The sequence below is a fragment of the Dreissena polymorpha genome, chromosome 5 (genome assembly GCF_020536995.1).
Source record: "Dreissena polymorpha isolate Duluth1 chromosome 5, UMN_Dpol_1.0, whole genome shotgun sequence".
In the NCBI taxonomy this organism is placed as follows: domain Eukaryota; kingdom Metazoa; phylum Mollusca; class Bivalvia; order Myida; family Dreissenidae; genus Dreissena; species Dreissena polymorpha.
The window spans coordinates 94,440,195-94,692,391 of NC_068359.1; the positions used below are offsets into that span (position 1 = coordinate 94,440,195).

A 252,197-nucleotide genomic window follows, 5' to 3' on the forward strand; every position below is an offset into this window, starting at 1 on the left:
TTACTAACACGCCATCGCTTTTTTAAACGCGTAGTGGTTTTGTGAGCACACTCAATTACGAATATGAGCCATAATATTTGTGTACGGTTAGAGCAAACTGATTTGTGTCTGGAGAATAATTCTATTTAAACCAACTGTCAAATCCCTACACAAGACAGGGCAGTATCTCGGAACGATCATATTGAAGGATATTGGGTTTAGACAAAATGTTCAAACACAATAACGGCAAAATCTGAAACAAGTTAACAAATCAACAATCAACATGTTTGTTTTATGTGCGAAATGTGTTAAATGTACATAGATGTAAGAGAAAAGAACGTTAAACTGAATTAATAAAAAGTTAAACTTGACCATGAGCTACAAAATGTTGTGCATTCTTTAACGTAAACGCTTATATTTAAATGTCTATGTTAAAAACTTTAGACTTATTGGCAATTCTTTATTTTTGAGAATATTCGAATACCGAAATTAAACAATTGATTCAAAATAGAAAACGAGGCTGTTTTGGAACGATACATGTCATTTGATTTCAGTATTGCCGCTCGATTGCTCGTTAACGATATTCAAACATTAGATACTGCCGCGATATTATGCGTATCACAATTACCACCTTGTATTTCATTGGACACAACTTCCGGTGATTGATTGAGTACCCGGATGCTGGCCTTTAATCTCTGGGCGCAATGGAGGTTTTATATTTGTAATGAATCTATTAAAATGCTGTTGACTGAGCGTCTAGTGCCTGTCAATAGGGTGCTATTGGCTGTCATTATTTACAATAAACGTTCTAAATTGCTGAAACGCGCGGCGTTTGATTAAATGTTAAAGGCAAAAATACCTTTTATTGTTGGCCGTAAAAATAAGTAGGTCTAAAATAAACTCGAACAGACTGGTTGTATGTGTCTCAAGATGACCAGTGAAATTATAATATATATAATTTTTCAAACAAATACAAAACCAGACCGAAAAATATAGGTTACCACTGTTTCAAATAAAATGTCCAACGACAATTACACATATGTGTACATTGTTCAATTTTAAGTGATATTAAATCCCATAGAAACGCAGTATGATTGTCAGTTTAAAGAAAAAAGACATTTACGCAAATTTTGACAGTAAGATAATATTGAATTGCTTATAATGAAAACAATATTATTAATTATCTATGTAAACACTGATTCTGCAAATAAAGAATCCATAATGATTTACGTGGGGAAAATGCTTATTGGATTTTAGGCAAGGAAGGTTTAACCGCTAGGCGACTTAGGCGGATGTCGAGGGCGGAAAATGTATGGGGCGGCAGTTCGGCACTATGAGCTACGTTAAAATATAAATATAAAAATGCCACCCTTTGTTTAAAAATTGATTTAGTGTTTTCACACTAGCTAACAATATATATTCAATAATTTTGTATCCCTACGGACCCTCCGTGGTTACATCAAATATAATGTAACCAAGTGTTAAAACAGCCAAATTACTCCCATTTGATATAACTATGTCATCACATTTCGTCTGCAGATTTTAAAGGTCAAGAGTTTTTACAGCCCACACATTTGTTTATCGATGACACGGATCAAATATTTTGGTATGTAGCATTCCATTACACATGTGATGTGTTTTGTCATCATTTAATTTACCTTTGTTTTAAACATTATATGAAAACACTCATTAATGTATCGGAGTTAGTGACGTGCACATGCCATTTATGGTTGATGAGGCATTACACACCGTCAAATAAAAGGTAGATGAATGTCTTTAAACACACAAGTCTTAAACAGTTTAATGTATTTTAGTAAGGAAAAAAAAAACTAACAAAAAAATAATAACTACAATGTTCATCAAGGCCTCATTGGTTAAGAGAAAAAACAAACAAAAAGTAATAAGTATTCAAGTTCCTTATTTACTTTCTTAGGTGCTTGAGTAGTACTCGGATAGGTACTAGTTACCGGATTCAATATGTCACTAAAATAATCGTTGTTCTTGGAAGTTGCTGTCATATCCACGAGTAATGACTTCCAGTGGGTATTGTCTACCAATGTTATCTCAAGCATGCTATGTATCTGCTGTTTTACTTCTTATCGGTTCAAGACATTTTCACTCTGATGCACGCCAACAAATAAGTTCGGTCCTTGTTTTTCTCTATGATGTTCACAGTTTGCAAAATAAATCTAACAATTAAGAAAGCTTGAGAAAGCTTTGTAACATGGAGACTCAAAGACACTGATGCTGTTGATTTTATCAGAGAACTGAAAGCCATTTCAAGACGAGTTTCACGGTGTACATCGCCAGAGGATGTACTAAACTTTATATTGAAAAATAATCTTAACGATTGTGTCCCCAACACTGTAATAGCTCTGCGAATCCTCTGGACACTTCCAGTTTCTGTGGCTAGTGTTAAGCGAAGCTTCTCGAAGCTCAAACTCATAAAACGTATCTGCGAACTTCGATGTTACTACCTTGATACACCGATTCCGTTTGAAGTACGTTCTGAAAAATGTGACTAAACGGGCTCGAACTGTGTGAGAACGGAGTGATCGTAGTAACAACGTGTTACGAACTGTCTTCGAACTTTGTGGACGGCCTGGAACGGGGTTGAACGGGAGTGGTGTTTCAGAACTTTGAGCCTACACAAAATTTTCTTCCGATCATCCCAATTAAACGTAGTAACAACGTACTGGAAACGGAATGGACGTACTAAGAACGGATAGGTCGTACTAAGGTCGTGTTAGGAACGTGCCAGAATGAAGTGCAATCGGACCGAAATTACCTGTACGATGCCACAACGATCGAGTCCGTTTCTAGTCCGTCAAATCCGTTCTCCGACAGACCGACCCCGTTCGCACTACGTCTCAAGTACGATCTTTTTTGTGTAAATAAATAGAAACTAAAAGATAAGTTCTTACAACGTTTGCAACACGTTCTATAAGTTCTCAGTAAGTTCTTAGTACGTTGTACTCGTTTAAAGGCCTTCGCAATGGGTTCCAGGTACGTTGTACTCGTTCAATGCAGTTGTTACAACGTTCAAACCGTAAATACAATACGTTCAGACAATGTGCATATAAATAGAGGTCGTTGTCTCAAAATTCATCATTTGTGATATTAAGTTGAAACATGGACAATCTTGGAGCTGTTATTTTTTTAAATGTTGGCTTCGTGCAATTTTTGTTAGAAGTAGAGCAGCAATATAATGTTTTGTTGGGCCGAGAAAGAACAAATGTACGTCTGGTCGGCTCAAAGCGTGAAACATAAATGAGAACTGGCAGGAACGCAGTCGGTTTTATAATCGCCGTGCAGAACGTTGCTGCAACTACGTCCTAAACGTACTAAGAACGTAGTTGGACGGAGTGAGACTTGCATTTGAACGAGTTAACACTGTTCAACGAATAAAGAAGAACTGCGTACGAACGTGATCGAACTGGCTAAGGACGGGCTCGGTCTGACTGGAAACAGTATTCCAGCGGGGGCAATGGAAAATGGACCCAATTTGAACTTGATAATAACGGACTGGCAATGGGATAGGACGGGATAGGGACGAGCCGCACTTAGCGCGAACTGTGTATGAACGTCATTCAACCATATTGTATATTTTTCCGACCAAAACTACACGTTCAAGCAAGTTCACATCCCGTTGTGCATTTTTTTCAGAACGTGGTCGAACTGTCTAAGAACGTTCTTGGTGTATGGGCTCCTTACAAGAAAGACTTGTTGGATTAGGTTCTCTGTCAATTGAACATGAAATTGCTAGAGACATTGAACTGATGGAACTCGTTTCTACATTAATTTTGCTAAAGCAAAAAAGTTAAAAATAAAGTTTTGAAATTACATAATATAGCATTTTACATGTTTATATTCTATTGAATTTAAATTCGAATAGAAACAAACGGCAGCACATCATTTAATTGTGAACGTTAATATTATTTAAGCAATTAGTTGCCGTAGGCGCGGTGAGGGGGTGGAGCGCAGTGCGACAGGTTCGCTAGGGTGCCAAACAAATACTAAGGCACCGGCCCTGCATATAGGAAGCGACTAGCAAATAGGAATACATTATAAAAATGTTTATTTAAAAACTGAAAAAGTGTATGTGTATGCATGCAAGTATTTTATTACAGTTTGCTGCCAGTACAAGCAATTTCTGTCTCAATTGAACACAAATGGCATGTAGTCTGTTGCATGTTTTTTTCTCGTTATAATTCGTAGCATCTATGTTATCCATAAAAAACATAAACTTTAAAATCCTGATTATACAATATAAACATATATATATATATATATATATATATATATATATATATATATATATATATATATATATATATATATATATATATATATATATATCTATATATATATATATATATATATATATATATAATATACATATATATATATATATATATATATATATATATATATATATATATATATATATATATATATAAGCAGAAGATCAAATATTCGAATACTTTAACATTGACCTATTATTCGAATACCAATTTTGCTTTTTATTTCAATCATAAGTTGTGTCGTGTTAAAAAGGAAAGGAACACAAGACATAAACAGGTACCTTTCTTGGATGCAACAAGTTGTCCAATAATAGCTGGTACTTTTCTAGCAAAAACAGAATCATGATTGCCATATTAGCTCTTATTATTTCGTTGCTGATTTTGCATCTTGGGATTTGATGTTAATGATAAACAAACAAATCTTACAAATTACACGTAAATATTTAGCAAATATGTAAACTCATGTGTTTAGACTTTATACTATGATAAAGTGTTCATTAAGGTTTCCGAGGTGTATTGGATATGGTGTCGGCCTAGCGACCGGGAGGTTACGAATTCGACGCCCACTGTGGAAGCGTTCTTTGGATCTCCCCCAAAGGAACCAAGTATTGGTTCTACGCCCAGGACACGGTCTCGTTTTAATTAGTCTGGGCCTTTCGATGCAATCGAGCTAAAATAAAGAGGTTTCAACTAAGTCTTATGGAATGTGTCTTTTGTTACAAATTCATGATTATGTCTTCCATTGCTACAAGAGACCACTGGAAAAGAAGCTGATTATTTATTAAACTAAGAGTCATTTGAAATTAAAAAGCTTCAAACTATATGATCTATATGATATCTATTATGTTTTTATAGTCCCCATTATACGCGTTTATTTAAAACTGACGGCTCGTTACCCAAATTTCAGTCAATTCATTTCCGGAAAATAACGCATTTTGAGATTTCAGTTTAGATCACAAATCTACAAACCTTCACTCCGCGTGCGCTGAGAAAGTTGTAGCGTTTAGCTATTATTAAGGTCCTTGCAGATCGACAATTCAGAAACCGTTGGCTGCTACTGGTATCACCGTGCGATTTTCTTAGGAATTGCGCCCGGGAAGCGAAAATGAAATTAACTCCCTTATACACTTGCGTCGAAAAATAGGCGACGAATGCATGCTTTTTGTTGAATGAGACGAATGCTATCCCATTCTTAATATTGATATTCGGTAACTGGGTCTGAAAACAACTGTTATAGATTTTTTTTCATAAAACAAGAACGATTTCGAAAAATTTAAATAGATTAATAACAACATAAACCGATAGTATTCACGTATTAACAAAAAACAATATATTATTTATTAAAGAAACCAAGGAAGTTAACATTCAATTATATTGCTTATTAATCTCCCCCTTTAAGAACTATGAACACATCAAAATAATAATTGACTCCCAATGTTAATCAAGTTTCGTATTTGATTATTAAAAAGGGCTGACTACTTTTAGAGTATCGTAAGTTTTTAATTAATAATCCAAAGCTCAACATGCGGCCACAATAATTGTTTTTTGATTATTTTTGATTTTGATCATAGTGAGATTTGATTAATTTTTGTAATCGAACACTGTGCAGCGCAAAGATACGTTCAAATACTTGATATCCAACCGGGAGCCCATAGGCTAGCACAATGATCATAAGATGATTATTAAGTGGTTTTATTTCATGTTCGGTTTGGAAAGAGTTATAGTCCCTTTGCATTAAAAAGGTGATGTTAATGATGTTAATAACTATAGAGGGATTACTTTAGTAAGTTGCTTTTCAAAATTATTAACAACGATCCTAAACAAGCGCATTGAAACAATTTGCAACGAAACCACTATTATTTCGAATGCGCAGTTCGGACTTCGGAGAGGATATTCAACTGATCATGCTATCGACATCTTGATGTCGATTGTTCAGAATTATTTTAATGAAAATAAACGTTTGTTTGTAATATACGTCGATATGTTAAAATGTTTTGAGTATATAACGCAATACATTGAGGTTGAAAATGTTTAAGTCTTGTATTAAAGGTACATTTCTTAGAATAGTGAAGGATATGTGTACGAATGTCAAGGCGCGTGTTAAATCATGTTCATCTTATTCAGATTATTTGAGGTATGCGGTTGGACTAAGGCAAGGTGAAGTAATGTCGCTGATTTTGTTTTCTTTATTTGTTGAAGATCTTGAACTGTACCTACAAGACAACATTAACTCTGGTTTGAGTATAGATGATATTACGATGATATTTACTAGTATTTGCTGACGACTTGGCCTTTTTAGGCAAGTCATCTGCTGAAGTCCAGTCACATTTACCTAGATTGTATTTATACTGCAATTCTTGGGGTTAAAACGTTAACACTAAAACAAAAAATATAGTGTTTCGGAAGAGAGGAGGTTTCAAGCAAAATGAAAAATGGGCATAAATTGGTAATGATATTGAAGTTGTTGATAACTTTAATTATTTAGGCACAGTGCTGAGCTATACAGGAAGTTTTTAATTAAACCAAGAACATTTGGTAGGTAAAGTACATAAAGCCACGAATACATTATTGATAAAATGTAATGACTTCGATATTAAACCAAAATATTATGTCAGTTGTTTGACTCCTTTATGGGTTCCATATCAAATTATTCCGCAGAAGTATGGAGTTTTACTAAGTCAGATGACATTGAACGCATACATTTAATTGTGCAAACAATTGCTTCAGGTTAAATTAAAAACATATAATGTTGCTGTTTATGGCGAATTAGGTAGATATCCATTGCATGTTAGCAAGTTGGTAAAAATTATAAAATATTGGTTTAACCAATGAAAATATTATTATGCACATTGTTTACAAACAAGCATTAAACGATTGTAATAAAGGTTTTACATATTGAGTCACACATGTCAAAACATGTTAAATAATTATAGATTTGGTTATGTATTTGAAAACCCAAATGTTTTACAAATAAATAGTTTTGTTAGAGAAATAGTTTTGTTAGAGAATTCAAATAAAGGCTTGTTGACAATTTTAGACAAGAATGGTATGGTAAACTGAATAGCAGCCCTGTATAAGATATATATCAAGTTGTTAAAACCTCTTTTGAATATGAAGAATATTTAGACTTGCTGTCTGGACGTCTGTGTTTTTCTTTTGTAAGAATAAAAATCTCTGCATAACCGTTGAGAATTCAAAATGGCACATATGCCCATAAAAACATTCCACGAAACGAACGTTATTGTTTATGTTGTAATGACACTGATTTAGTAGACGAATATCATTTCATATGTATATGCCGATGCTACACTGATTTAAGAAAGAAAATATTAGCAGTACATGTGATATTAAACCATCTGTGTATAAATTCCAAAAATTATTTGTTTTTTTGTGTGATAGATTAGTAATTTCCGATGTATGCAAATATATCAAAGAAGCTATTGTTGTAAGAAATGCTATCATAAATAATACTGTTTAATAGATTTCACCTTTCACCACCCTTGAGAACTGTCTGTCTATCTGTCTGTCTGTCTGTCTGTCTGTCTGTCTGTCTGTCTGTCTGTCTGTCTGTCTGTCTGTCTGTCTGCCTGCCTGCCTGCCTGCCTGCCTGCCTGCCTGCCTGCCTGCCTGCCTGCCTGCCTGCCTGCCTGCCTGCCTGCCTGCCTGCCTGCCTGCTGTCTGTCTGTCTGTCTGTCTGTCTGTCTGTCTGTCTGTCTGTCGTCTGTCTGTCTGTCTGTCTGTCTGTCTGTCTGTCTGTCTGTCTGTCTGTCTGTCTGTCTGTCTGTCTGTCTGTCTGTCTGTCTGTCTGTCTGTCTGTCTGTCTGTCTGTCTGTCTGTCTGTCTGTCTGTCTGTCTGTCTGTCTGTCTGTCTGTCTGTCTGTCTGTCTGTATGTATGTCTGTCTGTATGTATGTCTGTCCGTCCGTCCGTCCGTCTGTCCGTCTGTCTGTCTGGTTTCGACTAATGTTGATTAAACTGCTGTCCTTTGTAAATTTATTCAAAATTGCGAAATGTAATCCTAAAAATTGTTTTAATCGTTAACATTATTGACTATCTTAGTGCGTTTACGACATGGTGGTGACATAATTATTCTAACGCAATATTTGTGGAGTTACTACTATACCTTAAATTTTCATTACATAGTTACTTTTTTCTCAAATACAGCTTCGAACATAAGTTTATGGTTACACATGCTAGCATTTTTGTTTTAAAAGCAGTCTCTTTTACATATTTGTTTGAATTACCAGAGTGCAGAATCAAAGGGGGTTTCCGTTGTTTACACACGGGCTTAACAGAATGTAAATACATCGATAAGAACTTTAAATAATTTTGTGCTAATATTTCAAGTTATTGAAATACATTTGCAAAAATCTTGAGTGCATGAAATGCATTTTTTGCAAGTTTGTACCGATATCTTAAGGTACAATAATCAATCCTTGAATGCGTCTGTTCTCGGTGACAAGATTTCACAGTTGCGTGAAGCATAACCGTGCAGTACAAATGGAATTTTTGAACAGGAACACATGCTCATGAAATAAAGTTATTCTGATGTTTTTTTCAAATTGACTTAAGCAGCATAAAAATCAGTGTTTACGCACTAGTTGAAATTCTTAAGAAAAATGGTTGAATAAGTTATTTGAAAAAAAAACCACTTACCGGTGTGCTTACATCCATTAACGTCTAATTGGGAACCCCACTAAGTCACGTGATCCTTCACCTTGATTAATGTATAGTCTAAAACGCCGTTTTAAGTCAGGCAAGTCACGCGCACGATAAAAGTTCCATCCTCATACAATAATATATGTAATGACAAGCCTCATAATATTAACCCAACTGTAGGCAGTTGTAACAGGAATATATTCGTACAGAAACACATTCTATTAACTTAAACACTTTAGAATTTATTTGATCTAAAGGCTGTGTGTGTTTGCCTCCAGTTACCATCAATAAAGCGACAAGTGTAACTACAACTTATACAATGCATTAGTGTACAAAAGCATATATTTCTAATGATTCGCATACATGAGCAATCGAGGCGCATAGAATATCATTTAAATAAATTGATGTCAATCATCATCATAAGTCCGTTTCGTCTTGAGCGTCATCCGGGTAAACAATCAATCATCGGAAGTGGCTCCCATCGATGACAGCGTGCTAATTGTTACCGGCAGTAATATCGGGGCAAATCCAATGTTGAATTATCAAACCGACCAATATGACAGGCAGAATACCCTCAATCTACGCAGAAAGCATTCACACTATTTCTAAAGTTGTCGTTTTATTTTAGTTGATCGGCTAGCAGGATAAAAAATATATTGCTAATTTGGATGTGATGTTGAAATACGGTTTATTTTTCTATATTGGCCTCTAGTCCATATAGATTGTACAATACACAGGTAGAGTTTAGGAAATGTAAATGGATGCATTTGCATCGTGTATTTTTATTTTACCAGTTGCGTATTTTGTTTGTACATAGTAACAACATAAACAATCAAAGCGCTGAAGTTGTTCGCTGTTGTCGTCCTTGATTAGCTTGTGCTCATTGCACAGGCTAATCAGTGTGCACAGGCTTATCTTATTTGACATGCATTATGTCCCGTTTTTCCCTGAAAGCAGCCAATATGTACAGATTTCAATGATAAACACTAGACTGGCAAATGTCGACTTACAAGCTGGTAAATACACCCACTGCATTAGTATAGCAGATGCTCCTAAGCATTCGACGTCTGCAGTGCAGATAGGCAGCGGTAATCGTTCTTAGCATAGTGAGTTACAGTCCTTAAAGTAGCTAAGCTAGCTTAGCACATACTGATTTAAAAAAAACATGCTCTGTAAATTTAGTCGGCCGCAAACGCGACCAACTAACAAGCTGTATTTTATAGTTATTTTAAATATAATATGTAACATTAAAGTATTTAATTGGGAAATTTTGATTTGCGTAATGCGTTTTCACTATAGATTAGTTTAAAGCTTAACATTTCGGATCAAATGTCACGAACTTTTCCGTGCGATTAAAAAAAAAAACTAAAAAAAACAATGGCGTTGTAGAAATTAACTAATCGTGACAATAATGAATAGACCAATAACGTCTTGTACCCCATATGACATGGTTAAATGCGGGATAACGACGATAGTTGAGGTACCGTCTCTTTGTCACGGAATCATTTTCTTTAAAAAAAGGAGACAATTTACTTTTAGTTACAATCTAAAACATTAACTTAAGAAACTTTATTCAATGCTAGGAAAACAAATACAGGCGAATACACATTTTAGTTGGCATAATTGCCTCAGAACGGACATGGCACAGCATTAACGGTTTAAACTGAATGAAAGGCATGCCGAACAATTATATATATATATATATATATATATATATATATATATATATATAATCATTTTTTTACACATTTTATGTAAATTCATTAATATTTGACAAAATCGTATAATCACGCTTTAATCAATTCTTCCAGATCGTGAAGGATTTTCTTGTGATGGCATTGGTTAGCCCTGGGGAAATAACGTCTGAGAGAAGTTTGGGGCTTCGTAGGCTGCACATAATGTTTCACAAAGCTCCAGCTTGAACGAGCCTGTGTCTCAAATATTGTTCTTCAATAGAATGCGACATTGAAATATGTTGATTTTAGTTTAAACCTATTTATTATAAATCGATTGCATAGAAAGACATGGGCTTGAACTAGCACTTGTAGTCTATATGGGAGATCTAAAGAACGCTCCAACAGTGAGGATCGAACCTGTAACCTTCCGATCGCTAGGCGGACACAATATCCACTCCACCACTACCTTCCGATCGCTAGGCGGACACAATATCCACTCCACCACTACCTTCCGATCGCTAGGCGGACACAATATCCACTCCACCACTGCGACATTATAAATTACGTTGTTTGTATGTTGTTTTTAAGGAATACACCGGAAAACTCAAAATAGAATGTAAGTCAGATATTATTGTTAAACATCATCTGGCAAAACTTTTTTCAAGCAAGATATAGTGTACAATGTAAACAAGTGTAACAAGTGTAAAAATTGTCTAGCACAGAGGCAGCTACACGTTACATTTGTGCAGCAAAATATCGCCGCGTTCTAAACGGTTACCGCACACAAATAAACTCGTACGTCGCTTTTTTTATCGTCGTTATATGATAAGCGTTCTAACCAGTTGTGCAAACACAATTAACACATCCATCTTTTTTTTCACATTTGAAAGGGACACGAGAAAAGAAATGACAATGTTGCATGAAAGCCATGATAAATTTACTGCATCGTTGCTAAAAGATACAAGATAAGTATTGATGCAAAGCGCATGGAACGATTTTTTTCTACTGTAAATATTAATATATTGGCCGATTATTTTAAACAAAATAGAAAAAGATACTGGTATAATCATTATCTATAATTTTGTGTTATAACCCCAAAATAAGCATTATTTATGATGTTGTGTTATACCCCCCAAATAACCATTATCTATGATTTTGTGTTGTAGCCCCCAAATATTTCATAGTTTATTTTATTTACATTGGTTTCCTTTTTTTACTGGCATCCGTGTGAAGTTTTCATTAATGGAACAGAACTGGGTAGGTTTAAAAAAAATGTGCTTCATCTTGTAAGCGTAATTTCATATTTTTCTCAACTTCGAGGGGAGATGATTCTGAACTTATTCTTACGTTGCTCATTTACGATAGGGGTTGAGTACTCATTGATATGAAAACACTGTAAAAGTTTGAAAAAATGAATGAAAACTGTAAATTGCATAAAGAAGCTGCACTTCACAATATTTTGAAATTCAGTAAAAGATCATAATAGATTTATTGCTCCGATATTCATCATTTTCAAACGGGTTCGATTAATACTGATATAAAAACACTTGACAAGTTTGGAAAGATTCAGACGAAAGTTGTGAAATCTTTTAAACAAGTGGAAATTGTTTATTTTGTCAAATTAAATAGAAAAAAATTCTGGACTTATTGTCTCAATGTTTCTCATTTTTAATGAGGTAAACATGCTCATTGATATGAAGACACTGTAAGTTTGGAACGAATCTGATGAAAAATGTTGACATAATCACCTCACCAAGCAGTTTTTCACTTTTATTTTTAAATTCAAAGAGACAGAATTCTGGGCATATGGTCCGATATTGCTCATATAGAGAGTTTGGGTTGGGTCCTCATTGATAAAAAAACCTGTGCAAGTTTGGGAACAATCGGATGAAAATTTTGGACTTCGAACAACGATTTCAAAATTTCTCAAATTCTAAGGAAGATAACTATGGACGTGATGGTCGGATAATGCTAAAGGGCCTATACCACCTTGATAGTAATACATGTCGCGCTTCGCGCTCTATATGTGGTTCTACAAAAAAAACTCCGAGGAGTGCTTGACTCTAGGGAAACGGGTTGCTGGGACACAGCTCCTCCTTGATAAGCGGCTGCTTCCTTTATCGCGACTCATTGTTACAATCAATAATACGTGTCGCGCTTCGCGCTTTATATGTGGTAGGGATAGAACTTAGGGCCTATGATAGACAACCATAAAAATACATGGATAATAGATGTGTTGTTTGCATTTATTTGTTAATATAAAAACACGTGTATTTTTTATAAGACATTTAAGTGATGTAAGAAATTTTAATTAACGTTGTCACCACGCGGCGTCCATTAATTTTAATAAAAATGTCCAATTGTAGTAAAATGGATTTTAAAATGTCTCAATAAAATAAAGCTTTATTATATTTATTAACCTGACTGAAAAAATTGCCAGCCGCCGAACTGTTCCGTTCGTGCCGGAACCCGGGATTGAACCGGGGGCCTTTAGATGATTGTTGCGTAAAAATTTTCAGTCTAATGCTCTCCCAACTGAGCTTTTCCGGCTGACATCATTTATGTACTGCTATTTGATGAAGTTGTGTATAGCGATCGTTATATGTCTATTAATAAACTAATACATTGTACGTTTTCGTACCACTACGCATTCCAATAAACTTGCTTGCGCGATAGGTCGTCAAATATCGTACAACATTGATTCTCCACTAAATAAGCAAATTAGAAAAAAAAACACAAAATAAATATATTTTGATTATGTTTTGTTTTTATTCAAAACTAGAAAGTTTCGCGTATTTGCCCAGTCCCTGTGATCTTTCCCCTGTGATCAGTTGTGGATCAGTTATTAATTAAAACAATTAGCTTTGCATTATTGGCAATACATTTTGTAATAAATGTAACAGGCACAAATGCAGTACTTATTTACACTAATTTACACAAAACAATCACCACTATGCAAGATATTCTTAAAACAAAAATATATACATTGATCCGTAAAATAACTTCTCCTCCCATAAGCGATAACAAAATGCATTACATACTAGTCGCCGCTCTCCAGAGCGACGCCAATGACGGAAAACACGCAACATTGCAATGCAGTGTATTACGATTACAGTCTCCGGACGTTGTTATTCATCAATGTTATTATGTTATCATTTTCAATGACATAACGAGAAAATATTGTGAACTTTGTACTTCGGAAAAGTGAAACATCATTGCAAGTGTGAATACTTAATAAATACATTTTGTTATCCAGAATATTGACGAGTTTCCATAGAGGCGAGACGCTATTTGCGGTATATTTCGTTGTCACATAATTGTAACACATGATGAAAACAATACAAAATAGCATGCCATTAAAATTACCACTGCTCAATTTTCAAGCAATCTGACGAATGCAAAATAAAGGAGACAATAACAGTTTACGAACGCGCAACAACCCTCTAGTGTCCATATATACACAGCGAGGTAAATTATGTATGCGTGCATTCTTGATATAGTTTGTTAATGGGTTTTGGATAGAACTAATTATTACACAAACGGTGACAATCTATAATTACATGTAGATATTTAATAGTTGAAAAGGTGGAGATAACGTGCGGACATGGATTTGCATATCCAAAAGCATCCTATGAAATATAAATGAAAACACTGTGGAAGAATGACTTGGGTGAATATCAAAACAAGTGTTAGTATTTGTTTCAAAGTTTTTTCGCTAGTCTTTATTTTGTGACTTATTGTTATGGCCGTTAGGAAAGCAGTAAAACCGATTAAAGGATTAAAACAAAACTATCTAATAATGTTATCCCATTTCATTTAATTCTACCATAAGCTTTTTTCCTCGATTTGACATGTTTTAAATGCCATTGGATTATGACAAATAGCAAAGTGCAGGATGACGTGACTGTGTGGGGTCCACATTAAAACTGTCATGGATGTAAACACAACGGTAAGTGGTGCGTTATTTCAAATAACATTTTAAAAACATTTTTTCTTAAGGCTTATAACTAGTTTATAAAAGACAATGTTTTATGCTGCGTATGGCGCTGTGAAATACATCAGAATTACTTTATTTAATAACCCTGTGTTCTTGGACAAAAAAACGACGAAATCAGCATTCATTTACACGGTTATCCAGCACAAAACGTGGAAATTTCAGACGTATTAAAATATGTATTCTTAAATCTTAATATATCGACACAAACTGCAAGAACAGTTGTCTTTTATGCACTAAAGACTGTCGCAAATGTATTTCAAAAACTTGCGATATTTGCAAAAAAAGTTTTTAACAGTGTGTTAACATTTTTTCCAGCCATCGTGGAAACTCCTGAAAACCCCATTGATCCTGCGCTCTGAAAAAAGAACAGAGAGAAACTGTTGTAATATAGCACATGTTGAATATATTTTATGTAATTCAAATAAATCAAATCCCGTTACAGTCAATGCGAGAGTGCCTCGATTTTATATGCTGGGTTCAATATTTTGTTTTTATACGAATAACATATTGGTGCTTATATAAATCGTATTTGACTGGCAATATCGACTTTACCTCAGCGAAACGAAAGGTTCTACCGCTAGAAATGGGGTAAAATGTCATCAATATTTTCAAAACAACGCGTATCAAAGATGTTTATGTCATACATGTATTAAGACATATGTATTGATTAAGGTACATGTCCTACATACGCAGCTGCTTAATAAGACGCTTGGTGAAATCTGGGATGTATATTAATATAGCTGCAATTATCTTTCAACAGTTTACAGAAATTAAATTCAATCTTTTAAGCAACAAAGTTCCATGTAATTTAGCAATAAAATTAACAAACAATATTCAACGAATATCGAACGAAGCAAATTGCATAATACATAAATAATTATATGTTTTAATCAAAATAGTTCAAATGTGTGATGCACATATACCTGATACAATTATGCCAAACAGATAACATGACACTCCCGAAGTGTTGTTTGTTAATTTTCCTATATATATCTAGAAAAGGTAGCGCTAAAAACGAAAACTAAAGTTAAACACTTTTTGTAAATGATTGTTCATTCAGATCATGTAAAAGTCAAACACATGTTCAATTCAACACTGTTTATCTGAAAATAGCATGATCTGCCGAACTACAAAACCAAATGGTTCTATTCTCATTTTCATGTTAACGTTAATTTAAAAAGTGCTGCATATAACAATAATATTCACCTGTCTACAAATCGTCTTTTGCAATTTTGCAATATGTTTTCTTGTGACAACGAGCATTTTAATAACTAGTAATACCTCCCCGCTAATATCCTTTCAGACAGGACCCAAAAGGTCGCAATGGCATTATCACCCATATTTCAGCTTCTAACTCTGTAGGGAAACAACATTATCAAAGGTCATTTCCGCTATTTGCTCCTCTCTCCGCCGAAAAAACGGATTCTTGTCCTAGCTGTAAACACTAAACGCTATCATTTTCGTTGTTTTTTAACAAGATACGTTTAGGGGCTGTTATGCTATTCAAGAGACACAATTATTAATCTAGGAAAATTGTGTTTTGAATTTGTTGTGACCGGAAAAAATAAGCAATATTGAACATTTTTTAGTTTTGTAAATAGTCAAATATGTACATACAGTCTTATAAAATGCACGATGGTGTGTAATGCATTGACGCTAACCAAAAGATTGTTAAAAAGATATATTCGCAATTTAATATAGATTCCAAATAATAATAACGGTTTTACTGTCAAATGTGATGTATGTCTTTAAGACTAAGTCACCATTTAGACGATCAGGAATCAAAGTTCAATTGTATGCATGTACTGTAGTGCATTAAACAAACGTTAATGATTCCAAAATAAATACCATACATTGTCAACAGCGTTGCATCATTTTTAGAGATAAAACTGCGACGTCCAATGCTACGTGGTTTGTTAAATATCTTATAAATGGATTATTCTTGGTGTGTCTTGCAAACAAGGAACGCTGACAAGGCGCGATAGATCATGTAGCGTCGCAAGCGCAATTCAATATCCGAAAGGTAAATGCTTAATATTTAGAACGATAGTTTTTTTTCTTCTTGTGTTGTTATAACGTAATATTTGCTACACAAGCATAAATGTAATGTAAAATGTAGGGCATGTTTACTTTTGTTATGTTGTTATATAATAAAAAAATATTCAATATAACACATACAATGTGTACATGTTTATGATCATAAAACAAAGTGACACCATGTAGCAGTAATGATGTTCAAAACATGTTATACCAGATATGCTAATATATATTTTTGACCGAGTGGTTTTCTTTTGGTTAAAAAAGGTTAATATGTATTTTTTTTTCTTTGGTTATTATAATTTTCTGATGTATACATCTTTTGTTTCTGTCCTACTTTATAAAAATAAGATGTAACATTTAAACATAAGACGATCGGATCGTAACGAGAATGTGTCTCACCTGGTCATTTGTCTGAAGTTTGATTAGATGAATATGTTTTGCCTTGCAGAGTAAGATATTTTTATATGCGTAAACAACATTTTAAGATTTATGTGATCATTGAACAATCACATCGTACATTACAATTGTTATATTCTACAATGTATATAGATATGTACAATCACGTTTCGACAAACAAAATACATACAATAAAATCGACGTCGAACCAAACCGAACCTTAAGCTCCCGTAGTTGTATTCATCGGTGTGTTGTGACATATCGAGAAGCATTAAGAGCAAGACGTTAGTCATCGATGCTTGTATGTGTCACTTGCTTTGTCCTGTGCGTTTTAGTATACGCCATTTGTTATTTGCCGTAAATAAATGATTTTTTATTGGTGAAACTAATAAAATTCTGCTGATTCATCGGGACGTTCATTGTATTTATATCTGATAGTGAACCACGAATTTAAGTCCTCATCAAGACGAACGGTATCAAATTTCTTCAACATTGACTCACTCACTTCATAATCCTACTGATTTTAGTTGGTCATCATACAATGTCAGTGTTTAAACATGTCATCACAAGAAACTTCGCTTGTTGATGCATACAAATGTACAAGATAAAAATAATTCTTCTGTTTTAATGTCATCCTTATATTTTGACATGGTTATCATAATAAGCACCACAATATGTTACAGAATAAATCGACCATCATTCGTTATACCATTGACGATGTTTGCAAAATGCAGCGCACAACAACATAATACTACTAACTGTTTGTATATTAAGGAAGACCACGCTTTATTTTGCAAACAAAATAAAGCATATATTATGTTATAGTGTTATCTTCTTACTGAGTTGTTTATATCCATTTCCACATATTTAATATCATTTTTTGCACGTAAATGTATTGATTATATGATAGACCAAGCCTACTTTTGTGGACGTAAAACCCAACAAATTCTTAATAGTTTAAGTCAATAGTTTACTGTAGGAGTTAATGCGCTGTCCGATAAATAAAAACTCGATTTGTAAAAGATTTTTATACAATTATATTTACCGGTAAATGAAAACAGGGGCTATATGGTTAAGATAACTGTCTATTTCTATCACAAAGGCAGGTTTGTATTAGAATTTAGTTCGGTTACAGCTATCAACGGTAATTGTATGAGACCGGTGACATAGTGAACATCGTAATAAACGGTACTAAACTGCATGCCGTGTTAGATTGCGTTTTTTTGTGCCATTTTAGACAATTATTTGACAATGCAAATACATTAAATTCCACCCGCATCTTCGCAAATGGTATTTATTCTGCAAAACAAATATATTCCCTATCCCCATACCCCTTAAAAATATGTTTGCGTTCCACAGCGTGAACATTCGCAATCCCTTCTCGTAATGTCATTTTAAAAAGATTATCTGGAAACATTCATTGCATAACGACATCAGAAGACAGTTATGCATTGTATGACGGGAATTCGTTTTTCTGACAATACCTTCAGGCAGGTTTTTAATTTATTCATCTTTTCTATCATGGGACATTTTGTTTCATATTTCCAGCTGTAAGTGTCAAATATTGTTCTTCAATAGAATGCGACATTGAAATATGTTGATTTTAGTTTAAACCTATTTATTATAAATCGATTGCATAGAAAGACATGGGCTTGAACTAGCACTTGTAGTCTATATGGGAGATCTAAAGAACGCTCCAACAGTGAGGATCGAACCTGTAACCTTCCGATCGCTAGGCGGACACAATATCCACTCCACCACTACCTTCCGATCGCTAGGCGGACACAATATCCACTCCACCACTACCTTCCGATCGCTAGGCGGACACAATATCCACTCCACCACTGCGACATTATAAATTACGTTGTTTGTATGTTGTTTTTAAGGAATACACCGGAAAACTCAAAATAGAATGTAAGTCAGATATTATTGTTAAACATCATCTGGCAAAACTTTTTTCAAGCAAGATATAGTGTACAATGTAAACACGTGTAACAAGTGTAAAAATTGTCTAGCACAGAGGCAGCTACACGTTACATTTGTGCAGCAAAATATCGCCGCGTTCTAAACGGTTACCGCACACAAATAAACTCGTACGTCGCTTTTTTTTATCGTCGTTATATGATAAGCGTTCTAACCAGTTGTGCAAACACAATTAACACATCCATCTTTTTTTCACATTTGAAAGGGACACGAGAAAAGAAATGACAATGTTGCATGAAAGCCATGATAAATTTACTGCATCGTTGCTAAAAGATACAAGATAAGTATTGATGCAAAGCGCATGGAACGATTTTTTTTTCTACTGTAAATATTAATATATTGGCCGATTATTTTAAACAAAATAGAAAAAGATACTGGTATAATCATTATCTATAATTTTGTGTTATAACCCCCAAATAAATATTATTTATGATGTTGTGTTATACCCCCCAAATAACCATTATCTATGATTTTGTGTTGTAACCCCCAAATATTTCATAGTTTATTTTATTTACATTGGTTTCCTTTTTTACTGGCATCCGTGTGAAGTTTTCATTAATGGAACAGAACTGGGTAGGTTTAAAAAAAATCTGCTTCATCTTGTAAGCGTAATTACATATTTTTCTCAACTTCAAGGGGAGATGATTCTGAACTTATTCTTACGTTGCTCATTTACGATAGGGGTTGAGTACTCATTGATATGAAAACACTGTAAAAGTTTGAAAAAATGAATGAAAACTGTAAATTGCATAAAGAAGCTGCACTTCACAATACTTTGAAATTCAGTAAAAGATCATAATAGATTTATTGCTCCGATATTCATCATTTTCAAACGGGTTCGAGTAATACTGATATAAAAACACTTAACAAGTTTGGAAAGATTCAGACGAAAGTTGTGAAATCTTTGAAACAAGTGGAAATTGTTTATTTTGTCAAATTAAATAGAAAAAAAATCTGGACTTATTGTCCCAATGTTTCTCATTTTTAATGAGGTAAACATGCTCATTGATATGAAGACACTGTAAGTTTGGAACGAATCTGATGAAAAATGTTGACATAATCACCTCAACAAGCAGTTTTTCACTTTTATTTTTAAATTCAAAGAGACAGAATTTTGGGCATATGGTCTGATATTGCTCATATAGAGAGTTTGGGTTGGGTCCTCATTGATAAAAAACCTGTGCAAGTTTGGGAACAATCGGATGAAAATTTTGGACTTCGAACAACGATTTCAAAATTTCTCAAATTCTAAGGAAGATAACTATGGACGTGATGGTCGGATAATGCTAAAGGGCCTATACCACCTTGATAGTAATACGTGTCGCGCTTCGCGCTCTATATGTGGTTCTACAAAAAAAACTCCGAGGAGTGCTTGACTCTAGGGAAACGGGTTGCTGGGACACAGGTCCTCCTTGATAAGCGGCTGCTTCCTTTATCGCGACTCATTGTTACAATCAATAATACGTGTCGCGCTTCGCGCTTTATATGTGGTAGGGATAGAACTTAGGGCCTATGATAGACAACCATAAAAATACATGGATAATAGATGTGTTGTTTGCATTTATTTGTTAATATAAAAACACGTGTATTTTTTATAAGACATTTAAGTGATGTAAGAAATTTTAATTAATGTTGTCACCACGCGGCGTCCATTAATTTTAATAAAAATGTCAAATTGTAGTAAAATGGATTTTAAAATGTCTCAATAAAATAAAGCTTTATTATATTTATTAACCTGACTGAAAAAATTGCCAGCCGCCGAACTGTTCCGTTCGTGCCGGAACCCGGGATTGAACCGGGGGCCTTTAGATGATTGCTGCGTAAAAATTTTCAGTCTAATGCTCTCCCAACTGAGTTTTTCCGGCTGACATCATTTATGTACTGCTATTTGATGAAGTTGTGTATAGCGATCGTTATATGTCTATTAATAAACTAATACATTGTACGTTTTCGTACCACTACGCATTCCAATAAACTTGCATGCGCGATTGGTCGTCAAATATCGTACAACATTGATTCTCCACTAAATAAGCAAATTAGAAAAAAACACACAAAATAAATATATTTTGATTATGTTTTGTTTTTATACAAAACTAGAAAGTTTTGCGTATTTGCCCAGTCCCTGTGATCTTTCCCCTGTGATCAGTTGTGGATCAGTTATTAATTAAAACAATTAGCTTTGCATTATTGGCAATACATTTTGTAATAAATGTAATAGGCACCAATGCAGTACTTATTTACACTAATTTACACAAAACAATCACCACTATGCAAGATATTCTTAAAACAAAAATATATACATTGATCCGTAAAATAACTTCTCCTCCCATAAGCGATAACAAAATGCATTACATACTAGTCGCCGCTCTCCAGAGCGACGCCAATGACGGAAAACACGCAACATTGCAATGCAGTGTATTACGATTACAGTCTCCGGACGTTGTTATTCATCAATGTTATTATGTTATCATTTTCAATGACATAACGAGAAAATATTGTGAACTTTGTACTTCGGAAAAGTGAAACATCATTGCAAGTGTGAATACTTAATAAATACATTTTGTTATCCAGAATATTGACGAGTTTCCATAGAGGCGAGACGCTATTTGCGGTATATTTCGTTGTCACATAATTGTAACACATGATGAAAACAATACAAAATAGCATGCCATTAAAATTACCACTGCTCAATTTTCAAGCAATCTGACGAATGCAAAATAAAGGAGACCATAACAGTTTACGAACGCGCAACAACCCTCTAGTGTCCATATATACACAGCGAGGTAAATTATGTATGCGTGCATTCTTGATATAGTTTGTTAATGGGTTTTGGATAGAACTAATTATTACACAAACGGTGACAATCTATAATTACATGTAGATATTTAATAGTTGAAAAGGTGGAGATAACGTGCGGACATGGATTTGCATATCCAAAAGCATCCTATGAAATATAAATAAAAACACTGTGGAAGAATAACTTGGGTGAATATCAAAACAAGTGTCAGTATTTTTTTCAAAGTTTTTTCGCTAGTCTTTATTTTGTGACTTATGGTTATGGTCGTTAGGAAAGCAGTAACACCGATTAAAGGATTAAAACAAAACTATCTAATAATGTTATCCCATTTCATTTAATTCTACCTTTTTTCCTCGATTTGACATGTTTTAAATGCCATTGGATTATGACAAATAGCAAAGTGCAGGATGACGTGACTGTGTGGGGTCCACATTAAAACTGTCATGGATGTAAACACAACGGTAAGTGGTGCGTTATTTCAAATAACATTTTAAAAACATTTTTTCTTAAGACTTATAACTAGTTTATAAAAGACAATGTTTTATGCTGCGTATGGCGCTGTGAAATACATCAGAATTACTTTATTTAATAACCCTGTGTTCTTGGACAAAAAAACGACGAAATCAGCATTCATTTACACGGTTATCCAGCACAAAACGTGAAAATTTCAGACGTATTAAAATATGTATTCTTAAATCTTAATATATCGACACAAACTGCAAGAACAGTTGTCGTTTATGCACTAAAGACTGTCGCAAATGTATTTCAAAAACTTGCGATATTTGCAAAAAAAGTTTTTAACAGTGTGTTTACATTTTTTCCAGCCATCGTGGAAACTCCTGAAAACCCCATTGATCCTGCGCTCTGAAAAAAGAACAGAGAGAAACTGTTGTAATATAGCACATGTTGAATATATTTTATGTAATTCAAATAAATCAAATCCCGTTACAGTCAATGCGAGAGTGCCTCGATTTTATATGCTGGGTTCAATATTTTGTATTTATACGAATAACATATTGGTGCTTATATAAATCGTATTTGACTGGCAATATCGACTTTACCTCAGCGAAACGAAAGGTTCTACCGCTAGAAATGGGGTAAAATGTCATCAATATTTTCAAAACAACGCGTATCAAAGATGTTTATGTCATACATGTATTAAGACATATGTATTGATTAAGGTACATGTTCTACATACGCAGCTGCTTAATAAGACGCTTGGTGAAATCTGGGATGTATATTAATATAGCTGCAATTATCTTTCAACAGTTTACAGAAATTAAATTCAATCTTTTAAGCAACAAAGTTCCATGTAATTTAGCAATAAAATTAACAAACAATATTCAACGAATATCGAACGAAGCAAATTGCATAATACATAAATAATTATATGTTTTAATCAAAATAGTTCAAATGTGTGATGCACATATACCTGATACAATTATGCCAAACAGATAACATGACACTCCCGAAATGTTGTTTGTTAATTTTCCTATATATATCTAGAAAAGGTAGCGCTAAAAACGAAAACTAAAGTTAAACACTTTTTTGTAAATGATTGTTCATTCAGATCATGTAAAAGTCAAACACATGTTCAATTCAACACTGTTTATCTGAAAATAGCATGATCTGCCGAACTACAAAACCAAATGGTTCTATTCTCATTTTCATGTTAACGTTAATTTAAAAAGTGCTGCATATAACAATAATATTCACCTGTCTACAAATCGTCTTTTGCAATTTTGCAATATGTTTTCTTGTGACAACGAGCATTTTAATAACTAGTAATACCTCCCCGCTAATATCCTTTCAGACAGGACCCAAAAGGTCGCAATGGCATTATCACCCATATTTCAGCTTCTAACTCTGTAGGGAAACAACATTATCAAAGGTCATTTCCGCTATTTGCTCCTCTCTCCGCCGAAAAAACGGATTCTTGTCCTAGCTGTAAACACTAAACGCTATCATTTTCGTTGTTTTTTAACAAGATACGTTTAGGGGCTGTTATGCTATTCAAGAGACACAATTATTAATCTAGGAAAATTGTGTTTTGAATTTGTTGTGACCGGAAAAAATAAGCAATATTGAACATTTTTTAGTTTTGTAAATAGTCAAATATGTACATACAGTCTTATAAAATGCACGATGGTGTGTAATGCATTGACGCTAACCAAAAGATTGTTAAAAAAGATATATTCGCAATTTAATATAGATTCCAAATAATAATAACGGTTTTACTGTCAAATGTGATGTATGTCTTTAAGACTAAGTCACCATTTAGACGATCAGGAATCAAAGTTCAATTGTATGCATGTACTGTAGTGCATTAAACAAACGTTAATGATTCCAAAATAAATACCATACATTGTCAACAGCGTTGCATCATTTTTAGAGATAAAACTGCGACGTCCAATGCTACGTGGTTTGTTAAATATCTTATAAATGGATTATTCTTGGTGTGTCTTGCAAACAAGGAACGCTGACAAGGCGCGATAGATCATGTAGCGTCGCAAGCGCAATTCAATATCCGAAAGGTAAATGCTTAATATTTAGTACGATAGTTTTTTTTCTTCTTGTGTTGTTATAACGTAATATTTGCTACACAAGCATAAATGTAATGTAAAATGTAGGGCATGTTTACTTTTGTTATGTTGTTATATAATAAAAAAATATTCAATATAACACATACAATGTGTACATGTTTATGATCATAAAACAAAGTGACACCATGTAGCAGTAATGATGTTCAAAACATGTTATACCAGATATGCTAATATATATTTTTGACCGAGTGGTTTTCTTTTGGTTAAAAAAGGTTAATATGTATTTTTTTTTTCTTTGGTTATTATAATTTTCTGATGCATACATCTTTTGTTTCTGTCCTACTTTATAAAAATAAGATGTAACATTTAAACAAAAGACGATCGGATCGTAACGAGAATGTGTCTCACCTGGTCATTTGTCTGAAGTTTGATTAGATGAATATGTTTTGCCTTGCAGAGTAAGATATTTTTATATGCGTAAACAACATTTTAAGATTTATGTGATCATTGAACAATCACATCGTACATTACAATTGTTATATTCTACAATGTATATAGATATGTACAATCACGTTTCGACAAACAAAATACATACAATAAAATCGACGTCGAACCAAACCGAACCTTAAGCTCCCGTAGTTGTATTCATCGGTGTGTTGTGACATATCGAGAAGCATTAAGAGCAAGACGTTAGTCATCGATGCTTGTATGTGTCACTTGCTTTGTCCTGTGCGTTTTAGTATACGCCATTTGTTATTTGCCGTAAATAAATGATTTTTTATTGGTGAAACTAATAAAATTCTGCTGATTCATCGGGACGTTCATTGTATTTATATCTGATAGTGAACCACGAATTTAAGTCCTCATCAAGACGAACGGTATCAAATTTCTTCAACATTGACTCACTCACTTCATAATCCTACTGATTTTAGTTGGTCATCATACAATGTCAGTGTTTAAACATGTCATCACAAGAAACTTCGCTTGTTGATGCATACAAATGTACAAGATAAAAATAATTCTTCTGTTTTAATGTCATCCTTATATTTTGACATGGTTATCATAATAAGCACCACAATATGTTACAGAATAAATCGACCATCATTCCATAACCATTGACGATGTTTGCAAAATGCAGCGCACAACAACATAATACTACTAACTGTTTGTATATTAAGGAAGACCACGCTTTATTTTGCAAACAAAATAAAGCATATATTATGTTATAGTGTTATCTTCTTACTGAGTTGTTTATATCCATTTCCACATATTTAATATCATTTTTTGCACGTAAATGTATTGATTATATGATAGACCAAGCCTACTTTTGTGGACGTAAAACCCAACAAATTCTTAATAGTTTAAGTCAATAGTTTACTGTAGGAGTTAATGCGCTGTCCGATAAATAAAAACTCGATTTGTAAAAGATTTTTATATAATTATATTTACCGGTAAATGAAAACAGGGGCTATATGGTTAAGATAACTGTCTATTTCTATCACAAAGGCAGGTTTGTATTAGAATTTAGTTCGGTTACAGCTATCAACGGTAATTGTATGAGACCGGTGACATAGTGAACATCGTAATAAACGGTACTAAACTGCATGCCGTGTTAGATTGCGTTTTTTTGTGCCATTTTAGACAATTATTTGACAATGCAAATACATTAAATTCCACCCCGCATCTTCGCAAATGGTATTTATTCTGAAAAACAAATATATTCCATATCTCCATACCCCTTAAAAATATGTTTGCGTTCTACAGCGTGAACATTCGCAATCCTTTCTCGTAATGTCATTTTAAAAAGATTATCTGGAAACATTCATTGCATAACGACGTCAGAAGACAGTTATGCATTGTATGACGGGAATACGTTTTTCTGACAATACCTTCAGGCAGGTTTTTAATTCATTCATCTTTTCTATCATGGGACATTTTTGTTTCATATTTTCTTCTGTAAGGTCAAATAATATGTCACTTTAAAACAATTGTTTATTTAATTGCACGACATTTCTTAAACTATTTTTTGCAATATCGATGCCTGTGTAAATGTTTGCCGACTGACATCTTTAAACAAATAATGGGTATTAAAATATGTGAAACCGAGAATTTGTTTAGTTAGAATTATGCAATTCACTTTCCAGATACAGTTCATCACATAATGAATTGCAACTTGATCGCCATAACACCACCGGGTTTTTTCATTAACAGAGGAGTTTACCACGTGACAAACAAGATGGCGACGTCCTTGCCGAGACAGGATTTTTTCGCCATTTAATACCATTTTTCACGTTTTTTTTTCATCTGCCACATCAGCAGGATGCAAGACTAACAGAGGGTTTTACTACGTGACAAACAAGATGGCGACGTCCTTGCCGAGACAGGAATTTTTCGCCGTTTGATACTCTTTTTTACGTTTAGTTTTTTTCCATCTGTCACATCAGCAAGAAAGTGATTAGCCTTCAGTTCTGATTAGTATTCGCTCTATATCTCGACTTTGCTCGCTACGAATTTTAGCGGGAGCTGTAATTTTGTTCCCCGCTTAGGGATTTTGCAGCGAGTAAAGTCGAGATATAGAGCGAATATTAATAAAAAATAAACGCTTATCTCTTTCTTGCTTATATGTCTGGAAAGTGAACGGTATTAAAAAAATAATAAAAGTAATAAAGGGAAAAAACGGTAAAAAATACCTTTTTCGGCATGGACGTTCCCATCTTGGTTGTCACGTGATTACGCCCTTTGAATTATGTATCAATATTTAATTAAGTTGTGTAATACATACGTATGTATTATATTTGTAAAAAGACGTTTATGTGATTGCCAAAACTAAAGATGTTGAATTTATTTTTGTACTTTTATACTTTGTAATGTAAACAGATATAATTGTGTTATGTCAATCATTTCAACATGAATTGTGTCATTTATTTCAAAACACAGTCACACATTTATAGAAAGAAATACATCCTGTTTGTGAACAGACAGTTTGCGTGACGAAGAATCAGTTTCTAAAAAATAGCGTCCACAGCCCGCATTTAACAACTGCCTCATGGGAAACAATTCATTAGTATTCTAAGAAACATTTTCACAGTGAGAAAAACGCCGTTTTAATAGCGCTTTTTATTTAAAAGAAGAGGTTTGTTTGTTAGCAGAAACAATAAAAAATATGAGCTAGTTTCTTACAATTGAAACAAACTGAAAGGTGTCTTAAATACAGGAATAATACAAATTCCGGAACATTTTTAAGAAACAAATCTTTGCTAACAGCAGCTGGTCTTTTTTATTTAAGGCAACATACACAAGACAATGCATGTACACAACACAAACTAACCAAAAAACTGATCGATACTGCAGTCAGCGCCGTGAGAATGGGTTTAAGCAAAATGTTTAAACACAATAATACGTAAATGACAAATCAATATTTAACATGACGTTTTGTATGTTGAAATTGTGAAATATAGACGATGTACTTGCATATAAGGCAAACCGACAATGAACTGAATTAGCTAACAGTTTGACCTGACCATGGAGTGTACAATGGTGTGAATTCGTTAACATTAATGTTAATAATGAATTGGCTATGTTAAAACTATAGACTAACTGGCGACACGGTGTTTTTATAAGAATATTCTAATGCCAAAATAGCAAACGAGGCTGTATTGGAACGATACATGCCATCCGATTTCAGTATTGCCGCTCGATTGCTCGTTAACGATATTCAAACATTAGATACTGCCGCGATATTATGCGTATCACAATTACCACCTTGTATTTCATTGGACACAACTTCCGGTTATTGATTGAGTACCCGGATTCTTGCCTTTAATCTCTTGGCGTAACGGAGGTTTTATATTTGTAATGAATCTATTTAATTGCTATTGACTGAGCGTCTATTGCCTATCAATAGGTTGGTGTTTGCGGTCACTATTTACAAATAACTTTATAAGCTGCAAGAACGCGAGGCGTTTGATTGAATACTTAAGGCCGAACAATACCATTTTTGTTGGCCGTACAAAATAGGAATTATAAACTAAACAAAGGCAATTGTGTTGTATGTGTATAGTTATAATTTATACTGAACTTATAATATATTAAATGTTCTAACATATACTGTTGCAAATTATGTATCAAGCGACAATAACAAATAAATATACACAGGAATATTGTCGATTTAAAAATATATAGTAAATATGAAATCTCATCGAAATATAATTCTTTACCGACACTCGGTATAATTGTCCGTGTAAAACCAATTCACGAAAAATAAGACATGACAAATATTTATGAAGACTTGCACAGTGCGCATCGTCTAAGCACTCGGTATTTCACATACCATTATGTTACCGAGATAAACATAGTTATGCAATAAACAAAACTTGTTACATCTGGAGGATTACTTTTTTAAGTTAAGTTACAACATTAGAAATATGTTGTCTTTAAACCAGAGCTTCTTTTACAAATTTGGCAAGCTTAATAAGTTCAAATGTATTTGTTGTATTCAGCTTTCTGTGGAAGTTATCCATAGAAGGTCTAATAATATAACATTTCTTTAGATAGTTGCCTCTAATATCAACGTATAACGGACATTTACAAACAAAACAAAACTCATTTTCGAAATTTTAATTCGTACACAAAAAAAACAATCATGTTCGTTTCGTCGTACATTTTGTTCATTTTGACCAGCATTTCTTCCAGTTTGAATTCTTAGTGTCAGATTCGAAGTTCGAAGCTTTGTGACGCAGTGTCTTAGTGCTTTAGGTAATACGTCTAAATTATGTTCGTAAATGAACGTATACTTAAACACACGATACACATCTAAAATACATTACAAATTACCTACATTTTGCTTGATTTTAGCGATCGTTTGCAGAACTTTGAGGGTACCCTTTCCAATTCCATTGACTTTGTTTTACCCCATATCTCACATTAGTAAGTCAGTATAAATCCAACAAAAGCATCGAATAGCTGATATTGTGTATTGGTTTCCAGTCGTGCAAGCTCTTTATATTTATTAAGTAAAGTATTCAAATCTTTAAGTGCTTTTCAACATACATATTTTGGATTTACAATGAAAATTTCTAGTATAATTAAAAACAGTTCACAAATAATTAAAAATCATTTACTACTTTTATTTGCTGACCTTAAAATGTCCATGTTTCAGATGGAAATAATCTACCCTGTTTGCAAAAAAACAGCAACATTATTTTAGTTTTATTGCAGTATGTACGTCTAATTCTGTAAAAACAATTCAAAGTCCTCTACTTATAGCGGAAACAACAAAGGGGACATAACTTCACCTTGTCGTTAACCTACAGAGTAGGTAAATTATTCCGAGTATGGTAAACAATGCTTAACACGTGATGTAACATCTTCATACATATTTTCTTTTATTCTAGGCAAATAACGTTCTTTGCCGGCGTTTTATATTTCCAGTCATTATACATTCCGATTAACAGCATTCAAGCATCTCATCATGTCAGCGTATATAATATCAAGTATTTTATATTCATTTATATATACATGTATTTGAATCAAGGACATGATGATAAATAAAGCGTCAATTGTTGAACGCCATTTTCTGAATCCGAATTGGGCGTTCGAAATAGTATTAACGTTACTACAAAAAAAGTCTAATATTTTTCTAATAACTGGTGTAAATAGCTTAGATAAACAACTTATAAGAGTTATCTCTCGTATAATACTTTGGTAGGAGTATCCACAACATAATAGTGTGTAGCCAATTATAAAAACGATATAATTTATTATAGATTCAAACATAGACTTGTCAATTAGGAGCCCATTTGGATTTTAGTGAAACAAAATGCTTATAGGCAAATAGGAGGTGGCTAGCAAATAGGAATAAATTAGAAGCATTGTTCATACCCGAACAGAAAGCCTGTATATGTCAGTGCTCGCTTTCATGACATGCATTGTTTGTCTCAGTTGAACAAATATTTCATTGCAAAGTATTAGCTAGAGAAGAACAAGAACTCATTTGCCAATTCAGAGGCGGAAATCATGATTTTGTAAATAAATCGTTGAAATAATATTGTTTCCACTATGTGATAAATGCAGGACAATTCAGAACAAACGTCAACGCTATAGCGAACAATACATTATGTCAATTGGTCTTCATTTACAAATAAAAGCTGACGCAGCATGTTTCGTTACCAATTACGCCTGCGTACATGTACTGTAATACAATTCAAACATTTGATTAAATTATTATGACGATTGTTATATTGTCGACCCAGTTGGATATCAAATCTCAATACGTTTCTTTGTGAAGCTATACAGAAGAAGAAAATACTCGTAATTGGAATATCAATAAGCAATCATATTTGGCCGCGTGTTGTGCAGTGGCTCTTAATTTAAAGCCCCCAGTGTGCGCCACTGATAATCAGCTATGAAGTCTTGCGGACTCTTTGACTGAATTAATATGATGATTTCATTTTTTAAGAGCTGGTAAAATTGAAAGAAATTATTCCTTCTGTATCGTAGAAATGATACAAATCACATCGTAATACATGATTAAACTGTAAACTTAGAATAAGTTGGTATAAACTCGAAAATAGTTTAATAAAGAACGATTCAGTACCCCTCGCAGATTATCAATAATAGACTTATCCGATGTTTGACGGAAAGGACCGAGAATGTGCGATCGATAAAGAAGATGAGGATCTAAGTCACTGTAAGTATTTTCTTTGGCAGGACGCATCACTGCATGTAGAGCGAAGCGCAGTTATGTCTTTCAAAACTAACTGGTAACCTTTACTGGCAGCAGTAATGAGGTAAAAGCCTTCCCTGTCAGATTTCGTTCACCTATTTCTCTTAGTGATATGACTTATAATACTAATAGACATCCCTTTTTAACATGTCTTACACGGTAAATGACTTAAGGTACAGTATTCATTGAAATCAAATGCAGATTGCAAGGTACCAGAACGTTGTGCCTCCCACAGCCCAATACAGATTTACACCGTATAACTGTAGATCTGTAGAAAAAAAAACGTGACTGAATAGGCCAGTTTTATAAAATTATTAAAAAAACCTTGTCACCAGAGAAAATGAATTCATTCATTTGCCATTAGCCGACAGGCCTCCAGTGTATTAGAGAGTTAATTTTATTTTGACTTGTCATGCACGGTCGCGTTTTGCTGAGTTCATACAAATCCACAATGTGGAACCGTTGGCAGCCAACGGTCTGGGCATTGTCGATGTGCATGGGCCGGAATAATGGCTACACTCCATCACTTCCTGTAGCGCATGCGGGATGCAGGGTTATTAAATTTGCTAGAAACTGGAATCTAGGAATGCGTTATTTTCCGGAAATGGACTGACAGAGATTTAGGCCACGTGCCAACAGTATTAAATAAAACCAGCAAATGGCGGCCTTTAATACCAAACAAGACCTCTTTAGACTTGAAGTGGATTTCTGTATTTTAAAATATTACTTTTGTTTACAAAAGAGCGATTTGAATAGGTTTTTGTTTTTTCATTTTTCATATCTCAACAAAATACAAAAGTGAGAGTTCTGCACTTCTTTATTCAATGCTTGATCATCGCCTTAACACATTTGTTTTTCAAAGATAAATTATAGGAGAATTTTGTGTAAAAAAAAAACAAAAAAAATCCATAAAATGTTAATACACAAAACAAAATTTGTAGAAGCTCAACGCATCAAATTACTGCAACACAGCACTTTGTTACACGCCTTTACCAATTGATGCAGAATCGCGAATACTTTCATACTGGGCTACATTGGTATGCCCAAAAGCTGTCATGTGCCATGTCCTCTCTTTAATTGAGATATAATTTAGCCGTAGAGAATTATTTATGATCCAAAACGGATATTCTTTAATGTAAAGCAAAAACTACGTAATATTTCCTTAAAGGAATGGAGTAGCCCTATCAATAATACATGTACGTGTACTAATTACCTAATATCAATGACCAATTTGGAATATATGTATATGTATATATTAATGTATATTAGCATTATACTGTATGCATGTTAAATCACTACACACGATGACGTGGGAATAAAGGCGATAATATATTATAAATTATAATACATAATATAAAGTCATTAGGAAATTGCACTCAATTAGATCTTTATGTTACCTAATTCGCACGACATGTACAGACAATCCTTAATTTTATCCGAATCGGGCATTGCATCCTTTGATTCAACATTTGCAACTCAAACAAATAAACGTTGTTTTACGTACAAAATTATAATATGTGCATGTTCAAATGGGATTGGAATGAAATGCAATCTCAAATATAGGTCTTATCCCACAGTATACATTTACTTGCATGAAGTCAGACACACACAGTTTGTTTTAATGCATAAAATTTAAATAATGGATATCATTGCATTAATGCATTGCTTTATTACATTTTTGGAAATAAAATACAAGATTTGTTTTTTTTTCAAATTGGCGAAATCATGCAAATGACAGACACTTCATCACTATTTCTTAAGAAGAAAACTGAACCCCATTTTCGAAAAATCCATGTACTTAAGAACACGGGTGGTTAGCGTGTGGCTATGATATTAATTAGTATAAACATCATTTTGAATGAAAAATAATCAAATTATAACGAACAATCAACTTCTCTGAAAATAAAAGTTCACTATTATATATATACAAGGTATTCAACTCAAACTGACCCGAAAACTGGGTGCATCGCTTTGAACAGCCATTACTTCATCAATTCGGCTGCGATTTCCATGAAGGCTGTCTTATTAAACGCAGACATGAATTTTCTTTCTGGAAATGTACATATCTTGTTATATTTTTACAAATGATGAGTCACATTTTTTGAAATAACAGGATACACAACTCGCGTGACCTACTCGTCATCGATCTTACACGATCCAAGTCTAAAATCTTCACGGAGTAAAGGGCATTTTCTTTGCAAAGTTCACGGACCTCGGTACCATAATTCAATAAAACGTATGGAAAAAAACATTCTTACGGTTCTTGCCGTTACATTATGCATCAAAACTAACTGTCCAGTGCCGTTTGAAAATTTTGTTTACATACATTTGAATTGGCCGATATTTTAAGCACACGAGTGATTTAATTGGTCCAACACGAAGGTGTGTCTTTTCTCCTGAAGATGTCATGCTTGAATTTCCAGAAAAGAAATTCATTTTTTGCATTGAATAAGATCCAGTTCATGGAAATCGCTGCACAAGTGATGAAGTTATGGCTATTCAAAGCGATGCACCCAGTTTTCGGGTCAATTTGAGTTGAATACCTTGTTATATATATATTTGTTAGTGATTTTATTTCAAAGAGTTTTTTCGTTATAATTTGATTATTTTTCATTCAAAATTATGTTTTTACTAATTAATATCATAGCCACACGCAAACCATCTGTGCTAAAGAAATAATATAGCAAAATTAAGATTGTCCTCTCATGTTCTATTAATAGAAACAAGGGATATCAACACATTCCAAGAAATAAGAGAATATAAATGAATTTTGAACTTAATAAAATTGAAGAGGAGTACTATTGTTTTCGAACATGTCCTTTATTTGATAATTTTAGAAAGGTTTACATGTGCATACTGCAACAGCTATTTTAGCTTTCGTTAGGTACCCGGTAGTCCCGATTGTCGATCCATATAGGATAATTTCAATGCAGGGGACGGAATAAACGAATAAGGTATTAACAGTTCGCCGCGAAGATATACATGCTGACTGCATGGCAATCGTGTTGCTTGTATTGTGTTGTAACCCTTTCCCACTCAGAGGCACAGTGAAAATTGGTATGTGCAAACAGCATTAAACCAGAACAGCCTGCAAGTAACTCGCAGTCTGACCCGGCTATATGCTGTTTGCTGCCCATCAGTATCTAAGGGTTGAAAATGAAGCCTTTTAAACTTGTATATAGTTAGAAAAATGGTAAATTCTATTTAACTTTGTAAGAAACTACACATGCGTTAAAATACATTATCTAAGTGGTAAAGGGTTAGGTAAGTTATTCAAGCGGTGTGAAAGGGTAACACAATCAACATCAATATTCACATTGTCAATGTTACATGTAGCGTAGGATAAAACAAGAACACCCAAGAGGCGGCGTGACAATGGCCAGCGCCCTTCACCGTGTTATACTCGCCAAGTGTTGACATGTATTGTGTTGTAAGCGTGTGCCAACACCATGCAATGTTTCGTGGTCTCATTAGCGGCAGGGTACCTTCTGACCGTCTGACAATTGTCAAGGCCTGTCTGGACTTACGTTGATCGCAATGGCATAATACCAATGTTCACATGACACACGTCAATTATATTTTACTTTGCTCGCTTAGAATTTGACGAGCATTGAACGTGAAACGCCAATACTTTCAAGTGAACACATTTTTGGAACACGCTCTTTTAAAATCGCAATGGAGCTTTGATGGTCGCAAATGAAACATCTTGAAGTTGAATTACAGTATCCAAAAGGAATTAAAACAATAATCGAACGCCTGTCGAAATCTGTATGTATGATGTGTGAACTTGCCATTCGACACCATGAACCACCGATGATCTACGAGCATTTAACACGAAAAACGTGTTGGTTAACAGCCTGTAAAAACGGCGGGCGCCTCATAAGGGATTCTTTCAATCCCTTTACAAAACGAGTGACCATTGATTGAATTGATATCAATGACCATCACTCGATCACTGACTTTCTCTTGTTACCATGGCTAACCGATTTCTAGTTTTCCACACATTCGTTATTTTGTTGCCGATTTAAATATTTCCAATAATCATCATGTGGAACTATTTATAATCAATAACATTTTGTTGTGCAACTCGTTTTCGTATAAAAAATGACTGAATTAACCTAGGAACCGGTAAAGCAATAATCATCAATTTCACGCATTTTATTTCCAATATCTGTATTCGATTTTGTTCTTGCACGTGTCGCACGAGTTTGTTGAGACTAAATAGAGAATAATAGGTTGGTGACGTGGTTGAAGAATGGTTTTCTGGTATGTCGGAGGAATTTATCGGTTGAGCCGAGGGCGAACCCGCTAAGATCCTTCGACGAGCCAGATAACCGTTCTCCATCCACGTCACCAACCTATTATTCTATTTATCATGTCATTCCACCGAATCCAACAAATTTTCTTTTTATTTTATGCCTTTTTTCACCTTTCATTGACATTGTAAAAGAGTTTTACCGGAAAATTTCGCTGGTATAATGACGTCATTTCGTAACAAAAAATGAAGTATTTTCACAGTAATTTTGGTTATTATGTTACCTGGTCAACTAGCCTAATAACTTTTGGGTTATTAGGTTTCTTGGTTATCAGGCTTATGTAAAGGCACGTGACAGGATCAAATAGAATACTAAGTAAGAGAAGTATAAATCGATTGAAATCGCTTCTATTACGGAAACAATTTTCTCAAAAGGTTAATATTTGCGAGCTGTAGGAGAGGAAAACATGTTCGTAAGTTTACTTAATACGAGAGCTGGTCCGTTTGTGTACGTATACAAGGGAGCCGAGTTTCTAATTATGTTACTAATTCAATAATTATCAAACCCAAATAGTACTGTTTTATTATAACAAAGTAAAACAAAATAAAAACAAGATGTGTTTGTGAACACTATGTCCCACCATATATTTGACCTTTGACATTGAAGGATGACCTTGACATTGACCTTTCACCACTCAGAATGTGCAGCTCCTTGAGATACACATGCATGCCAAATATAAAGTTGCTATCTTCAATATTGCAAAAGTGTATATTAAATGAGCGATTTTGACCTATATATTTGACCTTGAAGGATGACATTGACCTTGACCTTTCAGCACTCAAAATGTGCAGCTCCATGAGATACACTAGCATGCCAAATATGAAGTTGCTATTTTTAATATTGAAAAGTTATGGCAAATGTTAAAGTTTGACGCAAACCAACAAATCAACAAACCAGCAGACAGGGCAAAAACAATATGTCCCCCACTATAGTGGTGGGGGACATAATAAAAACTAAAAGAAGAATTCTGTAAATATGTGTTACTGATGACACATACGACACATAAGTAATCCAGACGTATAATATACGGCTCACATAAACGGCTCACATAAAGGGTTTATTGGGCGATAATTTCATCCATCTGCAATGAAAGTGCATATTTCTGACCGCTGTGTAATTTGTGGGCAGTGTCGGACAATAAAATGGACATCAAATAGTCAATTAACGCGTATGAAACGAGCGGTTGGTGATGATTAATATTCAGTTAAGGTAATTCATAAATTGTTATGGCGACGAATACACACTTAATACATAACATGGCAAAAGAATAAGCAGTAGAAAATATCCATCTGGTCACATAATTCTGTTTTCGACAGTATAAACTAAAAGTTGTGACGTGTTAATGAATTGTATTAAGGACATATCACTTTCTGAAATGGTCAGAAGAGGGTGGGGTAATGTTAAAGAATATTTCCTTATATAAGCATTCTTTATTAAGTTTGGGGCAATATGCATAATTAAAATAGCATCTACTTCATTGATATATGAACCAGTTCTAATGAAATATTTCAAAAAGAGTAAATTATCACATATTTTCACCTTAAATCCACTTTCTTCCTGGGCGACCAAAGTCCTTATTTTCTTATTTTCTTCATAAATCCACTGTTACCAGCTGTAACATGCACCACTGTAGAACAGAGTGTTAGATTATTATTAAATATAACGCACTAGAAACTCTGAAAAAACATCCTTTTTTGTAAGAAAAAATGTAAACAACTGGAGTCAAAAAAAGTACACTTGAACAAGTATGGTGGGCCAGAAATGATAATTTACACCAAAAAAATGAAAGACATAGAAATATTGAAAACATTTTAATAAAACCTCTTTAATCTTATAGCGTATATTAATTATATATAAATAATGATATATAAATATGTTTGTTAAAGTGATGTTTTACACATTTTCAAAAGGTTTCACTAAAATTTATATTTATCATTTCTGGTCAACCATACTTTATTCTTTCTATTTTTGTACTCCAGTTGTTTACATTTTTTCTTACAAAAAGGATGCTTTTTTCAGTGTTTCTAATGTGTTATATTTAATAATACTCTAACACTTTGTTCTACAGTGGTGCATGTCCCAGCTGGTAACAGTGGATTTATGGAAAAAAAAGAAAATAAGGACTTTGGTCGCCCAGGAAGAAAGTGGTTTTCGTTCATGATTATATACTCTTTTTGAAAGATTTCATTATAAATGGCTCATGTTTCACTGAAATATAATGAGTATATGCTATTTTAATTGTGCATATTATTCCAAACTTAATATAGAATGCTTATATAAGGAAATATTCTTTAACATTACCCCACCCACTTCTGACCATTTCAGAAAGTAATATGTCCTTAAAAACAACGTGCGAGAACGTTGACTTCTTGGGCCTTGTGATTCAAATCATGTCCAGACGTGACCATATTTCACAAGCACGTGGGTCTCGCTCCGGTAAAACGTTGCTTAATAAATTAGCGTAAAGTGTCGTCCTAGAGTAGCCTGTGCAGTCCGTACAGGCTAACCAGGGACGACACTGTCCGCCTTAACGGTGGTTTCCGTTTAAAAGAAGTCTTTTTTTGAGCGAAAATCCAGTTAAAGCGGAAATTGTCGTCCGTGATAAGCCTGTGAGGACCGCACAGGCTATTATAGAACGACACTTTACGCACATGCATAAAACACCGTTTTCCCATGGAGTAGCTCATATATTTTAACGAAGTTCTTAATGAGTATCGTAACACACGTGAAACCGTGAGGTGCCTCCGACATAGATCGAGTAAGTATACCGGTAAATGGTTCTCACCATGCGTGAAATCAATTTTATATCTTCAAATCGCATCAAGAACTTTCGAGAGAAAAAAAACGGGACAGTTTTCTTTATGAAATAGACGTCATTTTGGGTGACACTGACTGACTCAATTATAGCGTACACTGAATTATGTTCGTTGGGCAGGGGCTTTTAGCATATAACACGAACATAAAAAACAAAGTAAATTCAATGCCAATTAACGATTATGAAAGTCATTAATGATTAAAAATATATAGAGAATAGAAGACGCTGCATGAAAGATGAAGTCTATCATGCGATGCTGTAAATAATGTTTTCATTGACTTACGACATTGTGCCTTAAGCCAGAAAGAGACCTCAGAGAAATCTCGCAAACTAAACCCATTTATGCCTAGCGTCTAGAAAAAAGCCTTGGCAAACAGCGTAGACCCAGATGAGACGCCGCATGATGCGGCGTCTCATCAGGGTCTGCGCTGTTTGCTTAAAGGAATTTCTGTAAGAAATATTCTAAATATAGAAATAAATAAAGTAGACATCCCTTATTTTGGAAATAAATTGATCCAATTTAGAAGGATGGGAGAGTCCACTAGGCATAAATGTTCAAGGGAGGTCGAGTGTGTGTTTTCATTCCTCGGTCAGCAGCTAGAGCGTGCACATCGCGACCGGGACGAGAGTCACCCGCAGAAGATTTTCTTGAACACTTCTCCGAAGAATCAGCAAGCGGAATGGTAATTTTTTGTTCAGTCTAACCTGTCTATAAAGACCACTCAAGGGATTTGGTCGTTGTGGTCTTTGTTCACAGGTGGTCTTTATTCCCAGGGTCGTTTGAAATTTTTCAAAATATGCTAGAAGTATTTTAACAGGTACCTTATCTACGTATGTGCTCTTTTGTTTAAATGTTTGAATACTTATGCATGAATAATAAATAAAGGATTGAAAACACAGTTTTGTTTTTATTATTTCCATTCCCTTATGTTTTTATTATTTATTTCATTAATCATACACATTTATAAATAATTATTGACATACATGTATATGTACATGTAATTCAGAATGTTCTGGATTTGAGTTTTGCCTACACCAAGATCACTAGCCACTCGTCTACAACTGTGTCCTTTAACTAACAAACTAATGACCGCAACGCGTTCTTCCAACATAAAGAACTTACGCTTGGAGGCCATGATGGTTAAATTGAACTGATTACTTGTCTATAATCTATGCACGTCTTATCAAGGACAAATGTAAGAAGGGAATGGCTATCAAAATGTTTGTATTTCAGGCATCGTTATTGATATAAAACCGTTAATTTCCTTAATGAGTTGATGAAAGCCCCAAACTTGTCTTTGATATTTTCAGCAATTAGTACATTAATCGCGAGTCACTTTAATACAAAGGCAATATTTTTACACTTTTGACAAACTGTCAAATGCATAAAAATAATGCATGTAGTTGGATAGTGGTTTTACTACATCGTCTGAGAAGGGTCGGATAGGGGAACTTCTGCGGGCGGCTCTGCTAATCCAGCGAGTAGCGTCATCCCTCGAGCCGGACGTCCTATCCCACTTACTTCGCGGACTCAAAGAACTTAATGATCGGATTGCCAAGCGGAATGGTAATTGTCCGTTGGTGGATTGTTGTTTCACTACATAGCCAGAAGAGTGACGGGAACAGCCGTGCAGCGGAGGTTGCAGCGTATATGACGGGGCGGACCTGGGGCAGAGATTCAGACAAGGACTTGTGGTCCTATTGAGATAATGGATGTGTCCCAGAACGGCGGTACTCAGTACGCACAACGTGCTAGGGAAACCCTTCTGAAGTTCGGGTCGACGGCTGGTGGCGTCTAGAGAAGTCATAAAGGCGGCGCAGTGCGCGAGGAGCTGGAAAAAGGTCTATGTCAATTGTCAGCACTCACTTGGCGGAGTAACATTGCTCTTATAATGGCAACATACACGAATTGTCTTTAAAATATTCACAAGTGCACATTACGATCTCGTTCGACACCGTGCAGTAGTCTTTTTGGATCAAAATATTTTTTTGGCGAATGCCCGGGCAGCCAAGGTATATTTAACCTACGTCGGCAAAAAAATAAATAGTTTCCCCTGACAGTTCTTATGGGGCAGGTCCGTTTATAAAAAGTTGGCGTAAAAACGCAGAGACGATCTGTAAATAAACTTCTGATCTACACAGCCCCGTTTCGAAGTTTATGAGGTACTTCCGCGTCTGAGACTGCATCATGTCGGGACCCCGTATGTGTCTCAGCACTCCTCCATGATTTACTTACTAGATTCGGTAAAGGTGTGGATAATTTAAAATTGTAGATTTACTTTCCAACGATTTCGTTTTTTACTGAAAATATTGGTGCGGTATTTTGCTGTGTTGGGTAGCTGAAGTACCTTGAGGAGACCCCGCCGGTCCGGTATTGTGACAAGTAACCACAGCATAGATGTGTCGGGATAGGGTATTGAACCAGGGCCGCCTAACTGAACAGCAATTTAAAGGGTCCTTTTCACGTTTTGGTAAATTGACAAAATAAAAAAAGTTATTCCAGATTCGCAAATTTTCGTTTTAGTTATTATATTTGTGAGGAAATAGTAATACTGAACATTTACCATGCTCTTAAATATACGTTTCATGCATCTTTTGATGATTTGAAAACCTGAAAATTATAAAGCGTTGCAACACGAAACGATTGAATAATTTGGAAAGTTATGTTTTTATCGTTATATTTTGCAAAACAACGAGGATTGCTGATATAAGTAAAAAATAGTATGAGCACGGATGGTGGTCTAAGCGGGAGACTTTTTTTTAGTCAGTCTCCAGGGGTCAGTGGTTCTAGTCCAGTTAAGGGTTACGTTTTTTTCCTTTTTTTAATTGTATTGTTGTTTTATTTTACTGGAGATTTTTAGGTCTAATTTTTTCAATTTATCAATATAAAGCATTTAATGATAAACTTCAATACATGCCAGAATCTGTGAAAATGCCCCTTTAAAGTAGGTCATTCAAAATGAGTTTTAATAAATAATATTTGAAAGAGTTGACATCGTAAATCATTCCGACTTTTGCAAACGACCTTGTTTGTACTCACCATTACCGTCGTGTGACCGGCTTATGAGGGACATAATAACCATCTCGTCTTTGAAATTTATTACCTCCGACAACGCGTGGTGGCCCGAGGGTCAATACGTTTTTATAATGCGTTATAATGCGTTGTTTATCTGAATTGGTGTATATAAATACTCGTGCAAGTGATGTTCACAAGAAGCCTTTTTCACAGTCCTAGTGCACTTTGTTCTTTCGTTGGTTCTGCTTGTTGTTTCCTTACTACCATTGAGTAATTAAATGGTTATTAAATTGAATTCGTTTTAATTCCCTTTTATTATTGTTTAATTTGAGTTGCAATGCTATGAAGTTAAATTTTATTTACACTTGTATGTATCATGAATATTACTGGGCCAAGTGTGAGGATGAGCGCTCTAAAATCGGTTAAAAACCCCAATGCTTTGGATTGACCTTTCCAATGCGGTGACCCCAGCTTTATTCTTCTATGTGTGTATGCTGTTTTGTATTGTGCTGTTTCGTACTGTTTTGGCAATTGGTCACTTGCCTTAAATAAAGGACCAGCGAATTGTATATAATGAGAATGCAATACTGTTCCGGCAGCTAGAGTTTCACTTTTATATTGTCGTACAGCAAGCAAGTTTAAAGGGGCCTTTTCACAGATTTTGGCATTTTTTAACTTATTCATTAAATGCTTTATATTGATAAATGTAAACATTGGATCGTAAAAGCTCCTGTAAAAAATCAAGAATAAAATTAAAAAAAGGAAAAGAAAATTGCCCGGAGCAGGTTTCGAACCAGTGACCCCTGGAGTCCTGCCAGAGTCCTGAAGTAAAAACGCTTTAGCCTTACTGAGCTATTCCGCCGAGTACACATGCTCACGCATTTTATACATTATATAAGCAATCTTCGTAGTTGCACAAAATTTAACGACAAAAACAGAACTCTCCAAATTATTCAATCGTTACGCGTTGCAACGCTTTATAATTTTTAGGTTTTAAAATCGTCAAAAGATGCATATAATGGCTATATTAGAGCATGGTAATTGTTCAGTATTACTGTTTCCTCACAAATATCATAACTAAAACGAAAATTTGCGAATCTGAAACAACTTTTTTCAATTTTGTAAATTTACCAAAGCGTGAAAAGATCCCTTTAAAGGGTCATAGCGACGTTATTTATCCGAAATGTATTACTATTCCCCACAGGGATCTATACAAACAAAGTTTGTATAAGTCCCTGTTCACCATTACACATATTTACGTAGTCAAAATGATGTTTTTACGAACTCGTAAAGGATTTATTTTATAATTCCAAACATATTTAGTACTGGTATTGAAATCGTTGTGAATGAAATGTAGATGCGCGTGTTAACATTTCCTTCGTGGTGTAATATCATCATTTTTACGGAAAAGCATACAAGATTTCTTAACAATTTATTTAATATAACGCTTTCACTATTTAAATATATGCCTGAAAGGAGGGAATTGGCATTGTTATAAAATACGTGGACCAATATCTATGAGATCACTCCATCCATATGGAATCAGACATTTTGTATACATTAGCATCAAAGGTCAATTTGTGACATCCGAAAAAATCGACACTTACATTTTTTGGATGAGTATTGACTACTTTTAAAGGGACAAGCGCATTATTTATTTACATATCTGTAACTGTATTTTTGTAAGTATTAACACCACTTTTATTTTTCGACAAGGGCGACTACTCTTCAGCAGTTGCGCCCCTTTTTATTAATATGGTCATTTGTTTTTTTTAAATGCTCACACGTGCATAAATTAATTTAGATGTCGTGGTAAAAACCTTGTTGCCAACACATTCTTTCGTCGGTATACTGCTTATTTAATGTGCATTCTTAAATAATTTTGCTTAAGATTCAGTGAATTAATATGTTGATGAATCTTACCGGTATATGAACTCAAATTTTTGGCCGCATTTAAGTGGAGTCACTTAGGTCTACAGACGTATCTACGTGACTAAATACCGAACACAAAATAATTTAAACGTTTGTTTTTAAGCCCTAATATATTCTATCAAAATATCCCTCTGTCTGTATTCAATCAAAATATTAGCCTTATATTTAGGTAAAATATGTTTAAACAAATGATTTAAAAAAAATTCAAAGGCATTCATCCAACCTCCGCCCAGAGATTCGACTTAAACCAGCAAAGCATGCAGGATCAAAGCCGATTAAAGGTCGCAGTGGTGTAGTGGATATGGTGTACGCCTAGCGATCGGGAGGTCACGGGTTTGATTCCCATTGTGGGAGTGTTCTTTAGGTTTCCCGCATAGACACCAAGTACTGGTTCCAGGTGTTTTTTTCCACTTTTTGGGAAGATAGCCCATGGCTTTGGAATTGGGAATTTTATCGACATTTTCAAGAAATTGGGAAAATAAATTCATTAGCCTTTTTATTCCAAATGAAAAGTCCACAAATTAGGGAAATACTAAATTTGATATAACTCTTTATAATCATATAAATTGAAAGAACAAAATCATATAATACTTTGTTTGATGCATACATGCCATACGTCCCGGATTGTCCGGGACAGTCCCGGAAATGAAGAACTTGTCTAGCTGTCCCGGAATTCTGTCAAATGTCCCGGAATTTACAAAATCCATATATACATGTACCTTATCTTGGGCTTAACTGCACCTCGAATCTGTGTATATCTGCAGCGTCTCCATGACAATGCCTACCCGAATAGGCAGACTACGCTACGTGTCAAAATCGCTCAATTAACAGGGGTCCTGTTATCATATTGATTGTCTCACGTTCGCGGTCAAACCGAAAAGGTGGCATTGTTTAATGTGGTTGTTAATTGACTTTAATCTACTACGTCATTATTTCCCGCTGCGTAAGGGCAAAGGATAGTTGTTCACACATCTGAAGTCCTACATCGCTGAGTAAAAAATTCAAAGCAGTTTATGTTCGCACGTTTAACCGACAAAGAAGTTGAGTAAAAAAGTAAGCATATAAAAACGTCATCCTCACTAGGTTTATTATTGTCTTGTTCTAAACCCCCAGTAAACATAACGTTAAAAATAATAAGTGAATTTGAATTGCGTTTGCCATGTCAAAACGCCCAGCAGATTCGTCCACTTGTCCCAGCATCAATAATGCAGTGAGGTCACCATCTATGTTTAGAACGCTTACACTGAAAACACGTCAGTGTTTTTTTTCACTTATAGGGGAATGGTGGCGGGGCCCGTCCAAAGCGGAAAAAATGCGTTATTTTTTAGGAAAAGGGGAAAATTAAAAATTCACTCTTTTATATGTAATATTTATTATATGAATACACATGTTTGTATGAATATAATATTCACAGCAGAATGTCTGTCCTTTTTCTGAAATATATATCAATGATTTTTTCAACATTAGTTTCAGACAGTTCAGCCTTCATGCACAGTCTCAGTTTTCTTAGCCATTTTGAGTCAAATTGAGTTTTTTTTTAATCGATTAAATGGCAAATTTGAGCATTTTTTATCAATAAAATGGACCAAATTGGAATGTTTTAATCAACAAATATTGACACAATATAGATACATCAGGCCTTTTCCTGGCCATTTTGGGAGAATAATGCAATTCATGTGAAAAGTCCACTGATTTGGAAAAAACTAATCTAATTTAATATAATACTTTATAATAATTAAAAATCATATAAATTTTAGTTATGTACTTGGTTAGTTATTTATGAAATAAATTTGAGATATATTTGTCATGATAATGAAACAGTTCTTTCTAAAAAAAAAAAAAAAAAATTATTTTTTTATATATTTTTTTTTTACTTCTGGAGGGGATTTTTTTTACAAAATGGGGGAAAAATATATTCTCTTTTTTGAGGGGAATGGGGCCGAATATCGGCCCCGAAATTGCCATAAAAAAAACACTGCACGTGGCTTGTATCTAGTAACGGAAGTAGTAATGTTTAATTTGACGTTAATAGATCAAGTGTATTTCGGATAGGCTTTCGAACTTTTGCAATTAATGATGCGAAACAAAAAAAAACGTACCAAAAATGCATATGTCTATAAATATCGCTACATTTTATACATGTCCCGGAAAATCAGCAAAAGTCCCGGACAATTTAACTCAATGTCCCGGAATTGGTCTGAAAAATTATGGCATGTATGTTGATGTAATTGAATTACAATTGAGATAAAATATGCATTTAGACACTTCTTTCTAAAAAACAAAAAAAAAATGTTTATAATTTTTTTTTGTAAATTGGGAATTTTTTGCCACATTTTGGGGAAAAAAGTATACTTTTTGGGATTGGGAACGTAGCCGATAAAATCGGGCCAAAAAAAAACCTGGGGTCTATACCCAGGAAACGGACTCGTGAGCGTTTCAAGTAAGCCTTAGGCTTTCTATGCAATCGAGCTAAAATATATAGGTTTAAACTAAATCCGATCAAATCCCTGCCTTTATAACCAACCACTTGATGATAGCCAAGCCACGTGGAACAATATTTTACGGTAATCGCTATTTTTTATGTAGGTTATTTATTCTTTTATTATGAATCTAAACTTATACACTATTTTCAAAATATAAAAGATATTGATACTTCTTTTCATAAAATTATTACTTTAAAAAAATCTTACAAAATTTGGTAGGATTTTCTTGTGATTGCAGAGATTGTGAGAGCATGGAACGACAAGTCTGATTGGAGATTGGCATTCATCAAGAAATCTTGAAGTTTTATTAAAGTAAATGTACATTAAATGCGATATAACAAACTGTCAAACATGTTGTGCAATGGTGAAGCCGTTAATAATTGTAAACATGACAATCCAGTTTGATTTTGGGATGGATTCCATTTAGTGCTGCAACAATACGCCAAAAAGCGTATTGCGATATATTGTCAGCTCAAAAACCCGTATTGCAATATATCGCAATATATTGCTTACTTGTACCAAAGTTATGACTCGCCAATTACCCGATAATCCCGTATATTCCAGTTTTAAAGCAAATTCTGGTAAATGTTTACTATAAAAATGCTCAAGAATAACACAAAACACAAACATTCACCAATTTTCTTACATATCAAATACATTTTAGCATTTGTTACTATTTAAAGATGTGATGAAATAACTTCCAATCGGGCGTTTTTTTTTCCCACTGAACACGCGTAAATCGCCTGACGTGATGTTCCCGTTTTATACAACACAAATACGCCCACACTTTGCACGCGACGTTCTACATGTCTGTATAATTTTTGCGCGCTTTCGCTTTTTATTGAGATAAAGAATAAAGCACTTTTTTTATTGTCGCGTTAGCATTACATTTCGGAAGCATGTTTCCGAAATTCGGATTACAAATTTAATAATGCTCATTTCAGAATCGAAAGAAACATTTAGTTGTGCGTAATTAATTCAACGATAATTCGTTTAAAAGCATAGAATGAATGCTCCCATGTAACAACGCTACTCTGTATAATAGACTTTTTAGAATGCCATTTGTACGTAACAATTTATTTTTACAAAATACCGCTTTGTTTTGTTTACCTTGATATCATTATTTTGGATGGCTTTTCTGAACGAAATGTAGATGCATGTTTGATAAATTTTCGTACCGGTATGACGAAAATCGTATCGCAATACAATATGCGGATTGCGTATTGCGATATATACCGATATACCGGTATATTGTTGCAGCACTAATTCCATTTCTTGCGATATTGTTCAGGGTTTGACAAAAAATATTTTCCTATCTGTGAAATATAGTGTATATAAATTTAATAAACAAGTTTTACAGTTGTATTTTCGTATATCTTAATACAATTCACCAAATTAAGTCAGCCAATAAATAGTTACTGCAAACCATTCTTCTACTCTCTTTAAACAATTTATTTCATTCCAAATTGCTAGAAAAGACTAATTTTCAGATGGCCATTCGTCAAATTATTAGATAATTATTTTTAAGATATTTTTATGACGTACCTGTTGCAGTCATTATACAATTGGGAACTTTTGGGATCAAATGATTTTACTAGAAAAAGTGTAAGACACATGAAGCCATATGGTTCCTACCCATGTTATCCTGTTACTGTTAAATGGTGTTGTTGATTTTAATCATGTTGCACAATGTTATATCGACTGTTAAAAAACCCCTCTTGATACACAAAGCATTAAAATAAACAAGTATCTCTAACAAGTATTGATCTGCTGTCATAATTATAATGATCTGAATAATTTTACAGGAATTTAGCTAAAGCAGTATGGCATGGGGACCCTGCTTCCATTTTTAACGCCCTTTCTTTTAAAATAAGTGTCTCATCATCTTTTGCCTCTGTTTCAAAAGTCATGGTAATTGTAATTACAGACACAGGCAATGCGTTTTTATTCATGATTGAGACAATTTTAACCCATTTATGCTTAGAGTCTAGAAAAAAGACATTGGCAAACAGCGTAGACCCAGATGAGACGCCGCATGATGCTACGTCTCATCAGGGTCTGCGCTGTTTGCTTAAAGGAATTTCTTTAAGAAATATTATCAATATAGAAAATTCACATATATATATACTAGACATCCCTAATTTTGGAGATAAATTGATCCAATTTAGAAGGATGGGAGAGTTCACTTAAGGCATAAATGGGTTAACATCAAATTATTTTTCATAAGGAACATACCTGCAGCTAAAACCTCTAAATAACTAAACTTATATTTTGTAGCTCTTTTGGCATGAAAGCCTGAGGCTCATTTAGACACTGTTCCATTTCCTGGCAAAACCAGAGATTGCTTTCTTTGGAGATCCCATAAACGCTTTCATGGTGTGGATCTTAGCCATGGCTGCTCAATAAATTGGCTAATATCATTTTGCATCTGCAACCCTTTTTAATTCTCGGTAATACATAGTGACAATTGTGTGGTAGTACCTTCTTAACAATTTGAAGCAGAATAACTTTACTTGAACTGTTTAGAGAGACCCCATTGCTCAGTAGTGTCCAATTAATGCAAATGTTAAACAACCAATGTTAATCTGTTCACTTTCCCATACCATCACTGCATAATTTAATTTGCCATAATGTTGAAATTTACTATACTCTGATCAAACTGTAAATTTCACATATAATACCGCTTTGGCCTTAAAATAGGTGTAAGTAAGCCCTGCGCATGGCCCCTTAAAACAGTAGCAAATTTTTTTCTGAAAATTTCTGTTGAAGCTTATTATTGGTAAGTATGTAAATGTATCTATTACAAATCTTGATTTTTCTATGAAATGCATGTACAGCTGGTTTATTATTTAAATTACAGCATGTTCGTTGGCCATGATAAAATACCGGTATTGCCAGAGAGTGATTGTTAATGTATGCGTCTGTTGATATCTTTCTTCTTAGGGTGCAATATTTCTGTACCCCCCAAATGCCTATGATATTCATAATATTATAATATGTGCTATGTTTGTTTTGTTTTTCAGAATTCTCGTTCAATGCAAGTTAGATGATGCATCCAGTTGGCAGATAAGCCCCCTGGCTGGGTAATGGATGATGAAATAGCTGATTAGTCCCCATATGGATGCCTCTTGATGTGGTAATTACATGTAATCATTGAACCACCTGTGACTTGGTATGTGGATGTAAATCAGTGATTTTTTAGGGCCAATTTGTTGCCACTATTCAGTCCAATTACCTGCATTAACCCATTTATGCCTAGCGTCCTGAAAAAAGGACATTGCAAACAGCATAGACCCAGATGAGACGCCGCATAATGCAGCGTCTCATCTGGGTCTGCGCTGTTTGCGGCGTCTCATCTGGGTCTGCGCTGTTTGCTTAAAGGAATTTCTGTAAGAAATATTCTAAATATAGAAATAAGTATACTAGACATCCCTAATTTTGGAAATAAATTGATCCAATTTTGAAGGATGGGAGAGTCCACTGGGCATAAATGGGTTAAAATGGTCCTCTTCATGGAAGCTTTATTTTGAAACAAGAAATATCTTCTAATCAGTATCTAAGGGTTTGAAATAAAGCCTTTAAAATTTGAATTTATTAAGAAAGGTCTTTAATTAAATATAACTTTCTGAGGGCATACAAATGCGTTGAAAGTCAACAACAACAAATCCTCCAAGTTTTGTCAACTTGATGAGTGACTTTTGTTCCAGGACAAGTTGAACATTTTGGCTACTGTTCTGAGAACACAAGCGATTTTAAATACCATTTGTTAAATGGTGTTAAATTGCAAAAAATTAAAATAATGTTACATCACTTACATGATGCAATGTTGTTTATTTTATTATTTACACAATAAAGTACTGCTATATTAAATAAAAGAATACCTGATAAATACACATTCGTTTTTTATAAAAAAATCATTACTTGACAAGTGCAATAAATTAATGAACTTCATTATATATTTATTCCTATTTATTATATTATGAGAATTTCATGTTGAATTTTGTGTACTGCACTGATGTTGGTTATTCACTTCTCTTATTACTGAGTCAGTGGAGTGAATACCAGATTAGTCTCCCTTGGCCTATACTGGAAAGAACACTGGTGGCATGTCACAGGTACTTTGACTGTTTTGTTTTTGCTTTTATTGTATGCTTATGAGCATCGCCTTGGAAAATCAGGGTCTAATGTATGTGCTTAAAATCTTGTCCCAGTTTAGCCTGTGTAGTCCACACAGGCTTATCAGGGACACCGTTTTCTGCTTTTATAGTATTTTTTGTTTAAGAAGTCTCTTTATAGCAAAGTTTCACACTGCACAGGCTTATCTGATACTGCACTGTATACACATCGGTCTTTAAACCCCCTTTTGCCAGAGGTTCAAGTGGGTACCTTGATGTTTTTTACCAAACAGTTCCAAAGAAAAAGGCTACAAGGTTGTGATTTCGTTAAAGTATTGCTTCATGCAAATGAATGTTAACATGTAATAATGGTTATAACAGCAGGTGTCTACCTGACCATTTTGGGAAAAAATGAAATTTTGGGAATGGGAATTTTTTCGCACCTAAAGTCCACTGATTATGGAGAAGTAATTTAATAAAAATCCTTATTATAATTAACATTAGAGTGACAAAATCAAATAAACTATAGTTACAATTTGTCAGATGTAATTAAATTAAAATTTGAGACTTAATAATCATTATTATAATCACACTTCTTTCTAAGAAAAAAATATTGGGAATGTTTTTACAAATTCAGTTTGGGTCCATTTAATGGACCCGTAGATTCGCTAGGAAAAGGCCGTAAAAGAATATTTTTTTTTCCGTTTTTTTTTTTAACCCTATTTCAGTGGGGTCACAGCATTCAGTTTACCTTCTAACATAAATCCTGGAAAAGCTTAGCTGACCTGAGGGTTTGAGAAGTATTTAAGCACTAATTAGTGCACATACTAACGACAGTACGTGAAAATTGCTTTACTTTGATCATAGGTATAAGGAGGATTATGTTTGTTGAAATAAATTCAAATTAAAACTAAACCCAACAGAACTATCTGACCTGGTTGATATTCAAACACAGGATTGACTCAGTTTTAACCTATTTATGCCTAGCGTCTAGAAAAAAGGCCTTGGCAAACAGCGTAGACCTAGATGAGACGCCGCATGATGCAGCGTCTCATCAGGGTCTGCGCTGTTTGCTTAAAGGAATTTCTGAAAGAAATATTCTACATATAGAAATAAATGTACTAGACATCCCTAATTTTGGAAATAAATTGATCCAATTTAGAAGGGTGGGAGAGTCCACTAGGCATAAATGTGTTAAAGTCCAGCACACCACCAACTAAGCTTACTGGACCTGGCAAAAGAAAAAGTGAAAATGTTCTCAGTTAAACTTGTAAACTAGAACTTATCACTTTGCATGCTGGGAAATTTGTCGTCTGCTAAAATGTCTGCTGAATTTCTAAAATTAGCATTTTCTTCAATTTTTTTCAAAGAATACTATCAGAACAGCAAACAGTTTGAATCCTGATGAATCCACATTCTGTGGCGTCTCATCTGGATCCATACGGTTTGCAAATGCCTTCGAAATTCGGCACTGAAAGAGTTAACCATTTTGCTGCAGTCTCACCTTTTTCCACACACATGCTTTGGTGCCACATTTCACAAGGTGGATTTATTGGGCAACCCCCTGGGGGTCAGATACATATCCCCTAGTTATCCCTGGCAATCATGATCCCCTGTCAGTCCCAAGCTGGGTCCCTACTGGAAGGTAATACGGTCCCCAGAGGGGATCCATGTCTGGTCTCATTAATGGACCCATTTTGTGGCAGGGTAGACTTTATCAACTTAGGCAGTATGCAAATGTCTGGTGATAATGGTGTTAGTGTTAACACTTCTATCAGCCAGATAATGTTGCTTACATAGTAACAAAATGCAAGTGTATCTTAGTCTAAGTCTGCGAATTAATTATTAATGATAATTAGATGGGAATTGAAGGCTTAGGTTAGCTTTTCTAATTTGAGTCGTGTTCTGAGAAAACTGGGCATAATGCATGTGCGTACAGTATCATCCCAGTGCAATCTGCACAGGCTAATCTGGGACGACACTTTCCGCTTAAATTGTTTTTTTTTTAAGAAGAGACTTCATTTAAACAAAAAATGTTATAAAAGCGGAAAGTGTCGTCCCTGATTAGCCTGTGCAGATTGCACAGATTTATCATCATCATCAACATCATCATCATTATCATCAGCATCATTATCATCATGATCATCAGCATCAGCATCATCATCTTTTTCATCATCATCATCATCGTTATTGCCTTCATCATTATCATTTTCTTAATGATTCATGTTCATCATTGTTATCTTTGTACCGTTATTGCCACAGTAAAAAGAATGTCACACTTGGTTTAAAGGTATAAAAGGTGTGAAAAGTCTCAAACCAGCGACCTTCACTGGGTTTGAAATCAGGCTATCCATGTCCTCTACTGCACCAGCTATTGGGATCAAAGAGACTGGGTAAACATTCCAGTGTTTATTATCAATTAAAGCTTGTCATTCATTTATACATATCTACAGATTGAGACTTAAATCATTTACAAACATCTCATGCATAGATGATTTTTACCATGACATAAACCTGAAACATCTTGATCCATTATTGTGAAGTGGCTGTTCTGCTACATACATTTAAAATATTATGTTTCAATGGAAAGTTTCATAAGAACTTTTAGTTTATGTATTAGGCACTGTTATAACAAACACTTTAACTTTTAGAGTTATCATTTTTACATATACAAATATTCATTTCTTTGTTGGCTTTAAATAACTCCTATTATTATGTCATGAAAAGTAAAGTAAATTGTTTGTTTTTTGTGTCACCCGTCAATGTACGGCCAGCCAGTGTGACTTATGAGACACACTTACTGATCAACATCTTTACTCCTGAGTTATCTTGTGTATGATTCTTTGACACCAGAGTTGAGAATTATAATGCACTAGAAATCTTTAAGCTATAAATTTCATAGTTTGGCAATGAAATAGTATTGTCGTTTCTTTTTTGGGGGTATATTTTTCAATTTTGCGGTAGCTATGTCAGTGTGATAAGATAAGACATGAAAGGTATGGTTTAAATGTTGCATTTTAATTGGTGTTTTATGGTTGTGGTAAATTTTATTTTGTAGGTAGTAAGTTGAAATGAAACTGTAAAAAAAGAATAGTTCTTTACAACTTCAAATTAAAGAAACATTTATCTGCCAAAGTTATAAGACCCTTACTGTATTTTACTGCAATTTTCGTACCTTTAGCCTTGCATTAAAATACCCTACTCAACACCCTATGGCGATTACTTTCAAATTCAAATTAACTCAAACAGGGTATCAGGAATTAACCAATTATAAACCCACTTGAAATTAACTGACTATTCATCTGAACCCCTTATAGCAGTACCACTCACACTGTGACATGTCCTGACCAATCGGTTTATGGCTCCAGGCAATGGTCAGCCAATCATAACGCAGCAAAGGGTAGAAGTGTGTCTCTGATACTTTTACAGGGTTGCGGTAGGCAGTAAGAAACATGCCTTCTCCTACATGCTAGATTTCACAGCTTGGGCCGTATAGTCGTGGGTAGTACTAGGGTTTATCCATAACTTGCAGCTGATTTCAACAACTGATACAGTCACTATGTACTGGTGGGGACAGTCAGCATAGTTTTTGGTGATTGTGATATATACCTTTACTAGTATCGGATATATATCTGTTATGTCAGCGTATGGTATAGAGCAATCATTTAGGATCAGTCAGTGTTGTGTGAAGAAGTGTTTTATTTAAACACTGCTAAAGTGAATGACATTAGTGGTGTGGTATAATTGAGTGAGCTAACATTTGGATATTGAGAGATAAATATTGAGAAGGAATTACTTATTTGGTGTGATATTTTACGCTTAACTTTCAGTTTTGTTTAGCATTACGCTGTTCTATAGCTTCGTTTGAGATACAGTTTATTGTTATTAATTGATACAAGTAAATGATATGTGTCGCGTTCAATAAACATTTTCTAAAGCCCCTGTAAAAGTGGTCATTATAGATTTGTCGTAATTTTATCCCAGTATCCAATTTTTGACAATCGCTTTGGACGTGCGTTTGTCACAAATAGTTTGGATTTCGAGTCAAGAGAATTTGAAGAGCAGTGGTCAGGTATGGATTTCAAACTGGAGATTACTGATTGTTAAGTATCTATCAGATACTATTGTGCCAGGGAACATGTGCTAGAATGCCGTGTATCGTTAATTATACTTATGTGCAGGTGTCTATAGGCTATATTCATTACTTTTGTGATTTTCCGCAAGGTATGTAAGTTGCCAGAAGTTTAAAGCTCGTGTCTTTATAGACTGTGCTATCGAGGAATGCTTTTATTTTAGACCATTTAATTGTCAAGCTGTTTCAAGTTTAGCGTGTTTTTGTTTCAAGTTTGGAGGTTATTGTAAAACTAAAAGAAGGATTTTTCTCGTTTTGACTTGGAGGTTTATGAGTGACTACAAGAATATTCAAATTAAAGTTGAAAAGTGATCTTCTGGACATATTTTTCTGACAGTTGGAGTTATTCATTCACAACTGTAAGTATTTTGCTTACAATAGCTATATTGTAATTAAATTACATGTATATTTTATCATTCTTCACTGAAATTAGTTAAACAATGTGCACGAGGGTTTGCATATTTTGAAGGTCCCTCTGTACCTGAGGCTGCATTATATTTTTACCCGGAGTTAGCCCCTCCACTCATACCTGCATAATTAACTCTTTCAGCGCGGGAACCGAATTTTGAAGGCCTTTGCAAACAGTTTGGATCCAGATGAGACGCCACAGAACGTGGCGTCTCATCTGGATCCAAACTGTTTTCTATTCTGATTGTATTCTTTGAAAAAAAAATCGAAGAAAATGCTTATTTTAGAAATTCAGCAGACGACATTTTAGCAGACGACAAATTTCCCAGCATGCAAAGGGTTAACTTTCTAGACTCTCAAAAGTGAGGGAGGAATGTAAGAATTTAAAGTCCATAAGCTGTCAAAATCAATCAATATTTCGTACAATATTTCGAAAAATAAAGTCAACACATACAAAATCAATTTTTTGGTTAGCAATAGCCGAAATTTCAAAGCTAGATGTGGTCTGGTAACATAGATTTTTATTTTTTGTGTCACAATATATTCCATATGAATATCCGGCTACAATATCTGAATATTTACAAGTTAACCCTACATTGCCTTTGGGCAGCTTCGGAAGCACGACATAGTTCTCTTGAATGCATCGTTCTTCCAACCCTTCCCGAAGCCAATCTTAAGAATTTAAAGAAATTTAATCACTTTATGCTCTTCATGTGATGACAGACAAAATTGAATGTTCTAAATTATACTTATCTTATGTAATTTATTAGTCTGCATAAAAACGCAAATTGATGACAAAAAAAATAAAATAATTGCCTCCTTATCAATTTATTTTTAATTTTAGAGGCTATAATGAAATAAAATTGAAGGTTTCATGCAAAAAAAATAAAGACATTTTTAAATGAGCAAAAATGTAATTATTATTTTACAACAACCAAGTATACTCGCCATGAAGTTTTACACAAGTGTCCATCTAAGGTTAATCCATTTATGCCTAGCGTCTAGAAAAAAGGCCTTGGCAAACAGGGTAGACCCAGATGAGACGCCGCATGATGCGGCGTCTCATCAGGGTCAGCGCTGTTTGCCGTAAGGAATTTCTGTAAGAAATATTCTAAATAAAGAAATTAATTACTAGACATCCCTAATTTTGAAAATAAATTGATCCAATTTAGAAGGATAGGAGAGTCCACTAGGCATAAATGGGTGAGGTAATTTAGCTTAAAAAGTAACAGTTTCTTTGGTCATTTTGCGAATTTTTTTTTGGTACAGGTCACTCAACTTGTCAAGTATAATTATAGCAATTAATCAGTACATGAAAAAAGCAATTTTATCATAAACCAAGTTTTTATCACTGCTGGGCATGCATTTTAATGTGACATATGGACAGTTGAACTGGACATTTATTCTGAAAACAAAACCACAAACGATGTACCTAATTAATTTAAACCTTACCTTAACTTTGTACTGTTGTATAGGTCATTCCACACTATAATAAGCATAACAGCTTTATTCCAATACATGGTGGGAACATGGCTTTTATCAGTTTATTATTGACTTCAAAGATGCATTGTATTTTGACATGATTAAAATGAACCACAATTTATATAAAAAATATGACTAAACAATACTAATAATATAGACACACCCTTGTAAAATGATTTTAAAACAAAGTGAATTCCTTTTCAAGGCAAACATTTTTGCAGGAATATCACTTAAGTACATGTTAAATGAAACTCACTTGACAACTAATATGGAGGTCACTGATGTGTAGTGACAATGGTGATCACCATGACGTCCAACAGTGAATCTAAGTTCAAGCACCATTAGCCTTTCTTTAGGATTTTCAATATATTTCCAGAAAATGAAAGTACTGGTTTGTCCCAAAGAACAGACTCGACGATTTTTTTGAAGTAGGAAGCTCTTAATGCAAGTCAGCTTAAATACAAAGGTTTAATTAAAGTTTTAAACTCAACAAAAATGCAATAAGATAACGGAGGAAGGTGTCTTATTTGAATGTCCTCAACAAAATGTATCAAATTAAAACCTTTACCGCTTAGATACGTATTTTGACACATGTGTAGGCCCTTAGAAAGTTAAATTTAATTGAAGACCTTTGTTACTAGATTCAAGTTTTTCAGGTTCATTTCCAACCCTTAGATACTGATGAGCAGCAAACAGTATAAAGCCTGAACAGACTGCAAGTTACTCGCAGGCTGTTCTGGTTTGATGCTGTTTGCACATAGCCATTTTCACTTTGTTCCTGAGTGGGAAAGGGTAATAAACTTTTTTTGACAAGCTAGCGCAAATAAACTTAACACAAAAACAATCAGATAACCTCGCTAGGTGTCTTATTTAAATGCCCTTAACGAAAGTTATTGACCTATTTCATATCATCAAAACTATGTCAATTATAAAATTTATCATTTGACATTTGTTGTTACAAATTGATATCATCCATTCATTTATGTACTGGCAGCCCTTTATCAGCTTCATCATCACTGTGAGAAATTACTCAAGGGTCTTAAAAATGTAATGATTATAAAATACTGGTTTTATTACTGTAACCAATTTAATATCATCGCATTTCATGGTAGTAATTGATCATATCCATGCATAAAAAGGTTAGGAGGTCTCAAAAGTATTTTTTATTCAGAGATACCAATTGAAGCAGAATCCTCGCTGCAAGCATTTTGCAATTTTCTCGGTTTTTACTACTTCATATAATCATCCTTGGTAACCATTTTGATGCAAATGTGACCTGAAGATCAAAGTAACTATCAAATATTTTTTATATCATACAAACTGTTTGCATACTATTTTATCTAAGTTAATACAGATCTTATGTTCATAGTATTTAACAAATATGCAAAAACAAAACATTTTTTGACTTCAGTATTTTGATCCCTGAAAATCAGGTTTTAGCTTTGGTAATTAGACTCCGTTTTTTCAAAACCTATATATATGAAGCAAAATTGAAAAAGACCGTGGCGATTTTCATATTCTTTAAAGCAGTCACTTTATGAAATTCTGTTAAAATTGGATTGTAAACAACACATTTATCATTAGTTAAAGCATAATAGATATTGTTATATTTTGATTTTTAGGAGACTTCCAAATCTTTAGAAGACCTTAAAAGAAATGAAATTACATTAAACTATTAAGTTTCTTTGTGTGAAGTAACAATCAATTTTTTTCGACATGTAATATTGCAAAAGATAATACAAATTTGTTAATGTATGTGAGACTGTTTCTTTAGTATAACTTGAGACAGTTTCTTTGGTATAACATGAGACAGTTTCTTTGGTATAACATGAGACAGTTTCTTTGGTATAACATGAGACAGTTTCTTTGGTATAATGTGAGACAGTTTCTTTGGTATAACATGAGACAGTTTCATTGGTATAACATGAGACAGTTTCTTTGGTATAAAATGTAACACAGTTTCTTTTGTATAACTTAAGACAGATTCTTTGGTATAACATGAGACAGTTTCTTTGGTATAACGTGAAACAGTGTCTTTGGTATAACTTGAGACAGTTTCTTTGGTATAATGTGAGACAGTTTCTTTGGTATAACATGAGACAGTTTCATTGGTATAACATGAGACAGTTTCTTTGGTATAACATGATACAGTTTCATTGGTATAACATGATACAGTTTCATTGGTATAACTTGAGACAGTTTCTTTGGTATAATATGTAAGACAGTTTCTTTGGTATAACATGAGACAGTTTCATTGGTATAACATGAGACAGTTTCTTTGGTATAATATGTAAGACAGTTTCTTTGGTATAACATGAGACAGTTTCATTGGTATAACATGAGACAGTTTCTTTGGTATAACGTGAGACAGTTTCTTTGGTATAAAATGTAACACAGTTTCTTTTGTATAACTTTTGTATAACTTAAGACAGATTCTTTGGTATAACATGAGACAGTTTCTTTGGTATAACGTGAAACAGTGTCTTTGGTATAACTTGAGACAGTTTCTTTGGTATAATGTGAGACAGTTTCTTTGGTATTATTCTTTGGTATAAAGTAAGATCGTTTCTTTAATAGGGTATAAATGTCCTGAAAACATATTTAGATCTTAATCTGATGAGTTTATGAATATCAAACGTAAGAATGTCACATAAGCAAGGTTATGGAGTCATTAATGGTAGGGCTAGAAAAAAGTCTGTCAGTATATCAGTCGAATGTTTATTTGATCGTTATGCTTGAATTCTATTACCGGTATATTATGGCCCATGACTGTATTTATGTTTTAAATTTGTTTTTTATTTCGTCAGACTGAGGATTGTCAAAATGGGTGAATGAGTAAATACATAACATTGAACATTAGTTAATCATTTCTTGTTGAGTCAGAAAGTACATTATTTAATAGTATGAGAAATATCGTCCTCTGCAAAGTGAAAGATTGTGTTTGATGTATGATTAACCCTTACAGCGCTGGAACCGAATTTTAAAGGCCTTTGCAAACAGTTTGGATCCAGATGAGACGCCACAGTACGTGGCGTCTCATCAGGATCCAAACTGTTTGCTATTCTGATAGTATTCTTTGAAAAAAATCGAAGAAAATGCTAATTTTAGAAATTCAGCAGAAGACAAATTTCCCAGCATGCAAAGGGTTAGGAATGCAAATGGATGCATGATGGTTTGAGGGGTTTTCAAGAATGTTCACCATTTGCTATTTTCTGTTTTGAACGGTTTTGTCTTCGAGCAGCTTTGCCCCACTAAAATGTTCTGTTGTTTTTCAACTACGATGGTTTTGAAAAAGAAAATAAATAAGTACGTAGTTTATTTTTCATGATTGAAGTTTATATATAATCCTTGTTTTTGGCTAATTCAACTCGGTCCTTTTACAATTTTTCCTGTCAATGTGTTAAAGTGATAAGCTGTGGGGACTCCATTATAGAGTGCTTTCATGAGGAATTGTGAGTTCAATTTGAATGGAATTTACTTCAGGAAATGCATCTTTTGAATTGCTTCAAAGTAAATGCAGAAACTTGCTTAAAGTGATTATATTACAGAAAAAAGGCTATAGATCCATAATACTCCTTGATAGTGTCGTTTTGATACAGATGATAGATATAGTTATTCAAGATTTTGAATGGGGCCTTATTTCCACCCCAAAACCTTGAAAGTTCAAGCTTGATGTTTGAATATACTGTTGGTTCAAAACAAAAAATTTCATCTACCTCAATAAAATTTCATTTCAAGTCTACATGTAAGTCTTAATCCCTTAATCCAGGTGGTTCCTTAATTCGCGATTTATCCTCGAGTAATTCCCACGTAAATAACGCGAGCAGCATTGATAAGTACTCTATTATCACTAATCTTGGGGAAAAGCATGATTTCTGCGTCAGCGCTGATATGTCAATTCCTGATTTCAAAACTTCAATGGCGGTGTTGAAAAGCATGTTTATAATGAACCCAAAGACGAAAATTGGATGAAAGAGAAATAGAACAGATTAGACTTTAACAAGTGGAATTCAATTTGAGTGTTTCACCTAATCAGCAAAATAAATCTTTTAAATCTTTTAGATGTCTTGAAATTTTTCCTACTAGAATTACCAAGACATGTATTTAAATTCATTGTTATTGTTTATTTATATTTTATTAATTGTTATATATATACTTTTTGTACGTTTTTACACTATGCAAATACCATGGAAGCGTTTTTATAAATTATGTATTATTATAAATATTTACTTTTTTATTTTATAGGTATTATTATTCACAATTTTTTCAAATCTGATAGAAATACTTGTTGTACTTTTATATTGTGTAAGCCAGATGTTAAATTTTTTCCAGAAATTAATTTTACTGTGTGTCTTCATATTGTAGCTAATATTAGATGCTTGAAGAACTGAAAACAGCCTCATAATTTAGTATCACAATCTATACCTAGTTGCCTGTGTGCAACAACCACAAGAATATTCTGATCTAAACCAATTGTTTGATAAAATCATTTTGCTTTTCCATTTGCTATTTTTTTCTCATTGACTGACCAATCGCACAAGTTTAATTTGACAAAATCACATTGTTAAAGTCAAATGATGTCACATTATGTCAAATCACACCAAAACAATCTCTGAAATACAAAGTCATGTTTCAAAATAAAGCATGACAGGACAACTTTTGTCTGATTATAATGTCCGTAAAGCATGCTGATAGCCGACTCTGGCTTTCAAAGGGAAATACTATGTGTATCGCTTATCTTCAGACATCATGAGACCTTAGTATAAGGCATGTTACAAGCCATCCATAATTGCTGTTCAAAGTAAACAAATTGGAGAATTCAATCAGTATTTTGTTCAATGTTTTGTTGTTTTTCTCAAGGGAGAATTGTATTACATAATGTGATTGCTTTAAGTATCATATTTAGTAATATCTCTTTGATTAATTTCCTAATTAAACTAAGCATAAAATGTCTTGATCAACCATTTTGAGGTCTGAGTAATATTTATTGGGTTTTAAAATACAAACTGAATGAAAAGTTGGAAATAAAAATGGTGTTAAGCATGCAATATGGGCAATTTTACTGCTGAAAATGGCAAAAGTATAGGGGTTTGAGATTCTCAATGAAAAAATGGGCCATAATATAAAAGCTCTTTTGCGTGATATAAAAGTATTCTTGCAGCTGCTCTCCTATATACATTACTCATCCTCTCAAGAAAGTATTTTAATACAAATCACACACTTCTTGCTTGAGTTTCACTGAAAAGAGCTCAAAATGTTGTTTGAGCAAACAATGAGGCCCCCATAGTGTGCACTTGAAATTTGTCCAAGACAGATGCAGTGTCCTTTGATCAAAATGGTAACCCATTTTTTTAGATGATTTAAAAAAATGAATTTAAATCAATTATGCAGCTTATTGGTTTTGAATCTCAATTTTTCTTTCAAAGATTCTTTGTTTAATTTTGTTTTGTTATTTCTTGCTCATTATAGGAAGACGGTGACAGTTTCAATTGGTATTGAGAGAAATAATACGTGTCATTGAAACAAGCAAGAATGTTTTTGTGTTACCCATGAATTAAAATTTTATTCTGCGTGTTATACATGATTATTTTTAATTCTTGAAGAAGTATAGTACACCATTTATTCTCTGAGAAAAAATTATGCGTAAATGAACTGCGCATATTCTATAAATACAGCAATAACATACATTTGGGAAAAAGTTTTTGTTCTTTTGTTTAGGGATATTCATTCAAACTCTATTGTTTCTTCTCATTGTTTTCTTCTCTGTCTCTGAGACAAACTAAGATATCTATTGTCTATCTGAGATTTGAATAATGATTCAAGTAGATACCAACATGATCACCATATACACCAGTTTAGCTCAGAAAGTTAGGTAGTCATATCAACAGTTGCGAAAGGTGCTTTTTGCATAAGATAACTGGTCGCAATGGCTTGCAATCCCGCTAATGTTTACCTAATTGTTCTCAATTGTCCCACTTTTCGTATTGGCCATTATTGTATTGAATCAGTGATGTCATAAAATTTAACGATGACATTTAGATATTTTGTGTGACCTTATTGCTGCTCAGTGATGTGTTATCTGTATCTTTAGATGATGCTTTAAAAAAAGAGTATGCAAAGATTTTGTCAAATTAAAGTTCCCCATTTCCAAATAATTAGCCCAAAAAAATAAAAAAATATGCCTCATTTTTAAATGCATGCATGTTCACAGAAAATGTAACTAGTACAACAATTTTAGCCCCAAAAAACTGATGAATCATTTTATGTTCCAAACAAGTTTATACATTTAAAAAATATGTGCATAACATAATCATTTTAACATTTTTTGTTGACCATCCAGAAAAGGCACTGCTGGCCACTAAGAACCAAAATGCAAAACAATTTACTTTCATGTTTTGGATTTCAGTGGAACACTTTAATATTCGGACTCTTTATCTGTTTTGCAAATTTCAAAGCTTAACCCATTTATGCCTAGCGTCTAGAAAAAAGTCCTTGGCAAACAGCGTAGACCCAGATGAGACGCCGCATGATGCGGCGTCTCATCTGGATCTGCGCTGTTTGCTTAAAGGAATTTGTGTAAGAAATATTCAAAATATAGAAAAAAGTATACCAGACATCCCTAATTTTAGAAATAAATTGATCCAATTTAGAAGGATGGGAGAGTCCACTAGGCATAAATGGGTTAATATTCTGACTGAGAACTCTCCCTATACCCACGGGATCTAGGGGCATTATTACTGCTAAAAGATAAAGTCCTAATAAAGGCTTATAGCTTGGGCAGACATAAACATGTTGGCGAATTTCACATGGGGATTATGAGAAGATGGTTTTGTTGTTTTATAATGTTGTAAATTAATTACTTTTTTCAATCAATACATTCTAATTACCATGTAGAATAAGCAAATTAATTTATTGAACAAAAACTGGTTGTAATCACTTGAGAAATTTATGCAGAGCCATTTATATGTGCATTATTCAAGACCTTCAACATTCCATATCAAGATGATTTGATTGGAGCCTTCAACATTCCATATCAAGATGATTTGATTGGAGCCTTCAACATTCCATATCAAAATGATTTGATTGGAGCCTTCAACATTCCATATCAATATGATTTGATTGGAGCCTTCAACATTCCATATCAAGATGATTTGATTGGAGCCTTCAACATTCCATATCAAGATGATTTCATTGCAGCCTTCAACATTCCATATCAAGATTGATTTCATTGCAGCCTTGTTCTGGAAAACTGGACTGAAGGCTGCTTTGCGCTAAATGTCGTCCCAGATTTATACCTGTGCAGTCCACACACTTTCTACCTTCATTTTTCCACTAAGAAGATACTCCCTTGTAATGAAAATACCTAAACTCTTTGCATGCTGGGAAATTTGTCATCTGCTAAAATGTTTAAAATAAGCATTTTCTTCGATTTTTTTCAAAGAATACTATCAGAATAGCAAACAGTTTGGATCCTGATGAGATCCCGGGCCCAATATCAAGAAAATTCAATTGATTTGCTTAAATCAAAAGATGAGATTTGAGTTCCCACTTAGCTGAGTGAGGAACTAAAGTTTCATGCATTTGAGTTCAGTTCATGAACAGTTCTTAAAACAAAACATAAAACAGATTGTGATATCATGAACAGTTCTTGAAGTTTATCAACAGTTCATTAGGTTCATGAACAGCTATTAAACAGTCCTTGAAACTTTCTCTTGGGTATTGAGAATGTTGGTCACAAACAATCTAAAATCTCAGCTATAGGAACATTATCATATTCCTCCTCATTTAACCCTTTGCATGCTGGGAAATTTGTCATCTGCTAAAATGTCGTCTGCTGAATTTCTAAAATTAGCATTTTCTTCACTTTTTTTCAAAGAATACTATCAGAATAGCAAACAGTTTGGATCCTGATGAGACGCCACGTTCTGTGGCGTCTCATCTGGATCCAAACTGTTTGCAAAGGCCTTCAAAATCCGGTTCCAGCGCTCAAAGGGTTAACTCAAGGTTGAGTTGCTCTCAAAACTCAATTAGGTTTTATGAACAGCAAATGGAGCTTGATGGCCAAACTCATCAAAACAATTGAGAAATTACCCAAAGTTGAGTCAGAATATTGACATAACTCTTTCCCCCATAAGATGCAAAGTGAAAATTGCATTTTGCAACCAGCATAAAACCAGAACAGCCTGCAAGTAACTTAACTCTGATCAGGTTTTATGCTGTTTGCTGCTCATCATTTACTCAGGGTTGGAAATGAAGCCTTTAAAACTTTGATTTAGTAAGAAAAGTCTTTTATTAAATGTAAATGTGTCAAAATACGTTTCTAAGTGGTAAAGGGTTTATAATTTTAGTGATATTGTGCCCTTGTCATTTTGTCCGGTTGCATAGAAGGAACCATATCCAGTCTTAATTTTTTCTTCAACACTTAATAATTGACAACACAATTTCATTAATGTTGCTAAATTTCTGCTCGAACAACCATTTAACATTTGCACAGTTGACCTTGAACAAGGAAACGGTTTTAGTGCCAATGCCACGTGTGATTAATGTTGAAAGATTCTTACTTGGTAAAAAAGATGTGTGTTCATTGAGCCAGGAGTTGTATTTGAAATGTAGTCGCAGAAGATTGTGAAACAAATACTGTTTCTGTTAATGTAAATGCTTTTATTTTGTCATTAAGAAGTTTCTATTGGTGTCTAAAGTTCCTTAAGTATTGTATTCTATAATGGAAGTGAGAAGATAATTGTCTGTTAGAGTAAGGTTTGGTGGGTTGTATTGAGCTGTATGAACTTAAACACGTTTGCCAGTTTGGATGTCATTTGGTATTTGATGTTGTTTCATTTCCAAGTACAAGCCAGTTCTTTTCTTTGTGAGTTCTGTTATGCGGCATCATAGGCTATATAAGTGTAATAGGACTTAAAATAGTTACTGAACTTAAAAGCAACAAAAAACCATTTGGGGCACTTAATGCATATTCAGTGTATTCATAGGCCAATAAATCTACTATTTGACATAATTTAAGGTATGTCTTTAGAAATGGTTTAATTAATTTATGTAATTCATGAATTATCTTGTAGCTTACAATATTAATAAATGTGCAATTACTATTATCCTGTATTAAGGATTTGCAAATATGTATTTTGCATCAAAACAGATATATATTTTTTGCCATTCTGCAACAACATAACCATAGGCACTATCATTTGTTTTCCTAATTAAATCCTAAATAAAAAAATGTGCATGATTGATAAATGGTGAACAGGCTATAATATGAGATGAGCACTGAAGGATTTTATAGCTGGATGCCATTAAATGGCATGTGCTATTATTATGACAATTATTATTTTTGAACAGGCGGGTTTTTATAGGTTATGGAAGGTTATGCATTGATTATGCAGAGAGTGGAATATGAGATGACTGCAACTTTATCAGTTTTCAAATGGCATTGTGAAATACAATACCTGTGCGACTGTTATACCCTATAGCAATTTCGTTGCCACTGAGTATTCAGTAATTTTAAAGCAATTACATGCTTGTAATAAAATTAATGGTGCATTAATCATGCCGGATTTTTTAAAGCCAATTTTATCTCTGGAGAATATGTAGAATAAGATTGAAATGAATATTTTATGGTAATAAGTTTTAAAAGTTTTAATGCGAGGTTTTGCATCTTTGATTTTATTTTAAGATAAATATTATATGGTGTGGTAATAAAAAAAATTGTGTGGATTCTTGTAATAAATGAAAATAAAAATGTCTTTAAAAAATGCACAAAAAAACAGTAACTGCGAGCGATTTTCTTGCGTTAGTATGACAACATTTCTGTCAATAAAACCCATCTTTGATTGCAGCAGTTCTTAGCAGTCCTGTATCAATCTCTTCTAAATAACTTATTGTTGCAATGTTTTATTTTTGGAAAAGTAAGCAATTAAATTTGATTATTTGTTCAATATTGTGCATTTTCTTTTGTCATGAGTAATTTATATTACTGTCATTATAACGCACAAGAACAGATTTCATTGAACATTTGGGACTGGGATCTATTCCCTTTCCATCAACAGGATTTGTAAGGCAAGCTGATTATAAAAAGCCAGGGATCAATTTATGAAGATTAGCATCAAATTTCTACAAAGTCTTCCCATTTTGCAATTTTCACATGCCTTACGTTCTTTTGTTTCTCTGTGACTAATGGTGACAAATTAACTACTCAGTATTACTTTGAAATTAAGAAAGCTACCAGGAATATTGAAGAAGAATTTCATGTCTTGTTTTTCTGTGTTTTGAAAAAGTAATTGAACTTGAAGATTTTTAGAATTTCATTAAATATCCAACTGTACTAGAAAAGCGGAGAGTATTTTGACAATGTCATCAAACAAGTAACAATATTTAATTTTTTATCATGCTAGAAAAGTTCATCAGACTGATGATCAGTGTAATAATTATTTCCTTTCTTGAAACAATACAAAAGCTTGTCTAAAACAAAGAATTTCATTTGTTTCTGTCCATGCATGATAAGTTTCCTGTGTTTTGACAATGTCAAATTCGAGTGACGAATTCCATCTCTAGCCATGCAAGATACGAGATAACAACAAACCTTTATCATTCTCACCAATCAAACATAGCAATTACAGCTGACATCATTTATTGATGCTAATCATGTCAATGCATAATAATCCTCCGCGCAATTATGACAACTTCTGGCGATATAATTGTCTTGTTCTGTGAAAATTGGGCAAAATTCAAGTGCGTAAAGTGTCGTCCCAGATTAGCCTGTGCAGTCGGCAAATTGGATTTTTGCTAAGAAGAGACTTCATTTACACAAAAAATGTCATAAAAGCGGAAAGTGTTGTCCCTGATTATCCTGTGTGGAATACACAGGCTAATCAGCCTAATCTGGGACGACACTTTACGCACATGCATAATAATTCCCAGTTTGCTCAGAACAAGGCTCATATGAGGAAACAGACACAATAACACAGGGAATTGATATAAATAATATACTTGTACTTCAATGTGTTAAGAAAAAAAGGTTTTCTGCCTGCTTGTGGACTCTTTATCTTTACCGACTGTGAGTTACATTTAAGTAGTCTCTTTGTATACAGTCGAACCCCTCTAAACCGGACAATCCCGGGACCTAGCGGAAATTCCGGTTTAGAGATGTATGCATTTGTTAGGTGAATTAACTTTTTTCGCACAATATCCCCGATCGTCGATTTTCCTACCCAATATTTTTCTGACAGCATATTTTATCAATTTGATTTTGTCTTGTAGAGACAATGCCACGCGCATTCGCTTAGAAGGAGGTTCGGACATTTTTAGTATTAGTTATCTTAATTACCACTTTGAAAATCTAAATGAATATCTTAATGCAACTGCTTCAATAACTCTGCAAATCACCATTTTATATGAGACTAAATTAGCAATTGCAATAAACAACACAAAATTAAATAGCTTTAAGATTATTAAAATTTATCACGGCTTCTTACATTAAAAACAAAACACACTAAAGAACTCTGTGTTGGTTATCAGTAATTATGATCAGTATTATCACCTCTATTGATCGATATGTACATCACAGGACAAGTATGTTTAAATTGTTTTGCGATTTTTTACAGTTTGCAATTTTTTTGACCACCTTTATTAATTTCACGCGTCTTTAATCCTCTATTCACAACTTTTTGACACTAGGTCTACGGTTCAATAAACCGGCCCTGAGCGGTTTAGAGAGGTTAAATTACGTAATGAATGACCCAATTTTGATCCAAAGAATGACTGGTATTCGGAATTGAGGGGATTCCGGTCTTGAGGAGATATTTTACGCATGCGTTTATTGGCGAAAAATGGGACCGGGCAATTTTTACGGTTTAGAGAGGATTCCGGTATAGAGAGGATCCAGTTTAGAGGGTTTCCACTGTAGTTATTTTCAGTCTTTAAAGAAGCATATAATGTAGTTGCCATGGCCATTTACATTTTAACCCTTTCAGCGCTGGAACCGAATTTTAAAGGCCTTTGCAAACAATTTGGATCCAGATGAGACGCCACAGAACGTGGCGTCTCATCAGGATCCAAACTGTTTGCTATTCTGATAGTATTCTTTGAAAAATCGAAGAAAATGCTAATTTTAGAAAGTCAGCAGACGACATTTTAGCAGACTACAAATTTCCCAGCATGCAAAGGGTTAAAAAGTAGATCATTGATCTCTCTGAAAATCTGCCTTCAATCCTTTGATCATTGACTTACAATGAAATGTCAATGACTGACTTACCAGGATATCTCAGTCTGTTTCGAACTGTTTCCTAATAAGATTAGAGAATTTAATAATATTTAACCTAGTTCTGGAATAAAGATGTCAACCATCGCAGACATTTACCCATGTTTCTAACTTTCTAGACAACTTTATGGCTTGGAAACAAAAATCATATACTCTGGGAATTGAGTGTACTGGTGTAATCCCGTAATTGTTCAATGGTTTGAAAAATAACACATGAAAGATGACCTTTTTAGAATGTGAATTTGTTTTCCACACTGAAAGATTCCTTTTTAAATTTGCTGTATTGAAATGTCCTTTCTCCTAAAGTACAATTCCAAGACTAATTGCAATAAATGGAGACCATTTTTAAGATCATGATAAACTAAAAGTGCCTAAAGGGACCTTTTCACATATTTTTTTCTGAAAAAATCTCTTAAACTGGGCTTGAACATCTGACCCTTTGAGTAAAAGTCTAGCAAATAAACCACTCGGCCATCCGACTGCTCGCACAGTAAGTGGTGTAGTTTACACTTTATATAAAAGAAACCCTTGTAGTGTCACAAAATATAACGATATTAACAGAACTCTCCAAATTATTCAATCATTTCCCGTTATCAAGGTTGGATAATTTTCAGGTTTTTAAATCGTCAAAAGATACATTTAAACGATTATTTGAGAGCATGGTAAATGTTTGGTATTCCTGTTTTCTTGCAAATATCATAATAAAACAAAAATTTACGAATCTGAAACATTTTTTTTTCAATTTATTCAAATAACCAAAACATGAAAAGGTTCCTTTAATTTTGAATCTGACCTTGCCATAGTCGCCACTACTCACATGATCGATCATTTAGAAATATAAGTCTTGCAGACGTATATATATTCCATCTGTGAAATATTCAATTTGGACTCTGCATATTCAAATTCTTGGAATTACTAAGTAAATTAAGGACTCTGGTTGTTGCATTTGTGTGAGATATTTTAAAATTTGCTCTTTAATTATAATAACACAGGTTAAATGCCGTGAACACAGAAGTCATGTCTGTTCCTGTGAACTTACTCAAGCAGAGTGATTTTGCTCTTGGATAACTTTTTAGTATATCGCTGATTGACTGCCTGTCTTTATGGCTGACATGGGACCAGCTTCCATTAGTTATTGATATGTATCCTGTTAACACGATGTCACAGTTAATTGATTGTGTGATGATTGAATCGGTCGACTCACAGCACTATTTGTTAATGTTTTCTGAGAGAGTTGTTTTTGCTTTATTGTGTGTTGCTCCCATTTTTTATGCCTTGGATGGAATGATTGGGGTATATTGTTTTTGGCCTGTCTGTCATTCTGTCCCAAAACTTTAACCTTGGTCATAACATTTGCAGTATTGAAGATAGCAACTTGATATTTGGCATGCATGTTTATCTCATGGAGCTGCACATTTTGATTGGTGAAAGGTCGAGGTCATCCTTCAAGGTAAAATGTCAAATATATTGCTTCAAAGCGCAGTAGGGTGAATTGTGTTTCACAAACACAGCTCTTGTTTTCTATTATTAGGTCTTTTGAAGTATCACTTTGATATTTCTTAACTAACACACGTGTATATAATTATCATAATTAATTATAAATAATATAAGAAGGTATAATTTTTATAATGAATATTATATTGATAAGTGAATATATTGTCTATTCCTGCTTATTCTTTATTTGACTTAAATTATAATCATTATTATTATCCTCACAACCACAATGATACTGTTCAAAGCTATTGTTTATATATTTGCCTTTTTTCAGTGTTTTACCCAAATTTGGTCCCCAAGATATACCATTTTGTATCCTTATGTATATATGTAAACTTGTCATCTAATGTAAAAGTCTACAGTCCTCATTCAATTACCCGTCATCCGAGAGACATTTCTGCACACTTTGCGCACAATTTCAGCTCAGAGACAATTTTTACAAAATCAATACTTAACTAATAATCTGGAGCTTCTTTTGCGTTATTATCACTCTCTTGAGGTAGTCTTTGCTCATTGAAATATACTGTAAAATTCACCTTGTTTCCAGAGTGTGAATAATTCATGGCAACGGAAGGTTATAAGAAGTAGCATTTATAGTTAACAATTATAGATGTACATGTGCTCCAAACTTTACAGCTTTTTTGCTTCTGCCCAGAATCTGATGCCTTGATGGTGTGACCAACTGCTATTGACGGTTACATCTATAATTGAAATTGAAAGTACAATGGTACCCACAGGGGGCAATGTTCAAGCTTGATAATATTAAAAGCGCGTGTGTGTGCATTATAAACTGAATTTTGAATGTCGCAGTTCGAATGACACACTGTCATGATAAGTGTGCATATTTTTAATAATGGGTTTATGATGAATTCAATGAATTAAAATAATTTCAATATCAAACACTCTGACACACTTTTTTGGCTGCCTTATATGTGCTTTATTGAACTGATACAAATTATAAAAGAATCTCATTGTTTTTATTTATGAAATTGCCAATTGTGTTTTTACTGTTCCGTACTTACACAAAATTTTTTTTGTATATATGTTAACCGTTTAATGTTAAGTATGTTTGTGCAATATAAAGGTGGACTTTTCTTGCATTTTATTCAGAATAAAAGAATGCCACACAAATATTTTCCTGTTCTATCGCATGGAATCGTTTTCTTCATAATTAAGTGTGTTGAAGGCATGGGGTGATTTGTGAATTGCTAATTGGGGAGCTGCTGCCATTATCAGAACACAATGCTGATAAAGAAAACTAAAGCTGAATGGGCTCTAAGATAAAACGGAGATCTGGTGCTCACAATTTTTTGTTAGGAAAGAATAGCAAAGATTTTCATAATCATCTATGCATATTATGGCACAGTTTTAGGGCAGTTTATAATTATTGGAAGACCATTTTTTTAACTCGATAATTTTCTTAGAGACCTGTTGTTTTAAAACAGACAATTAACTTAATAACTCAGTTCGTGGTTAGTGTGTTTGAATGTCAGAGTTTATATACAGGTCATTGCTGCGTCTTCACGACTACCTTATGTGGTGACCGGAGTTCGCGGCCAGTAAAAACATCGTTATATAATAAAGACGCTATAGCGTGAACTAGGTGAACTGGAATTTTCTTTAGACCAGAAAGATGTTAAATGAAGATATCCAGTGATATAATTATGGTATGTCAATAATAGATTCTTAATGTGTTTTGAACAATACCATGATAAATATTATTTTTAATTAATTTACCAAGAATTATTCCACCATATTGACTAATGTATTAAGCATGAGCGCGATGATTCTCGATACTGTTAATAATCGAATCAAATAGCAATGCCCGACAAACCACTAAAACAGGTTTGTTCGAAGAACGCGCTTATAAATATTTAAAATATGTACGGATACTTCGCGTGTGGCCGGTTGACTCATATAATTTAATTTCACTTCCATTATTCTTTTGGTTTTCTGTTTTGTATCTATAGGTTTATGACCAGCAATATGTTATCATGTGAAATAAGCCGTGAAAACTCCGCGTATCATCCCGTACTGCGTGTGATGCAGCTAAGAACTGCACAGAAAAAGACATTCGCTATCCTTGATCTCATTCATTGAACTCTTTACCTTTCATAAACTCCAACCACAATCAACGCCGTATATCTTTTTAAAAAGATATTTCTTGTTATACTGAAGTACATGCAACAAAATTTCTGGTCATTTTTGACATTTATTGCTTTTCATTAGATTTTACAAAATAACCTAAATGGGTGTGAACTGCTATCTGTAGGTGTTTGTATCAATTTATTTTAAGTTTTAAGACATTAGAATCATTTTGACATTTATTGCAGATTTGTCAACAAGTTCTTGTCATAGGACCATACAAAATTGAGCTTCACTTATGAAGTTATTTTTCTGAAATTCTGTTTCTATAGAAACTGGTACCCTTTATTAGGGTCAAAGAGAAGATAGGGTCCAGTCAGGAGTCAGGAGCATACAATAGTGTTAATTAATTAATATTCCACAAGACCAGTCATACTTAAATGGACAAAAGTAGAAGCGTCAAAACTCCCTTATAATATTATAGGCATATAAAGCATTTTGGCATTAACTCATGCTAATTCCTTGCCCTTTATTATCTGTATTGATTTTCTTTCTTGTGGCTCAAAAAGGGAGGTCATTTTCTACCAGGAAAGTTGATAGGATATTTATGATGAAGGGGGTTTGTTAGCTGCTCTTTGAAGTCAAAGGGCACGTCTCAGTAAAGTAGCCTTTGGGGTGACTTTACCGTATTAACAGCGTTTTAATCATAACCCGCAGCTACCTTAATTGCTGGCTTTATTGCAGGATTATTTCTGATTATTGGTCAATGAAATATTATTAAATTATTCCTCAGTATATTGCAGCAAAAACAGTTGGGGTTTCCACAGGAAACTGTGTATTTTATGGCACTATTATTGTCACTCCATGCGTCTTTATAAATCACACTCCCTTAAGCATGAATAATAAGTACTAAAACTTTGCAATTGTATTGTTTAGTATACAATTACAGTGGTTAAATTGATCTTTTGTTTAGTCATATTGCTTAACCAAATTTCACCAAGTATTAAGAAATTCAGATTACAGATATAGAAATAAATGCAAGAAATTTAACCACAGAATGAAGTTGCATGGTAATTATTGTTAAATAAAAAATAAAGAACTAGAAATATTTATTCAAGAAAAGGCAGATATATCATTTGCAAATTTTTTATTAAAAGTAAAAATATTTTGTGTTCGTCTTTCGAAATAAACATAAAGATATTACATTCTTTTATCTGACATTTACCTACAATTTTCACAAAAGAGCATAAAAACTCATCAGTTACATGTATCATATTCAGGCTACATGTACATTGTAACTGAAAATACTTCCCAACTTTGTGTTTTTCCCCAGCATTATCTGCAGTTAGTTCCTTCAGGAACAAATGGTATACACATTTGGAAAATATGAGCTCGAGAATTCTCTGAAGAGTACGCAAAATGATCTTCATGGTGCCTAAAGGATGTCAAAAAAGACAAGAATGCTAATGAAATAACAAGATTTCACTGACCGATAACTAATTTCTCTGTCCACTGACATTGTGCTATGATTTATGCAGCAATTTTTCCAGTGTGGTTACTGCTGTTGGGTATTCACTTGTGGAGATTGGATTCAATTTGTTAATTGTATGCACAAAGTTGTCATCTCCTGAAACTTTATAGCCATGTAAATTTTGTCTGCAGGACAGTTGTATGATAATTGTTTTTGTAGCCACCATAATTGGCTAAGGATGAAATGAAGTACAGGGTATCTTGTGTCCTTCAGTAGCAATACAACACAACTGTGTAAGCAGGCAATACCCAAGCTCCCAATAAGTATATTTTATTTACGTCCAGTAACATTACTTTTACTTAAAGTTTATATGAGCCACATTGTTAGAGAATTGTTATTGTGCCATTATTATGGAGCCAATCATGCAGTCTGGTCAAGAGGTAGAGCAATCATGCAGTCTGGTCAATAGGTAGAGCAATCATGCAGTCTGGTCAAGAGGTAGAGCAATCATGCAGTCTGGTCAAGAGGTAGAGCAATCATGCACTCTGGTCAAGAGGTAGAGCAATCATGCAGTCTGGTCAAGAGGTAGAGCAATCATGCAGTCTGGTCAAGAGGTAGAACAATCATGCAGTCTGGTCAATAGGTAGAGCAATCATGCAGTCTGGTCAAGAGGTAGAGCAATCATGCAGTCTGGTCAAGAGGTAGAGCAATCATGCAGTCTGGTCAAGAGGTAGAGCAATCATGCAGTCTGGTCAAGAGGTAGAACAATCCTGCAGTCTGGTCAATAGGTAGAGCAATCATGCAGTCTGGTCAAGAGGTAGAACAATCATGCAGTCTGGTCAAGAGGTAGAACAATCATGCAGTCTGGTCAAGAGGTAGGCTATCCACTATGAAGTCATGCTAGGTTAAATGGTCTCATTTAAGCACCTGACGAGACTTCTTTTATTCACAAGCTGGTCTTGCATAAGACCTATTTTCGAATGATTTGGTTCACACAATATGAGCAACTTGGCTTACCAACTCATTTTTCAGTCATCTTTGATTTGTAAAAGCTGAAGTTTGGTTGATAATTACATGTTAGTTTGTAGATACTGTATATTTACACTTATTGTACATGCAGGTCACATGTACCAGAATTAGAGCTAGAAGTTATGTTTCATGGAACAGTACAGTTATACATTTCCCCACCATATTTGCGGTTTGCAATTCAATTTGCATTTGTTAATAAAAAATAGTCTGTGAATTCTGAGGTAAGCAGTATTTTCATAGAATAGTTGTTCACTTTACGTGGGAACAGACAACTTGATATTACACTGAGATATTCTATTATTGTCAAACTAAGTAAAGAATTCGGCAAAAAACTACCAATTGTGTGGGATGCCAACAGAAATGCTGTTGTTTTGATGAAGTTTTCGTCTAAATTTGTTGCCTTCAGAGTGCTCTAATTAGTGCTGGAGCCATTTTATAGTTTTGCAAAACAGAGCAAATTGTCACCTAATGGCGCAAGAACTCAGAATGTGCAAATATAATATATATGCACTTACTGAGTTCTTGCGCCAAGGTGACGAAATGGTGTTTCTGATTGCTTGTAATGATAGGAATAGAAAACTTGGTGCAGGTAACCAATTGGTGATAATTTGTTTACAATTTAGTACTATCTGTATATCAAGATTGTAATTTTGTGATGCCAATTTACTATGCAATGAAATATGAGCTAAATATCTGATTATTTTGCTTGCGGAGCTTTTGTTCCTTGAATGTTTTATGTCAGACAATGCAGGTAATACTTAGCTGACAAATGATCTTATGAATCTAAGAGAATGATAGATAATACAGCTGACAAAAAAAAAAGTGATCAATTGGAAATGTTGTAATATCACTTTATATTTTCATCAGAAATGGAGATTAATTTTGCAATGGTTGCAACTTTGGGACATAAGGCAAATAGAAACGCAATATAAATAATGAAGGGATATGGACAAGAATTCTTCCAGACACGTTTGACAGCCTTTACTGATGGGAATAAGTTGATTTGATACACGCTGATTGATAGTCTAGCAATAAACACTGATGGAAACTTGTGATTTTATTCAGAACTGTCAGACAGTACTCAATATGTTATATATTGGGCAATGCATCCTGATACTAGTGAGGCAGTGGGGTTGAACCAGACAGTGTTAAGGATATCAAAGATTGGTCTGGGTTGACTCAACAGCAGAAAGCTTCCAGACTAATATTTTGACAATGTTGTAAGTTATATTTATTGAAGAAGATGGTATGCAGATTTATGTTGACGGGGTTCAAATGGGAGCACTTAAGCATTTTATTAATCTGGTATGTTGATATATTTCTGGTCATTGAGACATTGTCTCTAATATCCAAATTCTCTAGGTACCCGTAGGTTTTAGGAAAATAATATTACTGTAAAAGCAAATTTGGTAGATTAAAATAAAAAAATATACTAATGTGATTGTCATGAGTAATAGATGTTGCAGGGATACATAAAACGAAATGTAAAAGGTAATTACTATGTATAATAATAATCCCTTCTGGCCAAGTAAAAAATAGCTGGCTATGTTTCAAAAAGATAAGTTTAAGCATAGTTAAATGATAAAAAATGTTTTAATACAAAAATTATTTGTAAAAAATCTATGCATAAAGACAATTATTTTTTGAATATGTTCATTAACATATTAAGAATCTTATTAAAATTATAGAAAGGTGAAATATCAGATAGTATTTCTAAAATAAAGGCAGCTGCAAAAAGTAAAAAAAGAGAATATATTAGTAAGTGTTTCATTACTTTAGGCTATAATAAGCTACAAAGGTCTCTAATGATAATGATACACTGTGTTGGTCTGACAGACTGGCCATCCAATTATTATAGTGGGGATTCAACAGAAGGCATAAATCAAGTGCAATGTAGCCTATCATTAAAATATGATTATGGACGATTATGGGCTGTCTACAATGCCTGGCTAACGCCATATGGCCTTCAAACTCTGTCACACAACTTGGTGGTAATGGACTGGGGCCACAATTGCCAAGGCAAGGTCAAGGCCTGCAGGTTGAGAATATTGTTACAGTTCATAAAATGCATTATTAACCCATTTATGCCGAGCGTCTAGAAAAAGGCCTTGTCAAACAGCATAGACCCAGATGAGACGCCGCATGATGCAGCGTCTTATCAGGGTCTGCGCTGTTTGCTTAAAGGAATTCTGTAAAAAATATTCTCAATATATATATATATATATATATATAGAAATAAATATACTAGACATCCCTAATTTTGGAAATAAATTGATCCAATTTAGAAGGATGGGAGAGTCCACTAGGCATAAATGGGTTAAACTATTACCACCTTTTGGGTGGTCTTATATCACTTTTACTTACGACAACGACACCTACAAAAACTTCAGCAACAAATGCTGCTATTGCAATACTTGTTGTTGTCCCTGTTACAACTTTAAAGTTACACAAATAAAAGAGAAAAAAGGTTGAGATTTTGGCCTCCGTATATGTTTCTTACAGTAATTAATACAGTTTGAACCCATTAAAATCAATGCAGTTGAATTTTTCCATGGTGGAGTCGAATCTTTATTAAACACGTGTTGCTTTTTTTTCTAAATACCTGTCAATTTATGAAATGCTTCATTAGGTTTTGATTGAAATGTGAATATTTTAAGCACAGATTTTTTTTTGTCGTAATGTTATGGCTATTGTGAATGGGCACACAGTCTTAAGTAACATCTGTTCATTTAAATAAACTTTGTTTTGTACATATGAAAGATTTGTGAGCTATAAGGGATGTATCTCACATGAATATCTCATATGACTATTATATACAAAGTGAAAGTCAATCTTAATTAACTGAATATCAAGTATTGAAAAGCTTCGCTCATGCACTGTGACAATTGATTCTGCCATTCTAAAATGTAAGTTTCTTAAAAAATGATGTAAACTTATTTAAAATTTATACTCTTGCAGTCTTTTCATTATTTAATGAGTATGGTAATAACAACTTATTTATTATCTTCATTATTTACTATCATTTCTTAAATCCTACTGAAGTCTAATATTAACCCATTTAAGCCTAGTGGACTCTCCCATCCTTCTGAATTGGATCAATTTATTTTCAAAATTATGTATGTCTAGTATATTTATTTCTATATTCAGAATATTTTTTACAAAAATTCCTTTAAGCAAACAGCGTAGACCCAGATGAGACGCCACATCATGCGGCGTCTCATCTAGGTCTGTGCTGTTTGCCAAGGCCTTTTTTTTAGACGCTAAATGGGTTAAATTATTTTTGCAAAGCCCAGCCATCTCAGACTGTCCCTTTTGCTGGACATAAAAGGAAACTCACCAGACGTTGTGAAACTTAATTACTCAGAAATGTTTGCACTTGACCGGTTCTTCTGCTGCAGTAATTGTCGTCTGCTGCAATCTGTTGTCACTGTTAGCAGTTCACTGAACACTGGCCACTGATGCCTTTAAAAGGATTCTTATGAAGGACATGGAAAACCAATCACCTAGGTGCAGCGGGTTTTTAACTGGCCAACGGATATCATTGTCTGCTGAGATTCATGGTTTATTGACCACTGCCCATTGATGTCTTTGGAAATATTCTTAATTAGTGCAAAGGAACAAGAGTACTGTCCTTGATGCAGACTTTAAAGTGGCCACTTAAGTTTGTTATTGGCTGGTGGGACCGAAATAAGAAGTGGTCACATGGTCACGATGGGGTTTTTGTTTGATCATGGCAGAAGCCATGAATTATTTCTGGGAAAGGATTAAGGGTTTCAAGGTTTTAGGGACTGCTGTCTAATGGAAGACTCCCACTAGGTGACATCTGGAAGCCAATATTAGATAGCAGCAGCATGGTGTCATTGAAAGTCATTTTCATGATGACGTTCTCAAAGCAAAATGGGTAAAATTTTCTCATCTAAGCAAATTTCTTATTAAAAAAGCAATAATGGCAATATATTTGCTGGGACATGGTTCTTTTGAACATGGCTTTTCATAGCAGGTAAAAGCATATAAGGGTATAATGGTTTAACAGTTCACTGCCTGGCAACTTAAAGCCCCATAAACACTCAAAATCAATGAATATTTCAAAACATAAAGTTAACCCATAAACAATATTGGTTTAACAGTATCTTTTGCAGCATTCACCTATTGCCAGTTTTACGCTACTTCGGCCCACAGTGCCTTTATTTTTTGCGAGTTATTTTTTATATGTTATCTGGACAAATTTTCAGCTAATAAAATGCACAATTCTGGGGTAAAATCTTTACAGGGGGAGATTTGAAAGAAATTTCCTGAGTTGATGACCCCTTATTGTAGCCCCTTCTATAGAAAACAGCTCATAGTGTTTGACCATAAAAAAGATCCCATGTGATTCAAGGCCTGATGTATCCAGCAATAAATCATTGGCTGAACTACAGCAAAATCTGTCCCCATGCAGCTTAGAATCCTTGAGATTAGTGGAGGAACAAGCTGGCAAGATGTTAGCAGGTTTATTAGACCCATGCTGGGCACTGAAATGAATCTTTGCAGTATACTTGCTAAAATCTGTATGACTGTGCCAACATGATGTTGGCCAACAACATGATCTTGGTATAATCTATAGTTGTATAATAAATTGTCCTGATTTGTTTTACTGCCTTGGACAGATTTGTTGGGGTCACAGACCGTGCAGATTTGTTTGAGTATGCATATGCTGGATAAAAATGCAAGGTTCCTGAATTTAATACCTTGCCTTTTGCTGATTTGATGGAAAAATGAAGTAAAAATGCAAAATAACAGCAAGTATTACCATACTTAACTGTCTTGAAAGAAGATAAAGTGAGGCAGTGAAATTTATGTATGTCATAAGATTGGCATGGAGAATAGAAAATATAAATTTGTAGTAGAAATGCAAAGTAGTCTTTTTATTTCCATATTGGATAGAATATTTTTTTTAGAAAATAATGTGGATTCTTTGAATTTTGTTTAATCAGTCAGGGGTTTTTTTTACTAAGAAAGTGACGCCAATATTCGGCGTCTTCCCCTACCAGAATTTTTCCCCTAAAAGTACCATTTCCCCTCCAAAAATATAATTTTTCACCAAAATATAATATTTTACCCTCAAAGAAATGGTTTTTTTTTCTTTTGGGAATTCGACACTTATCCAATTTGTATCATGTACAACGGTCTCGCTCTCTCTCTCTCTCTCTCTCTCTCTCCCGACGAACACTCAAATCTGGGAATCCCAGTGATTCTTTATATAGCTCTTAAATTACGTCATGGAAACCGGGCAACTAATTGTATTAATCATGTGACTATTTTACTGTATTCCGGTCTTGCGCGAGAAGGTGTTTCGTCAATTAATTACCGGAAACCAGTCGAATTTTCATCCGGGTTATGTGAAAGCCAAGATATAAACGTTAAAACAGAAAAAAGTCTCACAATTGGCGTTCATACACGAACAAAAAAAAACGTTCAGACTCGGAAAATATTAATTGCGTTGACGCATTTTTTAAGAATGAATCATCAAAAACCGTTGAAACCCAGCAGGATTCGGAGGTACATGTAATCAACATCGATTAATACTGTCGGATTATTGTGAAAGTGAAAGTAGACAATCGTCAGCTGCCGCACCTTTCCCTTCCAATAATGTAGCAGATCTAGATCGTCAACCCATTCATCATGAAATTGAAATCATAATATTGACATCGTCCCCCGGACCCAGTTGAAAACATTTCCCATTATTAGATCTACCCCTGCAACTTTATTTAGGACTTTGACTTTAATATCATACTTGTTCATGTGTTTAAGAACAAAAAGGTCAGAGACATGCCTCTTTAAAAAAAAATGAAGTCTGTAAGTAAGTTATAGACATTGAAATGAACAGTTTTTATTTTTTCCCCAAATATGTCTCTTTCGCGCTCGATTTTCCCCTTTTACCCAGCGTCCAGCGTCTTCCCCTTTTTCTAAAAAAAAACCCCTGTCAGTATAAAAGATAAAATTGTATGGACTTAACTATGTGAACTAGTTTACACCTAAGCAAGTTATGAGTGTACATGTGACATTCCTGTTAAACAATGTGTTATATACTAAGATTTAAGAGTATGATAAATTAATAATTCTATTTTGTTATTTTTTTTCATTTCATGAATGAACTGTGTATAATATAATTATGAAAAAATACCATGATTGTTATTGCATGCTGTTTCTGCTAAAAAATGTAAGTCAAAAGTTTTTCATTCTTTTTTGATCTCCTTTTGTACTTTGTTCCTAATTGTCTCTTGTCAACATTTGCCTAGTGAATTTATAATCTATAGGCAGCATTTATTGTCCAATCTTCATAACATTTGTTCTAATAATATCTTGGCCCAGTTCAAAAACCAAGTAGGTTCAACAACTAGTCACTTGATGAATTATTGAAGACTTGTGAACAATATAGAGACAACTTTCATTGCCCAATCTTGCCAAATCTTCATGAAACTTTTTCAGAAAATCAGTCCCAATTATATTTCTGCCAAATTCGAAACTGCGTCACATGGGGTGAAAAACTAGGCTACTAGGTCAAATAATAGAAATTTCCTATGAGCATTCTATGAGTTAATATTTATTGCATAATCTTAATGAATTTTATTTAAAACTAGTTTGTATGATATATTGTATAAATTTCAAGTAACTTTTTCACAAATGGCAAAACTTGCTAAAAATATAAATATTTGGGCTTAGTTTGAAAATGATTGTGGTTTGCATGACTGCCAGGTGTTGGTGCAGTTTTCTGTATGAATCCATGGTGAAACCTTGCGAAAAAATAACCTGCTTGAAGTTCTTTGGGGTCTGAGGTGAATTTTGAAGCCCTTTGCAAACAGTTTGGATCCAGATGAGATGCCACAGACTGTCTGAGGGTCTGAGGTGAGCACCATACGGAAATTGGCCCTCTTGGAAGGCTTAGGCTGCCACTTATGGTTAAAGTTTATGAAAGATTGAAACTAAGCCTGGGTTTTATCTGATTTGTCTCTGAAATCCTCCTTAACACATACAACAAGTTCAAAAGTGTAAAATACTAATTCATAGTTACCCGTATCTACTTGTCTTTAGATTATTGCATGCAGAAGCTTTTATATAATTGTGTATGCAATATGGGCATATGATATTGAAAAAGAAAGCATTGTTTATCTTTTGTGTGCATTTAATTGCTAAAAAAATCTTGATATATACTATTATGAGAAAGAAGCTTGTGCTCCTGCGAAATGTTGTTCTGCAGTTCATGAATAATTCGTGAAAAATTAATGAATCATTCATGAACCAAGTTCATGAATAGTCAGTGAACAGAAAATGGGCCACATCTGTGAAATGTTCTTGACATTTAAGTTCATGAACTGTTCATGAACTCTAATGACATGAAGTGTTCATGTAATATTCTTGAAACCTTATGGCATGAAGTGATCATGAACTATTCTTGAACCCTTTTGGCATGAAGGGTTCATGAACTATTCTTTAACCATAATGGCATGAAGTGTTCATGAACTAAGTTCTACACAAATGTACATATGGGATGAGAGATAGCAGATGTAGGCATATTAACTGCATTACCCAACAACATGTCAGTGGCATTAAAAACATACCTTCATAATTGATGCACACATGTTTTTTTCATGGGAATGACACTCACAGGATCACATCTATATCTTGCATCTAATCTTCAAACCTGTTTTCAGTTTTAGGGCAAAGTCAGTGAAGTTACGTGCGCTGGTTGAATTTTCATGTCAAACTTCATTAAAACTTGTCATGTTTTTCTTGTCGGACTTGTAACACTTAATCTTCTGTTTAATCTAATGTATTAATAAAAGCATGTCTTTGGTTCTTTCGTTACATGAATGAGGAAGGTAATAACAAAAATGTTAGGTAAAAAAAAGAAAAAAAAGAATTCAAAATAATGAAAGTTTGATTAATTGGGATGCTTTAAAAAGAGGATAAACTTCATTGCCCCTTTTAACTGTATCTTTTTCCTAACATGTTGAGCCATTCTGTAGTTGTATTAAACCATAATGCCGTTTTAAACTTATTCTTTTTATTGACACAAAGTAGCAGCTGCATTTAATGAGGGTTTAATTTCCATCACAAGGTTGCAGAGATGATCAACTATCCACTCTATGCAGCATTTATCAAATTGGATGGAAAACGCACATTTGGTTTAATGTGAGAATGAGAAAATATTAGCTCTATTAATAATTCTTTTGCAGGGAAAACTCTGAAATTCCCTGTCTTTAATAGATTGCATTATTGGATTATGCAGGCAATTAAGTGTTGCATTAATAAACATTAAGGAAAATCTTTGTAAAAATAGAACAAATGTGTGTTATGTTTATGTATGATATTGCATCTGCATGCGTGTGTGAACTTAACAAAATTTTGTCAGACATAAGGTGTGAAGTTTGCCTGTAAATTTCCTTTTTTTTACTTTGTTTAGGTTTTGTAAGATTTTAGATTAAAGTGATGTTAAGTTACTGAATTCACTACATTTTTCTATGATATTCCATCATAGTCAATGTTTTATCTTAAAATAACTAAATTTAACTAAAGAAATAATTTCTTATCACAGATTTGGAAGATTTCTGCTTGACATTAAAATTCTTTTTATTAACCCATTTATTCCTTAGTGGACTCTCCCATCCTTTGAAATTGGATCAATTTATTTCCAAAATTAGGGATGTCTAGTATATTTATTTCTATATTTAGAATATTTTTTACAGAAATTCCTTAAAGCAAACAGCGCAGACCCTGATGAGACGCTGCATCATCTGGGTCTACGCTGTTTGCCAAGGCCTTTCTTTTAGATGCTAGGCATAAATGGGTTAAAGTTGGAATCATAAAAAAAGTTAACGAAAAAAGTTTAGCTGCCGTGTAATGTTCCCTATTTTTTTTAAATGTTTGTGGAAACAGATGATTTTTTAGGCTGTTAGAAAGAGCTCATTATCAGATATCATATCAACAGACCATTTAGAGTCCTTTAAATGGAGTCCAACCAACGTTTAGTTATGGTTACTTCTCTATGCAATCATGCACATTAATTTCCTTACTTTGCTTCTCATATTTCTTCCTATGGCACTTCTGATGCACAAGTCATACATTGTCCTCTGATAGGACATTGTTTACTACTTTTAAAAGATTATCTAGAGTGCTTGAAAGTGTTTTTGTATCAACCAAGAAGATTGGATGGGTCATATCAGATTGTTAAAATGGCAGATATTTGGCCCAGTTTCCTAAGACAATGTCCACCAAACATTTGCTCTCCATTTGCCAAACATCCTGAAAACATTAAATATCTGTCTGACAGTTTGAAGACTATGCTGGCAACAAAATGTTTTCAAAATACCTTTTTTGTGTTCCTTATTTTACAAAATGTCTATTTTAAGGCTCATGGTATTGCATTTATATTTGCTAAATCGGTTTCATTAATTTTGCAAATTACTTGGCAGATGCATGACTGTAAGTAACTCTTGATTCATTATTTGTGTTCATTGAATATCTGGAGATATTGCAGATTGGATGCAATAGTTTGCATTTGGGTTTCATTATTTTCTTTGGGGTAATTAAAAGTAACAGCATGGATGTCTTTTTAATGAATTTTGATGGGAACTTTTGTTGTCTGCTTCACTTTTATATCTCTTTGCATCAGATTTCAACATGTTAATGTGCAGAAAGAGATAAACGAGACAATTAGCTTTAATGGTTGCAGTAAACATTCATTTTGGTATTTAGTTCATTATCATGGATCAAACATTTTTATTGTCACTGTAGAATTGCTACAAAGATTGTATCTGTGTTGTAAAAGATTTATTTATTATTACGAAAAAATCCTTAGCCATGTTACAATTCTTTTCACAATCAATTAAATTTTATTGGTAATAAAATGTTTTGTACAAAGGACTAATTAAAAATGACACTTTAATGCTTAAAATATCTACCGGTAACAGGAGTGCTTTTCTTAATATTGTTAATGCATGACATGTTTTATTTATAAAATAATAATAAATATTGTATTGAATCAATTGTAAAAAAAATAAATAAATTTACTTAAGTTATTTAGCTTGAATTGTTCTTTTAAAATGTATAATTAAAATAATGACATTTTTTTAAGTTAAACGATTTAAAAAAATTAATGCTTGCAACTTCAACTTATTTCATATCTCGCATTGCCATGGGAACAAGGTCAAAGGTTAATAGAAAGAGCATCTGCACCATCACGGCTGGTTAAACCGGTTTCAAGATACAGTTGTACATGTTTCAAACAAACATTGCAGGGGGCTTTTGTTTCTGAATGAAAATCTGGTTTTCCTATCATAATCTGGGTTATCATACATGTCTGCGTTAAAGTTTCGCTTTCAAATGTTTACAATCGTGTACCAAGCAATTAACCCTTTCAGTGCGGGAACCGAATTTTGAAGGCCTTTGCAAACAGTTTGGATCCAGATGAGACGCCACAGAACGTGGCGTCTCATCTGGATCCAAACTGTTTGCTATTCTGATAGTATTTTTGAAAAAAATCGAAGAAATGCTAATTGTAGAAATTCAGCAGACGACATTTTAGCAGAAAACAAATTTCCCAGCATGCAAAGGGTTAAAACCTGTTTGATTGTTTTACCGTATAATAAATGAAGCCAGCACAAATATACATGTACTGTTAGATGTATTTCAATTTTTGGCAAAAGATTAAAGGCATATTTGTATTACCTGTTTTTGACTAACAGTCGCTCATTTCATATGTAATTACTTCTGTTCTTATAAGTTCCGTTTGTTATTTTATGCACAGTCATATTTATGACCAAAAAGCCACAGTTCATGTGTTTCTTCTTTTGGGTGGAGAAAGTAAGGATACCAAATGGGTGGGGTAATTATTGGACAGCTGAGTATATTAGAATCTCTCTTTAGGGACCTTTTATGCCTTGGAAACATAAAAAATATTACAGTAATAAAATGCATACTCTTTCTGCACATATTAATCCCAAATGTTGTAATTGTTTGAACACAGGAAAGTGTGAAGTAACAGAATTGAATCATAAATACTCCCGACATAATTATGCTTAGATTCTCTGAAAGTGTTTGCTTAACAAGATGCTGAAACAAACTGCACATCATTGCAGAAGGTTAATAAAATGTGAATGCCAGCAATAAAATTATTTTGCAGTCTTGACAAAGCATTGTTGCAGATATTTTTTTCGCGTTCCGGTTGCGTGTCAGAAATTCTTTTTGTCATGCGGCTCTTTGTAAAGAAGACATTTATGAATAAGGCTTGTCGTTGGTATATTATCAGATGGGTGTGCAGTGACTAAATTGCATCGAATCCCCATGGCAGCATTCTTTCAAATTGTATCATGGAAGGCAGTTGTAAAAATTTACGAGAAACAATCTTTTCTATAAAAGCTAGACATTCAAGAATATTGTAAGTTAAGTCACACACTTTTGTATATATTTTAATAATATAAATGCTTAACACTGCAACACAGGTTACAAAATATGATTGGTTACACACTTACAGGTTACAAAATATGATTGGTTGCACACTAACAGTGAGTCAGTTTATGGAAGCTTAATTGAATCACTTAACAACTCTTTCAGTGCTGGAATCGAATTTTGAAGGCCTTTGCAAACAGTTTGGATCCAGATGAGACGCCACATCATGATCCAAACTGTTTGCTAGCAGAGGACAAATTTCCCAGCATGCAAAGGGTTAATTGAATCACATAACTAGCCTCATTAATGGACAGGACAAATGGGTGCATACTGACCAGCCAGACATACAGACATGGGTATTCAATGAACCCCAGACTGTCTCCAGTATTCTTACTTGGTTGCTGGCAGCTACAACCACTTCTTGCTCAACCCTAAATAGGGAATAAACATATTCCTGGTCCTTCTTCTCGATAAGGAACAGATGTCGTGGTATTAGAGGGTAAAAGTACCAGCAACCTGATCACATCAAACATGACTTGCTTGCTACCATATTGTGCATAAACATGACCATGCGGAATAAATCCTTGTAACAGTTTGCTAGGCTCTTGTCCAGCATACAAATGCCTATGTTTGTCCCTGTATCACATTTCACGCTTGTTAATTTTCAATGCTGGACTATTCATTATTAAATCTTTCATGGGGTTTCGTTTTTCAAAGAAACCACTGGCTTAGGCTAAATACCGAAATCAGGGGATGAAAGATTATAAAGAAAAATCTATACTTATTCATTACATGCTTGCTAAACATCTATAGCTGGTAACTTACTCATTGATATAGTCAATTAACAAGTCTGTACTGATGGATTGAAAATCCTTTCTACATTTTCCTCAGTACAAAGTTTTTCCTTTTTAATATAGCCAATGATTTATACGTGTTTGGAGTGAATGAGTACATTGGTTTGATAGATTAAAACGCTTTCCTACTTTGCACTGAATGTTTTCATGTTCATTATGTAGCCGACAATTCATTAAGATGGGTATCCCGTTTGCATTTGCAATTTTTATAAAGCGTTTATTTATCAATATTAATATCCTGCTTGCATTTGCAGTTTTCATAAAGTGTTTATTTATCAATATGAATTTGAATGGTACCATGACTGACTTGCTTTTTACTGAGTTTGCATAACACTATTGAAGTCTATTGATACAGCTGCCAGTATTTTTTTTCCAATTTCCTTTTTCTCAATTTATAACAGCATGATGTATTTGTAAATTTATAGATATGAATTTCAAAAAATAGTTCGCAGTCTTTTTACATTGAAGAGTTTAGTTCTGCAGAATTTCTGCACTGAAAGTCAATGATGTGTTTATGGTGAATAATCGTTTCAACCAATGATTGTTGAGCAAACAAAAGGAGCGAGTGACTGAGACAAATAGGTACATAAGTTTGATAGATTAGAATGTCAAGGATATAAAAGTGTATGATCCTGCCACCAATGACGTTAGCGATTGTCATTTGCCATTTGATGCCGAACAAGCCTGATTTTTTTCCCCGATCTTTTGTGCTAATACCTCTCCAATAATGAGATTGGGTGGAGAAGGGTTTTTCTCGGAAACTAAAATATAATGCTTTCATCCTCCATAGTTCGCATTTTTATGTTATTAAAGTAAAACGTCAGGATTTATTCTACCACGTGTTGCTGGGTAAACTTAGACTGTAACTATGTTTAACTTTATAGCAAGGTAGGAAACAATATTTTTATGATCCCCACCACTATAGTGGGGGACATATTGTTTTTGCCCTGTTTGTTGCTTTGTTTGTTTGTTAAACATTTGCCATTACTTTTGCAATATTGAAGATAGCAACTTCATATTTGGCATGCATGTGTATCTCATGGGGCTTCTCATTTTGAGTGGTGAAAGGCCAAGGTCAAGGTCATCCTTCAAGGTCAAAGGTCAAATATATGGGGACATAGTGTTTCACAAACAAAATTCGCTTGTTTTGGTGAGCTTTAGAAATTGTAAATGTTAATATTGCTTAGAGGTGTAAGTTATTATTTATTATGCCTATACAAAATACAAATACAGATTTTAATGTGGCATTTCAATTTATAATTGCTTAATTAAAAATGACAGTCTGTGTATGACAATAGCTGAAATAATGCATTAGTAGAAAACTGGTTTTGAAGCCTTGCAGTAACGTTATGTTACCATTTGAAAATTATGGCATAGGAATAGTTATCTTTATAGCCCCATGGAATATGACTAGGGCAAAAGTTTATATTTGACACGGTACTTATAGCATCAGATTTGGACTATATATTTTTGTCGCAGGAGAAGTGATTATGGAAAAGAACACAGATTTTGCATAAAAACTTCTTAGATCAGAAAACATAATGTAATTTTGGTGCAGAAGTCATTAAATCAACCAGTGTTAGAAGGGTTCATTGAAAACCACTTACTGAGGCCACAGGCATGTCTGCTTGTTTAATGATTAGGACCCACAATGCATGTCACTTCCCACTCAATTAGCCCTATGTTGCGGCCACTTCCTGTCAACATGGCTGCCAATTCAATTTTTTAAGAACACATGTACTTGACTTATGTTTGACTTTTGCTTGACTTTGCAATGCTTTAATAGCTTGAACTTACTGAATCTGCTACTTTCTGGAAATAGTTTTGAAGAGGGCTATTACATTAGTGGACCAAATCAGATTTTATCAAAGATCAAATGGATTGTTGACCTTAAAAGCACTCTTCAAGAACAAATTCTACCGCCAGTTGAACTGGAAAATGGCTTATTTAAAGGGTCTTACAGCCCATAACATAAATTGTAATGAAATAGTTTTAATTGTCTGATCTTATAGTTAGAATAGGTTAACCCATTTATGCCTAGCGTCTATAAAAAAGGCCTTGGCAAACAGCGTAGACCCAGATGAGATGCCGCATGATGCGGCGTCTCATCAGGGTCTGTGCTGTTTGCTTGAAGGAATTTCTGAAAGAAATATTCTAAATATAGAAATAAATATACTGAGACATCCCTAATTTTGGAAATAAATTGATCGAATTTAGAAGGATGGGAGAGTCCACTAGGCATAAGTGGGTTAACAAAATATTTTCGTGCAGGAACGACTGCAGGGTATGCACTGTAACGCTGCTTTTTTAATACGCAGCCTTGGTGACAGGCAGTTTAACAGCATTAAATATTTCCCCTGTGGAAAAAATGTCAACCGATGTTGAGGCACCGTTTGGATCAATAGTCGAGCTAACAGTACTTCTAAGGTGTAGCTTGTTTGTTTCTTACTGGAAATTAATACAGATGAAGATGTGGTGGTTGTTGGTGTTGTTGAGGCAGAGATGGGGTTCTAATGTCTGCATTTTATGGGTTGGACAGGCATTTCTTTATATTATGGCCTTTTCTATGCTTGATTAAAAAGCCACAGATATGTCTATGCTTGTACTTGGATGGCTTCTATCATCTAAAAAACATTGGGAAGCCCAAGTAATTTTGCATGTATTTCAAGTTCAAAATATAGTTAAGTTTAAAATGCTGTTACAATGATTAGTGTTACTTTGAAGGAAGACTATATTGCAAGCGCAATATATATTGCAAGCGCAATGTGAGATGTGTCATGTTTGAAGCTCATTTCATAATTATCTCTCTGTAAGTCATAGCTTAAAAGTTAACTTTAGGTCAAATGTTTGTTCAAATATACATCTGGGGGTTGAAAAACATATCTGTTTCAATAAAAACCACTTCAATTTTGTAATTAAATATCTTTTTTAAATTGTTGACAAATCTTTATTTGAAGAATGAGCCGACACATTTGTTATGTTTTACTTTCATGAAGTATTTGAAAGTGAACCAAGGCTATGTACCCGTGTGATTGTCTTTCATTATTCATTACTATCATATCATTGAAAGTGATAGTGTAGACACACAATATGACAGTGGGTGCAAATTGGGTAACACTATGTCCTGCATTGGATATTGTTGTGGAGGGGTTAGGTTTCGCAATAGAGATTACCACTGCATTTAAAATCGTCTAAAATTTCTTTTGAGATCGTTTACCAAGGGTTGTTAATTGCTGCAGGGTTCTTTAAAATATTTTACTTCAAAATTTGTGTTGTGGTTTTTTGGAACACGAACATGGGTATTTGATTTTCTACCTTGATCAGATAAAAAAGGGTGAATTTACACAAGTATTTTATGTTTATGCAAGAATTTAACCCATTTAAGCCTAGTGGATTCTCCCATTCTTCTAAATTGGATCAATTTATTTTCAAAATTAGGGATGTCTAGTATATTTATTTCTATATTTAGAATATTTATTAAAGAAATTCCTTTAAGCAAACAGCGCATCATGCGGTGTCTCATCTGGGTCTACGCTGTTTGCCAAGGCCTCTTTTCTAGACGCCTATAGGCATAAATGAGTTAAAGTTGTTCTACCAAAATCATTGGTTACACTGCACTTGTTTTTCCTAAAAGAAGAATTGAATGTCAAGGTCAGCCATTGCAAACCTGATTAGTTAAGATTTATTCACAATCATGATACATGTAATTCTATCAGTTGACAAGCATTCATTATCTCTGAGACAAAGCCCAGGGGGTGGGGGATTTGAACCTTATCCATGGTCTTGTGTTCCCCAATGGGTCTGAATTACATTTTAAACTATGAGAGTCTGAAGATTAATTTTGTAGTTTTGAAGTGTATTTTTCGGTTTATGCTCGTTTAACGCTCTTGAGTAGTTTTGTCCATATTTTGTGCATATTTATTGCAGCTTGAAAACTTAAAGATAATGTGTAATGTTAAAAAATTAAGTTTACAAAACAGCATGATAGAAAAAGATTTTCTTAAACAAAAAGCCTAGAGTATATTGTAATATATTTATGTTAGCTGAGGCATATAAGTTCTTAATGTGTATTAAGTTAATTAACCTCAATATTTTGTTTTTTGATGTGCTTTTAGTGGCAATTCCTTTTTCAGTAATAAATAGATTTTTTTCAAGTGACACAAAAACTTACTAAGTTTGTAACAATCTTTGATTGACGTGTGCATCAGCTTACTAAACAAGTGTCTTGGCTATGGAAACAAATGTCTCGGAAATGAATTTTTAGAGACTTAAATTATTAAGCAACAATTTTCCTTGTGCAAGGTTCATTTGAAATATGACCTGTATGTATGACAGACAGGCTAGAGTTATGCAAGGTCATATTGCGTCCAACAAAGACATTTCAGTGAATGATTAAAACTCGGTTTCATTGATCCCATAGTGTAAATAACGACTTAATATATGCGCCTTTTGTCACTCCATTGAGCTGGCCCATAAATGCTATTAGGAATTGAACAGTTTGAGGTCTGTCCCTTTGTCGATCAGGGACTGACGAATGAATTTGAACGGTTCATTACATCGCACCTGCGTTCCCCAAATGCTCAAACAACGTCAAAGTTGGAGCAGTTGTCACCTTTGATCACACGATTGTTTTGATTGGTCGCTTGTCAAAAATGGCAAATAATGAAATCAGGTTACGGTTAATCAGCTATCGCACGTGCCCATCTGACTTAGGAATTGTATTGAGTTAATTTTGAGTGGTTTCAAAACGGTGAGAAGACCGGATAGATGCTTTTTAATGGGTGTTCTACGTTGACATGAAACTGATAGGGGCAAATCTTGATCTGTCCTTCTGTTAAATGTTATCAAAATTGAAGTGACTGTAAGTAGTCTGTAGATTTGAGAGATTTTAAGTACCTACGATATGTCAGAATTTATGAATGAATGAATGTTTATTTATTTTGAGTGATGAAATCTTTACGAATTACTTAAAAAAATGTTCATTGCTTGATTGATATTTGTTTATTTTTTTACTACACTGAATAGCTTGGAATGACACCTATCCATGTGGTATAGTGGTATTTGCAGAATAATATGTTTGACAGCAAATATTTTTTTATATTCTACAAATATCTTCTATTGCACAGGTAAAATGGTGATAAAATTGTTAATATGAAAGTCATCAACATTTTGAAGATGTTATAGTAAAGAAATAAAATAAAGATAATGGCTAGATGAAACATATTCAATTTTGTAATTAATATTCAAATCTTTCTTCAAGTTATGTTAAATTTTAGATGCCCCTATTTACATAGACCAATCCTTTTACATTATCAGTTTCGATTAATTCATGCTGTGTCAGTTTTTGCTCTTTAAATGTCTGTGCATATTCCATATTGACAGAGATGTCAATGCATGAACATTATTTTGTATATTGTTGGGTATAAATCTCCATGCAAATTATCATCATGCCTTGCTGTTCTAATGTCGGCAGCCGAATTCATTAACAAAAATAATAATGAAAACAGTATTGGTTAAAATAACTTTTTTGTAAGGAAGGGAAGTGTCTGGGGCCAAATAGTCTGTCTAGGGCAAAATAGTCTGTATTGTGAATATTAAAAAATGCATACTTGCATATAAATTATGGAATTAAGATATTTCCTTGCATTTATATTAAGTCTGCACTTAAAGAAGCTTTTACATTTCAAAGCTGATATGTTTTACCATACCTATTGGGGTTTAAAGGGATCTTTTCACGCTTTGGTAAATTGACAAAATTGAAAAAAGTTGTTTCAGATTCGTAAGTTTTCGTTTTAGTTATGATATTTGTGAGGAAACAGTAATACTGAACATTAACCATGCTCTAATATAGCCAGTATATGCATCTTTTGACGATTTTAAAACCTAAAAATTTTAAAGCGTTGCAACGCGAAACGATTGAATAATTTGGAGAGTTCTGTTTTTGTCGTTAAATTTTGTGAAACTACGAAGATTGCTTATATAAGGTATAAAATACGTCAACAATGTGTACTCGGCGGAATAGCTCAGTAGGCTGAAGTGTTTTTACTTCAGGACTCTGGCAGGACTCCAGGGGTCACTCCAGGTTTGGAACCTGCCCCGGGCAATGTTCTTTTCCTTTTTTTATTTTTTTTCTTGATTTTTTACTGGAGCTTTTACGATCCAATGTTTACATTTATCAATATAAAGCATTTAATGAATAAGTTAAAAAAATGCCAAAATCTGTGAAAAGGCCCCTTAAAGAAATGAACTTATCTTATTAAAATAAGTAAATATTCTGAGTAATGATAAAAACAACATTAAATAAATTCTGAAAAGGACTCTTGGTCTGACATGGGATTGCAAAATGATAAATTATAATTTAATTATATACGAAGTTCCATTTAACTGGCTTGCAATATTGAAATAGTCAAAGAATTCAAATATTATTTCGAAGTCCATCACTAGTGAAATTGACTCAAATGTGCAAAGCTGAATTACTTCCTCTAAGATGCTGATATACCTAAATTAATTACCGAGTCAAACTCCATTAGCATCCAGTGGGAAGCACTTGCATGATTTCTGACCTTAAAGCCGTATAAATATTATTGGACGCCTGAAAACATTTGCGAACACTTGATTGAAGGCTCATGTGTCATGGGGGAATTGTTCTTAGCAACTGTAATTATGTCCATATCATTTTCTCTGTGACAGTTTTTGTTATCGTCAATTTGTGTCATGTTTGATGCCTACTTGATCAATTTTCCAGATGTTTTTTTTAGCAACAAAAACAAAAGCTGTGAATATTTATGCTACTGTTCTTTTTATTGCACCTTCTACTTATACCACTACTGCTGCTGCTGCTGCTTCTACTACTACTACTTCTACTATTACTTTTACTACTAACTATTTCTTCTGCCACTTCTTTAACTATGGCTACTACAGCTATTAGAACTACAGCTTTCCAAGTCTCTTAATTTCAACATAGAGTACATCAGATCTTGTTCCACTGGAAATACTACATGTATGAACAGGAATAGATTCAAATTTATATTTCAAAATAGTTACTGACTTTTACCACAATTACAAGTGGTATCCAATACTCTGGGGGTTCATGTAACAGAGCCTGAATGTTCCTGGTGCTCTTCTGATGTGAGAAATGAATTCCCATCAGCAGCTTGGAAAACTGGAGCCTCCTCACGTCACAAATCATTGCAAACAATATTATTTCTAGGCTTCTTTTTTGCAGAACATTGAAAGTCTGTCATCAAAGCTGTTAGCTTTTGCAGAGACCATCTTTTCATAATTTTCAAAAGCAGTAACTCCATTAAAAGCTCATTATGAAATTAGCATCAATGTGGGTTTCAACGCTTTAAGCATTTGCAGGCAAAACATGTAGGGACCCATTTAAATAGGTTGGAAGATTTAATGGGTAAGAAATACTGAATTATATATGTGTGAAAAGATTAAAAAATTGGTGTTCTTTACAGCCTGGGTTTCCCTGGAAAAAAACTCATGCATGCACACAGAATTTTCTGTATGCACACAAAACACAACAAGCAAAATATGACTTAAGGTAACTATAGTTTTCATTCAATTGATTTCCTTTTTGACCTTAAAATTTTAGATGATAGCTTAAGTTCATAGTTAACACAATATTTGATATTTTAATGTATATATTATGTAATAAAAGAATAATTTACTAGGTACTACAAAAGTAAGTATTTTTGACTTTATAAGCATTATTTCAATATGCTAAACAAATACTCTATCAGACATAATCTGAAATGAACACTACCAGTATGTTGAAAATGGACAAAGGGCATTTAAGTGTTGTGAATTTTAAATTCAGTATTATTGTCAAGGTTGAGTCCAAATTTATGTTTTCTTTGTCTGAATTTTTGTATGTCAAATAAATCTTAAATTAACTGCATGACTAGGAAGTAATGGATTTCACTTAAGTGCGAAGTAAATGACTGGCAGAGATATGGCAGGTTAAAAAACACTAAATATTACAGGAATTGATAAGGTAGCCTGTCAAGAAAAAAAAAGGAAACTTTTCACAAACTTTTCCTACTCCATTAAACCCTGTCTGATGTGCTTGAAAGTGATAGATGATTATACAAATAAGTAGAAATTGGTTAGATCTGGCTGACTAACAATAATTAATCAGATGATCTATTTCTTGCTATTTTTCTTGCAGTTTTCTTGCCGCCATAAGGGCGATGGTTTTCGGATAATGAGGTATCCAGAAATGTAGTTAATGAAAAATAAACAAATTTTCAGCGTATTTTTAATGAACCCTAGGTGCAAAATTTGGTGGGGAAGGGGGGGAATGAGGATCTGTGTTTATCATTAGGAAACTCAATAGCGTCGGTAATGCATGTAGAGCTCTTTAGGTTGCCATACACACATTGTAAATCTATTACACGAAACATTAGTTCTGTGTGATCACGAAGGAATATTGGTTGTCGGTTTTATAATTGTAGTGCCCATAAATTGAGTTTACCCAGTGATGCGCAAGGTTTGGCTTTCATGCACTGTGTTTTTCGAGTTTTCTGTCCCAGCGGGTCTTTTGTGGAAACTCGGGTACCTGTGTGGTAACACAGCATGTGTGAGACACGATACCGGTAATTTTCTAGCTGCCAATTCCACTTTGTACTCGCGGGTTTAGGCACGCTTGTGCGAGGACTGGATGCCTGATAATTGATGTCTTTTGTTCGTAATATTTGAAGTTAAGAACTAATTTAAGTGAAATATCTTATGTGGAATGTTTTTATGTGTAGCCATGGATGAACAAGAACATCTGCAATAATTATGACAATTAAATTCTGCCAAACAAACAGAGCCAAAAATCTCATTATATAATTTTTTTTACATCAATTAAAGTGATGGCGAGGAGAAAGTTTATAATGCATACCTTGTACTTAAAAATCTTTAATTTATAGGTGAGTTCAGATTTTCAGACACTTTTCATAAAATTTGGTGTTGAAAAATAGTCTTTAATAGCTTTTCAATCATTAAAAATTCATAACCTCGAAACAGGCAAGGTGTGAGGTAACTTGATGTTGAATATGTATTTATAATACAACCAGATTTTTTTATTTTGATACATGATTATGAACATTAAAACTGGTTATGGGAAAATTATTTTTATCCCCATATATAATTAGCTGGACTAATAAGATCTATCAAAGATTTAATCCAAAAGCATTTTCCATTAAGCCTATGGAAAGGCTGTTATTTCAGATAATTAGAAATTTTAGCAGCTGATGTTTCTAATATAACTCATTAGTAGAAAATTTACTGAGCCATGGAAAGTGAAAGAATTTGCATTCTTTTTACTTTGCTGTATGTATGTAGCACTGCATGTATTATTAATGTATGCTGTTGATGAACATTATAAAACGCTTCTGAAGATGCTCTTGCGCTTGTGATGATAATGGTTTTTCTTAAACTGCTGCTGCTGCTGCTAATGTTGATGATCATGCCACTTTTGTGGCTTTTACTGCTGCTGCTGCTGCTGATGATGATTAAGCTATTGCTGCTGCTGATGATGATATTGTTGCTAAAGTTGCTGCTGCTAATGATGCTGATGCTATTTTACTGCTGATAATTATGCTATTGATGCTTCTGCTGTTGCTGCTGCTGCTGCTGCTGATGATGATGATGTTATTGCTGCAGCCTTTTGATGATAATGCTATTGCTACTACTGCTGCCGCTGCTGCTGATAATATCATTGATCATTCTAAAAGATTATTGTTGTATTAGAACATTATTGCTTTAGGAAATAAGAAGCAAACACAACTTGAAAACAGTTTAACGGTCCTATCTTGTTAACCCATTTATGCCTAGCGTGTAGAAAAAAGGCCTTTGCAAACAGCGTAGACCCAGATGAGACGCAGCATGATGCGGCGTCTCGGGGTCTACGCTGTTTACTTAAAGGAATTTCTGTAAGAAATATTCTAAATATAGAAATAAATATACTAGACATCCCTAATTGTGGAAATAAATTAATCCAATTTAGAAGGATGGGAGATTCCACTAGGCTTAAATGGGTTAATGTTTCAATATCAGCTACTCTAGTTTTGCCTTCAACCCTCATTTTGTACTACTCTGCAACAACAGTATATATGAGCGTGATACTGAGAAAACAGGACAGTCTTGATGCATGTGTGTTTAGTTTAACCCTTTACCACTTAGATACATATTTTGACACTTAGATACATATTTTGACACTAAGATACGTATTTTGACGCAATAGTTTTTCCTTAGAAAATTATATTTAATTTAAGACCTTTGATATAAGATTCAAGTTTTTAACCAGGTTTTCCGAAGGAAAAAACTGGTTATTAGATTGGCGAATGCGGGCGGGCTGGCTGGCTGGCTGGCTGGCGGGCTGGCTGGCTGGCGGGCTGGCGTGCTGGCGGAATAAGCTTGTCCGGGCCATAACTATGTCGTTCATTGTCAGATTTTAAAATCATTTGGCACATTTGTTCACCATCATTGGACGGTGTGTCGCGCGAAATAATTACGTCGATATCTCCAAGGTCAAGGTCACACTTTGAGTTCAAAGGTCAAAAATGGCCATAAATGAGCTTGTCCGAGCCATAACTACCATCATTGGACGGTGTGTCGCGCGAAATAATTACGTCGATATCTCCAAGGTCAAGGTCACACTTTGAGTTCAAAGGTCAAAAATGGCCATAAATGAGCTTGTCCTGGCCATAACTATGTCATTCATTGTGAGATTTTAAAATCATTTGGCACATTTGTTCACCATCATGGGACGGTGTGTCCCACGAAAGAATCATGTCAATATCTCCAATGTCAAGGTCGCCACGACTAAAAATAGATTTAAAAAAAAAAAAAAAACTTACAAAGGGGGTTAATTTTTTTTGGTCATTTCAAAAGTTCAGTTTGAGTTTTCTCCCTTTATCAGATTTTTTTTTCACAATGAAAACCTGGTTTTGTGACAATTTTGTCCCTTGTTAAGGCTTAAATTTCAACCCTCAGATACTTATGAGCAACAAACAGCATAAAACCTGAACAGACTGTAAGTTTACTCGCAGGCTGTTCTGGCTTTATGCTGGTTGCAAAAGCCATTTTCACTTTGCTTCTTATAGGGGGAAACCAGAAGGGTTAATACCAGATAAGCCTGTGTACATATGAGACACTGTCCGCTGAACCCATTTATGCCTAGCGTCCTGAAAAAAGGACATTGCAAACAGCGTAGACCCAGATGAGACGCGGCATAATGCGGCGTCTCATCAGGGTCTACACTGTTTGCTTAAACAAAATTCTGTAAGAAATATTCTAAAAATAGAAATAAATATACCAGACATCCCTAATTTTGGAAATAAATTGATCCAATTGAGAAGGATGGGAGAGTCCACTAGGCATAAATGGGTTAAACTGGATTTTTTGCTTTGAAGAGACTTTTTTTAAACCAAAATTATGGAAAATAAGAAAAGTGTTGTCTCTGATTAGCCAGTGTAGACTGCGCAGGCTAATCTGCGACAACACTACATATGTGCATTAAGCCCTGTTTTACCAGAGCGAGGCTCATATACAAAATATACATAAGTGCGGGCACCTGCTAGAGGCATGCCAGGTTCCCATGGTTTCAAGACAGCGGTCAGATGAATGGGCCACTGGAGAGTGTTTACACAGATGGTGCCATACAGGATTAATCTGGCCCATTGTACTGCTCTTGTTTGTATATAATAATGTTCAGTGCATTTGTAAATTATTGGTTGTGGCTATTCCAGAAACATTGTTGTTATTGCTGTTATTGCTTCCTCGTGCATACTGATTGTTCATCAGGTTTTTTGTATTGCCTTGATTTCGCTGTCTGGTAGAGTGTTGTCATAACTTTTTAGTATGAACCTGGTTTGTATTGGCATCTCCAAGCGCAACAAACTATTATAGTTCTTAGTAATTTGTCTATCTATCGCTCTCTGGTCATAAAATTCCTGGATGAAAATAAAGTTGGAGCTATTGTGGTCAGTGAATTTAAGCAATTTATATCGACTCATTTTGCAATTGTTGTTGAAGGTTTGCTTAAAATTGGCATCAAGGTCATACTTGTCTGTGATTTGATATTTATATTTAAGTTTTAAGCCTTTATGTAAAGAAAAGTGCAATGATTATGCATGTTTTATTATATTATATGTTATTTTAGAGGAAACGATTATAAGTTATCATACTGCCACTTGATGCAATATAAATACTGGTTTCAGCAAATTTGTTAAATTTGGTTTCTTTTTTATTTCCAGGGATTTGATTTCGCCTGCAGAACATTGCAGAAGACTGAAAAAGATTGCCGAAAAAATCACCTTTTAGCTGTGACATCATTTTGACAGATGTGATAGGATATTATAGGGTGTATATATCGGGAGTCAAACACTTGGCTTGGAAGTGATAGCTCAGGAGATAACGCAAATCTTCTGCGGATTTTCAGGTAACAAACTGTGTTAGCTAAGCCCCCCTAAATCCGTTAGATCTTGTAAATCCGTGATTGATTTTCACACTTGTTAAGGCTCAAGTTTTGTTTTTCTTTCCAAACTTTTATCAAAATCTTTGAAGTCTAATTCAAGAATTATGATATTTACACAGACGCAATAAGCCTCAGGTCATAAAATTGGTCGAGGGGTGTTGTCGCTTTTATGTGCATACTCGATGGGCTTTGATCTACGGTGCAAAATTCACATAAAACACAGAGTCTACAACATGTTTTCTTTCTGGTATTAGGTACACTTAATGAAGTCTATGAGAAAAGAAAATATAAATGAAAATTGTGTGTGTACAAAACTTGCCCATGCAGTTACATGGCAATTGCTTATTTGTACTTTATGGCCGTTTTTATTAGTCTTATTAAATTGGTTTAAGGGAAAAGTGGGTAAGGGTTTGAAGATTTGAAATAGCATACACCCTCTTAATGGACATTAACCCTTTGCATGCTGGGAAATTTGTCGTCTGCTAAAATGTTGTCTGCTGAATTTCTAAAATTAGCATTTTCTTCGATTTTTTTTTCAAAGAATACAATCAGAATAGCAAACTGTTTGGATCCAGATGAGACGCCAAGTTCTGTGGCATCTCATCTGGATCCAAACTGTTTGCAAAGGCCTTCAAAATTCGGTTTCAGCACTGAAAGAGTTAATGGAAATTAAGATTTTATGATTGAGGTAGGTTTCCAACAAGCAGGTGCAATGCAGGATAGTTGCAGAAAGAATTTTGAAAGCGCCATAAACTGTTCTGAGAAGCAAAAAATGTCTTACTGTTTGCATAAATAAATGTTTAATGAATTGCAATTTGATACACCCATTTAAAATTAGAAACTCGTCTCTGATAGTTTCTGTTAAATTGGGAGGTATGCAGGGATTAGACACAATGAATGATGGTAATTGTTAATTTTTCTCAACCTATGTGCCAATGTTTAATATAGTTTATAGATGGGCAAATTGTTAGCATAGCATAGATGCGAAATCTAACAAATTACAAACTATTATGTAGAGTTGGAAAAAGGCAGCAATCAATTTTGAAATAAAATGTTTTTAGCACCTGTTGTTATTATTTTCGTTTTGAAAACTTATAATTAAAATAGACGCTTGCATAGACATTTATGCACTATTTAAATTGATTTTACTTAAAAACTGGAAGTTTAGTGTATATTTTGTGAAATCCTCTTAACCCTTTAAGTGCGGGAACCGAATTTTGAAGGCCTTTGCAAACAGTTTGGATCCAGATGAGACGCCACAGAACATGGCGTCTCATCAGGATCCAAACTGTTTGCTATTCTGATAATATTCTTTGAAAAAAATCGAAGAAAATGCTAATTTTAGAAATTCAGCAGACGACATTTTAGCAGACGACAAATTTCCCAGCATGCAAAGGGTTAAAATTAAACCATATCCATGCATGCATGAATACAATTTTTTATGCTTAGTTTAAATGCTTATAAATACCATCAATCATTACTTTAGTCATGAAAAACTCACGTTAACATGCTTGTTGCACTTAAAGACAGCGGCTGATTTAAACATAAATACATTCAGAACATGAAATGAACAGTTTTGTTTCAACCCTCCCCCCCCCCCAAAAAAAAAAAGTCAATTCCAAGTTTTATGTCTTATTCAAGGAAAGTAAAGCAGCATCAAAATCAGTTTAATTTGCACATAGGTCAAGAAGTCTTGAAATGATTGTCTCTAAGACAAACCAAATGAATACCATCTCCCAATGTTTTTAAGTTGTGTAAGTCTGCAATCAAAATTACTTTGTACTTTCAGAGCTCATGCTAATTTCGCGATTATCTTCATAAATTCTTTTTGTGGAGCCCTTTATTTCTGTATAAGGAGCAGTTCAGGACTTCATCAAAGAAATTGTTAAACAATTATAAAGCGTGTCAGCAAAGGTTTTCCTGCAATCTTGTGGGCATTTATCATACTTTTATTGATACAGCCAATGGATGATTTATTGCTTGATAAACAATCCCAAAAGGTTTTGCTAAATGCTCCACCACTGCTGAAAAACTTGAAATGGTACTAGAATAGCTATTTCCGTCTTTTTTAAGTGTTTTTAAGTCTGACCTAGTTGTTTGCAGAAATCTATATATAATCAGTTTTTCAGGATAGTTGGTTCTATTGTTTATACCATTCCATTAAGTACTTAAACATTGGCAAATAATAAGCCATTTAAAAATAGCTTGACGAGTTTATGCCTTTAAACCATGTTTTTCATTTTGAATTGTTTTTTTCTGAATGCTTCTGATTTTTTACCCAGACTTGTTATTTTCTGTTTTGTATCATAGATAAAAGTGTTGTTTTTATTATTGTTTGTTAAACAATTGATGTCAGAGTGATTATGGTAAAATGTGAGCATTTTTGTGATATCAGTGTAGTGAAAATCAACTCAAGTAATACAGCTGAACATATATTGTGTTTGATGGCAAATTCTCATGCAGATTTCCTAAAATGTGTATAAATAGAGAATAATAGGAGAGTGTTGATTATAGATCAGGTTTACCATGCGAGGCTTAGAAAACAAAATGCACGAGCCTTGTAATGATTTTATAGTAAAATTAAATATATAAACCAATGGTAGCTACTACGGTCAGCCCTATGCAATCTACCAGCGGAAATCCCTTTCACATTTTGTAGATATACCTGTTAAATCTGTGCCCCCATATCACACCAGCTCCTGTTGATTTTATGGTGAGATTTATTGATCCATGCAGCTTATGATAGGGATTTTATTTGCAGTCACCCTCTATCAATAATAGAATAAACTCAATAAAAACTTGACAGTAAACACTTAAAAGATCTCTTAACTGGAGTTTAAAGGTATTTAATAGTTATTGGCAATCAACAGGTTGGGGTTGGTCATTTATCAAATAGGTAAGGCCAAAAAAAAAAGGTCTGTTTCTGGAGGCCCGACCATGTCACCCGAATCTGCGCCGACCCTCAACTTTTTATTGGGGAACACAAAAAAATAAAATAATTTCATTTTCGTTCATATAAGATGTAATATCAAGCGAATAAAGCATATATATAAATGTTTTTCTTATTATAAGCTTTAGTAGACGTACATTCTAGTACCCGAAAAAAAAAAAAAAAAAAAATCCCTACCTACCGCCCTGTTTTTATCCCAAGGACACCAGAAACGGACCTATTTTATTTTTGGCCTAAGCCTGCTTTAATGGTCATTTGGCCTTCAGACCTTAGTACTTGACCAATTCATAAAATTTTCATTTTCCAATTTGGAAATTATCATAATTTGTCAATGGGCATAGCGGCTGGCCATCAATGGGCCAGGAGTCCGGTTGTCTGAGCTCTGCAGGAGCTGTTTTCTGATCTACTGGGTCAGGATGTAGTTACTTTGGGGTCAGGGAGTAGCAATTTTCTGGTTAATTTACCCTGAAGAGATTAACATGCAGTTCTTTACAACTTGGTCACTGGGCTGGTAGATTTCTACTGTTAAAACGTAAATTGAATCACTTTGAAATCAAAATGACCCCTTGGTAGGCAGTTTTACAACTTTGTCTGATGTTTTGAGTGCATTTATGATACTTTTATTTCTTGTTTTTTTGCCTTTTTCCTCTACTGGCTTTGAGAATGAAATCATTGCACTGGTATGTCAGTGAATGACATTTTTATGAGTGTTTTTGTATGCAATTTATACCACATGCATAATTGAAATATAAATTGATTTCATTTACAAATGATTTAATGGTGTATTCTATATTAGATCAATATAATATAAATTTAACTGTAAAAACAAAAAATAAAAAAATGTTTCTGTGTTTTTCTCAGAAACAGTTTTTATTAAAAATTATTTACATACTTCACATCGAATATACTTTACAATGATTGGTCTGTTATTAGGTTATTACTCATTTTTAGTAATAATAGCAAATTGCAGTCCATGAAAAACATAAATTATGTCTTAAGTTCTCGCGTCAATTACAATGCATTATCTATTCATATATTTTTATAAGTGAATCCTTTTTTTCAGTGCAAAATGATTATTTTTGGATGAAGTTAAATTGGACTGTAATAGAAATCAAAGAATTGATATTTGGGTTTATTGATCAGCCCATGCATAGTGCAATATTACAATAGAAGACTTTAATTATACAATTACTTCGTATTCAATATATTTGTGAATGACATTCCAGAAATAATTGCTGTGGTAGAGAATAGTACATTATAGCTAAATCTGTAAGCCTCATTTTATACACTTTTACCTTTAATATGGTCATGCTTTATTGTGATCCTGAGCTATGCTTGTGATCCAGCTTTGTATGATTTAGCCATTATTGTGATCCAGCTATGATTGTGATCCAGCTATAATCAGTGCTCCAGCTAGGATTTGAAAAGGGCAGGGGGGCTTTTTTGTCAAAAGGGCACTTTCGACGCGCAGTATTTTGTCAAATGGGCACTTTCGACGCGCAGTATTTTGTGAAAAGGGCACGTTCGAGCGCGCGGGTGTTTCTGGAATGCTTCCTATTGCATGTTAATTTATATGTTATAAATAATTGTATTATTCCCATTATTATTAAACCATTCAAATATAATGTCTTCAATGAGGATTAAAATAATAACAATGAAATAAGAGATTTATGAATTATCATATGTTTTTTCGAGGGGGGGGAGGGGGGGCAGGGTGGGGGTTCGGGGTGGGGGGGGGGGGCAGGGCGGAGGTTCGGGAAGGCAGGGCGTGGCGCCCTTCGATTTAGGCCTAGCTGGAGCACTGTATAATTGTGATCCAGCTTTGTATGATTTAGCCATTATTGTGATCCAGCTATGATTGTGATCCAGCTTTGTATGATTTAGCCATTATTGTGATCCAGCTATGATTGTGATCCAGCTTTAATTGTGTTCCAGCTTTAATGTATGATTGAGCCATTATTTTGATCCAGCTATTATTGTGATCAAGCTATTGTATGATTTAGCCATAATTGTGATCCAGCTATATCATTATCAATCTATGATATTATTTGGTATTGCATTGATATACACAATTTTGATGCAAAAGTGAAACAAATCTTCTGAATCTAGGTCTTTATTTTTTTTTTGAATACAAGTATTTGTAAATTTGCCAAATGTCAAATTAAAAAAAAATTGCATTTTTATTTCAAGATTGGAGTTGGGTTTATTGGTTTAAGGCTGTGACCTAGTACCTTGTATGAAATGTTTGTAAACTGAGAGTATCTGACATTAGCGATAGTTCATGTTGACATTGTGGATCAGTCCAGTCACCTGTCTATCTGAAGTTTATGCGAATTGATGGACATCAAAGCATTAAAGGGTTTAAAGACCGGATTAGGGGGAGATTATTTGACGGACAGGTTACGATGGGTTAGCTCAAACTTCCAGAGGTTATCTAAATTTTGATGCTCAAAGGCAAACTGACTTATTGGCTTTAGATGAATGTTTACTTATAAAGCATTCTGGCTTTCAGTGGTCAGATTTTAAGGTCTTCTTATACTCTATGGATTGAGCTGATAATCTGGATATAAATGCAGTGTAATGCTGCATAATGTTGTTTCCAATGTGTCATGTCAGATAATTGTAGTAAATTATTAAAGCTTAACACATAATAACACACTGGCTCTAGAACTAAGAAGTTGCAGGTTGCATCCCACAGTAAAGTAGAACCTCCTCAATTAAGTCGTAAACTTTTCAATTAAGTTGTAACCTTCTCAATTAAGTCGTAACCTTCTTAATTAAGTTGTAACCTCCTCAATTAAGTTGTAACCTCCTCAATTAAGTCGTAGCCTGCGCCTAATTCTTGGAAAATAGGGCTGAATGCTTGCGCTTAAAGAGTCATTCCACAGGTTATCTTGTGTTGTATGCACAGGCTAATCAGGGACAATACTTTCCTTCTTAACTGGATTTCTGTATAAAAGAGACCATGTTTAAACAACATTTCCCAAAAAATGGGAAAGTGTAGCCTCTGATAAGCCTGTGTATAGTGCACAGGCTAATCTGGGACAACATTTATGAACGTTGCATTAAGCCCAGTTTTCCAAGGGAGAGGATCCGTCTTTTGCAATAAGTTATTGAACAGAGGTGCATGGTACATGGTACAAGGTGCATCAGAGCAGACACAACCTCTAGAAAGGGGGCTTGACTCTTGTATCAGGCACAATACCTTGTTACCTGAAAAATGGTGAAATACTAATAAATGCAAGGTTTAAAATAAGATGGAGAAACATGCATCTTTACCATATTTTTATTCCAAAATAGACATGATAAACTGTTTTGCTGATTTTGTTTCTTATAAATAGTGCTAATCAAATTGACATTTTTGCATTAAAACGATGCTTAAACATTTATTCTAATTCAAAGTTTTGCAAGATAGAACTAATTTGATCCAATTGTTGGTAAAGCCTTCAGTGCTGGATCGACGTTAACCCTTTCAGCGCTGGAACCCAATTTTAAAGGCCTTTGCAAACAGTTAGGATCCAGATGAGACGCCACAGAACGTGGCGTCTCATCAGGATCCAAGCTGTTTGCTATTCTGATAGTATTCTTTGAAAAAAATCAAATAAAAAGATAATTTTAGAAATTCAGCAGAAAACATTTTAGCAGACTACAAATTTCCCAGCATGCAAAGGGTTAAGAATGGTCTTGCTATTGTATAATTTTATCAGCAATCCATTTTCCCCATACATGCTTTAATTTCTACTACTCCCGTACATGCTTTAATTTCTACTACTCCGGTACATACTTTAATTTCTACTACTATTACCTGCTCTAAATTATGTACAGAGTAACTATTTTTCCCCTTCAGAAGGTAGATAAGCCTGTCTACAGTCAGAAATATGCCAGACACACACAAACATAAATGCCATTCTAACTTCTTCTAAAACAGGAAGTCCTGTTTGGAACCGTTTTACAGTGGTTTAATTGTTACCTCACCTGGTTTATTGAAATGGATAAATTTAAGGTGCATGTTAACAAGATATGACATTAAATGATTATGTTATCTCTTTGGTGCTCTGCAAAATGAACAAACAAATGTTTAAGGGAATGCTTACAGTTTGAAATAATGAAAGAGAAAGGAAGAGGGTATAATAGTTCAAATTGATGCACCAATCATGAAAATCATGAATAAAATTTTAGGTAAAAAATGGTTCAAAGGTAGGGATGGAACTGAATATTTGAATTTAAAAAAAGACAAATATTGGAATCCAGTTTGAAATAATGAAAGAGAAAGGGTCAAGAGGGTCAAAGTTCAAATTGATGCACCAATCATGAATCAAGTTTAAGGTTAAAAAATGAGTCAAAGGTAGGGATAAAATTTGAATCTAAACGTCTGATCCAAATATTTTAATTTACAGTAAATATTGTATTTTCTGCATAAGAACAGAGTTGTGTGCAGATATGCCATTATGTGTTTGTCAAGGATTGATAATGGCTGTTATCTTTTAACAAGAGTATTGTCTTGGGGAGGGACAGTGTTTTTGGCAAATGAAAGCACTTGCACACAACACAAGGTTTTGCTGATTTATTGAATGACACAGTGAGCTCTGATTTAATAGTTTTTCATTTGATATTTTTGGTAAATGTTGGTAATTATATATAAAGTGCCTTAACAATTTCTTTTCTGTCATCATAAACTTGCCATCTAAAGTAATGTTTTAATGGTGCATAATATGCGGCTTGAATAAAAAATAACCTGCCAGCGGTGTGCACATAAATCAAACTCATTAGGTTCAGAATGAGTATCAGCAACTAAATTTTCAGTTGCGCAAGTTTGTGAACCTCTTAATAGATTTATTTTGTGATTTATGAAAGTGTGGGTCTACCACAAAACTTCCTTTAGGCATTGTAAGTGCTTATTACGCGACCCACCCTCAAGATTTGAGACAGATATTGTTGTTATGTATTAAGACGGGAGTCTATTAAATAACATTCGTCATTGAGATATGCTAAAGGGTTAATTTACTAAATCATTGACAAGAATTTATACATGTTTACCAACAAGCAACATGTATTTGCATGCATTATCTATATTGTTTTATACAGTAATGAGCCGCTAACCCAAGTTTAGAGCTAGCCCTTATATGGCATATAATTATGGAAGAATCTTTATGTTAACCTTCCCCCAAACTTAATTATTATTTTAGTCAATTCAGGGATACATAGAGCACTTCTATTTACCCAAATTTTTCTTCATTCATTTAGTGTATGCTTCATTATAAGTGTGTATTAAAGGTATGAAATTACCACATTTTTGGCCTGATGTCAACAGTTTGTAATTTCTTGTTTTAGTTTTAATGGGTTGGTAATCTGATCTGGTGACGAAGTCATTAATCATAGAGTATCAGTGGAAAGATTTAAACCCTTTTAATGGGCTGACGATCTTGCACTTGCAAAACGTTTTAGGCAAATGGCAGTTGGTTTGATCACCAAATGGGATTATTTTGTATAGGGCTTTCTTTGCAAAGATTTGTTTCTGTCCAGTTGTTGATCACTTAATTTTAAACTCTTGCCCATATGCATAGTCTGTAAATGAAAATTCATTGGTCACAACATATTTAGCAGTAATTAGAAAGTGCAGATTTGGAAAGAAAGAGATGGGTTTGTGTGGGGGTCCTATTTAAGGACATTATGATAATTTAAAGCAACCACTGTCTTGTACTAAAACCTGTTTTAATTTAAAAAATAATTTTCTGCACTTGGTGGCTCAAAGTTCCCTCCTTAAATTGAAAAACTTTCTGTGGTCTATTTGTAGCCATGTTTATGGAATATTTTTGTCAAAAACATTAAATAGTAACATTGTCATAATTGCTTTTAACAATAAGCTACAATACCTGTTGAGCATGCAGTTGAATATTAATTTTAGTCTATCCTTTCAAACTTGTATGGTACAATTAATTTTCTGTGCTATGAGTTACTAAATATGCATAGCCACTCATATTAACTTCAGTCAAATGCTTGCAGCCTATCTAGTAACAAATTGGAACACAAATGCAAGTTGACTTCATACCGCAATTCTCTGTAATAAGAGAAGTGGATGTTTCAGTGACACTTCATATTTGTATAAATCTGAGCAGTGATAGCAAATAATTAATTTGGAATGTCTGATGTGTGTCAAAGGTGCTTGTTTGTTATAAACGCTGTGTCCACGACAGGTGAAACCATTATCATGCATCCCATTTGTAATCATGAAGAGTTTTAATTTCAAAGACATTTTCTAGTCAAGTTATTTTAGGTAAAAGAAGAAAAAACGGTCACTGAAGTTCATTCCTCTAAGAAAATATACATTAAAATATGTTAACATCTAAAGAACATTGTTTACCCATAATTATGGTTCAATTAGTAAAAATTGGAATTCAGAATAGGCCTTCTGCAAGGGGATGCTGCTAATTGCCTTGATTATTTCTTACTTAATTATACAATACTGCTGACAGTGTCAATATGTTAAATAGCCAACATTTTCCTTGATATTGAGTTTGCATTAAGATACACAGAGATTTTTATGCTCCCCCAAAATTTATGTTCGGGGGAGCATATAGTCGCTGCTTCGTCTGTCCGTGCGTGCGTGTGTGTGTGTGTCTGTCTGTCCGTCCGTGCACAATTTTTGTCCGGACTATTTCTCAGCAACTAATGACCGGAATTCAATGAAACTTTATGGGAAGCTTAACTACCTTGAGGAGATACGCATGTTATTTGTGGGTTCTGGTTAGATGATTTATTTAGAGAGTTATGGCCCTTTGAAATTTTTAAGTTGCTAAACCATCCTACAAAGTTATGCCCCTCAAGACGTTTCCTTTTATCTGAATATATAGTGCAGTGCTCCAGCTAGGCCTAAATCGAAGGGCGCCGCGCCCTGCCCTCCCGAACCTCCGCCCTGCCCCCCCCGATCCTCCGCCCTGCCTCCCCCCCCCCTAAAAAAAAAACAAAAAAACTTTTTTTTTTTTTTTTACATATGATAATTCATAAATCTAATAATACATTGTAATTAGTTTAATCCTCATTGTAGACATGATATTTGAATGGTTTAATAATAATGGGAATAATACAATTATTTATAACATATAAATTAACATATAAATTAACATGCAATAGGAAGCAATCCAGAAACACCCGCGCGCTCAAACGTGCCCTTTTCACAAAATACTGCGCGTAGAAAGTGCCCTTTTGACAAAATACTGCACGTCAAAAGCGCCCTTTTGACAAAAAAGCCCCCCTGCCCTTTTCAAATCCTAGCTGGAGCACTGATAGTGCAATATTGTGACAAAAAAATTTGGGGAGCATCACCCGTCTCCGACGGTTTCTAGTCTTGGATTGAATGAAATTGTTTGCTTTACGTTATTGTTATAATATTGAATGGGATTTTTAATATTCAGCAGTCCCTTCTATTCTTCACTTGCACATAAGGCATGGCTTTGGTTTCTTAAATGCAGTCTATGTTGTTGCTCATTATAAAGTTCAAAAGACAGTAATACAGCATGTAATTATTGTTAGTCCCCTACCGGTTTCACCGGAGGGGACTTCTGGTTTGCGCTCTGTGTGTCCGTCAGTCAGTCAGTCAGTCAGTCTGTCACACTTTTCTGGATTCTGCCATAACTTTAAAAGTTCTTAATATTTTTTCATGAAACTTGAAGCATGGATAGATGGCAATAGGGACATTATGCACGTCATTTCATTTTGTTCCTACGTCAAAAAATCTGGTTGCTATGACTACATTTTTTTTTTTTTAATTAAAAAATCTGACAATGGGGGAGCCGGTAGGGGACTTATATTGCTTGACAATAGTCTTGTTTATATTAGGTTAAAATCCACTAATTCATTCACTGCTTTGAAATTTGAATAAAATTGTGCAGATTTGTGTAATATTATCCGATTTCTGAATGCAATTTTCCACATATATTGCAATCTTGTAAGCATAAATAAGCATTCTGATGTAAGAAAGTTTTAGTTCTGCACTTCTTGGGTTTCAAATAATGAATGGTCTTACAGCTATAATAATTCTGTAGTAGAAGTAATTGTGATTAGGGTTATTAATGAAATCGTAAATGCTTCAATTGCATGCAAGGTAACAAAAGAATCAAAAGGTTTTGTAGCTCATAAAATTCCCTATTCTACCATAAGTAATGTTAAGGAATGCATAACTGGTCCTTTGTGATTTTTTTTTATATTCTTTAAAGTAGATAATGCTTTTTGGGCTATTTCTAATGTTGTACTGTCAATATGCAGTATGAATGAAATGGTTTTCAATGGAAAATGTGTTTATTTGTTATATTTAGACTTGTTGAACTCAATATAGCTTATAGTTACATTCAATTCACGTGGATAAGCATGCAATATTAGCCTGATATTTGTGCACTCTTTGTTTTTTTCTCGTTTTTTTCATTGTTAGTTTGTTTTGCGCTGAACAGGATTATCTGGGTAACACTTTCCGCACATGTATTATCCCTTTCCCACTTAAAAGCAAAGTGAAAAGGGCTATATGCAACCTGAGCATAAAACCAGAACAGCCTGCAAGAAACTCGCATTCTGTTCAGGTTTTATGCTGTTTGCAGCTTATCATTACCTTAGGGTTGCAAATGAAGCCTTAAAAACTTGAATCTGGAAAGGTCTTTGATTAAATTAAACTGACTAAGGGTCTACAAATGCATGAGTAGTAAAGGGTAATACTCCTTTTATCCACAGCAAGTATCTAATGTATTCTCCCCTGCGAAATGTTGTTCTGCAGTTCACGAATAATTCGTGAACTGTTCGTGAACTGAGTTCATGAATTATTCACGAATAGTCAGTGAACAGAAAATGAGCCACGTCTGTGAAATGTTCTTGAAATTTTAGTTCATGAACTGTTCATGAACACTAATGGCATGAAGTGTTCATGAAATATTCTTGAAACCTAATGACATGAAGTGTTCATGAACTATTCTTGAACCCTTATGGCATGAAATGTTCATGAACTATTCTTGAACCATTATGGCATGAAATGTTCATGAACTAGCCATGAACACCATTGGCATGAAGTGTTCATGAACAGTTCATGAACAACACAATTCTTGAAAAATTCTTCAGGGTTTTGCTGTTCATGAACAGTTCATGAACATTTTTCGTCTATTTTTCAATGGCTCATTTTCTGTTCACGGACTGTCAGTGAATAGTTCATGAACCATAGTTCTTCAAGAGTTCATGAACTGAGGTGGCATGAAGTGTTCATGAACTATTCATGAACAAGTATTTGTCAATTAATGCAAAGGTTATCATAAGTGTTACCAAAGCTCAACAAACAGGTCAGGGTCAGAAGAAACAAGTCTTGTATTAGCACTTAACATATTGATAGCAACATATAACAATAATTTAAATATAACACTAATAACTGAGATACAAGTGGTTTGATAATACTCTTTAAATTTCATAATACAACTTTGCACTATATGTTCATGAATATTTCATGTATTAAAAAGATTATGAATAGTCTCATTTTCAGTTAAAGAATCATTTACTAATCAATGGTTTCATGAAATGGTTACACTTACAGTGCCAAAGAACTTGAAATGGAACCAATGGCTGATCAGTTCAGCCGGTAAATTATTAAAGACTTACATTTTCAAATATAACATAAACCATGTGCCTTCCGTTTCAACTTCCTGTGCACACAATATTCTTCCTTTGTAAAAACAGCAATGCAATGTACATGTTTGAGTTCTTGATATCATCTTAAACTGTTCTTGAAATAAGATGTCCTTAAAACATTCTTAAACTTGTCTTTTAAGCCTTCCAAGAACAATGACAGATCCTTTTAAGAACATATTGGATTCTTAAAAAGTCCATCATATGTTCAAAAACATTGTGTTGACCTGTTTAAGAACATCAGAGGGAAACATGTTGTTCAAAAAAGTTCTTAAAGTGTTCAAGAATAGTTTAAGAATAATTCAAGAACAGGAAAGGGCCTTAAAAAGTTATTGAACTGTTCCTGAAAGCAGTTCTTGAACAGTTCTTGTACACATGTTCTTAAAATTCTCTAGAACAGGTCAAGAACTCTTACTTACAGTGGTGAAAGTACTATGCATATTCATACTAACTTCACAGGTTTCACAAATCTACAAGATTTGTATGCTAGCCATTTCAATATTACTTTCAAAAATATTTATGAAACATCTAGCACAAAGGAATTCATGAATTATTCATGATTGATCCTCAAAGTCTGTCTCAGAAAAGTCATCAGAAATAATTGTTCATGAAATGTTCATTACTAAGAATATGGTTAGATGAAGAACTGTTCATGAACTTTGAAGTGTTCAACAAAAATTCATAAACTGTTCATGAACGTGTCTTAAGAACAGTTCATGTCCAAACGTTCATGAACCAAGATCAGGAACTTTTTGAGAACAGTTCATGAACAATTCCTGATTGGCTTGAAGTGTTCATGAAATCATGAACAACATTTCGCCAAGGCATGATAGGTAGCAAACTTTAATATTCTCTGGCATAAATGTATGTGTCTGGTACATGAGCTAAATAATAATGAATGTTATTTTTAGCTCACCTGATTGCTCAGGTGAGCTTTTGTGACCGGTCTTTGTCCGTCGTATGTCCGTGCGTCCGTCCGTCTGTTAACATTTGCTCGTTAACACTCTAGAGGCCACATTTCTTGTCCCATCTTCATGAAACTTGGTCAGAAGCTTTGGCGCAATGAAATCTCGGCCGAGTTCGAAACTGGGTTGTGCCGGGTCAAAAACTAGGTCACTAGGTAAAAAAAAACTTTAAAACACTGTAGAAGTCACATTTCATGCCCAATCTTCATGTAACTTTGTCAAAATGTTTGTCTTAATGATATCTTGGTTGAGTTCAAAAGTGGTTATAAATATATGCAATATAATGGAGTATTGCATACACATTTTAATTCGATGAATAGGGGGTTTCATAAATAATGTAAATAACATAGCGGTATATTGCATGTTCAAATAGAACCAGACGAATAATTAAATATCAGAAAAAGGGGGGAAAGTCATATGTAATTGGCAATCATTGAAAACCCTGAATGTCAGCTCAGGGTGACATTTCATTTGAAGAGGAATATGGCATATTTGCTTATGTTTTTCAAGTGCCATGTGTTCTTTGTCTGCAATAATAGATCATTTCCCGCTGGGGGGCTGGGGCGAGCATTTTGGGACACTTTTGATTGATTACTGGATGACACGGATGCATTGTCGAGACTAATTACAGCGATGGGACATAGTGGATTAAGTATATAAATGTCAAACCTTTTACCAAGAACCACATGCACTGAAATAAGGATTACTTGTAAACTGTTGCTTTGGTAAAAAGTTTGTCTGTCTTTAAAACTATTTAACCTGGATTTGAATCATTATTTACCATCACTAAGTAACAAACCCTGTATTATTATGCTGCTGGAGCAGCTGAATATGTATAATTGAGCAGTGCTCTATGAAAAGAGGGTTTAACTCTTTAAGTGCTGGAACGGAATTTTGAAGGCCTTTGCAAACAGTTTGGATCCAGATGAGACGCCACAGAACGTTATTCTGATAGTATTCTTTGAAAAAAATCGAAGAAACTGCTAATTTTAGAAATTAAGCAAACAACATTTTTGCAGACGACAAATTTCCCAGCATGCAAAGGGTTTAATGCATGTGCGTAATGACGTCCCAGATTAGCCTGTGCAGTTTGCGCTGAGGCTTATCAGGAACAACCTTTTCTGCTTGTATAATACTTATTTTCTGTTTCAAGAAAGTTTATTAAAAAAAAATCCAGTTAAGGTGGAAAGTGTTGTCCCTGATTATCTGGGATGACACTAAGTCTTTACACACTCGCATTAAACCCCCTTTTCACAGAGTGTGGCTCAGATGTATATGAATTGTGTCTTGTTCTGATAAAACTGGGCATAATACATGTGCGTGAAGTGTCGTCCCAGATTAGCCTGTGCAGTCCGCACAGGCTAATCAGGGACGACACTTTCCGCCTAAACTTGATTTTCAGTAAGGAGGGACTTCCTTGAAACTAAAAATTCCATTAAAGCGGAAAGTGTCGTCCCTGATTAGCCTGTGCGGACTGCACAGGCTAATCTGGGACGACACTTTACGCACATGAATTAAGCCCAGTTTTCTCAGAACAAGACACAATGTATGATCCTCTCTCTCTGTGAACATCAAGATAAGCGTAATCTGGGACAACATTTTCCACTTTTACATATTATTTTTCTAAAGGAAGTCTCTTCATAGCAGAAATTCAATTAAGGCGTAAAGTGTCATCCCAGATTAGCCTGTGTGCACAGGCTAATTGGTGACAGCACTGTACACACATGCATTAAGTCTTGTTTTTCCCGAGTGATGCTCATATGTTTTGCCCTGTTAGTTTACAATGTATTTCAAATATTCCATCTATTGCAACTGCAACAAAATTCAAAGCATTGAAACAATCTTGTAAGGATTCCTTGAAGTACTGCTTCTACCCACAATGTGAAAAACTTTTCCTGTCATTGATACCTCAAGTGAATCTAATGTTTTTATGGCAAAAAAAGTAAATATTGGTTTTATTTAAATAAATTTGATATCGAGTGCAGGTTTAAATGGAATCATGATTATTTGAAAATAAAACATTAATTCACATGGCTTGAACAAATATTGACACTGGGGTGCCAATGTTTTGAAAGAAGTCCCGTCAAACCCCAAAGAAAAGTTGCAATACTGAGGTTTTATTGAATTAATTCCTATTCAAAAGATTTAATTTCAATCCAAAAGAGTTTAAAGCAAGTTTTTGTAGGTTTGTATCTGTAATGGAATGTATTTTTGTAATCAGTGTTTGTTTTGTTAATGAATTGCATTGAAGCATGATAATGTATTCTTGTGATAAAAGGATTTTGCATAGCATAGTTATGATGAGAAATGTGCATACCACATAACAATTTTGTTCCATTCAAATGGCATACTATGATAGCAACAATATTCGTTGTCCTTTAGATTATTGAATGAATCAACGGCAAACTTTTTGTGAGTAATAATTGAGTATATTTGAGGTTCAAAGATACCAAGTACTGGAGCCGTATTCACCAATCTACGTAAGTCTCAAATCTTAGACTCAGCTCCAGTTTCTGACTCAGACTCAGACTCAGCCTTAAAAAACTTAATTCACGAAACATAAAATGGTTAGTTTTAGACTCAGACTCAGTAAGATAAGTCTCAAATGCTAAGTCTACAATGTTTAGACTTACGCTATACAATCATGACGTAACGTCGTTTGAGCGTTTACTTTACAAAATGGCCGCCGCACGAGCTACTTGCGTAATAATAATAATATTATTGAAAGAGTGTATCTAGATCGTACCAACGCTTTGGAGATTTATAGGGATATTGAGCTTTACAAACGGTATCGTTTAACCCGACCGGGAATCGTATTTATTTGCAATATTTGCAAGGAATAGTTGAGCCGCAATACGATGCGGATTCTGCCAGTTCCGGTCGCCCTGGCAGTGTGTACTTTCCCGAGCAACGTGGCAAAAATCATAAAAAAGCGGCATTTAAAGTTATGGTAGCCAGAACTATGTAGACCTGTGCACAGGTCAATAATATTTTGACAGCTAAGGAGTTGAAGTTGTCAAATTTCCAGCTGGTACGACGCCGTTCGTGCAAAACAAGAACTTTGTGCGATCGCTGATACGTGAGTCATTTGCGATGTGTGCATTTTGCAATTGTTCTTATTTATTGTAAACAACTGTCAAATTCATAATTCTCCGCGTTTGTTTGTTGTCTTTCGTGAAAATAATCTCCAAACTTAATGAACGAGAACATGCACTAATTTTATGGATAATACTTGTTGTTTGAATGAAAAAGTAATAACATTTAATTTGCATGTATCATAAAGTATAATAATGGATATTCTCTAAAAAGGGAAACCTATTGGAAAACGTTTACAAGACATTTACTATGCATAAATTTTGATTTCAGTACTATTACAAATCTATTTATAGATGTAGGAGTTTACCTATAGATATGTATATGCCGACAAAAGTTACACTGTGCCATGACGCAGTTGGTAGCGCATCGGTGCTCGTGATTATATTTCACCGACTATTCGGTGGTTCGAAATTACATCGGGGACCTTTTTTTCTCCAAACATTTTCAATATAAATTATGATGATTATTTAATTATTTTTTTATTCTTGATCTTTAATGTAATGTGAATTAATGTTTATTAATTTTAAAAAAGGTGCTATGATTAATGTGTATATTATACACCCTGCTAAGAAGATATAGGGTACACCTGAATCCATATGTGCATCTGTCCTTGTGTCTGTCTATGTTGTAATTGAGTTCCAATACAAAATGTTTTTTAGCGACAAATGCTGTAGAATATGCATTTGTTGATGGCAAGTGCATTGTTGTAATGCACTTTATTTGTAAATTAATAAAACACTCAACAACAGAAATAATATTTTATTCTCAAATGCATATATTATTGCATTTTCAATCAATAGTAAAACGATGACATTATTTTTGATTATCAAGTTGAGACACATCAGCATATTGCATCACTTCTGACATAAGGCAGAACTTTCATTCAATATAATGCACATAAATGCACCGATCACAATCCATTTATATCAATATCTATTTACTTATTAATATCGTAAGTTTTCCAAAAAATTGGTCAATTTTAAATGATCAACTTTCCGGTTTTACAAGTACTTTGGGGTGCATCGATTGGACGCATGTGCATATCAAGAAGCCAGTGAACCATGTAGAAGTCTACATAGGGCGAAAGGGCGTTCCCACCATCAACGTTCATGTATGGCTTAACAGTCAGTTATGTGCAAGTCTAAATGCAATCCTTTTTCTTTGATACAACTTTATTTTAAACACAAATATTTAATGAAACAACTGTATGTTTATTTTAACAGTTTGTCATTAGCAAAATAGGAAACATTTTATCAGCATTTTATCAAATACTTAAGAAAAAATGTACAAAAATATGTCTTATTTTGTTAGTGTAATATAACATGTTTTATGTTAACAGGCTGTGTATGATGCCAGCTACAGAATAACGAGCTTCACTCAAGTTCACTGCCAGTTGGCCAGGGCGAAAGCATGATGCCAGGATTTGTTGATGTCTAATTTCAAATTCACATTACTGTATCTACCATTATTCTGGAATTTCATTCAGTTCATTGAATGAAGAATTTTATTATTATCAATGATGTATATCTTGTAAGCAAATAATATCAAGAAGTGTCCCAAGACACCGCATTCAACTAATATTCCTCTTTGAATGTAGAATGTATTTTATCTGTCAGTAACATAAAACAATGACCAATGTAATATTTAACCTACATTTCTTAAAGCACACAAATATTGACTGGAATTTTATAAGTACAAAAAGGGATAGAATCATATTTTTATCATAGAAATATTAGTATGCCCCTTTTTGAATTATTTTTTTTTTATATTATTTTGTGTGCAACTGCTCCATAACTCTATTATTTCTAATATAGACTATCTATTTTAGAAATAATAGAGTTATGAAGTAGTTGCACAAAAAATAATAAGATCCTTTTAATTACAAAAAGGGGAATAAATCTACTACTAGTATATTACATGTCAGAGTTATAGCACTTGGTCACGTATTGACACTAAACACATCTTTTTCTCCAAATGTATTATTTCAATTTCTACAGTCAACTTTTGTATTTCTTATTCTAATTTTTCTTAGTTATTTCCCATCGGTTTCTCTGTAAGTTTTGTTAAGGTATCGGCTTGTGATCTCTTGTCGGTCTTCTTTGTGAGCGCTGCAAAAATGGATAAAAAGTGTGATTTGTATAAATGGACTTGTTCTCATATTATGATCTTCAAAGGTTAAAAAATTAATACATATATATATCACATAATCTATGTATGCATTGGTACTATGCATTGGTACTTAGTTTTAACATATTTGATGCTAATTATGTTTCAACAAATGCATGACTTTTGTTGCATATTACATAATAACATATTATACAGTACTTGCTTTGTCAGATAGTATTGTCAGTATAGTTTTAAGAACTGGAATTCCATCCATGCAAGTTAATTATTAACTCTAAATAAATTGTATGCACTGCAATACCTTCAATTAGAGCTATCTAAGTGTTAGGTTTACCAATATTTAATTTTCAAGATTTGTTCTAGACAATTTGAAATCTAAATTAAAAGATATCCAAAACTTACATTCTTTCCACTTCATGCCTCTACTTTCATGACTGGTACACTCTGAAATCACATGAAAAAAATATAGTGTCACTTAAAAAATCTAAATTAATTTAATCCAGTGATGTTTTCAATGCAATAAAATGGACAACTAATGTTAATATACTATACTTAAGTTTATGTATAATAATCCCAGTGTTAACTTTCAAACACAATGTTTAATGTTAATTAAATGCATGTTTTTTTTCTTTTATTTTGTTTTATATAAGGGTGAATCTCTATTATATTGTATACTGTGTTGAATGTGATGCATACAATATAAGTCATATGGTTTGCATTTTCAATGTTCTATACATATGGTTAATGGTTTGCATATATATGATAATCTATTTATTTACCATATGTTCTTCACTGCTGGCTGTTGTGGCACGCTCACTGCTTTGTTAAGCATATGAAGAAGCTGCAAAAATTAACCGCAAAAATTAATTCAAACATATAACTTCGTAAAACACTTACACACATACACTTATGCTCATTAATAATAATAATTAGTTGATTACCAAGAAATACAATGTTTGTATTTGCACTCATTCCTTGAATAAATGAACTCAACAACAAAATTGAAATAGTCAAGAGATTTAAAGTATCTAACAAAAAGGAATAGAAATACTTCCTAAAATGCACAAACTTCATTTGCCGATCTAAAATTAATGATCTTAATGTTTTATTTTAATTGTCTAATACCGAACCCTGCTATATTTACAACAAACAAAGATTCTGATACAAGTTGCCAATTCATACCATATATCTGTGAACGAGTTCATGAATATTGTTATTTAGTGCACCTTTGGTGAGCTTACCTACATATTTCCTTGATGAGTTTAATCATAATCATATGAATTGACAAGTGTCAGATCTTTTTTATAACACTAATTCAATTACGCATTTAGACAATTATTATTAAGTTAAATTTATTAGGTTTGACATGTAGTAATATTGAAACAAACTAATTGCAATTGATAAGTTTTTCAACAAAATTAATTAAATGAAAGCATAACAAAAAAAAGTAATTAACTTACACCGAGCCTTGGAATTTTGGTACTTCTTCTGGCACTGTTCACCAGTTTTTGCGACACCAAATTCTCTGAAAGTTTAATTAAAACAATTGTATGATGTATAGCAATATTTATGAAACACATAACATTTCATGTTTGACATCATGACTGTCGATTAGTTTAATATAAACGACATACAGGGTTATAGTTATCAATGTAAACGTGTAGTAAATGAAAAGTTCGTTTGGAAATGTGCAGATTGTAATCAGATACGAATAAAACACACATGGGTACGAATCTAACAGGGTACGAGATGAAAACTAAAACAATAGACCTCCTTAAATGGTAAACTTATCCGTGAAACCACAAATATTCATTTTTAATACTTAAATAACAATTCACTTGTGCAAATTTTGGAAACAAAGAACGTGCAACTGTACCATAAATCATAACAAATGTTTGAAACTAAAACACATTCCACAATCACATCCGAAATCCGTAAGTACAATTTGCTGAGTGGTTATGCCCCTTGTATACATAGTGCAATATTCGGCGCTAGTAAAAACGACATCGGTAGCAAATCCAAAAGTAAGCTATTAAATAAAATATTACAACTACAAGACAGATACGATAATAACATATAACTTACACTGATATTCTGCTCGACACCTCGTCCCATTTTTTTCTTCGAATAACCAAAATCTTTTCGGCTCCGAGCCACTTATACTCGCCGATAGAAGGCTCCAGCGGTCCCGAACCAGCGCATTAAAAACATACTCTGGCTCGGACCAATCTGGACCTGCTGGCGCTTCGTTTCGCTGTCTTCAACTGCCAAACACTCCATTCAATAAGTTATATCAAACATGTCCGCTACTATTTTTGACACTATTTGGCGCGTTTTCCCTACTTGAGAGTTCGCATAGTCGTGACGTCATTAAAAAAACACAATCTTATTGAAGTCTATTTCCAAATGCGTTCGTGAATACGAATCCTGAGTCTGTCTTTAGTAAGTCTAAGTCTGAGTCAAAGTCTGAGTTTGAGTCCAAGTTTGAGTTTATTATTGATGAATACGGCTCCTGGTTCTATCAAGGAAACAGACTCGGGAGCATTTTAATAAGCTTAAGGCTTTCTGTGCAAATCAATAGCTTTATACTAAACACATGGTCAATCAAACCACAGTCAGAATTTGGAACTTGGTTTTGGCATCTACAAATCATTAAAAATGAACACCGAACTTTTGAAGTGTTATTTTTTATAATATTTGGTTGTTCCATTCAACTAATTGTCACAAATTCAAATCCTGGTTTAAATTGAGCTGATATAATTAATTATGGAGTTTATGCATATTCTCTCCATATGATGTCGTTGCAATGTTAAGAGCTAAGAAAAAATTAAAGCTTAATGAAAGCTTAAAGCTTAACTGGCAAGGATATGGACAACAATAAGACAATTTATCGAAAGTTTGTAATTATGTTATTTCTACATTATCAAAATGATGTATCAACTTGTTGATTGAAATAAAACACTCCTGGTTGAGGTTATCCATAAGGGTTGAATGTTCTAGGGGTAAACTTAGTTTTTTGCCTGGTTCCTAATTATCCAAAGAGTCAGTATCTCTGTTTTTATTGTGTTATCGCAACCAGTCTGCTGATGGAGGGCTTGTTTCAGCAGTTGTGACAGGCCTACTCTAGGAATAATAGTCTTGAAGTGTTAAACCGGTTCTATGCTTGTATGCACGATTTGGAAATAGTAGATTACAACACCTTTCCAAATGGGAGAATTCCGGAAGATTTATTATCGATGTCTCTACAATTATACTTACCTTTTTCATCAGGCCTTCTGATCTTGTTATAAATCATAGTAACACTTCTACTCCCGATAATTAGCTTTGTGTAGAACAAAGGAAAACGGAAATAAAACACTGATTGGGAAAAAGATTAACATTTTTGTTCCTAAGAAACTGCTTGTTTGTGATGATTTTTGATCTTTTACCTTCATCTGCTGAGTGCTTGTTTCAGAAACATCATTTATTTTCTTACAAGGTATGATCATGGTTATTTAGCTGTCTCCTTTTTGTCATCCGTTTGAAGTAACTGAAAATTCTTGAGCTGTTTGTTTTGGAAGAGCCTAAATTCTGTGATTCCTCTTTTTTTGTAGCCGTCAAAATATAACTGAAATGAAAATAAGAAGCATTCCACTGTCAAAGTTTTAGAGATTATCGGCGGTTTGATAACATGCAACAGTTACCTGGCTTTCGAGAATAGATATAAAGCAATAAACTTATTTTTTTCAAGTGCATCAGATAAGGTTTAATTATTTCGTTTCGCCTTTTCTCGTTGATTTTGAAAGCTCTGAAAGTTTTTAGAATTTTGATGAAAGTGATAAAATTCATTGGAACTTATTAACAGCGCTTTCTTTTCCTGGCAATACGTGACAGAAATTGTATAACCTTCAAAACTTAATGATTCACCTGTTGCCCACCATCTATTGCTTTTGTTAAACCCATGCAAAAATTTACAAAAATGTTAACTTGGTATTATTATTTCCAATTTTTTTTTTATAATTATGTATCCATAAATCATGCTTGTTTAAAGATGAATATATTCTTTTTTTACCTCTTGTGCATCATTAAACACATTTAAAAGGAACAAAATTTAGAGCACACTGAATTTTCAACATAATTATAATCAAAAGTACTTGCTGCCAGCGCAGCTTCTTTTGTGATTAAAGCTAAATTACTTGTTCAACTATAAAGAGCAAAAACTAAAGGTGTGGCCCAGATTCCTTTAACATTGTTTTAAAGGAATCTATATAATTAAATGCATCACCTTGTTATCTTTTTCATGGACTCTTTCCCTTGAACCAATTTTGTGAATAAACCCTTGTTATCTAAAACCCATATTTTAAATGGGAAGAGCTGCTAGAACCTGGTAATTGTCAGGTTCCACCTTCTTTTGGTGGGCCTAAATTTGATATAAAAAGCCAAACTTTTGTCTCCAGGCATTTTATCGTCTTCATTATGTCTAGGTTTTGAATTTGAAACACAACTGTTTTTACTCACTTGAAAACTTTAGGCGCTACATCAAAGAAAGTTTCAAGATCTGTTTTGCTACAAACCTGGCAGAAAAATGTTGCTTATGTCAAAAGTTTCACCCAGGTTTGCTAAAATAAAAGCAGTAGTCAAGTTGCTGCTGAAAAGCCTGGTTCTGTTTATTTTATGTAGATTTTTTATCTCGCCCTGACTGAATGGCAAACTTTGAAATTAGGTGCAATTGTTACATCTACGATGGTGTGATTATGACTTTTAATTTCTATAGATATTTATACACTATTTATTTTAATAAGAAATCATAACACGTTTGACACCTATATATAGACAAGAAGTCTTGTTTTCTTCTAGGAAACAGACTTAATAGTGTCTCATTTAATATTGGGCTTTCTTAATTCAATCTCAATCAGGTATAAGTAAGTTAACACTATGACAAGGTTGGCACTGTTTTTGTTCACATAATCAAAGAATTTAATCAGAACTGTATGAGAAGTATACCAATAATTGTTTGTGTTTAAAAGAGTTTTAATTAACCATAATACTATTCTGATTTTTACCAAAGCAATGTTGATTTTATTCAACACGTGACTCCTTGTTAAGCTGCTTGTTTTTAATAATTATGTATGAACAATGTGAAGTTTCAAACTTCAAACAATTTTTCGCTTTGATACTAGTTGCCTTACATAGATGCACAGAAATTATATCTATCTGAACAAGGTGCGACTTAATTAACTTGTCGTTATCGTGTTTGACAAAGTCCCCTTAAGACCTATCGCAAATGTATCTCTTTAATTGTGGTCCCAACAATGTCATATCCTATTTCGTTACGAGTCAAACATCAAAAGCCTGATCATCAAATGTTTGGTAAAACATACTAAGATTGGTATTCACAAAAAATCGTTGTGTTTAATTGGTTGGAACCTGATCTCCAGTGCAAAGTTCGCACAAGGTTATAAACTTATAACACCTTTACGCTTGCCGTAACTTTGTCAAAACTGATTTGGACTGAACGCAGATGTTTTGTATGATAAAATTCTACTGACCCATCATCTACAATAACATGCTTAATTTGTTTATTTTAGAAAAGAGGACAAGGGTAACTAAATATTGTAAGTTTTATGTTGAACAATATTGCCCAGAGGTTATATTGGGATAGTGGGTATGGTATCTGTCCTCATACCAGGTGGTCCTGGGTTGGATTATGACCAAGGGGCCATTATTTAAAGACTGTTTTACAGACATAAAGTACTGGTTCTTCCCAGGAAACAGACTTTTGAGTCAGTGTTTCGACAAGCTTTCTTTAGACTTTTTGATTTCGTCACGCACAAATACAAGGATTTTAACGATTAAAGTAACATAAATACTCAAAATCGATTAATATTTTGTACAATATTTTGAAAAAATAAAGTTAACACATAAAAAATCAATGTTCCTTTTAGCAATAACCAAAATTTCAACGCTAGATGTGGTATGATAACATTGATTGAAAGAGATACAAAAAGCTCGTCTTTATTTTTGTATGGATCCAGCACTTTATTTTTTAACTTCCCACAACGATATATATTCATACACCTCACAAACACTAACTTAGTACATGAACATGTGTTAAAATATTGTTCCCGCCAAAAACAAAAAAGAGCATTTTGTATCTTGTTAAATCTATGTTACCAGACCACTGTCTAGCGTTGAAATTTTGGCTATTGCTTTAAAGGGATCTTTTCACGCTTTGGTAAATTGACAAAATTGAAAAAAGTTGTTTCAGATTCGTAAGTTTTCGTTTTAGTTATGATATTTGTGAGGAAACAGTAATACTGAACATTAACCATGCTCTAATATAGCCATTATATGCATCTTTTGACGATTTTAAAACCTAAAAATTATAAAGCGTTGCAACGCGAAACGATTGAATAGTTTGGAGAGTTCTGTTTTTGTCGTTAAATTTTGTGAAACTACGAAGATTGCTTATATAAGGTATAAAATACGTCAAAAATGTGTACTCGGCGGAATAGCTCAGTAGGCTAAAGCGTTTTTACTTCAGGACTCTGGCAGGACTCCAGGGGTCACTGGTTCGAAACCTGCTCCGGGCAATGTTCTTTTCCTTTTTTTATTATTTTTCTTGATTTTTTACTGGAGCTTTTACGATCCAATGTTTCCATTTATCAATATAAAGCATTTAATGAATAAGTTAAAAAAATGCCAAAATCTGTGAAAAGGCCCCTTTAAGGAACATTAATTTTGTATGTGTTAATTTCATTTTTTCGAAATATTGTATGAAATGATCGTTGACTTTGAGGGTTTACGGGCTATTAAATTTAATTATTGCTTGATCCATAGATCAGCAAGGTTACTACAATAAAAAAGACAAAATAAAAATAAACATTTAATGCTTGATATTTATCTGATATAGAAATATTACACCAGATTTATTGATTTCACCGGTATACCCTGATAACTAAAATTTCTGGCAAAACAGGCTTCAAATATTGTTTCACATTCGTGCGGATTTAACAACCAAAATGGAAGTAAACTATATATCTTTCTATTTCTCATCGACCAGAAAATTGTTCTAAAAAAACAGATTGGCAACAATTGCTAAGAAGCCTAGGTCAGGCCTTAAAATTAGTGAGGTCCTAAAATATCTTTATTGAATTTGTTACCAGTTTTAGGAATTGTCATTGATTTATGACTTGATAATGTTAGCTTGTTTGTTTGGCATCCAGATGTTGATACATGGCTGTTTGATATCAGATTTCTGACCGTGGAACTTTCATGACGATTTCCCATTTTCCCAACTCGCGGCAGATTGGTCAGTAGAAGATGGCAGGATCAACCATGCGAGTTTCGTTAATTGAGACCCTACAATCATGGTATGGGTGTCACTAATTGTCATTGATTTCGTATTGAGTATCATTTCTGTTTAAACATTAAGGTTTTTTAGTAAGTGATGGCCTGCACTATACACGTGCCTTAAAAGAATTTGTATTAAATCTCGAAAATGAATGGCAGGTTTCAATTGTCATTTCGCTGACGTTATCCCAATCCAATGTGGCTGGCCATTTGATACTGATTATTGATCAACCAATAAAAATGTCATTGTCGTTTGTACAATGAATTCAAATGGCGGTGTTGATTTTTATATCAAAGTCCCCTTCATCTAATAATTTAGGTGTTGTAAACGTCTAATAAAGTGTTACGCTGCCTTTTACTCAATGACGATTAAGTAAAATTGTATGAAAATCAAAAGGTTTTTTCATGTGCCGCCGTTAGCAAATGCTTTGAAATTAAATCAACCCGACTTTTTCTTTTGTGCAGCAGAAGTTAGCGAGACCACCTTGAATAATATTTTTTCTTTATCGGACTTGACTCCTTGATGTCACTCGTCCATGCTCGTAATTATTTGATTGCATCTTTTATACTATTGATTGTGGTGTGTGGAAGGTGCTCCGACTGTTATTCCAGCAGTGTCCTTACATCCTTAATTGGCGATTTACAAACCTACTAGCGAAAATACTTGAATTTTTACACTGATTGCCACGTTTTCCAATGAGATGACTATTGTTGAAAGAAATTGCAAGATTTTATCCAGACCTAGGCATGACAGTGAATCAAGTCCAGTGTCAGAAATTGCCAGATTAATTTGTTCATTTTTAGCAGAGAACAAATTGGGCATTTGACAGTGTGATGTAGAATAGAGACTCAAAATTAGTGATAGATTTATTGAACATTTCTAAGTGATAGATTAACTGATAATTTCATTATATTTGTGGATGAAAAACATGTGTTGGATGGTTTATAATTCTGCACTAAAAAAAAGGTAGTTTTTATAATAAATTTAATTCTGAAGCATAACAATTGCACTTGTTTGCAATATATAATTAAAAGTAATTTGAAATAATATCAAAATCAGAATAAAATGCATGAGGAGGAGAGTATATTATTTCTTAACCCATTTATGCATAGTGGACTCTTCCATCCTTCGAAATTGGATCAATTTATTAAAAAAATTAGGGATGTCTTGTATATTTATGTCCCCCTTCGAAGAAGAGGGGATAATTGTTTTGCACATGTCGGTCGGTCCGTCGGTCGGTCCATCCACCAGGTGGTTTCGGGATGATAACTCAAGAAAGCTTAGGCCTAGGATCATGTAACTTTATAAGTACATTGATCATGACTAGCAGATGACCCCTATTGATTTTCAGGTCACTAGGTCAAAGGTCAAGGTCACAGTAACTCGAAACAGTAAAATGGTTTCCGGATGATAACTCAAGAATGCTTAGGCCTAGGATCATGTAGCTTCATAGGTACATTGATCATGACTGGCAGATGACCCCTTGTCATTTTCAGATCACTAGGTCAAAGGTCAAGGTCACAGTAACTCGAAACAGTAAAATATTTTCCAGATGATAACTCAAGAATGCTTACGCCTAGGATCATGAAACTTCATAGGTAAATTGATCATGACTGGCAGATGACCCCTATTGATTTTTAAGGTCACTAAGTCAAAGGTCAAGGTCACAGTGACTTGAAACAGTAAAATGGTTTCCGGATGATAACTCAAGAATGCTTATGCCCAGTATCATGAAACTTTATTGGAACATTGATCATGACTGGCAGATGATCCCTATTGACTTTCAGGTCACTAGGTCAAAGGTCAAGGTCACAGTGACTCAAAATAGTAAAATGGTTTCCAGATGATAACTCAAGAATGCTTACGCCTAGGATCATGAAACTTCATAGGTACATTGATCATGACTGGCAGATGACCTCTATTAATTTTCAGGTCAAAGGTCAAGGTCACAGTGACTCGAAATAGTAAAATGGTTTCTGGATGATAACTCAAGAATGCTTACGCCTAGGATCGTGAAACTTCATAGGTACATTGATCATGACTGGCAGATGACCTCTATTAATTTTCAGGTCAAAGGTCAAGGTCACAGTGACTCGAAATAGTAAAATGGTTTCCAGATGATAACTCAAGAATGCTTACGCCTAGGATCATGAAACTTCATAGGTACATTGATCATGACTGGCAGATGACCTCTATTAATGTTCAGGTCAAAGGTCAAGGTCACAGTGACTCGAAATAGTAAAATGGTTTCCAGATGATAACTCAAGAATGCTTACGCCTAGGATCGTGAAACTTCATAGGTAAATTGATCATGACTGGCAGATGACCTCTATTAATTTTCAGGTCAAAGGTCAAGGTCACAGTGACTCGAAATAGTAAAATGGTTTCTGGATGATAACTCAAGAATGCTTACGCCTAGGATCGTGAAACTTCATAGGTACATTGATCATGACTGGCAGATGTTCCCTATTAATTTTCAGGTAACTAGGTCAAAGGTCAAGGTCACAGTGACTCGAAACAGTAAAATGGTTTCATGATGATAACTCAAGAATAATTAGGCCTAGGATCATGAAACTTCATAGGTACATTGATCATGACTGGCAGATGACCCCTATTGATTTTCAGGTCACTAGGTCAAAGGTCAAGGTCACAGTGACTAAAAACGTATTCACACAATGGCTGCCACTTACAACTGAGAGCCAATATGGGGGGCATGCATGTTCAAACAGCCCTTGTTATTTCTATATTTTAAATTATTCTTACAAAAATTCCTTTAAGCAAACGGCGCAGACCCTGATGAGACGCCGCATCATGCAGCGTCTCATCTGGGTCAACGCTGTTTGCCAAGGCCTTTTTTCTAGACGCTTGGAATAAATGGCTTAAAATAGTGGGGAAAAAATCAAAGAAGTTAAAAGAAAAGGAAATTAGTTGGAAAGTAATATACAGCATTGAAAATGGTTTTAAAAATGTATGCCAGTGGTAAAGTTGTTAGAAAAAATAACAAAAGCAAGTGAGTGTGTAGGATAGGCCAATGAAGATGAATTATTCGCAAAAATTAAAAAAATATTTTAAAGGCAGATAAACTGTTTGGAAGTCCATAGTGAAACCAGTGGATTTGATAGGAAGATCTTAGATTATGAGATAGCTGTTAGCTATGCCTAAGACAAGGAAGGATGTGCAAGTTGCAGATGTTAGATAGAAGATTCCTGTCAAGATTGCAGGTGATCCTGCAATGAGTTTGTGTGTGTGTGTGTGTGTGTGTGTGTGGAGGTTGCCATCTTTAGGATGAACAGGATAACTGATCTAGATCAGGGCTGTATATGAAATATTGTTTGTTTCCCTTCTCTCCAACCATGGTTTATAGGAATTGGTTACATAGCTTTATAGGAAGGAGGTTTGGGGGGGGGGGGGGGCTAGATTACTTGTGAAAGACTTATAGTTTGATTAAAGGAGAACACAAAGAAAAGTATTTACACATTTATTAAATGCTGAGGTTATTTGAAAATATTTATCATCAATAATACCTAATAACTAATAATAAAATAACTTCCAAAAACATATGTTGTAAGGAACATTTGTAGTCATCAGCTGAACTGTGTAAATACATACCCAATAAAATATTTGTATTGCCCATGGTTAAGGAATCAATTCTAACCTTCTTTCATTCGGTCTCATTAGTAAGAGGAAACACACAATATTTTGTGTAAGGCCTTAACAGCACAACTAATCTAGCCGAGGCCAGAGTCTTCCAGCCTCATAGTGTTTCTCTGGCCTTTGGTGGTGTGAGGTGTAGTGCTGTGTTTAATGCAGCAAGTGATAGATCAGGGACAATCTATGGCAGAGGCATAATGCTATCACATAGGCTGTGATACACCAAATCCACAAAGCTGTTATCAACACTATCAAGGAAATTTTCTGGCATATTTAGAAGACCAGAGGGAATCATACAGGTGCCTGCTGAGAGGAAAGCTGAAGTTGGATATTAAACTTTATTTATGAGAAGTGTTTGAAATTATTCATTTGAAATTGGAGGTTGAATGTGTTTAAAAAAGTGTTTTAATGTGGTTAAATTGCACTTTATAACAATTTCCTTGGAATTAAGGAATTTCATAGGTTATATGAGTCTAAAATATTAGCACTTGAATAAAATAACAATAATAATAATAATAATTATAATACAAATACTACTACAACAACTAATAATAATAATAGTTATTATTATTATATCAACTTTTTTATTATTATCATTGCTATTTAAGTTATTACTTTGATATATTACTATAAAAAATTAATAAAGAATATTATTATTAAGTAATTATTTACTGTTTTATATCAATTAGTAGCAGCAATAAGTATGTATTGAAGAGTAAGGTATAGTTTAGTAAGATTATATAAACATTACATTAAAAATCTACTACTAAATTTTGTAACAACAAAGATAAAAATACAATTTACTGCAGGATGAACAAGCATATGAAATGATGAGTTATCAAGTTTCTGTATTACCTGATGTGTCTCCAACAATTTATTTTGCAATTAAAAAGTGCAGACAGTATTGAAAGTGTGAAATTTAGCATGAACTACATGAAAGGATTTATTTTCTGAATGAGATCGGTGTATCCATATAATATCAGCCGTAAATAAAGTGGATTCTATATGATATATAGAGACCTGTGTGTTTATTAGTGAATGCTCTTTTGGATGGATATATGGGCTTATATGTATGGATGTTGATGGATTAGATTGATTACTAGGATTAAAGTGAAAAGGTAACCACGAATTTAATTTTTAAGTGGAGGCTTTTATATTTATTAATTAATTCCCAGCATGCAAAGGGTTAAAATACTTGTCTTGCATAGAGTAGACTCAGCAGCTGTCAAATTGCATATACATTAGTCTGCTGTGTGCCACAGCAATATATGGGCAGTGCTCTGTGAAAAAGGGGTTTAATACATGTGCGTAATGTGTCATCCCAGATTAGCCTGTGCGGACAACACTGTCAGCTGTTATGATATTTTTCATTTGAAGAAAATCTCTTCTTAGCAAAAATCCAGTTTTGGGCAGAAAGTTTCGTACCTGATTAGCCTGTGTGAACTGCGCAGGCGAATCTGGGACAACACTTTATGCAGGTGCATTAAGCCCTCTATTCACAGAGCAAGGCTCATATGTTTGTAGCCACACCCTAGCTTATTGGAGGCTCATATGTTTGTAGCCACACCCTAGCTTATTGGAGGCTGATATGTTTGTAGCCACACCCTAGCTTATTGGAGGCTGATATGTTTGTAGCCACACCCTAGCTTATTGGAGGCTGATATGTTTGTAGCCACACCCTAGCTTATTGGAGGCTGATTTTGTAGCCGTAGTTTTGTAGTGTTATTCCTGTTGGCAAATATCTTTTGCCAAATCAAGTCCTGAAATTTCCAAATAAATGGTTTGACTTTCAGATGTTAAGAAATAGAGCTGTATATACTATGTAAAGAGCATAAATATGAAATCTCCATTAAAATGATATCTTTTTGTTTTGTATTGTATCTGTGTTTTGCAAGTTTTATCAATAATTATAAATCAATAAATAATTGTTCCTTATTGAAAGATAAAAGATACTAACATTCCCAATTGTATGTGAGGAAGTCATAGTTGCAAAATTATGAGAAAAAGCCCATATACTTTAATTGCTTTTTAAATGAATAAAATGACCAATGGTGTTTTTTTATATGATGTTGATATCTTTGTTCTGGACTAACGAGTTTTTTTTATACAAATGTAGCCTTTTTGCCTTGAAGTTCCTTGATACCTAATAAAAAGCTTGATTGCCTCATGTTTACCTTGAAAGTACCATCTAATGGACATATATCATGCAACCAAGAGGGTCTTTTCTTGGAAGTTTGTAATCTGAGAAGCTATAAATCAAACAATAATGTACCAACACCTACCTATTTATTTAATGCTTTCCGGTGGTTTATAGAGAAATATCAGTGAATTAAAACTGATAATTTCACTGTTTCAAACAGTGAAAATTATCAGTGAGAATTATCGATAATTTTCATTGTTTACTGTGAAATGATGTCATTTTTTTGACGAAATGACGTCATTATCCCAGCAAAATTCGTTAGTTAAACTCTTGAACAATGTATATAAACTGTGAAAAATGCATTAAATAAAAAGAAAATTTGTTGGATTCGGTGGATTATCGACTTTAATTCACTCGTGATCATAGAAAACATATATTTTCACTCGTGGCTGCGCCACTCGTGAAAATATTATTTTCTATGATCACTCGTGAATTAAAATCGATAATCCACCGGATCCAACAAATATCCTCTATGTAATTGCACAATCCCCCCCCCTCCTCCTCCAGAAAATTATCACTTAAATCTTAAATGTAAATATGCATCCCTTCATAACACTCACTTTTGCACACAAAAAAATTAATTACAACTGTCAGTATTGGGTTTATGTGACATAAAACATGCAATTTTTAAATTATATTGACATGAAATTAAAATTGTTCGTTCATTTCTTTGCTCACAGAATTCAAATTCAATAATCTGGGCTTACGTATCTACTTGTTGGAAATTATACTAAAACATTAAGAATTGTCAAGTGGGTTTCCCCTGCTTACGTATTTTTCCTGGGTGTTAAAAGTCTCGCAAATTACGTTATGTTAGACGTGTCACTTTGGCATATCTCTTGGTTTCCCATCCTCTTGGGATTGTGGCAAGTCGGTTTGCGAGAGTAAGGAGACAAGGAGACGTCACTTTCTAGAAGGTATATCGTAGTTAATTCCGTGTCACACATTTCCTGTCCCTGTATAATCAATCGGATGCAAAATCTTAACAGGGAGAAACTGTTGAGAGGGATCAGCGCGGAACTGCTGTATCGGCTTAATGATTTCTAAGTTCAATACCATAGTTTTGTGCTCATTGGTTGTTTATTTAACAAATGGTCGGAGAAGTTATTGGTAGAGGCGGATAGAGTGGAAGCTCTGTGGTACTAAACTGTATAATGATTTTCCATATATCACCTTCAGGGTGACAGGAAGACAAATACATGAAATGTATTGCATGGCTTATTACTTCTCCAATGCCATTCAAAGTGGCTAAAAGGTCATGACCTTTGGTAGCATTAGATGTGATCATTAAGGAAGTGGATAAAAATGTTAATCTTAAAAAAATACAACAGTGTTTTATTCGAAACCAAATGTGTTTTACGCAAAATTTGATTGATTTTGTATTATAAACATAACACAAAATCTCATATGTTATGAAAAGCTTTATTAGCCAATTTTGTTCTCTGAAAATATCATTTCACCGAAATGTTTTTAGATCACAGTTGCCTCCCTTGTGGTATCTTCTCCCTTTCTGTTTTCAGGTCAGCAATAAAAATGATCATGAAATTTGAAAGTTTATGAATCAGCACTTTATCAAACACTTACACATTTTTTCAGACGGGTGTCGTAGTCAAAGACGATAACATGCAAGTTGTCACCGAAAGAATGTCTCGAGTGATATACGAATTCGAAATGCAGACTGGGGTTTTGTCCTAGCTGGCATGATGAATGCACAGGCTAAGATTGCGTAATCTATTGATGGGATTATCATTATGTAAACTGGGTGATAAACACCAAATTGGCTAATAAAACGTTTACTTCTTGATAAAGGTCAGACAGCATGTCTGAGTAGCGAGGTACAGGGCGTCGAAAACTGGTATTTGTAATGAAAAAAAACAACAAAGTGGACCGACTAAAATTGGCACTTAAAGGGCTGTTTGCGCGATATTTTTTGCACCCAAAGATTTAAGATCAAACTGTCTGGGGCTTGTTTTCCAATTAAATGTGTGGATTATGATATAGCACATCCCAATTTGGAAGAAAAACAAAGCTCTTAAATGCGGAGTATTCAAGGGATGAAAGAAAAATGTTAATACACATATAATAGAGGTAAAAAATATGTGCTTTTGGTTGTGGCGCTACAATTTCAATGTTTTTGCTTTGAAGTCTTTTTTGGATATTTGTCTTTAGACTAAATTTAAAACTAGCACAAGGCACATTGCATGTATTTTGATTTGCTCTATTAAAATTTTTATACTACACTATTCTAATTCAGAAGTTCATTTAACATAGCTTTTTGATTGTAAACCATTGTGTTAAGAGTGTGAGTTGTAAAACCATGTAATTATGCATGGAATTCAGGACTTTCTGAAAATATATTGCCCCCTGTCTCCCACCAGTAGTAAAATTTGTGTCCACAGCATCCAGTTCCTCCTGTAACTGTTGTGCCACATGGGAACAGACCTTGGCCAAATCACCCAAAATATTTTATTTTTCAACTTAAACAAGTGGCCTTATGGATATGCATGTAAGCCTAGCAACTGGAATGTAAGGGGTTTGATCCTCACTATGGAAACGCTCTTTACATCTCCCCAATAGACATCAAGTACTTTTTCTACCCAGGGATCGACTTGTGAGTGTTAGGCGGTGAATGTAACTGAGCTAAAATAAATGAATGCATTAAAACTAACTTCAACAAGAGAATGTTGGGCCCAAGATAATGTAAGATAATACACCCCACCACTGCCCCATGGGGAGAGGTGTTGGATCAATGTCTACCAAAACTGCTTGAAAACTGCACAGGTGTGAAAAGTTGGACCTGGAGAAATATCAACCCAGGGCGACTGTCATTTTATCACCATCTTCAGGGATTACTATCTGAAAATGTTTGCATTTGGTGTAATGTGTGTATTCTGCTGTACAAATTAACTCTTGAAATGGCATTCCAGTGTTTGCATTGTAGGCCTCCTCTCAGCAGGTTCCCTGCCTGTGCAAATATGCCCAGATTTTTAAGACAGAACAGTCCCATTGATTCAGAAAGTCCCCAGTGCCCATGTTGCACATTTGGGAATTAGTCAGAGCTAAGAAGATCAATTTTATGTTATTTTAAGATAACTGGAAGTGGTACACACTTCAGCACTTCCTCTCAGCCATATTTTGGTGACTTACAAATAAAAGATAATAATTTCTTGAGATGCACAAGGTCACTTATCAGCCATCATGCACAACTGCTGATGTCGCGCGACCTTTTGACCTTATATAGTATAGTTGAGCTGAGCTCTGGGAAAACGGGCCTCATGAATGTGCATAGTGTCCTCTCAGATTCAGGCTCTGGGAAATCGGGCCTTATGAATGTGCATAGAGTCCTCTCAGATTCAGGCTCTGGGAAATCGGGCCTTATGAATGTGCATAGAGTCCTCTCAGATTCAGGCTCTGGGAAATCGGGTCTCATGAATGTGCATAGAGTCCTCTCAGATTCAGGCTCTGGGAAATCGGGTCTTATGAATGTGCATAGAGTCCTCTCAGATTCAGGCTCTGGGAAAACGGGCCTCATGAATGTGCATAGAGTCCTCTCAGATTCAGGCTCTGGGAAAACGGGCCTCATGAATGTGCATAGAGTCCTCTCAGATTCAGGCTCTGGGAAAACGGGCCTCATGAATGTGCATAGAGTCCTCTCAGATTCAGGCTCTGGGAAAACGGGCCTCATGAATGTGCATAGTGTCCTCTCAGATTCAGGCTCTGGGAAAACGGGCCTTATGAATGTGCATAGAGTCCTCTCAGATTCAGGCTCTGGGAAAACGGGCCTCATGAATGTGCATAGAGTCCTCTCAGATTCAGGCTCTGGGAAAACGGGCCTTATGAATGTGCATAGAGTCCTCTCAGATTCAGGGACAACCATATTGTCTGCTTTTATATTATTTTTCATGTAAAGGCTGGAAGAGTAATCCCTGATTAGCCTATGCAGCTTGCACAGGCTAATCTTTGAAGTCACTTTACTCGCATGGATTTAGCTATTTTCCCAGACAGTGTCTCAGTTGTAATTTTGTCCATTACAATCTCTAATTAAAGTATCATAGATATTTAAAATCAACGAATATTTCGCAAAATATTTCGTAAAATAAAGTTAACCCATAATTTAAAATCAGTGCAATAGCCAAAACTTCAACACTAGATGTGGAATGGTAACATAGATTTAACGAAATACAAAATATATTCCGTGTTAATTTCATGCCACAATATCTGTTCATTAGCAAGCGATAATATTAATATGGTACAATATATTTGTTAATTTTGAGTGTTTATAGGCTTATAAGGCAATTGTCAGTTTCAACTCTTATGCCCTTAACTTGTCAGTGGGTACTATGAATTCTTCATAGATGACCCGAAACAGCTCCCCATTGCTGTCTTGTTTATGATGTGTAGCATTGCTGCGTTGAATTTAAAAAGCCCTGTGTAACATTTCTTAGCACCAACCAAGAACACCACTCCATTACTTCATCTGTTGAAAGTGACAAACAACAATGCTGTAGAACCACATCATAGGCAAAAGCAAGCTTTAATTGTCCTGAAAAGAGAGGCAGTTGTGTTATTGTTACACAATCCAAGAGTGTCCCAATGTCTGTGTAATGTTTACCCATGCTGTTGATAGTAAACCGAGAAAGTGTGAATGTTACATTAGTCCTGACAATGGGAGCTAATCTCTATTATCACTGAGACTTATTGAGAATTATCTTTCACTTACCCAATGTTGACACAAGGAGTCATCTTCAAGTATGTGTTGTATTATTTACTGGTGATATCACCCGCTTATCAGGACACTATCACTGTTTTTGGATATCATGAAGAATTTAGCCATAACTGCTGAAGTGCTTGGGAGTAAATCAACAGCCTGTGTGTCTGATATGTGTATACAGTAAGCCAGTAAAATACTGTAGTGAATACGGTCCAGCCTATTTAAGAGAATTGTTCAGGAACAAGAAAGTGTACATAAAATCAGCTAATTTTAACTTAGTCTTTCTTGGTTTTGGGTCCATCAAAAGGTTATAGAGCAATTTTTGGCTGTAATTGGGAGTGACAAAATGTTCTTGAGTATTTTAATACTTAGTGAAGGGTAGGTTAAGACTTGAAAAATAGTTGCACTCAATTCACATAACCGTAATTAATATTGACTAGCTCAATATTTTATTTTGCTTGGCAAGTTGATGTATTTCCGGTCTCTCAATTTACTTTTCACCATTGCAGTAACTGTATCAGCCTTAATTGATTCCAAATGAGTGGGGTTCCATGAATATTGAATATGTAATTAAAAGTATGAAAGTCCCTGTTATTAAAGTGCATCACATCCCAGATGTCAATAATGATGGACAATACTGAGCCAGATGGCAACCCCTAAAGACCCATCAAAGACCCCTAATCCCCTCCCCGTGGTTATCCATACCAAAGGGCTATGACAAGGATTAATGCAGGACAATTTAAGGCCTGCTGACCTTAAAAGAAACCCTGTGCAGCAGCCATACAGCACACATTGTTCAGATTAAAGAAGAGGTAATTATCAATCATGTAAAAGAAAAGGGCTCACTACTACTCCCTGACTCACCCCTTTTTAAAATTTATTTTGTCACTATATTAGTTCTGATTCAGTGGTTTGACTCTCATTGTGTGCCTAAAACTATGTACATGCAAACCTTGCTTTGAAAGTTGCATAAATTACTTTAAATTAATTTGCAAAAAGTTAAAAATCTAGTGTCCTGTCATGACCACATTTCTAATTGTTTTAATTTCTAAATTTCATCACCTAATATATCTTATTCATTTATTGACAAAATCCTGTCTTTTTGGTCCTATATATTGGCTGACTACTAAAAATGTATATAATACCATCAATGCTTTCATACTTTCATACTGTCTTTGGACTGCTCTTGTTTACTAATCAAGCGCTTATTTTATCTGAATGTTATTTTAGTTTAATGAGTTTTGCTATAAAATGACTATGACTTCCTGTAGAAATCTTTAGCTACTGCTAATTGTTAATTTATGGTTTGCATTATATTATGTCTGTGTGAATAAAAAGCCCTCTCTTAATGAACGAATAAAACAGAATGTCTAATGACATTTATTTAGTTTTTATTCACATTATGATGATAAAAGCTAACCCTATGATTTGTAATTAAAGTCATGAGGATGCAAAAACAGTAATCAAGCATTGAATTATAGGAAATTTATTACCAAAGGGACTGCCATGGCCCCTAAAAGCTCTTTGCCTCTACAGACAGGTCACATTTTCCAGTTCTTGGTTAAACATTAGAACAATGGCAATTAACTGAATTAAGTATTCTCTACATGATATTAAACCTTTAAAACAAGTTTTTCTGCATCTTTGCTTTCTGTTTCCTGACAAGATTTCTTTCTTGCCTCCCATCTTTGGCAATTAAGTAGAAAATTATGGAATAAAAATGCCTGATGCTTTTTGATTCATTGCTTTTAATGGGATACACTTAATACTGGGATATTAATTTAATTAATATTTTCATCCACAAATAAAGCAACTGTTCATGTCTCCAGTCATTGTGGGTGATATAAAGTAGGGACTATTTATTATCCCCGTGTGCATTTCAATTTAGAAATATTAAAACATAACTACCATAATAAGATAACGTAATGTTTGAATTGTAACATATTGGTCTCCAAATGAGGAATTAAATCGTTTTATTCGTTGTTTTTTTAGCACACATATTTACTTAAGAAAGTATACGAACCATGTTTTGATATAATTCATGAGTATCAATGAATATTTTAAAAATCTGTAATTAATTCTGTTACATGTTTATGAACAGTTCATGAATTCATTCTTGGAAGAATTCCATAAACCATATTTGAGTTTATGAAGCCTTTTTCAGTGATCATTAACTTTTCATGAACTCTGAAAATTATGGTGAACAGTCCATGAAGTCATGAACCCTTTTTTTCACAGGGAAAGCTGAATTGTGGTTAACCCTTTGCATGCTGGGAAATTTGTCGTCTGCAAAAATTTCGTCTGCTGAATTTCTAAAATTAGCATTTTCTTTGATTTTTTTCAAAGAATACTTTCAGAATAGCAAACAGTTTGGATCCCGATGAGACGCCAGGTTCTGTGGCGTCTCATCTGGATCCAAACTGTTTGCAAAGGCCTTCAAAATTTGGTTCCAGCACTGGAAGAGTTAACTGAAATGCAATTAAAAGGAGGATTCTATCTATTTGATGGATGCTCCAAATTGAAGATATTTTGATGTAATGCACTAACACACAAGCGTTTCTGACGGGTAATCACCATCTGTATCTGTTCTTCAAATCACATTTTGCCCGATTTCTGCATTAATTTCGTAAAATGAAAAATGTATTTTTGATGATCAATCTTGTTAATGAAAATGTGTTTTTTATTTGTACCAGTCCAGGGAAGGCACAAGGGGGACCAGAATTGAAACCAGTCTGATAATAATTAGGCTGGTACTGTTGGTAATAATTAAATACTTTAAGTCCCTTTGAATTTGAAATATTGGAATCTGAATTTTTGATTACAATGATAAAAATGCCTGTGATATCTATAACAGTAAACACAATCAAATATTTATTCATGCATTAATCATTTAGTTTGAGTGAAGCAGCCTTTTGTTTGATATGTCATTAACTCTATGCTTAATTAATTAAATTCTATAAAATTGTACATACAGTCTGTAAATATTTATATAATAGTTAAAGTTAATGTGTGTTCACAAATTGAAATACACCAATTTCTTATTTGTAGTAATGTCATGATTGCCAGCGGTCTCATCCTCAGCATGTTTAATGCAAGGCCAATCACTGTGCCACGATTTACATTATGATAGTGGGATGCAACCTTACTCAATGAAATCTAGATTTACATTTAGATTATTGAGTGTGACTGCATCCTATTGCATGTCATCAGCGTTGAATAGCTTTAAAATCCTAATACAGACAGTCTATATTATTGTCTAACGATGTTTGTTTATGCTGATAAAGTGCGGCACATTGAATGACTGAAGTGCTGCCGATTGGATGGTTTAAATTGTTTCAATGACAGGATCGAAGTGACATCCATAATTTGTTTATAAATTCTCAAAGATAATTTCAATTTTAATATGCTTGTTTAGCCAAACATAATGTAGTTAATATTGAAAATGCATTATTCAGTAAATTGCATTAAGGATGAACTTTATCTTTAGCAAATGTATTTATCCTTATTGAGGTAAGATTTTGTACTGATAAATCACATATTGGGTAATGCTTGTAAAGGATCCATATAATATATAATGTTGAGGATAATGCGCATTATAAACTCAGGTTTTATCATTTAAACATTTGCATTTTGGCCATCGGTTGTGAAAAAAGCAATGATGTTACTCTTAGCAATAATCATAATCCATCAAGGTGCATGAATCGTTCATCATTAGTTCATGAACCAAATAATGAATCTTTCTTAAATAAATTATTAAACCATGTTGTTCTGAACCATTCTTCACTGGTGCATGAATGTGTGTTCATGAATCATTCATGAACGTGCTCTCATCAATTTAATGAACTTATCATGAGCTGTTCATGAACTGTTTGTAAAGTTCATGAATCATTAATGAATTCATGAACTTCATGCTGCAGGGGCCTGAGCTACAGTTTGTGTTTCATAGTTGTTCAGAGGTCCCTCCGCACCTGAGGTTACATTATGTGGGGACCGAGAGTGTGTCCCAGCATTCCTACCTCTTTAACTCTTTTAGTGCTGGAACCGAACGCACAGAACGTGGCGTCTCATCAGGATCCAAACTGTTTGCTATTTTTAATTCTTTGAAAATAATAGAAGAAAATGCTAATTTTAGAAATTCAGCAGACGACATTTTAGCAGATGACAAATTTCCCAGCATGCAAAGGGTTACTATACTAGACTCACCAAAGTTGGGTGAATTTTGAATTATAGTTGCAATATCCAGCCAATAGTAAGGTATTTGAATTTTTGTTGTGGCCTTGTGTTGTGCGGAGGAAACACCACCTGTCAGGCAAGATGACCACTTACCAAGCCCATCTCCAAAAAGGGAGCCAATGATTTATGCCCCTGATTAAGTAAAGGATTGTATTAACTTTGTCAACTTTAACAGTTAAAATGGGCTACTTAAGATCTTTAATGACCAAAGTCTCCAAAGTCATGAGTACATGTGGAGTTGAACTTGAAGTGGACTGTAAAAGAATAAAGCCATAAAAAGCGATCAATTTTATGGATTTAAGTCTCGGGATAATGTCTGTCTGAAAACAAAATTGGATTACCTTGTATTGAAATAAACATTATAAGTACTGAATTGCTTACAGATAGGACTATTGTCGTGTGTACTTTTGTTGTTTTTATTGGCATTTAAGGGGGCGACTTTTGGCTGGTGGATTGTGTAATTTTTCTTTGAAAGGCATTTAGACAGGCCACTTGTGCTGTGTATAGGGACACATTTGGAATAGCATTGTTCGGTAGATTTGTAGAGATTGTGACCATGTTAAGTTAAATGCCTGATTTTGGCAAGGAAATTGTGGGTATTTAAAAAAAAGTAGTTGAATAGTTTTGATGGACAGTCGTTCTTTGCATTGACCGAGAAGTGGATTACATTTCCTCTCTAACGGTGATTACTAAAGTAAACGGGAAAGGTTTATTTGGTTTAAAGAGAGACATTTTAAGCTATTAATTTTTTTATTTTCGGCAATCATGGATTTTTTTAATTTTGTGTAAGATCTATAAGTATATTATGTTGAAACTTTATTGTGCATGTAACAGGTGTGGATATTGAAGTTTAAAAAAAAACTTGAAGAGGATATACTTCAAATAAATAAGACTTAAATAGAACATGATTGTAGATTTTGATTTGATGAACTCACTTACATATGAAATTTTATGTTTACCTCATCTTTAATATCATTAATTGGGATTTTATCTAAATTAACCTATTAAATATCAAGAGAGAAAGTTGAAAGGTAAGATGCCTATATTTTAACACACAACTTCAAACATTTTTAGTGCAGTTTGATTGTAGACTATTTTTTCGTAAATGTGTTGACAATAATGTATTCATTTGCTGAAAATAATAACATTATCATGAAATGCAAGTTCATGAACTTCACTTAAGGTTCTTCAACTTTTATTTGTGAAGTTCATGAACTTAACCAAAATTCACGAACTTTGGTTCATGAACAATCAAATTCATGAAAGGCAAAATTTGCGTTTCACGAATATTCATCAAAAGTTCATGAGATGCTTCGCAGGGGTGGTTATGCCAATTTAAGGTAATTGGACTTTATTATCTTGACATGTGTTATATATGATTATTAACTACTGGTTATTTGATGCATTCTGCTGCACAATTTTAATTATTCAATTACCAGCCGATTGTGACACTGTTTATGACCATGTTAACGTACCTGTTTAATACGATGGTTTATGACCTGAGCCCCTGAGGGGTGTGGTATGTAAAAAGGGATGAATAATTGATAAATTCACCAGAAAATTATATTGTAATCAACACCTTTTGAAATAATAATATGTGTATTGATTTTCAAGAAGGAACATAATTGGCGAAAAAGACATGGCTGAGATGATGTTTGACATTCTAAATGAGGCTCAATTTTGAATCTGTATTTTGATATAATCTTAAAGCAAATTATGTGTGTTGAAGGACACCATTTGTTGAAGCAAAGATTGCCAATTAACTGATTTTTTAAAAAAAAAGACATATTTTCAATGTTCAGTGTATTAGTATTCTAGTATGGTTTGTAAAAATTGGGCAAAAGGCAGCTTGGATTATTTTAAGTAGACCATGCAGCCATGTGGTAAAGTTGTTAATCTTATTTGACAAATTGTTATAAGCTTGCATTAATCATAAAAACTCAATAACTCTTGTCTGGACTGTTGGGTAACACGGACAAAATTACGACCATTTAATTTGATTGATTTCATTCTGTTGCTTTGGATTTATATTGCTGTCTTTGTGGTGAACAACATTATGAAGCTCTTTGTGAAATAGTTTGGTAAATTTATTGTATTGTGAACAATTTGATATTGATTGTCAAGTTGTTAGAAAATCGATTTATTGTTAACTTAATCGCAATTAGAGATTTCTATTTTGCAATTGTTATTTATTTTGTTGCTTCTTAACATGGTTTGTTACTTTTTTACCAAATTTTTCAAATACATTTAGTATGTATACAGAAGTTTATACAAGTTGAATATTTTTTTTATAATAGGTTTTTTAATGTTCTTTTACATTTATGCTAAAAATTGTTTCTTTTTTTTCTCAACTGTTTTAATTACTTGGGATTTGTTTATGTTTAATAGCTGTTATATATTTAAAGATATTTAAATGTTTTCAATGAAAAAGTTTTATCAGGAAGTTACTGGCATTTGAGAATGCAAATACAAACATTAATGCAAGCCTTTTTTTACTGACATTCTTGTTTTTTAACTAACTGCATGTTGTATTTGAATTTTTCGTCCAGTCATTATGGAGACATGTCCCATGATTGACTACAGACAACAATCGTTTACAACAATGTGGCGACACATAGTTTATTGTTGTTTGGGAGTCGGTTTAAATGCCTGTAAATAAATTAAATAATTTATCTATGCCGACATGAAATAAAACATTTGTTATGTGGGGGCAGCAAAACACTTAGTAAAGTATCTCATTATTTTGTTTTATTCGTTTATAATAGAGATGGAATTTGAATAGGCTATATCTTAATGATCAAATAAATAATTTATAATGAAAGCACATATATATCCAATCTGTTAGCCTGCTCCTATATGTAAGTGGCTTATCAAGAGTATTACTTGCACATGTACACTTAATTGAAAGTGGTTTCTGAACAGCCCAAGTGCATTCTTATTTAATTTGATGTCTATACTGCACTTATGAAAGTACACCCTTGCTTTATAAATGAAAAGTTTTCGTTACAGTTAATAAGAGGTTGGGACCCGGTTAAGTATGGGTTGAATATTTTCATCAAAATTGAGAAGATTTTGTTCAAATCTTGCATTATAACTATGTATGCATAATGGATTGAATGTGAATTGCTATAAATAGACAAATTTTGTCTTAATCGTGCCATTTGAAAGTTTTGATGTATTATATAATGTGCATATGTTAAAGGGCCTTGTATATTTTAAAATTCATGTAAAAAATTATGATTTTTTTATACAGGATTTAAGTAAGTGTGTTCATTACATTGAAGTAATCACGATATAGATAAAGATGAAGATTATATTTATTTTATGTATATAGTTTTGTGAAGTCTGGATTATCAAAATTCACATTTATTTGCTACGTAACTGAAATTATAAGTTTCCTCGTAAATATAATAATGAAGTGGGTGGGACAAACTGTCCGGTAAGATGTATAACTCAGTTTCCAACCAGTGAATTTGCATGTGATCCGATCTGCTTGAAGAGTCCGTATTTGTAATTTATAATTGTATGTATGCTGACCAAATATGGGTCACATTCTTTGGCATTGTGAAACTCGTAAGAAATTTGTTACCCAATGTTAACTGCGGCTTTGTAGTGATGAATCTGGTCGTAAATTAGCTGTAAACTTGTAATTTTGTGTGATTAACATTAAGTAAGATGTTTTTTGGCTTGTGAACTTTAAATCCATCATTTGTTGGAATGCTGTTTCATGGATATTTTATGTTAATCCTGACAAAGCAGTTCTCCATATTACTTGTTGAATACAAATAAAATTTAAACTTGTTTGTTTATTATCTCATAAACTTTTTTCTCATTTATATTGCTTTTGATGCATGTCAAAAAGTCAAAGAGAAATAATAATTACCATAAATAAATAAGAATAAAATGTAATATATGTTTGACATCTGCGTAATGGAATGAAATACAAAGTTTACAACAGTTAAGTGGAAAAATATTATTTAATCCATTTATGCCTAGCATCTAGAAAAAGGGCCTTGGCAAACAGCGTAGGCCCAGATGAGACGCTGCATGATGTGGCGTCTCATTAGGGTCTGCGCTGTTCGCTGAAAGGAATTTCTGTAAGAACTATTCTAAATATAGAAATAAATATACTAGACATTCCTAATTTTGGAAATAAATGTATCCAATTTAGAAGGATGGGAGAGTCCACTAGTCATAAATGGGTTAAATAATCAATTTATGTCTCGCCTGAGGAGGTTATGTATTGGTGTTTCCTTGGTCAGTCTTGTCCCTTTCGGATTGTCCATGAAAGCTATCTGAGTAAGAAACATCATAGGTGAAGTGGATACGCTGTCCTCTTAGCGACCAGGTGGTCACGAATTCGATCTCTTCTGTGGAAGCATTCTTTCCATCTCCTCAAATGCATCAAGTACTGCTTCTACCCAGGAAACTTACTCAAGAGTGTTTCAATAAGCCTTCGGCTTTTGATATAATCAAGCTAGAATAAATAGTTTTAACTCTTTGAGTGCGGGAACCGAATTTTGAAGGCCTGTGCAAACAGTTTGGATCCAGATGAGATGCCACAGAACGTGGCGTCTCATCAGGATCCAAACTGTTTGCTATTCTGATAGTATTCTTTGAAAAAATATCGAAGAAAATGCTAATTTTAGAAATTTAGCAGACAACATTTTAGCAGAAGACAAATTTCCCAGCATGCAAAGTTTTAAAACTAGAAGGATCCCGTTCAAGGGAATAGCACTGAAGCTCTGTATATGCACCTCAGACTTTGGACAGAAAATATTACCTGACTCCATGTTCGACTTGATTGGTGACGATTTAATTAACACGCTGAAAACAAATGAGCAGAGCTCTGGAAAAACAGGGTTTAATGCATTTGAGTTAAGTGTCGTCCTAGATAAGCCTGTGCAGTCTATCATGGGGGACATATTGTTTTTGCCCTGTATGTTTGTTGGTTTGTTTGTTTGTGTCAAATTTTTGCAATTTTGAAGATAGCAACTTGATATTTGGCATGCATGTGTATCTCATAGGGCTGCACATTTTGAGTGGTGGAAGTTCAAGGTCATCCTTCAAGTTCAAAGGTCAAATATATGGAGGGGGACATTTAAGTGTTTCACAAACACATCTTGATTATATTATAAAGGAATTCTCTAGTTAAAGAAAATTCAAATTAGGTGTAAAGTGTTGCCACTGATAAGCCAGGCTATTCTAGGACAATGCTAATCTAGGGTTTTTTTCACAGCGAGGCTAAAAAACAGACATCCTCTTCATGTAATGGTTTCTATTTTCAGAGTGAGGCTTACCGTGTAGCTGGGATTATGAAGCTACGGGTGTGAGATATGGGGCTCCGAACACACTCTGCCCTCCCATCTCCCATGATCCTTGTGGTGGTCACCTTCTTTCTATCCCATGGTAAGTCATAGATTTAGAATAATAGGCTTCAAACTAATTTATGTTGGGTTTTGATGATATTTATATATTTCTATCTGTTATTTGAAATAGAAGTAAGTGATTTATTATTGGGGTTTAAATGCAGATAGCGTATATTTGTTATTTTATGTAGTGGTATTATTGAATGAGGTGCAAGAAAATTAATTCTCATTTTAATAGATTTAACTTGTGTACGTTATAATTATTGCTTCAAAATAATGTATGCCCTTGCTGCTACCATTCCTCGTACATTTTGGTGGATTGTATTGGCATGTTATAATTGCAGGATCATAATTAATCTGCAGATATGGTTCATAGAATTTTGTCATCAGCCAATTTACGTGAAATTTTCTCCTGAGTGAATAGACTGTGCAAGTTAATTACTGACAAACAGATGTTAATGCGCAATTTAACAGTAGATATTTGAAAAACAGACAATTGCTAGCGTCTGCCCCATTCTGCCACACTTTTAACTTTTATCCCCTCTGCATGCTTTACATGTAAAGTCGGCACTGTTTAAGTGATGCATATTGAAGACAAGGAACAATTTGTATTGCAGATTTACTTCTCTGGAATTTTAATTTGATAGTTTGTAAAACAAAAACTGTGCATATGTTTTAAATATCTGCATGTACGTGTTTTGCTTTTGTTATCAGACCTCATAATTTCATGGCAGTTGCTAGTTACATGTGCTTGAATCGTAATTGACTTCTGTTTGATGATTTAAACACTGCTCATTCAACACTTACTGGTATATGGTCATTATTAATAAATGCCATTAAACATGAATATAGAAAAATTATTAGAATACAATTCACTAGAATATTATGATACAGGCTTCTGTATGAATACTGTAAAATTGTTGTATTTAAATATTGTAAGTCATCACTGATGTGTTTTTAGATAAAAATGATATGTGTTTGAGAACATGCTTCTTTTTCAGTTAAATGTCACATGTTTGCTATAGTTTTTATTTTACAAATACCCTTCATTCTTCTGTACAAATACCATTCATTCAATAAGGGGGAAAAATTGTATGCACCTTTATTGATATGGATGCACACGTTGTGAAGTGAGACAAAAAATATTATGAAGTGAGCTTAAAATGTTACAAGCTTAGCTGATCATAAACTTTGTATAATTCTTAGTTGTATTTCTTTACTCTTATTCTGAACAAGTTATAACCTTTTGTTTTACAGTTTTAAGTGCAGCAATGCATTTTTGAACTTTTCTGGAAAATCTCAGTGTTTTATTGGTTATTAACAAGCAGGATTAAATTTGTCACAAGACAGTGTAGCCATGGTTACCAATTTTCAATTAATTGTGGCCCTGAAGTCTTGGATGTAATTTGAGTTAATTCATGACAAAGTCAAAGCCGATTTAAGTAAGACAAAATGATTTTGTGGGATCTTTTGGCTATTTTCCCAGCTTTCTGTCCCCATGTTTCAAATCCTTCCTATTTGATTGTCATGGCAACAAATGAACTTAAAGTTATGGAGTTGAGCAATCAAGCAGCCCAATATAACATGCACCAGTAATGGGATTTAATTTTGATGCACCACTTGATCTATGACCATGTTCCGCAATAATTGTGTTGCTTAGAATGGGCATAAAATCGCATTAAAAGTTTTTGTTAGAGATTGAGCGATTGGGGTTTCTGTCACTTTGAAATCAAAATTGAGATGTTGCAGCTAGATCGCAGTTGAATGTTTTTTGGTATTAAAATGGTTTCTTTCCATTTGCATATGCAATTTGCTATGGCTGTTCGTTTTCAGGATGGGGGACCGAATGCCTAAAATGAAGCATAAATACCAATGAATAATAAAAACATTTTCACCAATTCGAAACATTAGTATGCCCCAGAAGGAAGGCATATAGTGATCTAACCGTCTGTCCGTCCATCTGTCCGTCTGTCTGTCTTTTCATCACACTTTGCATTAAGGTTTTGCATTTAGGTTTTGAAAAATGCTCATAACTTCTATGTCGCTTCAGATAGCAACTTGATGTTTGGCATGCATGTTTATCTTATGGAGCTGCACATTTTGAGTGATAAAAGGTCAAGATCATCCTTCAAGGTCAAAGGTCAAATGTATGGCTACAAAGTAGCGCAAAAGGAGGCATTGTGTTTCTGACAAACACATCTCTGGTTCTCTTTTAAGTTGCTTTAGATTTCCCACAAAAAGTCTTATTTATATTCTTAACATCGTTAGTTAAAGTTAATGTATATAAATATGTAACATTTACTTGCATGGGAATTAAAGAAGAAATTGGATGAAAGAAATTTATTCAATTTTAGTGATTTTATAAGGTAAAAAACATCTGTTTTTATGTCACACAACTGTGGTCATAAAAAAATCATTTATTTAAACCAAACAGTCAACAGTCGCCATAAAATACGAAAATAACATTAACACCAAACACGAAATATCATAATGCTTTGATTACAGTAGTGATTGATTTACTATTTCTACTCTAACGGTCCTATCAGTTTTTGTGATGAACCAGTCCATCAATGATGCTATTACCATTGTTTTAGATGAGAAAAATAATAGCTTGTATGTCGTTGTTGTTGTTTTCTGCGATGTTAAGAGCTGGTCAGCACGCGAGTGGGTGATTATGAGAAGGGAGATAAAATCATCTAGACGTTGTAACATCGTTTTCATTCCCCCACAGTATTGTTAGTGCAGCAGTAGTTTTGTCATTGATTATCTGCGCTCCTCAAAACACTAGTTGATGGGAGATAGAAAATGAAGGGCCATTTCCGTTCTGGTGCAAATAGCACCGTTATTGTTAGAAAAAAACGCTGAACCATCATTTTAATCCTGTTATCATTTATCTTTAGTGAAAATAGATTTTGATTTGTATTTAATGACCATTCTCTCAATGCGGTGCTAAATTCATAGTTGTCACCAACATAGTGACATGTATTTGCAAAACATAGTTATGTGCTTTTGCAAACAGTTGCCTTGACAACTTTTTAAAATATTTGTCTTATAGTTTAAAGTGTTTCTTGGTCGTTCGAAGTATAGTGATACCGGTACTTAAAATTTGCAAACAACAGACATACACATGCCATAAAAACACATAGTATGAGGTGTGTTCATGAATATCATAATATGAACTGTATTAGCGGGTTCGATCCCTGGAGGCCTGGCCACATAGCTTGTGTGGGACTTGGAATTAAATCCTTTCTATGGCCTCTACCTCTGATTCAAGTAGGTTAACCCTTTGCATGCTGGGAAATTTGTCGTCTGCTAAAATGTCGTCTGCTGAATTTCTTAAATTAGCATTTTCTTCGATTTTTTTCAAAGAATACTATCAGAATAGCAAACAGTTATAAATAGTTTGGATCCTGATGAGACGCCACGTTTTGTGGCGTCTAATCTGGACCGAAACTGTTTGCAAAGGCCTTCAAAATTCGGTTCCAGCACTGAAAGAGTTAGTTCTGAATTATATGCATAAGTGTGTTCACTCAGTACTGTTTAATCAGCTATACCAGGAAAAGTGTGTTAACTGAGCGTTGTGATTTGACTGAAGAACTGTTGAGAACCGCGCAACAACCTACATATTAAACAAACATGAAATGTTTCGTGATAAGAGCTCATGTGTTATGATCAATTATTGTCTGAAGTAGATGAAACCCAAATCTGGACATAAATCTGCCTGTAAAACATACATATGTGGTGCTTTGTGCTTTGTCATGGTATTTTAATGGATTTTTTGTCTTTATGTATGGTTTATTATACCATTTTTGTATAACCTTCTCCATGTGGTGTTAGTAAATGTAAAATAATAGTAATCATAATATTATGTTGTGAATGAGCTTAAAGTATGACCGGTTGTTATTATTGCTTAATATTGAATGTAAATGTATTGAATTTGAACACATCGTCACCTCAAGGTCTTTAATCTGAATATAATGTAACCTGTAGGTTTTAAAATTGAGTATTGTGTAACCTGTAGTCTTTAATTTGAATACGTATATAATGTAACTGAAGGTATTTTTTTAATGTTATGTAAGCTGTAGGTCTTTAATTTTAACGTAATGTAACATGAAGGTCATTAATTTGAACTTATATAACCTGCAGGTTTTGAATTCGAACACAATTTAACTTGTAGGTTTTAAATGTGAACATAATGTAACCTGAAGGTATTTAATTTGAACATAATGTAACCTGTAGTCTTAAAGTTAAACAAAATGTAACCTGGAGATCATTAATTTAAACATACAGGTACCTGTAAGTCTTTAATTTGAACAAAATGTAACCTGAAGTTCATTAATTTGAACATAATGTAACCTCTAGGAGCTCTCCTTCAAAAATTAGCCTTAGCCTAATGAAGTCTTATAAATGCTTCATTCCATGATGATGGAGCCATGTTTATAGACTAGTTGAGTTGCCAGCGTTGTTTATATTGCGGTAATAATTTGCCAGATTGGTTTCATACCTACTGGCGTTGTATAAACACCCAAACTGGCTGTGTTTTTTTCTGCTGAGAAAATAAGTATCAGGCCACTGGGACCGCCTTCTTTTTTAGACTTATAACCTCCAGGAAAATAAAACGCATTTCCTGGAGGCTGAGACTGGTTTGTATTTTCAGATTAATGGAAGTTTGTCTCGTTTTTTTGTTGTCAGCAATGTTAAGGACAAAAGAAATATACGGTATTATACACAATAAAGATGCAAGAGATTTCTTATGTTTATAAGTCTTAATCACTTATAATAAGTAATAACGTTGTTATGCTTTCAAGGATATTACTGCAATGTACCCATTCAGAAATTGCATGTTCTGGAACATATTTTAAGACAGCAACTTCAGCATAATTTGTCTTGTTTTTGTTTGTAAGAAATTTCGCAGCGAGTAAAGTCTAGATAAAGAGCGAATATCAACACGAAATAAAAGCTAGTAACTTTCTTGCTGATATGGCTGGAAAGTGAGTGGCATTTAAACAATAAATACAAGTTAAAAAGGGTATTAAACGGCGGAAAATACCTGCCTCACATGAACGTTGCCATCTTGAGTCTCAGGTGAAATCCCCTCTCTGATATTGGTTTGGGGCACTGGGGCCAAAACATTTCCTGAACAATCTTGTGAAAAATTTGTGTGTGGATTTTCCAGCTTTCTTTTAACTGCCATTTAGAAATGTTTTAGGATTTTCAGAGTGGTTTCAAATGGGGTTACCAATGTTGTCAGCAATCATTATGCAGCATTGTTAACATGACTTGAAATGCAAGCAATTACTTGCATTAATTCCTTGCAGTAATGGGACCTATTGTATGTTTTGCACATTCCATTTCTGTGATTTTGCTTAAAGTGCCCATGTTGAACATAAACAATTACATAACAGTTGATGGTGTAGATATGAAAATACCATCCTTTTTATGTAATCAGCACCTTTGAATAAACACCAGTAAAGCTCTGAGGTTCTTATTATATAACTTGGCAATTCCAACAAGATTCCAACTGAATAACTACACTGTTTGGAGGATGCCAGAAATGTGTTAAATAAATAATTCATTAGTCTTAGTGTTTCTAATGAGTGGCTGACCGGCACTGGTCAGTATGGCCACAGGAATGTGGTCAAGCCATTACAGACACATTTTGTCTTGTAATCTGTTTGAGGGTAATGAATAGCAGCATTTCTGATTATGGAACCTTGTTTGTTGGCAGCTATCTTTTCTGGTTGATTGTTTAAGCTTGGAGAGCTTTTGTAAGAAGGCTGAATGTATTGCTATGTCGCTTTGACCCTTAGATCATTGATTGTCTAAGCTCAAAGAGTTTTTGTTACAAGGCTGCGTGCATATCTATGTCCTTATGACCCTTAGATTATTGTCTTAATCAAGTTTTCATCTTTTGTTCTCAGGTTTTTGCAATGATCAGTCACCAGGGATAATTGACAATGTCAGCATCTAGAATATTTTTTTTCCTGGCATGTAATGTTCATTAGAAGCAGTCTTTTAAAAAATCTCACTTTTAAAGGAAGCATAAGATTAGTATTGGTCATAAATGTCAGTGAAATTGCTTTATATACAACATCAATAACATTACCCCAATAATGCAACATTTCCATACTGTTTGATAACTAGACCATAAGGAAATATGTTGCGATAAAACTAGAAAATTGGCTCAATCCAGATTAGCACTTATCAGAAATTGTACCACTTTCTGCTTGGACTTGATTTTCTTAAAGAAGAAAAAGACAAGAGATGTGTTTGTCAGTAACACAATGCCTCCTACTTACCCGTTTTGAAGCCATATATTTGACTTTGACCTTGATGGATGACCTTGACCTTTCAATACTCAAAATGTACAACTCAATGAGATACACATTCATGCCAAATATCAAGTTGCTATCTTCAATATTGCAAAAGTTATGACCAATGTTAAAGTTTACGGACGCACAGACTGACAGACAGACGGACTGACGGACAGTTAAACTGCTATATGCCACCCTACCAGAGGGGTGGCATAAAAAGAAAAATTCCATAAGAGATACATAAATGAAGCAGATTCCTCATAATTTTCCCAGTAATCCCCCACTGCATGAAATTGTTTCTCATGGCCTAATCCTACAGGGCAGGATGTCGGAAGCATTAATAACATAACAAGTTTGTAATTGTTTATGTGTGATGTTAGCACTGGTCAGTAATTAAACTCTGACCATGGTCTTAATGACCCACAGCTTGTAGCAACTGATCACTCCAGGAATGTGTTGCAAACTGATGGAATTAAAGATGAATGGAAAGGGAGAGTTGGGTGTTGGGTGGTTGAAAAGTTGGGGGATGGGTGGTTGGAGAGTTGGGGGGTGGGGGTGGGGGGGGGAGTTGTAGGGTGAGGAGGGGAGTTGAGAGGTGAGGCTGTTGGAGCTGGATGACTCAGATGAGTAAATAGGGGATTGATGAATTGGGTCTTGGGACATTTTAAAGTTTAAAAAAATATTATTATTATGCAATTAAGCTTCCAATAAGAAATTCGTATTGTACCCTCTGGATTTATCGAGTACAGGTTACTCTCGAACAAATAGTAAACTCACTGGAAATGAGTTAGTCAGACAGCATCAATTGCAAAGTTATTTTTTCCAGGCGTTTACCATATGAGCCGCGGGGTGGAAAAACTTGGCTTAAAGTATGTAGGTAAAGTGTCCAAGATAAGCCTGTGCAGTCTGTGCAGGCTAATTAGGACAACACATTCCTCCTTAACTGGGATTTCCATTTCCTTTAGAAGAGAATTTATATAAAAGAACATCTCCATGAAAGAATTAAGCCCTGTTTTCCCGGAGCAAGCCTCGTCTATGTATGTCATAAATAGCGGGTGATAAGCATTTCAATGTCAATATAAACAAGTAAAGCACGCATGCCATCCTTTGTACAAGACTTGTTTTATTGCTCCAGGGGCAATTGTTTCAGCAAATTCATGACAAACATGTGACAAAGATATTTCATGGATTCGTGGAAACTAATTAGAACTTCACATCTCAAAAATAATTAGTGCAAATTTCATATTCTATTCAGTCGTCATGTCTCTATGGTGACATACTCTTTATTGTCTTCATATTTTTCCAGAATGTGTTACACAAGTTTTTTTTTGCTATGAAGAGATGCTTAAGATTTCATTCTGTGACTTATATCCATAATCACTGAAATTATGACATCGTTGAACGAGGAGTGGCTTCTTTCATAATGAATTTGTGTAGTAAAGTGGAGTCACAGACTAGCTACGGTTTATCCCGGTGAAGCCCGGGCAGAGCCCTGGTAATGCGCCGGTGAAAGCCGACAGCGTCCTGGCAGAGCCCCGGTATACCGTAACTCCGCCAGCACTCACCAGGGCTATACCGGCATCAGACACCGGCAGAGCTATGGTAACGCCCAGATTTAACCCCGCTCATCGCCGGTAATGCCCCGGCGGAGCCCAGGTGAATGCTGCTGTCATCCCGGCAGAGCGCCGTTTTACCAATGTACCGTAGCTATACTGGGACTCTGCCGGCATTCATCGGGGCTCCACCTGGGCACCACCGGCCACAACTGGGGCGTTGCCGTAGCTCTGCCAGGGTCTGTATGGGCCCAGGTGGAGATCCAGTGCCTCCTGGTTGTTCCCGCTGCCGTTCCGGTTGTTTCTAGTGCCGGGCCGTCCTTCCCGGTGACTCCCGGTTCTTTCCCGAGGTATTAAACATTTTGATATTTTCTCAGTGGAGCCCCGGTCGTCCACAGTTCATCCTCGGTGGAGCCACGGTTCATCACAGTAGAGCCCCGGTTCATCCCGGTATATCCCGGATCATGCACCAGGGCTCCACCGGCATCATAGTGATACTGGGCCTTTATGTAATTATGTAAGATTGATATATGCGATATACATTTGTAAGCTGTCATTAATTTGGGAAATACAAATTAGTGCAGATTTCATCTTTACGCACGCATTCTACTTTCTACATTTTACAGAATCTTTGAACATAAATGTCCAGTACAGAAATGTTATTAATGGCAAAAAAATTATGATTAATAAAAAAATATTGTGCAAGATAGCAAGTTATCTCTGCACAAGCCATATGAAACTTGCCAAATAGCAATTACCAAATGCAGATCTTAATCAAAAGAGGGTTTCAAGTTAAGAGGCTAGTTGGCTTCCCCCGAGGAGAAAATGGTTTGTTTTTCTTCCACATTTTGTACATAATTTTGCTATATTTGAGACTTTCCACCTGTTGTGCCCTGACATATTGCTCATCTCATTTACACCACTATTGGCTCATAGTTTATCTTAATAACGCAATTACTTACATTTCCACAGTATAAAAAATATCACTTTTTCAAATTCTCATTTCTTGTTTGAATTCCTTCTAAAAATAACAGTGTTTTTTTATCAGGGAATGCAGACACTTTTGTGATTTTTTCGGTTTAATAAAAATAAATATGATGAATTTTATCAAGGGAGACTGGTTGCTGCCAACCTAATTGGATAAATGCATAATTTGATGCATTTTTGTAAAACTGTGAACAATTGATGTAAACACCTTTAAAGCTGTATATTTTTATCCTTCGACTCCATTCATAAACATTTGTCAGTTGTACAATTATAAAAACTTAAAATTTAAATATTGATATCAGCCTATATTAACAATTTAGGTAACAGTATACTAAATAACCGTTTCATGTAGGGCTGTACTCTCTAAAAAAATATCATAGTTGATTCAAAGGTACACATTAAACTATTGTTTTGGCTTTATCTTTTGGAGAAAGTAGTAGGGTGTGAATAAGTGCTCACTACTAAATCCCTGAAATATGATAAACTTAGAGACTATAGAAAAACATTGCACTGAAAAAGGTTACATTCCACTAGAAAACAACCGGAAAGAAAATTGCAAAAACATTTGATTTTGACTTTTGACAAGTTCTTTCTTGGTTCATGCATGACATATCTGTTTTATTGCACAAATCAACTCTGCTTAGAATGACCTTTAAGAAAAGGTATGGTTATGGGGGTCTCTATGTGCAAAATGTTGCATTCATTTTCACTTAAAGATGTCACTTTTACATTGAATTATATATGGAAACTATTTAGTATATTGTGACCTTTACGCTCTGCAGTATCACCATCTTATATAGAACTGTGTGTAGCTGCATCTAGTTTTGTAGAAGCTATTCACTGCTTTGCAGAATCAGCATGCTGGTAATGGATAGCTTCCCATCTTATCCCACTTTATCCCCAGCCTCCGACACTTTCTGACTGGGTGCATACTGTGAATAATACCCCTATAATGAATCCTATCAATTTTCTAAAAAGCCTCCATACTGTGCCTTTGACACCTTCTCAGACATGAGATGGGGTTTAGCCATAATTCCTGGATAAATACAATATTTTTTTCTCAACATTGTTTCTATGAAAGTTGGCAGAAATTTGAAGAACGGATGTTTTGATTAAAGAGGCAACAGGAAAAAGTGAGACGCTTTGGCAGCGCACAAATGTTGAGCTCATTATCAGTGTGTCCATTTTTCAAAAACAATGTTATTACATACAAAACATTTTGCAAATTGTTAGGTTTTTGATGGGCTCTTGTCTTCTTCGAGTGTCATAAAAGTAGAGCTTGAAATGCATTTAATAGTTCAATAAAAAAAAAGTGAAAATGAAAAAAGGAACATTGTCAATGAGTTGTGAAACTGAAGATGTCTTCCCAATAGAAAATAGTATGTAATGCCTGCAATGCCCATTTCAAAATGAAAATACAACTATGGGTTATTATTTCAGGTACACAGCAAAATACTTACCTTTTATTTAACCCTTTACCTCTTGGATACGTATTTTCACGCGTTTGTATTCCCTTAGAAAGTTATATTTAATTTAAGTCCTTTCTTACTAGATTCAAGTTTTTAAGACTTTATCTCCAACCCTGAGATACTGATGAGCAGCAAACAGCATAAAACCTGAACAGACTGCGAGTTACTCGCAGGCTGTTCTGGTTTTATGCTGTTTGCACATAGCCATTTTTACTTTGCTTCTACTAGTGGGAAAGGGTTAAAATCAGATAGCAAAGCTTTACAGAAACACTGACTTAACAGGAATAAAAATTCTCAAGTTGTTCTTTATTTAACACAAAGGATCATTTTGTGACTGGGCCGTTCACACCTGTTGTTTACTGACACATGAAAATGAGCAGAGAATGTGGCAGAACACATTTATTACAAAGGTTGGACCTCCAAAATAGCAATTAGTTCCTAACTGCTAAAAAACTTTTCACATATCAACTTAAAACCAGTGAGTTTGTTACATTGTTTAAGACTCTGACACTTGCTTGTTTATAGTTATTTGAACAAATCCTTCAGCAACTGTTGGACAAAGTACCAGGATTGTTGATTGGCACAGAAAATGCTCTATTGTTCAGAATATGGCTCTGTGTTCACATTATCGTTATCAGCCAACTCCCATTATTATTTATGGGCATCTTTGGACAATGAAATTAATTGCTTGTGTAATTTGATTATTTACCTTCTGCCAAAGAATCTGCTCAGTGAACCCGGTTTTACCCTGGTCAAGCATTTAGTATCTGCTTGATTGCAGTCCCTTTGGGATCTACTTCAAATGGATCGGGATGCCCAAAACAAGCACAGTCTCATTATAACATGCTATCAAAATGGCATCATGCTGAAGATGATCTGTTTACAATGTGATGAAATCATGAATTCTGCTGAATAGTTCCACAGGGAGAGGTGTTTGTGTTCTAAGATGGTTGGCTGTTTAAAGTGACAGGGATTCTCTGGGGATTTTGGGTTTGTGTGTGTGTTTGTGGGGTTTTTTTTTGGGGGGGGGGAGGATGTAAGTCTTAAGGAACTTGGAGGGCATTTGAAGACTTGTATTACATTTGAAGACTTGTATTACATTTGAAGACTTGTATTACATTTGAAGACTTGTATTACATTTGTTTTGACATTTTACTCTCTTTATGCATGTCCAACAGGAACTTTATGGTATTTTTTAATTGAATAAAAATGTTTGTGGTTCTTTGATTATTTCACATTGTACTGCATATGAAAAACATCACACAAAGAACTAAGTAATAAATAAACAATCATTTATCAAAAGAAAGTTACATTACATTACATTGAAAATACCAACCTGAGTTACTTTGACATGACATTGTTAGCTAAAATAATTAGCTATCAATTATGAAAAATGGCGAACTCTAATCCCATTCACAGAAAACATTTATCAATGTCAAATATTTGTAAAGACTTTATGTTACTTGGTTGTGGCGCGTTTCATTTCTCAACATAGTAGAGGTTGCAGCAGTTTTGCTGAAGTTTAATTTCATTTGTGTAGATCGCAGTGGCGTCAATTTCTGTCACTAGACCCGTTATTTACAATCAATCATATTTGATGAGGGCACTGTCAAGGCTTTGGGCAAGAATGTTGTATTTGATGTTTAATTATACGCACATGTACAGCGTTATTGTTCTGTGGAACGTGTTACGGTGGAAGCCAGCGGCTTGCAGCAACGCATTAACTGTCACTGAACAAACCAAGTTCACCAGTTTCATTAGAATTTACTGTAGGACATGTCCATAAATTGGATTGCTTAAATATTAACAATTAATGATTTAATGCCGACTGTTGAGTCATTTGTTATATAAATCATTAAGAAACAAAAATCAATTATTACATTACCCATGCAGTATTATGGTATTTGCAGAATATTATTTGCCCCTATTTTCCAATAAATTTGCCAAATATGTAACAAAGGGAAAATGGTGAGGTGTTAGGGTGGGAATTTAATAACTTGCATGTCAGAGTTTACTTTTCTAGACTTTTCAAGTAATATATTTATAAATAAAACAATTTCACGTAATAAGTTTGTACTCTTTGAATGTAAGGTTATATGTTTGCTATAAACTTTACGACATTAAAAAGATACATTATTTAACAAATATATGCCAATCTTTCTGCAGTAGGTATAAGAATCTGTCACTCGTTATATCAAATGGAGTCTGCAGTTTGCGATAAGCAACTCAGGGCGTTGAGCAAATAAGATACATGGACATTAAAGCCTTAACCCTTTGCATGCTGGGAAATTTGTCGTCTGCTAAAATGTCTTCTGCTAAATTTCTAAAATTAGCATTTTCTTTGATTTTTTTCAAAGAACACTATCACAATAGCAAACAGTTTGGATCCTGATGAGACGCCACTTTCTGTGGCGTCTCATCTGGATCCAAACTGTTTGCAAAGGCCTTCAAAATTCGGTTCCAGCACTGAAAGGGTTAAAGATCAAACATGCAACATACATAAATCTGCACTAGTGCCATGTAAACTCAGGGTGACTGTGGCGTTCAGAGGCATATTGGGTTCTATTTTATTGCAACATCTTGCATGTCTACATAAACCTTATGCTGATGTGTGGCTTGATATAAGCTGTTAAATCAAATAAAACATGTGTTTGGCATTTGAAAGACCGGATCATAGTAGATTAAATAACGTCGAAACAAACTCTTTTAATTTAATTCCAATTATGAAATTTCTCTAGTACATGTTTTATTTTATTACTCTTGTAATTAATATTCTTGCTTTAACATCTGGCTGTGTAATTTATTTAAATTATTTTTTTTATTCGACTTGAAGGTGTTCTTAAAATAGGCAATTAGATGCTCTTTTGCAACATCAATACATTAAGTATTTTTGGATTGAGAATTACAAAAGTTACAAATATTAATTCACTGATAAGTTTATTTTACACCTCTTTCATTATTTTTATATTTTGCTGCCAAATTTAAGATTTACCTTTAATAGCATAATTATGTTAAAAGCGAAAACACACTCACGAATTTTGAGAGCTGTAAAGTTATAAAATAAATTTTATTAATTTTAATATCAATGTTGTAGAGAGAGGTCAGCATATATATTTATAATTATTTTCTGGAAGTACATACAGTTGAATAATAATTGTACTTTATAAGTAACCATAACGTTTTACCTAATGAAATATTGATACTGCAACCATATAGGATACCATATATAGCTTCGTAAATAATGACCTGAGATGTAATATTATCAAATACCTTATGATGAGGAAATAAATGCACATTTAAAGGGGCCTTTTCACAGATTTTGGCATTTTTTTAACTTATTCATTAAATGCTTTATATTGATAAATGTAAACATTGGATCATAAAAGCTCCAGTAAAAAATCAAGAAAAAAAATAAAAAAAGGAAAAGAACATTGTCCGGAGCAGTTTTCGAACCAGTGACCCCTGGAGTCCTGCCAGAGTCCTGAAGTAAAAACGCTTTAACCTACTGAGCTATTCCGCCGAGTACACAATCTTGACGTATTTTATACCTTATATAAGCAATATTTGTAGTTTCACAAAATTTAACGACAAAAACAGAACTCTCCAAATTATTCAATCGTTTCGCGTTGCAACGCTTTATCATTTTTAGGTTTTAAAATAGTCAAAAGATGCATATAATGGCTATATTAGAGCATGGTTAATGTTCAGTATTACTGTTTCCTCACAAATATCATAACTAAAACGAAAATTTGCGAATCTGAAACAACTTTTTTCAATTTTGTCAATTTACCAAAGCGTGAAAAGATCCCTTTAATTCACAATTATGAATACAATACAAGCCCAGTTAATTATTGACACCCGCCAGCATTTATTGTACAAATTATTGCAGAACATGCAAAGCATTTAGATAAATGCAAGCTGAAATTGTTTGCATACATAATTAATTCCTTGGAATCGAAGTAATTCATATGCATTTGTAAGCATATGAACACTACCAAATAAGACAGGAGATTGAGCTACAGCTAAGTGCAATCCTTTTATTGTTACGACATATCCATTACTCACTGGAAAACAAGATCAACACCGTATATTTCATGATATGTAAAATCACACTACTTTCCATTCTACTCATTCAAAATGCATTGCTGTAAAGAATGTATAGTGTAACTTAAAGAAAGCAAGTTGTTTATTATCCCCACGCTTTTTGAAAAAAAGGTGGGGATATTGTGGTGATCTCCGCCGTCCGTCCGTCCGTCTGTCTGTCCGTCCGTCCGTCCTGGCCACTATCTCCTCCTACACTAAAAGCACTAGAACCTTGAAATTTACACACATGGTAGCTATGAGCATATGTGCGACGGTGCACTATTTGGAATTTTGATCTGACCCCTGGGTCAAAAGTTATAGGGGTTGGGGTGGGGCCGCGTCAGAAATTATCACTCATTTTTTTAGGTTATTTTACATTTACTTCTTTATTTCTACACCGATTCACTTCAAATTGATACTGGACCTCACCTATGACAATACGGTCAATCTCAACCATGCATGGCCCCATTCCCAACCCTGGGGCGCCCCGCCCACATAGGCCACACCCACCAAAAATTTCCATTTACTATAATTTTTTCATTTCTACACGGATTCACTTCAAATTGATACTGAACTTTTGTTATGACATTAGGGTCAATCTCAACTATGCATGGCCCCAATCCCAACCCTGGGGCGCCCGCCCACATAGGCCACACCCACCAAAAAAATCCATTTACTATAAAAAAAGTTTAGGTTATTTTACATTAACTTCTTCATTTCTACACTGATTCACTTCAAATTGATACTGAACCTCTCTTATGACAAAACGGTCAAACTCAACTATGCATGGCCCCGTTGCCAACCCTGGGGCGCCACGCCCACATAGACCACACCCGCCCAAAATTGCCTTTTACTATAATTTCTTCATTAATACACTGATTCACTTCAAATTGATACTGAACCTCTCTTATGACAATACGGTCAATCTCAACTATGCATGGCCCCATTACCAACCCTGGGGCACCCCGCCCACATAGGCCACACCCTCCCAAAATTGCCTTTTACTATAACTTCTTTATTTTTACACCCATTCACTTCTAATTGATACTGAACTTCTCTTATGACAATACAGTCAATCTCAACTATGCATGGCCCCATGATCAACCCTGGGGCGCCCTTGGGTCAAACATGCGGCGTGGGGATACGCGTCGGCCTCTGCCGCGCCATTTCTAGTGTTAAATTTGTTTTCAAATGTAAGATTTCGGCATTGATAAATGTGTTAGGAGTGACTGTGTAACGGATCTTGTTTATGCGTCTCTGTTTTTTTTTCTGTCCTTTTTTAACTAACCACAGTTATTTTAAAAGTGAGAAGAACTATAGAACAATCAACTTATTTTGATATCATAATGTAATCATGTATTCTCTTTGTCATCATATACAAAATTGTCATCATCAGCAACTACTGTGAGCAACACCATTGTCATCATTATCAGCAGCACTTTAAGTAGTAGGTACAGTACGTTATTTTTGTGTTTGTGGAACATTTAATGATATAAGTCGCGTTCTGAGAAAACTGGGCATAATGCATGTGCGCAAAGTGTCGTCCCAGATTAGCCTTGCAGTCTGCACAGGCTAATCAGGGACGACACTTTCCGCCTAAACTAAGTCTTTGCTAAGAAGAGACTTCATTTAAACGAAAAATGTCATAAAAGCGGAAAGTGGTGTCCCTGATTTGCCTGTGAGGACTGCACAGGCTAATCTGGGAAGACACTTTACGCACATGCATTATGCCCAGTTTTCTCAGAACGCGACTGACATATCATTATAAAGATGCCTGATGGCAGCAACTGATGCACTTTGTGAAACGGTCAATTTCATCATTTTGTTTCCCTTTGAAATTTTCAAGAATTTAAGATCACAAAAAACACATCATATACCATTATTTAACACAGAGATACCCATATTTCATTTTAAAATTGAATTGTTTGTTGTGTAATCCATTATTATTGGGTTATTTTTGGCTGACAAATGTTGAACAGGAGATATCCATTTCAATTTATTGAGAAAATAGATGGGAAAACACCGGATGGAGCTACCCAGACTACCTGTAATACTATCTCGTCTTGAAATGCTTCAGTTAATATTGGAACATAAAACATTTGTCCTTGTTCCTGGAAAGTTGACAGCTGTGATTAATCTTTTAATTAAAGTAGGTGTTGTATTTGCTAGTCCATGTTTTTTTGTAGTTACAAGATTTAGGCCGGGTTTCCATACATCCGTGTCCGTGCTCCGGGTCCGCGTTCCGTGTCCGCGTTCCGTATACGGCCACGGAGTATCGTTTCCATGCATCCGCCTATTACTTAAGCCTTTCCGTGTAAAAAGGTAATTCCAAACGTGGTGGTACTTGGATTAGGATAACGTTATTAGAAGAGCACACATTGTTTATGATGACTGCTGCGGCAGCACTGCATGTAAGTAGACGGAAACGTAGACATAGGTACTGGTCACGTGCCATCATAAGATACCGTCAAAAGTACAGCATACTACCATCTTATTAGAGAATTAGAGCTGAACGATGAAGAGTTCAGGACCTTGGTAAGTTATTAATAATTATTAACAAAATATTTTAATATTGTTATAACCCAAGGTATACAACAATCCTAATTTTCTCATTGTTTCATACCGCTATCAGCTAATTTCGCCAACACCACAGTACAGAAAGCCGAAACTAGCTGAAAAGCCACTCTGGACAGGCTGAATTAATGACAATTAACATAGTTATATTGATAAACATTGCTGATTATTCGTATTACAGATTTCAAAACTTGTATGTGATCCCGCATAGACAAAAAAGAACATAAATAGCGACTTCTTATAGCGTTATATCTTGTTTGAAATATATACTGTGTCTTTTGAAAAGCGATTAAAGAGTGTACAATATGCATACGATATATATTCGTTTGATGCAATGTCTTTGTCGTTGTATTCTTTCATACATTGGTTGTATATTTCAGGGTGATCACTTACTAAATATATTATTTTTTCACTAATATTTATGCTTGAAAGTCGACCATTCGTGTTCACTTTCGTCCATGTACTGAGTCCGCGTCCGTGAAAAATCGCTCACCGAGCGATACTTCACGGACGCAATTCGCGGACGAAAAATGCGGACGCGGAACGCGGATACATGGAATCGCTCCAACAGATTTCAACCAGTTATTTTTTACGCGGACACGGACACGGAACGTGGATGCGGAGACATGGAAACCCAGCCTTACTTTTGCATGGCAGGGTGCAGTGGCTTGAAGTTTGATCAGCTAAAATATATCCTTGTAATTTTTATGCCGCCCCCCCCTCCCCCCGCCCCCTTTTGACCTTGACCATGATCTCTTAGTGTCTGCGTTTAGGTTTCAAAATCTGCGTTTAGGTTTTGAAAAGCGTTTTTTCGGGGGCATATGTCTTCCGATGGAGACAGCTCTAAATTTTTGAGATTTGTATTTTCTTTTTTGACAGAGACTGATTGAAAATCAATGTAATTATAAAGTTTATCGGTACAAGTATTTATAAACTAGTAATTCAGCAACAACAAAAACCTTTACAGACTTGTTAAGCACTGAGTGCTGCACCAAGACATGAGATATTTAAGTTATAAGTACTTTAAAATCAAGCTTCTTGGTGATCCTTATGTAGAACGCATTTGCAGTTACTGTCCCTGACAGCATCTGAGTCTCCCAGGGGGCTGGACTTTATTAATGCAAATTAAATTTCACACATTTTGAGATGTTATCCAAATATTGTCATGCACCACACAATAAGGAGTTAATGGAAAATGCAAATTAAATCAGAATGTCAAAGCAAACTTGCACTATTATGGACTGTGATAAAGTTAATGCTAGTTTTTAAGTTTAATTAATGTCATTTAAATGTAGGACCATGCATTTAAGTTTACAGCAACTTAACCCATGATGTCCCGATTCTGTAATGTTAGTCACTGTATATTTTATGCAACCTATTGATATTTTGTTGTTTTCTGTTTATATAATATATATATTGTTGATTGTTGAAATTAACAACGCTTAAACATAAATAATTATGTTAATAATTTGTTTATTAATGAAATTTAAAAGACACTTCAGCATAAAAAATTATGTTAAATTTTCCATTGAATAAAAAGGTCATGAAAAAGAAAACTTATAATCAATGTTTTCACTTTTTGGGCCCAGATCCAACAGACAGATGTTGCCTTTGTTGAAAATAACAAAATATATAGGTTTGCACTTATTAAATATACAGAAATTGTTCCTATAAATAAAGGAAAGCAATAAAAGTGGGTGTTGTTTTTTCTGGAAATTTCACTTCAAAGAAGGCACTCATAATTATTTCCCTTTGATACGGTTCTGCTAAGGAGTTCATTTTAGCAAAATTTTGCTTATTTATGGACTTCTGTAATTAACAAATTTCATCTCTGGTCTGCATTAGAACTGGAGCATGCCAAATATTTTAATATTTGGACTAGTATAACAAACTGCCAAGGTCTAAACCTAAAAAACATTTGTTAATTGATGACATTAGGAGGAGATTTTGTTCCTTGATTATGAAACATGAAGGCCAAAAGTTTGCCTCTGAAGTTCCATGGTAAAACCAGCAACTTGATAAAATATACGTATATTTTCATGATTTTGTTAAAGCAGATAAAAATTCCATTAAGTCATATAATGAAGATTCATATGGTGGTACCTGCTCTGGATGGATTTTGAGTTTTTAACGAGGATGTTTATCATCAGAATGACGTACAGTCAGATTAAGTGGTATGTGAGTGATTTCTGATAGTCTTGGCTTCCATTTAAGAATTTTACACAATTAACAATATTTTATCTAATGTCTAACATGTTTGTGCTTTATCTAGCAGACAGGCATAGTGGTGCCAAACTGATGTCCAGGCGTTCATTATCAAACGAATTCTCAGAGATGTATATTGCCAATATTCAATTAAATAAACAGTCTACAGTGCTTGCAATTTTTTTTACAGCATTATAGACCATTCAGACCTACAACTTCAGAAATGATATTTGAGTGACCATACCACATGCAAACAGCAATTCAGCCATTAATAATGATATATTACACAATTACTTTTTTATTATGTTCCCCCAAAATTTATTTTGGGGAGGAGCATATAGTCGCTGCTTCGTCTGTCCATCCATGTGTCAGTCCGTGCACAATTTTTGTCAGGGCTATTTCTCAGCAACTTATGACCGGAATTCAATGAAACTTTCACAGAGTTATTGCCCTTTGAAATTTTCTATAAAAAATTATTGTCCTCCCAACTACTGTGCCCTCAAGACGTTTCCTTTTATCTGAATACATAGTGCAATATTGTGACAAAAAAACCTTTGGGGAGCATCACCCGTCTCCAACGGTTTCTTGTTTACACATATTGGGCCTTCGAATTAGTAACTTTCATAAATGAAATGAAATTAGGAGGAATCAGTGTTTGCATTATGTCACAGGCTGACTTTTCATATTGTACAAAATGATGGAATATTCTAGCCTAAGGCTTATTTGACGATCTCCACTCCCTTTCCTGGGACTAGAACCAGTACTTGGTGTCTATATGGGAAATCTTAAGAACACTCCCTGTGACATTAGGGATTACACCCAGGACCTCCCGATCGCTAGGCGGACACCATATGTGGTTTTGTTCTTGCACATGGTAAATGAGACTACAATAACAGTATAGGTAATGAAGAACAATTGAATTGATTGAAATTGCTTAAAGTACTGTTATATTTTTTGTAATGACACTTATATATTTTCATAAGTGAAGGTGAATGGCTGCTTATAATATGCAAGTTTTACGTAGTTTAACATGTTTATATCAAATATATAATTAAGTTTATAAAAGAAATGTGTTCTACCTAAGGGTAACAAGAGTTTACCCTTTGCATGCTGGGTAATTCGTCTTCTGCTAAAATGTCGTCTGCTGAATTTCTAAAATAAGCATTTTCTTCATTTTTTTTCAAAGAATACTATCAGAATAGCAAACAGTTTGGATCCAGATGAGACGCCACGTTCTGTGGCGTCTCATCTGGATCCAAACTGTTTGCAAAGGCCTTTAAAATTCAGCTCCAGCGCTTTAAGGGTTAATAATATGAACGTGTGGCAACTTTGTTTTGAAACTCATAAAAGTTGATACATCTATTTGAGTGGTCAACATTAAAAATATACTTGCATGAAAGAAAAACCGTATTGACTGTACAGGTAATTGTAATAATTATAAAAAAGCTTTATAACTTTTAAATTGTTTGTTATTTTGCTTAAATTTCCAAACACCCCATGGTGGATTAAATTAAACTGTCAGTCAAGAAGATAAATTACAACATTAGTAATTCAATAGTAACAATTTCAACAATAAAAGCCTCCATTAGACCATTAAAGCCTTAAAATTACAGTATCAAGGACAGCAAAATGGTCAGCCTGTAGCCGCCATGTTCCTTGACCCCATGCCGGTAAAAAGTACAGATTTGGAAAGAATGCAAACATGATTTTCTTATTATTTTCTCATGGATGAGGAAATGAACTCTTTGTTACGTTACCGTGGTTTTGTATAAAATTAATGATGGTACAAAAGAAGATACCAAAATTGTGGTGTCTTTATAAAGTGTTTTGGGATTGACTGGTCACTTTTGATTTTGTAATTGAAGTATGGCGTATTATATAGTCCTTCATTTGTGCATTTAAATTTTTGCAGACTGTAAGTCTAAGGGGGAGGGAGTTTACAGGATGATCAATTCTGAGGGATGTTGGGTGGGTGGGGAGAGGTATTTTTCAGATGAAAAGGTCAATCCTTTGCATGCTGGGTAATATGTCGTCTGCTAATATGTCGTCTGCTGAATTTCTAGCATTTTCTTCGATTTTTTTCATAGAATACTATCAGAATAGCAAACCGTTTAGATCCTGATGAGACGCCACGTTCTGTGGCGTCTCATCTGGATTCAAACTGTTTGCAAAGGCCTTCAAAATTCTGTTCCAGCACTGACAGAGGTAAATGAAGGTGGATCTGTCAATTGTAAGGAAATGTAATCTTTACGAGATTATGGTGCATCCCATGTTACATGATATGTTTCATTATTGACTATGTTAAAAATAGGATGTGATTCCATTCTAACTCGATCATTATATTTGTCGTTAGTTTACTAGGACATCTGTTTTATTCCCTACCATGGGTTTAAGCTATAATTTTCCAACATGGGAAACATGGTTTCATAATAATTCAGTAAACTCTTTCAGTGCTGGAACCGAATTTTGAAGGCTTTTGCAAACAGTTTTGGTCCAGATGAGACGCCACAGAATGTGGCGTCTCATCAGGATCCAAACTGTTTGCTATTCTGATAGTATTCTTTGAAAAAAATCGAAGAAAATGCTAATTTTAGAAATAAAGCAGACAACATTTTAGCATGCAAAAAATTTCCCAGAATGCAAAGGGTTAATTTAATGTAATGACAGTTATGAGACTTAAACAAAGAAAGCTCCGTTTCTATTAAAGTAAGAAGCTGTATAAAGTGACTTGCAATTGATAATGATGAGCATGATCATCTTGCAGGGTCTCTTATTATGTATAAATAAAGAGTATATGTCTAGCTTTCATTTTTAGGGCCCTCTCCACAGCACTTATAATTAGGGGTCTATTATGTAAAGAAGGGCTCCTAAGGGTCTCAAGAACAGATTAAAATCTAAGGCCCTTCAAGTTATTAGATTTATAGTTCTGGCTTGTATGTGACTCTTCAAAATTAATGTGAAATTATTGTAACTAAGTTGTTTATAAGTGGTTATTTACAAGCATTTATTAACAATTATCAGAGCTATTTGGAGTGTTATGTTAATACAAAGAAATTGTGGTCATTTTTTGTACACTGTGATGATTGATGTTGATGATGATTGTAATGAAGCTTTCAGACGGATGTTTATATTTTATTTTTGTTTAATTAGATCTCAAAAATGTGTTTCTACGGTGGCTCTCAGATAAGATGAAAAAAGTTTTTGAGAACAAATCTCAAAAGGTTAATGTTCTTTTGATGTCATCGAATGTATTCCAAGATTTTCAGAATCTGTGGCATTTATTGTTGCTGCAGTTGTTGTTATGTGATGTTGGTTTTTTATGGCCTAGATATGACATTGATACCACATGTTGATTTTCATTGGACCCAATACTTAAAGGGATTCTGATGTGAGGGTGGAGAGAACGGTTGACATTGTCTGTACAATTATCATGCTAGAGTAATTTCGGGTATTATCGACCCTTTAGTGATAATTAACCTTATTTTCTTTTCATATCTACTTTTACTTCAGAAAATACATGTCACTAAGAAATACCAAGTTTGATTGGATAATTTAAGCCAATGAAATTACTTGTACCTCAAACTAAAGTGTATGGTTGAAACGGTTTAAAGTCAAAACGGCCTCTGCTAATATCGACCCCTTGCGGCAATTATCGACCCCTTTAAGTTTTTTTTAAATTCAGATGTATGCATCAATCTATTTTTAAATTAAAATTAGAAATCTGATAAACACATATGATATGAACACAGTAAATATAAATAATCTAAGTAAGTCAGAAGCAAGGCATGCAAAGTAAATATCTACTACATAGATATGACGTAATTAGAGTTTTAATTAATCGTGGTGTGTACTCCAAATGCACACTTTGATTAACTTTTAGCGGAAAACCTATGCTTTAACAATATGTCTGCTAGTTGCATGCATTACTGAGAGATCGGGATCAAGGTGCGCAGTGCGTTCTTTTCCCATTAAAACGAAAAAGTGCATCATTTCCGTAATGTTTTTTTTTAAGTTGTTATTGTTGTCATGAAAACTTGTTGATATCAACGCAAAACGTCCTATTTGAACTAACGCGATTTAATTTAATCATATTTTTCAACTTCGCTTTTGCTTAAGTTTGTTAATTTAATCCAAAGTTAAATGTTAGCAAGTGTTGTTTTTTTTACTGGAATTGTAAACAAAGAGTCAGTTAAAGTCTTCCGAAAACTTGCACTCTGTGTGAATTGACAGTTTGACGTCATCAAATGAAAGCCACTTCCTGTCTGAAGCAATAAAGCGACAAATTTCTCGCCTACAAAATTGGCTTGCTTTGTCTAGCAATCAACATGCAGAACCAATCGTGTGTTTGTTCCTCAATGGCAATTGCCAAATTTAATGAAAGCACGTGCATAGCTCCGCCTTTGAATCTTTTGCAGAGAACGGAGGTGGAGTTAACGGTTAATTGAGCAAGGGTTTGCGAGTTGAGTCGATATTACCCGACACAGTTATTTTTTTGTACCGTAATATCGACCCCCCTTGAAATATTTGTTACAATGTAAACGATTAATTATGTTATAAAAACAACATCCGCATGGCTAATATTTTATCCAGATATACATACGATTGATCATATAAGTATCAAATCGAAAATTCAATGCAAACAGACAGCACTACGTACAGTTGCGTTTAATTTTTACTGGTAAAAATACGAATGTTCACTCTTCCTATGTAAACATCAAACATGACGCGCAATGACGTCAAACATGACGGAGGCCGATCAACTTTATATTTTTCTGAGAAAATGATAACAAGAACATTAATAACATGAATTTAATTACTGTGGGTCGATAATACACGTGGGTCGAATTTACCGGAAATTACTCTACTTACTTTTATGTGTCATGTGTTGCATAAACAGTGTGTGATAACATATACAAATATTACTGGTAGGGTTATTATAATCCTGTGTATATCAGAAGATGCATGTTTAACACCAAACCATGTTAATGCTGCTTGTCTGATGTTATATGGTCATTTTCCTTTAATGTTTTTTTTAAATTGGTCTCTGTGGTTTAAATTGATAGTAATTAACTGCTCAAGGCACTAAATAAGTCAGTCTCAGAAGTGTTGAATCTTAAATGTGTACTCTGTCATCAGGTGACCTTTATTAAGATTGCTAGCATTAATATATTGACTTGTATAGCTCTGTTAATCTACAGTGACATACCACACCATGCATGCCGTTATAAATTTCAAATATTGGTATTTGTTAGCCCACAACTAATTGTTTAAATGGCAAGATAAAAGTTCTTGGCATCATTTTCTGTAATTATTACAGTCATCCATCTGCTAGAATATCTTTGATTGGGCCATGAAACACGTCTGTTGATATCAGGTTTAACACCTACTGAATGTACCCGTATTCAATTATTTCACCCAACTTTCAGGACTTCAAAAATGAAGAGTGAGTGTTTATTAACATCAAAGCTGAGAGAAAGTCAATTAACTGGAAAGTACAATTAAAGTTGTTAGATGAGATTTAGAGGGGGGTGGTAAATATGAAAATAAATTATCTGGAACTGAAGGCCTTTTAAATGGGGCGTTATCAAGTTTATTATCTAAGGATGATTCAATCCAGTGAAAATAAATTTTATTAAAATTGTTCTTTATGTGAACAGGAAGGTAATGTAAAAAACAAAACCTAGATAGTTAAGGTCCACAGGGTCTGTGTTTGGGTAAAATGTTGATAAAATAATTTTAAGACTCACCTTTCCATTTTAACTGTATATTTGGTTTATTTTGTTGCTTAATGGACAATAACTGTTCATGAACATGAAAGTTTATGAACTTAAGAACAACATGAACCATAAAGTTCATGAACAGTCATCATGCAGTCTTTGAATTATTCATGAATGATTTTTGAACTGAAAATAAGACTATTCGTGATCTTTTCATTACATGAAATATTCATGAACATGGAAAGTTCATAAACTTAAAAACATTCATGAACCATGAAGTTCATGAATCAATCAAGATTTTTTTTTAATGAAAAGTAATCATACAGTTCTTGAATTATTTAGGAATAATTTTTGAACTCAAAATGAGACTATTCATGATCTTTTCATTTCATGAATTATTCATGAACATGAGGGGTTCATGAACTTAAGAACATTTAAGAATTGTGTTCATAAATGTTCTTAAGTTCATGAACTTTTCATCTTCATGAATAATTCATGGAATAAAAAGATCATGAATAGTCTCATTTTCACTTCAAGAAACATTCATGAACTGGATGATGAATGTTCATGAACTTTGTTCATGAACTGTTAATAAATTATTCATGAATTATTCATAATCATTTCGCCTGGGTATCATCTATGACTGAATGTGGTTTCATACAAAGGTATGGTTATGAAATGCATTATCACTTGTCTCAGTATGTTTAATTGTTTGGAGATAATATTTTAACATTAATTGTTTTATATTTTCATATTTCAGTGATTTAACAATTCATTTTAGTGATTTCTTCACAAATGGTTCTGGTGTGTCTAGGTTTCCATTAAAGTGCTTTTTTTCCAAAATTTAATTAAGAGATCTTACAGTTTGGTGTTGATTTTCAAATTTAATTTAAAGATCTTACAGTTTGGTGTATCAAGTTTTTGTGCGTTATTTCGGGAATTGTTAGTTTAGATGGCCTTGTTTGTCCCGCTGTTTTAAGAGTGTCGGTGATTGTGATCACAACTGTCTTGATTGAGACCACCATTTTGTGATTGTCACCGGAACAATGGTGACAAGTTACCTGCGACAACAGCACTGGCCTTTGACGACCTTGTTAGTGCGATCTTACACATTTTCTTAAAATGATTGGCTCGAAATTGACAGACGTAAAAGTCATGTACCACAATGGCTGTGGTTCGGATGTCGCTTGTTGAACAGGACCTGGCTGACAATCTTCCTAGAGATTGTAAGATCGTGTTATAGAATTGTTGTTTTAGTCTTAAGTGGTTGTTACTGAATTTGTCAATTTGTGTGTCAAGACAAGGTAATTTTATACGGCCCTCAATCCATATGGCGTAGTGTTGTTCGAAAAATATCCTCGGGTGTGCAAACATATGATCCCTGCCAGGGAAGGGTTTAAGAAAAAACTAACCTTGAATGGATGCCAAAATGAACTAACTCATTTTGTGTTAACCCTTTGCATGCTGGGAAAATTGTCGTCAGCTAAAATGTTGTCTGCTGAATTTCTAAAATTAGCATTTTCTTCATTTTTTTTCAAAGAATACTATCAGAATAGCAAACAGTTTGGATCCTGATGAGATGCCATGTTCTGTGGCGTCTCATCTAGAACCAAACTGTTTGCAAAGGCCTTTAAAATTCGGTTCCAGCACTGAAAGGGTTAAAAGCTTGGCAGAAGGAGAAGGGTCTTCTCTGGTTGCAGGTTACATTAGACTAATTGTTGTGAGTCAGCACTCGGCTGTTTTATAGTTTTGGCTCCAGATTAAGTTAGCTGTTTGCCTATGTAAGTATTTCTTCGAACTTTAACCCATTTATGCCTAGCGTCTAGAAAAAAGGCCTTGGCAAAAAGCGTAGACCCAGATGAGACGCCGCATGATGCGGCGTCTCATCAGGGTCTGCGTTGTTTGCTTAAAGGAATTTCTGTAAGAAATATTCTAAATATAGAAATAAATATACTAGACATCCCTAAGTTTGGAAATAAATTGATCCAATTTAGAAGGATGGGAGAGTCCACTAGGCTTAAATGGGTTAACTGAATGTTGGAAAAAGATGAAAGTATTATGAGGTCAATCATAGCCCAATAATTCTAGGTATATAGAGGTAAACTTAGAGGTATATCATAATTACTGGTATGTATATTTATACTCTCGTGTTTTTTTTCCTGGGAAAAACCAATACTTGGTGTCTTTAGTAAGGTCTTACTAAGAACCTTATCAAGTAAGGACAGCGAGTATGGAACATACTAGATCCAAGTAGGACTCTGTACCCTCTACATCATGCGGGCCTGAACTATTTCTGGGTTCGATCCTCCTTTAGAGCTAAACCGACATTTATAAATACTTCCGTGTTTGTTTTTACACATGTTTGTTAATGTTGTCGTTGCCATACTTATTGGGAAAATCCTGTCATTTTGACTGAAATTGGGAAATTGATGTTGTGTTACTTTTGCTAACATAAACTAAAAAATTACTTATAAACATGTTTTCAATGTTGTATTTATTTAGGTTAAAGTTAAGGTGCTTAAACAAATTAAATGTTGGAATTATTAAAATAAAATATTTATACATGAATCCTTCGTTTGGGAATTTAAAGCAGTTATTAATAATAAAAAAATGTATACTTTATGTGATAAGGAATGTTACAGAATTTTAGCCCGTAATTTTACCCAAAAAATCCCACTCTACCGGGCTTTTTCATGTTTGTTGAAATAGGGACATAAGTTTGAAACAATGTACCAAATGTAAATGAAGTTATGCCTTTGAACATGCACTAGCGCCTTTGAACGTGCACTCTTGCATGAAAAGGGTGCTATATAAATCCGGTATAATAATAATGTAGGTCAGGACATGAAATTGAGTGTGTCAGTCTGGATTTTGTAACGTTTGTTCTGACCCATAAGAAAAATCAAGATTTAATGCACCTACATTAGTCAACTCCTCCTGTTTTGCTTATCAGGTGAGTGAGGAAATTCTAATTTTCCCACAATCTATTTTATGAATATTTTGGTGTTTTCAGTGACCAGGTGGGGGAAAAAAATATCAAGAATATTTACCGAGAATGAATAAGAAAATGAGATGAAGTTTTGGATTGCTAAAATCATGTTTATATGTAGATGAACTGACAAAGTTTACTTTTTCAGTGCTTGCACATTTGAACCTGTTAACTTTAGCTACATTGCTTTGAATATCCTAGGTTTATCATAAGAGTAATTCTTGAGTGTGTGTCCTGGATAGAACCAGTACTTGGTGTCTTTAGATAGAGTAGGGAACAAAAGCTGTGTGCTCTTGTAAGTAACTCATAATGCAGTTGTGGGAAACATGGAGTTGCTACTGTACCAACTAAGCTGTGCTTATCAGCAGCTGTCATGAAATAATGATGAAAAAAACCATGGGTCTTCATGGTTATTGCAGTCGATAAGAATTGTAAACCTTCATCTATAGCTTTTACCTTGATCATTTTCCCACAATTTATTCATGAAAAGCACATAGCATGCCTCTCAGAAGCTTATTATCTATAATTGTGTGAAGCTGTCATGCATTGTACTTTTGCTCTTCAGAAGTTGTGATTTTTGCCAAGTTTCTCCCATTTTGCCTGCACATTTGCAGAATAACTGGACTTTGCATCACTAAACCATAGAGTCATATCATTATGTGATGCATTAATGTTGCATAATCATAATGTTTTCCAGCTAATTGTTATAGGAAGTTTTATTATGCCCCCCTTCGAAGAAGAGGGGGTATATTGCTTTGCTCATGTCGGTCTGTCGGTCTGTCGGTCGGTCTGTCTGTCGGTCGGTCCGTCCACCAGGTGGTTGTCAGACGATAACTCAAGAACGCTTAGGCCTAGGATCATGAAACTTCATAGGTACATTGATCATGACTCACAGATGACCCCTATTGATTTTGATGTCACTAGGTCAAAGGTCAAGGTCACTGTGACCCGAAATAGTAAAATGGTTTCCGGATGATAATTCAAGAACGCTTATGCCTAGGATCATGAAACTTCATAGGTAGATTGATCATGACTAGCAGATGACCCCTCTTGATATTCAGGTCACTTGGTCAAAGGTCAAGGTCACGGTGACCCGAAATAGTAAAATGGTTTCCGGATGATAATTCAAGAACCCTTATGCCTAGGATCATGAAACTTGATAGGTAGATTGATCATGACTAGCAGATGACCCCTATTGATTTTCAGGTCACTAGGTCAAAGGTCAAGGTCACGGTGACCCGAAATAGTAAAATGGTTTCCGGATGATAACTCAAGAACGCTTATGCCTAGGATCATGAAACTTGATAGGTACATTGATCATGACTGGCAGATGACCCCTATTGATTTTCAGGTCACTAGGTCAAAGGTCAAGGTCACAGTGACCCGAAATAGTAAAATGGTTTCCTGATGATAACTCAGGAAAGCTTATGGCTAGGATCATGAAACTTCATAGATACATTGATCATGACTCGCAGATGACCCCTATTGATTTTCAGGTCACTAGGTCAAAGGTCAAGGTCACAGTGACAAAAAACATATTTACAAAATGGCTGTCACTACAACTTAGAGCCCATATGGGGGGCATGCATGTTTTACAAACAGCCCTTGTTGTTGTAAGTTTTCAGATACAGTATACGCTTTTATAATAATGCAAAAAAAGAATGTATATCAAATTATAAACTGTCTGCATTTATTCTTTCTATTGAGACTGTTCGACATGTTAAAAAAACACATCACAAACATGCAGTAATTTTGCAGTAGTGTTTACAAAACATTTCAGAATCTCAATGATATTGATTGTCCTTCAATAGCAAGGTACTCATTTGATAACATATTCCATGTGTTACTCCGCAAAAAATGGTAACAAGCACGGATGAGGGCCTCACAGACCTCTCAAGAAAATTGTGAACAAAGTGCAAAAAGGGAGTTTCAAGAGCATCATATTGTTATTAATGTGTTCATGGAATTGCACATTCATACTTACAACGGGAGATAACAAAATTAACACACTTCAGCGCCACATTAACAAGAAATCATAAGTGTTAGCATGATGCCACTTCGATTGTAATGTGTCATAAACACTTATCTTTAATTCCATAAGGACACATGGATGTGTTTGAAACGGTGACAAATGTTGCTTAAGTCATTGTTTTTGTGCCATCTATTGTTGCAAGAATAATTAACTTTCGTCTGACTCCAGAATGAGTAAATGTGCAAACATGAAATCAAGTGTATCATGGGAAAACTATCAGAAATAAGGAACTTTGTGTCAGAAAACACTTTTCCACTTATTATTAACATGCGCTACATAAAAAAAGTCATTATAATCCATATGGTAATGTATTGTTATTCAAACCTAGGTCACTGTCAAAGCTATTGTTGATTTGTGAATACTAATATGACCAAAATGAATGTACCTTTAAAACTTTTCAAATTAATTTTTAGGGATTAGTTAAGTTCAAGAAAAAGGCCTGTTGTTCCACCATTCATTGGGTTGCACATTTTTAAGTTTTGTACCTTCATCCAACTTGTTACTTCAGTGCTATGCTGTTGGCTCACACATGCTCACAAATGTTGGCTCATAAAAATGGTAGCAAGCAAACGATGGATCCTTAACTGATTCTGTTCTCTCTCTGTTAGTTTTGCATCAGCTCCGATGACATTACAGGAATGCCTTTCCATAGACAATGACACTTGAATAATTACTTGGCCCCTTAAATTTCTTGTTCACATCAACATTCCATGAACCCTGTCAGTAGGTTAAATACCAGAGCCTGTTTGCACTCCCTGTCAAGGTGACAGTGATGTGTTGTTGTTGTTTCCAACATACGCCCATACCCGACCTTGCATCACGACCTCCTCTGTCTCCCATGACAACTACTGATAACGATGCCAGGGTTCACTTTGAATCCTTATTAACACCCTGGGGTGTTAAACTAATTGTTCCCAGTTTGCATGACTTTGAAGATGGCTTATCAGTGATAACAAATTTGAAAAATCTTCTGGGAATGCTGGCAAAATAGTTGAAGTTCTAGTATGAATTCAATTCATGGCAATTTGCAAAACAAATTCATGCTTTCTTTGTTCCTCCTCACAGGCTACAAATAGGTCTTATTGTTTTGAACCATTGTTCACATGGTGCAACAGTTACGTGTTTAAGATAAGTGCAGAAGTGACTGTATGGGTTAAACCTGTTCCCTTTGACTTGGTCCTTTCCTTCTCTTCAAGCTATGAAAGGTTTTAACCCTTTGCATGCTTGGAAATGTGTTGTCTGCTAAAATGTTGTCTGCTGAATTTCTAAAATTAGCATTTTCTTTGATTTTTTTCAAACAATACTATCAGAATAGCTAACAGTTTGGATCCTGATGAGATGCCACGTTCTCATCTGGATCCAAACTGTTTGCAAAAGCCTTCAAAATTTGGTTATAGCACTGAAAGAGTTGAACAATATAAATGCTAGTGGCTGACACAATTAATAAATGTTAGTGCAGTAGCACAATATATGTATTCCATCAGCATTCACAATGCCTGTTAAAAATGCAATTGATGTTGAAATTCTGCAATACCCGTAGATCTTCAATAACCTCAAACTGTGGCATGTAGATAAAAAAAGTTTGCCAGTTTCAAATGTTGCATGGGAAGCTTAAAAAGTCAACTATTGAAGTGATAAATCTTCCTGTAATCGTAATTGCAATAAATCAAGAGTGTTTAAGCATGATTCCTGAAAGATGTTTATATCAACCAGGTGTGGTTCTGCTAACATACCATGCTTTGCTCTGGTGTAGTACTAGCCTAAGGTGGGAGTATGCCATGGACAATTGTGTAATTTGTGTACAACATTTTTAACCAGGTTTTCCAAAGGAAAAAACTGGTTATTAGATTGACGAATGTCGGCGGGCGGGCTTGTCGGCAGGCGGACGGAACAAGGCCATAACTTTGTCGTTCATTGTGAGATTTTAAAATCATTTGGCACATTTGAAAGAATTTTGTCAATATCTCCAAGGTCAAGGTCACACTTTGAGTTCAAAGGTTAAAAAATGGCCATAAATGAGCTTTTCCGGACCATAACCTTTGATTTCATTCATTGTGAGATTTTAAAATCATGTGACACATTTGTTCACCATCATGGGAAGCTGTGTTGCACGAAAGAATTACATCAATATCTCCAAGGTCAAGGTCGCCACGACTAAAAATAGATTTATATTGAATCAAAGGGGGTTAATTATAAACAATCAGTTCAGTTTGAGTTGTCTCCCCTTTAGCAGGCTTTTTTTTCACATTGAAAACCTGGTTTTGTGACAATTTTGTCCCTTGTTACAATTCCTACTATGGAATGAAACTCAGCCTTTCAACTTCTTGTGCTCATTAAAAAATAGAGGAAAGCTTAAAATGTTGAAAATGATGGCCTTTTAGAAGATTTTGTTCTTGTTATTTTTGTTCAACACCTGAATTGACAGCTGTTGGTAATTATTATGAACAAAAATGGTTAATTAAATGCCATTATTCAAGTAGTTTATTAATTTTGGATACACATTAATTTTTTTTCCCTTTGAGTAAGAATATTTACCTTACAATGAACAATACAATTATCCTTATGTTATATCCCACCACTTAAGCCACACTTTTGTTTAAATATTAGTACAAAGTAACCTCACTATCACAATGCATTGGTACACGAGTTTCTGTATGCTAATTGCACCTATTATTATTTCTATACCAGTACTTGTAATAATGTGTCGAGAACATAAGTGCCTGCAATGCTTTTGTTTCTGTAACACCCTTACATTTTTCACGTTTTCACACTTTTTCAATCGTTAATAATGCATTTATTACACTGTCTGAGTGTGGGATGGCAAATAAGAAATATTTTACCTTGTGGTAATTAATTTCTGTCTGGAATTATCAATCCTGTTAAGTGTTGCAGATGTTATAATAGCCGTTTTTGTAGGTTTTTCTAGGTATTTAAGGTGGTACTATGGAAATGTGATGATAATGTTGGTTATAAATCATTGTTATAGCTGCAGTTTTTTCAAAGATATGCTGAATTGAGGAGTACAGAGAAATATGGAATGTGCAATTAAGAATTTATTTCCTTGTTCTTCATGTTGATTTTTAGCTCACCTGAGCACAATGTTCTCATGGTATAAAGTTTTTGTGATTGCCCTTTGTCTGTCATGCGTACTAAGGCGTCAATATGTACCTTGATAACTCTAGAAGCCATATTTAATAGTCCGATCTTCATGAAACTTGGTCAGAAGATTTGTCTGTTTGATATCTTGGATATTAGTTCTAAAATGATTCTGGTTGGTTGAAAAAAAAATTGTCATAAAGCTATAGTAAAACCTTGTTAACACTCTAGAGCTCACATTTATTGTCCGATCTTCATGAAACTTGGTTAGAACATTTGTCCAAATGATATCTTGAATGATATATATACTTTACTATTAATTTCTACAGTACTTTCCTAAGTCTGTACCCAAATACCTGAGCCAGCTGTTTGGGAATTAATTTATTGATTGATATTTATTGAAATACAAAACAGCACAATAAACTATTAGTAATTGAAAATATCTATGCTCAGAGATTCTGTTGGTCATACATCATGTAAAAAGCAATAAGCCAAGTGTTAATGGCCATTTTTTTTAAACACCTTTTTCCATATCTTCATTAAATTTTGTTTGTCTAAAACTTACATTGAAATAAACTAGGTTTGAACAATGAAACCACAAACACAGTGGTTAAAGCATCATTAAAAGGGTGTTAATGGTTTCCAGTTCTTGCCCTAACATTTTAAGGATGTTAGATTGGAATTGTTTCTGACACCAGTTTCCGGGGAATGTTACAGGAGAAAATGATTTGGAGTTATTTTGAACGGATGTTTTCCCCATATTGTCAGTTTCAGTTTGGTTTAGTCAAAAGCTTTCAGAATAAACTAGAAAATGTGTAAGATACAATATTGTTTAAATATTAATTTATTTTCTGTTGATATTTTACAGTTTAAAACATGTAACTCATATTATTTTAATTTATTTTGCATTTTGTTTTATTGTCATTTTCATCTTCGGCTTATTGTCATTTTCATCTTCAGCTTGTGTGTTTTACAAAAAACAATGATTTACCATTAAACACCTGGACAAGTAAATTTGTCTATAAACCTATATATTTTAGCTTCATATTGGTGACAGCCTATGGCCTAGTAAAAGACTTGTTCAAGTCTTTCTCCCCGAGCAGTCAGAAACAGCTTTCTCTAAAACTCCTAGAGTGACTTTTGAAATTCTGGTATATTTAGTGAGGCAAGCATATCAACACCAGTGTCCATTACAATTCTGATTTGGTTATATCTTTAATTGTTTGCTCATAAAAAAGAACTCTTTGATATTTGTATTTGTAATTGTGTTGCATCATCCTATCATCCAGGAAATAGGATCTGAACATTAATTTGTGACCACAAGCAATAGCAAAAAACAGCTACTGCAAAACATATTTGAAACAATAAGAACGACTGACCTGAAGTAAAAGTCATGACCTTAATTAAACAAAAAACAACAGAATATAAATGGCAAATGATTGTATACACACCAGCCACATTGTTCATATTAAAAGTAAAGGGGCAAAGACTGTCGCCTTGATGTTTGCCCTGAATTGTGAAAAAAACATCAACCTGCTAATGGACTTCATTAATTGTGTTAATGTCATGGTACAATTCGTGTTTCATGTATCATGTTTACATGAAGAAAAAAAAAGAGCAATATGCAAACTTGGTGAAATTTGGTTAAATATGTTGTGTTTTGTTTTCTGTAAAGTTATTAATGGATGCTGGACAGTTTTGTTGATAGCTTTGCAAAGTCTGAGTTCTGGTAAGTTGTGCTGTGTTGAAATATTCCAGTGATTTTTAAAGGCTTTGAAAACAAATTCATTTTGTTTTCCTGACAAATTATGAGCACTTTTAGGCATTTTACATCAACATGAACGTTGATACCTTTACAGGTCACATGGGTTCGATTTCAAGTTTGAATAGTGCATGGAAATTGGAAAATAAATGTTTATTATTAAATTGTACTATGTATCTGCTTGGTTACCACATCAAAACAAGTTGCAATGTTTTGGAAATTCATCGATGAGGGCTATTGTCGAATGTCCAAATAAGTAACAGACTTCAAAAACACCAATAATAGTAGCCGTACAAATCTTCTTGAGTAATAATCCAAGAATATCCTTTTTTAAATTGGATATTATTATCCATTCAAGGTCTTATATGAAAAAAACACAAGAGGAGAAACAAAACACATTGGGCAGGAAAGATAGTAAAACTTGAACGTATGGGGGGAGTTAATTTACTGCCAGATGCCTTTGCATGGTTAGATGCAATATTGTCTTGAGGGTCTTAGCAACATTGCAGGCATTTTTCTTTAATAAATATTATCCATATAGCTTTCAGGAGTGCCAAATATTTAGGTTTTAAGGCTGCCAACGTTTAGTTTACACCATTTTTTTGTTAATATTACCACATTTTTGGCGAAATCGAAAACTTATACCTTGCCAGAAGCCTGGAACCACTTTATCTTCTGAGATTTTTTCCAAAGTCAGATCTTCATTTCTCCTAGGTTTTCACACTTAACTTTCACATCAAATGTTCGGGCTATTAAAATCCAATTAGTGTTAATTTAAGTGTGTAAACAATTAGGCATAGTATGCCACAGGACAGGCAGTCAGTTATAAGTGTTCAGTGCTATCATGTCAAAACCTGGAACTTCCCACAAGTCATTCAAAACACTAAAATCCACACAGCAAAATTATTATTTTTTATTGAATATTATCACCACTATGTGGATCTTATAATATCTTTCCCTGACTATATTAAATATTATGCCATTTTAATTATAAAAAAATAAAGAAAATATATTTTAATTTAAACCTCAAGTTCTTGAATTGTTTTCTATTGTGCAATATTAACATAACAACCTTTTTTTTAAGAACAAGTATTATGTGCATTCACTACATGGATTTTTTTTTTAATACAATAACACATAATTAATTAGAAACATTAGTTTTCATACCTGGGTGTGTATATAGGGTGGATAATTTACTGTCAGTTGATTCTAATTGGCAGAGACCAAACCTAAACTGCTTTTGCTTCCCAGCGGTACCATTTATTTTGACCCAGCCAACATGTGTCTCACCAGTAGGCAACACAGGTTCAATCCCAATGCCATGAAGCATATTATTTAGGAATCTTTCAGTAGCAACTAAATAGCTGGACGTTTAAGCTAAGTTAACTCATTTATGCCTAGCGCCTAGAAAAAAAGCCTTGGCAAACAGCGTAGACCCAGATGAGACCCTGCATGATGCTGCGTCTCATCATGGTCTGCGCTGTTTGCTTAAAGGAATTTCTGTAAGAAATATTTTAAAGATAGAAATAAATATACTAGACATCCCTAATTTTGGAAATAAATTTATCCAATTTAGAAGGATGGGTGTGTGTGTATCAGAGTTTATTTACAGGTCCTTAACTGGCCTCTTCACGAAGTCTTTGTAGCCGGACCTGCAGAAGGATGGGAGAGTCCACTCAGCATTATATAGGCACCCCCCCCCCCCCCCCCCCCCCCCTGGGTACCTTATACACTTGGCCAAACACGCTCACAGTGACCCAGCCAAACGCTGGTCAAACAGACTGCCCACTATCAACAGAATGGATGCTATTATCAGCTAGTTTATTGTCTTGGTTAATGTGGCAGATAAATGGGGATGATAATCTCTGGCCCTTTGCTTTGAGATGGGGTCATGACAGGAGACCCCACATCCTTCCCCAATGTTAATTGCTCTCAGCATGAATAATTGCTGGACTTTTGAAATTATTTTGAGTCAAATAATCTTCAGAAAGCCAAAAAGGCTTTTCTGTGTATTTTCAAGGAATATTGATAAGCCAAATTTGGTTTATAAATGAAACAATAAATAAATGAAATACAAATGTATATGCATTTAATTGAGTAGGAAAATGCTCACAGTAATTACGTACTTAACCAATGTACACTAGTATATAATAATAATGTTAAATAGAATCCAACTGCTGATTTTCATATTTTTCTTGACTAATCACAATCATTACAAACTCAAAATTTCAAACACATTTTTGCTGTTAAAATTATACAAAGTGGGCGGAGTCTTGGTTAATTTTCTTGCCAAATTCTGGCAGACTGTCGGCTACAGGAAACACTAAGTGTCTGCAGACGAGGTTTTAAGATTGATTCTGAACCGCAAACTAAGGGGCGGGGCGTACAACTTGGATGGGAATGCAATCAATAATGTGATATAAGTGTGATATACATGGCAAGTATGTGCCTGGAGTTGATTATAAAGTCATTAAATGCCAGCCTTTGATGCAAATATAATGTATATTAGTAATTGCTCTGTCTGCTTTTGGTTTGGAATTTTTTTTGGACCCTGTCTTGAACTTTTTTGACCAGAATGTTTTACCCCATATGGTTGGTTCTATTTCTATTTCTGTTTTAAAGTGTAAACAAGAAGTTTGATTCACACATTAAAAAAGGCAAATTATTTGCCTGATGGTAATTAACTGTATAAGCAAATGAAAATTAATGTTACTTTTGTAAAAGCAAATCAAACACCCTTATTTTGAAATATTTTGTTTTGAATTCGAAATGTTTGCTCAATGGTTCATAGTGAAATGTCTTGTTGACTATGGTTTTGATAAAGTTGAACACAGTGTCCATTATTTTGAATGTTTCATTGTTAAGATTTCTCTTTTATTTCTACACTTGTTTTATAATATAAAATGAGGTCGCTGTGGCATAGTGGATATAATGTCTGCTTAGCGACCACAGGTTTGATCCCCTTTGTGGAAACATTCTTTAGACCCCCCCCCCTCCATGACACCCAGTACTGGTTCTACCCAGGTCACGGACAAAAAAGCTCGTGCTTTAAATGCAATGGAACTAAAGTATATAAGTTTAAACCAATAACAACATGTAAATCGTTTTGATTAAAACTCAAACATTGGAAAATCCGTTTGCCATCTGCAGGAATAATTATTAGTTTGGAGAACATGGACATAATAGCTTTGATGATGATTCTGAATGAATTTGGAGAGATGATAGTAGCTTTTCCAGATCTAGTGCGGATAGGGAAATTATGTTTATCTCATTTAACAGGCGTGTTATTGGTTGTAAACAGAGCATTTTGCTGGATTTATTGTAGGGTTTCAAAGGATTTAGTGTCTTTTCTAAGAGATACGATAGCATATATTGGGCCCTCGTTGCATGTATTATCACCATTTATTATTCCTTGACAAATAAAAAGTAATTCCCTTTGGCGTTTCAAACTGTTTGTGAGCCTTTTTACAATTTATTTACATCTGGTGTAATGTGCAAAACCGCTTGCTGACAGATCTATGTTTAAATTGAAAAGCACTCTTGTTGTTTCAGAATGCATGATTTGTAAATGTTGTTCATGTTGAACGCTCTTATAAACTGTTAACAGATTCCAGTGGAAGAACAAGGTGTGCATGATCTGCATCAATTTGGCACATAATGTCTATGAACATAATTTGTGATCATTGATGTACAAATGTTGCTGTTAACATAAACTGTATTGTAGTGAGGTTTGATAGTACATTTTTCATGTAGAATATACGAAGAAAAACACAACAAGTAGTATGATCTCATAATACTAGTGGAATAAAAAGGTTATTGGCATAAATGGTTAGCTGTTTCAAATTGAAATATATATGGATTGAGGATTTGCTATAGACTAGATGTAAGAAAAGCAAGACAACAATTGAACCCTTGTATTTTGCAGTTCACTAGTATTTGCTATTTAATGATTGCTTTATAAAGTTATACACCTTCAGTACTTAGCTTAGGAGAAGAGTGCTATGTGACGCAGTAACCACAGGAATAGACAATATCATTATGGTATTGCTCATACTTTTAAGTTGTGCATAACATTGCAAATACAGAATTGTGTTCATGTGCAATGAAACAAAACTTTTTAAAGATGATATTCCAGAAAGAAAAAAAATAATCTTTATTTGTAAGTATTACACACATCAACTGGTATTGAGTGAAACTAGAATTTGATATTTCTTAAGGCAACTAATAAGTTTTAATATTTTATTTCCAACAATTTTCAAAGAAAAAAAACTCATACATGCCTATTTATTTATTGTCTTGAGAAATACTATCTAATATCAGATAACAAATGTATTATGATGAATGAAATGTTGAAGAAAATTAATGTCAAACCAGTTAGAAGCAAGCATCGGAATGTTGATTGTTGATGTCTCATCTCTTGGCCAATAGCATTTAAGCTGTTGATTGGATTTTGTAAAGAATAAAGTTGTTAAATGTTGCACAAATAGCACCAGTTGCTCTATGTCATTTACTAATGGTTTTGCTTTGAAGTACAAAATGCCTAGGCTATAATCAGTTTTTCCCTTTTACTGAATTCAAATTGCATCACTGCAGAATCCCAAAAGAAATAGGCTACATAACATTAACAATTTCGCTAAATGCTGTTAAGGGACTACACCTAAATTTAAGTTGTAGTTTTCAATTAAATTCATTCACATTTGTTTGATTTATACTGAAGATTGTGTCTTTGCTGGTGGTGTTTGGTTGTTTGACCTGAGATATCAATGCATTACAGCTGAATGGAATGGGAAGAAATGTATTCCACTAGGGGGTAACAAGAAATTTCTGAATACAAGGAAGGGTCATTGTTTTGGCGAGAAATGTTATTGTGATGGCTTGCTGTTGGGGAAAAGAAATTATTTTATGTGTCAAAGTTTGACCAAGAGCAGTTATGCAAAATTGAAAATTATGAAGAGTGATCTGCCCTTAAGTTTTGATTGTGCAATGATTCAAAAGGATAATGCAACAATGCACTTCTATTAACTCTTTCAGTGCTGGAACCGAATTTTGAAGGCCTTTGCAAACAATTTGGATCCAGATGAGACGCCTCAAAACAAGGTGTCTCATCAGGATCTAAACTGTTTGCAATTCTGATAGTATTCTTTGAAAATAAAATCGAAGGAAATGCTAATTTTAGAAATTCAGCAGACGACATTTTAGCAGACGACAAATTTCCCAGCATGCAAAGGGCTAGAAGTAATCCTCTCAAGTATTTAAGCATTTGTACCCATTCTCTGTCAACCCATTCTGTTATAGACTCGTTGAATATAATTTTTAGCTCAGCTGTTTTCGGAGAAAACCCAAGGTATTGTCATAGCCAGCGTCGACTGCTTAAAAACCTTAACATTTTGTTAAGGTTATGAACATTGGCTCTAAAATCAAACTGCTTTAACCTACAACTTTGAAACTTCATATGTAGCTGCACCTTGATTAGTTATACATGCCATATCCATTTTTGGGTCACTAGGTCAAAGATCAAGGTCACTGTGACCTCTAAAAAAAAATCTGACAAGCTTTCATTTATTCAAAACGCACCCGCAGCCGAGCGTGGCACACGTTATGCAGTACTCTTGTTACATATCCATTGTCTGACAATATTGTTTAAAGGGACTGTCAACCACGACAACAAAGAAAAGAAAAGTTGTAAAATACCGTATTATTTTACAATTATAGGTTTATATTGATTCAAATATCACGACTGGTATATTACATTTCTTGAAAAAAGGTGTTTAGTTTTCATATCTTCAGAATTTTTGGTAATAAATTTTACTGGGTATGTCTACCAGGTAACTACCAATTAACTTTAAATAACGCCAGTAGATCGATCATCGTCGTCACGTGGTGAACCCAGGAATGCAAATTTTGCATGCGTAGTGAATTGTATAATTATTTCCTACATAAAATGATCAATCTACTTTCGTTATTTATAGTGTGTAAATCGTTATGTCACCTATTTTCACGAAGTACTTTCGATTTCACATCGCAAAATTGTATTACAGAATATACTTAAAATATGAACTTTTTTCAAGTAATGTAATATACCAGTCGTGATATTTTAATCAATATAAACTAATAATTGTAAAAAAAATACGGTATTTTAGAACTTTTCTTTTTACGTCATTCGTGGTTGACAGTCCCTTGAACCTAGTGTCATTATATTTAACTCTTTCAGTGCGGGAACCGAATTTTGAAGGCCTTTGCAAACAGTTTGGATCAAGATGAGACGCTACAGAACATGGCGTCTCATCTGGATCCAAACTGTTTGCTATTCTGATAGTATTCTTTGAAAAAAAATCGAAGAAAATGCTCATTTTAGAAATTCAGCAGACGACATTTTAGCAGACGACAAATTTCCCAGCATGCAAAGGGTTAATAGGAATGTGAACAGAGAGAAGCATTCAATGAAAAATTGTGCCTGTTTTGAGATCAACTGTCTTATCATAAGTAGTCTGCAGCAACACAATGTATTGTAATCTGATCATGTGACATAAAAAACAACAATCAATAGTTCCTCTTTTTATATAAGACATACATCATTTCATAAAAACAGTATTTTCTTGACAATATCAGGATTGGCTTTCATCAGAGACAATTTACCTTCATTTTGTAAATCTATAAAAGGTAATAATAAGAATGCCAGACACAGATATCTTGTTTATCAATACTGTGAAGAAACAATTAAAATTTCAATTTTGGCTTTGTCAGCAAGAATTTCAGTAATAATGGTATTGCTTCAAAGTAGATTTACAGGATAAACCCAGGAAGTTTGTAATAACGGCTCCAGATTAGATGGTAGATGCCCATAACAGTTCTTGCAGTTCCTTTGAAAACAGGTCATCCTGCTAATTGGTTTTGTCATAAAATCGTTAGCGGTGATTGATCCATGCACTGATATGCAGATAGGACCTTGTGAGCTAATTGCACATTAAATTGATAGAGTTTATTATCTCTTATTGTGATGTTGAAATAATGTAGTAAGGCCGGGAAAAAAAAGGTCTGATTCCAGTCACCCGATGGTGTCTTCCGAATCAGCGCCGACCCTCAACTTTTTATTGGGGTCGCCAAAAAAAATAATTTTTTTTTCATTTTTGTTAATATAAGATGTAATATCAAACAAACAAAGCATATATATATACATGTATTTCTTATTATAAGCTTTAGTAGCCTTCCATTCTAGTACCTGAGAATAAAAAAAAAAAAAAAAAAACTACCTACTAACCCTGTTTGTTTTTTCAAGGAGACCAGAAACGGACATATTTTTTTCTTTGGCCTAGCTGGATTGTAAGTTTGAAACTTTAGGTCTTTTGATGTTCATACTGGAAAGAATAGGAATTGATGAATATGGGCATTGCTTTATCAGGTGCAATTAATGTAATCGGGGCAACCAATTATAGGAATGGAATAAAAAATACTGGATCAGTAGCCCAGATATTCATAATTGTCAGAAAAGTTCTCATTTTCTGCACACATTAATGGCGTTTTTATTATTCATCTTCTTGCATGTGTGAATAACCTGAAACTATCTGTAGAACATGTTACAATAGCAGACGCAATGATGTGCACCAAACCATCAGAGGTTGAGTATTTTTTTTCAAGTTTCCTTCATCAAAGGGAATCTAATGTTTTGGAATAGTACTTGTAAAATTGTAAAATATTCTGTAACCATATTTTGAGTATATTATGTCCCCACAAATAAAGTTTAGAGGGGTATATAGGAGTAAATTTGTCTGTCGGACGGTTGGTCTGTTGGTAACGGTCTGTCGGTCCGTATTAAGTGTCCGCTCTCTAATTCAAGTTTTTTTCATCCGATCTTCACCTAACTTGGTCAGATGTTGTATCTAGTTTTGTGTTGACCATGCAAAGGTATTTGTAGGTAAAACACAAGTTACCAGAGTCAAATAACTGTTAGTCCATTAATCTTTCAGAATGTACAAATGTGCAACTGGGTGATGAGGGCTATTTCTTTTATCTCCCTCGTATAGGCGGAAGGATATTGTTTTGGCGTTGTCCGTCCGTCTTTCTGTTCGTCCGGAGCCACATCTTGGAAGTGCTTTGGCGGATTTCATTGAAACTTCGTATGAGTATATATATGGATAAGAGGATGATGCACGCCAAATGGCATTGTACACCATCTATTAATAACAGAGTTATGGCCCTTTGTATCTTGAAAAAAATGCTTTTTTTAGTGTCAAATATAACACTTTTGTGTCCAGAAGCATATGGGGGGGATATCAATTCAACGAATTTGCTTGTTCGCTGATGTTCTCAAAATCCATGAAATATTGCCAGATATTGCCGTAGGTGCGGATTAAAAATGTTTCTGCAAACTTATTCTTGCATGCCACTGCAATGATCTATTCTAATAAACATGATTACACATGACGAGGTTGCTTCATTAATTTCCGAAGGCATTTGTCAGCGTGTCTGGCCATGAATGCACTTTGGGTGGTCTGAAAACTACCTTGTGCATGGAAGATGTATTGTATACCTGCTTATAAGCATAACCAAATGAACCTCATTCTGGGAAAATAGGGCTAAATGCATATGTTTAACCCTTTCAGTGCGGGAACCGAATTTTGAAGGCCTTTGCAAACAGTTTGGATCCAGATGAGACGCCACAAAACGTGGCGTCTCATCAGGATCCAAACTGTCTGCTATTCTGATAATATTCTTTGAAAAAAATTGAAGAAAATGCTAATTTTAGAAATTCAGCAGACGACATTTTAGCAGACGACAAATTTCCCAGCATGCAAAGGGTTAACCCTTTACCACTCAGATACGTCTTTTCATTTGTGTAGTCCCCTAGAAAGTTATAATTAATAATAAGTCCTTTCTAATAAGATTCAAGTTTTTAAGGCTTCATCTCCAAACCTTAGATACTGATGAGCAGCAAACATCATAAAACCTGAATAGACTGCGAGTTACTTGCAGGCTGTTCTGGTTTTATGTTGTTTGCACATAGCCATTTTCACATTGCTTCTAAGTCAGGGAAAGGGTTAAAGTGTCATCCTAGATTAGCCTGTGCAGTCTGCGTATTTTGAATTTCTAATACTTATGTAGCTTTATCAAACAACAAATCTAAACATTTGGGAGGGGGATTTCTTTGTGAGTAATGAATAGTCTTTCAATACTGGATTGTTTTCCTTCTAATCTATGATCTGTGTTCCGTAACAAAAAACATCCTGTTATAATGTTTCCAGTAGCCACTTACTGAGGTAAATTAGTTGTATATTATCCGGAGGTAATCCTTCATTACCCACAAATTTCTCCCGGGCAACTAATGTGAGAAAATAGATGTCGGAAAGATACTTATAGGTGTGAACGACTTCCAAAGTCTTACATCCTGTCAATAGCCAATTTATGGTATAATTTTGTTTACATTCGCACTAATCTAGTGGTAATGAACATTGACATTGCGAGAGAAAGATAGGCCCTAATAAGCCATAGTTTTGCTGGGAGGAGTTGTATCATGTTGGTAGTTTTGTGATTAACGGCAGGGCATAATTAAAGCTTTTAACACAATGAATATTTTGTGATTTTTGAATCAAGTTATAATAATGTGAAAAGCAACTGGTGTAACTGTCTTATTAGGTTTACATTGGCTTTTTAGTGGCTTTTTGGGTGTTAGCATAATGGGTCACTGTTGGCAACAGAAAGGCATGAACATTTCGTTGTCATGGCGCCATTTGTGCCACCCTCGGTCCCAATTTGCTGCCCAGTATATCTGACAGGAAAATCTTGAAATTCATCTTATCCGTCTGAAAAAAGCTTTTCCTCCCACCTGTTGAATATACTTCTGATAAAGAGTGGTACATAGTCTAATATCATTACTGGGTTTTACCCCATAGTTTGATGCATTTTGACTATATTTCTTTGTAAAAAGCAAGTACAGTATAATATATAACGAGTCTCACTCTGGGAAAATGGGGTTTAACCCTTTCAGTGCGGGAACCGAATTTTGAAGGCCTGTGCAAACAGTTTGGATCCAGATGAGACGCCACAGAACGTGGCGTCTCATCAGGATCCAAACTGTTTGCTATTCTGATAGTATTCTTTGAAAAAAATCGAAGAAAGTGCTAATTGTAGAAATTTAGCAGACAACATTTAAGCAGACGACAAATTTCCCAGCATGCAAAGGGTTAATGCATTTGTGCAAAGTGTTGTCCCAGATTAGTGAGTGCAATCCATACAGTTGATGTAAACAATATATTGCTTTCCATACTTAATACATTTAACCCTTTCTCAGAAGCAAAGCTATAGTAGCCTAAAAAAATTGAATCTATTAAGAGAGGTCTTTTATTTATTTAATTTTTAGGGACTACAAACGCGTCAAAATGCATATCTGAGTGGTTATTGAATATAGAACCATGCTGGATACATAAAATTAGCATTGGTTTGTCCGTCTGACTTTTCTTTGGTACGATATAGATATACGTCAGATATAGATATACTTAAAAAAAATACGTTGTTTGATCGCACTGAGTGGTTTTTGATAGAAGTCAGATCTTATCTGATGTAATCGGAGCCTATGATGCTAAAACATCAGGAATTTAATTTTTCTGTCACTTTAATGTTTATTGTTGTTCTGATCCTATTGATATGGGGATGTTTGGATATCGGTTTGTAGTGTTTTGTATATTTTAAGCACATCATGTCGCTCAGTGGGTAATGTTCAACCCACTTAGCTTGGAGTATTTTGATGATAATTTAAGATTAACTACTGTCTTTTATGAAGTTTACTAGAATTTAATACAAGATTTTATTTGTTAACCCTTTTCCTGACTCAGAAGCAAATTGAACATGGCTATGTGCTAACAGCATAGAACCTGCAGAACAACCTGTGAGTAACTTAAGCCCTTTCAACTCAAAAGCAAAGTGAAAATGGCTTTGTGCAAACAGCATAAAACCAGAACAGCCTGCGAGTAACTCAGCTGTTCAGGCTTTATGCTGTTTGCTGCTCATCAGTATCTTAGGGTTGAAAATGAAGCCTTTAAAACTTAAATCTTGTAAGAAAGGTATTTAATTAAATGTCACTTTCTAAGGGACTACAAATGCGTCAAAATAAAGTGGTAAAGGGTTAATAAGCAGTCTGTTCAGGTTTTATGCTGTTTGCTGCTTATCAGTATCTTAGGGTTGGAAATCGAAGCCTATTTAAAACTTGAATCTAGGGTGAGAGCTCTTTAATTCAATTAACTATCTAAGGGGAAGTTTCCAACCACTATTATGTTACTTTTAATGATGTGTTAGATCTGGCAAACATTGGGAAACATTTTTCACAACAATGCCTGCAGCCACATATCATAAGTGATTGTTTTCATTCTTTAGTAGTGGACAACCGGTTGTTAACCCCTTTATCCATTCTAAAAAAGAATTTAGTTTGACACAAAACATATTCAAGCTGTAGGAAATGTGGTTTATTTTGGTTTTTGGTGATATCACTGTATGACATGTTTATTTTCATGGGATAGGAATATTATGGGGGATATATTTCATTGGTTGTTTGTATAATTTCAAAATAGCTTCATGAGTGATAGGGGGAAAATACAGCTCCACATGTTTTGTCCTGCCATACATCAGTGTTTGTTTACTTTTTGTCACGGCTTTGGGTGGTTTGGAGTACCTCAGTGTTATGGTTTTGGGTGATTGATGGTATCTGTGTGACTGGTACCACCTATTGTATGGTGTAATGTAGACAGAAACAGATTGGAGATCATTAATTCTCAGAGTTTTGTACTTAAACCGGGTAACATTTTCTATGTGGTGGTAATTTAATATGCTATGCAACATATTTCTTTAACATTACTCTAACCCATCTTGGAATTTGTATTACATGTCATTCGAAGTATATTAAAAAATCAAAGTTTGTAGCTTCATTATATAATCCAATAAAAAAATATGACTAAATATATATCATTACTATTTGTAAAAAGTGAATTAAATACAATGAAATTACATGGCCTGGCTAGATACATTATGTGATCCACTAATTTATTAAATTAACTAAGTGATAAACCTATGCAATCCCTTCTATGATGAAAACAAATTAAATTAAAACAAAACATGCCAACTGGGCTGTCTAGCTCAGTTGGTAGAGCACTGGGTTTGTATTCCAGAAGCATCTCAAGTTAAATTTTATTTTTATCCTTAAATTGGGAATTTTTCTTAAGTGTTTCATTTCCTATTGCAATAGTTTGGCATCAAGAATTACATCAAAATAACATCATTATGTCAATGTTATTTTAGGAATACCAAAAGAAACATGTGATTCCTTATCTAGTAAAGAAATACAAAACATTGTAATTGTGAACTTAAATGAAATTATTTAAGAAATGACTTAAGATGTTTCTGGAATACCACCCCTGGACTGCAAATTCAACGATTGAGGGTTTGATCCCCATCCTGTCCAAATAACTTGCGGGGGGTATTGGTCATTAACCATTTACCACTTAGATACATATTTTGACGCTTTTGTTGGCCCTTAGAAAGTTAAATATAATTAAAGACCTTTCTTACTAGATTCAAGTTTTACAGGCTTCATTTCCAACTCTTAAATACTGATGAGCAGCAAACAGCATAAAACCTGAGCAGACTGCAAGTTACTCGCTGGCTGTTCTGGTTTTATGCTGTTTGCACATAGCCATATTCACTTTGTTTCTGAGTGGGAAAGGGTTAACCCTTTCAGCGCTGGAACCGAATTTTAATGGCCTTTGCAATCAGTTTGCATCCTAATGAGATGCCACAGAACGTGGCGTCTCATCAGGATCCAAATTGTTTGCTATTCTGATAGTATTCTTTGAAAAAAATGGAAGAAAATGCTAATTTTAGAAATTCAGCAGACAACATTTTAGCAGACGACAAATTTCCCAGCATGCAAAGGGTTCAATCCTTGCTATGGCCATTCTCCCCCTACCTCGGATTCAAGTAATGCCACTGCCAGTTTTTTACAGAAGTTTGTGCTCTAAGTATTCAGTGTTTTTTTTCATTCAAATTTGGGTCCGGTATCACTGGCCCCATCCCAAATGGAAAAAAGTTTCTTTTTCCCAAATTGGACCTAAAAATTCCCAATTGAAGGTTTCAAAAAAAAAAATTACAAAATATTGTTACATCTTAACATTTAGTACCGATCACATATAGCACTATATTAGTTAACCCTTAGTGAATTTCATAATGAAAACACTTGTATTCTTATTGTTGAAGCATTTGTAAGCAAAACAGCAACAACACAATTTTCCCAATTTTGGTCAAAACACCACGATTTTTCCCAATCCAAAAGAACCCGGCCCCATTCCCAAAATGTTGTAAAACAACACTGGTATCGATAAAGGAGCCAAACCAAGAAAGAGTGAGTTGGTAAATTGATAATAGCCATAGGACTGAATGAATTTTGAACACTGTGAAACATCAGTTCTAGCTAAAATGAAAAAAAGAGACATGCAAAATATAATAGAATGCAACTTAAAGGCCTTGCTCAATACTTTTATATAAACGGTCAAAGTTTCGGTAAAAAAAAACTACAGAATGTCATTATTATAGGCTACCAATACAAGTCTGTGATATAAGAACAACTTGCTAAAGATCATCTCCATAGATAGAAACATTTCAATGACAGGCAAAGTCTTAGGTGGTCTGATTTCAGAGAGTAGATTGAATCCAACATACATTTACAGATATGACTTGTTAGCATTCCTCAAGATGTTATCTGTTGCTGTCTTTGACAATTTTATTTCCATGACAGCAACAGTTTTAGTCTGTTACAGATAATAGTTGTTGATATTGTTTGCATTAACAAGCTGTTTGCCTTGTAGGAGTATACATAAAGATAGCTGAAACATGTTTATTACTTTTTTCGGTGCAAGATGTTACTGCTTGTCCAAGAAATTTTGGATGAGATTGATGTGTTTTGCTGAAACTGATTGTGTTAGACAAATCACTAAATTGCCTGAAATGTAACATCAAGACTCAGGAATCTGAAATGTAACATCAAAACTCTGTCTGAAATATTACAACCTGAGACTCATGTGTCAATTAACCCATTTAGTCCTAGCGTCTAGAAAAAAAGCCTTGGCAAACAGCGTAGACCCAGATGAGACGCCCCATGATGCAGCGTCACATCAGGGTCTGCGCTGTTTGCTTAAAGGAATTTCTGTAAGAAATATTCTATATATAGCAATAAATATACTAGACATGCCTAATTTTGGAAATAAATTGATCCAATTTAGAAGGATGGGAGAGTCCACTATGCATAAATGGGTTAACAGTGTTGTGATGTTTTGCTGCTTCTGGATATTGATTGTGAAGATGATCATAGTGATGATGAAAGTGGTGGTGGTGGTACCCAGTGGTCTTAATTTCTTATTTTCATTACAAAATTCAGCCTTAATTTACTCCTACACCATTGAACATTTAAGCAAAGAATAAAACTATCTTCTACATTTAACAGGTGATCTTTTGATATGAATTAACAAACAATATTGCAAAACAAATGCATGCAACAGTTCCCTTCCATATTTTGCAGGTGAAGCCAATGCCCAGCCCCACAGCCCTGATCCTGCAAGTCCCTACGGTGAGCACCTGCCTCTCGTGAGTGAGCCCAACCCCTTCATCTCTGAGGGGCCCAAAGACACGTACTTCGCCAAGAATCTGCCCGCAACACTGGAATGTAACGCGAAAGGTAGCAAACCTTTCAAATTGTAATGCCCTTTAGTTATCTGATGCTTATGCTCGTTTTAAGCGGGACTGTAATACCAAAATGCAGCCCTTTTCAAAGCCTGACTGTTATGCAAAAGGTACAGCCCTTTTCAAAGTCTGACTGTCATGACAAAGGTACAGCCCTTTTCAAAGCCTTACTGTCATGCCAAAGGTACAGCCCTTTTCAAAGCCTGACTGGTATGCCAAAGGTACAACCATTTTCAAAGCCTGACTGTTGTGCCAAAGGTAAAGCACTTCCAAAGCTTGACTCAAATATTATAAGTAAAGACCATGTTTCAAAACTTGCCCATTATGCCTTCCAAAGCGTTTATCACAAACATGCATATTTGTTACTAAAGTAAAAGTAAAAACCTTTTCTAGTTTCTTGGCAAATCTATGACTTATTTTTCCTTGATTAAAATCAATTGACTACCGGTATGTTTAAGAATGTTACTCTGTCGCTTATAAAGCGTTAAGATAATTATAGTTTTAACTAAATTAAAATAAAAAAACTTTTTTCTTGTCTATTAAAAATGCAAGGTTTTATACAGGTAACAATATACAAGTAATAATATACAATGTTAGTTGTTCAAATAAAAAAGGACCAGGTAGTATATGTCGTAATGCTTGCCAAAATTCAGTATTTAGTAAACAAATGATGATACTTTAATATTGCCATTAATTACTCATTGCAATGTTTGCTGCTCTAAATTACAAGTAGAACTTCTAATGATCATTATTTGTAATTTATCACGTCTGCTCAAATGATGGAGTGTAAGTAATACATCACGACCATATGTCACCATTCATGCAACAAGCGTGCTGTCTTGTTAAATGTCTTGTTTTACTGCGTTGTTATTACGTTTTGATGACTGAGCAATTTGTTTTTTGTGCGCTTCAAACACTTAAATTGTATTTAGGAGGTCTTCATTGTTTATGAAAGATAACTCAATCGCAAATACTATGCAGAACATTAAATGGTTCTATGTTTAGAAATTGAATGATATATATTAAAATGTTGTTACATGATCAAATGGACATAATCTAGCTTAAATTTGACCACATTAACATATCTTTAAAATGATTGCACTGACATGATTGTAATAGAGATCACAAAACAAAAATAAAAAGAACAATTAACAATTAAAAAAAAGGAAAGTTCTTTGTGAACTCACTGACAAGGTGACATTTAAATGGTGCTATTCTATTTGATAATACATTCACATGTGATCTTCATGACTTTATTCAGACAAAATTTACATTAACAAAATGACACTCTGACAGCCGGAAGACCCGTTGTAAAATCGTGTTTGAGGAAGTCCGCAACAAGTCACACTTTTAAGTTTTGTTGATGAAATTAATGATGTACAAGCTACTGTACAATATTGTGTGCTCATGTTAAAAAAAGTTACATGATCAATTTTGTTTCATATTAACTCTTTCAGTGCTGGAACCGAATTTTGAAGGCCTTTGCAAACAGTTTGGATCCAGATGAGACGCCACAGAATGTGGCGTCTCATCAGGATCCAAACTGTTTGCTATTCTGATAGTATTCTTTTAAAAAAAAATCAAAAAATGCTAATTTTACAAATTCAGCAGAGGACATTTTAGCAGACGACAAATTTCCTAGCATGCAAAGGGTTAATGAAATTCAAGGACACCATTATGTAATTTCCCAGCATGCAAAGGGTTAATGAAATTCAAGGACACCATTATGTGTGTGTATTTGGAGGTTTATGAGGTCCAAGTCAGTGACTGCATTATGTGCAGACCCAGAGTGTGTCCCAGCACTCCGACCTTATTAACTCTTTCAGTGCAGGAACCGAATTTTGAAGGCCTTTGCAAACAGTTTGGATCCAGATGAGATGCCACAGAACGTGGCGTCTTATCTGGATCCAAACTGTTTGCTATTCTGATAGTATATTTTGAAAAAAAATCGAAGAAATGCTAATTGTGGAAATTCAGCAGACGACATTTTAGCAGACGATAAATTTCCCAGCATGCAAAGGGTTAACTTACTAGACTAGCGAAAGAAAGTTGTGATAAATTATGAATTATAGCTGCAATGTCCAGCTATTGTGTTGTTTTTGTCCCCTACCGGTTTCACCGCAAGGGAATTATGGTTTGCACTCTGTGTGTCTGTCAGTCAGTCCGTCTGTCAGTCCGTGACTCTGTCACACTTTTCTGGATCCTGCGATAACTTTAAAAGTTCTTAATATTTTTTCATGAAACTTGAAGCATGGATAGATGGCAATATGGACATTATGATCGTCATTTCATTTTGTTCCTACATCAAAAATTCTGGTTGCTATGTAAAAAAAAAAAAAAAAAAATATATCAGACAATGGTGGAGCCGGTGTAGCGGTCCATTTCTCCCCCAGCCAGTTTTTCCCCGGGGAAAAATTGGCCTAGGCCATTTTTTCCCCGGGGAAAGATTGGCCCAGGCCGTTTTTTCCCCCAGGGAAAAAATGGCCCAGGCCAATCTTTCCCCCCCCCCCCCCCTTGGCCAAATTTTCCCCCTACTTAAAGAATTAATTGCAACATGACTCTTGGCCATTTTTCTCCCCTCGGCCAATTCCCCCCTCGCCCCCCAAAGTAATTGTCAAAAGATAAAATTAAGTGTAAAAGTAGTCTTTGGAACGAAACCAAATGGTAGGGGGGAAAAACTGGCCAAGGGGGAAAAATGGCCTAAAAGTGAATGAACAAGAGGGTCCTGTATCGCTCACCTGAAACTCCTTCTAGATTGCAAACAAACATTCTGTATGATTTGACTTAGTTGTAACCTAGCTTTTGCCTGCACATGACCAACTTCCAAACTCAGGTAATGATTTGATAGAGATGGACATTGTGATCCATTTTCATGAAGATCAGGAAGAAAATATGACATCTAGAGAGTTAACGAAAGTTTTCTATAATTTGACCTAATGACCTAGTTTTTGACTACCTATCACCTACATTCAAACTCAACCTATATTTCATTGAGATGAAGGTTCTGACCAATTTTCATGAAGATTGGTATGAAAAGTGACCTCTGGAGTGTTAACTAACCGTTTCTGTGATTTGGTCTGGTGACCTAGTTTTGGAACACACATGACCCACTTTCCCTAACTTAACCTAGATTTCATTGAGATGAACATTCTTACCAATTTTCAGGGGGGGGGGGAATTTGCAAAAAGTTGAAGAAAAAATGTAAAATAGAAGTAAAATAAAAGATAAGGGGGTTGAGGCAGTTTAAGCAACTCTCAATCAAATTCTGTTGTTAAAACTACTTTTACATGTTAAGGGGGAAAAACTTGCCATGGGGGGAAAAACTGTCCGAAAAGTGAAGAATAAATGTAAAAGATAATTAAGATAAAAGATAAGGGGGTGGAGGCAGTTTTAGCAACTCTCGATCAAATTCTGTTGTTAAAACTACTTGTACATGGTAGGGGGGAAAAACTGGCCAGGGGAGAACAACTGGAAGAAAAGTGAAATATAAATGTAAAAGATAAGTAAAATAAAAGATAAGGGTGTGGAGGCAGTTTTAGCAACTCTCAATCAAACTCTGATATTAAAACTACTTTTACATGTTAGGGGGGAAAAACTGGCCAGGGGGGAAAAACTGGACGAAAGGTGTAGACGGAGAGATATATTAAATGAAAAATCAGGGGGGGAAGAATTGGACTAGGGGGGGAAGAATTGGCCTAGGCCACTTTTTCCCCGGAAAAAAAATGGACTAGTACCTTTTTTCCCTGGGGAAAAAGTGGCCAGGGGGGAAAAATTGGCCTGTTACACCGGTAGGGGACATTTATTGCTTGGCAATAGTCTTGTTCAATATTGGTGTAGTATTGTGTTGTGGGGGGAAGCCAAAGTACCCAGAGGAAACCCCTCCTGTCCTGTATGGTAGCCACTAACCAAACTCACATGCTGCCAGGAATGGGATTTGAACCAGGGTCGCCTAAGTGAGAAACTAGTGTACAAACCACTGTGCTAGCAGGACAGCTGGACACCATTATTATTGTCCTATAAGTTTCAATTTGCTGTCAAATGTTGAAAATAAAAATCACATCTTTTAATTAAATGCATTTAACTATATAAATATGGCTTATGCTGTCAAATTCTTTCTGACAGTTCATATTCAATATCCTGGTTTAGCTCTTTGTATGGGCAGAATCAGTGTTTTATTACTTTAACTGGAGAGTTCATTGCCTTAGCTTCCAAAGATGTCAGTTTTTAACATGGATTGAAATTATTAATTTCGCTTCAGGGGACCCAACTCCGAAAATCGCCTGGTACCACAATAGCCGACTGATCGAATTTGACGAGTTGAACTACAACGAGCAGATCCGGATGCTCGTCGAAAATACGCGACTTTTCATGCTCCAATTCCTTCATTCTAAGAATAGAACATACACTGGGGAATACTATTGCACTGCTACCAATATACACGGCGTTGCGCGCAGTCGCACAGCGGTGGTAAACGTTGCAGGTACAGATTTTTTTTCAAGTTGTTTATTTGGAGGGTTGAGCTTAAAACTATAATTGTATCTCATATATAAATGTAAAAATCTTCATGTATATGTATTTTCTTTTATTAGTATTAAACATTTGAAAATCAGTACTTTAAGTATCAAAGGAAACACTATTGATTCATGGCACTAAAAATCAACAAACATAAATTGTGTTCTTCTCTGCTCGAAGTTTGCTCTACAATTGCATGTTACTAATGGGGAGTTACCAAAACTTTTTTACCTACTTGTAAGCCCGTGTAAATCATGCCAAGAGCATGTCAAGAGTCAGGAGCATTGAAGATTCCGCTGTCAACTGGCTGATATGCCAAGGGCAGGGCTATGGGGAAGCATGCTTTGTAATAATGCTGATGTCGAGGGGGAAAGCTCAGTGTGTTAACATGTAATTCGGAATATAAAGCTCCGTTGTCATTTATGGCTGCGCATAGAGTACAAACAGGAGGCTCTTAGGACATTAACCCATTTATGCCTAGTGGACTCTCCTATCCTTCTAAATAGGATCAATTTATTTCCCAAATTAGGGATGTCTAGTATATTTATTTCTATATTTAGAATATTTCTTACAGAAATTTCTTTAAGCAAACAGCGCAGACCCTGATGAGATGCTGCATCATGCGGCATCTCATCTGGGTATACGTTGTTTGCCAAGGCCTTTTCCTAGACGCTAGGCATAAATGGGTTAAAGCTTGCAAATTGGTGCAGAAATATAAGTTTACCCTAAAATGCACAAAGTATGCACAAATGGTGACATTTTGTCATTTCTAAATTGTGCATGTGGAAAGTAGTGACAGCAATAATGCAATTATTTATGTTACTTCCGAACATGTGAAAACGTAAATGCATGGGCAAAAATTAAACATCACATGCCTTTCTTGCTGTAAAAGTAAAAGCTTTCTGACAGATATTGGTGAAGAATGATTCGGTTCTTGTGGAGTGTTCCAAAAAACTCAAAGTGATGATAAAAAATGTTGTCATTTGTGCATGTTGGATAGAGCACCAATTACAGTACTAGAGTTTGGGACCTCATATTTGCGTGCATAAATTGCCTATGTATTTGATGTTGCTATATGTATTTTGACAGAAGTGATAAATGATTGCTATTTACATTGTAACCAAAAATGCTTCCACATAAAATTGAAAGCACTCTATCTTCCAAAAATATTGAGAAACATTCTTTGAAAAAAATGAACAAATGAGCAATTTGAAAGTTTTAAATAAAACACAGAATGAGATGTTCATGCGCCATTTACAACAATTTGAGGGTTTCAGCCAATTGGATTCTCATATTCTTCAAGCAACTCATTCTTACCCCTTAAATGTTTCCTAAGACGGGGAGGGGAGGAGCAATCATAAGAGGTCAAAATAATGGTCTTATTTTGTGTATATTACTAAAAGAACATCATATTAATTTGACTATGTAGCTCATTAACTAAACATTGCTGTCAAAAATTCACCTTATGCGTGTATTTGCATTCATTCTTTAAGCAGTCGAAAGCATTAATGTTTGCATAAAATGTGTGTACCTTATTTTTTTAATTGGGGAGGGGGCGTGGGTTATTAGTGAAGATAGGGCATGCATTTAAAAATAATCAACATTCATGAAGAGACCTTATTCTACCAATAATTTGTATTATTACATAATCATATCATTTGGGATGGGCTTATCAGACATAGCCTTTCCAATTGAATCCATATCAGCTTGAATTCCGGACTGCTTATTTGTGTTCTACAAAAATTGAATTAAGCATGCAGCTCCCAGAGGATAGCATATTTGATCAAAATGCCCATAGACTCAGACAGAAAATGTACTAAAGTCCAATTTCAGTTCCTAATTTCTTGATTGACAGAGTGATGGGGAAAATCTAACAATATGCTTGCCTTATCTATGTTTGACAGCAGTTAAACAGCCTGAAAGCGCCACAGGCATAAAACCGGGTAGTGATAAATATGTTTTTGGCAGGTTGTAGGCTGTACTGAATAGGCAATATACCATTCTAGAGTGGCACTGGTATCTGATTTACAAAGAGTTTTATGGAATTTCATTGATTTGCTAATGGGCAGATTGTCTGACACTCTGGAATTAATGCTGATAAAAATGTCTGGTAATTAAACAAAACAGGGCTTAGGTTTTCATTGAAATTAATGTTGGCAATTTTGAATTGGTTTATGACCAGTTAAGGTTAAATGAAATTTCTATCAGACACGTTTTTGAGGTACCATATTATTGGGTGGGCATGTTTTGTATGTAGCTCTTATGTTTGACATGTGATATAGACTCATAAAATAAACAGGTGCGCAATCAAAGTACCCAACATAAACTGCAGCCATCAGGGAGTCTTTGGTTTGATGAAAAAATGGTGTTCGCTGGGTTCTTCCCTCCATATGATCACCTACAAGAGGTCCCAACCTTGTTCACGACCCTAGCAGTGTACTCAAGATCTAATGAAAGATACCAAGTACTGGTTCTTCCCAGGAAATGGACTCTAAAGTGTCAGTCTCGTTGAGCTTATAGCTTTTTGGTGCTATCAAGTAAAAATAAATAACAAAATTAGTATTAAAATGACTTAAGTAATATAAACAGATTTTATTCACTTGATTAATTGCTCTTCCAAAAGTGATATACAATCATTGTTTTTTCGAGAGGCGGTCAAATTATATTTGCACAAAATCTGTTTACAGGTTTTGACAGATTGGAGATAATTGGACCAAAATATAATTTGCAATGCTCTTGAATTGTGGTTTAAAATGTTTAGGCTTATTTTAGCATGTCATGGATCTAATACTGAACACCTACTTCGATATGGGTACTGTTGCGAGTCTTATTTTGCCTCATTAATTTTGTTGTCCCCTACCGGTGAAACCGAAGGGGACTAATGGTTTGCGCTCTGTCTGTCAGTCAGTCTGTCTGTCACACTTTTCTGGATCCTGGAATAACTTTAAAAGTTCTTCATATTTTTTCATGAAACTTGAAACATGGATATATCGCAATATGGAGATTATGAATGTCATTTCATTTTTTTCCTACGTCAAGAATTCTTGTTGCTATGGCAACAAATGTATTGAAAAAAATATAAAAAAATACTGACAATGGTGGAGTTTCACATGTAGGGGACAATATTGCTTTGCAATCTCTTGTTAAAATATAATCTCTTGTACAATTTCAGTGATAAAAGATGACTTTCGCGAGGAGCCGGAACACATGACAGCGTCTCTGGGCGCCCGTGCAGTGTTGAGATGTAAGCCTCCACGCGGCGACCCTGAGCCTCAGGTCAAGTGGCAGCACGAAGATAAACCCATCGACTTGGGCTCAAAAGGAGACGAACGTGTTCGTGTTGAGAAAAATGGGGATCTTGTGATTGAGCGTGTGACCAAGTCTGACCAGGGGTCGTATGTTTGTGTGGCGTCCAATGTGGCGGGGGAACGTAAGAGTGGGCCTGCAGAACTTGAGGTTCTAGGTAATAAGCGGTTGAAACTGGAACTATAGTTTTACATAGGTGTGATGAGAGTTGGGAATAATACTTCATCTTTTAGCATAAAAATTACAAATTGAGGAGCAGCAGATGTACTGTACATGACAACTAGTGTACAATTAGGTCTCATTGGCCACTGCTTTCTGGGCTTCTGAAAATTATATTTTGGACGAATACTTGGGCAGCCAGGGTAAATTTTATTGTCCCCTACCGGTGAAACCGGAGGGGACTTATGGTTTGCACTCTGTCTGTCTGTCTGTCTGTCAGTCTGTCTGTCAGTCAGTCAGTCAGTCCATCACACTTTTCTGGATCCTGCGATAACTTTAAAAGTTCTTCATATTTTTTCATGAAACTTGAAACGTGGATAGATGGCAATATGGAGATTATGCACGTCATTTCATATTGTGCCTACGTCAAAAATTTAAAAAAATACTGACAATGGTGGACTTTCACCGGAATGGGACAATATTGCTTGGCAAACTCTAGTTTTATTTGTCTCAAAATTTGTCTCCTGAAAGGTCACAGGGGCAGGTCAGCACATAAGGTAGTCTCAAAGACTTGAGGATGACATGTAAATAAACTCTGACTTACACACACACACTCAAGCTATGTACTTCCTGTATGCATTATTGAATTGTTTTACTGTCTTTGTTAATTTTATCTACTTTTTGTCTATTTAAAAAATTATCAAGGGTGATGTTAGCACAATTGGTTAAATATGCTATTTTCTTGATAAGATGGTTGTAGATTAGGCTTGAAAAACTTCCTAAATATTAACATTTTAATGAGACATATATTCAAATTATAAATTGAAGCACCTGCTTGCATAATTTAATAACTTTCCCTGATATCCTTGGACAAGTTATCAACCTCAGACAAAGGCAAAGCAATTGCTGTTGTTTTCTTTGTCATTGACTTGGTGCTTTGATAAATCAGTGTGTCTTTTCATTATTTTGGTTATGGGGCTCCTTTTGATTGCAAAAAATTGTATTGTATCATCACAAATTGGGAGATCGGTAATTTTGTGGCTTGTTTGCTAAGAATTGCTCTTAATTTAGCATACGTGTTTTCTAGTTTATAGTTATGATGAACTTCTAGAGCTGGATCGGAAGATGAACTACAGGTTGAGATTTTAACAAATTAACCTATTTATGCCTAGCGTCTAGAAAAAAGTCATTGGCAAAGAGTTTAGAACCAGATGAGACGCCACATGATGCGGAGTCTCATCAGGGTCTGCGCTGTTTGCTTAAAGGAATTTCTGTAAGAAATATTCTAAATACAGAAATAAGTACTGTAAAACCATTAAATTTCGTGTGGTACGAATTTTCGTGGATTTCGTTGGTGAGCTAAACCACGAATTCAAGTACCAACGATTATTTATACATTTTTAATCCGAAATCGGTCATTTCCGAATGTCATTTCCGACATTTTATTTTGTTTTCGGTTATCCGAGATATTTGCTTTTTGTAAAAAGTACTTCACTTCAGTAGATCAAATTACACTATATCTTGACTAATTAAAATATTTCCGAATTGAAAATGGTAATAATACTTTTTAAATCAAGCACGGTATTTAAACTGTACATCAACGATTGTTCTCTTTTACGTGGCGTCATCAAATTTAATTTGCAGATTGATCACATATGTCAATTCGTGCCAACTAAAGTTAAAAGAGACATAAAGGTTATCACACGTGTATTTAGGGGACCTTATTACTCAATTGTTACGCTGAGAATTGCAAATATTGTCAAAACAACATTGGTGGCAATTAGCGAGCGGGGACCCACAAGTGCGCCGCTATATCGCTCTTATAGACAATTATCGGCAACACTTTCTTGCTTCAGTGCACATTAACCTCAAGTCTTGCTGTCAACACAGATAAGCAGATTATGCTTCGTTATAACTCTGGTTGTTTTAATAAAAGTTTAATTATTAGGACGGTCAGTCTTCCCCGAAAATTTTAAATCCATGAATTACGTATCAATGAATTAGTTATTTTTTATTTGAAATCCAAGAAATTACGTGTCAACGAATTAGTTGTTTTTTTTTATTAAACCACGAAATTTCATATCGACGAATTTCTATACATTTACAGTATGCAAAGTAGTATCCGTTATTCTTTGCCATGTGTTTGGTCAAATTCAGATAATTTTAAAATTGACCCCATGTGTGGCCCTTTTACACGAAAAAGTCCCTTTAAATGTTGTGTAAAACCCCGAAACGGACCGCACACATTTTTACCTGAACATAGCCCGCAAGTCTTTGCACATTTCGTGTTCAAGGCCGGGTTTGGGCAAACGATCTCTTTAAAGTCAGCACAATTGTCGGCGTCGTCCTCACATACTCCTGAAACAGGAGATAACAACAAATGTACGTGAATGGCATGCGTTTGCAAATGGAGACGGCTAGGTATGACTTTAGAGAATCGTGCAAACGATATTCACGTACATGTAACATATCAATGCAGACTTGTGATAAGTGAGATAACACGCCATTTCCATATAAAAGCTTTTTGGACAGGTAGTATCATAAAAAGACAGTATAAATGATTCAACATTGTGAACAAATAAGGCTTGTGCAAAGGAATACCAAAATGTATGTCTTCAAGAAATCATGTAACGGAAGATGAACCATGTACTAGTATTACTCAATTGTTACTATTATGGGACCGATTCCGCTGAGAATTGCAAATATTGTCAAAACAACATTGATGGCAATTAGCGAGCAGGGACCCACAAGTGCGCCGCTTTATCGCTCTTATCGACAATAATCGGCAACACTTTCATTCTTCAGTGCACATTAACCTCAAGTATTGCTGTCAACACAGATAATCATATTATGCTTCGTTATTACTCTGCTTGTTTTAATAAAAGTTTTATTATTATGACGGTCAGTCTTCCCCGAAAATTTGAAAACCACAAAATTACGTATCAAAAAATTAGTTGTTTTTTATTTGAAATCCACGAAATTACGTGTCAACGAATTAGTTGTTTTTCATTAAACCACGAAATTTCATACCGACGAATTTCTATACGTTTACAGTATACTAGACATCCCTAATTTTGGAAATAAATTGATCCAATTTAGAAGGATGGGAGAGTCCACTAGGCATAAATGGGTTAATATATACTTTTTAACCTTCAATTGGGAATTTAAATTAGTGAACAATTTATACTTTTTGACATTGAGAATAGGGCCCAATGTCATCCCCAAAAATAGCAAAAATAACCCACACTATTAATGTGCTCAAAATGAACCAAGGGTTCATAATTTTGCAGATATTCCCCAGATAATTGAATATCCAAAGGACACGACAGTAGACAAAGGTGCCACGGTCCAGTTTACGTGTGTAGCATCGGGAGGGACAGATGCTCGAATTGTCTGGTCCAAAAAGGGCGGCGGCAATCGCAAAAGCTGGCGCATCCCCGTTGAGTCGATGCTTGAGATAACAAATGTTTCACCCGAAGACAATGGCACATATGTTTGTACGGCCGAGAACAATGCGGGGAAGGCTGAAGCAGTAGCAGTGCTCAACGTTTACTGTGAGTTTGATTTTGACTGCTATCAGGAAACATGATTGAATGTGAAAAAGTTGTGACGATAGTCAATTGATAAGTGGTATAACTAAATGAATAAACTAATACATGACATTTTACATTTGAATTAATAAATTTTGATAAAAGAAGTTTTGTATAAGTGCAATTTTATGGTATGTATTTCATGGAACAATTTCAAGAAACAATAACAGGATTCTTGAAAGAATATTACATTATGTTCTGATTACTTTTATCGTCTTTCTCCTTACGAAAAAAACAAATATTATGATATGATATATTAATAATTGGTTGGTGCATACAATTTATTTATTATTCTTGATAATCAGGTTTTATCAGAGTCATTAGTTTAAACAAAAGAAAACTTGTTTTCTTTCTTTCTTCCTGTCTGTCATTCTGTCCCAAAACTTTACTGTACAGTAAAGTTTTGCAATAACTTTTGAAATATTGAACATAGCAACTTGATATTTGGCATGCATGTGTATCTCATGGAGCTGCACATTTTGAGTGGTGAAAGGTCAAGGTCATCCTTCAAGGTCAAAGGTAAAACAACACACTAAAAAGCGGCGCATTAGGGGGCATTGTGTTTCTGACAAACACATCTCTTGTTCTAAAATACAAAACCCTGCAGCTGGGACACATTATTCTGCACTTTGGTAAATGTTCCTTTCTGCCTGCCTTTATCAGATCATATCCGTTTGCCCTCTAGTCTATAATAGTGTATTATTAAATATAAAAATTAATATAATCTTCCTTTTTTGTGATGTCATTAGCCAATAAAGGTACATAATCAAATATATGAATTAACATTCACATTTTGATAATGTCACATTTTTATTTCACAGTTGCCCCATCAATCGAACTACAAAAATTAATAATCGACGGTTGATGATGTCAAATTTTTATCAATCCGTCACATCAGAGTTTGGTCCTCCAGTCAACAACAGTATATTATCAAATATAAGAATAAATAATTGTTTTATAATTTCATGTTTTTCTTTCCCAGTTGCCCCATCGATAGTAATTAAACCGTCCAATCAGATCGTAGCTGTGGGTAGGACAGTGAGTCTGCCGTGTAAGGTACTGGGAAATCCTGAACCCACCATCTACTGGGAGACTAAATCATCCTCGGTAAATATTGCACACATTATGGTAAATATTTGTCATGACTCCATAAATATTCCACACATCATTAAATATTCCAAACATTTTGGTCATTACAACTTGTTCTATGTTTTGCACAACCTAACTATTCTACACTGCTTGTTTGGTATTAATTCTCTCATTTTGGTCATTTTTCTACATAACTAACAATATTCCACATGATTTTAATGTTGTTGTTTTTTCATAATAAACTTACCAATATTAAACGTTAACCCAGTACTGTCTTAACTCTTTCAGTGCGGGAACCAAATTTTGAAAGCCTGTGCAAACAGTTTGGATCCAGATGAGAACCTGGCGTCTCATCAGGATCCAAACTGTTTGCTATTCTGATAGTATTCTTTGAAAAAATCGAAGAAAATGCTAATTTTAGAAATTTAGCAGACAACATTTTAGCAGACGACAAATTTCCCAGCATGCAAAGGGTTAAGTTGCCTGTGGACTTACATTGAGTATCTGAATTATTCCTTACAGGAGCTAATGTTTGAAAACAAAGTATATGCGGATGGCCGCATGTCAGTGGCAGATGACGGCACACTGCGTATAGAGCGGGTCATGAAATCAGATGGCGGAGAGTACACGTGCAAAGCTATTGGCTCCAACAGTCAGCCTGCAGAGGCCACCGCCCTCCTGACAGTCCGAGGTCAGTAGGTTAACATTCACTGAATTTTATTTGCCCAAAGTTACAGCCTCTTACAGGCTGTTTCCCAATTGCAAAAAGTGAAAAAAGAGTGTTTTCTAATGGCAAAAAGTAACTGTGTTTAAAAAAAAATGTTTTTCCTATAAAAAAACTCAAAAATTGGTTTATTGAGTTTATTTTACAGCAATTTAATTCCCTAGCACTTTATAATATAAATTTAAGCAAGCAGTTAAACATGCACTTATAAACTATTGGTATACTGTTATTTATAATCATATTAATAATGTTAATTTTTCTTAATTTCATGGTCTTTTGCATTTTTTCCCCAATCAAAAAAGCACAGGCTGTAAAATATTAAGCCAAAAATTTACTGACATTTACTCCAATGTGACGTCTTCATTTCCTCATGCCAATCAGGGCTCCCTCTGGCACAAAACTATCCTTACGTTAAAGTTATGTTATAACATGTATAATCTATACATTTAGCTTTTTTAGGGGGTTTTGTGAATACAAAGTTATAGCTGAATGGAAATTTTATCAGCCAATTTCCAAATTTGTACCCACGGGGTTATTCTGCAAATGCCAGAGTAAGCCTTGTCAATTATTATACCTTGAATTAACCCATTTATGCCTAGTGGACTCTCTCATCCTTCTAAATTGGATGAATTTATTTCCAAAATTAGGGATTTCTAGTGTACTTTTTTAGCTCACCAGTCACGAAGTGACATGGTGAGCTTATGTGACCATGTGATGTCCGTTGTGTGTGCGTCCGTCTGTCCGTCCGTCAACAATTTTTTTTGTGTAGACAGTAGAGGTCACAGTTTTCATCCAATCTTTATGAAATTTGGTCAGAATGTTTATCTTGATGAAATCTGGGTTGGGATTGTATTTAGGTCATCTGGGGTCAAAAACTAGGTCACTAGGTCAAAAACTAGGTCACATAATAGGTCAATTAATAGGAAAACCTTGTGTAGACAATAGAGGTCGCAGTTTTCATCCAATCTTTATGAAATTTGGTCAGAATGTTTATCTTCATGAAATCTGGGTTGGGATTGTATTTGGTTCATCTGGGGTCAAAAACTAGGTCACTAGGTCAAAAACTAGGTCAAATAATAGAAAAACCTCGTGTAGACAATAGAGGTCGCAGTTTTCATGCAATCTTTATGAAATTTGGTCTAAATGTTTATCTTGGTGAAATCTGGGTTGGGATTGTATTTGGGTCATCTGAGGTAAAAAAACTAGGTTTCTAGGTTAAATAATAGATAAAACGTCAACAATTTGTTTGTGTAGACAGTAGAGGTCACAGTTTTCATCCAATCTTTATGAAATTTGGTCAGAATGTTAATCTTGATGAAATCTGGGTTGGGGTTTTATTTAGGTCATCTGGGGTCAAAAACAAGGTCACTAGGTCAAAAACTAGGTAACTAGGTCAAAAACTGGGTCAAATAATAGAAAAAAACCTTGTGTAGACAATAGAGGTCGCAGTTTTCATCCAATCTTTATGAACTTTGGTCAGAATGTTTATTTTGATGAAATCTGGGTTAGGATTGTATTTGGTTATCTGGGGTCAAAAACTAGGTCACTAGGTCAAAAACAAGGTCAAATAATAGAAAACCCTTGTGTAGACAGTAGAGGTTACAGTTTTCTTCCAATCTTTATGAAATGTGGTCAGAATGTTTATCTTGATGAAATCTGGGTTGGGATTGTATTTGGGTCATCTGGGGTCAAAAACTAGGTCACTAGGTCAAAACCTAGGTCAAATAATAGAAAAACCTTGTGTAGACAATAGAGGTCGCAGTTTTCATCCAATCTTTATGAAATTTGGTCAGAATGTTTATCTTGGTGAAATCTGGGTTGGGATTGTATTTGGGTCATCTGAGGTCAAAAACTAGGTCACTAGGTCAAATAAAAGAAAAACCTTGTGTAGACAATAGAGGTCACAGTTTACATCCAATCTTTATGAAATTCGGTCAGAATGTTTATCTTGATGAAATCTAGGTTGGGATTGTATTTGGTTAGTCAGGTGAGCGATTCAGGGCCATCATGGCCCTCCTGTTTCTATATTTAGAATATTTCTTACAGAAATTCCTTTATGCAACCAGGGCAGACCCTGATGAGATGCCGCATTTTCCAAGGCCTTGTTTTCTAGACGCTAGGCATAAATGGGTTAAATACGAGCGCATATGTGCCAGATTAGTGGTTGACATGAGGGTGAAGGAAATAAATTAAAAGCGTCTCAATCATTTTGGACATTTGCAATTATAGCGACTGAAAGTGATTATAAACAATTATTTCTTTTACTATTGATTGTTATTGCTTGCTTGTTATGTACTTAACCCTTTCCCACTCAGATGGAAAATAAAAATGGCCATGTGCAAACAGCATAAATCCAGAACAGCCTGCGAGTAACACGCAGTCTGTTCAGGTTTTATTCTGTTTGCTGCTCATCAGTATCTAAGGATTGGAAATGAAGTCTTTAAAACTTGAAACTAGTAAGAAAGGCCTTTTATTAAATTTAACTTTCTTAGGGACTACAAATGCGTCAAAATACATATCTAAGTGGTAACTGGTTAAGTCGCATTTTACAAGGTACATCACATTTTACTTAACCCTTTCAGTGCAGGAACCGAATTTTAAAGGCCTTTGCAAACAGTTTGGATCCAGATGAGACGCCACAGAAAGTGGCATCTCATCAGGATCCAAACTGTTTGCTATTCTAATAGTATTCTTTGAAAAAAATCGAAGAAAATGCTAATTTTAGAAATTCTGCAGACGACAATTTAGCAGACGACAAATTTCCCAGCATGCAAAGGGTTAACAAAAGTATTGATTGTTTTGAGCCTTGTTATGAACACTGTGTGGGAAATAATTCAAAAATAAGATTTTACAATAAATAGATTTTATGTTAAATTCAGCATTGTTTTTGTTCAAATATTTAGTTCAGTATTTTTCAGTTTAAAATGGCTTCAGTTCATCGTGTTTATTTAGTTTACAAATTAGTTAGTTTGCTTAATATTATTTGTAGTAGTATTTTATTTCTTTATTTGTGTACATTAATTGTACCCTCTATTGAACTTTCCTTACCATTTGCTTTCATACACCTCATTAGTAGCATAATTTGTATGTTAGATTATTGTAATATTCCTTCAAATAAAGAAAAGAAAAGTATCAACTTTATAGCTTATATGCATAACTTGTATATATAATACGTCCTAATTATAACCTTACACAGAGCCAATATATTCGGTTGACTTCAGAAATGGAAATGCTGTCTACAAAAAATTAGAAAAACAAAACCAACTTCTCTGACATATTTTAAAATGGAACACAAAATTAACTTCACATATAATGCTGTAAATTTGGAATAAGACATCAATCTTAGAATGGACAGAATTTAAGTGATTTTCGAACACTAAACTGTCAGATTATGTAGGAAGTCAGTGGTGATGCGTAGATAGCTCCTTAAAATTATATTTCTGTACAATTCTGCCAAAAAGAATGGAGAAATATTGTGAAATTAATAACTGCGTCTGCCTCAGAATGCATTTCTAAACTCTGACTCACACTAATTGCCATAATTTGTACCGCTGCCTGTCTTAAATGCACCACAAGTTGCATTCAATTTGCACCCCAGAAATTAGTAAAAATATTGTTTATTAACAATTTCTTCCTTGACTGACGTACACAGCTGTGTGAAAGCTTTTCCTGGCAAAAACTGCAAAAATAGCAAGGAAGGCGTTTCGGTTAATTTACATTTTGTTTCAAGCGTGATTTTGCTTTTCAACACTTTCTTGTGCCATTTTGTGAGTCACTTTTGTGTGTTTTTATTTCTTGGGGGCTTTTGTCTTCCAAGAATGCTTTCTGGAATATGTTTTTTTTGCCTTGAAGATTAATATTTAAAGTAAATGATACATGAAATAGCACGTTTGTTGATGGTTTATGATTAAAATTGTCAGTAGACCGATGAATATAAAGACAAACATACCCTTTCTAACGGTAACTGAAATAAAACGTTAAAGTTAAAAGTACAAAATTCATTCTTTGCAATCAACCACTTAACCCTTTCCCCCATAAGAAGCAAAGTGAAAATGGCTTTTGCAACCAGTATAAAACAACCAGAAAAGCCTGCGAGTAACTCACACTCTGTTCAGGTTAAATACTGTTTGTTGCTCATCAGTTTCTAAGGGTTGGAAATGAAGCCTTTTAAACTTGAATTGAGTAAGAAAGATCTTTAATTAAATAAAATTTTCTAAGGGACAACAAATGTGTCAAAATATGTATCTAAGTGGTAAAGGGCTTAAACATCATATATCATGAGAATACCAATAGAAATGCAAAGTTGATATAGAAGTAATGTCCTAAAATATATTGATTGGTTAATATTCCAATGTTGTTATTTGGGATTAAAAAAAGGAATAAAACCACAATTCTTCAAAATTATAATATATACATCTTTAAATAAGGATATTCGGGGAAATTTCATAAATTAAAAAAAACACTGGTGCAAGATAGCAAGATATTATGTTTGAAAGGTGGAGATAAAGTGGTTTATATTGAGAAGAGGATAGATTTTAAAATGAACCTGATAATGTGAAAATGTCATGAAATTGCATTTGAAGGTGCTAAATTTGATTAACCCTTTCTCCACTCAGAAGTAAAGTGCAAATGGCTGTGTGCAAACAGCATAAAACCAGAACAGCCTGCGAGTAACTCACATTATGTTTAGGTGTTATGCTGATTGCTGGTCATCAGTATCTAAGGGTTGGAAATAATGCATTTAAAATTTATTAAATTTAAATTTAACTTTCTAAGGGACTAAAAATTCGTAAAAATACGTATCTAAGTGGTAAAGGGTAAAATGGAAGGATTAAAAAAACAGTGCATTTTTTTTTGGCATCAAACATATGGAACTGTAGAAAATCTTCCTGACATCACTGGTAGAACACATTCATAGTGGTTACACATATACTTTCTAGTTAACCCATTTATGCCTAGTGGACTCTCCCATCCTTCTAAATTGGATCAATTTATTTCCAAAATTAGGGATGTCTAGTATATTTATTTCTATATTTATAATATTTCTTACAGAAATTCCTTTAAGCAAACAGTGCAGACCCTGATGTGACGCCGCATCATGCAGCGTCTCATCTGGGTCTAGGCTGTTTGCCAAGGCCTTTTTTCTAGACGCTAGGCATAAATGGGTTAATCTAAGAACATGGTTAATCACTATTCAAAGTATAAGCCCTAATCCAGAAATTAAAGTTCAAAACACTTGTTTGCCTTTAAAAAATACTAGCATGGTACTTAAACTCAATAACTTACTCCTGAAATTTCATTATGAAAGCATTTTCACCCTTTTGATTCTTTCCTTATGCTTGTTTTCCATGCTTAACGAGGTTACATTGCACTGATTTAATGTCGACTTACAGACCCACTACCACATTAGTTCCCTTTGAGTCCACTAATCACATCTGCATAATGCTTTCAACTATTGCTTTAATACTCCATGCGCTAATCAGGTTCAGGTTATAAAGATGCCGTTAATTGTTTACCAAACAAAACCAATTGTGCAAAAATTTTGTATAGAACTTAATTAATTTTGCAACTATGAGAATATTCGCCACACATGGTGCATACATCAAATATTTTAATATCTTTGTACTGAAAAATCTTTTATTTGAATTAAATTATTTATACTTTTTTGCTAATTTGTATTTTGTTTATATCATATTCTAATCAGCTGTGTGAGGAATTCAAAGAAGAGATGTTGTTAATTGATTACAGCTTTTGGTTAGTTTATGAATTTATCAAACTGGTTGTTATCATGAAAATTGTTCTGGGAATGTATTTATTTCAATGCACACTAAAATGTGAAATGTTTTTCTAAATCAATTAAGATAATATCACAAAAATGCAATTCTCACCTGTTTTAATTTTCCATTTATGATAAGGATAAAGTGTATAAACTATGCAACACATTGAAGCTAAGTGGAACAAAAACAAAAATCTTATTGCAATATGATACCATCCAGCTTTCTTGTTGTCGCAGCGTAATCACTAGGTGAATTGTTGATAACAAAGTATTGGTTTTACCAAGAAAAGTTACTCGAGTGACTCACACAATTATTGAGATGTGTTTTTTAAAGAACACAGATGAGGACACCAAATTAAATGTAATCTAGTTTCAGTCCTAATTAGGCATAAATATTATTCCAACACAAGAATTTAACAAAATATTATAGCCTTTTTTCAGCATTTTTGTTTTTCTGGTATTTCTATTTCAGATAGTGCATAATATACGTACAATAATGTTCAAAACTACACTTTATCTTGTCTATAGTCTCCAAAATATTAAGGTGATGTTTATAAGTCTCCTTAGTAGAAAATATAATGGTGATATTCTTTTGTAAATTGTGTTGATGTTTTTTGTAAATGACCTTTTATTGTACATATTTAATATATACAAGCAAGTATTTAATTTATTTTGACATCAATTGATATATCTTTTAAAGATTAAATTATGTGTGGTATATTTAAACATTGTCTGAGCGATACTAAATAAATTGCAACAGATTCATCTTTAATTAGAACCTTTCTAAAAATCCAGGGGACCATTTCAATAAACATCGTAGTACACATTTACGATACGATACATTTTTAAAAAGATACATAATTCTTTAAGTCCATATCAAATGATTATAAATGTTCAGAACTTAATAAATTACATTGGCATCTCAAGCACCGTATATATTTGGTGCACATAGCGAGCTAGTTCGTCTACTTAGTAAGTTTACAAAATTCTCCCGTAATTTAAAATTGTTGTACGATTGTTTATGAAACGGCCCCCAGCTTTATGAACTGCGCCCCATCATTATTACTCATTACTCGCTTATTTACCTGCATGCTTGTTAATTCCCTCTTCGTTTCTTCCTAACGCACCGTTTTTCGTTGTCACCCATTTTCAGCAGAGGATGGCGTTCTTTTTCCAGAGAGCGACCTTCGACCTCCACCGATCATTCGCTTTGGACCTAACGACCAGACGCTACCGGAAGACGCTAATGCTTTTCTGCGCTGCCAGGCCACTGGGGACCCCTCTCCCACGATTCGCTGGTATCGGAACGGTGCACTGTTATCTCTCTCAGAGCCTCGATATGCCATCGTGGATGCCGGGACGTTTCAGATTTCCAGTCAGTGACAGATATATTTTGTATTTTTGGATTAGTTGTGGAGATTTATGCATTTCAAAAATTATATTTTGTGGTATTGATTATATAAAGCTGAAGAACGGCTATGAATTTTTTATGATCACAATATAAGAAAGCTATTTCTTCCCGATTTTCAAAGTGCAAACATAGTATGATTTTATACAAAGAGTTGTATTTTATCCGAAAGAAATTCACTTTCTTAAAGCAAAATGAGTAATAAATAATCCATTAAATAAAATGATTTTTGCCTACACATGACTTAATGTATTCTTGATATCCTGGAAATGACCATTTACGATTCAAAGGTAATTTTTTTATATTTTGCAGGTTTGAAAATAGCTGATTCTGGCAACTACACCTGTAGGGCTGGAAGTGAGACAGGGGAAACCACTGCAAGTGCCATGCTGAGAGTGTATTGTAAGGAGTTGCTTCCCTTTGCCTATAAAATCTATTATATTAAGGTAGCGCACCTCTAATGGGCACATATCCAAACATAATTTAATTAATTATTTTCCTAATCAGCATCATTTCACTGAACTACATGCAAATTTGTAGGTTGGCTTTCCAAGCTTTAAAAAAAAAAAATACCGATTTTTTCAAAACCACTCTCACGCTCGGCTTTTGTCCAGTTTATTTTCACCCCTGAGGTATATAAAAGTTCCATAATTCATTCAGAGATTTTCAAATATGGGCATTCAGTTGGTGTGTACAGATGCAGTAAAGGTGTTTAACGTTTAAACAAGATGAAATAAGTATTCTTTTACAGACATTTATTTTTACAATTTGTTATCTATTGAATAGCGCCATGAAATGTAAGTGATTTCAGCCAAGTAAAAATTGGGTCGGTTAAAAACAAAGTGTCATAAAATTCAAAATAGTATCATTTAAGTTCTATTTTATACTAATTTTTTATAGAAACACTATATACAGCAAAAATACCAAGAAATAGACAGATTTACCGTTTACTTTTTGAAATACAAATAAAAATGCAACATGCATCATTCGTATTTTCAGCAGTAAATTACCCAATTTAGCCATAACGTTGTTTTAATTTTAAAAATTGAAGAATGTTCTTACAATTTTCAACATATTTGACAATAAACATAGCTTATATGCTATATTAAATCAAATTACGTTAGAAAAGAAATAAAACGCGTCGCAAAAAGTATGCGATGTCGGCAGGATTCGAACCTGCGCGGGAAGATCCCAAAAGATTTCTGGACTATCGCCTTAACCACTAGGCCACGACAAATTCACATCAGTGCAACCTTAAACTATATATCCATAAGTAAACGGGTAAACAGGCTCGTCGCTCTTTGAAGAAATCGCGAAATCGTATTTTTCAGATAATAATTGGATCAAAGTCAATATTTATAGTGAAAATAATATATTCTAAATGAATTAGGTAAACACATATCAAAATTCGAAGTTTGAAAAAAATAAAATGCATCTCTCGAAAATAACCGATCATTTAAGATCTGCAATGATCGTAAAATAAATCGCGGGAAATCATTAGAGGTGGGCTACCTTAAATCATACTAAATATCAAGGGCTTTGTTATGCCACAATTCTTTGCTTGCTTTCCCTGGATTATCTTAAGTGCTTGTTTTACTTTGTTTTCTGTAATTGAGGGGTTGAACTCATTGAAATTAAATGCTTCTATCATGTGCAATAATAACATTGAAGCATCGATAAAGAAATCATATTCCCTTGATTTTTATGCTCCCCCAAAATATTTTTGGGGGGAGCATATAGTCGCCGCTTCGTCTGTCCGTGTGTCCTTCCGTCCATGCACAATTTTTGTCCGGGCTATTTCTCAGCAACTAATGACCAGAATTCAATAAAACTTTATGGGAAGCTTCACTACCAAGAGGAGATGTGCATTTTATCAGCAGGTTCTGGTCGGATGATTTTTCACAGAGTTATGGCCCTTTGAAATTTTCCTTTAACTGTACATATAGTGCAATTCTTGTCCCCCCAACTACTAGACATTTCCTTTTATCTGAATACATAGTGCAATATTGTGCCAAATAAACGTTTGGGGAGCATCACCCGTCTCCGACAGTTTCTTGTTTTTTTAATGAAATGAAGTAGCTTTTTAAGTATGTTTACTGCATATGTCCAGCCTATAAGTGGGTAAGGTAGGATGACTGATATTTATTTTGCTGCAGTTACTACAATTTGCAATGAAGCACAACACAAGATATAAAATGTTCAAGCATAAGACATTTTAAAAATAAAAATTGTATTTTTAAAAACCTTTCAGCCCAAGGGGATTCTGGACCTGACCGTATGAAAGCCCCTCCTGACCTTACCAAGTTGCCAGCTGCCCCGGAGAAACCGGTTGTTAGCGACCTCATGGAAACCAGTATGCGGTTGTCATGGCAGTTGACCCGCATAACTGATAACACCCCGATCCTCGGTTACCAAGTGGAATACTTTGCCTATGGCTCCACAAAGGTGCTTTTCCTCGTGTTATATGAGCTGCGCTTTGGGAAAACTGGGCTTAATGCATATGCGTAAAGTGTCAGTTAAGCGCACAGGGATGACACTTTCCGCATTTATGGACTTTTTTGTTTAAAGAAAGTCTCTTCTGAAAAAAAATCAAGTTTAAGCAGAAAATGCCCTTCTGGATTAGCCTGTGCAGACTACACAGGCTAATCTGGGACGGCACTTTATGCACATGCATTAAGTCCAGTTTCCATGAACAAGGATCATATGCTTGCACAAGGGTTTTAACCCATTTATGCCTTGTGGACTCTCCCATCCTTCTAAATTGGATCAATTTATTTCCAAAATTAGGGATGTCTAGTATATTTATTTCTATATTTAGAACAGAATTTACAAACATTCCTTTAAGCAAATAGCGCAGACCCTGATGAGACGCCGCATCATGCGGCGTCTCATCTGGGTCTACGCTGTTTGCCAAGGCCTTGGCAAACAGCGTAGACCCAGATGAAACGCCGCATGATGCGGCGTCTCATCAGGGTCTGCACTGTTTGCTAAAAGGAATTTCTGTAAGAAATATTCTAAAAATAGAAATAAATATACTAGACATCCCTAATTTTGGAAATAAATTGATCCAATTTAGAAGGATGGGAGAGTCCACTAGGCATAAATGGGTTAAATGTTTTAACAACTGGATCTAAAACTTGTATAAAAACCTCCATTGCAGTCATGGCAAGTGAGTGGGCTCCTGTACACAAAGACAGATGTAACCATCATGGACTTGGCGCCAGACACGACGTACGTGTTCCTTGTGCGTGCTGTCAACATGTACGGCATGGGCGGACCCAGTCCTTTGTCAGACAAGATTCGCACTCTCGGTACACTTATTATTTTTCTCTTTGTATACTTATAATTTTTTATCTTGGTACACTTATAATTTTTATTTTGGTACACTCATTAATTTTGTTTTGGTACAATTATTATTTTTTTATAATTGTGTTATACATGGGTCCACAAACAGAGTTTGACTAGGATGTGTGATATTTGTGTAACTCTGTCAGTTGGTTTGTAAGAAAGTCAGTCCGCATAAAAATCTGTAAAGTTTGTGAAGGTAACTTCTTCTTTATTTTGCGAGTGATTAATCATAAATATTTTGTCACCATGGGGTGTAAGATGCAAAAGGAAACATAAATTAATGTAATATTCTTTGTAAGTGTGAATATTATAGAAAACATAAAGTAAACAAGAATGGGTATGCCCCAAAAATAGTTTGACTTTTTTTATTTCAAAATTAACAACCAAAGAAGTAAAATGAATTAAAAGAGACCAGAACAAGTAGGCTGATAGTCAACAAATGATGTCAGTTACAAAGTGTATAAAATATCTAGCGAGCTTGGTGGTGAGCAACTGAGTAGAATTTGTGCCAAGAGACCAGAGTAGCATATTTCCAATATTTTACTGAACTTGCAGTGTTCTGCAGAGGCCACAAAATTGTGTATTAATCTTATAATTTGTACAACTGTCGCCAAAAAATGGTCAAGTTGTGATTTATGGCAAAATGTATTCTATTGATAAAAGAGTGCTTCATGTTAAGATTGACTTGTTCAATTGATAAGTGTTAAGACATTTACGGTTATATTTTTAACTAAACCTCTTGCCCTTTACTTAGCTTAATTACGCGCTTGAATGTTTTTCCCGTATCAGTGTTCTGTGTTGTTGTGTGCATGTGTTCGATCAGTTGATTATTGTTCAATGATTTCAAAACAGAACATATATTGCAATAAGCTTAAATCAATTAATCTTATTTTCATACCTTTTTCTACATCATGTTGCTATAAAATTCAAGTATAAAGTTATGTGAGGTCAAAGTTGACAAGCTGTAATCCAATCAAATTGTCACCTTCGATTCCAGCAAAAGGTGAGGCGTCGTTATCTGTCCCACCGATCGTTAATCTCCCAGAAGACATGGTCGATGAGAGGCTGAAGTCGGTCGGGATTCGTCTGCTGCGTGGAGAGGCGGTCAACGATAGCGCCATACGCATCAGCTGGACTGTGAGTTAACGATAGCGCCAAACACATCAGCTGGACAGTGAAATGATATGGGCCATGTTCTAGGAAAACAGGCATTAATGCATGTGCGAAAAGTGTCGTCCCAGATTAGCCTGTGCATTCTGCTTTTATGGAATTTTTGGTTTAAAAGAAAATCCAGTTTATTAAAAAAGTGTTGTCCCTTCTAAGCCTGTGTGGACTTCACATGCTTATCTGGAATGACACTTTATGCACATGCATGATGAACAGTTGTTTCAGGAATTAGGCTCATACTCAGGTCATGTGTTTGACTTATAAATGGTTATTGGCCTTAAATGGCAATTTTACTCGTCCATGAAGGCTCCATTTTAAGTGATATCAATGATATTAAAAGTTTTTCAGGAATTAGGCTCATACTCTGGTCATGTGTTTGCCTTTTAAATGGTTATTGGCCTTAACCCTTTGCATGCTGGGAAATTTGTCGTCTGCTAAAATGTTGTCTGCTGAATGTCTAAAATTACCATTTTTTTCATGGTTTTAATAGAATACTATCAGAATAGCAAAAAGAATGGATCCTGATGAGACGCCACTTACTGTGGCTTCTCATCTGGATCCAAACTGTTGGCAAAGGCCTTTAAAATTCGGTTCCAGCACTGAAAGGGTTAAATGGCAATTTTACTCGTCCATGAAGGTTCCATTTTAAGTGACATCAATGTAAACATTGGTGGCATTTTATTTATTTTTATGTCAACATGGCTGTGAATTGTCTGTAAAAATCCATGGATCTAACTTCCCAGGGGTCGCTTATGAGATTGATATTAATCCAAGGAGAAAAAAATGGGGCTTGAGTTATGTTGACGATTGGTGTCCGGAACGCGATATCTAATTGGCAATTGGTGTTTGGTTTAGCACATTAATTTTTGTAACAATTTGATGGTAAATAGATCTCTTTGAATGCAGAAGTAAAAATACAGTTACATTGACAGTGTTATCTATAATTATAAGATGGTGACAACTAACACCCAACGGATTATCAGCTGAGTTTTGAAGCGTTTATTCATGTTGTTGATCTAATAAGGTTTGTTTCTTAAGATGCCTTCATTGTTGTCCGTTAGTTGATGTTGATTTTCATTTTTGACATTGATTTTGGTTGTGAACACCACAAAAATTAATGGCAACTATGAAAATCAAGTTGAAATAAAATGAAATGATCAATGTATCATATGAATGTTTTGTGTTGTTGCGTTTTCTTTGTTATATTGCCAATATAAAGATGAGCGGTATAATAGAATCACCATGGATGTATTTCCTGAGACACAAACGTGTCTCACAAAGTACTCCTTCAATCAAAAATATGTACTGAAACCTTCAATTTTGAAACATACCAATATTTGTTTAAAAAAAAGGGGCATTCACAAGTTCCTTTTATATACATAATTAATATTTTGAGCATTCTTGTAACTCTTCCACTGCTGGAACAGAATTTTGAAGGCCTTTGCAATCAGTTTGGATCCAGATGAGATGCCACAGAAAGTGGCGTCTCATCAGGATCCAAACTGTTTGCTATTCTGATAGTATTCTTTGAAAAAAAATCGAAGAAAATGCTAATTTTAGAAATTCAGCAGACAACATTTTAGCAGACGACAAATTTTCCAGCATGCAAAGGGTTAAAGTTGAGAGCCATTATTGTCCTTCTGCAGGTGGACAATGACATGGGTGTGGTCACAGGCTTCCTGGTCGTGTACAAGCCCATCCTCAACATGGGTAACCGTGACAACCTGCAGTACGGCCCCACCCATAAGCACCGCATTGCATACCGACCCCTAACCCACACCATCACGGGGCTGGACAGTTACACGTACTATGAGATCTGTGTATCGGCAGAGAGTGGTGTCAAAACATCCTCTTGCAGTCAGCCGATGAAAATACAGACCGGTGAATCAGGTAGGATTTTCTGTGTTATAAAAATTGCAAACATAATTATTAAATTTTATGTAATTTTACTTACGACGGATTTTATGCTTTTTTAAGTCTTCATCTCACTAATTCTGAGAAAAATTGCACAGTCTTTGGTATATTTTGGTTGAATGTGCCATTATTTTGTGCATTATGGCAGGTATTTTAGGTATGGGCAAATGTTTTTGTATCACTGATCACTCGTAATGTGGGTATTAACAAATATTAATTTACAATATCAATCATGTAGGGGCCTTAGACTTTTTGTTTATAAATATGGTCAGTTGGTATTGTTCTACTATAAATTGAATTGTATACTTAAGCGTTATTAAAGTAACAGAAATGATAAATTAAAAAAACAGCAAACTCTAGGTTTGATACCTGTGATAGGAGGTTTTAAGTGCACTCATTTGTAACTTATTCAAACTATTTTTTTTTTCTTCATGCCTTCTTTTTAGTGATTTTTACAATTTAGAAAATCTTTCCAAATAGAATTTGCTAATTAAACACAGGTAAAATGGTCATTTAAAGACCTATATTATTTGTTAATTGATGATTGCTTCATTTAATATTTTCACCTCTTGCATAGTAAACGATCATTATTAGAAGATCTGTAAGAAGAATTATAATGTTTTTAAAGATGAGCTACGTGCTGTGAGAAAACCGAGCTTAATGAATGTGTTGAGAGCATCGTCTCAGATCAGCCTGTGCATTTTTCGCAGGCCTATCAGGGACAACACTGTTATGGTGATTTTGATTTTTTTTTAATCTCTTCTAAACAAAAATTCAGTTTAGGCACAGGCTAATTCGGATTATTTTTTTTACACAAATGCATTAAGCCTGTTCATTGTTCAGAGACCAACTCAAATCTCTTGAAGCAACTCCTGTGGTATTTGAAATTTCAAAATAGGTCTACATTAAAAGAGCGACTTTAGAAGTTTGATGTTAATACAATTTAACAAAATCAATTAACTGTATGATGTGTTTTCCAGTTCCATCCAGTGCGCCACTGAACCTTGTCATAAATCGCGAGGGTGACACCACCATCCTGGTCACATGGTCAGCACCAGACGTGTCAAAAAGAAACGGAGAGATCATTGGATATATGGTGAGGTTATCCTCTGGATACTCCAGTTATATTCCATTATGCAAAGACCACACCAAATGTGGATATAAGCTGTGCTATGTGAAAACAGAGCTTAAGGCATGGGTGTAGAAAGTATCGTCCCAAAGTCTGCTTAGACTAATCTGGGATGATACTTTCTGCTTTCATACTCAGTGACAAGGAAGTCTCTTGTAATAAAAAATCTAGTCTTGATGGAGAAGTCCTCTCCTGGTAGATACTTTCTGCTTTCATACTCAGTGACAAGGAAGTCTCTTGTTAACAAAAATCTAGTCTTGATGGAAGAGTCGTCTCCTAGTAACCAATACATACATGCATTAAGCCCAGTTTCCCCAGAGACAGACTCATGTATTGTTTTGGTAAAACTAGGTTACTGTGATGGGATTGGAGAATCAAAATGCTCCCAGACTTCTTATGAGTCAATTGATGTTGATCCTTTCCCGCTTAGAAGCAAAGTGAAAATGGCTATGTGCAAACTTTTCTTGCAGATCAAATGCCTCAGCGAGGACGGTCAACACAACTGTAGCCGCAGCGTGAATGGTTCTACCCACAGCTTAAGACTCGAGAACCTTGTTGCTGGTATGAACTACAACATTGAGATGGCTGCTGTAACTAGTCAGGGCACTGGGAAATGGAGCTCCGTCTTTGCCATTGGTTAGTGGATGATATCATCATTTGGGTCGTGTTCTGAGAAAACTGGGCATAATGCATGTGGGTAAAGTATCGTCCCAGATTAGCCTGTGCAGTCTGCAGGGACAACATTTTCCGATTGTATGGTATTTTTAGTTTCAAGGAAGTCGCTACTCAAGTTTAGGCAGAAAGTGTCGTCCCTGATTAGCCTGTGCAGACCCGATGACACTTCGCACATGAATTAAGCCCAGTTTTCTCAGAACACGGCTCATTTATATTACCAACTTTTAGGAAATGACACCACATCTGATGCATTTTAGTGTATTTCAAACTCTTGTTTCCCAAAGGTCCTAATTATTCGGCATCAAAACTGAACCATGGTTAATCAATATGAATTAAGATAAAACATATATTGTGAATGTATTCTCTTAAAATGACCCATTGAATGGTTTCCACGTCCTCAAACTTTTTTTGTGTGTCTCCCCTCATCAGTCCGGATTATTTTGTTATCACATAGGAGGTTTGGAGTATCTTATGAACTTTGCAATCAGAACAATTAGATGTTAAAGTAAAATTGAGCCGCACTATGATAATAACGGGGGTTAATGTGTGCATAAAGTGTCATCCCTGATTGTCCAGTTCGCACAGTCTGATCATGGACCACACTTTCCACCTAAGTGGATTTGCTTTAAGAAGAGAATACCTTTAGTGAAAACAGCCTATGAAAGCGCAATGTGTTGTCCATGATTATCCAGTGAAGGCTGATTTAGGACAACCCTTTATGCACATGCACTAAGCCTGATTTAGGACAACCCTTTTTGCACATGCACTAAGCCTGATTTAGGACAACCCTTTATGCACATGCATTAAGCCTGATTAAGGACAACCCTTTATGCACATGCATTAAGCCTGATTTAGGACAACCCTTTTTGCACATGCACTAAGCCTGATTTAGGACAACCCTTTATGCACATGCACTAAGCCTGATTAAGGACAACCCTTTATGCACATGCATTAAGCCTGATTTAGGACAACCCTTTATGCACACGCACTAAGCCTGATTTAGGACAACCCTTTATGCACATGCACTAAGCCTGATTAAGGACAACCCTTTATGCACATGCACTAAGCCATGTTTTCCCAGAGGGAAGCATTATTATAGTTCGCCCCCTTGGTGCAAAACGGTACCATGTGACATTGAAATTAGAAGGAACATGGTACCTTTTTGCACCAATGTAGCGATTTCATGAATGCAGTCTTTGTTTCTAAAAATAATATGATAATTTCTTTATGTGTCTGATCTTAAAGGTCCCGATAATTCCGGAATCACAAAGGAGCCGTGGTTTATTGGAATGATCGGCGCTCTGGGCGGCATTGTGTGGCTGGGACTCTGTATCTTCACTGTGTGGCTGTGCCGGAACCGACAGCGCCGAAAGAAGCTAAAAGAGACGTGGTACAACTCTGGTGGTCAGAACGGCACAGATAAAGTGAACGAAAGGTATAGATTTGTTGATTATAGGAGTTGGTAAATGTTGGTCCTCACTATGGCTTCATGTAAGATAAGATGACATACCATTATACCCCCACAAAAGTTTAGGGGGGTATATAGGAGTGAGCTTGTCTGTTGGTCTGTCTGTCGGTCCGAAATAAGTGTCCGCTCTCTTATTCAAGTTGTTGGCATCTGATCTTCACCAAACTTGGTCAGATGTTGTATCTAGATGATGTCTAGGTCAAGTTCGAACATGGGCCATGCCGGGTAAAAAACAAGGTCATGGGGTCACTTAGTGCGTTTTAAACATTGAGCAAAGTGTCCGCTGTTTTTTGTGAAGACAACATGCAAAATATTCTGTGTCAATGCAGCATGTGGAGGTATTCGTTACGTCTGTGACAAAGCTCTAGTTGTGCTTGTTTCTATTCAAAACCTATATTCATGAATTATATTAAAATGATTGCCAAAAGCCAAACAATAGCTGGTACAACTCTTCAGGTCAGAGAGAAAGTAAATGAAAAGGTAGCTATTGATGATTGAAGGAGTCGTCAAATGTTGGTCCTTACTATGCATCGTTGTCATGGAGATGTCTTGAAATTGGTCCTTTAAACCATCAGTGTTCCAAGAATGAGGCTCAATAGGCCTCTTAAACCATGATTTAAGGGTACCCATGTTCACTGGTTCATTTCAGGAACGGCAGTGTAGCGAGGAAAGGCTATGGAAAGAAGGAGGAAGGTGATGGTGAGTGCACCCTTTCTCGCTCAAAAACAAAAGTGATAGAACATAGCTTTAGGCATCCAGTATTAAACCAGAACAGCCTGCAAGAAACTTGCACACTGTTCAGTTTTTATGATGTTTGTTGCTCGTCTTTATCTTAGGGTTGGAAATGAAGCCTTTAATACTTGAATCTAGTAGGCAAGGTCTTTAATTGTATTTGATTTCAAAGGGACTACAAACACTTCAAAATGGGTGTTTAAGTGGTGAAGGGTTGAATGGTTGCAAAATATTTTTAACTTTCTATACCTTTCCTTGGCAGAACTGTTTGCTTAAAGAATAGACAAAGAATAATGTTGATAAACAGTCTAAATACTGTTGAAAAAATGCCTCTTTAACTCTTTATTTGCTTTATATTTGGAAGCATTTCAATAAAATATTTCAATTCAAATTGTTCATCTGAATCTTATTACAATTTTTTGTAAAAGTAACATGGCTTGAAAACAAAGCACTACGTTGTATTATGAGTTTGGTAGCATTTATTTATTTATGCTGTTTTCTTCAAAGAGATTTCATCGCAGACATTGTTTTCATTTACAATTAACATGTTAAAAAATTTGCATTTAGATCTACCAACAGTAAAGATCAGCAAAACTGTTCAGTTTGCATAAATTGAAATTGTTTTTATCTTCGTTATCTATTACAGATTCAGGATTCCTGACATGTTTTTATCTTTGTTGGCTATGACAGATTCGGGATTCCGAACATGTAATTATCTTTGTTAACTATGGCAGATTCCGGATTTCCGACAGAGTTGAACACGCTGCTGCAGCTGTCCCGTAAAGAGGCAGACGGGCCCCACGACCCTTACCTCCAGGGCGGGGCAGGACCACACCCTGAAATGAAGACGTTTTATCAGCAGTCAGGGCCTGTAACTCCATATGCAACGACTGCACTGCTACAAGCCCAGGCGCTGGCACAGGCTAGAAAACAGGTGGGTTAACCCTTTGCATGCTGGGAAATTTGTCGTCTGCTAAAATGTTGTCTGCTGAATTTCTAAAATTATTATTCTCTTCGATTTTTTATACCCCCGGATCTAATGATCGGGGGCATATTGTTTTTGGCCTGTCTGTCTGTCTGTCATTCTGTTCCAAAACTTAAACGTTACAGTAAAGTTTTGCAATAACTTTTGAAATATTGAACATAGCAACTTGATGTTTGGCATGCATGTGTATCTCATGGAGCTGCACATTTTGAGTGGTGAAAGGTCAAGGTTTCCTTCAAGGTCAAAGGTCAACCCCCAAAAAAAGTGGCGCATTAGGGGGCATTGTGTTTCTGACAAACACATCTCTTGTTTTCAAAGAATACTATCAGAATAGCAAACAGTGTGGATCCTGATGAGACACCACGTTTTGTTGCGTGTCATCTGGATCCAAACTGTTTGCAAAGGCCTTCAAAATTTGGTTCCAGCACTGAAAGAGTTAATAATTATAGCGGTAGGGTGGGGGAGGAGAACAGGTTGGTGGGGAAAGATAGCCGGTGGGTGGGGGTGTGTCAAAATGATAAGAGTTGGATCGGGAATGATATCAGGTGGGTGGGGTATGATAACAGGTAAGTTGGTCTTAATAATAGATGAATGGCAATGATAACAGAGGGGGGGAGTGGTAACATGTGAGTTGGGTATAATAATAAGTTGGTGGGGAATTGTATACCAGATGAGTGAGGAATTATTAAGAATTAAAAAGATCTTTGCGTATTTTAGTGTTGTTATATGATTGTTTATATAGATTGATCTTACCATATTTATTCCATAATACATTCTTTCTACCTAAACAAGCTGTTATCCTAAAATAAAGTATTTTGCAAACTGGGTCATATAAAAACAATTGGGTTCTGTTTTCTTAAATTTACAAACAATTCAAATGCTATATAAAGCAACAAATATATTTGTAAATCTGAAAATCATTTGTGAAGGTCTTTTGTAAGGGTTTTTAACTAGGCTCTTTTAATACACTATTTGTTCACTTTATGAAAACTCATGACAATTATCTTGATTTAATGTCGACAGGCGATTCACAATTCGTTACTTACAGACTATATACCTGACCATTAGTTTTTAACCTTTACAGGGTGGAGACCAGATGTTTCAGCCAATCGGAGGAGGTTGTGTTCAGCACAGCCATAGCGGAGGTTCTTGCGAGTCAAACACAGACAAGTCCATAACCACAGGTCTGTTGGGGGGATAGTGATCAAATTGAGCCTCAGTCAAGGAAAACTGGGCTACATGCATGTGCGTAAAGTGTCATCCTAGAATAGCCGGTGCAGTTTGCACAGGCTAATCAGGGTTGACACTTTCCGCCTTATTTTTTATTTTCGCTAAGGTGAGATTTCTGTTTAAACCAAAAATACCTTAAATGCCAAGTGTTGTCCCTGATTAGCCTGTGCAGACTGCACAGTCTAATCTTGGATGACACTTTTTGCGCATGCATTAAGCCCAGTTTTCTCAGAAAATTGCACAATATTATACAAGTTTCGAGGCTAAACAAGCCCGTGTTGCTTGAGGGCAAAACATTATTTATTTGAGAATCTATACAATAAAGCCTTGTACTGAAAAAAGTTTTGATTTATAGCAGCCAAGTTTATTGCATTGTTGGAATTTTTGCCATTTGTAGACTGTACGAAACCGTGAAAATTCCAGAAAAGAAAATTAGCCATTCTTATTTTATATTCATAAATGCAGGGCTTAAAGACTTTAGATAATTTACATCACTCAGGTAATGTGGTAAGAGATTAGTTAACCCATTTATGCCTAGTGGACTCTCCCATCCTTCTAAATTGGGTCAATTTATTTCCAAAATTAGGGATGTCTAGTATAATTATTTCTATATTTAGAATATTTTTTACAGAAATTCCTTTAAGCAAACAGGGCAGACCCTGATGAGACGCTGCATCATGTGGCGTCTCATCAGGGTCTACGCTGTTTGCCAAGGCCTTTTTTCTAGATGCTAGGCATAAATGGGTAATGCAGTTAATTGTTTGAATAAAAAAAACTAAGGGCTGTGCCAGGAAACAACAGTTTGGATTGGAGTAGCGCTGATGTAAATTCAGTGAATGGATGGTGATAAGGGGGATACATCAATCATAGTTGTGTTGAAAAAACAAACTCTTTTGGTGTTAACCCATTTTTTAACTGGCGTTCCGTACCACCATCACATATTTTCCTAAAAAGGAGGTACTTGAAATGGAGGAAGTCATATTCAAGAACATTGTCTTATTCGCGAATCACAAGTGAAAGTGAAATATTTCTTTTTAAAATAATAGGGTCAGGTTTTTAACAATCTTTTCAAGTCAGTCAATACTTTATTTTTTGTTTAAGAGATCAAATTATGAAAAATTCAAATAGTTTTGTCTGTAAATCAGAAGTTTATAATATTTTGTAATAAGTTAACTTCATAAATTTGTAAATGAAAGATAAAAGTACCGATTCATTTTGTTTATGTTTTTACTGTTTGCCCAAGTGTATACTATTATAAAAAAATAAAATTGAATGTACAATAAAATATGTAAGCACGGATTGAATAAAAACACTAGGTGTCATGTATCCTTGAATCTCTATATCCAGATGTATCCGTTGAAATGCACGAGGGCAACAAAAGTAATAAAAGTTCCGCATGTGATAGCGGCAATCTTTCAGGTACACAATGTATACACACACCCTGCCTGTATTTACCTGCTAAAACGCTGCATTTTCCTGTTGAAACACCCCCACTGTCCTGTTGAAACACTGCATTTTCCTGTTGAAATGCTGTATACTATACTTTCCTATTGAAGCTCTGCATTTTCCTGTTATACCACTGCATTTTCCTGTTGAAACGCTTCATTTTTGGATTGATCTGCTGCATTTTCCTGTTGAAACATAGTTTTTTCCTGTGTGTACTCATCAACTTTTAAAGTAGCCAGCGTACTGGTAAATATGCACTGCCTTATCCAGTATTTTAAGTGGCATTGCCTCATATACACTTTATTATATTTACGATTTCACCTAGATATCTGACACTTTGTACAGCAGACTTTCAGTAGATTGCCATTTGTTGCTTATACTATTTGCACCTTGGATTTTTACCTGTTTGTATCATGGATTTACCTCTTTAGACAATGGATTTAATTATTTAGTATCATGGTTTGTACCATGGAATTACCTGTAAGGATCATGGATTTACCTGTTTGTACCATTGAATTACCTGTTAGCATCATGGATTTACCTATTTTTTCCATGGATTTATCTGATGGTATCATGGAGTTACTTATTTAATCGATGGATTTACCTGTTAGTATTTACTGTGCCTGTTTGTTCCATGGAATTATCAGTGGGTATCATTCATGTATTAACCTTTTTATCATGGAATAACTTGTTGGTAACATTCATGGATTAATGTTATTATCATGGAATTTCTTGTTGGTTATCATTTAATTTACCTGTTTGTACTCTGGATTTACCTGATAGTATCATCAATTTGCCTGTTTGTTCCATTACCAAAACAAATTCCTGCAAATTTAATTAATTTACTTATCTAAATCATATATTTAACTGTGTTAATGTATAGAAACTTCTTTTATGTATATCTGCTTTTGCTTCATGTATGATTAGTAGTATAGCAAATAAGGAACTAGTTTATAAAAAAAATCAATTATTTATTCAATGTTTTCTTATGTACCGTACATTCGCGGCCATAAGTCTACCTCGGCCATAAGTCGAGGGGTATAATGTGGCTAGAAAAACTTGGTTTTTTGCCTTGACTCTGCCATAAGTCGGGGGGTAAGTTTCTTCAATATCTCGGACATGTATAAGTGACGTTTTAGTCATGGTTCTGAGGGCTTTTGTACCGGCAGTTGACATTTTTTGGGATATTAATAATAAAAATATATTTAAAATGAAACATTCAACGTTTCAATTATTTATTATCACGAAAAATATATTTTATTGTTCAAAATCATAATAACATATCATTCATTATTTCGAACTTAATATATACTTCACAAATCAAAATTATTATCCCATTTAACGTAATAACTGTCAGCGTTTATATTATGAGCATATATTTTTGCATTCAAATGTTAGTGCTATTGATGTGAAAATTCGGTAAAATCTTGAACGCAGAAATTCATTATATGGTCAAAATAATTGTAACTTGCTCACAAATAATCAACAACGCTTTCGCCATTATGCGTGAAACACGAGAATTTACCAACACTCGCATCGCTCGCTATTCGACTGTTACATATTCGTAAATCACGAGATACCCGAGGAATATTTTCTGCATACTGGAAAAACGTCTTTTCTAATAATACTTAGCAGATAATCGAAAGTAATTGTGTATTTTATATGTCCAATTACACTTTTTAATAATACAGGGTGAGTGCGTAATATTATTATAATCAAACAATGAATGAAATCTTCACTCAGATAAGATCTATATATTTACGAAACGATTATGCATTAATTGTGGGACAGTTGTGAATAAATCAACGAAACCACACCTTCATCCAATCAAAAAATATACAATGTGAAGTTGAACAATAGCGATTGGTTAAAGGCGTATCCAACAATCGAGTAATTATTTTTGATTGGTCAGAAGTAGTGTGCAGCAGAACCGTTGTGCATATCATTAACGGATAACTATTTTAGGCGTGACGCAATTATAGACAAATGATCGAAAGGATGCCAACACTACACTTTACACTTTGATCTTAGTCAAAAGGCCGAGAAGCGATAATTGGTGGCATAAAGACATCTGCACCTGTTGACAGTTTGTATTTACACGGATTAACTTTAAATGGTTACAAGTGTCAGCAGTCGATTTTCTATTGTTCTTAGAAGACAACGGACGATGTATCGATAGACAAATTGCTATTTTTATTTTTCGCCACTTTACCGTATTTCACAAATGTTTAATATTTTCGAAGTTATTTTTACATGTTTTTATTTGGAATTATTACGAAGATTATTGCATTAAAAACCAATGTAAACATGAGTATTTTATTATCGGCGGACATTTAAGTAAAAGACGAGTCGGCCTTACCGTAAACAGTCATTATTCTTCCGCTTTGGAGATTTATTACTTTAAAAAAAAGGCACAGAAATATGTTTATTTTTTATTTTTATTTAGTACCTCATCCATAAGTCGAGTTGACTTTTAAAGTCAATTTTGGGAGCGTTTTTAGATCGACTTATGGCCGCAAATTTACGGTATACAAATTAAACTAAAAATTTCCACAAGTAGTGAAATTTGACAGTCTTGATTTTTAATTTTATGATAATTTTTTACTTAATTATTTATATTAATTAAGGGAACTGTAAAGCGTGACAATAGTCAAAAAACAATTATGCCATTTTTGTTGTACATGCATTTTGACAGTCATTTTGAAATCACTCTACTAAGCAAGTATTTTTTACTTTGATTTTATTTTAAGACAGAAATTAAATATTAAGCAATGGTTTTTTGCACATTAAAATGTTTGAGGCACAATGTAATTATTTGTTGGTTTCATGACATGTTTGAATTGGAATGATTAGAACAACCAACTGGCTGTGCATGTGCAGAAGTGTGATTGGCACTGCTTGGGATTGGTGATTGAATGGATTTGTGATTTGGATTGTGATTCATATGGTTGTGATTGGATTTTGTGAATAGATGTCGTGAGGAACAAACGTTTGACTGTTATAAGTTGTTGTTAAAAAAATTGAAAAATAAGTAAATATATTTTTTTTATGTGCAATATCTTTGCGGGGATAATATTTAAAACAAAATATTTTTGACTTAGTATGATAGACAATAACGTGACCAAATGAGGAATAAATCTGAGTTATTTAGTTAAATGGCAAATTGCCATAAATAATAATGTTGTAAAACTCAAATTTCCAGATGAGAACGGGATGCTGTTAAAACAGGGCCGAAAGCCTAGCGGTTTTCGTCTCGGGCAGTCCCAGAATCCTGGAGTGGTGAATTGGAATGACGTCCTCCCTCCCCCACCTACTCACCCGCCAACCGACGGGGAATACCTACAGGATGAGGGACTGTACTCAGAAATCCCGGAGGATCGATCCCGTAGTGTAAAATCTCCTGCCCAGATATCTGCTTGTTCTTGCCCCACCCCTCACGGCCCGGTTTGTTCCCCAGGTCCTTACTGTGCAGCATACTTGGACAGCTGTAACCGATGTCAGTCTCTACGGAGTTTCGATAATCGCCCATATTCACCGCAGCAGTTAATACAGCTGCATCGCCAGCACGCGCCGCTTCAAGGCGTCACCCCTACCCACACGGCGCGGGTTCCCGGAATGCAGCGCCCGGGCGGGACTCCCGTGTACATGCATGGGTATTCCCAGCCCTGGGATAGTCAGCCCTTTGCCCGGGGTCAGTATGAGTATGAGTTTGCCAATGACCCGAGGGATGGTGGGTATAAGTACACTGAGCCGGTTCAGGATGGTTTGATTCAGCATCCACATGCCGCTACAATGAATCCAACAAGGGGCATGCAAAGGCGGGCTCCAACACACATTGATTATAACGATAGACAGTTTCATTACCCGAATTCGGGTTCCGATGGTGGTAACATTCCTGGTGGGCCACCAGGCAACTATTGTGAAGGACCCTGTAGGGGGCAGACGGAAGCTGCAAATGTTATGAATGCTATGAGCATGAGTGCGAGTTACCATAGAAACTCTAGTGAAGAGAATTCTCGCAATCCGTATCTGGAGGGCTACAAGATTGAATCTCCGCCCAGCAGCAGTGGTGACAGTGCGTACAGGGTGTGTAACAGTGGGGGTAGTCTGGCAGGAAGTGGGGGGGATTCTGGGAGGTCAAGGTCGTCTGGAAATCCAGGGAGACTACTCCAAGACGGGAAGAGTGTGCCGGAGGGCAAATTTGATATTAACTACAGACATCCAGGCTTTCATTCTCGGTAAGTTGCATTAAATAGCCTTTTGTAAAACTCATTATTGCATAAACTCTATCTATAATGCCCTCTGGCGGGGTGCAGAAACTTGGGAAAAGGAGGGCTTGAACGGGAGAAATCGTGTATTAACAAGGCGATTCAAGCCCTGTTATGTGTTTTTCATATCCATAATCTGGTCCACGTGCAGTTACTTCCCTTCTCCAGCCTTTGACGACTTTCCAAGCATAAATGGGGAACTGAATAAGCACCAGTTTCCTCACACATGCAGGGATATTGGCAATGACTATTTCAATGCACTTTTCATATTATACGATCTGCACTCTCTTGACAATAGCTTTATTTTATTGGCAACGTCAATGAAGTTAATGTTATTTACTCAACACTTTCAAAAGACTATGCTGTAAATGTAAGTGTTTATGTACCTTAAACGCTCCTGCTGTAAATTCCAAAATAATTCCTCATTTCTTACTTTGCGCGGCTGCATTTCAACTTTGCATTAATCCACTGTTTAAACACACTTTTATTCGAAAACTGCCTATCCGAAGGTAAAGCCTCGTCATTTCGGATGATGACTGAGTGAGGCATATGTAAAACACAACCTTGAACTGTATTGAAGTAATCAAATTATTTTGTCGATGTCGAATGAACAAGACATATTGTTTCTAATGTTATTGTAATTTATTTTGGTATGTAGCCAAAACAACCTAGATATTGTTAAGATAAACATTCTGACCAAGTTTTATCAATCTGATTATGGCATGATGAAGATGCAGACATGACTATATAGACATTATGAGGCCTGCCTTAAATTATGTATATTCAAAAGATTGCCATGGTCAAGTGGGTATGGTGTCTTCCCCAAAGGTAGCAAGTACTGATTCTACCCAGGAAACAAACTTAAGAGTGTTTCAATAAGCCTTAGGCAATCTAGCTTACATATATATATTAATGCAAATTAAGGATAATATGAGCCGCGTTTTGAGAAAACTGGGCTTAATGTATATGGGTAAAGTGTCATCCCAGATTAGCCCGTTTGTCTCTTGAATCGGCGCAGATTTAAAAAACAAAAACAAAAAAACTTCGTTCATTTTCGTTCATATAAGATGTAATATCAAGCAAACAAAGAATATATATACATGTATTTCTTATTATAAGCTTTAGTAGCCTTCCATTCTAGTACCCGAAAAAAAAAAAAATCTAAAAATAATAAATAATCCCTACCTACCCACCCTGTTTTTTTCCCAAGGAGACCAGAAACAGACCGATTTTGTTTTTTTTCCAAAAGATCTGATAGTGGCGGCCCTCGTCCATGCATGATTGACGAGGGTTACACCAGGAATGCAGACTCTCCCGTTTCGGCGGATGACCATGATTATAACGACGGGTCAGATCCAGGAACAGACGGGGGCAGCCAGAGAGGTGGGTGGGGGAAATGTTCTTTTACAAAAATGTGTCTTGAATATAAATTATTCACAGCGGTGTTGGCATTGTTTTTTAATTCTCTTGTGTATTTTTATGTACTTTTATTGCATCTTTTACACTTAAATACTGGGCTTTATAATGCATGTGCAAAAAGTGTCATCCCAGATTAGCCTAAGCAGTCTAAACAGGTCAATCAGGAACAACACTGTCAGCTTATATTGAATGTTTTATTTAAAGGAAGTCTCTTCATAGTGCAAATTCAATTCAGGCACATGCATTAAACCCGGTTTTCCTAGATCGAGGCACGATTGTAATCGTAAACTTTACTCCACTCGTAGACTCGCTGGTTGCAAACTGGGAGAGTATGGACGACTGTAGCGGGGAACATTCCAGTTCTAATGAGGACGATGATGCTGACGCAGACAGCGCGGACGCCGACGAGGATAGCCAGTTCCTGAACGAGGAGGACTTTGCTAGCGCCGTAGCCCGCGCTGCGCAGGAGTCTGGGCTCACTGTCGTCGGGTCAACTATCAGTGAAGCCAAGGCCTCCAAATCGGGTGAGTTGCATTTATCTTGAGCCTCACTCTATGAAAACGGGGCTTAATGCATGTGCACATAGTGTCTTCTAAGATTATCCTGTGTAGCCTGCACAGGCTAATCAGGGAGGACACATTCAAGTCTCTTTTAAATCGAAATCCAGTCTAGACAGAAAGTGTTGTCCCTGATAAGCCTGTGAGGACTACACAGGTTAATCTGGGAAGACAATTTAGGAACATACATACAGCCCAAATTTTCCAAACCAGGTGAGCCACATTTGTTTTGGTTTCTGTTGCTTAGCAAAGATTTTTAACCAGGTTTTCCAAAGGAAAAAACTGGTTATTAGATTGGCGAATGTCGGCGGATGGGCTGGCGGGCGGGCGGAACAAGCTTGTCCGGGCCATAACTTTGTTGTTCATTGTGAGATTTTAAAATCATTTGGCACATTTGTTCACCATCATTGGACGGTGTGTCGCACAAAATAATTACGTCAATATCTCCAAGGTCAAGGTCGCCACAACTAAAAACAGATTTATTTTGAAACAAAGGGGGTTAATTATAAACAATCAGCTGAGTTTGAGCTGTCTCTTTTTATCAGTCTTTTTTCCAATTGAAAACCTGGTTTTGTGACAATTTTGTCTCTTGTTGTTTCGAAAATTAACAACATGGATCAGTAAAATAACATGGTTAGTAACGCATTTCGACTAAAGAAAATATCCTTATCGAATGTTCTAGTATCTGCATTGCATGATCAGTCAAATTCCATGTTTAAACCATTTATGCCTTGTGGACTCTCCCTTCCATCTAAATTGTATGAATTTATTTCCAAAATTAGGGATGTCTAGTATATTTATTTCTATATTTAGAACATTTCTTACAGAAATTCCTTTAAACAAACAGCACAGACCCTGATGAGACGCCGCATCATGCGGTGTCTCATCTGGTTCTATGCTGTTTGCCAAGGCCTTTTTTCTAGACGCTCGGCATAAATGGTTAAATTTCACATAAGTCTGGCCTGCATGCAGTCAATCTCCTCTACCAATGCAATTTAAATGATCAGACCAATCTATTGCTCAAAGTGATTTTGTTTATTTTGTAAATGAGAAAACTCGTCTATATTATTATCTTTCTGTTTCTTATACTTTTACTTATTATGCCCCAGGAAGGGTGGCAAATAGCATTTGAACTGACTGTCTGTCTGTCTGTCCGTCCGTCTGTCCGAAAACTTTAACATTGGCCATAACTTTTGCAATATTGAAGATAGTAACTTAATATTTGGCATGCATATGTATCTCATGAAGCTGCACATTTTGAACAATAAAAGGTCATGGTTAAGGTCATCCTTCAAGGTCAAAGGTCAAAAAACAAAATCCAAGGGAAGTAACAAGCTTTAAAGGGAGATAATTTCTATTTTATTTCATTTGGCAGGTACAGATAATTTTCACAAGGGAAGTAAAATTATTTTAAAGAATATAATCGAAAACAAATTTTAAGGTCAATATCATCCTTCACGGTCATAAGTAAAAAAATACAATCCAAGGGAAGTAATAAGCTATAAAAGGGAGATAATTTCTAAACCTGCCAAATGATATATTGAAATTTAATTTCAAAGCGGCGCAATAGGGGGCAATGTGTTTCTGACAAACGCATCTCTTGTAGTTGTTAAAATCGAATGACATGTTATTATTTTTCTATAACTTTAAGTGATGTTTATTTGTAGCTCAAATGACAATATAATAGTGTTGTTTATTTTTTCTATATTTTAAAGAGATGCTTATTTGTAACTCAATGTTATTCAGTGTTGTTTATTTTTCTATAACTTAAACTGATGCTTATTTGTAGCTCAATCTAATACAGTGTTGTTTATTTTTCTATATCTTAAAATGACACTTATTTGCAGCACAACTTTATGCAGCAGTGTTTATTTTTTCTATAACTTAAAGAGATGCTTATTTGTAGCTCAACGTAACACAGTGCTGTTTATTTCTATAATTCTATGTGATGCTTATGTGTAGCTGAACCTAACACAGTGCTGTTTATTTTTATATAACTTTAAGTTATGCTCATTTGTAGCTCAACATAATGCATCGATGTTTATTTTGTAGCAAAGAAAACCCGTCGTCACAGACAGCAAGCCCGTCCACCAAGCCCCGGCTACAGCACGGACAGTAACTACGGCACCGTTGACATACCTCGCAATCCGTACCCTAAATCCCAGCGCAGGCGGCAGATCGAAAAAAATGGTAAACTGAGGCGCAAGGGAGACAACTCTGAGAGTACTCAAAGCAAAGATGAGAGCCGTAAAAATTGTCTCCCCTCCAGTATTAGCCAGCAGCCTTTAAAGAATGCTGGTTAGTTTAATTATTTTGCCTCTCTGGCTTAAGCCCTTTTCTGTGAATATTCAATTTTAAGATTTTAAACAATTGTCGATTTTTTTATAGTGAAAATACTTAACCCATTTATGCCTAGTGGACTCTCCAATCCTTCTAAATTGGATCAATTTATTTCCAAAATTAGGGATGTCTAGTATATTTATTTCTATATTTCTTACATAAATTCCTTGAAGCAAACAGCGCAGCCCCTGATGAGACGCCGCATCATCTGGGTCTACGCTGCTTGCCAAGGCCTTTTTTCTAGACGCTAGGCATGAATAGGTTAAGTTGTGAGTAAGAAATGTACACCAATCCAGGTTTGAACTTTTTAATTGATGTTCAAAGTGTAACACAAAGAAAAATTATGAAAATGTAACAGGTTGTGTCGACATCTGGGAATGTTGTGCCAAAGTCAGACCAGTAATCCTATTTAGTTCCTTTCCTTTTTTAACTCTCTGAATCTTAACATTTCCCGTGTAGATTGAATGTAGTGCATTTAAAAATCCAGATTTGTTCCTGCCTTGGTTTCTACCTGGTTCCTTATATTTCCCTTATATATGTTAAAAAAAATCCAGGGTCAGCCATTTAACTGATCAGCAGATCAACAGGGTTATTATATTTGAACACTATTCCTGTACTCTTAACATCCTTACAATTTTCTAATTAACTGGTTATAGACTAATAAATTAAATATTTCATAAGAAAGGTTTCTAACTTGACCTGACTGCAAATAAAATATGTGACATGAATTTCACAAACATTTCAACAGTTTTTTGTTCTGAATGCATGTATAATACCTGTACTGCCTATGGAAGTAGTATGTTGAATCCCAAAGAACTCACCATCCAATCTACATTTACCCAATATCAATGTTTGGTACATGAGCCATATTCTGACAAAAAATGGGTCTAAATGCATGTGCATAAAGTGTTGTCCCAGATTAGCCTGTGCAGTCAGCACTGGCTAATCTGAGAAGACACTACACTTGAATGTAATTTTGCGTTCATAGGAATTCTCTGCAAAACCAACATCCAGTTTTGGTGGAAAGTATCTTCCCTCATTAATCTGGTATGGTACTTTGCGAAAATGCATTATACGTTAGGTTTACCCAGAACGAGGCTGATAGTGTAACTAATGTAAGTGCCCTTCAATACCACAAAACTCTATTCCAGGTGGTGCCACTGAAGCCCTGTTTACCCGTCCCCCTTGCCCCCCTCAGACAAGCCCCGCCCCCTCATCCTATAAGACCCTGCCACCCTCCTTGTATCGACACAAGACACCCCTAGAACCTCCCACCACCACCAACAACAACAACCCTCCGACGGGAAGCAGGCCTGTCTTTCAGTTCTCTGATGATGTATGTATATTGTGTATCTTTTGGTTAACCCATTTATACCTAGTGGACCCTCCCAACCTTCTACATTGGATCAATATATTTCCAAAATTAGGGATGTCTAGTATATATTTAGAAAATTTCTTACAGAAATTATTTTAAGCAAACAGCGCAGATCCAAATGAGACGCTGCATCATGCTTTTTCTCATCTGGGTCTACGCTAGGCATAAATGGGTTGACTGTTTTGTATCTTATAAAGCTCAGTCAGTCAAAAATAATAAATTGTTTGTGAAAATGTAACTTCCGTAAGTTGGGATTTAAAATATTTTTTGATAATCATAAAAGGTCTATTTGGACAAGTCAGTTTAGAAAATAATTGTTACACTGTAGATATTTTTCATTGAATAAAACAAAGAGTAAAATAAATGTCTACTTTCTATTGTTATATTTTATATGTATATTTAGTTCAGTTCTTCATCATGATGCAGTATATATCATGAACTGATGATTGTTAAACTAAGGTTTGCCAGGGCCAAGAAGTACTGATAATAATGTAATTTTTTTGCAGATTCCGGTTGTTTGACGATGACAGGGAAATTTACTGAAAATACTCCATGCGTTTCAACGTTTGAGATTAAACTGCGCACCGGTGCAGCATTTTGACCTCTGTAAGAGAATGGGACATCAGCTGTGTGTAACCTTGATGAATGTTGAGTGTCACCTACTTGAAGCTCGAGTGGAGCTTACATGAATGTGGAGTGTAGCCTATTTGAATGTGGAGTGCAGCCTACATCCATCGGGCCATGTGTCCATAGTCTGCTACCACTTAGGCAATGTTGCACGAAAGCCATGTTACTGTGTTATAGTGCTTTGTAGCCTAAACATTAATGTAATTTACAACATCCCAGATGTTTTGTTTTAATATTCAGTGCTTTAACACGTAACACTTTAAATACTGTAATTTGGTTCCACCAAATCTGTTTACAGTTATTTCTATATAAACTTTTCTGTCTTCAGATGTTCAAAAGAAATCTGCTTGGCAGTTGTTCTAAATGTTTGCTTAAGAAGAAAAACCAAAGAACCAATGTTCATGCTATTATTTTCATGCTTTTTCGTGATATATTGGTAAGATTTTTCATAGCCAACATTTACCTTGTTAAAAATGTATAACCTACAGATGGACAAAGTTATTGAGGAAAGATCTGTATTAATATCTCAGAAAATACTTATTCAACTGTTTGCCAGAAAGTAAATATTGTTTCATATATTGTACATCGTCTCTAAGTATTACGTTTGATTTGGGTGTATACTTTTTGTATTCCTAAAAGAAATCCGAGCAACAAATGCGACTGTCAGATTGAAAGTTTCCCTCAAATCATAGAGGGCAAAAAATGCTTGAAACTGAATGTCCTTCAAATAATCGTTGCTCTGCGAAAATGGAGCTTAATGCATGTGATAAAAAAATAGCCTGTCTATGCATTAACCCCATTTCCACATATCACGGCTGAAATATATTTAATCAAATCTTGTCTTTTGGCTTACCTTTCATACTTCTTTTAATTTGAAGCTATTTTTTAAACATTACTTTTCATAATTTTTTGGTCAACATATCTTTGCTATTAAAATACAAATAGTTAAGTGAGAGAACAATTGTATATTTTAACGTAAACATCCTTAAAACAGAGCTAATGTTCTCCATTATGATATATTTAAACATGTAGCTTAAGATTTCATCGTATACTGATCAGTGTGATCATATATATATATGTTTATCATTCTTGATACCAAAGTTGTGCATAAAAACTTTTCTTATAAATATATAAAATATATTAAAATGTTGAATTAAATGTTGTAAATTAAGTTCAGATTTACAATCTGACATTTGATGATGGGTCTATAAAACCAAAACAAAACTTTAGTATTATAAGGTCTCTATGAAATCCAGTAACTGTTCCAGCTTTATGTTAACTTGTTTATACGGGCTTCAACAGTTACATAGAGTTAAATATCTGGTTACTTTGATTTTCACACACACCTTTCATAGATATAAAAGTTAAACTTTTCCGTAAGTAGAATTTGTTTTATGCAAATATTGTTTTCCCTGTATGGCCGTAAACTGCAGTAAATGTTAATATGCTTTCATCAACATTAACTTTGATATAAGGGACTGTACATTTCTAAAGGAAAAAAGTCTGCCGGCACATAATTTGGCATTGTCATATGTCATTCATTCGCAATGGATATTTTACATGATTTTTAAAATTGTAATTTTGAGCATAATTTATATCAAAAATCATATACATTTATACGCATTTCAAAGAAACTAAATATTTGTGTGCGCTTTTTTATGGGATGACTAAATACTGCAAGGTTTCAGATACTGAACTATTCATATACATGTACATGTATATGTATCGATTATTTCTTTTTTGTATTGTCCCTCTGTATCATTTACTACCGATCAAGCTGTATTAAATTCAGTCTTTTATTTAACATATTTTGTTAATTTTGTTGATAAGAAGTGTAATTTTCAGACACAAGAGAAGTGTAAAAATGATCTGTACCTGCCAAATGATAAAAAAAAAGCAGCGCAGTAGGGGGCATAGTGTTTCTGACAAACACATCTCTTGTTTCCTTACAAAATATTTGAAAAAGTGCTACCTATATATGATTTCTTCATTCTGAAAAGACTTAACTGCAATTCATTGTTTAAATGTTAATTTTGAAAATATTAATGCTAATGTTTATTTTTTTAAATAAAAGGTGATTAAAAAGACAATTAAAAGCATTATATGCATGATAAAATAACATATTATTTGATACAGAGCTGGCTTGATATTGTTGGGGTTTTCTTTTGCAAAAATTATGGGTGGTTGCTGTTATTGTGATTTTTTTATGATGACTTTAATTAAAGCACTTTCTTGTGGAACCAAACAAAACTTAATTTTTTATTAAAAATAAGACACTACGTAGACATGTGAGTCCCTTAACCCATGTATGCCTAGAGTCTAGATATAAGGCCTTGGCAAACAGCGTAGATCCAGATGAGACGCTGCATGATGCGGCGTCTCATCAGTGTCTGCGCTGTTTGCTTAAAGGAATTTTTGTAAGAAATATTGTAATATAGAATATGTACTAGACATCGCTATTTTTGGAAATAAATTGATCCAATTTATAAGGATGGGAGAGTCCACTAGGCATAAATGGGTTAAAATATGATGAGTGGGGATATTTGACCGTCTGAACTGTAGTTAGGAATAGATTATGGTCTTCATTATAGTGCCAATAACATTGCTGTTACACTTGTGATTATATTTGAAACTCCATTTATGTCATGTTGTGTTTTTCTTTTGAAGTTGAGGAAAATTACTGACAGTGCAATATGTATGTATATTTAGAAAACATATGTATAAACCGTATGTATATGTGTTTAAAGATAATATCTATGTGTTAAGCTATGTATGTGTAAATGACTGCTACTATTATTATTGGGTGACTGCATGATTAATGAATACTTTTGTTATCAGTCTGTATAAAGCTAATCTGAATATTTGTCACAAAAATAAAATATACATGTAAATAAAAAATAAATGTTATACCATTTAGCATTAATCATATTGAATGACTGGTATAATCAGTTCCTTATGTCAATTAATACTACATCATGTAACAAAATGTAATGAAAACAACCTTGATATAATGTTTTTAATTATAAATTATGTCATTTTGTTTTATAATAAAATCATTTAAAATGTAAGCGTATACTCGATTCTCTGTTTCAGCTTTACTTGTTTACATCGATCAATACTTAATGATGCAAATAACATAAATTCAAGTTGTATGCAGAAAAAAGCAGAGAAATGAAGGTTTTACTTTACCAAGTTTTATTAACCCATTTATGCCTAGAGTCTAGAAAAAAGGCCTTGGCAAACAGTATAGACCCAGATGAGACGCTGCATGATGCCGCGTCTCATCAGGGTCTGCGTTGTTAGCTTAAAAGAATTTCTGTAAGAAATAATTCTAAATATAGAAATAAATATACTAGGCATCGCTAATTTTGGAAATAAATTGATCTAATTTAGAAGGATGGGAGAGTCCACTAGGCATAAATAGGTTAAGTCTATTCTATCTTGCCACCAATGTGCTATGAGTGATTTTTATACAGGTATAAAAGAAAATTATGTTATATAATTATGTTCTTATTATGAGCAAGTGTACTGTATTGTTTTTTATGTTATTTACTAAGTTATTTATAATATGTGTTGAAAACCAAATGCATAATCACTTTCAGTTGCAAAACTAGATGTCTATTGATATAATAAAATGTGAATTTACATAAATTAAATGTGTTGTTTTATTTTTCTATTAACTATTACCATCAGTGTGCATGTATTTGTATACCAGCCTCCCAGTGATGAACTAATTGTTTGTTCAAATCTGTTCGGCTGTCATAAGATGCCTTTCTCTTAGAAAACGGGGCTTAATGGATGTGAGCCCAGTGTCGTCCAGATTAGCCTGTGCAGTCCACATCACAGTATAAGGCGACTGACAGCGCCTTATACTGGTTGACAACGTGTTATAGCGACTGACAGCGCCTTATACTGGTTGACAACGTGTTATAGCGACTGACAGCGCCTTATACTGGTCGACAACGTGTTATAGCGACTGACAGCGCCTTATACTGGTCGACAACGTGTTATAAAGACTGACAGCGCCTTATACTGGTTGACAACGTGTTATAGCGACTGACAGCGCCTTATACTGGTCGACAACGTGTTATAAAGACTGAAAACGCCTTATACTGGTTGACAACGTGTTATAGCGACTGACAACGCCTTATACTGGTTGACAACGTGTTATAGCGACTGACAGCGCCTTATACTGGTTGACAACGTGTTATAGCGACTGACAGCGCCTTATACTGGTTGACAACGTGTTATAGCGACTGACAGCGCCTTATACTGGTTGACAACGTGTTATAGCGACTGACAACGCATTATACTGGTTGACAACGTGTTATAGCGACTGACAGCGCCTTATACTGGTTGACAACGTGTTATAGCGACTGACAGCGCCTTATACTGGTTGACAACGTGTTATAAAGACTGACAGCGCCTTATACTGGTTGACAACGTGTTATAAAGACTGACAGCGCCTTATACTGGTTGACAACGTGTTATAGCGACTGACAACGCATTATACTGGTTGACAACGTGTTATAGCGACTGACAGCGCCTTATACTGGTTGACAACGTGTTATAGCGACTGACAGCGCCTTATACTGGTTGACAACGTGTTATAAAGACTGACAGCGCCTTATACTGGTTGACAACGTGTTATAGCGACTGACAGCGCCTTATACTGGTTGACAACGTGTTATAGCGACTGACAGCGCCTTATACTGGTTGACAACGTGTTATAAAGACTGACAGCGCCTTATACTGGTTGACAACGTGTTATAGCGACTGACAGCGCCTTATACTGGTTGACAACGTGTTATAGCGACTGACAGCGCCTTATACTGGTTGACAACGTGTTATAAAGACTGACAGCGCCTTATACTGGTTGACAACGTGTTATAGCGACTGACAGCGCCTTATACTGGTTGACAACGTGTTATAGCGACTGACAGCGCCTTATACTGGTTGACAACGTGTTATAAAGACTGACAGCGCCTTATACTGGTTGACAACGTGTTATAAAGACTGACAGCGCCTTATACTGGTTGACAACGTGTTATAGCGACTGACAACGCATTATACTGGTTGACAACGTGTTATAGCGACTGACAGCGCCTTATACTGGTTGACAACGTGTTATAAAGACTGACAGCGCCTTATACTGGTTGACAACATGTTATAGCGACTGACAGCGCCTTATACTGGTTGACAACGTGTTATAGCGACTGACAGCGCCTTATACTGGTTGACAACGTGTTATAGCGACTGACAGCGTCTTATACTGGTTGACAACGTGTTATAGCGACTGACAGCGCATTATACTGGTTGACAACGTGTTATAGCGACTGACAGCGCCTTGTTCTGGTTGACAACGTGTTATAGCGACTGACAACGCCTAGTACTGGTTGACAACGTGTTATAGTGACTGACAACGCCTTATACTGGCTGAAAACGTGTTATAGCAACTGACAACGCCTGATACTGGTTGACAACGTGTTATAGCGACTGACAGCGCCTTATACTGGTTGACAACGTGTTATAGCGACTGACAGCGCCTCATACTGGCTGAAAACGTGTTATAGCAACTGACAACGCCTGATACTGGTTGACAACGTGTTATAGCGACTGACAACGCCTTATACTGGTTGACAACGTGTTATAAAGACTGACAACGCCTTATACTGGTTGACAACGTGTTATAGCGACTGACAGCGCCTTATACTGGTTGACAACGTGTTATAAAGACTGACAGCGCCTTATACTGGTTGACAACGTGTTATAGCGACTGACAGCGCCTTATAATGGTTGACAGCGTGTTATAGCGACTGACAGCGCCTTATACTGGTTCACAGCGTGTTATAGCGACTGACAACGCCTTATACTGGTTGACAACGTGTTATAGCGACTGACAACGCCTTATACTGGTTGACAACGTGTTATAGCGACTGACAGCGCCTTATACTGGTTGACAACGTGTTATAGCGACTGACAGCGCCTTATACTGGTTGACAACGTGTTATAGCGACTGACAACGCCTGATACTGGTTGGCAACGTGTTATAGCGACTGACAGCGCCTTATACTGGTTGACAACGTGTTATAGCGACTGACAGCGCCTTATACTGGTTGACAACGTGTTATAGCGACTGACAACGCCTTATACTGGTTGACAACGTGCTATAGCGACAGACAGCGCCTTATACTGGTTGACAGCGTGTTATAGCGACTGACAACGCCTTATACTGGTTGACAACGTGTTATAGCGACTGACAGCGCCTTATACTGGTTGACAAAGTGTTATAGCGACTGACAGCCCCTTATGCTGGTTGACAACGTGTTATAGCGACTGACAACGCCTGATACTGGTTGACAACGTGTTATAGCGACTGACAGCGCCTTATACTGGTTGACAACGTGTTATAGCGACTGACAGCGCCTTATACTGGTTGACAACGTGTTATAGCGACTGACAACGCCTTATACTGGTTGACAACGTGTTATAGCGACAGACAGCGCCTTATACTGGTTGACAGCGTGTTATAGCGACTGACAACGCCTTATACTGGTTGACAACGTGTTATAGCGACTGACAACGCCTTATACTGGTTGACAACGTGTTATAGCGACAGACAGCGCCTTATACTGGTTGACAGCGTGTTATAGCGACTGACAACGCCTTATACTGGTTGACAACGTGTTATAGCGACTGACAGCGCCTTATGCAGGTTGACAACGTGTTATAAAGACTGACAGCGCCTTATACTGGTTGACAACGTGTTATAGCGACTGACAGCGCCTTATACTGGTTGACAATGTGTTATAGCGACTAACAGCGCCTTATACTGGTTGACAACGTGTTGTAGCGACTGACAACGCCTTATACCGCACAGACTAATCAGGGACGATACTTTCCGCCTAAATTGGATTTTTGCTACGAAGAGTCTTCATTTTAACGAAAAATTACATAAAAGCGGAAAGTGTTATCCCTGATTAGCCTTTGCACAGGCTAATCTGGGACGACACTTTACGCACAAGCTTTATGCCCAGTTTTCTCAGAACGCGACTCATAGGATCAGGATGGCACAACACGCAAAGACAAAAGGCATTTAGTTGTGACACGCTTGAACAAACTTTATAATAAAATGAAAGCCAAAATAGCCCGCAGTCCATTTATATAGATGAGTATATCTGTTATATTACGATTACGGACGAAGGGCGTTAACATTCCCGCCATTCATTCCGATATTATAAGCGTCATGCGAAAATGGTATTTATGTGCTATTTGACCAGCGTAGCTCCAGACCAGCCTGTGTAATTGGGTCAGTCTGGTCAGTAGTTACCCCGTCAGCCATTAAGTCATGCAAGGTATCGTGGTCCCATAAGCAGACAGAGAAGCTCCTGATATGACTGGCCACATATTGCATAAGACCCATTTTTGCATGACGCGGCTCATAAGGCATGTCCAATTTAACCCATTTATGCTTAGTGAAATCTCCCATCCTTCAAAATTGGATCAATTTATTTCCAAAAATTAGGGATGTCTAGTATATTTATTTCTATATTTATAGAAATTCTTTTAAGCAAACAGCGCAGACCCTGATGAGACGCCTCATCTTGCGGCGTCTCATCTGTGTCTACGCTGTTTGCCAAGGCCTTTTTCTAGACGCTAGACATACATGGGTTAAGCTGATACTGTCCGTTATGTATGAATATATTAAGGCACCGTTATGAATACATAAGTTTTCAAACTTGTATCGGGTTAAATAGACACAGAAATATCCCATTGAAGATCATGGCATCATTTAAGCGTTTAATTTATAATAATAGAGTTCACAACTAACAGGTTAAAGTTGGCGAACCACACGATACAACAAGTAAAGGGACACACTGAACAATACAGATCTCGCGCCTGAACAATAATCAGTAAATTGATGATTCCAAACAATTGGCATTTTACACACAAAAGATGCTAGTGTTTCATACATCATAATATTTCTGTTTAAATAACAATATAAATATATTTAAAAAAATATCAACAATACAATTGAACATCATTAATTCAACAAAAATTGATAAAAAATACATGGACATTTACACATACTTTCAGAATTACGGTGAAATGTTGGTTGTTGAGTCAGCTATCCGTATGTATGGATACATAGAGAATAATAGGTATGTGTTGATTATAGATCAGGTTTATCATGCGAGGCTTGGAAATCAAAAAGCACGAGCCTTGGCGAGTGCTTTTTCGTTTTCGTGCCGAGCATGATAAACCTGATCTATAATCAACACTAATCTATTATTCTATTTATTCCACTTTTTATTCAGTAAACCTTTTTATTTTAACAAAATTAGTTTCCATGAGTCACTACTTTGATAACGACTGTAGTCCAACTAAGGTCAATGTATACCGCTGATAAAATAATCATTTTTTTAAATCAGAATATCGTTCTGTGACAAAGAGTTGTGCGTTATTAATTACAATTGTATTCATATTGAATTGCAAATCTATAAGTTTTATAACATCAATATAACATTTAGTTGTTATATACAAGGAACTACATTTGTTTACAACGTAGCCTTACAACTTAGCACGTGCCGTGGATTATTGCATAAATTTAATAAACGGGGCTTTAATCAACCGTATTCGCTGTACAGAACAGAACAGAACAATACTTTATTACTCCCAGGTATACATAGATACAACATGGGGAACATATAATATACACAGTACAAAATACATATTTTGTTTCCGGTCCAAGTGTGGGACATTGTGGTATAGGGGGAAGTCATATAAATATAAGCAGTTTGAATCACTTAACAGTTTTAACAGTTACATTGATAGTTTGTAAGTTTTAAATTAAGTTCGCAAAATGGGAGAGATAAAATTTAACATTGGTTTTCAAGAATAGCATTTGTGCCTAAACAATAATTTAGTACTAATAATAGTAATTAAATAATAATAATAATAATAATAATAATAATAATAATAATAATAATAATAATAATAATAATAATAATAATAATAATAATTAATAATGATAATAATAATAATGATATTGATAATAATACGCATAAGAATCATGCATGCACAGAATAATCATATACATCATCGTCATCAACATAAAACGATATCATAATCAAAATATTCATATTCACAATCTCGTGCATTTTAAGCAGTGTCATAGTCATTGATAATATACATCAACATAATGTTAGAAATAATTTAACAATAATAAATCGGCTGCCGATAGGGCTGACTCAGATTCTACCTTGGGTTTTTAGCTCTGCAAAAAACGGGGCATGATCAATGTGCGTAAATTGTCGTCCCAGGTTAGCATGTGCAGTCCGCATAGCCGAGTCAGGGACGACGCTTTCCGCCAGAACAGAATTGTCGCTGAGAAGAGACTTTTTTTGTAACGAAACATACCATAAAAGCGGAAAGTGTCGTCCCTGATTGACCTGTGCACAAAACGCTCAATCCATAAACGGACCACACATGCTAATATGGGGCGTCACTAAGAAACTAAATGACCCGCGTCGTGCAAGAACCGGATCTTATGCCATATGCTACCAGCGTAGCTATTTTCTATACATAGTGTAAATAGTATAATATTTATAATATGTTATACGGTTTTAAAGTTAATCTAATGGCTTCGATCATTATTGACAATACTAATTTAACAAATGGTTTTATTGTGTGGTTTTTATTTGGTTTGTGCTGTATTCCGCACCGAATACGCAGGCAAGGAGCGATTTACGCTTATATATGCTTCTACCGATGACGCTTCTGATGTTGTCCCGAGGCCGAAGGCCGAAGACGGTAGTTCGCGAAGCGAACATTCTGTGTCACCACGTAGGTCCCGAGAGTATAAGATTCTATAATCCGCACTATCAAAGGCAAACCAGATCGATGGATTCAATCGTTCTAGATCCGGGCCTGTGTCAAGGATACATTGTCTCCACACCCGAGTGTGCAAGGATAGTATCAGTTTTAAAGATAAATGTCTTATTCCGAAAGTTGTAATCAAAAACACATGTCATGCAACTTTTATGAAAAATTGCCATAATGCTAGAGCCCTCGTGGTTTCGCAGTGAAATTTCGACAAAAACACCGTACTTCAATAAACGCACACCAAACGTTCATTTTTCAACCAAGTCCCCAATGGCATGCACCCAAATGTTGCAGAACAAGCATACAGTAAAAAATCACAAAAGGAAAGGGACGATCGCAAAATGGCTTTTCGTCCAAGAGAAAGAGACCTCTTTATAAAGAGGCACTACTTTTCAGTATCACCACGTGCTGAAGCAAATATATATATGTACCGGTAAGTGTGTGTGTGCCTTTTTTACCATAATTTGCATAATAACTGCACCATACGCGCATGCCCAGACAATCGGCATACGCTGCATTTTAATGGTGCAACTAGATTTCCCCGCATTTTACTGCATATTGCATTTAACATACATTTACGCATTTTATGCACATGGTGTCTCCTTTCGGTTACCAATAATTAAACAGGCAACACTAACTCATGTTGGAACTACTTCCCATAATTGCTTTCCTTTGGCTTAAAGTTTCACTTTCATTTCTAATTTAAATTTCATTCGGATCTCTGCCGGGTACCAAACAAAACAGGCAATCCAATCATCCCGTTTTTTACGTAGAAAAGCAGCCAATGGCAGCAACTGTTACAAGAGCCCGTAGGCGTTTGCATAAAAATTGCGGACTTTCATCATTTGTGGAAAAAGATGTGATGTTTGAAGAAATTAAAGACGTGATATGGTTAATCGACATTCATTTGTGCCGGTAAACGCCTTTCTCCCATCTTCTTCAATCGCTGACATACTATAGTTTATCGCTGAAGGTCACCAATTATTGCCAACTATTGTAACTCAAACGGATGCACTAATACACGTGCTAGTTCTTCTTGAATGCTTTGGGTCAGTAGCTGCCTGTGAGTTGAATTATTTGCAACTAATACACGTGTATACAAAACATTGCAAATCTTTTATTTATTTAAAGCGATATTGTGGGAATCTAACAGTTTATAGGTGTCTATCGCAATCGTTGCTTATTTTTGGTGTTTTCACTTCAAATACACTTGTATTTCTTAATGCAGCATCACCATACTAAAACAATATCCCGGAAAGAGACAAATAATGCATTGGAATATCAATCATACGTTCGTTTTGACAACTGACGACAGAAATGATTCAATTTACGATGTGAATCTAAATGACGTTTTAGTGCAGATTCGTTCATTCGACACAAAGACACTGTTTTGTTTTACGGATCATTTCGGCTCATGTCCATTCATGTAAAATATCGAATATAATATATATATTTTTGTAAACAACTGGTAGCATGATGAGTTGCAGATAATTGGTCAGCTCAATTCAACAGTGAAAAATGCCCATAATATCACTTTAACTCAAACTTGACTAAAAGCGATCAGAAATTCCTACAGATATTTGAAACATCCTCTAAAATTAAGCGTTAACAGTTTACATGAGAGACGTTTCTCAGCTAAAAGCAAACAACAGATGGCAATGATTCCCAGTCAGCTGGCAACAATGACTCAGTCGTGGATATCAGGTACAGTGTCACTATAATCAGATATGTTGGATCCCAGTAAAGTCTAGTATATTGCATTTGTTTGCCAACAAACTATTGCCAAGATTTCTATGTATAAATCTTTAATGCAAACTCCTCAGGCGCATAATTACAGCACACAACGTCTCCCACGTTTCTCACCACGGCCAATCAACTGATGAAGGCAAGTGCAAGCCACTCGTATTCTACTCGAGTCCTCACAACAAACAGTCTTTCCAATATCAGGAGCACACAGGAATCAATTTAAACTAACATAACAACTGAGCACCTGCCGAGGGCCGAAGGCCGAAGACCGGTATTCGCGAAGCGAATATTTGTGTCACCAGGTGGCCATTTAGAGGGACCGTAAGTCCCTAGAGTTTAAGATTCTCTAATCCGCACTATCAAGGCAAACCAGATCAATGGATTCAATCATTCCAGATCCGGGACTGTGTCAAGCATGAATTTAGTAATCCTTATCTGGAAAACCTGTGTATAGTTTCACCACTTAGCCAATAGGCACCAGCACAAACTCTTATATTGAGAAGGAGTGCTGTATCAGAAGAAGAAAGGGTTTCCAGGACTCGCATACAGTGTGAAAGAGTAATTTCATGGTTGAAGTTTCAGTTATTTGCACAATCAGCAATACATGCTGTAGGTCACACATACTAAGCAAACATAAAAAA

General features: G+C 34.7%; 1 protein-coding gene and 2 long non-coding RNA genes across 8 annotated transcripts; 2 read left to right on the forward strand and 1 right to left on the reverse strand.

Annotated features, from left to right (window-relative positions):
• Window positions 1-43,023: 43,023 nt before the first annotated feature.
• LOC127832438 (uncharacterized) lies at window positions 43,024-52,168 on the forward strand. Its single transcript, XR_008026897.1, has 4 exons — window positions 43,024-43,090; window positions 48,683-48,795; window positions 49,710-49,774; window positions 52,065-52,168. It is a non-coding gene; the product is annotated as an uncharacterized LOC127832438 (long non-coding RNA).
• Window positions 52,169-116,308: 64,140 nt separating this feature from the next.
• Window positions 116,309-119,668, reverse strand: LOC127882312 (uncharacterized). The gene is made up of 5 exons (XR_008050482.1): window positions 119,565-119,668; window positions 119,149-119,213; window positions 118,468-118,529; window positions 118,091-118,132; window positions 116,309-117,672 (listed from the first exon to the last, which is right to left on the reverse strand). It is a non-coding gene; the product is annotated as an uncharacterized LOC127882312 (long non-coding RNA).
• Window positions 119,669-129,384: 9,716 nt separating this feature from the next.
• LOC127881817 (roundabout homolog 2-like) lies at window positions 129,385-243,575 on the forward strand. 6 transcript variants are annotated; one of them, XM_052429951.1, is made up of 27 exons: window positions 129,386-129,790; window positions 145,105-145,225; window positions 194,521-194,676; window positions 198,940-199,161; window positions 202,366-202,656; window positions 205,949-206,212; window positions 207,231-207,355; window positions 207,860-208,028; window positions 214,991-215,212; window positions 215,558-215,647; window positions 217,497-217,690; window positions 218,406-218,556; window positions 219,591-219,730; window positions 221,407-221,650; window positions 222,655-222,770; window positions 223,274-223,439; window positions 224,724-224,913; window positions 225,596-225,645; window positions 226,413-226,612; window positions 227,748-227,847; window positions 229,241-229,312; window positions 232,542-233,577; window positions 234,857-234,990; window positions 235,332-235,550; window positions 237,636-237,881; window positions 239,075-239,259; window positions 239,805-243,575. In XM_052429951.1, exons 2-27 carry the CDS (start codon window positions 145,153-145,155, stop codon window positions 239,817-239,819), a joined length of 5,070 nt encoding a protein of 1,689 aa, XP_052285911.1. In that variant the 5' UTR covers window positions 129,386-129,790; window positions 145,105-145,152; the 3' UTR covers window positions 239,820-243,575. The 6 variants fall into 6 exon arrangements, with proteins under 6 accessions (XP_052285916.1, XP_052285911.1, XP_052285915.1 ...); XM_052429955.1 differs by having other exon boundaries at window positions 237,636-237,773; XM_052429952.1 differs by having other exon boundaries at window positions 215,015-215,212.
• The last annotated feature ends 8,622 nt before the right edge of the window (window positions 243,576-252,197 follow it).

Coding starts and splice junctions, on each gene's coding strand:
- LOC127881817 (XM_052429951.1), top strand. CDS start 145,153: ATGGGGCTCCGAACACACTCTGCCCTCCCATCTCCCATGATCCTTGTG. Junction 145,226..194,520: donor CACCTTCTTTCTATCCCATG/GTAAGTCATAGA, acceptor CATATTTTGCAG/GTGAAGCCAATGCCCAGCCC. Junction 227,848..229,240: donor AGACAAGTCCATAACCACAG/GTCTGTTGGGGG, acceptor CTCTATATCCAG/ATGTATCCGTTGAAATGCAC.